This window comes from Myotis nattereri (genome assembly GCF_964212035.1).
Source record: "Myotis nattereri genome assembly, chromosome: 1".
Taxonomy (NCBI): Eukaryota; Metazoa; Chordata; class Mammalia; order Chiroptera; family Vespertilionidae; genus Myotis; species Myotis nattereri.
Genome location: NC_138075.1, coordinates 127167273 through 127455630, shown reverse-complemented (window position 1 = coordinate 127455630; position 288358 = coordinate 127167273). Strand labels below are relative to the sequence as shown.

At 43.5% G+C, this 288358-nt stretch overlaps 2 protein-coding genes and 1 pseudogene across 7 annotated transcripts in view; all 3 read right to left on the bottom strand.

Moving 5' to 3' along the window:
- The window catches only part of NMT2 (N-myristoyltransferase 2), an 82872-nt gene extending 9089 nt beyond the window's left edge, over positions 1-73783 (bottom strand). Inside the window, exons 1-10 of one of the 5 annotated variants that reach the window (XM_081096486.1) lie at positions 73554-73772; positions 36332-36467; positions 35901-35943; positions 32224-32368; positions 30626-30744; positions 30439-30530; positions 30206-30322; positions 28246-28416; positions 26560-26668; positions 12947-13117 (exon numbers count right to left, since the gene is read on the bottom strand). In XM_081096486.1, coding sequence (XP_080952612.1) covers positions 12947-13117; positions 26560-26668; positions 28246-28416; positions 30206-30322; positions 30439-30530; positions 30626-30744; positions 32224-32368; positions 35901-35943; positions 36332-36467; positions 73554-73581 — 1131 coding nt within the window. In that variant the 5' untranslated portion in view covers positions 73582-73772. Of the gene's footprint in view, positions 1-11562; positions 12822-12946; positions 13118-26559; positions 26669-28245; positions 28417-30205; positions 30323-30438; positions 30531-30625; positions 30745-32223; positions 32369-35900; positions 35944-36331; positions 36468-73553 lie in introns of those variants that run through there. The other 4 variants (XM_081096489.1, XM_081096485.1, XM_081096488.1 and 1 more) reach the window with 4 other exon arrangements.
- Positions 73784-89251: 15468 nt separating this feature from the next.
- LOC308528870 (mediator of RNA polymerase II transcription subunit 4-like) lies at positions 89252-102154 on the bottom strand (annotated as a pseudogene). The gene is made up of 3 exons: positions 101474-102154; positions 100981-101186; positions 89252-89258 (listed from the first exon to the last, which is right to left on the bottom strand). The product of its transcript is annotated as a mediator of RNA polymerase II transcription subunit 4-like (transcript).
- Positions 102155-125086: 22932 nt separating this feature from the next.
- On the bottom strand, positions 125087-256526 carry FAM171A1 (family with sequence similarity 171 member A1). The gene is made up of 8 exons (XM_081096472.1): positions 256259-256526; positions 176474-176701; positions 167109-167201; positions 161946-162104; positions 155238-155414; positions 131847-131963; positions 128623-128737; positions 125087-128033 (listed from the first exon to the last, which is right to left on the bottom strand). The coding sequence occupies exons 1-8, from the start codon at positions 256353-256355 to the stop codon at positions 126332-126334; spliced, it is 2688 nt and encodes an 895-aa protein (XP_080952598.1). The 5' UTR covers positions 256356-256526; the 3' UTR covers positions 125087-126331.
- Positions 256527-288358: the final 31832 nt, after the last annotated feature.

Here is a 288358-nt window from a genome sequence, read left to right as displayed (position 1 = left end):
ATAAATGTAATACATCACATAAACAAATTGAAAGAAAAAAGCACATAGTCATATCAATTGATGCAGAAAAAGCATTTGACAAAATCCAACACCTATTTCTGATAAAAACTCTCAGCAAGGTGGGAATAGAGGGATCATACCTCAACATAATAAAAGCCATATATGACAGGCCCACAGCCAACATTATACTCAATGGACAAAAACTAAAACCATTTCACGTAAGAAGAGGAACAAGACAGGGATGCCCCCTCTCACCACTCCTGTTCATCATAGTACTGGAAGTATTAGCCATTGCAATTAGACAAGAAGAAGAAATAAAAGGTATCCAAATTGGAAAAGAAGACATAAAATTGTCCTTATTTGCAGATGACATGATATTATACATAAAAAACCCTAAAGACGCCTATTAGACTTAATAAATGAATTTGGCAATGTAGCAGGATACAAAATTAACCCCAAGAAATCTGAGGCATTGCTATACACCAATAGTGAACTTACAGAAAGAGAGACTAAAAAAGCAATCCCATTTACCATCGCACCAAAAAAATTAATTTACCTAGGAATAAACTTAACTAAAGAGGTAAAAGACCTCTACTCAGAAAACTATAGGACGTTGAAAAAAGAGGAAGACATAAACAGATGGAAGAACATACCATGTTCTTGGATTGGTAGAATCAACATCATTAAAATGTCCATACTACCCAAAGCAATCTATAAATTCAACGCACTTCCCATTAAAATACCAACGGCATACTTTAGAGATCTAGAACGAACTCTCCAAAAATTCACCTGGAATAAAAAAAGACACCGAATAGCTGCAGCAATCCTGAAAAAGAACAAAGTAGGTGGGATCTCAATACCAGATATCAAGATGTATTACAAAGCCACTGTTCTCAAAACTGCCTGGTACTGGCACAAGAACAGACACATAGATCAATGGAATAAAATAGAGAGCCCAGAAATCGGCCCGAACCAATATGCTCAATTAATATTTGACAAAGGAGGCAAGAACATACAATTGAGTCAAGACAGTCTCTTCAATAAATGGTGTTGGGAAAATTGGACAGATACATGCAAAAAAAAATTGAAACTAGACCACCAACTTACACCATACACAAATATAAACTCAAAATGGATAAAGGACTTAAATGTAAGATGGGAAACTATAAAAATACTAGAGGAATCCAAAGGGAACAAAATCTCACACATATGCCAAAGCAATATCTTTACCAATACAGCTCCTAGGGCAATGGAAACTAAAGAGAAAATAAACAAATGGGACTACATCAAAATAAAAAGCTTCTGCACAGCAAAGGAAACCATCAACAAAACAACAAGAAAGCCCACTGCATGGGAGAACATATTTGCCAATGTTATCACCGATAAGGGCTTTATCTCCAACATTTATAGGGAACTCATACAACTTAACAAAAGGAAGATAAACAATCCAATCAAAAAATGGGCAAAGGACCTAAATAGACACTTTTCAAAAGAGGACATTCAGAAAGCCAAGAGACATATGAAAACATGCTCAAAGTCACTAATCATCTGAGAGATGCAAATCAAAACAACAGTGAGGTACCATCTCACACCTGTCAGAATGGCTATCATCAACAAATCAACAAATGACAAATGCTGGAGAGGATGTGGAGAAAAGGGAACACTTATGCACTGCTGGTGGGAATGCAGACTGGTGCAGCCACTATGGAAGACAGTATGGAGTTTCCTCAAAAAGTTAAAAATGGAACTCCCATTTGACCCAGTGATCCTACTTCTATGAATATATATCCCAAGAAATCAGAAACACCAATCAGAAAGGATATATGCACCCCTATGTTCATAGCAGCACAATTCACCATAGCTAAGATCTGGAAACAGCCTAAGTGCCCATGAGCAGATGAATGGATTAGAAAACTGGGGTACATGTACACAATGGAATACTATGCTGCTGTAAAAAAGAAGGAATCTTACCATTTGCGACAGCATGGATGGAACTGGAGAGCATTATGCTAAGTGAAATAAGCCAGTCAATGAAAGAAAAATACCACATGAATTCACTCATTTATGGGTAATTAAGACCATTATAAACTGATGAGCAAAAATAGATACAGAGGCAGAGCAACATCGAACAGACTGTCAAACTACAGTGGGAAGGCTGGGGAGGGTTGGGGGGTGGGACGGGGGCAGTAAGAGATCAACCAAAGGACTTGTATGCATGCATACGAGCATAACCAATGGACACAAGACACTGGGGGGGGGGGCATGGGAGGCTAGGGGAGGCTCAAGGGGAGCAAAAAAAAAGGAGACATATATAATACTCTTTGTAATACTTTAAGCAATAAAACAATAAAAAAAATTTAAAAAAGAGAGCTGTGGTAACCTATGCAGTTTGCATATAATTCAAACGAAATGTTTGAATTACACAGCTGAGGAGCCTAGTCCACATGTATGCTATTGCTAGCATTGCTTTCAGCAGAAAAGACAATTCTATAGGGATGGATGATCTGGTCTTTGAGTTTTTCTGATTTATTAAACCTTGTTTTAGACATTAAGAACTTAGAGACATTAAGCTAAAGTTTTTCTCTATTGTGTTGTATTAGCAGCTCAGTATTAGAGATGAATTAGAGATCTAAACTATCAGCTTTAATAAATATTTTCAACCAAAAAAGTAATATAACAGAAAAATTTTTAAAAACCTTAATAGATGGGCTTAACAGTAGAGTGGAGATGACAGAGGACAGAATCCCTGAACTTGAAGAATTTAGTAGAATAAACCGACTCTGAACAAAAAAAGAGAAAACAGACTAAAAAAAACATGAATTAAGTCTCAGGATCTGTGGGACAGTAATAAAAGATCCAAGAAACTCTTGATAGGAGTCATATCATTGAAGTCCCAGAAGGAAAGGAGAAAGTGTGGAGGCTGACAGAGTATTTGAAGAAATAATGTCTAAAAACTTCCCAAATTTGGTAAAATTCACACAACAGATTCAAGAAGCTGAGTGAGCCTTAACAGGATAAACTAAAAAAAAAAAACATGCAGCACAGTTGAAGTTCCAAAAACTGAAGACAAAGAAAAATCTTTAAAGTAGCCATAAAAAACAATGCATTATCTATATAAAACCAATTAGACAGAAGATTTTGCATCTGAAATCATATAGGCCAGAAGGAAGTTAACAACATTTTTTTTTTAAGTGCTGAAAGAAAAGAACCATCAACTATGAATTCTATATCTGGTGAAACTATCTTTCAGGAACAAAGGGGAAATGACATTCTCAGACAAATGAAAACTAGAAGAATTTGTTGCTAGTAGACATACCTTTAGGAGTAGCCAAAGGAAATTCTTCAAGTAGAAAGGAAATAGTAAGAAATCTTGGTGCATCAAGAAGGAAGAACAAACAACAGAAATCCTGGTATACAGTTAACCCTTGAACAACATGGGAGTTAGAGGCACCAACCCCCTGGACAGTTGAAAACCTGCAAGTAACTTTTAACTTCCCCGAAACTTAACTAATAGCCTACTGGACATCTTACTAATAACATAAGTAGTCAATTAACACATATTTTGTATGTTACATGTATTATATACTATATTCTTATGATAAAATCAGCTAGAAAAAATATTATTAAATTAAAATCATAAGGAAGAGAAAGTGCATTGATACTACTGTACATATTTACTGAAAAAAGTCTGTATATAAGTGGATCTACACAGTTCAAACTTGAGTTGTTCAAGGGTCAACTGTATACTATAAATTATGCTTCAACTTTTAAGTTTTATAAATTTACTTGATGATTGAAACAAAAGTTAAGACACCATCTGATACTCAAGACTTTGATAATTAAAAGTCAAGAATGTAAAGGGACCTAAATGGAAGTGAAGTCACTTAAAGTGGTAAAATGTTGATACCAATAGACTACGATCAGTCACACATGTATATTGTAATAGCCAGAGCAATCATCATGAAAACTATACAAATACACTCAATGTACTAAAAATAAATCAAGACAGAATCCTAAAAAATTCTTCAAGCAATGCACAGGAAGGCAAAGAAAAAGAAAGAGGAACAACATTAGAGTAAACAAACAGAAAACATAATAAAATGGCAGAGTTAAGCTCTAACATATCAATAATTGTCAAATGTAAATGGTCTAAATATACCAATTCAAAAAAAAGATTGGCAGTGTGGACAAACATGGCCCCAACTACATGCTATTTACAAGAAATTCATTGCAAATTCAATGACACAGACTGAAAGTAAAAGGACTATAAAAGTTATACCATACAAACATTAATTTTTAAAAGTAAGAGTGGCGTCCAGCTGGTGTGTCTCAGTGGTTGAGTGTTGGCTCATGAAACAGGAGGTCACGGTTCAATTCCCAGTCAGGGCACATGCCCTGGTTGCGGGCTCAATCCCCAGTATGGGGCATGCAGAAGGCAGCTGATTGTTTCTCTCTCATCAATGTTTCTATCTCTCTACTTTCCTCTCTCTAAAATCAATAAAAATGTATTTTAAAAAATTTAAAAGTGACTATATTAATATCAAATCAAGTGACTTGAGAGCAAAGAAAAGTACTAGAGACAAAGAGGAGTATTACATGATGATAGAAAGACTGATTCTCTAACTAAACACAAAGGTCCTTAATCAGTGGTTCTCAACCTTGGCTGCACATTAGAATCACCTGGGAATCTTTTTAAAATCCTGATTTCTGGGCCTCATCCTCTGGAAATTCTGTTTCTTTGTTACTAATGTTGTGGCCCCACCCCATAACAAAGAAACAGAATTTCTGGAGGATGAGGCCCAGAAATCAGGATTTTAAAAAGATTCCCAGGTGATTCTAATGTGCAGCCAAAGTTGAGAACCACAGTCCTAGATGTATAGGTACCAACAAGACCTTCCAAAACATCAAGAAGAACTGATAGAGCTGCAAGGAGAAATAGACAAACACAATTATAGTTGGGGACTTCACAGCCCCTCTCATCAACTAACAAAACTATTAGAAAGAAAATCAGCAAGAATACAAAAAATCTGAATACAATCAACAGGATTTAATTGGTATATATAGAACATGCCACCTAAAAGCAAGAGAATATACATTTCATTAACACATAGAACATTCACCAAGATAGACCACATGGGCCTAACACAAACCTCAAGAACCCTACCAAAGTTGAAATAATAAAGCGTGTTCTCCAATCATAATAGAATGAAACTAGAAATTAATTGGACTTCTCAAACACATAAAAATTGAACAACAGAATTTAAGTACATGGGTCAAAGAGAAAGTCTCAAAGAAAATTTTAAAAAAAAGAATGAAAATAGAACATACCAAAATATGTAGAATTAAGCTAAAGCAGTACAGAGAGGGACATTCATAGGAGTAAATATTTACATTGTAGCAGAGAAAGATCTCGATAATCTAAGTCCCTCCCTTGAGGTATGAGAAAAAGAAGAGCAAAATAACCTCAAAGCAAGCAAAGGAAAGAAATAATCATAAAATCAGAAATCAATGACATTGAAAATAAAATAACAATAGAGAAAAATCAATGAAACAAAAATCTCTTTCTCTGGAAAAATAAAATTGATGCAATGCTAGCAAGACTGACAAAAAGAGAAAGTATGAATCATCAATAAAAGGAATGAAATAAGGGTTATCACTATAAATCCGGCAGCCATTAAAAGAATAACAAGGGCCTGGCCAATGTGGCTGAGTGGCTGAGTGGCAACCCATGAACCAGGAGGTCACGGTTCGATTCCTGGTCAGGGCACATACCATAGTTTCAGGCTCTGTCCTCAGTTGGGGGCATGGAGGAGGCAGCTGATCAATGATTCTCTATCATCCTTAATGTTTTTATTTCTCTCTCCCTCTTCCTTCTTCCCTCTGAAATCAATAAAAAAAATGTACACTATTTTTTTAAAAGAATATATCCTTTTAAAAAAAGAATAACAAGGAAGTGGTTATGAACTTTACTCTTATAAATCTGACAATTTAGCCCTGACCAGTGTTCTCAGTTGGTTGGGCATCACCCAACTGTACCAAAATAGTTGCAGTCGCTGGTTCGATTCCCGGTCAGGACACATGCCTGGTTTGTGGGCTTGATCCCAGGTAGGGGGTGTGCAGGAGGCAGCAAATCAATGTTCTGCTCTCATATCCATGTTTCTCTCTCTCTCCTCTCCTCCCTCTCTAAAAAAAAATCAATACAAAATATAAATACATTTGACAATTTAGAATGGACCAATGCTTCAAAAACCACAATCCATTAAAACTCAATCAAGATGAAATAGATTATCTGAATAGTCCATTATTTTAGCAAAAATAGTTCTCTAAGGTCAGATGGTTTTAACTAAAGAATTTTAGCAAACGTTTAAAGAATTATCACCAATTCTATGCAATGTTTTCTGGAAAATAGAAGAAGTAACACTTCCCAACTCATTTTTATTAAGCCAGTATTATCCTGATGCCTAAACCAGACAACATGGTACTGAGGAACAAAACAAACAAAAATCACAAAACATTTCCCAAACCCTGCAGACCAAATATTTATCATGAACTCAAAAAACTCAACAAAATATCAGTAATCCAAATTTTAAAAGGTACAGAAAGAATTATATACACCATAAATAATTAGATATTTTTCTAGGAATGCAAGAGTGGTCAAACATTTAAAAATCAATTAATATAATACACCAAAATAATAGACTAAAGGAGAAAACTCATGTGATCATATCAATTGAAGCAGAAACACTGGACAAAATAATTCAACACCCATTCATGGTAACAACTCTCAGCAAGTTAGGAGTAGAGGGGACTTATCTCAAATTGATAAGGTGCATCTACAGAAATTCTACAACTAACACACCTCATAACGGAAAACTGAATGTTTTTCCCCTAGTATAAAGAATGAGACAAGGATGTCAACCTTCACCACTCTTACTGGAAAGAGTACTGGAAGATGTAGCTCCTGCAATAAGTCAAGAAAAATAAATAAAAGAGACACAGATAGGTTCTAGCCTGTTTGACTCAGTGGAATGGGCATCGGCCTGCAGACTGAAGGGTCATGGGTTCGATTCCAATCAAGGGCATATACCTTGGTTGCAGGCTCGATCCCCAGCCCAGGTTGGGGTGCATGCGGGAGGCAACCAATTGATGTGTCTCTCTCATATTGATGTTTCTCTATCTCTCCCTTCTCTTTCACTCTCTCTAAATATCAATGGAACAACATCCTTAGGTGAGGATTAACAAAAAACAAAGAGATATAGCTAGGAAGAGAAGAAAAAAAATTGTTCCTATTTGCAGATGACATGATGTGCTATGTAGAAATCCTAAGAAATCCACAAATAAACTGGAACTAATAAATGATTACAGCAAGATATCAGGATACAAGATCAACACACAAAAAAACAATTGTATTTGTATATATCCATGGTCGGCAAACTGCGGCTCGAGAGCCTCATGTGGCTCTTTGGCCCCTTGAGTGTGGCTCTTCCTAAGCCTTAGGAGTACCCTAATTAAGTTAATAACAATGGACCTACCTATATAGTTTAAGTTTAAAAAATTTGGCTCTCAAAATAAATTTCAATCGTTGTACTGTTGATATTTGGCTCTGTTGACTAATAGAGTTTGCCGACCACTGGTATATAGTAATAATGAACATGCAGAAACCAAATTTAAAAACACAGTACCATTTATGCCCAGCTGTGGTGGCTCAGTGGATAGAGCAACGTCCCATGGACCAAGAGGTCCTGGTTTCGATTCCCAGTCAGGGCACATGCTTGTGGGCTCAATCCCCTGTAAGGGCATGCAAGAGGCAGCCAATCAATGAGTCTCTCTCATCATTGATGTTTCTATCTCTCTTCCTCTCTGAAATCAATAAAAATATTTTAAAAAATAAAATAAAGTTAATAAAAATACAATACCATTTATAATCACTCCAAGGAAAATGAAGTATTTAGGTATACACTTAAGAAAACATGAGGCCCAAGATACATTATAATTAAAATGGGAAAGCTTAAAGACAAAGAGAGAGCCTTGAAAGCCATAAGAGAAAGATAGTTAGTTCCCTACAAGGGAGCTCCCATAAGACTGTCAGCTGATTTCTCAACAGAAACATTTCAGACACTAAGGGATTGGCATGAAATATTCAAAGTGATTAAACACAAGGACATACAATCAAGACTACTTTACCCAGCAAGGCTATTATTTAAGCTGAAGGAGAAATAAAGACCTTCTCAGACAAGAAAGAGCTAAAGGAATCTTTTGTTACTACCAAACCAGTATTACAAGAAATGTTAAAGGGCCTGCTTTAAAAAGAAGGGAAAAAAACACACCACAAAACAAAACAGAGGAACATAGTTAAAAGAATAAAATGGCAATAAATGTGTACCTATCAATAATCATTTTAAATGTAAATGATTTAGGTGCACTCTCCATCCCAGGAGCACACTTGTACTGTTCCCTACCCTGTCTTCTTCCTCCACAGGCATGCATCTCCTAAACTCTTAAGGAACCCAACAAGGTTCCTTAACCCTTGTGAACATTTATGCATCCAACATAAGAGCACCTAAGCAAATCTTGATGGACATAGAGAGATTACCAGTAATACAGTCATCATAGGGAGCAGTGGGCAGTAGGGGCTCGTTTCAGGCTACCCCCGTACCTGTCCACAAAGCCTGCTTTTCTCTGACTTCTTAATTAACCAAAGCAGTCTAGCCTAGGCTCATTCCCCCACCTACTCTCTCTCCTGTTGCTTCTTCTATGCTAGGCCTTCCCTAGTTTGACTGTGCCAGCTTTAATAAACATCCCCTAAAAATGAAATGAAATGAATGAATGCATGAATGAATGAATGAAAGAAAGAAAAATAGTTAAATGCTCCAATCAAAAGGCCACAGGGTAGCTGAATGGATAAGAAAACAAGACCCACATATATGCTGTTTACACGAGATCCACGTCAGAACAAAAGAAACATACAAACTAAAAGTAAAGGGATGGAAAAAGGTATTTCATGCAAATGAAAGGAAAAAGCTGGGGTACCAATAGTTATATCTGACCAAACAGATTTTAAAACAATGATTATAGTAAGAGCCAAAGAAGGACATTACATAATGATAAAGGGAGCAATCCAACAAGAGGATATAACCCTTGAGAACATTTCTGCACCCAACATAGGAGCACCTAAGCAAATCTTGATGGACATAAAGAGAGAGATTAATAGTAATACAGTCATCATAGGGGATTTTTTAACACCCCGTTGACATCAATGGATAGATCTCACAGACAGAAAATCAATAAGAAAATGGTGGCCTTAAATGACATACTAGATTAGGTGGATTTAATTAATATCTCCAGAGCATTTCACCCCAAAGCAGCAGGAAATACACATATTTCCCATGTCCATTTTCCAGTATAGACCACATGTTAGGACACAAAACAAATCTCAATAAATATAAGACTGAAATTATATCAAGCATCTTCTCTAACCATAATGGTATGAAACTAGAAATCAATCATAAGAAAAAAAATGAAGACCACACAAAAACATGAAGGCTAAACAATATGTTACTAAACAAGGAATGGGTTAACAATAAAATCAAGGAAGAAATTAAAATATACCCTGAAACAAATGAAAATGAGAACACAACAACCCCAAATCTATGGGACAGTGAAAGCAGTCCTCGGAGGGAAATTAATAGCATTACAGGCCTACCTCAAGAAACAAGAAAATTCTTAAATAAACAATCTAACTTTACACTGAAAGGAAATTGAAAAAGAACAACAAACAAAGCCCAAAGTGAGTACAAGGAAGGAAATAATAAAGATCAGAGAAGAAATAAATAAAATAGAGTCTAAAAAAATACAAAAGATCAGTGAAACCAAGAGTTGGTTCTTTGCAAAGATAAACAAATGACAAACCTTTCATCAGATTCATCAAGAAAAAAGAGAGAACCCAAATAAATAAAATTAGAAATGAAAGAGAAGTAACAACTGAATACAGAAATACAAAGGATTGTAAGAAACATTATAAACAACTATATGCCAACAATATGGACAAAGTGGATAAATTCCTAGAAATATATAATCTTAAACTGAATACGGAAGAATCAGAGAATCTGAACAGACATAATACAACTAGTGAAATTGAAGCAGTAATCAAAAAACTTCCAACAAACGAAAGTCCTGGACTGGATGGCCTCACAGGTAAGTTTTACCAAACATTCAAAGAAGAACTAAGTCCTATTCTTCTCAAACAAATCCAAAAAATTCAAGAGGAAGGAAGACTCCTAAGCTAACTTTATGAGGCCAGCATTAACTTAATTCCAAAACCAAATAGACACTACAAAGAAAGAACATAGATGCGTAAATCCTCAACAAAACATCAGCAAACCGTATCCAGCAGTACATTAAAAAGATCATACACCATGATCAAGTGGGATTTATTCCGGGGATGCAAAGTTGGTACAATATCCACAAATCAATTAACCTAATACACATCACATAAACAAAACGAATGATTAAAATGACATGATCATATCAATAGATGTATAAAAATCATTTGATCAAATCCAGCACCCATTTGTGATAAAAACTCAGCAAAGTGGGAATAGAGTCAACACACCTCAACATAATAAAGGCCATATATCACAAACCCACAGACAGCACCATGGTCAAAAATTAAAAGCGTTTCCCTTTCGATGAAGAACTAGACAGGGATATCTGCTTTTACTACTCTTAAAGTCCTAACCACAACAACCAGACAGGAAGAAGAAATACAAGGCATCCAAATAGAAAAAGAAGAAATAAAACTGTCATTATTTGCACATGACATGATACTGTACATAGAGAACCCTACAGATTCCACCAAAAAACTACTAGAACTGCCCTCATCATCATGAATCAGTGGTTAGAGCACTGGCCTGTGCACTGCAGGGTTGAGGGTTCAATTCCTGTTCAAGGGCATGTACCTGGGTTGCAGGTTAGATCCCCAGCGGGGGAACATACAGGAGGTAACCAATCGCTGTATCTCTCTCATATTGATGTTTCTCTCTCTTTCTTGCTCTCTCTCTCACTCCCTCCCTCCCTTCCACTCTAGCTTAAAAAAAAAAATTCAAGGGAAAAAATATCCTCAGGTGAAGATTAACAACAAAAAAACAAGATAGACCAATGGATTTTAATCTAATAGTATCAAAAGTTCATTAATATGATTTGAGATACATAATATCCACAATTACCTGAAAAGGTTATTAAAATACTCATTCTTTTTCATACCTCCAATACTCTGTGTGAAGGATTTTTTTATATACTTCAATCAAAATATTGAATCAATATATCACAATAGACTGAATGCAGAAGATGTGAGAACCCAGTTGTCTTCTATTAAGTCAGACATTTAAGAAGAGACTTGCAATAATATAATACAATACCATTCTTTTCACTAATTTTGTTACTTTGGAAAAGTTATTTGTCATACAAAGTATGTCATTTAGGTAAAATGTAATGGGTTTACTATTGTTATATGGTTATTAAATAATATATGTTTTTTCCAATTATTTCTTGTTTTTCTTTTTTAACTGAGATATAATTGATGTATAACATTACATTAATTTAATATGAACAATATGATTTATGTGCATATTATGAAATGATCACTACAATGTCTACTTAATATCCATCACCTCACATAGTTACAAGTTTTTTTTTCTTGTGATGAGAACTGTTAAGATCTACTCTCTTAGCAACTTCCAAATATACAATACAGTATCATTAACTATAGTTACTATGCTGCACATTACATCCCCAGGACTCACTTATTTTATAACTGGAAGTTTATACCTTTAACCACCTTCACCCATTCCCCTCTTCCCATCTCTGACAACCAACAATCTGTTATCTGTGCCTATGAGATTGTTTTGTTTTTAAAGATTCCCTATATAAGTGACATTATATGGCATTTGGCTTTGTCTGACTTACAAAGTAATATTTAAAATTTGTTTTACTTTTGAATACCGTATATATCTGTAGATATAATCCACAAAAATAAAAAGCTCAATAATTCTTAAAAGAGTAAAGGAGTCCTGAGATTTAAAAAACTTTGAGAACTGCTGCTCTGGAGAAACTTACGGAAGTGCATAAAGATTTGTACACAAAGATATCCACCCCAGCACTGTTTCAGAAAGAAAAGTTTAAAAACAAAGACTGCTCAACTGTTTTTCAGAAATGTCCTCTGAATTCACTCTGTCTGCTCCTACCATTACTGCCCTAAGTTGGCCGTAATTTTACATTCAAACAATGCCTGACAATGCTGAAAATACACTTTCGGCTCAGTTCTCACAACAAATAGTGGATGGACTGCTACAGCACCTCCTCGCTCCTTTCTCTCCTCCAGGTACTCACCAGTTTAAATCCCAACTTCTCACCTTCACCTTACTTCCACCAAAAGAGCTTTTAAGCGAAGTAGCATTTGTACAACCAATTCTAAGCTTTTGAAAACATGGTTTAAAAATCACTGTTAAATTCATCTAACCAATAATTAGAAAATCTAAACTGTTACTTTTCCTTCCTTCATTTGGATTAAGTGGCTTAATCTTAACCAAATGCAGTTCAGTTCCAATTTTGCAAAACCAAAGGAATATTAAACTTTGGAATGTATCTATCACAAAGGAGGTCATCCAAATTGGCTTTTTTTGCAAAATGAGAAAAGCAATTAATAACACAGGTAGCAACAGAAAAGTGTAGTGATTTCCCATTCATAAGTAGTAAAAGTGTGCTCTTATCTAGTAATGGAAACTGTATGAAGAAAACCTGGTTCCAGCAGGGTGAGCAGAAATCTGGTATAGAAGCGGCAAGTCATGGAGGAAGAGGAAAGATGGCACGGTGTGATCTTTCTGGAAAACGGACTGTGGCATATAGTGTCTTCCTACTTCTCTGACCCACCATGTCACCTTATCTTTACCTCCACTACAAACGTGTCAATAATGTGCTCCTGGGGGAGGAACCAGTGGGCTACTTCCTCTTCATCCATCACCGGGGCAAGGTGAAACTGCTTCAGGTAACTGTTGGTTAATTCTCGAACTGCTTTGACATCTCTTGGTTCCATTGGTCTCAAGCCTGAAGTCTTTGTCACCTTGTTGGAGTGAAAACAAAACCAATTGGGCAGTTTAAGTACAGAGAAGTAAAAGCACTTTGTGCTGGAGTGCGATCTGCAGACCAGCTGTAGAGCCTCACAGAGAAGCTTGTTAGAACTGCAGACTCTTGGCCTTGCCCCAGACTTAGCAGGTCAGAATCTGCAAGTTAGCAGGATTCCCTGGTAATCTGTATACACATTAAAGTTTGAGAAGCACTAAGTTAGAATATATGCTAGACTATGTGTTATATACCCTATCGCTGTGTGCCAGGTCTTTGGTCAATATTGCCCAGGACACAAACAAAATCAAAGGAAGACTCCAAATTGATGTGTATACCAATGCCAAGCATTTTAGCAGCCTACACGGTAGGGCAGAGCAAGCTCAGCATGAGTTCTGTAGTATTGGGCTTTAACACTGCCTTGTCTGACAGCCTGAAACACAGCTGAAAAGAGTTGAGAAGCTTATTTTATTCAATGGCCTGTGAAAAGGATGTAGCTATTTTATTCTCATGAGCAACAAAAAAGAAATAATACTGATCAGAATGGGAAGGAAAGTGTTTTAATAGTAAGATTTTTCTGAAGGCAAATGGCTGTCTGCCAAGGACTGTTTGGTCCTTTCATGCAATCTTTTGATTCAGAGTGATGAGAATATGCATTTGAGTCCTTTCTTCCAAAGTGTCACACTTTTTCCATTAGGTCACAGGAATAAACCTAAAGGTCAGGACATTTGGATTTGTTCAACTTCCCATCCTGACAAGAGCTCCAGACACCACTTAGCTCTCTAGGAACTGTCCAGACACCAGGAAACTTGAACCTGGAAGTGAAAAACCCACTCCATGTGCTAGTTTGTACAAACAAAACACTGAAAACTTAGAAATGCAATTTCATTTTTCCAGTTCACTTGATTTTTTTTTCTTGAAGAAATAGTGGATACATTTAAGCAATAACTTGTATTGCTACTCTACCTTTTCCATCTTAACTATTTCTAAATATATGAAAATTAAAAGCTGCCTCTACTGGTAAAATTAGATCGGTAGTATGGCAGAAGGCCAAGGTGGAAAATACGTTTTCATCTGCATGTGGCTCTTCTTGATGTTAGTTGTGCTGAGGTTTCTAAGGCTCTGTGACAAAGAATGCTGATTGATTATTGATTAGGGGGGGGAGGAGATGGCAGGCGCGTTCTTTGTATTTACAGGCCCGATAGCTCTTCGCTGAGTATTTACTATGTACAACTCAGTTGTGATTTACGTAATCCATAAATACATAGTAATGCAGCTAAAACAGTTCAATAGTCAAAACTAAAAGAATTTAAGTCCTTAACATTTAATACAGAACTTGTACTTCTAGCTTTCTGTGGATCTCAAAGCCAAAGGACAAGCAACCTCCAGGTCCTGGTCTCCATCCTAGGCTAACCCTTCAGGCAAGCAGGGCAATAACAGCTTCGATATGTGTTGAATGAATCCCTATGTTTTACAAAGTGAGGTGAAGGCTACAAACGTGGAAAAAAGTCACCACTGGCCATGTAAAAATGACACTTCTGTGGCCTGGCATTTATATGCAAACCAGGTGTGAAATTACATTTTTCTTTTGTTTTCCCCCTAAGCCAATTTTAGCATTGGTAGCATTTTTAGACAGCAATTCATGGAAAGAGGGAACCTATGTGTTTCCAAATACTGTTAAATGTAATAAATATATATTTCTAAATGCTAGTCGGAAGGGCAAAACCTTATAGAATGCATACTGCAGTCATTAATAAAAAAAATTATTTTCTGCTATGAGGATGACCTTGGAAATTTTAAATAGCCTTTCTCAATATTAGACATTTTCTTTTGCTATTGGTTCAGTAACAACAATACCAAGCACTTAGATTTATCAATGAAAGCAACAGGACACATGCCATGTTAATAGCAAACACTCAGAAGTGAAGAAAAGGCTTGCCAGATTCTCTCTAAAGTAAAACATTCTTCTGCAGGACAGTTGTCATGCATTCAATATTCACACTGCGAAATCACCAAAGTCCACATCCTGAAAGCAACTGTTAGCCTCCCCTTCATACTATGAAAGGTTATTGTGTACTTCCATAGAGCTTTACTTATGTGGTTATATCCACCCATATTTGTCATACTAGAAGTTAAGTTACAAATTTTAAAACAAAAGACTATATAAGGCTCTCATGCTGAGTGATGTGAGAGGAATGGCGGCGTGAGAGCACACCTTGTCCTCTCCCCATGAAATTTCAACAAGTTAACCAGCTATAACTCAACAAAGAAATCCCTGCTTAACACAGACACACACCTGAGAGACCTGCACTTGGAACATCAAAAGATGGGCATCCGGGAATAAATGGGGAGACGGGAAGGGAGGGAAGTGCACCCGGCCCGCAGATGCAGCCCTGCAGCTGGGAACTCTCGGCTCAGCTGGTAGATTCAAAGTACAAGGGTGAAAAATGATTCTCCAAGCAAGTAACATCCACAGAAAGCACATGTAGCCATACTTATATCTGACAAAATAGATTTAAAGATAATAAGAGACAAAGATGGACACTTTATAGTGATAAAGGAGACACTACATCAAGAAAACATAACACTTCTTAATATATATGCATCCAACCAGGGAGCACTGAAATATATAAAACAACTACTCACAGAAGTAAGGGGAGAAACAGATCAAAACACAATCATAGTTGGAGATCTCAATACTCCTTTACAGCTCTAGAAAGATCAAATAAAGAAATATTGGCCTTAAATGAAACACTAGACCAAATGAACATAATTGACATTTACAGAATCTTTCATCCCAAGTGCACATAGAGCATTCTTAAGAATAGACCATATATTAGGTCACAAAACTAGTATCAATAAATTCAAGAAGATTGAAATTATACCAAGCATATTCTCTGATGGCAATGACTTGAAATTAGAAATCAACTGCAGAATGGAAGTAAAGAAACCCACAAATACATGGAGCTTAAACAACATACTACCAAAAATGACTGGGTCAAATAAGAAATAAAAGATAAACGACAAATGCTGGAGAGGATGTGGAGAAAAAGGAACACTCGTGCACTGCTGGTGGGAATGCAGACTGGTGCAGCCACTATGGAAGACAGTATGGAGTTTCCTCAAAAAACTACAAATGGAACTCCCATTTGACCCTGTGATCCCACTTCTAGGAATATATCCCAAGAAACCAGAAACACCAATCAGAAAGGATATATGCACTCCTATGTTCATAACAGCACAATTCACCATAGCTAAGATCTGGAAACAGCCTAAGTGCCCATCAGTAGATGAATGGATTAGAAAACTGTGGTACATCTACACAACAGAATACTATGCTGCTGAAACCGGTTTGGCTCAGTGGATAGAGTGTCAGCCTGCGGACTGAAAGGTCCCAGGTTTGATTCCGGTCGAGGGCATGTACCTGGGTTGCGGCACATCCCCAGGGGGTGTGTAGGAGGCAGCTGATCGATGTTTCTCTCTCATTGATGTTTCTAGCTCTCTATCTCTCTCCCTTCCTCTCTGTAAAAAATCAATAAAATATATTTTTAAAAAAAAAAAAAAAAGAAGGAACTCTTACCATTTGCAACAGCATGGATGGATCTGGAGAGCATTATGCTAAGTGAAATAAGCCAGTCAATGAAGGAAAAATACCACATGCTCTCACTCATTTATGGATAATAAAGACCATTATAAACTTATGAACAAAAATAGATACAGAGGCAGAGCTGCCTCAAACAAACTGTCCAACTACAGCGGGAAGGCCAGGGAGGGTTGGGGGGCAGGAGGGGGAAGGTGAGAGATCAACCGAAGGACCTGTATGCATGCATATAAGCATAACCAATGGACATAAGACACTGGGGGGTAGGGGAGGCCAGGGGATTGTCAAGGGCGGGGGAAAAAAAGGAGACATATGTAATACTCTTTGTAATACTTTGCAATAATAAAAAAAAGAGTTCATAGCAAAAATAAATAAATAAATAAATAAAATGGGGAAAAAACAAAAACAAAACAAAACACAAAATAACAACAACATGCTACCAAAAATGACTGGGTCAAATAAGAAATAAAAGATGAGATCAAAAGATATATAGAGACAAATGAGAATGACAATACAACATGTCAAAACATCTGGGATGCAGGGAAAGCATAATAAGAGGGAAGTTTATATCATTACAGGCCTATTTCAAAAAACAAGAGAAATCCCAAGTAAACAACCTAATATTACACCTTATAGAACTAGAAAAGGAAGAACAAAAGCAACCCAAAGTCAGTAGAAGGAAGGATATAATTAAAATTAGAGCAGAATTGAATGAAATAGACAACAAAAAGACTATACAAAAAATAATACAACAAAGAGCTGGTTCTTTGAAAAGATTAATGAAATTGACAAACCTCTAGACTAAGGAAAAAAGGAAGAAGACCCATATAAACAAAATCAGAAATGAGAGAGAAAAAATTACCACAGACATCACAGATATACAAAGGATACTAGAATATTATGAAAGATTTACACCACCAAATTCAATAACCGAGAAGAAATGTGTAAGTTTCTAGAAGTATATACATAGACTGAATCATGGAGAATTGAAAAAATTAAATAGAACAGTCAGCAGTGAGGACATTAAAACAACCAGAAAAACAACAACAAAAACAAAAGTCCAGGACCAGATGGTTTCACCAGTAAATCCTACCAAACGTTCAAAGAAGACTTAAAACTTATCCTTCTCAAACTCTTCCAAAAAATTGAAGACTCTACCAAAAAACTATTAGAAACAATAAACAAATACAGTCAAGTTGCAGGATACAAAATCAATGTGCAAAAATCCATTGCCTTCCTGTATACTAACAACAAAACTTCAGAAAAAGAAATGGGAAAAAAAAATTCCATTTGCAATTCCAACCAAAAGAATAAAATACCTAGGAATAAACTTAACAAAGACCGTGAAAGACTTATATACTGAAAACTACAAAGCATTATTAAAAGAGATTGAAAAAGACACAATAAAATTGAAAAAATATCCTGTGTTCATGGATTGGAAGAATCCACATAGTTAAAATGGCCATATTACCCAAAGCAATATACAGATTTAATGCAATTCTTATCAAAATCCTAATGTCATTTTTTAATGAAATAGAATGAGAAACCACGAAAGACCTCAAATAGCCAAAGCAATTCTAAGAAAAAAAGAACCGGAGGTAAGATGCTACCGGACTTCAAATTATACTACAGAGCTACAATAATCAAAACAAGATGGTATTGGCAGAGAAACAGACACACATCTCCATGGAACAGAAGAGAGAGCCAGCCCAGCTATAAAACCACATGTATATGGACAGATAATTTTTGACGAAGGAACCAGAAATACACAATAGAGTAAAGACAGTCTCTTTAATAAATGGTGCTGGGAAAACTGGAAAGCCACATGCAAATTGATGAAACTGGATTACAGTTTGTCTTTATGTACAAAAATTAATTCAAGATGAATCAAAGACCTAAATATAAGACCTAAAACAATAAGTTACACAGAAAAAATATAGGTACCAAACGTACAGACCTTGGTCATAGAGAACATTTTATGAACTTGACCCCAAAGGCAAGGGAAGTAAACGTAAAAATAAATTAATGGGACTATATCAAACTAAAAAGCTTCTGCAAAACAAAAGAAACTGACAACACAAAGAGATAGCCAACCAGATGGGACATGATATTTACAAACAGTAGTTCTGACAAAGGTCTAATTTCCACAATATACAAAGAACTCATAAAACTCAACACCATACAAATAAACAAACAACCCAATCAAAAAGTGGGCAGAGGACTTGAAAATACACCTCTCCCAAGAAGACATACAACAGCCAATAGATACATGAAAAGATGTTCAACTTCACTGGCAATCAGGGATATGTAAATTAAAGCTACAATGAGATACCACCTCACACCGTTAGAGTGGCCATTACCAACAAGACAAGCAACAACAAGTGTTGGAGAGGTTGTGGAGAAAAGGGAAGCCTCATCACTGCTGGTGGGAATGTAGACTGGTTCAACCACTATGGGGAGATTCCTAAAAATATTAAGAATAGAGCTACCATACGAGCCAGCAATCCCTCTCCCATGTTTATACCCAAAAAACTCGAAATCATGTACTTGCAAAGATATATGCACCCCTATGTTCACTGCAGCATTATTCATGGTGGCCAAGACATGAAAACAACCAAAGTGTCCCGTGATAGAGGACCGGATAAAGAAGATGTGATACATATACACAATGGAGTACTACTCAGCCATAAGAAAGGATGAAATAGCGCCATGTGTAACAACATGGATGGACCTTGAGAACATTATGCTAAGTGAGATAAGTTGGTCAGGAAGAGCTAAGGACCATATGATTTCACTCATATGTGGGGTATAAAACTGAAACTTGTGAACACAAACAGCAGTGGGTGATTACCAGAGGGAAGGGGGTGGAGGGAACAGGGGGTCTTAATATATTGTGACAGGAGTAGGTTTGACTTTGGGTGGTGGATACATGGTGCAATATACAGATCTTATAGCATAGAAGCCCACATCTGAAACCTATATATTCATATCAACCACTTTCAGAACTGCTACCTCAAGTCTCTGAAGGTTAGAAAATTGGGTAGTAGGATGTAGATGAGAAACACAGTGAAACACTAAGCCTGGGAAAATAGGAGAAAGTATATAAATTTTGCAATTTATAAGCACTTCAAGTTTTCACAGAAACAGTAAAGCACAAGAGAACAGACTAGTCAGCTATCTACACTAATAAAAGAGAAACATGGTAATTGGTGTACGACCGCTACCCTTCCCATTGGCTAATCCCCCTGTCACTCACAGAGTAGGGCCGAGATATGCAAATTAACTGGCAGCCAAGATGGCGGCCGGCAGCCAGGCAGCTGATGCGAACAGGGAGGCTTGCTTGCTTCAGTGACGGAGAACTCCAACGTTCCCCGTCTGACTTGCCAGCCTCTCAGCTGCAACTCTCAGCAACTATGTTGCGAATAAAGAAGCTAAAAAACCCCAGAAACCTGCTTTACTCAGCGGAGCTTCAGCCAGCCGGACTGCAACATTGTATCAAATACAGATGGTAAACAAAGGCCAGAAACCTGTTTTCAGCAGCCGAGGCCTCAGAGCTAAAGCTGGCCCAGAATGAAAAAAAAGAAAAAAAAAAGAAAAAAAGGAGCGGTTAGGAGCTTCAATCACCCCCAGCCTGAAAACAGCCCTCGGCCCCTCACCCAGACTGGCCAGGCACCCCAGTGGGGACCCCCACCCTGAAGGGTGTGTGACCAGCTGTAAACAGCCATCATCCCCTCACCCAGGCTGGCCAGGCACCCCAGTGGGGACCCCCACCCTGATCCAGGACACCCTTAAGGGCAAACCAGCCGGCTCCCACCCATGCACCAGGCCTCTATCCTATATAGTAAAAGGGTAATATGCCTCCCAGCACCGGGATCAGCGTGACAGGGGGCAGCGCCCAAACCCCCTGATCGCCTTGCAGCTCTGTGTGTGACAGGGTGCATCACCCTAACCCCCTGATCGGCCCTGCTCTGTGTGTGACAGGGGGCGGGGCCCCAACCCCCCCCCCCCGCCCCAACCCCCGCGGGCCCTGCTCTGTGTGTGACAGGGTAGAGCCATAACCTCCCCATTGGCCCTGCCCTGAGTGTGAGAATGGCGGTGCCCCAACCACCTGATCGGCCCTGCTCTGTGGGTGTTAGAGGGCGGTGCCCCAACCCCCCCCCCCCGCCCCCCACGGGCCCTGCTCTCTGTGTGATGGGGTAGAGCCATAACCTCCCCATTGGCCCTGCCATGAGTGTGACAGGGGGCGGTGCCCCAACTCCCCTATCAGCCCTACTCTGTGAGTGACAGGGGGAGCTCCTCAACCCCCTGATGGGTCCTGCTCTGTGCATGACAGGGGGGAGCTCCCCAACCCCCCGATGGGCCCTGCTCTGTGCATGACAGGGTATGGAGCCCCAACCCCCTGATGGGCCCTGCTCTGTGCGTGACAGGGTGCAGTGCCCCAACCCCCTGATTGGCCCTAGTCTGTGTGTGACAGGGGCGAGCTCCCCAACCCCCTGATCGGCCCTGCTCTGTGCGTGACAGGGGGCAGCGCCCCAACCCCCTGATTGGCCCTGCTCTGTGCGTGACAGGGGGTGGCGCCACAACCTCCCCATTGACTCTGCCTTGAGTGTGACAGGGGGCGGTGCCCCAACCCCCCAATTGGCCCTGCTCTGAGCCCAACCAGGGGCTGCACCTAGGGATTGGGCCTGCCCTCTGCCACCCGGGAGCAGGCCTAAGCCAGCAGGTCGTTATCTCCCGAGGGGTCCCAGACTGCGAGAGGGCACAGGCCGGTCTGAGGGACCCCTCCTTCCCCTGAGTGCACAAATTTTTGTGCACCGGGCCTCTAGTCCTATATAATAAAAGGGTGATATGCAAATTGACCTTAACAACAGAATGACCAGGAACAATTGGTTGCTATAATGCGCACTGACCACCAGGAGGCAGATGCTCAACACAGGAGCTGCCTCTTGGTGGTCAGTGCTTTTCCACAGGGGGAGCACCGCTCAGCCAGAAGCCGGCTCATGGCTGGCCAACACAGCGGTGGTAGCAGGAGCCTCTCCCACTTCCGCAACAGCACTAAGGACATCCGACTGCCAGCTTAGGCCCGCCTAAGCCAGCAGGTGGACATCCCCTGAGGGGTCCCAGACTGCGAAAGGGTGCAGACCTCTAGTAAAATAACATAAGGTCCTAAGAAACTGGGGGAGAATATTTACTTTGCTGACCAACAATGGCTTATGGATCTCAGGGCCTAAACTTGCTTCTTTCTGACATCGTGAAGTTACATACTCTTCAAAAAAAAAAAAAAATCTAGAGAAGCATGAAATAAAATTTAAAATGTAAACCAGAAACACTCAAATTTTAGCTGTTGTCTTCAGGGAGAGATGGGAAGAACACAAAGCTTAGATAAAAATGGTAGCTGGCCTAATCTGAAAGAGGGAAGCGGTAATGTTTTCTGAGTGTGCAATAAAACACAAAAACTATTTTCCAGTTACTAAGGAAATCTTAAATTTCACCAGCAAATTCTTATCTCAATCAGACTTACTTTCCCACAGTCCAACTAATATGCATTACTCATTAGACTCTGTATATGAAATGTGTGTAACATCTGCTTATACGGGCATAAGGAAATAAAGCTCAGAGTCTATCAAAAAACAGAAGCAGTGTCGTATGTCAGACTATGAGACATGTCTGTTTTAGAGGCAAGATCCCAGAGTGGAGATGTAAGCAGTGATTATGGTTATTTGATTTAAAAAAGGAGCAGTAGGACACTAAATACTAAAGGAAATAAAAAATAAAAAATAAATCGTCTACTGCTACTAAATCTAGAACATCTTGTGTGTCTTCACATATCTTCAGAGTCGTGTCCTTGCAACACAGCAGAAAGCTGGGAGATTAATCTGAATCCTGTTCTTTATCTGTTTCTTAAAAGTCTAACAAAAAGAATCAAACTTTGTTTGGAAATGCTCACAAACCAGCATTTAAAGGGTAGAAAAATACATTAGTCTTGGAGAAACCTTAGTGTTTGAGTTTGCAATAGTTAATGGGATGGGCTCCTGCATAGTTCTGTCCTGACTTTAAACCTCTGGGCACATGAGTCTGGTGTTTCCATGTCCTCTTTTGCAAAACAGGGTAAGGGACCTGCCCACCTATGACTGTTCTAAATAAATCAATAAATCAATAAATAAATGAGACTACAGATGTGCAATGTCTAGCATGATGCTGGCCACAATGAATGTTAACTTGTATTCAGAAGTCTACGAAAAAGACATAAAGCAGCACCGTAAGTAGAAACAGTAATAATGAATCAAAAAATAAGACATCCACAGGGCAAAAGTTGCACTCAACAAAGTTGTTCTCTTTAGGCTTAATAATACAAACCTACTCTTAAATAACGTGATTGCTAGCAGTGGCAGCATCCACCTGGGCCTGTGAGGGGGGAGGTCTGGTGTACGCTGCACTGTCCAGCTTCTAACTCAAGAGACTGCTGTCGGCACCTTCCAATTTTCCAAATTCTGTACTTTCATCTCTTCTACCCCCTCTTTTTTCTCATTTATTTACTCTTTATCTTTCTTCCCTTCTCTATGACTGGAACATGCCAATGAGAGCTGTTTGGACCTTGACAATAGTCCTTTCCTGTTTTAACCTACACTCTAATGACTATACAGAGAGACATGTGGTAGGACTGAGCAATGATGCCCCCACAAGAGGTGTGTTAGAGTTGATTGCAGAAGTAAAGAGATCTAACAAGCAAAAAAATGGAAGTCTGGGGCCTGCATACCAAGACCACCACTTATTAATGACACGCCCTATCTAAGTGTTACATTTCACAAGCCTCGGCCTTTTCATCTGTAAAATGGGGATAAGAAGTATCAACTTCAAAAGGTTATTGTAAGAATCCTACCCTATATAATAAAACCCTAATCTGCAAATCGACCGAACGGCGGAACGCTATGATGTGCACTGACCTCCAGGGGGTAGACGCTCAATGCAGGAGCTGCCCCTGGTGGTCAGTTTGCTCCCACGGGGCTCTCATCGTCCAGCACCACGCAGCCAGAAGCCAGGCTCACAGCTGGCGAGAGCCTCTCCTGCCTCCACTGCAGGCAGGTGGTAAGGAGTGAGGGGTCCCGGACTGTGAGAGCCCCGGACTGTGAGAGGGATGTCTGACTGTGGGTCTAAGCTGGCAGGCAGACATCCCCCAAGGGGTCCCGGACTGCGAGAGGGTGCAGGCCGGGCTGAGGAAACACACACACACACACACACACACACACACACACGCGCGCGCGCACGCGTGCGCACACTGCACAAATTTCATGCACTGGGCCTCTAGTATACTGAATAACATATGTGAGAACCCTTTATAACTAGTTTATTGGGGAAATAAAAACCAATTCCTGACCAGTGACTTTTATCAACTGTTATCTGTGTTGATTAATTCTTGTTCAAAAACATAAAGGCTAATGGACAAAGTCAAGTCAAAAAGTCAAAATACTGTTAGCAGCTCAAATTCTAATCATCCTGAATAAGCCCATGATAGGTACTAAAACTCCTTATTCTTCATTCCATTTTGGGCAACCTACATGTAAGTGGGCACTTTCCTTAGATACAAACTAGAGTGCATTAGTCAACAAGCTGAAATCTGGGGAGACCAAAGTGGAAGAGCATTAGCCTCTCGTGAGAAAAGCAGGAGAGCTTCAAGTTTTAAATTCAACTGACAGGTAGCAAAGCAGTTAACAACTGGCAAGGGGGACGTTGAGAATGAACAGTGCCTACTGAGGGCGTGTTTTATCTCAGCTGGGTGTGGTGCCCTTTTTTCTCACTGCCATCTGTGCCCCTGTGACTGTGCCCCTGTGACTGTGCTGCTCAGTTGCTCTGGGTCTTGGCCATTACCATAAACTGTTTCTAGTTTCAAAAGAATCAGTAAATACTGATTGTCATGGCAACAGTGTGACCTCTCTGAACATCTTCCTATTTCTTCATTTCCTTTTTGCCCCATAGCTCAAGAGGCCTGCTCCTTCCTCCCCAGGTTGTGTGCACCCTCCTTCTTCATGTCACTGAGTTTTTTATTTCCATCTGCTCTGATCTACACTGCCCCTCCCTGCTAAGCCTCACAGAGAGGCAGTGAGCTCATTAGTCCGAGCCCCACTTCTGTAACAGCAGCTAAGACAGAGGGAAGAACATGCTTCTGATCCCGCTGCCAGGTCGTGAAGCCCAAGAATGATGACCCTGACACTTCCAACACCTGCTTTCCTTCAGCTCCACTTCTCTCTTTATTAAGTTCTGCCTAAGGTCAGACATTAGGTGATTCTTGTCTATTATCAGAAAAAAGGCATCAATTCTGCAGCCAGTGATTACCTGCATTTGGCAAACACATAACTGGCCAAAAGGCAAAAAGACCTGGAGTGTGCCGCACCAAGCATAGTCACAGTTCGAGAGGAACATGGCTATATTCTACATGACTCCCTCAACCAAGTTAAAATATCGACTAAACTGCTTTGTAAATACCCCCAAAACAGAATAACTCTGAAGAAATCCAACTTCAAACAAAAGATCCCATCTGTGGCAGAGATTCTAGATGCCTCCTGGTACTCACACCCTGGGGATCACTCCTCTGAAGTGCGGGTGGACCTGTGGCTGGTGTCTAGCCAATGGGACGTGGCGACAGAGACTGGTCGCCACTTTTGTGAACTGGGAGTAAGGTTCTAATGTCCATCTGCTAAGAGAGTCACTATGGACGCTCTCCTCACTGGTTCTGATGAACAAGCTGCCATGTTGTGAGCCCCCGTGGGGAGAACCCCATGTGGCAAAGGACTGATGGCGGCCAGGCTGGCCGGTCAGCAAGGACCTGAGCCCTCGCCCAGCTGCCCGCGAGGAACTCAAGCCTGACAACAGCCATGTGAGCTCGGACGTGGATCCATCCCTGCAGGTTTCCGGGTGAGACCTGGCTGACGCCTTGGTGGCAGCTTCATGAGAGACCCTGAAGCAGAGGCCTCAGCTAGCTGTGCCTTCATTCCTGGCCCACAGAACTGGGAGACAGTAAAGGTTTTGTTTTAAGCGGCTACATTTGCAGTCATTTGTTACACAGCGATAGATAGCTAATACACCATCCAACCCAAGATGGTAAACACTTAAATTTTTACAATAGAATATTACTCAGCAATACAAAAGAATGGAATGTTGCCATTTGCAACAACATGGGTGGACCCAGAAAGTATTATGATAAGTGGGATAGTCAGAGAAAGACAAATACCGAATGATTTCACTTATATGTGGAATCTAAAAAACCAAGCCAATAACAAATGAATAAATTAAACAAAACAACTTATAGAAATAAGCTGATGTTTGCCAAAGGGGAGAGTGTTGAGGGGATGGATGAAATTAAAACAAAAAGTTTAAATAATAAGAACAAATACATTTTCCCCTATTAAAATACAGACAATTTTTCATGTTGGGAATTTGCTAGTTTAAAAAGATGATAATTTATTTATAAGACATTATTTCCTCTCCCAGGTCTCTCCTTTTAACCTTATACCTTAGTTCCATTGCGTTAAGATTTCATCAGAAGCCTGAAACTTTTCTTCCCTTTTACTTAACAAACCATAAGTACTCAAAATTTCAAAACTTACGTCTTGAGTTTAATCCCATCCAGCCAAAAACTGAACAACTTAGATTTAAAATACAAATTGGTATTTCCAAGTGAACTTCCTTATTTTTCCTCACCCCTGAATTCTATGCAGACCTTTTAGCTACCTATTCATATCTTCAGACACATAAGCCAGTTTTTTAGACTCCTGCAAATAATTCTTTTCTACATTGAAAGTTTCAGTCATTACAGTCTTGAAAAACTGCAAATTGTTTTTACTTACATCGGGAAGTCTGTACAGCTTCATTGTTCTCTGTAAAGTCATGTTTCTACTCAAGTGAGAAAATTTCACTTCTACCAATTTTCTGGGGTTTAGTGACCGATGCCAGTATCTGGAATACAATAAAGTTTGAAAGTCAGACTGATTTCTGACTCTCCAAGTTTTTACTCTGTCTAGCTCAGCTGTGGTAGAACATTTAATGAATACTTATGTTATGCCTGGCACAATGCTGGATGCGGTCCCTCTTCCAATGCAATTATTTCTTTCTTTATTTTATCAGTCATTTTTTACCTCTAAAATGTGCCCTGCATCCCTAGTTATGTCCCTCTGTAGTTTGTGATCTTTCATCTCTTTCAGTATAGAGGTATCTTAAAATTGTAAAAGTCTTATTAATAATGACCAGTTTGCATGTATTTCATAACCATCCCCGATTCTATAGAAAGCAACCCAAAAGTTTAAAAACTTGAAAATATTCCCCCTAAATTAGTACAGCCTTCATATTTATCTAACAAACAACCAATAAGACAACTTTTTTTTTCTTTTTTTAAAAGTTGGTTTCAGAGAGAGAGGAAGAGAGAGAGGGAGAGAGAGAGAGAGAGAGAGAGAGAAACATTGATCAGTTGTCTCCCATACACACCCTGATGGGGGACCAAACCCGTAACCGGGGCATGTGCTCCAACTGGGAATCAAACTGGCAACCTTTAGTGCACAGGCCAACACCCAACTAATTGAGCCACACCAACCAGGGCAAGAAAACAACTTTTTGAGAAACGAGCTTAGATTTCTTAAGTGATCCCAGTTTAGGTACTGGGCTAAATGATTTGTATTAACATGTACCTATAAGTACCAAGCGCTACCCAATTGCACCACAAGAGTTCCAATATGCACCTGTAAAGTCTTATTTATCCTGTTTATTTATGAATAATTTCATAGGACATAGTAATTTTATGGTTTAATTTTTTAATACTATATTTACCTGAAGTTTCATTTTATTTGAATAAATGAAAATAGTGGAGGAAGAGAAACTGATTCTTCAGAAACAGGTTAGTCAAGTGACAACCTGACACTCAATTTTCTCCCTGGATTAACCTCTGGAAGCTTGGTAAGAGCAGACTGAGTCATAAAATCAGAGCTTATACCTTTTCTTATTTTTAGCAAACAAGAATGTCTAGGCTTTTTTACCAGACATCTGGAACAGCACTGCAAAGCACGTATAAGACTGAGTGTTAGAGGAGAAAAGGAAATGGTACCACCCTGGATATTTCCACATCACGATACCCAGGGTTTCTCTATGTGTTTTTCCTGTAATGTATACCATTAGGGCATAACTGGGTCAGCCACATGCAGAATCAGATAAGATGTTGCTCTGGATATAACGCAATCCCCAAGACCCCTGAGAGGTGCCTCGACCAGACCAGACCTTCCAGTCTTTCAAATGGAAGAGACACTGAAATACAGCTCCAGATCGTTGGCATACAAGTGGCTGTACGGTAACTGGAAAGAAGACTGGATTCAGTGGTTCTTGCTTCTAGTCTCCATCTCTGCTATCAACCAACTACATAATCACAGGTCAGCCAAAATCCCTCTGAGCTACACAACTCACAAGTGAGAATAACACTTCCAGCAACAGGGTAGGAAGGCTCAATGTTTAGGTGCAGGAAAGATGCAAGGTAAGGGTGTTGCTATTACCTGCACGTGGCCACTGGCTTCGGAAGAACCACGCCAGCAGTATAAACGGCCTGGAAAATCCCTTCCAGGTTCACTCTTCTAGTTATTTCTCGAATTAACACTGGGGCTACCCGTTTTGATCTCAATTTTTTATGAACACAAAGAAAGTTGATTTCCACCATCTTCTTCACACTAAGAAATAAAGAAAATCAGAGCAAACATAAGATGAACGTGTTTTTTAAAATAAGACAACACCCATAAAATTTTAAAGAATAAAAACGTTAAGACCTTATATCTAATATTAAAGAAATATATTCTTTCCTCTAGACCAGTGGTCGGCAAACTCATTAGTCAACAGAGCCAAATATCAACAGTACAATGATTGAAATTTCTTTTGAGAGCCAAATTTTTTAAACTTAAACTATATAGGTAGGTACACTGTTATTAACTTAATTAGGGTACTCCTAAGGTTTAGGAAGAGCCACACTCAAGGGGCCAAAGAGCCACATGTGGCTCGCGAGCCGCAGTTTGCCGACCATGGCTCTAGACCAGCCGTGGGCAAACTACGCCCCGCGGCCCATTTGAAATGAATAAAACTATTGAAAAAAAAGACCGTACCCTTTTATGTAATGATGTTTACTTTGAATTTATACTAGTTCACACAAACACTCCATCCATGCTTTTGTTCCGGCCCTCTGGTCCAGTTTAAGAACCCATTGTGGCCCTCGAGTCAAAAAGTTTGCCCACCCCTGCTCTAGACATTTCACAAATTCAGACCGATTCACTATTTCCCATACACCCCTACTTTATAACTCTAGACTGCAGAGATGCAAATCTCTAATTCTAAATACATTTTAGGACTTTGTTTGAAGTTTTTTAAAAGTTTTTGGTTTAGAAACTGGACCTGAGGTGCCTCAGAGTTTCTCTATGTGTTTTTCCTGTAATGTATACAATTATGGCATCACTGGTCACCCACATGCAGAATCTGATAAGATGTTGCTCTGGATATAATGCAATCCCCAGGACCCCTGAGAGGTGCCTCGACCAGACCAGACCTGGTACTATTCTGAGCTACACTAAACCTTCTAGAGCTCCAAAGCCCATTCCCGGGTATGCAGGTATGCAAGCATTTCATTCAGTACACAGCATTCCTTGGGAGAAAATGTTTTTTAGGAGCAAACAACCCATTGTATTGAAAGGTAAAACGATCTATTATGCACCAGATCTTTGACTTTCAAGAGCTGGGTCTTTGACTTTCTAGACTGAAGACCCAGAGCAAAAATACAACACATACTTATCCTATGAAAGAGAAAGACTTTTAAAAAACCTCTCCTAAAACTTTCTAAAGTAATTTCCGCAGAAATAAATCTAAAATACCTATTTATAGCTTTATTTATTCCGCTACATTCATATACACAAGCGCATGTATGTTCATATATGTACACAAACTTATCTCTGTGTGTGCATGTATGAGACTGAGAGGCAGAAGAAGAAAAAGAGAGTTGTCCTTTTTGTTGTTCACAAACCAATGTTTAAAATATTAATAGACTTTATTTTTTAGAGCAGTTTTAAGTTCAAAAGCGAGCAGAATGTGCAGAGTTCCCACATACCCTCCCCCCCTTAACCTCCCCTCTCTCAATAGCCTGGATTAAGTCACTTTTATTTTTATTTTTTTTTAAAATATATTTTATTGATTTTTTACAGAGAGGAAGGGAGAGAGATAGAGAGTTAGAAACATCGATGAGAGAGAAACATCGATCAGCTGCCTCCTGCACATCTCCCACTGGGGATGTGCCCGCAACCCAGGTACATGCCCTTGACCGGAATCGAACCTGGGACCTCTCAGTCTTCAGGCTGACGCTCTATCCACTGAGCCAAACCGGTTTCGGCAAGGATTAAGTCACTTTTAAAAGCCTCTTATAATTGCAATCCTTGAAAAAGCAACACATCAAAACTGACACGGGCAAGCTTTCATATGTACCTGTCGTAAATCCGAATATTTGCTGGGATGGCACTTATGAACCCTACCAGTTTTTTGTTCGAAGACACTCTGACTCCACAGTGCCACTGAAGAAGCCAGCCTGGGGGACGCAGAGCCCTGAAGTCAACATAGGCAAGGTAAACAGGGGCCAGTTAGTGTCCAAGAATACAGGGACAGACAGAGACGCACCAGCCCGCCGCCCCACCACAGCCCGTGAGGCCAGCAAGACTCACCACAGCAGGAACTCCGGCGAATAGTCAAACCGGAACATGTTGTCATCGTCCTCTACGTAATTCTCATTTAACAAGGTGTACAACTCCTTGAGCTGCAAGACCAAACAGGTGTGGGTTTATGGTGCTCAGAACCCACTCAGAAGCAATCCGCATGAACTCAAGTGTTGAATTTGAGCGTTTTACTCACCACTTCTGCATTACCCAAATCTAACGTGTCCCACATAAAGCCCTGTGGCAAGGAGTACGGTTCTTGGCGCACATTGTCTTTATCTGCTTCAATTGCACCATGAGATGTTATCACTTCATCTGAAGAGGAGAGAATAGAAGACAAAAAGAGAGAATATTCAGTTACAAAACATTCTGATGATCCAAAATGGTCCGTTACATAAAATAAAACCATGTTTAGGGCCCTTGGGGTTAATATAATCATTAACATACTATTATTTCAGCTACTTCTAGAGTGAAAAAGGGTGGCTAGGTAGTGGTGGAGAATAACAGCTATTTCACCACTAAAAGGAGAAATCGTTTGTCATACAATGACAAAGTGTACAATGAAATGATGGTGATTTCTGTCTCGACCCCGAGATTACAGATTAATTATACAGCAAGCACCATGGGAGACAACAGAGGTTTGATGACAGACTTTTATTCTGCACTTCAAGTAATTGGAGGAGGGGGGGATAGGGGACGGAGTGAGGGGAGAAGGCTGCAGTGACCTCTGACCACTTCCAGCAAAGTCTAAAATTAATTTCAGAACTGTTACTGTCTCTCCACCTGGATTGCTGGCAGCACAGTTCAAGTCATCGATGTCTTAGCAATTTCCACAAAGGTGTCCTTTTCCCATTTCTTCCCTGCAGTTTCCCAATGTGGCTGGGATAAAACCCAGACTCCGACCATGGTACTGCCTGCCTGGCCCCTGGGACCCCCACCCGGCCCAGCTCCCAGGCTTAGCCACACTGACTGCCCTCATGCTGGCCCCAGCTCAGAGCCCTCGCAAGGCCCTCCCATGCTCTTCACTCGGCTGGCCACTTAAATTTTTTCAGATATAAGTTTACACATAGCTTTCTCACAGCATCCTTCCCTGACTAAAGCTTTTTCCTACCTGGAGTATATCCTCCTCCCAACCCCTACCTGGCCACCACTTACCCTACTCTCATGCCCCTATTTCCCCAATATGTACCCCGGTGCCTGGCATTTAATAACAAACACACAACAAATATCTGCTAAATATAATTCAGCCATAAAAAAAGAAGGAAATCATGCCATTTGGACAACATGGATGGACCCTGAAGGTGTTATGCTAAGTGAAAAAAGTCAGACAGAGAAAGACAAATTACCATATGATCTCACTTATATGTGGAATCTAAAAAAATAGGAAAACCAAAACAAACTCATGGATACAGAAAACAGATTGGTGGTTGTCAGAGGCAGGAGACGGAGGGTGGAGAAGTGGGTAAAGGGAGTCAAAAGGTACAAACTTTCAGTTATAAGATAAATAAGTCCTTTAATGTATAGCATGGTGACTATAATTCATAATATATTACATATTTGAAAGTTTGCTAAGAGAATAAATCTTAAAAGTTCTCATTACAAAAACAATTCTGTAACTATGTGTGGTGATGGATATTAACTTTTAAGAAGAAAAGTATTACTTTTGTATAAATTTCTAACCTGTGGTATGAAACAAGTTATATAAGTGAAATAAAGTCTCTTTTGTGTTTTTTGATTGTTGTTAACCCAGCTTTGTTCTGCGGAGGGCGGGAGGAGAAAGGCAGAAAAGCTTACTTAGTTTGGGTACCGGCTGTGTGTCCCAAAACTGGTATCTGTGTTTGGCAGCCTCACCGATGTTCCTGGTGGGGCCCTGGCACGCGGACAACAGCTCCATTGCTCTCTGGATGTCCTGCAGCTTCTGCACTGGTATGGCAGGATTCTGCAACAGCAAAGACACACAGACACAGACTGTGAGGAAGCTTCCGCCACTCCAACACGGGCAGAGACACGTGCATCTGCCTTGGAGACTACAACACCGGAAAACGAGCAGTCTTCCTCTAAAGCTGGTCAGGGCCCTGGCCTCATGTATGCTAACACATTAAGATGTAAGCAATATTCTGTTAAAGATAACCACGGCTCTATAGTTTTACTGGGGCTCTGACAGTCTGGGAAATCTACAGTAAATAGAACTACCCTTCACTCTAGTTTCCCAACCATCTGCAAATGGCCTTGACCATTACTCATCTGAGCGGAGCAGCAAAAAGGGGTGACATGCAACACATGCATTACTGTCATTCGGCAGCCAGCCAGCCACTAGCCTTGCTTTTATTGTCGGGGTTAATGCTCTGCAGTAGCAATGTGGGCACAAAGGAAATAACTTCCAGGATGGAAACTATGCAGACAAGTTCATTAAGAAGAAGAATGAACGGAATCTGAATTTAGTACGAGCTGGGAAGAAAGTGAATCAGGAAAGGAAACCTCTAGGGATGCCTTCCTCCTGGACTACACCCCCCTCTCCTCACCCTGACACCCCGGAAACAAACCTTCCAACAAGGACCAGCAGTGTCCTCTGGGAATTCAAATCAGGGGCCACCCTAGCCTGTTCGAAACTAAACTCCTTTTTATAAGGTAAAAGCATATTTTCAGTCTATAAAGTTGACAATACCTTTAAATTCTAAAGTTCCTTCCTCAAAGCCAATATTTCTGTCATCTGAAGATTCCCCAGCTCTTTTCTTGTAAAGTCCCTCAACTAATGTCACACTGCCTGCAAAATGAAACTATTCTCGAAATTAGAGAATGAATAGTATGTAGGACTGAATATGGATATTGGGTTTGCCATATGCTTTTGATGCCATCCAAAGAATGCTAGCTCTTCACTGCAGTTCAGAAGGGGTTATAAGGAGTTTCAGAGCCCTGAGGCTGCCTGTATGCCAACACACCATGGACACCAAGGAAGGGGACCACTGGCCCTCAATGGTGTGTAAACAGTAGCTCTGAACTTCTGCTCAACTTTGACCCTCATGTGTGTGCTCTGGAGCAAATCTTCTAACCTGGACGCTTACTTGTTTGGCCAGGTACAAAACGGGGTTAATTTAATACAGACTGTCCTGTGTTGCTTTGCTCACTGGATTCCCTTAAGATTCTTGCCACCAACGTGATTCAAGGAAACAAAGTGCTGGACTCTAACCAGAGGTAGGTTATAGTCTTAACATCTTCCCTTATAAGTCTAACAGCATCAGCCAGGACTGCCACGAGTTTTGTAAGTTGTTTATCTTTTATTTTGACTAAAGTCTAAATCATAAGGGACATAACTCAATTACACATACTAATTTAACAAAATACTTTTGCTGTTCTAAAAAGGCTAGTGCATGTCTTAATTTCTCATTTGCATCTCTTTGGAACCTCCAACATAAAGTAACTAGTTTCTAGCAAAGTGAAAATCTATAGTCAAATGGACCCTCAGAAGCACAGCCTGTTAGGAGACCTATGCCCCAAACAGGAACTAAGAGCACAGCACATCAGCTAATAGTGCTTGAACATGTGCCCATTTATCTTTAAAAAGGCAGAGTAGAACCCACTCTTTCAGAACAGACCTCTAGTGTCTTCCCTGAACTTGTCATAGTAGTTCTTCCTCCCTAATGCGAGTTAAATCCCATAACACTAACGTAGCAAACTGCAACTATTTTATAAGAAATACGAGTCAGCATCTTTGTGCCAAAGGAGCCAATGATATCCATTAAGAGGCACTGAGAGTGCTCTCTACTCCGCCTAATTAGCCTCAATGGGTTGACCAGTAGTGTTTACATGAAATCGCCACTTATGAATTAATTCCATTGGGATTAATTTATATCCCAGTAGCATATGATTAATTTAAATGCTTTCTTAAAGTAGATTAAAGTAAGCACAATTTTCAAATCCATGGTGACAAAGCAGTAAGGAAAACTCAGCTAGCATAACTTCTTAAACCTAGCCATCCACCTTCAGTAGTAGCACCACCTGGGGAGGAATGAATTAGTGTTAGGAAAGGTGAGAATGTATACCAACCCACATTAGCTTCCCACTAAATATGCCTAAGAGAGTCAGGCAGGCCTCTTTTCCTCCTTATCTGCTCCTGTGATATAAGCACAACAACTATTCTCTTCACTTATTATTTTCCAAATATAATACTTGGAAAATCTACAAGAACCCAGACAAATATTTCATTCTGGTTCTTGAGTGTACACCAGCATATTCTCTAAGCAGGGTCCACAGCAATTTACAGTGTTATCTAGAGCTGGCATCAGCTTAAAAGAAATGAGCCTAACTTTGAAAAAATTCTATGGAGAACAGCCCACATTTAAACAATTTTAACTTATTCTTAATTTTAAAAAGAAAAGAATTTCTCTACCATATAATGCTAACAGTTCCTCCAGCCTTGGCTGGCTCTAGTTTCTTATAAGTGACCAGAAACAGGGGGAGAGCTCAAAATAACTAGGTTTCAGAGATGAGAAGCTGATGGTGATGATAGAAGCAATAAGGAAATGGTCACAACTGCATATATGTGACACCGTGTTTATCTGACGAAGCAACGTTTAGAAATGTGAAAAAAAATCTTGCAAGCTTATGGTGTACCTTACATGAATTACCTTGGAAATTATGTCCGGTGGATAGAAAATTTATTACCTGAGAACCAAGGTGAAAAGCTAGGGAAGAAGACTCCATTTTCTTCTTACCCCACAAAGGCAATCAGGGGAAAACTGGGGCAATTAATTTTCCTTCTCAGTGATTCCTGGTCCTTAAGTGTAAAACAGGCAACAACAACAACAAAACTACCTGCAAGATTCACTTCACACGATGCAATGCAAACAAACTTTGTACAAGAATAAAAATTTTAACCCCACAAAACTTGCATAATGGTTTATAACTGCCGGGTAGACAGAGTGCTTTATAATATAAAAACCATTTTGTAAAAATGACCTAATTATAACTTCAAAACAACCCTGTGAGTTGGGGAGAAGGCATCATCCCCACTTTGCAGATGAGGAAACGGCTTAAGGAGGGGCGGAACCCTGTGCAAAGGCCAAGCTCGAGTGCCATGGCCAGGACAGAGCCTGGGTTCCCCACGGCACCTCCTGCGCCCCTCCCATGACACACACTACACGCATCAAAACAGCTCTCTCTCATTATACTTCTAATTCGATCCCTGCGAATTTCTTGCATCAAGAAGGAAGGCTCTGTGCTCCGCAGGGCCCAGCACACAAGGCCTGTGTTCACAGCTAGGGTGATTGGGGTTGGTTCTCCAGAAAGGGTGCCTGCCAGCTGCACCACCAGCTGTACCAATCTGCCAGCACACTGCCCAGGCAGATAACTTCCAGTTTGGTTAAATGGGTGTTTCTTCAGGGAAAACATTAGGCGCTATTTCCCACCCGTAGCAATGGAATTAAGAATGGCCACTGAAGACTGTTCTGATTCAAAGTCAACATAAGACTTACCCGTGGCTGCTCCCGCTGAAATCTGCTGCCAGATGATGTTGTGCTATTCAGATAATTAGACAGACACCCAGAAAAATTAAAATGTGAATATCTTCTGAACTAATAGTTATCAAATATCAAGTGTAACTTAAAAAAAACACAGCCTAATAGCTCACACTGAGACTTTGTTCTATGATTATAACCTATATACTAATTTGCTGAGAAATATGCAGGCGGTATCCTAGTACACACAAAAGCACAAAATGTACCTCTCTGTTATCTGGGTGCAGACGTCAGATTTAAAAAGGCTTTAAGTACCCTCTGGTTCCTGTCACAGTACAGGCACAACAAAACCCTCACTACATCTCTGATCCAACAGGGGGCTAAGCTGCACAAACCTGCTCTCAAATGCATGAGGAACCACACAGATTAAAATAAAACAGGGCTCTCACTTTTGAAGGCTGTTGAATCTTAATCTCCTGGGAATCAGATGCAGAGTCTGACTTGGTGCCTCCGGAATTTGGTTTCTCCTTTTTTCTCTTCTGTTTCTTCTTCTTCTTTTTGGCGCCCAAGTCCCCTCTAGAACCTCTGTTAGGAAATTCACAGAGGGTAAAATAATAACAAATCATTATGTAAAATTAACCATTTAGAATAGTATATGTCATAATAGGGAAAAACTATGTTAGGATGTATGACATTGTGATTTATAAGAAATGCACACACACACTTTAACAGCAGATAACTCACTTAATTTTCACTCCTTTTCAGTGTTAAAAAGCACTAACTTTATAATCCTTTGAAGTGCATATACATATTTTAAGGCATCCTGTATATATATTTGATTATATATATTTGGTTTTCATTGATGGTTCCTGGCCTACAGCTCCTAAAATCCTTGGAATTTCCTGGGTGATGAGCACTTAAAGCAGTGGTTCTCAACCTTGGCTGTACATTAGCATCACCTGGGAATCTTTTTAAAATCCTGATTTCTGGGCCTCATCCTCTGGAAATTCTGTTTCTTTGTTACTAATGTTGTGGCCCCACCCCATAACAAAGAAACAGAATTTCTGGAGGATGAGGCCCAGAAATCAGGATTTTAAAAAGATTCCCAGGTGATTCTAATGTGCACCCAAGGTTGAGAACCACTGGCTTAAAGATGTCTCTTATGTTAATGAGGTGACTTCTGGAAAGCACCTAAGTAAGGGCTGGTTGCCAAGAGAGTCAACCATGTGATTAGACGGTTGGAACTTTCACTGCCAAACCCCAACCTCCGGGGATGAGAGAGGGGCAAGAGAATAGCCAATGATTTAATGGTCATGCCTATGCAATGAAACCTTCATAAAACCCTTAGGGACAGGGTTCAGAGAGCTTCCAGGGTGGTGGAGGTGCTGGGAGAATGGTGTGTCTGGAGCGAAAATGGAAGCTCCATACCTTTCCCCAGGCCTTACTCTATGCATCTCTACCATCTGGACGTTCCTGAGTTATATCTATAATAATAAAAGCGTAATATGCTAATTAGACCAGATGTCCTTCTGGACGTCCTTCTGGACGACCTTCCAGACGAAGACGGAGCTGCGAGGGAAGACCGAGTCCCGGGTGCCTGCTGGCGGCTGGAGGGAAGCCGGTGCCGACAGCTGGGGAAGGAAGGCCTACTCTTGCACGAGTTTCATGCATCAGGCCTCTAGTTCTTTTATAATAAACCAGTGATCTTTTAAGTAAAATATTTCAAAGTTGTGAGAGCTGCTCTGGAAAATTTATTAAACTCAAGGAGGGGTCTTGGGAACCTCTGATTTATAGCTGGTCAAAAGTCCATGTAAAAACCTGGACATGTTACTTGTTCCTGAAAGTGGGGGCATTGGGGGGGGGGGGTGGCACTCTTTCGGGACTAAGCCCTTAACCTGTGGGATCTGAGGCTGCCTCTGAGTAGAGAACGTCAGAATTGAGCTGAATTCTTGGATACACCGCTGGTGTCTGAGAATTGCTTGCTGTGTGGGAATCTCCCCACTACACACATGTTGGGATTGGGTCCAGGAACCCAAAATAGGATGTAAGCAGGAAATGAAATTTAATCAGACGAGTAACTCAGAAGTCTACACTCAGTCATCCTGCAGAACGCTTAGATGTCATTCCAGCAGGAAAACTGTAGACATAAACCATACTTTGTAACAGAAGTCAAACAGTTTTCACAGTTATTACTGCTCTACTAATCTACTTCTTAGTCAGCTTTTTAAATTGATCTTTAAAAAATATTTTTTATTGATTTTGAAAGAGAGCAAGGGAGAAGGAGAGAGAAAAACACTGATGTGAGAAACATCAATCCCGGCTGCCTCCTGCACGTCCCCCACTGGAAGTTGAACCTGTAACCCGGGCATGTGCCCCAACTGGGAATTGAACCGGCAACTGTTTGGTGCACAAGACAACACCCAACCAACTGAGCCACACTGGCCAGGGCACTGCAGCTTTTTTTTTTTTTAATATATTTTATTGATTTTTTATAGAGAGGAAAGGAGAGGGAAAGAGAGTTAGAAACATCGATGAGAGAGAAACATCGATCAGCTGCCTCCTACACACCTCCTACAGGGGATGTGCCCGCAACCAAGGTACATGTCCTTGACTGGAATCGAACCTGGGACCTTTCAGTCCGCAGGCCGACGCTCTATCCACTGAGCCAAACCGGTTAGGGCGGCACTGCAGCTTTTTAAAGGGAGAGATACATGTTGTCAAAATTCCATTATAAACATCTCTTGGGTACAACAAACCACTAATCTTGACATACAGAACCAAAGAAACTGCTTCTCGGCAGAGGGGGAAATTTTTCTTGATAAAAATTTTTACTAAAAGGATTAACAATAAAAAACAACAACTCTACATGAAAACATTCACTGGTAAAACACTTTTATTTGGAACCTTTGTCATCTATGGCTGCTTCTGAAGAACAAAAGAAACAAAAGGGATTTAAAATTTCTATTTATTTGGGCCTATCTTTACCTATTCTCAGACAGTAAATTAAAATTTAGTCAGAGGTTATTGTTGCACTTTTGCCTGATGTAGGAAAAAGTGATGGAAATAATTAGTTCCGTTCTGTTGTTCTCAATTAGCTCTATCGGTCCCCACCCATTTTCTTTCTTGAATTTTTACCTAATTTTAAAATACATATTCACCATAGAAACACAATTGTCATTAATATATTAACATCCTTCTTATAACATTGTTCCTAAAGACAACCAACAGTTTTTCTGATATGTATTCTTTCAAAATTGTCTTTCTTTTCTAAGCATGCCTTCGTTTTTACTTTAACTAAGTTTTAAACAAAAATTGAATCTTAAACATACCATTATGAAACTTCCTTTTTGTTCTCCTTTCACTTTACAATATGTCTGGACTTCTTTCCATGTCAGGATATACTGAGCTACATCATTTCTTTTTAGTTACTGGATAGCATTCCATTGTGTAAATATATCATATTTCATTCCTATATTAAAAATACTGCTGCCAAAAAATATTCTGATACTTACGTTTTTGTTCATCATGCTAGTATGTCCACAGGTGGAAATGCTAGGACAAGGGGCATGCACAGCTGCAGTTTTAGTAGATAATTAAGACTGCTTTAATAAACGCTATACCAATTTCCACTCCACCAACAGCAAATCGGACAGTTTCTGGTTCTGCATGTAAGGAGCTTAGAAGTCATTACTGCAGCCTAACAAACTGAAAAATCAACAATTCTTCTTAAATCCCTAAAAGAGGTGAGACACAGGACAAACTGCTGCCACCAAAACTGGAGAGACAGAGCGGTGCACACAGAGTCCCCTTTCCAGGAGCAGAGACTCAGCAGCTGAAACCACCACAGGAACATCACCCAGGTCGGAACACCTCCACTGGGACTGGCCATGTGCTGGAGGCCACACGTGGACAAGTCTGAGAGTTAGAACCTCCAGGGGACCCGTCGCAGGGGTCGCTCACATTTTTGTGAGTTTTACCTCCAGGAGCACAAGCAGGTTCCCACAATATGTATCGGAGAAAAGTCCCCTTCTGCTTCCACCAGGGGGGAGAGAAAATCTTGAAAAACCCAGAGCACTCTGCTCTCCTAACAAGGTCTGCCCTGAGGAGAGCCTAGCTGGCCACAGCCTACCTGCTGGGAGATGACCAGAGCCTAACAGACCTGGGGAGGGAAATACCCAGCTCTGACCCACATGAGCCATTCTGCGCCACCTAAGGGGCGTGGATAAAACAGAAGTCCAGAGGCACAGGCTCACTAAGACTGAGGCCTGATGCACTTCCCCTCCCCCACACCTCACCACCACCAAAAACCTCTTCATAGCAGTTCCTTTTATCCAGTATATCATGTCCAGTTAACAAGAAAAAATTACAAGGCATACTAAAAGACCAAAAACATAACTGGAAAAGACAGAGCAAGCATAAGAACTAGACGTAACAAGGATGTTGCAATGATCAGGCTAGGAATTTAAAACATCTATGATTAATATGCTAAGGGCTCAAATGGACAAAGTAAAAAGCATAAAAGAAGAGGTGGGCAAGGTTAACACAGAGATGGAAATTCCAAAAAGAACCAAAGAGAAATGATAGAGATCAAACACACTTAACTGAAACGAAGAATGCTTTTTTTTAATTAAATATATTTTATTGATTTTTTACAGAGAGGAAGGGGAGGGACAGAGAGTTAGAAACATCGATGAGAGAGAGCATCGATTAGCTGCCTCCTGCACACCCCCTAGTGCAGCGGTTCTCAACCTGTGGGTCGCGACCCCTTTGGCGGTCGAACGACCCTTTCACAGGGATTCGCCTAAGACCATCCTGCATATCAGATATTTACATTACGATTCATAACAGTAGCAACATTACAGTTATGAAGTAGCAACAAAAATAATTTTATGGTTGGGTCACAACATGAGGAACTGTATTTAAAGGGCCAGAAGATTGAGAACCACTGCCCTACTGGGTATATGCCCGCAACCAAGGTACATGCCCTTGACCGGAATCGAACCTGGGACCCTTGAGTCCACAGGCCGACGCTCTATCCACTGAGCAAAACTGGTTAGGGCAAGAATGCTTTTTTTTTTTTTTAAATATATTTTATTGATTTTTTTTACAGAGAGGAAGGGAGAGGGATAGAGTTAGAAACATCGATGAGAGAGAAACATCGATCAGCTGCCTCCTGCACACCCCCTACTGGGGATGTGCCCGCAACCAAGGTACATGCCCTTGACCGGAATCAAACCTGGGACCCTTGTGTCCACAGGCCGACGCTCTATCCACTGAGCCAAACCAGTCAGGCAAGAATGCTTTTAATGGGCTTGTTAGCAGACTGGGCACAGCCGAGGAAAGAATTTCTGAGTTAAAGGATATAGCAATGGAGACCTTCATAGAAACCTCCCAAACTGAAAAAATCCTGAAATAAGCCGGAGGGATAACAGAGAGGGTTAAAAAAACACCTTGTCTATAAAGGAACAAAGAACAGTAAATAAGAACGTCAATTTCCCTACTTCTTTGCCATCACTGAAATATTGCATCCTTTTTAACCCCTTCCCCCACAGTCTTATAGGTAGAAAGAAAACTCATTGTAGATTAATTTTCTATATTTAAACAGGAGTGAAGCTACATGATTATTGACCATTTATATTTTTTCACAAATTGCTCATTCATATGCTTTTTCTGTTAGCCATATTTTTAAAAATTGATTGTAGGTGCTCTTTATTGAAAGTATGGATAGAAATGATAATTTATTAGGTATTTTTACTTTGGGCACTCTAAGGTCATTTAATCCTTTAACAGCCCTATGAGGTATTACTTTTTGCCTATGTTACATTGCCTAGTTTGTTGTCTATTATGTAGATTACAAATACTTTAACCAGTTTGTTTTTTAGCTTTCAGTTTTAGTTATGGTATATTTTCCTGTACATGCAAATTTTTATGGAGTCTAATATTTAAATGTTTTCCCTTGTGGGTTCTTGGCTTTTAAATCTTGCTTACAAAGGTCTTCCCCATTACCGAAATTACACAGCCATCCTTCTATACTTTCCTTTCTATATAACTTTCAGGGAAAAAAAAACACATTTAGCTTCATAATTCATTTTGAATAAAGGCGTATAATGTGAAGTATAGTGTTCTCATTTTTTAAAATATGTTTTTATTGATTTTAGAGAGAAAGGGAGAGGGAGAAAGAGAAACATTGATGAAAGACAGAAACATTGATTGGCTGCCTCCTGCATGCCCCCTACTGGGGATTGAGCCTGCAATCCAGGCATGTAGCCTGACAAGGAATCAAACCAATGAACTCTTGGTGCATTGAACGATGCCCAACCAACGAAGCCAGCCCAATCAGAGTATCGTGTCCTTATTTAAAAAAAATACATTATAAATACAAGAAGCCCCATTATAACATAACTCATTATGAATGGGGTAACACTGTATTGCCCAAAAACTAACAAGCAGATATACTGAGAGGCAAACATGCCTACTTCTTGGATGCAATTTCATAGTGAGTTCTCTTTTTGCCAGAAAATGCTCCAGGTGCAAGCAGTTTCAAAACAAGTCCAAAAATTCTTTGATACTTCTCCCATTAAGAGGTGGGTTCTCCTTTCCTCCCATAAATATTGACAGACTTGTCACTTTGCTCTTAACACAGAAATGACATCATGTGACTTCTAAAGGTTAGGTCACAAAACACACAGTTTCTACCTGGCTCCTTTAGGATGGGGCAGCCAGGAGTGATATACGAAGTCTGACTGCCCTAACCACCAGGCTGATGATAGTGCAGTGAACTTCCAGGCAGCAGCTGGCACCAACTAGCAACCATGGGAGGGAGCACTCTTGGACGATCAGCTTGGTCAGTCTGTGGACGATTCCTCAAGGCAACATCTGACTGCACCTGTGCAAGATGCCCCAAGGGAGAAGTTGCCTTTCCAACTTCCTCACCCATAGAACCTACAAGCATGATAAAATAATCGTTCTTTTAAGTCACTAGATTGGTAATAAAAACCAGAACAAAAATTTGAAACCTGAAAATGGAGGGCTGCTCTAACAAAAACCTAAAACGCAAGGCGCATTGGCATCAAGACCAGGTGGAAAGACCCTGAGGAGACTGTTAGCAGAAGCCTGATGGCTTCAAGGAGGCTGTTGGTAAGGGCTCCAAGAAAATAAAGAAAATATTTCATGTAACGATTATTTCAATAATTACTTCATATTCAAATAAAAGACTGAGGAAAAGAGACCCTTGTTATGTAGCAGAGGAGCATTTATAAAACTGTTGCCAGCAATAATGTGGAAAGCAGAAAATGTTCCTCATGAACTTGATTGTCTAAAAAGATTTCTGGGCAGAGGGCTGAAAGTGCTGGCTTCTCCCAGATGTCTATAACAAAACGAGAGAGGAGAGATTAAAGGATGAGCTACTCGGTTTTTGATTGAAAGTTAGAGAATATACAAACCCAGTCATACTTTCTAGATTAAAAAATAAAACTGTTCCTCATCTCTAACATCTCCTGAAGCGAAAGAATTTGCATATTAAGAAATGGCCTCAGGATAGACAAACAAATCCAGGCTGGCCCTTTTAGACCCTTCCTTAGGACCTTGGAAAGGTATAAGGTGCTACCTTGCTGACCTGACCATTCCAGACAAAAGGCCTTGTATGTTTCTGAAGGATACGCCTTGTATATCCTCTCTAAACACTATGGCTTCTAAGAATCTTTGCTCCACAGTAGCCTCACCAGGAACCCAAGGAAGAAAGAAGCTTATCTGGAAGAGATCTGTGGCTAACTTTTGTCTAATAGAGTGAATTAAAAATTGAAAGGCAGGAAGCCCATGATATTTTTATTTTTTAAAATATATTTTTTTTTATTTAAGAGAGGAAGGAAAGGGAGAGAAAGATAGAAACATCAAAGACGAGAGAGAATCACTGATTGGCTGCCTCCTGCACACCCCCACAGGCATGTGCCCTGACCAGGAATGGACACTCAACCACTGAGCCACACCAGCTGGGCACCCGTGATATACATATTTTTTAATTACATCAGCTTGAAAGAGACAGAGCAGAACAAAATGAAAAAAGGCCTTTGGATCCTCAGCCTTTTGTAGGCAGGAAGCAGACAGAGAAGGTGACTCACTCAGATGCAAAGTCAGTTTTCTTTTGGAAGAATGTCTTAAAGGGCACAACAAAGAGCCCAAAGGGCAGAGGCCACAGCCAAAGAGAACAGCTCCCAAAGAATAGGGCTGAACTCAAGTTAAGGAACTGGCAACACATTACTAAATAGATTTCAGAACTGTTATGAACAAGACTGAGGTATGCTCTCTATTTTCCCCTTTTTGAATGAAAATATCTACATTGGCTCTTCTACTTCTGCCCACCATTTCACGAGGGATATGTGGAGAGCAGACAATGTATCTGCTCAGTTCATGGGTATTCAGATTGACTTGCGGGCGGGGGGGGGGGGGGGGGGCGGGTGGCGCAGGGAAGAAGGCTCATCCACACCTGGACTTGGTTTAGATCAGTGGTCGGCAAACTCATTAGTCAACAGAGCCAAATATCAACAGTACAACGATTGAAATTTCTTTTGAGAGCCAAATTTTTTAAACTTAAACTATATAGGTAGGTACATTGTTATTAACTTAATTAGGGTACTCCTAAGCTGGCCTTTGCTAAAAACTTCCTCAATCTGATTGAGGTACGTTCACTGAGGTCGACCCCTTCCAACTCTCCCATCCACACTCGTCTTGTATACTTGTTTCGTCTATCTCCTTTCCGAAAACCGACTTCTGCGCATGGGCCACGAAGTTTCAATCGCACTGTACGCGCGCCTGCACGTGGTATTTTGTGGAAGAGCCACACTCAAGGGGCCAAAGAGCCGCATGTGGCTCACGAGCTGCGGTTTGCGGACCACTGGTTTAGATGATGAGATCCTGGACTTCAAGCCTGAACCCAATAGATAAGCTAAAACACAATAGGATTTTGGCGAGGGAATTAGGGAGGGTAAATATATTTACATATGGGAGAATGTACATAATTTGGGCCAGAAGATAGACTGTGGTAGTTTTCAACATGTCCTCAAAATTTGTAAGACTCCTCCCAATGAAAGATGGAATCCAGTTCCCTGCGCCTTGAGTGTGGACAGGCTTATGACTCACAGTCAGTCATTTACAACAAATGTGTCGATATATGACTTTCCTGTCTAGGTGAGAAGAGCCCATGTAGCTGCAACCCACTTCTCATAAAATGTACTTTCCATCAGATAACCCTGAGATCCGCCATGCTGGTGAGACCACAGGCAGCCACACTAGAGTGAGAAACAAGCTGATCTCTGGCCAACAGCCAACACTGACAGCAAGTCACGTGAGCGAGCCACCTGGGATGTCCAGTCCAGTGCGGTCTTCAGTTGACTGCAGCCCAGCCAAAATCTAACTGCTACCACATGAGAAACCCCTTCCAACTGTGCCCTTTCCAAATTCCTAACCCACAGGATCTGTGTGATAAATCAGTTGTTGGTTTGCTATACAGCAATAGTTACTGGAACATAACGCTACAATGAACAAAATAAAGTCCTATTCTATGAAACATATTCTTAGGTGACAGACAATACACAAATGGGAGGCCTGGGGGAAATTAATGAGATAGGGCCTATAAGTGTATAGCCTAATGGCTGCCATGGAGTAATTCAATAAATAATAGGGACTGTTATTATTACGCATTTGAACATGTTGCTGCCCTTGCCAGGACACCATTCTCCCCCTCATTTCCTGGCAAATTGCTTGTCATTCAAGATGCTGGCCAAAAATCCCCTTTTCTGAGACAGGTCCCTCCTTCCCTAATCTGAATCAGGCACCCCTAACTCAATGACCCCCTGCCATCTGAGCATCCTCTCATCTAGCACTCTAAACTTGGTGTTCTTATCTGCTTTTCTCACTAGAATATAAGCTCCTTCAGAACAGAATGTCTCTCATTTCTCTAGAGAAAAAAAATACATATTGGTCTTTCCCTCAGTTCCTGGCACAGACTCCTAAAACCCTTGTAATTTTCTGGGTGAAAAGGAATGTCTTTTGTTTCACTGAGGTGACCTGGTGGCTTCCTGGATGGGAGCTGGTCACCAGAAAGACCAAGCACCATGGTTAGAAGCTTGTTATTTTCGGTCCTACCCTCCCATTCTCCATAGTGGGGAGAGGGACTGGAAATGGAGTTAATGATGGATCATGCCTATTCATGAAGCCTCCATAAAAATCCCAAAACTACAGGGTTCAGAGAACTTCCGGTTGATGAACATGTGGATGTCTTGGGATGGTGGCATGGCTGCAGAGAGCACAAAAGCTCCACACCTCTTCCCACATACCTTGCCCTACGCATCTCTTCCATCTAGGTGTCCATCTGTATCATTTATCATAGCCTTTTGTTTTATTTTAAAATATGTTTTTATTGATTTTAGAGAGGAAGGGAGAGGGAGAGAGAGAAACATTGATTGGCTGCCTCCTGCACTCGCCCTACTCTGGGGAACGAGACCACACCCAAGTATGTGCCCTTACTGAGAATCGAACCTCAACCTTTTGGCGCATGGGACAATACTCAGCCAAGTGAGCCACACCAGCCAGGGCTATCATACCCTTTTTTTCTTTTTTTAAATTCTTGATTGTTGAAGTATTACATATAACCCCTGTTCCCCCCACTGTCCTCTTCCAGCCTGTCCCCACACCCCAGGACTGGCCTTCACACACACCTCCCCTCCCATTGTCTGTGTCCATTGGTTATGCTTATATGCATACAAATCCTTTGGTTGATCTCTTATCACCATCTCCCCACCCACTGACCCTCCCCTGCCTTTCCTCTGAGGTTTGACTGTCTGTTCAATGATTCTGTGTCTCTGGATGTATTTTTGTTCATCAGTTACATTGTTCATTATATTCCACAAAAGAATGAGATCATGTGATACTTATATTTCTCTGACTGGCTTATTTCACTTAGCATAATGCTCTCCAGGTCCATCCATGCTGTTGCAAATAGTAAGAGTTGTTTCTTTTTTACAGCAGTGTAGTATTCCATTGTGTAGATGTGCAGCTGGTTTTTAATCCACTCATCATTTAATCCACTCATCATTTGGACGCTTAGGCCGTTTCCAAATCTTAGCTATTGTAAATTGTGCTGCTATGAACACAGGGATGCATATGTTCTTTCTGACTGGTGTTTCTGATTTTTTGGGATATATTCCTAGAAGTGGGATTACTGGGTCAAATGGGAGTTCCACTTTTAATTTTTTGAGGACACTCCATTCTGTTTTCCACAGTGGCTGCACCAGTCTGCATTCCCACCAACAGTACATGAGGGTTCCTTTTCTCCACATCCTTACCAGCACTTGTTGTTTGTTGATGAGAGCCATTCTGACAGGTGTGAGATGGTATCTAATTTTCGTTTTGATTTGCATCTCTCGGATGGTTAGTGACTTTGAGCACTTTTTCATATGTCTTTTGGCCTTCTGTATGTCCACTTTTGAAAAGTGTCTATTTAGGTCCTTTGCCAATTTTTGATTGGATTGGTTATCTTCCTTTTATTAAGTTATATGAGTTCCCTATAAATTTTAGAGATTAAACCCTTATCTGAAATAGCATTGGCAAATATATTATCCCATGCAGTAGGCTTTCTTGTTGTTTTGTTTATGGTTTCTTTTGCTGTGCAGAAGTTTTTCATTTTGATGTAACCCCATTTGTTTATTTTCTCCTTCGTTTCCATTGTCCTAGGACAGTGGTCGGCAAACTGCGGTTCGCGAGCCACATGCGGCTCTTTGGCCCCTTGAGTGTGGCTCTTCCACAAAATACCACGTGCAGGAGCGCATGTACAGTGCGATTGAAACTTCGTGGCCCATGCGCAGAAGTCAGTATTTTGTGGAAGAGCCACACTCAAGGGGCCAAAGAGCCGCAGGTGGCTTGCAAGCCGCAGTTTGCCGACCACTGGTCTAGAAGATTTATCCAGTGATGTCAATAGGGTATTAAAGTCCCCTACTATGATTGTATTGCTGTCAATCCCACCCTTGATAACTTCCAGAAGTTTTTTTTAATGTATTTGGATACTCCTGTATTGGGTGCATATATGTTTACCAGAGTTATATCCTCTTGTTGTATCAATCCCTTGAGTATTATGAAGTGGCCTTCCTTATCTCTTGTTGTGGCCTTCACTTTGAGATCTATTTTGTCAGCTATAAATATTGCTACCACAGCTTTTTTTAAATTTGTTTGCCTAAAAAATTTTTTCCCCATCATTACACTTTCAGTCTGTGTGAGTCCCTTGTTCTGAGGTGGGTCTCTTTTATGGGTCATGTTTTCTTATTCCTTCAGCCACCTTGGAGCATTTAATCCATTTACATTTAAGATTATTGATGATAGGTACTTATTTGTAGCCATTTTTATTCTTTATGCCTGTTTTCCTTGTTCCCTTTCTATTTCTTCTTTTTGCAACAGCCTCTTTAGCATTTCTTGCATTGCTGGCGTGGGGGTAATAAACTCCCTTAGCCTTTTTCTGTCTGCAAAGGTTCTGATTTCTCCTTCAATTTTGAATGATAGCTTTGCTGAATAGAGTAGTCTTGGGTTCAGTCCTAAAGTGTATTTCATTCCATTCCCTTATGGCCTGATGTGTTTCTGTTGAGAAATCATTTGATAATCTAATGGGAGAACACTTGTAGGTAACTTTCTGACTCTCTCTTGCAGCCCTTAAGATTCTCCCTTTACCATTAACGTTTACCACTGTAATTACGACGTGTCTTGGTGTGGGTCTTTTTGGGTTCATCTTGTTTGGTACTCTCTGTGCTTGGGTGACTTTTTTCTTTCCCAAGTCAGGGAAGTTGTCTGTCATTTTTTCTTCAAATAGGTTTTCTAATCTTTGCTTCTCTTCCTGTCCTTCTGACACCCCTATCATATGGATGTGTTTGTTTCATGTTGTCCCAAAGTTCCCTTAAACTCTCCTCCTGCTTTCTAATTTTTTCTCCAATTGCTGTTCAAATTGGGTGTTTTTCCTACCCTGTGTTCTAACTTGCTGATTTGGTCCCCTGCTTCTTCTAGTCTACTGTTGAAACCTTCCATTGTGTTCTTTATGGAAGCTATATCATTCTTCATTTCCTCTTGATTCTTACATATGTTGGTGAGCTTCTCATCCAGATGGTTTAGCATCTTTATGACCATTACTCTGACTTCTGTCTCTGACATATTGTTTGCCTCCATTTCAGTTAGTTCCTTTTCTGGTGATTCCTCCTTTTCTTTCCTTTGGGGGTTGTTTATTTGTCTCCCCACTTTTTCTGTCTCTTTCTGGCCCTGGGCACCCTGCTTGGGGTCCAAAAGGTTGAAGCCCCTAGTGGTCCAATGGTCCGGGACTCACTAGCCAGGAGGCTGGGTCTGCCTTGAGTTTCACACCTTTATTGTCTCTGCTATGAGTTGTACCCCCTTCTCCCACAGCTCTGGTCCTTCAGTTGTTCACTTCCAATACTCAGGGTTGGCGGGGGCATGTGCACAGTTCCTCTGGTGTGCGACTCCCTGTGAGGGTCCAGAGCCCTCTGGCTTGCAATTCACTGTGCGGCCCCAGCACCCAACAGAAGATGGTGCTCTAGGTCCCTCTGGCAGCACACTTGCAGCATGGTCCTATAACCTGTGGCTGGGTACACCAGGTCACACTGGCAGCTCTGTCCTGGGGCCAGGGATGAAGCGCACACTTGGCAGCCACTCTGTCTTGTGCCAGTGGTGGAGCACATGCCTGCCAACGGTCTGTTCCTGGGCCAGGAGTGGAACATGCACCTCTAATGAACTTGTAAACAATAAATAAACAGTTTTCCTAAATTCTGTGAATTTAAATTAATCAAACCTGAGGATCTGGTCAGTCAGAAGCACAAGTGAAAAACCTAGACTTGCAATTGTCATTTGAATTAGGGAGGAGGCAGTCATGCAAGACTGAGCCCTCCACCTCTGGGATCTAAAGCTGTCTCCAAGTAAAGAGTGTCAGAATTGAGTTGAACTGTGAGACACCAGCTGGTATAGGAAAACCCCCCTCACATCTGGTGTCAGAAGTGCTGTGGGTGTGACAACAGAGAAACACAGGGTTTTCCTACTCACATGCGTGGTAAACATCATTATTGCTCACCAGTATTTTTCCTGCAAGCAGTTGGAAGTATGTCACATATGCTTTGAACCCCTTGAAATGAGGCAAACTGGTGGGCAGTTTGTTTAACCAAAGGAAGAGGAGTAGAGGTAACAGGTGCTTCTTCTTGTGAAAGCGTGGAGAGCCATTAGACTTGTCTCTCTGCTGAATTTCCCTTCCAGCCAAGTTCTGCATAACCTTGTCAAGATAATGGCATCAGGAGGTGATGGTGCCTACTTTAGCCTATGCCTGTGAGTCCTGCCAAGGAGGCAGGGGCTCCAGCCTGCACGCATGCAGTGTAGGTGGGAGACAAACTTTTCCTAACTTATGCAATGGAATTGTAGTGTTGTTTTTACCACATCGTAAGTTGGAGTAGCCTAACCGATACAAAGTGCTAGCCTCATCACTCAATATCTGGGTCATAAAGGGGATTTTCTTTCTGTCAGTTATTAATTATTAAAAGCATAACCTTTTTAAATTTAAAATGGATAATTTTTTTCCTCTACAATGTCAAAATATGAAAGGTATGTTCAATAGTGAGAAAAAATATTTAAGAGACAATCATTTGAGCTACAGCTTCATATTTCCCTATTCCAAATCCTAGAATAGAAAGTAGCACTCATTTTTGGAGACAGATTGAGACCCCGCCAAATGGCACCCTGGTGGTCTAAAATTAGCAATGCATTCCCACCCCAAAATGGGAAGTTTATTTTCCTCTGTAGAATCAAATATGTATATTGTGGTATTTATATTTAAAATCATCTGGTAGCTAAGGACTCCCATAAATATCTGACTAGATTTCAGGTTTTCCTCCATCAATGTTTCCATGGCTGACCCTTTTTAAACTAGTGAATTTGCTGTATTGTGAATATGTGATTTATGTATGCATTGGGGGGGAGGGGTCAAATACAAAAGAAAACCATATTTGTATCCCTAAGGTTTCTAATGCTTCCATGCCTAACACAAGTAGATTTTTATAACAAAGGCTTGTTGAATAAATGAGTGAATAATTCTGGCTCTTGAGCTGGCTCCAGTTACATATTGTCAGGTGGTAAAATACCTTAGAAAGCTACAATTCTCCCCACCTGGATGGTAAAGTCTATCGCAGACATATTCATTGAGCATCTACTATATGCTCAGCATTGCACCAGGGGGATGGTAGTAATTGAAGTCACCCAGGACATGGCTGTAGCTTCACAACCCAGAGAATTATCCCTCTCCTGCCTCAGTCCTTTAGTTGCTGTTGGCTATGGCTTTTATAGACGCCACTAGCATCCCAGGATCTCACAGCTTTTCTGTCAAATACACCCAGTTTAAAATATCTCAAAATTTCCCAGAAGCTTTCACCCAGAGGGATACAGGCTGAGAACTTAGGACTGATATGGATGCCTATCCAACTGGATGGAAATATCTCCACCAATGAAAAATCCAGGAATGTTTGTCCTGCGTGTGAATCAATTTTTTTCTAAAACAGATAAATTAGACTCATGGAAACTGGTGAGGATATAGAGACATAAAAGATAAAAATATATTATTTCACCAAAAATTTCTTAAATGTGTTTATATCACTTATTCTATAACTTATAAGACACTTGTGCAAAGAAGTTTTCCTCTAGGGTACATTTTGGTAGTTAATTGGGAGTAAACACTAACTGTTTTGTTAAAATTGTACTACCTTATTTTGGTGTGATGGAGAAGCTAACCTTTTTGTTAACTCTAGTTTGTCAAGATTTTAGTTTTTCCTCTCAAATATAAATTAGTAGGGACCAACAGAAATTGCACTAAATTAGCCATCCCCTCCTCCAAACTCCCAGGCATATCTGATAGCATTTATACAGTGATGAGAAGCAGAGCTGCCCAATCCTTGAGTAAGAGCTACTTTCCATTCCCCAGAAGCCTGAAGAAGAATAGAACTGCAGAATGAGAGCTGATAGGTGCACCAACTCACACTCATCGGAGTAACTATACTCAAAACAGGTAATGACCTTTTTTGTTGGCGAGATGTAAAGAGATCATACCCTGCTGGTGGGAATATAAAATGGTGTAAGAGCTAAATAAACAAATAAAGTAAAATAAAATAAAATGGTGCAAGAGCTTTGGAAAAGCAGTCTGGCAGTTCCTCAACATGTTAAAAAAAACTAGTTACCATATGACCCAGCAATTCCACAACCAGGAATATATACCCAAGAGAAATGAACATATGTCCACACAGAAATCTGTACATGTATATTCACAGTAGCATTATTCTAAGAGCCAAAAAGTGGAAACAACCCAAATGTCCATCAACTGGTGAATAAATAAAGAAAATATGGTATATCCATACAATAGAATATTACTCAGCAATAAAAATAAAGTACTGTCCTAGCCGGTTTAATTCAGTGGTCAGAGTGTCGGCCTGCAGACTGAAGGGTCGAGGGTTCAATTTCAGTCAAGGGCAAGTACCTTGATGATCCCTGGGGCATGTGTGGGAGGCAACCAATCAATGTGTCTTTCTTTCTGTGTCTCCCCATCCCTTTCACCCTCTCTTAAAAAAAAGAAAAAAAAGAAAAAGAAAATCAATGCGAAAAATATCCGTGGGTACAGAATAAAACAAAAACAACAAAAAAAATGAAGTACTGCCCTAACCAGTTTGGCTCAATCAATAGAGCATCGGCCTGCGGACTGAAGGGTCCCAGGTTCGATTCTGGTCAAGGGCATGTACCTTGGTTGCGGGCACATCTCCAGTGGGGACTGTGCAGGAGGCAGCTGATCAATGTTTCTCTCTCATCGATGTTTCTAACTCTCTATCCCTCTCCCTTCCTCTCTGTAAAAAATCAATAAAATATATTTTTTAAAAAAATAAAATGAAGTACTGACACATGTGATAGCATGGATGAACTTTGAAAACATGCTAAATTAAAGAAGCCAGTCACAATGGATACACAGTATATTATTCCATTTATATAAAAATTCCAGAACAGATAAATCTAGAGATAGAAAATAGATTAATGGTTGTTCATGGCTGGGACAATGAGGGGGGTTGGAAGGTGTCAGCTAAGGGATGTGGGGTTTCTTTTGGAGATGATAAAAATGTCCTAAAGTTGATTGTGGTGTTGGTTGTACAACTCACTGAGTATATTAAACTAGAGGCCCGATGCATGAAATATGTGAATGTGCGGGGGGAGGCCCTCAGCCCAGCTTGTACCCTCTCCAATCTGGGACCCCTCGGACATCCCTCTCACAATCCAGGACTGCTGGCTCCCAACCACTAGCCTGCCTGCCTGCCTGCCTGATTGCCCCTAACCGCTTCTGCCTGCCAGCCCGATCACCCCCTAACCACTCCCCTGCGAGCCTGATCAACACTTAACTGCTTCCCTGCCGGCCCAATCGCCCCCAACTGCCCTCCCCTGCCAGCCTGGTCACCCCCAACTGCCCTCCCCTGCAGACCTGGTTGACCCCAGTTGCCCTCCCCTGCTGACCTAATCACCCACAACTGCCCTCCCCTGCTGGCCATCTTGTGGTGGCCATCTAGTGACTACATGGGGGTGGCCATCTTGTGCGAGGGTGTGATGGTCAATTTGCATATTACCTCTTTATTACATAGGATACTAATGGATTGTACATTTTAAATGGGTGAATTGTCGGGTATGTGAATTATATCTCAACAAAGCTGTTAAAAAATTGGGAAGTGCCGAAACTGGTTTGGCTCAGTGGATAGAGCGTCGGCCTGCGGACTGAAAGGTCCCAGGTTCGATTCCGGTCAAGGGCATGTATCTGGGTTGCGGGCACATCCCCAGTAGGAGATGTGCAGGAGGCAGCTGATCGATGTTTCTCTCTCATCGATGTTTCTAACTCTCTATCTCTCTCCCTTCCTCTCTGTGAAAAATCAATAAAATATATTTTTTAAAAAAAATTGGGCAGTGAAATTCCTGTCCCTGGGGGTGGTTATGATGTTGCTAAGGCTTCAGGAAAATACCTACTTGAGAAGATTCTTCTTGGAAATCCTGCAAAGAAAAACTGACTCAGAACCCCAGTATTTAAGGTTGATTACTGCATCACAGAAGTTTAGCCATGGATATTATGCAGCCCTTTTATAGATTTCTCTTGGATCTTTAAAAACAAAAGTTCCATTTCCCACTTCCCCAAGAATTCATATGAATGATCCACAATGAAAGCCTCTCAATTTTGCTGTCCCAGGAAGGACAACAGATACTTTGATCTATGTCTAGAGAGAATCTTTGGCATATTCAAATTCCAACTGTAAACCAATAAATTCCTTCTTAACCACGCAGATGTCAAATTTTTAATAAGCACATCCAGCAAATCCCTTGAAAGAAGTAGTCAAGGATCCTACAGAGATAGCTTACTGGAATGAACAAAGGAACACATTTTATAGTAAAGTGTAAACATGTTACATTGCTCCAGAAGAAATAAGACAGAGACTGCTAGCTGCCCTCCAAAATCCACCTCACCCTCTCTCCTTGAGCTCATAGCAAGATATTTCCCAGCTCCCTGCAGTGAGGTATGGCTATGCGAGTGAGTACTGGGCAGTAGGAAAGGAGTGGAAGTGGTATCTGCCTCTTCGCTGGCCCAGAGACCCTCTTGGGCGTGCTCCTCCACACTCCCCCTTTCCTGTGCTGACTGGTTGCAGGTGTAGGATGAGACACTAGGCTAGCCTCTGACAGAACAAAGGGAAGTCCCTTGGCCATCCATCTGAATACCTTGCCCTGTGAATAAGAAGAAAACCTCGACTGTGTAAACCTCCAATTACACGTTAGGGTCTACTTGGCCGATTAGTCTATAACTAATACATTAATTGTTTTTAATGTTCTTAATCCTTACCCAAGGGTATTTTTGCCATTGATTTTTAGAGAGAGTTGAAGGGAGGAATGAGTGGGGAAAGAGAAAGAGAGAAACATCGATGTAAGAGAGAGAGACACTGATTGACTGCCTCCTGCATGTGTACCAACTAGGACTGGGGATCAAACTTGAAACCAAAGTCCATGCCCTTGACTGGGAATCGAACCTGAGACCCTTTGGTCCTCGGGTCAATGCTCTAACCGCTGAGCAAAACAGGCCAGGGCACTAATACATTAATTTTAAGGATGACATCAAAGGAGCTCAATTTATGGCATGTGAATCTCAAATATAAGAAACAATTTTGGATTTCATAGGATTCCAGCAGGAAGATCAATGAGCTCCCCCCCCCCCCACACACACACACTAGAACCATTAGTAGTTTGATATTATAACTATTTTACAATTTTCCCCCTTGATTTCCAATTTCCTGCATAGAAAATGGTGGGATTATAGTTGATTTCAATCTTCATTGTATTTTAAAAGATGTTCTAAATTTTCTATAATAATCACACCCCTCTAATCGCAACTAAAATATTAAAAATACAACAGAGTCCAAGAAGAGATAAATAGACCAGCGAAACAGAACCGATTTCCTCTATGAAGAAAAATTTAATTATTTTGCTACTTCCCACAAATGACAAAAACAAATTCCAAACGAGTTATAAACCCAAACTTGGAAAACAAAACCTTAAAACTTTAGCTGGCTCCATTAATATTTATCCAGTGCCTAGAACAATGTCTGGCCTCTAGTAGATGCTGAAGTAAACATCTATTGAATGGGTAACTGAAAGAGTAAGGTAATAGGGGAAAGAATTCCTTAAACAAGGACCCAGAAGTACAAACCATAAGCTAAAAGAGGATAACCTGACTATATCAAAGTTAAACATTTTGTAGCAAAGTGATTATAAACCAAATTTTAAAATGACAAAATGAGGCAACATGTTAAAGTTTTAATAGTCAGAATATATAAAAAGCTCTTTGCCCTTCACATTTTACCTCCAGTACAGTAGAGAGAGGAACATGATATCCTGACCAAGATTGTAGGCATTAGCTAGAGTCTAACCACCTGGTTTTGAATCCTGGCTCCACTACTTCTGAGCTGTGTGACTTAGAGCATATTACTTAACCTTTCTGGGCCTCTGTTTACATATCTGTAAAAAGATGAAGTTTTCAATAAATAGTGTTATAAAAATTGTGAGGATAAAATGAATTAATACATTAGTATTAATAGTTGGCACACAGAAATCACTGAGATATTATTATGAATAATCTGCTTTACTTTCCTTCATATTGCTAGCAAAAAAATGTATTATTTATTCACTTGTCTTCTCTACCTAGAACAGCATTGTCCATTGTAATCTCAGCACCTAAAATAGGTTCTGACATATAAAAGGTCCTCACTAGATATTTACTGGATGAATGAGAAATCAATGTAAAAATCAATTAGAAGAAAACAAAAGACTGACAGAAGAATGTGCTGAGAATACGAATAAGCAATTCACAAAAGAGGAAGCCCTAACAGCCAATAAACTTACAAACAGATGCTCAACCTCACCAGCAGTAAGGAAAAGGAAACAATCTCAGATTCTGCCTTTTATCCACTGACTTGCCAAACATTTTGAAGTCTAATACTATTGGGAAAATGTGAGTAAAGGGAACATTCATATACTGCTGGTGAAATGTAAATTGATGTAACCACTTTGGAGAACAATCTGGCATTGCCACCATCACCATCATCACTGTCATCAGCCCAGCAGCTAACATTTAACATACTTACTATTGTCAGGCACTGTTCTAAGCACCTTACAGACAACAATCTTGTAAAATGTCACAACTTTGTGGGGTAAGTCTTTTATTATTATTATTGTTATAATTATTTCCATTTTATAGAGGAGGAAACTGAAATGTAGAGAGATTAAGTAACTTATAGAAGTCACATGGCTAATAATGGCACAGCCAGGATGTGAATCCAGCCAGCCTGGTTTCCAAATCCATGTAATTGCTACACTATACTCTTGTTTATGTATTTCAATTGGCTGAACATTGTTTTAGGTATTTATTGGCAATTTTTAGGTCTTATCTTGTAAACTGTTTAGGATTTTCGAAGACTTTTTATTAGCCTATTTTTTATTAGCTTGCAGCAGATCTTTAGCCTAGCCCTGGCCAGTGTAGTTCAGTTGGTTGGATGTCATCCCATGCACCAAAGGGTTGCTGATTAGATTCCCTGTCAGGGCACATGCCCAGATTGCGGGCACGATCCCCGGTGGGGGGCTCGGGAGGGTGTGCAGGAGGCAGCCAATCGATATTGTGCTCTCACACTGATGCTTCTCTCCCTTCCCTCTCTCTCTAAAAATAAACTATTGTTTAAAAAAGATTTAAAACAGCAGAGGTAACTCAAAGGTACACCACAGAAAAAAATTCACACACATACAGCTGTGGGGATTTGGCGAAGGCACAGTTAATTTCTCCCATGTACCGGCCATAAGCCTGTCCTCATGTTGGGTCATGGGCACCCATCTTACACAAGTTGATCATGTAGTCACCCAATTCAATAATGGATTCTACCTGCAGTTCAGGTTCTTAAAGAAATTATGAGTGAGTTTGTTTCTTCACTGGCTCATCTTTGCAATTCCAGTAATAACTTCTTCCACCTTCTTCTCCCCAACGTAATGCACAACCCAGAGTAAGAAGCAAAGCTGCCAGCTGCCAGCATCTGGCTTTAGTGCAGCCTGACCTAAAGTAAGATTTCAACTGTTTCGTAGGTTGGGTAGCTACATCCCTTTCTCAGCATGTCCCTTCTCCTTCTGGGATTGATATAGAAAACATCTGTCAGAGTATCTTCGAAGCCACATCATCTCTGGTCAAAGCAGAAAGTCCTAGAGAAGCCCTTGGAAGGCTCACAGCTCAAAGATGCCCTAAAATTGAGAGAACCAAGATGGCGGCATAGGTTAACACCGGAGTTTGCTGCTTTGAACAACTACTTCAAAAGTGAAACTAAAAGACGGAAGGGACATCACCCAGAACCACAGGAACGCTGGCTGAGTGGAAGTCCTACAACTAGGAGGAAAGAGAAACGCATATGGACACTCAGAGGAGGCGCAGTGCTGAAGTCAAATTCTGAGGTGTGGAGTGCGTGGAGCGGGCTGGCGGCGGAGGGCGCGGTTGGCGTTTTCAATCGGGAGGGAGTCGCAGACTCTGAGCTCCAGATACAGGCGAGTCTTTAGGGACACAGACTCAAACGGGAGAAGCGGGACTGTCTGGCTTCGGTCAGAGCGAGTGCAGCTTTCTCTCCGAGCTTTGCAGCCATTGCTGGGACTCAGAAAGGCAGAGCCCCTGGGGACAGGACTGAGAGCTGCCATAACTGCTTTCTCCGGCCCACCCTATTGATCCTGTGCGACCCGCCCCGCCCAAGCCCTGCACAGAGGCATTTGCCGGATAGCCTCAGGCAAAGGCTAGATTAGCACCTCCCTAGAGGACAGAAGTTCTCTCACTGCTGACACAGCTGATTCTCATAGCCACTTGGCCTGGAGGTCAAACCCTCCCTGGTATTAGCTACAACAATCAAGGTTTATAAGACTGCGAACAAAGACCACTAGGGGGTGCACCAAGGAAGCATAACAAAATGCGGAGACAAAGAAACAGGACAAAATTGTCAATGGAAGATCTAGAGTTCAGAACCACACTTTTAAGTTCTCTCAAGAACTGTTTAGAAGCCGCCGATAAACTTAATGAGATCTACAAGAAAACTAATGAGACCCTTGATCTTATATTGGGGAACCAACTAGAAATTAAGCATACACGGACTGAAATAACGAATATTATACAGACTCCCGACAGCAGACCAGAGGAGCGCAAGAATCAAGTCAATGATTTGAAATGCAAGGAAGCAAAAAACACCCAACCGGAAAAGCAAAATGAAAAAAGAATCCAAAAATGTGAGGATAGTGTAAGGAGCCTCTGGGACAGCTTCAAGCGTACCAACATCAGAATTATAGGGGTGCCAGAAGATGAGAAAGAGCAAGATATTGAAAACCTATTTGAAGAAATAATGACAGAAAACTTCCCCCACCTGGTGAAAGAAATGGACTTACAGGTCCAAGAAGCGCGGAGAACCCCAAACAAAAGGAATCCTAAGAGGACCACACCAAGGCACATCATAATTAAAATGCCAAGAGCAAAAGATAAAGAGAGAATCTTAAAAACAGCAAGAGAAAGAAACTCAGTTACCTACAAGGGAATACCCATACAACTGTCAGCTGATTTCTCAACAGAAACTATGCAGGCCAGAAGGGAGTGGCAAGAAATATTCAAAGTGATGAATACCAAGAACCTACAACCAAGATTACTTTATCCAGCAAAGCTATCATTCAGAATTGAAGGTCATATAAAGAGCTTCACAGATAAGGAAAAGCTAAAGGAGTTCATCACCACCAAACCAGGATTATATGAAATGCTGAAAGGTATCCTTTAAGAAGAGGAAGAGGAAGAAAAAGGTAAAGATACAAATTATGAACAACAAATATGCATCTAACAACAAGTGAATCTAAGAATCAAGTGAATAAATAATCCGATGAACAGAATGAACTGGTGATTATAATAGAATCAGGGACATAGAAAGGGAATGGACTGACTATTCTTGGGGGGGAAGGGGTGTGGGAGATGCGGGAAGAGACTGGACAAAAATCGTGCACCTATGGATGAGGACAGTGGGTGGGGAGTGAGGGCGGAGGGTGGGGCGGGATCTCGGAGGAGGGGAGTTATGGGGGGGAAAAAAGAGGAACAAATGTAATAATCTGAACAATAAAGATTTAATTAAAAAAAAAATAGATGCCCTAAAGTTTATGGCCAGTGAGGGGTGGAACCTGATAATGACCTTTATCACTATAAAGATCAACAAGGAGGCAGGCGCAGCTACTGAGGCTGAAGCCTTGGGCAGAGGTCATGCCAACAACTTCAATATTTACATGGATGTCAGGAGCAGAGCGTGGCTGCCTCAGGGCAGTGACTGAACCAGAAGCCCTTGATTCAATGCAGGCCTGGCTGGAGTAGAACCTGGATGACTCCATTGGCTGGCTTCTGAGCTACACTTTAACTAATCCCCTGAGCTGTTTGATCTTAGACAACCTGCAAAGACAGGTCTTCACTGAGCTGTTTCCAAGTTTTCAATTCTTTCCACTCTTACCATAATCTAAATACGGGGAATGTTATATCTCATTAGACTTCTCCTTCCATGATTATTACATTACCAACAAACACATCCGATGCACCCTAAAAGCCCAATTCTAATGAGTTAATATTAAATCATAATAAAATTTTATCAAGACTCATTGGCCAGAAACTAATCTAGTGTGAAGTTTAGTTTGTGAAGACCTATCTTTGCAGATTGTCCAAGATCAAAAGAAAGGAGGACATATTTTAAATGCCAGAGATTTGTTATGAATCTTTAAAATCAGCATATATAATTGAAAGACTAAATACGAATTGCTCAGCTATTTAACAAACAAATTTCTTAAAGGCTTACTTATTTGCCTCTTCAGTAAAACTGCTTCCTAAATATGAAATGATGAACAAAACAATTAGAAAAATCAATTAAAAAATAAAAGCTTGAAGGAATTGGCAGAGTATATCCTTCATGATAGTCCAAATTAGTAAAAAATTACCCTATTTCCTATAGCCTTTAATCACTCATGCTCACAAATGTTTTTCTAAATTCCTTGCATATCTGATTTTCATTTCATCGATTGGGAGGCAACCAATCGATGTGTCTCTTTCACCCCTCCCTCCCTCCCTCCTCCTCCCTCTTTTGTATATCCCAATGCTAATCATGGACCTAGTCAATTCTTTCATTAAAGGAATGTCTCATATTTAAATTAAAATCCTCGTAGTTACAGAATGTAGCAAAAAACAAAAAATGCTCCCCCGTCCCCCGAAAAAATCTTGTGAAGGATTAAGGGGCAAGCTATGAATGGTATGGAAGGAAAAATGCCATCTCAGGCAGTTAAATATTTGAGGAGGAACAGTGAGGTTGCGATAGCAATAAGATAATGGTCCGTTCCTAACTCAGAACAGACCCACAGCATATGCAGGCTAAGGGATTCCAGGGACAGATGGCTCAGAAGTAGAGAATAACAAAAATAGAGAAAACAGGGTAGTGCAATTGAGAAGGGCTGAGAGATAAGACTGTAACATGTGACCAAGAACAAAGGTCAGAAGATAGAAAACAGGATTTCAATGGGCAAAGTAAAGGGTCACAGGCAAAGGTGAGGCTGTGCAGAGGGCACTTCTCAATGGCAATCTCAAAGGCGAACCTGGAGTTCTCCAAAATAAAAGGATATGACCCACCAAATCCAGAAGGGAGTTAAAGGTCATCGCCTACTTTGGGATGGTAAAGAGAAAAGGACAGAAACATACCAGAACTCAGAGAAATGGGCTGATGATGCCTACAAGGGATAGCTTAAAGTTGGGACAAGCCAAGAGAGAAGGCAGGACTGGGATCTCTCTTGCCAACATTTATCTTTTCCCTCTTACCCCTGGGCTGTAACAGCAGAAAATTAATCCAAGAAGATCAATAGGGCATGATGGGCACCTGAGGCACAAGGTGTATGGTCTACCCATGGGCTTGTGTACTGACTGTTCAACCCAGTTTCTTCCCAGACTCTGTTATCCCTGAGGATAGGGATCGGGCCAGGACAAAGTATGTACTTATTAAATCATAAGACTTTGAGAGACAAACTCTTCAATTCACTAATGAAGACATGTATAAAGAGAGGTCGCCGAAACCGATTTGGCTCAGTGGATAGAGTGTCGGCCTGCGGACTGAAAGGTCCCAGGTTCGATTCTGGTCAAGGGCATGTGCCTGGGTTGCGGGCATATCCCCAGTAGGAGATGTGCAGGAGGCAGCTGATCGATGTTTCTCTCTCATCGATATTTCTAGCTCTCTATCTCTCTCCCTTCCTCTCTGTAAAAAATCAATAAAATATATTAAAAAGAAAAGAAAAAAAGAAAAGAGAGGTTAAGTGACTAATCTAAAATCAAAGTGAAGGTTAGTGGCAGACGTTCCTGCCTCCAGCCTTACTACTCACTTCAACATATCACACTGACTCCCTAAAACTTGTTAGTTGGAAAAGATTTTAAAATATTAAGAAATAGGCCCTGGCCAGTTGTGCTCAGTGGTTAGAGCGTCCAACCTCAGATGGAAGGTCCTGGGTTAAATTCCCAGTCAAGGACACATACTTTGGTTGCAGGTTCAATCCCCGGCCGCAATCAGGGTGCATGCGGGAGGCAACCAATGGGTGTCTCTCTCCCATGTCTTTCTCTCTCCCCCTCCCCTCTCTCTCTCTCTCTTCCTCTTTCCCTTCTCCTTCCACTCTCTAAAACTCAATGGAAAAAATCCTGGGGTGAGGATTAAAAATAAATAAAATATTAAGAAATATTCTGAAATTTAAAAAAATATTCTGGAGAAGTGATATACATTCAAGGATATTAATTTCAGCACTGTTTTATTAGCACAAAGGATTGGAAGCAACCTCATGATGTATTAACAGGGGCAGATTAAAAATAATGGTACAACTATTCAACAATATGACATGCAGCTTTAAAAAATGAGATCTGTCTATATGGTTCGATATATAGATAATGACTTCCAATATACACTGTTAAGTGAAAAACTGAAGAGCAGCAATGGAACATCGAATGCACGTGCAAGCACAACTGTGCATGCACAAATAACCCTGGGTATGTAGAGAACACCACCAGAAGACAAGCCAAAAACTGGCAAGAGTAGCTGCTTATGGGAGGGGAACTCAGTGGTGAGAGAATGAGACTTACTTTATACTGGATACCCTTTTGTGCCTTTTGAATTTTGTGCCATATGCTCATACTACCTATTCAAAAATAATTTAAAAATTAAGGTGTTGATAAAGCCAAAGCTAATATACAGATGTAATATTAGTTAGCACACAGGTCAGACTGTGAGTAGTTGAGTCCCAAAATAATAGCAACATCTGACACAGGAGCTCAATTTTAATTGTTTCATGGAAAAGTCTCAGCTTCCCTCATGGGGGATTCTGCAAAAAGAAGATGAGCCAGGCTCTGTCTACCTTGCTCTTGGCCACCCTGAGAATGCTGCTGGGCTCAGTGGGTCCACAGTGACTTCCCACTGCATGCACACTCTAGCCCAGTGGTTCTCAACCGTCCTAATGCCGCGACCCTTTAATACAGTTCCTCATGTTGTGGTGACCCCCAACCATAAAATTATTTTCGTTGCTACTTCATAACCGTAATGTTGCTACTGTTATGAACTGTAATGTAAATATTTGAAATGCAGGATGTATTTAGGCGACCCCTGTGAAAGGGTCGTTCGAACCCCAAAGAGGTTGTGACCCACAGGTTGAGAACCGCTGCTCTAGCCAATGGGAGAGAGGAGAAAGACACTCCATGTTCCAGGGAAAAACGGGGTTGTTTTGGAGAAGGGGCCCAACAATAGCTGCCTAAGCAAATGATGATACTCTCTATAGAGTCACAGATGGACTGGCGAGCAACTTCATATGATCAGAAGAGGGCTTTGAAATGCCTTGGGAAATTGTTCAAGGTGTACCGAATGACAAACAGGAACTTCTAAGACAATAGGAATGGTATATCTGCAATTTTGTAAATATGTGAAAAGGAAAATGTACATATGAATAGACCATGGCATTGTCTTTTTTCCTTGAGGATACAGTCTAACACTCTACATTAAAATTGATGTGATTCTGATAAAGATTAAAAAAAAAACTTCAGTTGTGAAAACAAAACAAAATTCATTCCCTGGTTCTTTCTTCATTTCCCATAAAATGTTAATAAATTCCCAGAGGGTAGTGAAACACAAGTATTACTCCTACCCCACCCCATCATGAAAAAAAAGAGAGAGAGCCCTAACCGGTTTGGCTCAGTGGATAGAGCATCGGCCTGCGGACTGAAAGGTCCCAGGTTTGATTCTGGTCAAGAGCATGTATCTTGGTTGCGGGCACATCCCCAGTGAGGGGTGGGTGTACAGGAGGCAGCTGATCGATGTTTCTCTCTCATCGATGTTTCTAACTCTCTGTCCCTCTCCCTTCCTCTCTGTAAAAAATCAATAAAATATTTTTTTTAAACAAGAGAGAGAAGAAACTATGGGAAATTATCATATTAAATGAATCACCACCTTTATCTCGGAAAGTACTACATGAATTTGAACACTGAGTGAACACAGCTGTGGGAATAAAGGAGCCCATATTTCCCTGATGTTTGTGTATGAAGCCAGTAACAGAGCCAAATGTGCTAACAAAACAGAAACTCTAAAATTAAATCCCGAGTCAGTAAGGGACCCCCAATGGGTGCCCTGCATTTTCTTCTGCAGCTAGGAGAGCATGATAGGCCACTAACTTATAGGGATTCAAAAGCACTCAACAGTACTGTAATAACTATGTATGGTACTAGCTGTGTACTTAAAATATTGGGGGGAATCACTTGGTAAATTATATAATTGTCTAACCACCATGGTGTACACCTGAAACTAATATAAAATAATACTGAATGTCAACTGTAATTGAAAAATAAAATTTAAAAAAGAAAAGCATTACCCTCCCACCTCGAGTGCTAAACAGGCTGGGCATGAGAGCTGGGTACCTGCTTGCTGCACAGGTTTCCTCTAGAAGCGCTGGCACCCAGAGATGCTCAATACCACATTCCCCGCCCATTTGCTTCTTACAGGAAACTGACGCTGTAGAGGCCTGCATGATTGCAGTGCTGGGGGAGGGGCACCAGGAAAACGATGCTGGTGTGTATGAGGCTACACCTGGGCAGCTACTGAACCTGATCCAAAGGGAGATGAGACACCCGGGAAAGAAAAAGAAAAGAGACCTCCCTGCAAACTGTATTGATGCTATAATTAAAAGCAGTCCTTTAGGAGACCCGAAGAGACACTTAAAACGGTTCTCTAATCAAACTGCAATATTTTTTAAAACAAGTATATACAAAGTAGGAAGCGCAAACCAGGAGTTCATAAAATTAGCTATTATTTTCATTTATTCATTTATTTTAAATTCATTGACATTAGGGTACCCATTACATTGATGAATTTTGCTTCAGAAGCACTTAAGTTGGCAATCTAGGACTTATGCGGAGATAACCTTGAAACAGTATCAAACAAATTACTCTATTTTACTTATTTATGGTCTATGAGACCATGTAGTTCATTACAACGGCAAGTTTTTATAGTCGGTGAAAGGCCCATGATCTAAGTTTTAATCTGAGATGTGGTCTGCATAAATTATTTAAACTTGAATAAGCCTCAGTCTCCCCATCCGTTATAATCCTATATAATAAAAAGCTAATATGCAAATTGTCCCCTCATCTGGGTGTGGCCTAAGTGGCCTTGTTGTACCGCATGATAATCCCCTCCCTCCACCTTCCCGCCCTCTACCACAGCTGACTGGACCATGCCTTGCTGTCCAGAAACCAATGAGATCCTTTCTGCAGAATGTGAACCAAGGAACAGTCTTCAAGCAATCAGTAGCTAACAGAAGAAGGCTAGAGAGATAGGTAGACCCTGAATTTGCGAACTGCTGGTCCCAATTCTAGTCTAATACAGCTCTACCATACTTTATTTTGAGGTAAACTGCTTATATTTAAAATAAAACATTCTTGCCCTGGTTGGTGTGACTCAGTGGTTCAAGAGTAGGCCCGAGCACCAAAGGGTCTAGGGTTCGATTCTTGGTCAAGGACATGTACCTGGGTCTCTCTCACATCAACGTTTCTCTCTTCTCCCCTTTCTTCCGCTCTCTCTCTGAAAATCAATGGAGAAAAAATCCTCGAGTGAGGATTAACCCCCCAAAATATAAAAAATAAATAAAATAAAACCTTCTTTAATTTGAGTCCATTTGTAGATGATGTTACACGCACACATTAAATAACAGTCACAAAAAACTCTCTTGCCCACTTACCAGCCATGTGACCCTAGACAAATCACTTATCTCTATGAGGCACAGATTTTTTTGCAGTAAGACAATGATCTGCCTTAGAAGATGACTGGGGAGATGGGGGCAGGGGGATGTGACTGGTGGAAAGGTACCACGTAAAGGATACATTCAGTAAAGGCGGGAGGACCTTGGGTTACAATGACCATGGAAGTTTTCATAAAAGAAAGGACAGTGGAGCTGGACCCTGAATTTGGAAAAGAGGTGGAGAAGAATTTCTCACAGCCAATCTCAACAACGCACAGAAGTAACAACGTCCTGTGCAGGGAATCACTTCAGGTTGGTTTGTTTGTTTTTGAGAAAAGGGCAGTGGAGCTAGACCTTGAATTTTGGACAATTAAGAGACTGCTCTCAGAGAGAGGACTTCCCAGAACACTGCAGGAAGAGATGGCCCACAGGGGGCAGTAACACATTCCCTTTGGTGGACGATGATGCCTGACATTGAATTTGAAGTTGTTTTCTGCCTATGCTATAATCAAACCTTCCCTCTCATTTACAAAACCATCAGTAAATGATATGCACAAGCAAGTGGCTTATATTAGTAATTCTTGGCGTGGGGTAGGAATGAAAGAGAGCTAACTGTATTTGGACAGGGTAATGTCTAAGGAGAAATACTAAAAGGGCCCAAAACATGGAGCTAGTGATGGGGGAGCTGGCAGTAGCATGGATGTGCCAGAGGACCAAGAAAACCTCAGTCCCCATGTATGACTCTAAGCCATTTTGTTTACTTATTAAGGAAAACAGTGATCGTAGAAGGTAAAAGGTTGTGGAAACCCTTGGGTTATAGAAAGAGAGAAAAATCCTAGATACTTTTAGACTAAGCACAAATCAAAACAAAGAAAAAGAATAAGGTTTCCTATATAAGAGAAGCAGATTGGCAGAGAAACAACATCTGTGACACTAAAGGCTAGAAGATAATAGAACAATGTTTATGGAGATGGAAGGAAAATTATTATTACAGAACTAGAGGCCCAGTGCATGAAAATTCGTGCACTCGGGGAGGTCCCTCAGCCCGGCCTGCACCCTCTCACAACCCAGGACCCCTCGGGTAGGGTCCCTAGGCCTGGCCTGAGATCAGGGCCCATCGGGGGCTTCCCCTCCCCCGCTGCAGGCAGCTGGCCCCACCCCTGCAGCTGCCACTGCTTGCCATCTGTGCTGTGCTGCACCCCCCCTCCCCTGCCACCGGTGGCCGCCCTCTGCAGGCAACAGGCTGGGGTGTGAGAGCTTGGCTGGCCTGGGCCTCCCTCTTTTTTTGCTGGGGGGCAGGGCCAGCCATAAGGGGGCCATCTGCCTACCTGATCACCCCTAACTGCTAGCCTGTCTACCTGATCACCCCTAACCACTTGATTGCCTACCTGATCACCCCTAACTGCTTGCTGGGGAACGAGGTCAGTCCTGCGAGGGGCCATCTGCCTACCTGATCACCCCTAACCACTCTGCCTTCCTGCCTGCCTGATTGCCCCTAACCGCTTGCTTGGGTGCAAAGCCAGCCCAGCAAGGGGCCGTCTGCCTATCTTATCTCCCCTAATGGCTAGCCTGCCTACCTGATCACCCCTAACCACTGGTCTGCCTACCTGATCATCCCTGCCTGCCTGCCTGATTGCCCCTAACTGCTTGCTTAGGGGGCAGGGCCAGCCCAGCGAGGGGCCGTCTGCCTACCTGATCTCCCCTAACCACTTACCTGCCTACCTGATCACCCCTAACTGCTGGTCTGTCTACCTGATCACCCCTAACCACACTGCCTGCCTGCCTGATTGCCCCTAACTGCTTGCTTAGGGGGCAGGGCCAGCCCAGCGAGGGGCCGTCTGCCTACCTGATCTCCCCTAACCACTTACCTGCCTACCTGATCACCCCTAACTACTGGTCTGCCTACCTGATCACCCCTAACCATACTGCCTGCCTGCCTGATTGCCCCTAACTGCTTGCTTGGGGGCTGGGCCAGCCCACAAGGGGCTGTGGTGGTCTGGTCTCTGGTCGTTTTGGTAGGGACGCCTCTGGCTTTTTATTATATAGGATTACACCATGTAATTCGTGAGAGCAAAAGAAAGGCATCTTCAAACATACAAGAATTCAGAAAATAAATCATCTGTACATTCTAACAAAAAAAAATGAGAAAAAGTCCTCAAAAAAAGAGGGTGTGGTTTACAAAGAATAGAGGTAAGCAATAAAAATAGTGAAGCTGCCCTGGCCTGTTTGGCTCAGTGGATAGTGCAACCCTCAGCTTGCGGACTGAAGGGTCCCAGATTCGATTCTGGTCAGGGCACGTACCTTGGTTGCAGGCTCCTCCCCAGCCCCAGCCCTGGTCGGGGCTCGTGCAGGAGGCAACCAATCGATGTGTTTCTCTCACATCAATGTTTCTCTCTGTCTTTCCCCTCTCTTCCATTCTCTCTAAAAAGCAATAGAAAAAACATCCTTGGGTGAGGATTAAAACAAAAAACAGTAAAGCTGTCAGGAAAAGTGTAAGATGTTTTGATACTATGGATGTGACTATAACTGTTATGAAAAAAGCTTTCACGAATATAAGAGCAAAAATAAAAGAAGCCACATGGAATTAAAATTCCAGATTATTTCAACAAAACCTAGGAAAAGTAAAGAAGGGAAAGTCAAAACATTCTACACATTTTTTTCTTATTCAGTTAAATATTTTGGAGAATGGTTAATTTTTTACATTCCTAGAGAAATACAGATAAGTCATGCCTGTTCAAAATTTAAAGATAACTCCCTGAAGAACAAAAGTAGGCTATAGAGCTTCTAAATCACCAAAGGAAAAAAAAGAATGAAAATCTGACATATTCTGCAAAAGACAAGAAAAGAATAAAGAAGTATTCTGAGTACCACAAAAGCTTACAAAATTCAAAGGTAGGATATGATGTGAGCTGTCCAATATGCGAGACACTGCCCACACTGGGTTAAATTAATTATAATTAAATGAAACTAAAAATTCAGTTTAGTGACCTGAAATTCGTGGCTAGTGACCTCTGCTTTGGATATTTCCATCAACATAGAAAGTTCTACCAGAGAACTTTAATAGTCAATGAAAAATACAAGGTAACAAATGAGTATATGTAAAATATGATCCTATTTATGTTAACTACACACTTTATATGTGTATTAAAATATGAGTTGATTAAACTGTAAATAGTGGTAATAAGATACCAGGGGCTTTCACTATACACTTTATTGTTTGAAATTTTTTTTATTGATTAAGATATTATGTATGTGTCCTTATCCCCATATTACCCCCCATCCCTCCCACTCATGCCCTCACCCACCCTGTTGTCTGTGTCCATTGGTTAGGCCTATATGCTAGCATATAAATCCTATTGTTTGAATTTTTAATGAGCATATTTTACTCTTATAATGAGTAAAGGCCATTAACATATTTCAGATGGAATAACAACATACCAATCAACCAACCTCTTTCTTGAACTTACTACAGAATTTGGCTCCAATCTCTGAGATAACCAGTGACTCCTTTATATATATATATTGCATATACTTGTGTTAATGAACAATTTCAAGACGGCACAGTACGTATTCTATACTTAGAAAGTTTCTATAGCTTAGCCAAGCTCTGGGAAGGATTTGTTCTGGGCTCAAAGGTGGTACACCATTTCACATGCAAGTCTGAGCAGCCATTTGATAACTTCAAACTATATCGTTCTTGACTTGGGGAGGTTCCTTGTACAAAGGCTGTTAACACACCTTTCCATTTAGATTTATACAACTGATAACAGATCAAGTTCAGAAAGGGCAGCTTTAAATTATCTCTTAAATTTTCCATCATAAAGAGAAAAACAGAAAAATTGATTGAGAGTTGCAGTTATTTTTTAAATCGTCACCCAAGGAGTGAGGATATTTTTGCCAGATTTTTAGAATGGAAGGGAGGTGGAAGGGGAGAGAGAGAGGAAGAAGACAGAGAGAAAGAGGAGAGATAGGTCGATCTGAGAGAGACACATCACAGTGAATGATTGGCTCTAGCAAGCGCCCACAGAGTGGGGGGAGAGGGCCTGCACCGGTTGGAACCTACCACCCTCTGGTGTGCAGGCTGACATTCTAACCACTGACCCCTGCGGGCCAGGGTGCCGTTATTTTTGCATTGTCCCATTGATTTCACAGTTGACAAAGGAGAAGGGTCCCACAACCAATCTCCACAGAGAAAGTCAGAAGTAACAAAATACTGCACAGAAAAGAAGTTATTTTTTCTTTTTCTAAATTAGGGGTGAAAGGAGAGATTATATTCTTTGTTAAAAGAATTCCAAAGTTTTAATGTTTGCCAAATACCACATCTTTAATTTTTCTAAGGGGAAAAAAAAACATTTGAAAGGTATGGGAATAGCCCTCAAATATTAAAAAATCTTTTATATATCCCGGGGAATAATTTAGTTATTTATCTTCCAACAAAGGCATATTCATATGTGCTTATTTTGTTTCCTACATAAATATTCTTGGCACGTGCTCCTGTTCTACCATCGTGAATATTGAGGGAGAAGCTCTGTGCATGGAAAGAAGATGAAAAACATCAATGTGTCTGGAAATGTACATTCTGAAAGTCAGTATTGGTAAAGCAAGAAGAGAGTTTTGGTTTTGTTGCCAACTTAAATGCTAACTTTTATTTGGGGCCAACTGTGTGACCCTGTCCCAACACTGGGCAATAAGTATGTTTAATGTGGGATGGTAGGCTGAATAAGAGATAATGACCATGGCCCAATGTATTTGACAAATGGAGAAAATGCGTATCAATGGTGCAAGGACAAGAAGATAGCTGAAGTTAATTTTTACCTACAGAAAGTCCTTGCTAAGGAAGTAACAGTATTTTAAACAAGATTACCTTAGAGCTTTTAATTTGCTTTAAAGTTTTCAAGTTCCCTCATGACCTTTACAAAGACCTACTTACTTCCCCTAGTTGTAAATTATTTGTTAAAGCAAGTTACTTAAAGAATCTTTCTAGGTACCCTTCTGTTAGTCTAGTTGTAATTGTTGCATATTATTTGAAAATAAAAAAAACTACACTTTTTCAGCTATAGAGAGTCTATTTAAAATGAACAATCCCTCCCCTTCCCCATGATTTTTAGAATTTTGTGGAATTTTTATAGTGATATGCCACTTTTGTACTTGGATGGGCCAAAAAATTAAACAAAGAACACATTTTCCATGAAAAGTAAGATATAAAAAAAGTGAGATGCAAGTATAATACACAAGCCATTGCTTTTAATTGAACATAAATAATATTTCATTCTTGAACTTCCACCATTACCCACAAAATGAAATAATCTTTTTAGTTCATAAAGAAAATCCTATGAAAATGAAAGGAAAAGCACATACAGTAATATGTATATTGGGAACAAAACCTAATGTGATAATTTCCTTTTTATCTGACACTCTAGTTTTAACTTAATATGTCTGAAACAACTAGTAAATACATTATATTCAATTGTGGGGGTAAATTAATCGTTTCAGGCCACAAGAGTACTAATTAATAAATCACCACTTTGTGTACTGACCTATACCTAGAGGTAAAAAAAAATCTCTTTATTTGTCATTCAATTTACATTGGTGGAGAATAAAGAAGCCAAGAATAGAAAAAGAGAGTCTCAAATTTTTACATTTACAAACGTGAGCTACTTTAAAAAAAAAATCTAAGTTTCTATTGAGCCATATCATCAATGCACAAGCCAAAAAAAAAACCACCAAAAAACCCCCACATAATTACTCCCCCAAATTTGGCAAATATTATCTACTTTAAATTTTAAAAAACAGCCCAACAAGCACAGCAACTTGGATTTTTATTAATCTCCTTATAATCTTAATAAACTATAAACCCATGAAATCAATCTCTACCACTAGGAGCTACGTTATCTGCTCCGGGTTAAAACATTTCAGTCCACTGGGCGTTCCGAAATTCTGAGTAAGCATGCTAACATATATTTAATGTGCTAATGTACAAAACTAAAAACTGAAGAGGGCATGGAGATGACTTCAGGTGCTAACTTGGGAACTTCAAGGAGCCTACAGCAAAGCTGCTAGGGACAGGCCCCAATCAACAGGCACAGAGATGAATAATTCTTTGTACTGTGGGTATTTTTGACTGTTGTAATAAGCAAAGAAGTACTAATCAAACTTTCAAAGAACAAGAACAATAAGCAGAATTACAGGGGAGAAGGAAAAGTCCTAGGCTTACTCCAGAAAGATAATGGACAGGTGCTGAAGTTTTGGGGTAATCTACCACATTGCATCTGGGTCCATTTCTGGCCATTTCAAAAACATGTCTACACTTAGACAGCTATCATAGGCAAATTTCTATCACTGTGTAAACAAAACTCGGTCTCAGATTTCTGTAGAATTTCCTTTCCTCTCTTATTTAAAAAAGCATTCTAGACTTGAATTATAGCATACTAGTAGGGTACTTGCAGCTGCCACTGAAGTATTCACTGCAAATATAATAAGAAAAGCAACTCGCAAATGGGATTTACAGCTAGTCAGCTTTTCTTTTTGATCTCTTTTAATATTTCATAACACATTAAAGCTCAGTGAAAGTTCCTATCTTAAATAAATCTTCAAGCAGATGTTAAATAGAATGCAAATGCTTTACACTTAAATCACCGATCATTTAAAGAATCCTCTGCATGAACTGAATAAATAAGCCATCTGTGACTAAGGGCTCCCTTATCATGGTTTTAAGCTGACCCACTTCTTCATCAGTCACCACAGTTTGCAAAATCTTACTTATCAGGGGCAGCATGAAGTGTTCCGTGCCTGCGCATAGTTTGAATCCAACGGGGAAAGGCTGGTCACTGCAAACACCACCTTTAAGGACGCCAGTCTTTATTTAAAATGACCCCCCGCCGCTGAAAAGAGAACTTCAATACCACCCTTAACCGGAAGCAATCTTTTCTCCGAAGGAGAGCAAATCCAGTCCGCGGGGGAGAAAAGGGACCCTGTGAAAAGGCAGGCGAAACCCGACCAGGTGTGAAAACGCACTGTGTGTTTGGCCTTGAGGATCGAAAGCTGTCGCTACAAGCTGGGTCTGGTGAGGGCTGCGGGACCTGACCCCAAGGCCGACATGCAATCAGGGGGTAGCCCTGCTCTGGAGAGCTAAGCAGACAGGGTCTGCGGACGCGCTCGGCGCGGCAACCCTGCGCGTCGCCAGGGGCGCCCAGGCCGGGACCCCAGGGGCGCCCCCTGCCCGGCGGGGCGCGAGGCGAGAGGTGCAGGGGAAACACAACTTTCTGCAGCCCCCGCCGGGGAGCGGGGGCAAATCTGCACCACTCGCTGGCCAGCAGCTCAGCTCCTCTTTCATTTCTGGCGGTGGCGGCAGCTGGAGGCGGGGTGGGAGGGTCTGGAGGACTTCGGGAGAGGATACGGAACCGAGAGAGAAGGACGACTCCCCCCACCAACCGGACCACCATAACGGGAAGGGGGCCGCGCCTCCCTCGGTCCCATCGAGACACACACGGGGCGGGCCGGCGGCGGGAATGCGCGAGGGCCGATGGGCCGCGTGGCAGGTGACAGCGGCGCCGCCGGTCGCCGGTCCCCCGCACCGGGCCCCGGCCTCCCCGCCCACCACGGGGCCTCGCTGCCACTGCGCCGCCGGCCGCGCGACCCGCCCTCACCACGGTCTCGGGCCGGGCGCACCCACGCGGGGACCCCCGCCCCCTCGGAGCGGCGGAGGGCGCCGCCCGCGCCCCAAGACCCGCGTCCGAGCGGAGCCCGAGGCTCCCGCGCGCCTACCCTCTGGCGTGCTCGGTCTCCTCCTCATTGTCCCCGTCTATGCCGCAAGTGTCCTGGTCGTCCAGCTCCAGGCTCTGCTGGCTGGCTGCAGACTCGCTGTCCTCCGCCATCGCGGCGGCGCGGGCTGCGGAGGCGGCGCCAGGGGCCGCGAGCGCGGGGGCCAGCGCGGCGGCCGCGGCGGCGCGAGCAGCTCCCTCTAGTGCCGCCCGCCGTCCGCTCAGAGCCCGAGCCGCGGCGCGCGCGCCCGCCCCGCCCCGCCCCGCCCGGCCCGCCCACCGCGCTCAGCTCCCTGCCGACACCCCGCGGGGTGCGGGGAGGGCGGGCGTGGGGAGACCCGCGGGCTGTGGGATGTGAACCGGAGGCGGGCCGCCAGGGGCGAGCCCTGGAACCCAAGCCAGTCCCGCGCCTCAGCCCCGCGTCTGTCTTTGAATGCCGCAGCCTGCAGATGTCAAATCCTGCGCGTCTTCATTTTTGGATCACAGGCCACGCGATGTTACATCGCTACATGTTGGCGAGCGCTTTGAACCACGGCAGAGATTTCTGACTCAGGAGCAGGCGTGCCAAGAGATTTCCAGAAGCCTTCCCCGCACCACCCACCATGTACACTTTTAAAAAATTCCATATATCTATACCTAATTTCCAATACAGTAGCAAATCAAAGTCAAAACAGGGCTTCCAGCCTTTCCACCTGTTCCAATCTGGCTCGAAACCCTTAAACTCTTGACAGAAAAACTCTGGAGCGGCGCCTGTTTTCGCTGGACGCAGACAGTTGGCTCAGACCACAACAACCCCGTTGGGGGGAAGTGGAGATGTTGTCCACGATGATAGGGAGTTACGTAGGGGATTGGGCAGTTTCATGCAGACCACTGGGGCTTCCCCAAGTGAAGGTCATGACCTAGACCTCCAAGCAAAAGTCGGTGGCTTTTTAGGTTAAAACAATCTCTTCCCGTAAACGGAGGAGGGAAAACAGGTGCTCCGTGGATTGCCACATAAGAGGCAAATGAAGTTCAGATTCCTATTTGTTGTTGCCATCTGTACACAGCAGCGCTTCCTTTGCTTTCCTGTGCTGAGTGGTGGTCAAGGTCTCGCCAGGCCACAGAATGTTTTCCAGAGGCAATGGAAAGATAATCATCAGAAACTACTCAATGAGGGAAATAGGACTTTTAAAAACCACCTGACATTTTTTTGCAGAAGGTATTAGGAACATTTTGTGACGCCCCCCTCCCCCCAAGGGAGGCTATGCCCTTAAAATGCAATGCAATAGAAGTAGCTAAAGACAAAAATTACAGAGCGATTTCAAAGTCCATCAGCCTTTTATGACTGACTGATGTTAAGCCAGCTGAGGTTCTGAACATAAGAAGTGCAAAATTGGGCCAAAACCTGAAGGAATACAATACCGCTTTTCACAATTGCAACTATTTCTGAGGTAGAAAGTTACATGTGGCCTCTGGCTTCAGACTCTAGGATAAAGGCAAATATAGATCACTGAATTTCCTGCAGCTTATTCCTGTAAACATGAAGAGTTGGGTTAACAGTAACCTGGTTGAGTAACCAATAGGATCCTGACCGAGTCTATTAGATCAGTCACTATAGCCTACCTGAAGGGGTCTCTAAAAGATACCTAAAATGCAACCCTGGCTGGTGTGGCTCAGTTGGTTGGGCATTGTCCTGTGCACCCAAAGGTTGCCCATTCGATTTCTGGTCAGGGAACATGCCTGGGTTTCAGGCTCAATTCGCAGTAGGAGAGTGCGGGAGGTAGTAGATTGGTGTTTTGCTTACATCAATACTTTTCTTTCTCTCTTCCTCTCCCTCTCTCTCTAAACATCAATAAAAATATTTTTAAAATAAAAGATTTCTAATACAAAGCAAAGGAAGCATAGCAGATATATATTTATTTGAATTTTAAAAATACTTTGACTAAGAATCTCTCAAAATCAATAAGAAATATAATCTCAGAGAAATAAAATGAGAGCATCAAAAACCAATTAAACACTAGAAAACAACAAGAGAGGACATCTGTTCCTTGGAATGGAAAAGAGTTGGCCCAGATGTCTGTTCAATACTGGATTAAGGAATTATATATATATATATATATATATATATATATATATATATATATCCCTAAGCAACTTAAAGACCGAATGACTGAATGACCAGTCAACTGGTCGCTATGATGCACACTGACCACCAGGGGACAGATGCTCAACACACAGGATCGGGCTCCCTCCTATCTGGATAGGGCCTGTGGGGATCAGGCCAAAACTGGCTATCTGACATCTCCCAAAGGGTCCTGGATTACGAGAAGGTGCAAGCCAGGCCGAGGGACCCCATTGGTGAACAAATCCATGTAGTGGGCCTCTAGTTTATATATATGAAAGCCAAGCAACCAGAATTACTAGAATAACTAGAACAACCCTTTGCTATGACGCCCACTGTGGCTGGCCAACCAGACTAATCAGGAGTGGGGCCGGCCAGCCAACTTCCTGCGGCCCCTCCACCTGGCCGGCCAACCTCCAGCATCCCATCCACCCCTGCCAGCCAGCCCTGATCAGCCCCAATTGGTGCAAGCTGGTCGGACCCAACCCATGCACAAATTCATTCACCAGGCCTCTAGTATAATATACTAGTAAATGTTTGTCATTATTAATAGTTTGAAGGAGGACAAAGTTTGCAGATGACCTGGAGATGACCCTAAATCTTACTGTCATGTATAAAATCTCACTATGCTTCTAAAGTATTTGCTTCTTTCCCTGGTTTACTTCCAAAGTTTGGGGGATTGGAAACAAGTGGCATCTTCCAGACTCTCAGATCCAAGATTTATTTAGGGAAAGAGAGTACGGTAGAGTAGCTATCAGTGAGCTAAAACAGGCCCTTGGGAATTTCTTATCTGCCTGGCTCATCTGCTGTTACAGATGACCACAGTTGTATAATTGATCTGGTTTTATTTAGACTACTAGAGGCCCGGTGCATGAAATTCATGCGGGGGGGGGGGGGGGGCGTTGTCCCTCAGCCCAGCCTGCACCCTCTCCAATCTGGGACCCCCTGAGGGATGTCTGACTGCCCGCTTAGATCCGAACCCACTGGGCCCACCAGTCAGTCGGACAGCCCTCTCACAATCCAGGACTACTGGCTCCCAACCGCTCTCCTGCCTGCCTGCCTGCCTGATTGCCCCTAACCGCTTCTGCCTGCCAGCCTGATCACGCCTAACCACTCCCCTGCCAGACTGATCGATGCCTAACTGCTTCCTTGCCGGCCCGATTGCCCCAACTGCCCTCCCCTGCTGGCCTGGTCACCCCCAACTACCCTCCCATGCAGGCCTGGGTACCCCACAACTGTCCTCCCTTGTAGGCCTGGTCCCTCCCAACTGCCCTCCCCTGCTGGCCTGATCACCCACAACTGCCCTCCCCTGCTGGCCATCTTGTGTCCACATGGGGGCGGCCATCTTTGACCACATGGGGGTGGCCAACTTGTGTTGGAGTGATGGTCAATTTTCATATTACCTCTTTATTATATCTACACTAATAAAAGAGAAACATGAAAATTAACCATCACTCTGCTACACCCACAACCCACGCCCACCAACGAATCAGGAGTGAATATGCAAATTAACCCAACTAAGATGGTGGTGGCCACAGAGCTGGAGCGAGCAGGATGCTTGGGTTGCCCCTGGCGATGGAGGAAGCCAAGCTTCCCGCCTGCCCTGGCCAGCCCTGGGCTCCGCTCAAGGCTACAAAGTTTCCATTATAGAAGATAAATAACTCCCAGATACCTGCTTCCAGCCCTCCCTGGCCTCCGCTCAAGGAGGCACTGAAAAAAAAAAAGAAAAAAAAGGAGTTTGGGTCGCCGGGGGGTGTGGCCAGCCTGAAAACGGCCATCAGTCCCTCACCCAGGCTGGCCAGGCACCCCAGCAGGACCTACCCACCCACAAGGGGCTGTGGGCAGCCTGAAAACCTCCCTCAGCCCCTCACCCAGGCTGGCCAGGCACCCCAGCAGGACCCCCCAACACACACACTGAAAGGGCTATGGCCCACCTGCAAACAGCCATCAGCCCCTCACCCAGGCTGGCCAGGCACCCCAGTGGGGACCCTCACCCTAAAGGGGGTGTGGCCAGCCTGAAAATGGCCCTCAGCCCCTCACCCAGGCTGGCCAGGCACCCCAGTGGGACCCCCACCCTGATCCAGGACACCCTTCAGGGCAAACCAGCTGGCCCCCACCCATGCACCAGGCCTCTATCCTATATAATAAAAGGGTCATATGCAAATTGACCCTAACAGCAGAACAACTGGAAATGACTGGTCACTATGACACACACTGACCACCAGGAGGCAGACGCTCAATGCAGGAGCTGCCCTCTGGTGGTCAGTGCGCTCCCACAGGGGGAGCTCTGCTCAGCCACTAGCCAGGCTGACGGCTGCCAGCACAGCGGTGGTGGTGGTGGGATCCTCTCCCGCCTCCTCAGCAGCACTAAGGATGTACGACTGCAGCTTAGGTCTGCTCCCTGCTGGCAAGTGGACATCCACAGAGGGCTCCCGGGCTGCCAGAGGGATGTCTGACTGCTAGCTTAGGCCCGACCCCCCAGGAAGCAGGCCTAAGCCAGCAGGTGGACATCCCCCAGACTGCAAGAGGGCACAGGCCAGACTGAGGGACCCCCCTTCCCCACCGAGTGCACAAATTTTTGTGCACCAGGCCTCTAGTAGGATTATATAATTTTTGCTTTCTAAAAAAGTGACAGTAAAATACACATAAAATTTACCATCTTAACCATTTCTAAGCCTGTAATTTAGTAGTGTTAAGTATATTCACATTGTCATGTAACCAATCTTTAGAGTTTTTTCATATTGAAAAACTGAAACTAGCCTGACCAGCATGGCTCAGTGGATAGAACTTCAGCCTGCAGACTGAAGGGTCCCAGGTTCAATTCCAGTCAAGGGCACATGCCTGGGTTGCAGGCTCAATCCACAATGTGGGGTGTGCAGGAGGTGGCCAATTGGTGATTCTCTCTCATCATTGATGTTTCTATCTCTCTCTTCCTTCCCCTTCCTCTCTGAAATAAATCCTATCTAATAATAGAGAAACATGGTAATTAACCGTAACTTTGCTACCCTTCCCATTAGCTAATCAGGGCGATACGCAAATTAACTGCCAACCAAGATGGCGGCCGGCAGCCAGGCAGCTTAAGCGAACAGGAGACTTGCTTGCTCCAGTGATGGAGGAAGCCAAGGTTCCCCGCCTGCCACTGCCGACCTCTGAGCTTGCACTCTAAGCAACTATGTTGCAATTATAGAAGCTAAACAATCCCCAGAAACCTGCTTTCAGCCGTCAGAGCTGGAGCGAGCAGGACCACAACAGTGTTACAATTATAGAACCCAAACAAACCCAGATAACTGCTTTCAGCAGCCGAGGTCTCAGAGCTGGAGCCGAGCCTCAGAGCTAAAGCCCGCTCTCAGCTCCAGTGACAGCCATAGAAGGTAAATAAATCCCAGAATTTAAAAAAGAGAAGAAAAAAGGAGAGGTTGGGAGCTTCAGTCACCCGCCAGCCTGAAAACGGCCCTCAGCCCCTCACCCAGACTGGCCAGGCACCCCAGTGGGGACCCCCACCCTGAAGGGTGTGTGACCAGCTGCAAACAGCCACCATCCCCTCATCCAGGCTGGACATGCACCCAAGTGGAACCCCCACCCTGATCTGGGACACACTTCAGGGCAAACCAGCTGGCCCCCACCCATGCACCAGGCCTCTATCCTATATAGTAAAAGGGTAATATGAAAACTGACCCTAACAGCAGAAGAACTGGGAATGACTGGTCACTATGACACACACTGACCACCAGGGGGCAGATGCTCAATGCAGGAGCTGCCCTCTGGTGGTCAGGTCGCTCTCACATGGGAGGAGCTCTGCTCAGCCACAAGCCAGGCTGATGGCTGCCAGTACAGTGGTGGTGGTGGGAGCCTCTCCTGCCTCCTCAGCAGCGCTAAGGATGCCCGACTACAGCTTAGGTCTGCTCCCTGCTGGCAAGTGGGCATCCCCCGAGGGCTTCTGGGCTGCCAGAGGGATGTCTGACTGCCATTTTAGGCCCAATCCCCCTGGGAGCAGGCCTAAGCCAGCAGGTGGTCATCCCCTGAGGGGTCCCAGACTGCGAGAGGGCACAGGCTGGGCTGAGGGAGCCCCCCCCCCGCCCCCCCCCCCCAGTGCACAAATTTTTGTGCACCAGGCCTCTAGTAAAAATATATTTAAAAATAAAAAGATTTAAAAAAAAAAAGAAAAACTGAAACTATACAGATACACAACTCCCATGTTCCCTTCCCCCCCAACCCCAGGAAACCACCATTCTACTTTCTGTCCCTATTAATTCTGACTACTCTAAGTACTTTATATAAATTTAATCATATAGTATTTCTCCATCTGTGACTGGCTTATTTCACCTAGCAGAGTATCCTCAAGGTTCATGTATGTTGTAGCATGTGTCAGAATTTTCTTCCTTTTCAAGGCTGAATAATACGACTCGATTGCATGTAAATACTGCATTTTGTTTATCCATTCATCCATCAATGGACACTTGGGTTGCTTCCACCTCTTGGCAATTATGAGTAATTCTGCCACGAACATAGGTATATGTACCTGTCCGTACATACCTGTCCGTAGCCTTGCTTTCAACTCTTTTGGGGATATACACAGAAGTGGCATTGCTGGTCATGTGGTAATTATATTTTTAATATTTTTAGGAACTGCCATAATGTTTTCCATAGCAGCTGCACCATTTGCATTCCCATCAACAGTGCTCAAGGTGGAGGTGAACCAAATTTTTAATAATGGGAAGTAAATGTGTCTGAAGAGGGACACCATCTCTCTCTTCCAAGGCTGTTTGCTATATAATTATCCTTGTAAAGATAATTCAGAACAAAGAACAGTCAGTGCCTTGCTTTCAAGACATGGAGAAATGTAAGTGACTCCTGGAGAATTGCCTCTGAACAGTATGCCTTGGCTCCTCAACCCCATCACAATCTTCTTGAAGCCAGCAACCATGTCGTACAATTTCCATAATTCACATCTGAGGGGAGTTGACAGTGGTCTCCAAAAGATATGTCTATGTTCTATCCCGCTGTAAATGTGCCCTTATTTGGAAAAAGAATCTCTGCAGATGCAATTAACCTCAGGATCTCAAGATGAGATCATCCTGGATTACTCAGGAGAACCCTAAATCCAATGACTGGTCCCTCTAAGCATGAAGCAGAGGGCAATTAGAGAGACAAAAGAGGAGGACAGCTACTCACTCCCAGTGGGAGGTCAAAGGCATTCAAGTCTCAGCCCCTACTAGCTATGTAGCCTTTGCAAGTCTCTTAACCCTATAGAGCAGGGGTCCTCAAACTTTTTAAACAGGGGGCCAGTTCACTGTCCCTCAGACCGTTGGAGGGCCGGACTATAGTTTTAAAAAAACAACTATGAACAAATTCCTATGCACACTGCATATATCTTATTTTGAAGTAGAAAAACAAAACGGGAACAAATACAATATTTGTATTTGCATGTGGCCTGCGGGCCGTAGTTTGAGGACCCCTGCTATAGAGTGTCAGTTATCTTAGCTATAAAATGGGACAATATTAGCTACCCTACCCATTCCATGTGGTTGCTATAAGGCTGCCCAGCTCATACAGGAAGTGGTGCAAAAGAAAGCACTTCAGAGATTGTCAAGCACAACACAGATGCATAGAGACAACACAGGCTAGGAATGATATATAGCATGGCAGCGCTTATCTTCCAGTCAAGACTGTCTGTCACAGACTATTGGGGTTTTTTTGTTTTGTTTTTAGCCCTGTTGAAGACTAAATGTTCAAGTGGTCTTGTTTAGTGGGACAGATGACATAACAGCATTGCTGGCATGAGTTTCCTGGAGGAGATGGGCTTTGAGATGAATTTGGAATAAAAGAAAGACTTCTTGGATCTTGGGTGAGAGAGCAGGTGTCTCCGATGGTATGTCAGAGGAGAAAGAAGGAAACCTAATGCCTCTTGCATAATTGTCAGGGAACAGATCCATGAGTGCAACCAGGAGGGGATGTAATGAGGATAATTTGATAAAGAGTCTCAAAGTCAAATGTGAATAAATTGGATCCACTGAAGAAGCATCCACTGATTATGTTGTCAAGAATGCAGGTGGGAGAAATGAATTTAACTACAGTGTTTGAACCTCTCATAAGAAACAGTCTGGACGCAAAACTGCCATTTAGTGTAATCTATTTCATATGAGAAATGGCTTCAGACTGTCCCAGAGACTTACTAGTAACAAACAGTGCAGGAAAAAAACAAGACACACACACACACACACACACACACACACACACACACACACAAATTTTAAAAAAACAACAAAAATCCCTTAACATTTAGCAATGAGCCAGTTTGGAGGAAGAAGGAATGGGAGATATTCAGAGGTTCTGTGCCTGAGGGAGAGTGACAATGGTTAATCAGATGATCTGGGGACATGTGTTGGAGGTGTAAATGTCGTTACTGAGCGTTCTTGTCAATACAATAAGGCATGATTGCATTTAAGCTAATTCCTAGCATGCCAGCCTTTCAGTTTGTTTGTTTTTTTGCCTTTCAGTTTTTTATGTTTACTTTTATTTTCCATGTCAACTGGATTTAAATATATATATATATATATACACACACATATACATATATATAATAAAATTCAAGAGGATGTGTTCAAGGTAAGCTATTAACTATTTTATTAACAAGTATGTATTTTCTCTGTAGGTGATGGGGAAGATGAAACAAATGTGTATGGCAGGTATCAGAGACTTCTAAATATATTATTTCATATTAATCTCTACAACAGTTCTGTGATGTAGGTATTATTCTTATTTTCCATTTTGGAATCTGAGCCTCAAAGAGGTTATGTAATTTATCCAAAATAGTGTCTTAGCAAATTCTCACAGCACTGCAGCACAATGTGGCAGTTGCCTGCTTTCTTGTTAGAGCAGACGCTTGTCTACGCAATGTGCCACCTGCATCAGAACCCACGGGCCCCTGTGGACATTGCAAATGCCAGCTACTCACTCTTGTCACCTTTCTCCCACTCCGAGATGGCACTTAGATTCAGTTTTTCTTCTTTCTTTCTTTCTTCATTGACTTGCGGCAACACTGTCCAGACACCTGGCAGAGGGGAAATATGTGAACAGCCTGGTCCTCAGGGTTCACAGAGCCTCTGAGCCGTAGAACTGCCACCTGTTGGCTTCTCTTGTGGGAGGAAGAGAATCTCCTAGTGTTTTGGTTCCTTGTGTTTGGATACTGTCTTACTTGCAGCTGAGAGCATTCCACCCACAGAGGCAGGGAGGCTTGCCTGGGAGCCTGAATTCTCACCACCGGCTCGGAGGCAGGAGTCACTGCCAGGGAGACCAAGGGCAGCCTGCCTACAGCTGCAGGGCCATCAAGCTGCCCTGCATGAAAGCATCTCCCAGAAGAAGCTTTGAAGACCAAATTAGGTTCTCTTTAGGGGGGATTTGAATTGGAGTTGTAAGGAGATGGTTGTTCACTCAGCAGAGGAGGGAGTAATAAAAACAAAATAAAAATTAAAAAACAGAGGCTAAGCGAAAAGCTGAGTCATGTCAAGGCAGAGCAGTGCACTCCAGTGAATACCACTCATAAGCCCCTGATGCTCAGGGGAGGACGGGTAACCGGAGGGGAGGGATCACAGTGGGCCAGTTCCCCTGTTCACTCCGTGTTCTGCGATATTAAGACCAGTACTCCCCCAGCTCAGGGACTCCTAGGCCTTCCTCTCCATCATCAGTACCTTGTTGTTTCCTTGCCAAATCTCTAAACAGACCAGCACATTCTTAACTAGCTTCAGACTTCCATGTCATTCATCACCCCAATCAGCCCCTCAACCTGTACACAGATGCTACCAGGGTCCTGGACCCAGAACAGAGGCCCAGTTCCTCAGCTGTCTCTGTGAGGCCGGTAGGAAGGCCTATTCTTTCTGGCCTCTTGCTTGCTTCTCTGTCACCAGGAGCTATAGGGGTGAAAGGGCGAGGGCTACACCCTCCATCTTTCCCCAGATCCTCCATTTTGGGGCAGCAGCCATTAGCCATGTGCTCAGCAAGGAGCTTCTTCCCAGAAGCCCAAGCCTCTGCTAGCCACACCTAGGATTTCATTAAACTAACCAATGACAATCAAGGGAAGTGCTCGACATAGACACAACCACATCCTGTGTAACAAGACCCCGACTTGCACCTGGCCAATCGGCAGGGCCCACAGTCCTCTCTCCTCCCCTTACTCCAACCCCCCTGTAAAACCCGTCTCCCCACAGAGCTCTCTCTTTCTGCCCCCTGCCACTGCATCAGCGAGTGTGGTGGACGGGGAGCTCGATCTAGCTTGAATAAAGACTCTGTGCGTTTGCATCAGACTCGGGGCTCCCTGGTGGATCTTTGGGGGATCTTGAAATCTGGGCATAACAGGGGAAGCCCACCAATCTGATGTAGGTTGAAATGCATCCTGCACACAAACAGCCTGCCTAACAACTCGTCTTCCCTTTCTACTAAACCCCGACCTCCTTATGTATTAGTCTGCTGGGGCTGCCATAACAGGAGAAGTGGCTTAAGCGACTGAAATTTATTTTTCCATGGTTGTGGAAGCTGGAAGTCCAAGATCAAAGTGCTGTCAGGGTTAGTTTCTGGTGAGAGCTCTTTTCCTGACTTGTAGATGGTCCCCTTCTTGCTTTGACCTCACATGTCCTTTCTTCGACCTCACATGTCCTTTCTTCGACCTCACATGGCCTTTCTTCCATGGGCAGGAGCATGGGTGAGTTCCGGTGTCTCCGCTGGATCAGGGTCCCTCCTTTATGATCTCATTTAACCTTAATTTCTTTCTTAGAGCCACCATCTCCAAACACAGTCATATTGGACATTAGGGCTTCAGTATATAAATTTATGGGAGACATGATTTAGTCTGTAGTGCCTTGAAAGTGGTAGCCATACCTGATTCATCTTTTAGTCCCCCATTAGAGCATAGTCCTGACATGCATCAGTGCCCAGTGAATGCTAGTTCAGGGAAGTCATGAATGAAATGACAGAGCTGGGACTTTAACTCAGGTCTTCCAACCAAATCAAATGTTGGAGTTAAAAAAGAATAAAACATGGTTTGCCCTCTGAGAGCTTAATCTTGTTATGGTGACAGACCAAATAATTGAGATAAATTATATTGTAAAGTATCATGCCATGATGGGCGGGGCCATTGGGAAGCACAAAAGGGAGTTCTGGAAGGGGTGGGACATGAACTGGCCCTAAGAGACTGGTTTGCTTTGGGACTTTGGGGAGGAAAAGGAAGGTCAATCCAGGCAGAAAACCTTGGGATTTGAGCTCTGTGATGGAGGTCGGAGATTTAGCATGTGGTCCAAGATGCAGTGAGGAGACCAGCTAGGCTGGACAGCAGTGCAACATGGGGTGAGAGTGCAAGAATAAACGGGGCAGCCCTGGTCGGGTATCTCAGTTGGTTAGAGTATCCTCCCAATATGCCAAGGTTACCAGTTGGATCCTCAGTCAGAGCACATCCAAGAATTAACCAATGAATGCATGAATAAGTAGAACAACATCTCTCTCTCTCTCTCTAAATTAATTAAATAAAATAATAATAATAATAATAATAATAATAATAATAATGGAGGCAGGACCAGACAGCAGGTCAAAGATCTAGAGTGTTTTTAGAAGATTCTGAATGTGAGGATGGCACCTTAAAGTCTAAAGTAACCTTTTCACTCAGACCAATAGTTCTGACATTTTAACCAACCATTTAAAAGTTGCTTGAAAATGTAATCCTTTTTTCAGTAAAAGAAATTATTTCATGGCTATCATATTATTTCATGGATAATCAACAGAGAATAGCTTAGGAAAGATTTTTTTAATCATATGGATTATTGATGTGGTAGTGCAGAAGGTGCTATGGTTTTTTGTTGTTATTGTTTTAATTTTAGAGAGGGAGGAAGGGTGAGAGAGAGAAACATCAATGTGAAAGAGACACATTGATCAGTTGCCTTCGTCTGTGCCCCGACCAGGGATCAAACCTGCAATTAGGTATGTACCCTGACCAGGAATCGAACCTGGGCCTTGCATTGCATGGGATGATATTCCAACCAACTGATCTACTCCTGCTAGGGCATTAGTGCTATGATTTTAAAGTTATAAGTGCATTCAATATTCATGATGAAATTTTAAGTAAAGTCTTTATACAACTAAGCGTAACTTTTCATACATATTTTTCAACCGGTATACTGAATTGTATAATACCCATAGTCATACCTTATGCTGTAACTTGATTTTTTATTCTTTTTTTAAGAAATATATTTTTATTGATTTCAGAGAAGAGAGAAAAGGTAGAGAGAGATATAAACATAAATGATAAGAGAGAATCATTGATTGACTGCCTCCTGCACATCCCACACTGAGGATCGAGCCTGCAACTCAGGCATGTGCCTTGACCTGGAATCAAACCATGACCTCCTGGGTCATAGGTTGACGCTGAACCACTGAGCCACACTGGCCAGGCACTTTTTTGTTCGTGTAAAATTATTTATTATTTGGAAAAAGTGAACTCACAAAAGTATATTTCAGAGAGCAAGCCCGATTCCAGAATTTTCATATATATATTTCAGGAGAAAATTCTAAGAACATTATGTTTTCCAAAAGAGAATAACATGAAAGACTGCATCTTTAGCTACACACAATTCCTTAGGAAAACTATTGAAAACCACACCTACTCTTGGGGAAACATTCAGATAGAGTGATAAAATAAACTGCTCGCTAAATGTGAAGAAATTCAAAGCTTGAAGGGCATTCCACTCCCACTCTCCACTGTCTACAGCAGTGGTTCTCAACCTTCCTAATGCCGTGACCCTTTAATACAGTTCCTCATGTGTGGTGACCTCAACCATAAAATTATTTTCGTTGCTACTTCATAACTGTAATTTTGCTACTGTTATAAATCGTAATGTAAATATCTGATATGCAGGATGTATTTCCATTGTTACAAATTGAACATAATTAAAGCATAGTGATTAATCACAAAAAGAATATGTAATTATATATGTGTTTTCCGATGGCCTTAGGCGACCCCTGTGAAAGGATCGTTCGACCCCCAAAGGGGTCGCGACCCACAGGTTGAGAACCACTGGTCTACAGTGTGTCATCATATGGTCCCCCAACACCCACCAAGGATCTGTCCATAGAGCCAATGATGTTTGAAAATTATTGTGAGATATTTTAAGTTTTTTGTACAAATATAAGTAAGTTAGAAGCTTTTAGGTAGTGTAGGTATTTAAGAGAGCTCCTTCCTGTGTAGGTATGTGTATGTCCGTGACTCTTAACGGCATAGAATTAAAAGAAGTTAGCTTTTTAATTCTGACATTGCTTTAAGAGAGGATATTTTTTGATGATGTCACACAACCTTCTATATTTAGTTGGTACATTGGTTCTATTTATTCTTTCAACATCTGAATGCATACCATTACCCCACCCTTGTGCATATTTGGGGCTTAGGAGAATAGCTATTGGGACTATAAGTATTAAGCTAAATGCCCCCTTAGTGTTAAGCTTAACAGTCAATTTTGGATCAAATGGTCTACACTCCATTATTTCACATAAAGCCCTTCCTTACTTTTACTTTTTCCTCATTCAAATCAGCATGTAGTTGCCCTACCAGTTTCTGTTCGTAGCCTTCTCCCTTCTTTCTCTCCCCTTTGGGTAATGTAAAAAGAAATGCTGACAGGTGTCATTCTACTTTTTGGAATTCTTCAGGAACCAGACCTACCTATCATATAGTATACTAGATAGGGAAGGTCATGTTGACTATGTGAAGCTCGGGCTTTTGTTTGGCTATCCTATGGGTCCTTCTACTGTAGCTCAGAGCCACTGATTGCTACAGCTTTAACAGAGAAAGAACAGCCTGGCATTGACAAGTCCTTCTGGTGCTTTCAACACAGATCAGCCTGAAGGAAGCGACAAAGAGAGCGTGTGTGGGTTTCGAAGAAGCTGAATTTCCAGTTCTCTTTCAAACTTCTGGTGAGCCATCCTCATTCTTGGGTAAGTATAAGTAAGGACACTGAGCAGCTTGGGGTAGACAAAAATGCTGGTTCCTGCCCTAGCTGGTTTGGCTCAGTGGATAGAGCGTCGGCCAGCGGACTAAAGGGTCCTGGGTTCCATTCTGGTCAGGGGCACATGCCTGAGTTGTGAGCTTGTTCCCCAGTAGGGGGCTTGCAGTAGGAGATAGCCAATCGATGATTCTCTTTTATCATTGATGTTTCTGTCTCTCTCCCTCTCATTTCCTCTCTGAATTCAATAAAGTTATATTTGTTTAAAATGCTGGCTCCACTTACCACCTGTCTCCCGCCTGAGCATTCACAGTTCCTAACCAGGCCCTGGCTCTGACTTGACACCTTGAATCTGGATTGTTCAGTCAGGGTCATTTAATCCTGGCTCTGAACTGCCTGCTTCTTAGCTTACTGTTGTCTGGCGTCTTACCGCTGGCTTTGATCCTGGATTTCAGAACCTGATACAGCTTCCTTCCTGCTGATCTTCTAGCCTAGATTTATTTCCCTGCTGTTCTAGATTCTCAACCTTGGTTTCTGACAGGATGACGCTGGGAATCATAACCAGGTCCTTGGTGAGTATGTGGGTCCTTGGCTCACTGTGCAATCGGCCATTGGACACAACCATGCAGAAGCATTTTGGCTCTTCGGCTCCAGTCGCCTCAGATCCTTCAGTCCAGTCACCCCACAAGTGGCTGCAGTTGGTCCCAGCTGTACAAGGTCTCAAATGAGGCCCTGCTGGGGATTTGAGGGGCCAACATTATTGGCAAAAGCCTGGTCAGACAGACGGTGTCATGGAGGCAGCAGAATGCCTGCCACAAACCTGGTGGCATCAGCTGCGAAGGCCACCTTTCTGCTTCCAGATTGTGGTCAGGAGCTGTAAACAATGGCTCCCCCTGCTTGGGGCGCCCCCTGGCCTTAGGCCTGCGCAAACAAAGAAGGGAGGGCTTAAGCCTGCATTGGCCTCTTCCTACTCCTGGCATTTGAATTTTTATCTTTGAATTCCATCAAGACAGCATGCCATCCCACCCCCTACGTTTCTAGAGTCCTGTAAGACTTTTATTTCAGCTCAGCTTTACAAAATACTGCCAGAGCCCCAGAGTGTCCCCATGCTCCGTGTCCACCCCACAGCACATGATAAGCAGGAAAAGGTCTAACCTGTCCCTCTCTCTAAGCCCTTCTGTTCCCCACTATGGCTGGGAATCTCAGGCCCCGGACTCGCCAGCCCCATCCCATCTTGCTGAAAGGGTGTTCATTCATGGAGTTGGAGAAGGTTTCAACATCACCTAGAAGGTGATTACTTCAGAACAGGCCTCTATGCTCCCACAGCTGCATTGAGGGAATTCTGTTCTCCACTCCTGGTGTTGACAGGAATGGTCTGCATTTGGGGTTCTCCTAGACAACCCCATTCCCTGGGGTGTCAGCCTGCCCCCAGGAAAGGTTCTGCCACTTCCTGGACAGAACCACTTCTGCCTTGATTTCCCCTTCTGACCCAGAGCAGTGCCTATTCACTGGTCTCATTTCTTTCAATTCTCATGGTCATTTTATTCAGAGATCTTTCAGACCTTTATTGCTTTGTGGGGTCTTTCCTCCCATAAACACCAGGCTCCTCCACAGGTCTCCCTAACTTTAACTTCTGCAAAAAAGGGACATTGTGAGTCAGTCAAATGTTGCTAAGCACCTTAAGCAGGTAGGGCCACTCCCCAGGAAGACAATTTTGCCAAGACAAAGACAAAAGGTCTTACTAGGCCTTCCTCCCACGCCAGTGGCTGCTACTTGCCTTACATTTATACAACTTGAATGATTCTTCCAAGAATTGAAAAGGTCTAACCAGCTCTACCTCTAGTCATTGTGAGGAAGTAGGAAATTTAAAAAGCAGCTTCTGCCTGTATAAAAATGCGGGTATAATACCTTTCTTTCTGCTAAAAGGAAAGGGTATCAGAGTCTTACCTCCAGCATCCATGAGCCATATATGCCTGTCTTACTTTCTATTCCTTTCTCTTTTACAAGGTAGAGAGGGTTCTCTATGTCTGCCTGTGAGTAGAGTAAATCCTTTGTGTGGTGGGTAATTAGAGTTGAGGAAAGAAGTTTTACTTTCATCAAATATTCTAAATTACCTGTTGTACTGATAGCTCCAATCACACTTTGCTTCTTTTTAAATAACTGTGACAGCGCGCACTATCACATAGCACACTCTGCACCCCTCTATTGTGGCACTTCGCAGAGTTGTAATGCATTAGAGGTGACTTCTGGGGACTTGTGTGAACAATCCACAGACATTCCACTTCAGTTCTCTCTCGTACACCAAGTGGCTGACTCAAATGCAGTGTTCTTTAGCGCCAAGCTCAAGGAAAATAAAAAGCCTATTACAAGGATGTGAACAAAAGGAAAAGTATTGCAAATGAAAAGAATTGTCCCAACTCTAATTTCATAACCCTGGCTCCACAGGCGAAGGTTCACAGAGGCTGGACATTTCTGCTCAGGCAAGACCTGGTGGGAGAAGAACGCAGTAATGGCAATGAATTTCTTATGCCAGAGTTGGCTGCCCTTGGCTTCCACTCCCTGATACTTTTTCTGTTCTTATGAAAGGTTGGGAAGGGCCAAGTTCACTCTCAAGATATCATCTGAATAAGCAATATGTCGCTGCAGCAACCCCTACATGGGCTCAGCCCTCTCATAGATCTCTTCTCCCAGCCTGGGATCTTCAGAGTATCCTACTGGTCCTTCTTCCCTAAGGCAATTACAGCGCATGGGAATAGCTTGTCCTTTACCATCCCATTTATTTTTACATAGAGGTACAATATCTACTAATACCAGACCTCAATTCATCTCTGTACATCTTGTGCTAACCACTGTGTTCCATGGAGTGTCTTGAAACCTTTCTAGATGAACCATGGACATCAGAGCGGCCACACCAACTTACATAGTGTGAGCAGCCCACACACAGGAACACTGCTTTACCTTTCATGGCTCTAACAGGGTGAGAGAGTCAAAAACAGAACTTGAGAAGGATCCCTTACACTTGATGCTGTGACTGCTTGCATGTGTGAGCTTTGCAAACAGAAACCTGTCACATTTGTCTCTGATTCCCAGAACTTTGTTTAGTACTTATCACATAATTGGAACTTGAGAAATAACTTATAAATATTGAATGACACTGCATGAACTAAAACAACATACACTGTTATTAAGAATTAATTCTCTAGTACTTCAACCTTTAAGGATATAGATATGTGCAAGAGGAATCATTAGAGAAACTGGAAAGGGCCTGGGCCGGTGTGGCTCAGTTGGTTGGACCAAAAGGTTGCTGGTTTGATTCCCCAGTTGGGGCACATGCCTAGTTTTCAGGCTCAATCCCCAGTGGGAGGCATGCAGGAGGCAACCAATCCATGTTCTGCTCTTGCGTTGATGTTTTTCTTTCTCTCCCCCTTTCCCTTCGTCTCTCTCTAAAAATCAATAAAAAATATTTAAAAAGCTGGAAAGATAAAGATGGATCAAATCTAACCCTTATCCAACAGAAAATCATTGCTTAGCAGAATTCATCCACCTTCTCCAATGAAGAAGAGAATAGGGACTAGTTAATGCAAATTCAAATTAAAAATAGCAACATAGATATACATATTTTTTCAGTGCTCACAGCTCCCCAAATATTTTGGGTATTGAATGCTTTGGACAGATTATGCCAGGGAATCCATATGTGGGGCAAATAGCATGGGAAAGATTTCGCCAGCTATCTCCAGTTCCTGATGTATTGTTTTTCAAGGTCCTCAAATAATTCTATCTTTAGAGTAGAATATCTGTTTTTAAAGGGCTCAAACTTGGGCTGGTTGCCCACTACTGTTGTTCACAGCTGTATATATGGAGAGTGAAACCAGACTCTGTCTAACCTTTCATTAAATCGGCAACTGAGGAAGTTGGACCAGGTGATGTCATCGTTCCATGATGACATGAAACCATCAGACTAGATATGACAGCAGCATGCGTGTGTGCGTGTATGCGTGCTTGTATGTGTGTGTCTTTCTTTGCATGTTTTTTCCCCCATTTCTCAGTCACAGCTTTGAGGGCAGTTGCTGAGGTTAATTTTTAAAATCCCTTAAGTGGCTCAATTTTAGTAACTCCTGCTCTCCCTAATCCTTACCTGGGAGCCAATGTGCAGATCTTGCTGCTACTCCAGAAGGCAGAGAGTAGATGCAGGCTTTCCACATCTTTCCTCCTTCTGGATGTGAGCCCCATTCTACGTGCAGCAAAATACCCTCCTCTACAGTCACCCTCCACTTCCCCTTTCTAGCCAGTTCTCTCCTTTTTTTAAAAAAAATTTTTAATTGATTTTTAGAGATAGAGGAGGGGAGAGGGAGAGGGAAAGAGAAACATCAATGTGAGAGGGAAACATAGATCGCTGCCTCCTGCATGCTCCCTCATGGGGATCTAGCCCACAACCTCAGCATGTGCCCTGACCAGAATTGAACAGGCAACCTCTCGGTGCACGGGATGACACCCAAACAAGTGAGCTACATCAGTCAGGGCCCCCGTTCTCTCCTTTTGATACTTTTTTAAAAAGCATAACAGTACAACCTCTAGTTAAGAACAAATCCTGTTGCTGCTGCCTAGGACAATAGTCTTCAAACATTTTTTAAAAAATGAAGTCATTTTAGAAAAAGCCATCCCACCCAGGCCTCTATATAAGTCAGTAAGGATTGTAAGATCCTGTCCTGGCTTCCTATCTCACAGAACCCCAGAACACTTTGGAATAATTTTAACACCAATTGCTTAGGATACTGAAGAAATGGAAATGATGGAAAAATTCAGCATCAGGGAAGAAACTCTTCTTGCTCCCTTAGCTCTTACAAATGTATGGCAAAGGAAATAAGACTAATTTAGGCCTACTTTTTAGAGAGTTTTCTTTGAGTTCTTTCATTTACCCATTTATATTTATGGAAGCATCATGACCTGGGTCAACCAAATAAAGAAAAAGAAAAAAGAAGAAGGAGTAGAAGCCAAAAACTGTGAGTCATATAGAACTAGATCCAATTTAAAAGAATGAACAGGAAATGTCCAACATCACAGCATGAGGTTCAAGTTAAAGAAACAAACTCTACTGGAGCATAACAAGAATAGAGTCAATGTCATGGGCTCGTAATCAAAGCCAGAGAGAATGTCTAGCACAGTCTTTCAATCTGGAACTTTCTTTCAGCTAGGTTACTTTATCTATTCCTAGATCTAAGTTAATGGTCATGCTTCAATCTCGGCTTCTGCCACAGGGGAATTCAAAATATGACTTGGGATGGGAAGGCCAGGTGCTCCATCCCTTGCTCCCACCATTCATGCAACCAGACCCACTATCTCTGCGTTTAGCAGGAGAATCATGCCTCCCTCAAACCCTGCCTATCTCTCCCACAAGATTTTCCTCTGCTGATCTGAAGTAAAAATTTGGTTTTCCAACCATATCAGATACCAGATTTTGATATTCTCAGATATATATATATATATATATATATATATATATATATATATATAATTTTAACAGTATAAACAAGTTGGTTTATTTTTTAAAATTACAATAATTACAAATAGTACAAATTGAGACATTTTTCCTGTTCCTGTGACAGAAGCTGACAACCCTCACTTTCAGTAGGGTTTTTGATATTTTGATATGATGCACATTCAGTGATATGTTATCTTTAAAAAACAACAACACATTTTCTAAATAATTCCAGGAGGCCTATTAGTGATATATACATGGGTCTTTTACCTCAAATCTTATTTCCAGAACTACTATGTACAAGTCCAACACAACTGGACTAGAACAGGGTAAGAAGGCACTGAATCGAATAATATATTTTCCCAACAGTAATTTTTCTTTTTAAAATCCTCACTCAAGGATATTTTTCCATTGATTTTTAGAGAGAGTGGAAGGGAAGGGAAGAGGCAGAGAGACATCTATGTGAGAGAGACACATCATTGATTGCCTCCCTCACACGCCCTGACTGGGCCTGGGGATTGAGCCTGCAACCAAAGTACATGCCCTTGACCAGAATCAAGCCTGGGACCCTTCAGTCCATGGGCCAATGCTCTAACCATTGAGCAACCAGCTAGGGCCCAACAGTAAATTCTGATTATTCTCTAAATATTCAACAAATGGTTTAGAACTAAAATCATGATTTTTGGCTTTACAAAGTAAATCTGCTGTGATTTTTAAGGGGCTGTACAATTCCACTATGGTCAATATTACATATTTTTACAGGTTTGCTATTGTTTAAGAAACAGAATACTACAGTATTCAATTCTGTATGCTTTTTAAATCAGAGTCACGGGCGATATAGGCAGACGCGTCCCAGGTCGTGTCCCGGAGCAAATGGAGTGAGCAGCTGAAACTAATAACACCCACCCTGAATTGGCAAAATTGCTCAGCTGGTGAGACGGTTTGCAGCAGGGAAGGGCAGAACTCCCCTGGAAAGGTAAAAAAAACAACAACAAAAAACCAGGGATTTGGGCAGGAAAATTTGCCAGACCTCTGAGCCCAGAGGGTCGGAGGGAGACCGTGTGGCAGACAGCCGCGTCTCTTGGGACAGCCACAGCCCCTGACTGGGAAAAGGAGATCCTCGGGATTCCTGGCCCCGCCCGGGGGTTTGAGAGCTGGGTTCTGTGATCACGGAGAACTGAGCCTAAAGGGGGCAGCCTGAATAGCTGACCAGACCATGCAGTGCCGGTAAGAGAAGAGCTTACAGGAACCAAGCCTTCCCCATCTCCGCGGCCGGCGTTTGTTTGTTTGTTCTCACTGAATCCTGTTCATGGGATATTTCGGATATAGACACTCACCTGTGCTGAAGAGAGGGAGAGGGTGTGGAGGAGTGGAATCTGGGGAGAGACTGAGGAGAGAAGGGGGGCCTGGAGAGGTGGCAGCGAATTGAGTGCTGAGACACCCCTGAGCCCAGGACTGGGGCAGCCATTCTCTCCGGAGAGTGAGACTCCTCCCCCCAGCTCCCAGGCAAGGAGCACAGCCACACCCAGATTCCACCCTGAACGAGATCAAGGATTAAAATAATCTGATCAGTCCCTGGGAGTTAACAGGGTCTGGCCTATAGAGGGATTTTCAATCCCAGCAACAACACAGAGTGGGTAACTATTAAGGAACCAGCTCTGGATAGCTGACCTCTCCAAATCACTTTTAAGTTCTATAGAGATGCCATATAGCCTCAGAGGCCAACCCCAGAACACTGCCATCCAGAGGCTGAGCCACAAACTGACTCTTTGCTAAACACAAAATAAGGCAGTCTGGGAAACAAATACGGCCTGCTTTAAAATAAGGACTGTGGTTTACAACACAGAGGAACAGTGTATCGCAGGGAAACTCAACACTCTCCTGAATACCTGGCAGGACTAAAGGCGAGCCAGACTGAAGAATAGAAGAACCGAAGGACCTTCACTACTGCAATTTTTTTTTTTCTTTTTTCACCTTTTAACTAAGAAACCAATTTTTTTTCATTTTTTTCTTCTTTTTTTTACTTTCTTTCTTCTTCTTTTTCCATCACCTGATTTTACCCTTTTAATTACTACCTTCTTATTTTTAACCAGTATTATTACTGCTACCATTTTACCATTTTTTAAAGTGCCATTTTATTTTCTCTTTATTTTATTTTGGGATTAGTGTTCTCCATTCTATTTTCATTGTTATATTATTGGTTGTTTCTAGTTTGCATCCATCTCCAGGGAGCTGTTGCTGGAATTTGTTGGGATTAGTGGCAGTTCTATAGGAGTATTCTCCTCATATATAAAAAGTCTCTTCCCCTCTTCCACTTCATTCTCTCTTTTCGCTCTTTTTTTTCTTTTCTTTTCTCGCTTTTATTTTCCCCCCTCCTTTTTCCCAATTTCATTTTTGCACTCCTTTTTTTGGCCCCAACTTTTCTTTTCTTTTTTCTCTTTTATCTTCCTCTTCCTTATCCCCTAATTCTCTTAATTCGGGCGGTCACCTTTATTTGGGGTTATTAATATTGTGAATATATTCGTGTTTAGTGCCTGGTACGTGGTGCCTTGTTGTGTTGTATTTTGTGCCTTTAAATCAACGCAGCAGATCCAAGCAACAGCAGCCCCCTGAGCACCACACCCTCTGTCTGAGGAACAGCAGCTGTACGTGAAACCTCCCCCCACCAGCCAGAAGAACCACCACAGCTGTGAACAGCATCCACCAGAGGAGCTGCTGCCAACTGAAGAGCAGCTGCTACCGCAACCACCCGAAGAGCAACCACAGACCAAGGAGTAACTGCCACCCAGGGAGCAGCCACTGAACGACTCAACGTGTAGATATGTCAGTGAGATCAAACATGGGTAGACAAAGAAACCCCCAAAGGAAAGAGAAGGAGGACTCTCCAGAAAAGCAGCTAAGTAATACAGAGGCATGCAACATGACAGAAAAAGAATTCAGAATAAGGGTCCTAGAGTGCATAAACCAGATGGAGGAAAAAATCGACAACCTCTGCAAGAAGCAAGAAGAAACAGATGAAAAAATCAATAACATATGGAAGAAGCTAGAAGAAACAGATGAAAAAATCAACAACTTAAGTAAGACCCAAGAAGAAATGAAGAGTGATATAGCTGCAATGAAAAACACCATTGAAAGTATCAACAGTAGACTAGGAGAAGCGGAGGACCGAATTAGTGAATTAGAAGACAAGGAAGCAAAACACACATAATATGTACTACAATTGGAGAAAAAAAATTAAAAGACAGGAGGAGAGCCTAAGGGAGCTTTGGGACAACATGAAACGAAACAACATACGAATAATAGGGGTACCAGAACAACAGAAAGATGAACAAGGATGAGAAAACCTATTCGAAGAAATAATATCAGAAAACTTCCCTGAGGTGGGGAAGAAAAGAGTCACACAAGCCCAGAGAGTCCCAAACAAGGTGAACCTGAAAAGACCCACCCCAAGACACATCATAATTACCATGGCAAATGTTCAGGACAAAGAGAGAGTCTTACAGGCTGCAAGAGAGAGATGGAAAGTTACATACAAGGGATCTCCCATTAGATTATCAAATGATTTCTCAACAGAAAAAACATTAGGCCAGAAAAGAATGGATGGAAATTTACAAAGTGATGCAAAGCAAAGGACTGAATCCAAGAATACTCTATCCAGCAAGGCTATCATTCAAACTTGAAGAGGAAATAAGAAGCTTCACAGACAAAAAAAGGCTAAGGGAGTTTATCACCACCAAGCCAGCAATGCAAGGAATGCTAAAGGGACTGGTATAAAAAGAAGAAATAAAAAGCTCAGAAAGAAAACAGCCACACAAAAACAGAAATGGCTACAAACAAGTACCTTTCAATAATAACTTTAAATGTAAACGGACTAAATGCTCCAAACAAAAGACATCGAGTGGCTGAATGGATAAAAAAACATGACCCATACATCTGCTGTCTACAAGAAACCCACCTCATTAGAAGGGACTCACACAGACTGAAAGTGAAAGGATGGAAAAATATCTTTCAGGCAAATGGAAAGGAAAAGAAAGCTGGGATAGCAATACTTATATCGGACAAAATAGACCTCAAAGTGAAGGCCATAACAAGAGATAAGGAAGGCCACTTCATAATACTAAAGGGATCAATACAACAAGAAGATATAACCCTGGTAAACATATATGCACCCAATGCAGGAGCACCCAAATTCATAAAAAAACTCCTGGAAGATATCAAAGGAGAGATCGACAACAATACAATCATAGTAGGGGACTTTAATACACCACTGACAGCACTGGATAAGCCCTCTAGACAAACAATCAGCAAAGATACAGCAATCCTAAATGACTCACTAGATCAGATGGACTTAATAGACATCTTCAGAACACTTCACCCCAAAGCCCGGGAATACACATTCTACTCAAATGCTCATAAGACATATTCAAAAATAGACTATATATTGGGTCACAAGCAAAGTATCCCCAAATTCAAGAAGAGTGAAATCATAAAAAGCATCTTCGCAGACCATGATGGCATAATATTAGAAATAAACTACAATAAAAACAACCCAAAATACTCAAACACCTGGAAGCTGAATAGCATGCTATTAAATATTGATTGGGTTACCAATGAGATCAAAGAAGAAATTAAAAACATCCTGGAAACTAATGACAATGAAAACACAACAATCCAAAACCTATGGGACACAATGAAAGCAGTCCTGAGAGGGAAGTTTATAGCTCGACAGGCCTATCTCAAAAAATAAGAAAAAATGGTAGTAAATCATCTAACTCTACAACTCAAAGAATTAGAAAGAGAGCAACAGGAAAACCCCAGAGTGAGCAGAAGGAAGGAGATAATAAAGATTAGAGCAGAAATAAATGACATAGAGACCAAAAAAACAATACAGAAAATCAATGAAACCAAGAGCTGGTTGATAAACAAGATTGACAAACCTCTAGCCAGACTCACCAAGAAGCAAAGAGAGAGGACCCAAATAAACAAAATCAGAAATGATAGAGGCGAAATAACAACAGACCTCACAGAAATACAAATGATTGTTAAAAAATACTATGGACAGCTCTACTCCAACAAACTAGACAACCTGGAGGAAATGGACATATTCCTAGAAAAATACAACATTCCAAAACTCAATCAGGAAGAATCTAAAAATCTCAACAGGCCAATAACTATGGAAGAAATTGAAGCAGTCATCAAAAAGCTTCCAGCAAACAAAAGCCCAGGACCAGACGGCTTCACAGGGGAGTTTTACCAAATATTCAAGGAAGAACTAAAACCTATCCTCCTCAGACTACTACAAAAAATTCAAGAGGAAGGAACACTTCCAAGCTCATTCTATGAAGCCAGCATCACCCTAATACCAAAACCAGGTAAAGACAACACAATGAAAGAGAATTACAGGCCAATATCCCTCATGAACATAGATGCCAAAATCCTCAACAAAATCTTAGCAAATCGGATCCAGCAGTACAGCAGAAAGATCATACACCATGACCAAGTAGGATTTATCCCAGGGATGCAAGGATGGTACAATATCCGCAAATCAATAAACGTGATACATCACATAAACAAATTGAAAGAAAAAAACCACATGGTCATATCAATTGATGCAGAAAAAGCATTTGACAAAATTCAACACCCATTTTTGATAAAAGCTCTCAGCAAGGTGGGAGTAGAAGGATCATACCTCAACATAATAAAAGCCATATATGACAGGCCCACAGCCAGCATCATATTCAATGGACAAAAACTAACACCATTTCCCCTAAGAACAGGAACAAGACAGGGATGCCCCCTCTCACCACTCCTGTTCAACATAGTACTGGAAGTGTTAGCCATTGCAATTCGGCAAGAAGAAGAAATAAAAGGCATCCAAATTGGAAAAGAGGAAGTAAAACTGTCCTTATTTGCAGACGACATGATAATATACATACAAAACCCTAGAGACTCCATCAAAAAGCTACTAGACTTAATACATGAATTTGGCAAAGTAGCAGGATACAAAATTAACCCCAAGAAATCTGAGGCATTTCTATACACCAATAGTGAACTTTCAGAAAGAGAGATTATAAAAACAACCCCATTTACCATCGCACCAAAAAAATTAAGCTACCTAGGAATAAACTTAACTAAAGAGGTAAAAGACCTCTACTCAGAAAACTACAGGACGTTGAAAAAAGATATAGAGGAAGACATAAACAGATGGAAGGACATACCGTGTTCATGGATTGGTAGAATCAACATCATTAAAATGTCCATACTACCCAAAGCAATCCATAAATTCAACACACTTCCCATTAAAATACCAATGGCATACTTCAGAGATCTAGAACGAACTCTCTAAAAATTCATCTGGAATAAAAAAAAAGACCCCGAATAGCTGCAGCAATCCTGAAAAAGAACAAAGTAGGTGGGATCTCAGTACCAGATATCAAGATGTATTACAAAGCCACTGTTCTGAAAACTGCCTGGAACTGGCACAGGAATAGGCATATAGATCAATGGAATAGAATAGAGAGCCCAGAAATCGGCCCGAACCAATATGCTCAATTAATATTTGACAAAGGAGGCAAGAACATACAATGGAGCCAAGATAGTCTCTTCAATAAATGGTGTTGGGAAAATTGGACGGATATATGCAAGAAAATGAAACTAGGCCACCAACTTACACCATACACAAAAATAAACTCAAAATGGATAAAGGACTTAAATATATGACGGGAAACCATACAAATTCTAGAAGAATCCAAAGGCAACAAAATCTCAGACATATGCCGAAGCAATTTCTTCACTGATACAGCTCCTAGGGCACTTGAAACTAAAGAGAAAATGAACAAATGGGACTACATCAAAATAAAAAGCTTCTGCACAGCAAAAGAAACCATCAAAAAACAACGAGAAAACCCACTGTGTGGGAAAATATATTTACGAATGTCATATCTGATAAGGGCCTAATTTCCAAAATTTATAGGGAACTCATACAACTTAACAAAAGGAAGATAAACAATCCAATCAAAAAATAGGCAAAGGACCTAAATAGACACCTTTCAAAAGAGGACATTCAGAAAGCCAAGAGACATATGAAAACATGCTCAAAGTCACTAATCATCCGAGAGATGCAAATGAAAACAACAATGAGGTACCATCTCACACCTGTCAGACTGGCTATCATCAACAAATCAACAAACGACAAGTGCTGGAGAGGATGTGGAGAAAAAGGAACACTTATGCACTGCTGGTGGGAATGCAGACTGGTGCAGCCACTATGGAAGACAGTATGGAGTTTCCTCAAAAAACTGAAAATGGAACTCCCATTTGACCCTGTGATCCCACTTCTAGGAATATATCCCAAGAAACCAGAAACACCAATCAGAAAGGATATATGCACCCCTATGTTCATAGCAGCACAATTCACCATAGCTAAGATCTGGAAACAGCCTAAGTGCCCATCAGTAGATGAATGGATTAGAAAACTGTGGTACATCTACACGATGGAATACTATGCTGCTCTAAAAAGGAAGGAACTCTTACCATTTGCAACAGCATGGATGGAACTGGAGAGCATTATGCTAAGTGAAATAAGCCAGTCAATGAAGGAAAAATACCACATGATCTCACTCATTCATGGATAATAGAGACCATTATAAACTTTTGAACAATAATAGATACAGAGGCAGAGCTGCCTCAAACAGATTGTCAAACTGCAGCGGGAAGGCCGGGGAGGGTTGGGGGGCAGGAGGTAGGGGGGTAAGAGATCAACCAAAGGACTTGTATGCATGCATATAAGCATAACCAATGGACATAAGACACTGGGGGGTAGGGGAGGCTAGGGGACTGTCTAGGGCGGGGGGGGGGGGAATGAACACATATGTAATACCCTTTGTAATATTTTAAGCTATAAAATAAAAAATAAATAAAAAAAATAAATAAATCAGAGTCACAACTACTGCTTGAGTAGTTTGTTGACATAAACTCTACATCATCTTCATTTTCTTCATTATGCCCTGGAAGTTCCAACAAAAAGTCGTTACTGTGATTTGGTGGTAACATATTCATTGCCATATCATTTGATTGCCAGGGATGCTGTGGAGCAAGCGTTAGGCCAAAGGGAAGCCCAGGAGCAGATGCATGCAACCGCAAGGCAGATGGCGACACAGGTACGGTTCCTTCCTGGTACAGCCTGCCCAGGCGGAAACTCCCACAGTTCATGCTCCCCTGTCCTCACTGGATAGCTGTATAAAAAAAATGTCTCCACTCCCTTTTGGCGAGACTTCACTGACCCGTGAACCTTGCCCGGGAGTGCAGATTAAAGTTCCTTCTTTCTGACTTTCCTGGCTCTCTGACCTTGTCTCCTGCCCCGCGAACCTTACAGCAAGGACATCTGGCAATCTGCCTGCTGCAAGTGCATCTCCAGGTAAATGACCATTCACACCATTAGTGGAAGGATTGTTCATTTGACCCAATAATCCACTTCTCATCTCTAAATCATTGGGTATGGTCTCCGTGGGTCCCCTGGAACCCAGGTCAGTGGGGCACACACAGCATTACTTGCACTAATCCTATGTGCATACTTAATTATTTCTTCAGAGGAGATAGCACCTTTTCTTGCCTTATCTATTGATTTCAGTTTTTCTTTTGCTTGGTAAACCGCTATCGCCAGTATTTGTTCGGCTTCCTGTAGCTGTTTTTGTAATTGCTGAATATCACTGTCTCTCTTCTCAACTTCTTTTTGTAAAACTTGCATTTCATGGTGGATTTTTCCCTGAGTAAGTGCCAATTTCATTAGTTCCTGAAACTCCCGATCTCTGTGAATTAATAACTCCAGCACCTGGAGGCTCTGTGAATTAATAACTCCAGCACCTGGTTTTCTTCTCCAGCTTGTAACAACTTTTGGTTTCTTGAAATTGCCAGCATTTCTATGAGCTTCCTGGACAAGACCTCCAGATCTTCCTGCGCAGACAGCAGCCGCTTCGTGTGCTGTTGCCGCAGGCCGCTCCTGAGCCGCCTCCCTGCCGCTCCTTCTCCTTTTCGCCCAAGGAGGACGCCGCCATGTTGCTTTCCAGCCGCAGAGGCTCTCAGATATATATTTTTTGATGTTCAGTAACCTCTGACAATTTTATTGGCCTCCTGCCCCACCGCGGGGTGCCCCACATCTGCTGCCTTTAACGCCTCAGAACTTTGGTGTCATTGACCTCAGACACCATTTTGCTGTCACCATCCTGCGGGTGGTGGTCTTTGGATGGATTGTATGGTGTGGTTCTTGTCCAGGGCGGCACCAAGATTGAAATCCTCCCCTTGTTCTAACAGGTGGAGGTAGGAGGCGATCTCAGCCTCCAGCTTGACCTTGATGTTCAGCAGGGCCTCCTACTCCTGGGCCTGGAGCTGCCCCTCTGCCCGGGCCTGGTCGGCTCTGACTCCAGCTGTAGCAGGCTCTCATTGAGCTGTTCCATCTGCTCATCACATAGCACATCTCCACCTCCTTCAGGCTGTTCTACAAATTGGCCTTCAGATTTCTCATCGAGTCCAGGTCAATCTCCAAGGACTGGACACTATGTCTCAGCCCTGTGAGTATCATCTCAGCAGCTTCTATTTCAGCAGTCTGTGTGGTGATCCCTGTGGTGCTCTCCTTGATCTACTGGGACCAGTACTTGTCTAGATCCGCCTAGTTCTTCAGAGCCAGTTCCTTATACTGGGCCTGGATATCCACCAGGATCTTGCTGAGGTCCTGAGATTTAGGGGCATCCCACTCCATGGTGAAATGGTAGGAGTTCTTTCTTTTTACAGCTGTGTAGTATTCCATTGTGTAGATGTACTACAGCTTTGTTATCCACTCATCTGCTAATGGACACTTAGCCTGTTTCCAGATCTTAGCTATTGTAAATTGTGCTGCTATTACATAGGTTGCATACATTCTTTCTGGTTGGTGTTTCTGATTTCTTAGGATATATTCATAGAAATGGGATCACTGGTCAAATGGGAGTTCCATTTTTACTTTTTAGGAAACTCCATACTGTTCTCCATAATGGCTGCATGAGTCTGCATTCCCTCTAGCAGTGTACTAAGATTCCCTTTTCTCTACCTCCTTGCCACACCTGTCATTTGTTGACTTGCTGATGATAGCCATTCTGATAGGTGAGGTGATACCTCATTGTCGTTTGAATTTGTATCTCTCGATTTTTAGTGACTTTAAGCATTTTTTCATATGTCTTTTGGTCTTTTGTTCACTTTGGAGGAGTGTTTATTTAGGCCCTTTGTCCATTTTTTAATAGGATTGTTTGTCTTCCTTTTTTTAAGTTGTATGAGTTCCTTATATATTTTGGAAATTAACCCTCTATCAGATGTATCATTAGTAAATATGTTCTCGCATGCAGTGGGCTCTCTTTTCATTTTGTTGATGGTTTATTTTGCTATACAGAGATTTTTCTTTTGATGTAGTCCCATTTTTATTTATTTTCTCCTTAGTTTCCTTTGCCCTAGGAGATGTATCTGCAAATATATGGCTACAAGAGATATCTGAGATTTTGCTGCCTATGGTTTCTTCTAAGATTTTATGGTTTTACAACTTACATTTGAGTCTTTTATCTATATTGAGTTTATTATTGTGTCTGGTGTAAGTTAGTGATCTAGTTTTTCTTTTGTTGTTGTTTTTGGTTTTTTTTGCATGTACCTGTCCAATTTTCCCACCATTTATTGAAGAGGCTGTCTTGACTCCCTTATATGCTCTTGCCTCCTTTGTCAAATATTAATTGAACATAATGGCTTGGGTAGATTTCTGGGTTCTATGTTCTGTCCCATTGATCTATATGCCTACTCTTGTGCCAGTACCAGGCAGTTTTGAGTACAGTGGCTTTGTACTATAACTTCATGTCTGGTATTGTGATTCCTTCAACTTTGTTCTTTCTCAAGATTGCTACAGTAATTTGGGGTCTTTTGGTTCCATATAAATTTTTGGAGTGTTTGTTCTACGTCTGTGAAATATGCCATTGGTATTTTAATTGAGATTGCAATGAATCTATAGATTGCTTTGGGTAGTATGGACATTTTAATGATGTTGATTCTACCAATCCATGAACATGGTATATTCTTCCACTTGTTTATATCTTCCTCTATCTCTTTTTTCAACGTCCTGTAGTTTTTTGAGTACAGGTCTTTGGTTAAGTTTATTCCTAAGTATCTGAATTTTTTGTTGTAATAGTAAATAGGACTGGTGTTTTGTTTTGTTTTGTTTTTTCATTTCTCTTTCTGATACTTCATTATTGGTGGGTAAAAATGTCATAGATTTCTGAATGTTAGTTTTGTAACCTGCTATGTTGCTGAATTCATTTATTAAATCTAGTTTTATGATGGGGTATTTAGGGTTTTCTAGGTACAATAGCATGGCATCTGTGAATAATGACAGTTTTCCTTCCTCCTTTCCAATTTGGATTCCTTTTTTTTCTTCTTCTTCTTGTCTGATTGCTATGGCTAGGACTTCTAGTACTATGTTGAACAAGAGTGGTGAAAGCAAACATCCCTGTCTTATTCTTGTTCTTAGGGGAAATGGTTTTAGTTTTTGCCCATTGAGTATGACGTTGGCTATAGTTTTGTGATATATGGCCTTTATTATATTGAGGTATGATCCCTCTATTCCCATTATCTTTTACTATGGCCTTCACTTTGAAGTCTATTTTGTTAAATATGAGTATTGCTACTCCAGCTTTTTAAAAAAATTATTTCCATTTGCCTTTACAAATTTTTTCTATCCCTTCACTTTCATTCTGTGTGAGTCTTTTGTTCTGGGGTGGTTCTCTTGTAGACAGCGTATATATGGGTCATGTTTTCTTACCATTCAGCTACCCTTGTCTTTTGATTGGCACATTTAAGCCATTTACATTTATGTTATTATTGATAGGTACTTATTTATTGCCATTCTTATTCTTTATGTCTGTGTTCTTCTCTTTCTCTCTATTTCTTCTTCTTACAACAGTCCCTTTATCTTTTCTTGCAGTGCTGGTTTGGTAGTGATAAACTCTTTTATCCTTTTTTTTTTTTTTTGTATGTGAAGCTCTTTATTTCACCTTCAATTATGAATGATAGCCTTGCTAGATATAGTCTTGGGTTCAGTCCTGTGGTTTTCATTACTTTGTATACTATATGCCATTCCCTTCTGGCCTGAAGTGTTTCTATTGAGAAGTCAACTGACAGTTTAATGGGAGCTTCCTTGTAGGTAACTTTCTGTCTCTCTCTTGCAGCCTTTAAGATTCTTTGTCTTTAATGTTTGCTGTTTTAATTATTATGTGCCTAGGTGTGGGTCTTTTGGGGTTCATCTTGATTGGGACTCTCTGTGTTTCCTTAACTTGAATTACTTTTGATCAAAAGAGTGTTAAATTTCATTCTGATTAGACCAACTTAGACCACATGTGCATTCCTCAACTAATCACTGGGCAAGGAAGGTGAACTTATGTTTATTATCTTTGGCCAAATCAGGGCCCACATCTCCAGTCAATCCTACCCGAGCTTCACAGCTGCTATGTGATGGGGCTGGGAAGAATGGAAGCAGGAAGTCCACCAATCATGTACATCTACCCCTTGGAGAATCTGTGGACTAATCACCTGCAGGGGATAGTGCTGTGTTCTACATATGTGGCTGCCAGTAGCCCACTCCCTTGACCTTTCGATATGGTGATATGGGAGAGCAATTTCCAAGAGGGTAGCCAGGCAGGCAACCCCAGAGGTGTCCAGGACACCAAGAGAAACACACATTCCCCTGCTTCATCTAAAGGACATCTTAAAATACCATGACTGTCAACACAATGTTCTGGGGGGGGGGGGGAATAATTTTTAAATAGTACAAAAAACTAAATCTTGGTACTTGAAAATCATAATTTGGAGAATATCTCAGTCTGTTGCCTGCCTCTTGATCATTTCTTTGATTGCCCATCAAGTCTTAAGATTTCTTAGATGGGTATGGATCTCAGCTTACAAAGTTATAGAAGGGACATCCATGTCTTTATTTTCAAAGGCACTTAGATGTGACTCTGAGATCCAGGCCCTTGGATTAATCTGTGCCTGACCTCCCCAACATCTCTGGGCTCTGCCCCATAAGGCTGCAGCATTATTTAGCAAGAGGCATCCCTCCTCTGTCCCTTCCACACACAAGCAGTTGGCATTTTATGTTAAGTAATCCCATGGCATCCTTTTCTCTCACAGTCAGATTTGCCTTTCAAAGATGCTCATTCTGTAAGATGCACAACTGTAAGCTCTTGGACAGCTCTGAAAAAGAAGCACTCCCATGATCTTCCAGGGGCTAGGGCTTCTTCCATCCTAAGTGAAACCCATACTGCTCTTTCCCTTTAGTATTTCCATGGGAATTAACCTGAATTCAGTCACCCTCCAGCATGGGACAGTTTCATATGTAGACATCAAAGTCATACATCCTGTCTATTGCACTGTTAATATCTCAAGTATGTACATTTGTGTCCTCAGCAAACATGTAAATTATTAGGAGAACGGAGGATGAGAGCTCTGCCTTCCAGAGGTCACAGCAGTTTTATGGGTAAAGTGGTTGGAGCACCTTCCCCACAATCAAATGCTGTGGCTATAGGATTTGGGGGGCCTTGGACTACTCAGCCTGAAGTAGGAATGTGAATTTCCTATTCATAGTCATTTGAACAACTTAAACACTCCCTTGGGGCTGATTATGCTTGGACCAGGGGAGTCAGATGGAGTCATCACGCTGTTACCATCTCAGTCATCAGCGCAGGAGCATCTGAAGAGATGACAGAGTGCACTGGCAGGATTTTCATCTGCAGATCCACACATTGAAGCAATCATGAGTGACTTTATCAAAGGAAACTGATAATCATGCTCTGAGTAATCTCATTGAGAATGTGGTGACCTAATCCACCAAGGGTTTCTGGAATCCTGAATTCCTAAGGAAGGTCAATGTTACAGGCCTCAGTGGACAGGGAAAAAAAATATTAAGTCATACTGAGGCATTTTTCAATTATCCCAGTTATTCTCAAATGAAAAAAATATATAGTTACTATGGTGCTCCTGAAAAACCAAGAGATCCCAACTCTTCACAGATGCATTGCCCAACAGTTATTGACTCCAAGAAAAAATTTAGAACTCTTTTTGTTGAAAGGATTCCTATCATTTACTTAATTAACACATCCATCAACTTACCTTTTTAGTTTTTTTTAGTGAGAACAGGTAAGTTCCACTGTCTTAGGAAATTTCAAATACATAATACACTATTATCAATGATAGTTACCATGCTATACATTAAATCCTCAGACCTTATTCATCATATAGCTAAAAAGTTTATACTTTTTACTAACCTCTCTCTATTACCCAGCCACTGGCAACTACTTTTGTTTCTATGAGTTTGTGGTTTTGTTTTGTTTTTCTTATAGATTCCACATATAAGTGTTGCCATGAAGTATTTGTCTTTGTCTGGCTTACTTCACATAATTACTTAGCATAATACCTTCAAGGTCCATTTGTGTTATCATAAATATAAGGATTTATGTTTTTATTCATTTAAAATAAATAAGGTACAGTTGAAAAATTCTAAATGTTATGTGGTAGTCAGTTCAGCTCTACATCTTCCAAGCTCTATCTAGAGTCTTAGTCATGAAGGAAAAATATCCAAAGTGTAATCAGACAACCAAGAGGTTCAGGCTGCCTGTCACTACTTGAGCCAATTAAGCAGAGACAGGGTTGAATCATTTATGAGTGTTTATCCAATAATGCTGGCAGTATGGGAGAGCAGCAGGTCATTCACAAAAATCAGCTCTGTACCCCACCATAAGCCACCTGCTTATATAGGGTAGGACAAAGATTCCATGGGGAAGTAGGGATTATAGGCATGGGAAGTAGGCAATGCAGGCTGGGGTGGGACTCCATTGTTTGGGCAACAAGACTGTTAATTCTCCCATGATAATAGGCAGTTCTTAAATGAGAATGGACCCCATTCCAAGGTTGACTCCCAGGTGGGGGGTTGGGGGGCATACAGCTCCCAGCCAGGTTAGAATGTCCTTTCTTTAACCAGAACAAGGCAATCATGGTTAACAGAGCATGATAATATTTCCATAACCATAACTAGTCCCCAATATTCTATTTTTGTTCCTAACAAAAGAAATGCAACTTGGGAATTGAAGCTAAGACATGGCAAATAGATTGAAAGCCAACCTCATCCTAGCCTTGGTTCCTGTCTTCTCCTCTTCTCTGTTCTCCTGGAACGTCCCAGGCTCTCCTTATCACCTTAGCCCTTATCTATTTTGCTTTTCTCTATTCTTAAAATGACAGCTGTGATTGACATTGACATAGAAGTTTGGGTCAAGTATATTGGTCATATGCTTATTTTCTATCCTTGGGGCTTATTATATGGTGCATGTTAAGGCAACATGCAATCATAAAATCAGTTACAAATGGATTTAGCCCTAGACAAGCTTATGGATGTATCTGCCAAGGTGCATAGAAGGTTTTTAAAAAATATATATTTTTTTATTGATTTCAGAGAGGAAGGGAGAGGGAGAGAGAGATAGAAGAATCAATGATGAGAGAGAATCACTGATTGGCTGCCTCTTGCACGCCCCCAACTGGGGATCAAGCCCACAACCCAGGCATGTGCCCTTGATCAGAATCAAACCCAGGATCTTTAGTCAGCAGGTTGACACTCTATCCACTGAGCCAAACCAGCTAGGGTGCATAGAAGGTTTAATGTAGGGCTTAAAAGAAACAAAGAAGCTGAGTTAAAAAAAATAAAGGTGGGGGGAGGGAAGAGAAAAAAATTGTTATTAATAGACAACTCTATATAATAAAATCCTAATATGCAAATCGACCAAACAGCAGAATGACTGGCAGAATGACCAGTCGCTATGATGTGCACTGACTACCAGGGGGCAGATGCTCAATGCAGGGGGCAACTCCTGTGTTGAGCATCTGCGTGCCACCCACCGCCCCCTCAGAGGGAGGTGACCAGCGGCAGCGATCGGGGAGCGGGGCGAGCCAGCAGGTGGAGCCAGGCTGCCAGCCAAGGGGGGTGCCAGTGGGCCCCCCTTCCCCTGCCATCGCCCTGCTCACCAGTAGCCCCACAGATTGGCCCTGATCACTGGCCAGGCCTAGAGACCCTACCCTATATATTGCGAACAGTCTCTTAGATTTAAAAATTAAAATCTGGCTAGGCTACTCTAACACTGAAAAAACAGGATGATGCAGTAATGACATGCATGGACTCTGGCTTGCACATTTTGTGGTCAGCCCTGGTTCTGACACTTAAACTGTGTGACAAAACCAATTACTTGACTTCTCTCTGCTTCAGTTTTCCACTCATAAGATGGGGAAAATGGTACTACTGTCTCAGAAGGGTCATGTTATGTACTACTTTTTATAATCAGGGCAAAAAAATGTAGCTGCCCATACAACAGCAAGATGCCTTTCACCCGTATGAAAAGTATGGCCACTGGTGATTGTGAGAGGGTTGTCTGACTGCTGGTTTAGGTCCAACATCCCCCAAGGCGCCCTGGATTATGAGAGAACGCAGTCCGGGCTGAGGGACCTCCACTCCAAGCCCTGCCCCCCCGCCCCCCCGCCCCGCCCCTGGCACGAACTTCATGCACTGAGCCTCTACTTAAATCGATAAAAACATGGGATTTAAAATACAAGAAAATTAATTTAAAAACTCACTTTCTGTTAATCAGATAATTTCTGTGTCTTAGCTTTGATGGAAATTTTTGTTCTCTCTCCTTCCCTCCTTAATATCAAGAGCAGAGCCTATGTTTTTGTGAAGCAAGTGTGGACGAAGGGGCTACATGCTGAGCTGACAAGCTCAGGGGAGGCCTGCATGGCAGTCTTGCAAACTCGGATACCTAAAGTAACCCCAAAGGATGGTCTGAAATTAAACTTTAACTAAAAGCAGTTATGGCGGGCAGTTACGTCCTAGGCCGGTATCTTCACTGACAAGGTCAACCTTTACCTTAACTGAGTCTATCTGTCTTTTTGCATCTATGGTAACATACCCTTGAAATGTCTGGGTAACTTGTGACTTTCCTTTATCTGGAGCCCTTGGGGCACAACCAAATGTGCTGGGCCCCAGGACAGATACCACAAATTCCTTCATCATCATGTTAATTGTTCCTGCACCCAGTATGTGTCCATCATTTTACTTTTTATCCAATCCCAGGGGTTTCCCTGCTTTGCTTATCCCTCCTCCTTAATCTATCACCAATGAATTTCATGTAATCCACCTACGTCCCTCCTTTGATTGCAATGTATAAATGCAGATGTAATTCTCTGGAGCATTATCTCAATTTGTTGAGGTTCTGCTTCCCGGCATGTCAACAGTTTGGCTCAAATAAACTCACAAAAATTCTTTACAAATTTCAATGGTTTTTTTACGTTAACACAAGTAAGAGAATGATTTTGATTACCACTCACAAAATTCATGATTCTTACATACCTTTTCTGTATCCATCCTGGGAATATACTATAATTCCAAGGCAGAGGAAGTCAAGAATGCTCTTTAGTTCTCATTTATAGAATGGAGAGCATCTACAATCCAGTAAAATGAGAACTGTTGTTCTGTGGTGGTGACTGATTGCTATCATGGTGACTTATGAGTGTAATCATTGGGTAGCATGAGTGATTTGGAATTTTATGATGAAAATTTCCATATACTTCCATAGAAGTCAAGTTTAAAACTTCTAGAAGTATATATTCCAGTTTATTTACCTTAAGCACAAGCATGCCTTCAAATGTCTACTATGTGATGCATTTGCATAATTTAATGCAAACAGACATCCCATTTTCACTGACTAGGAAGAGCTGAGCTGCCAGGTATGGAGGCACTCAATTAAGAGCACAAGCCAAACTGAAAGTAAGTCAAGTCTTTAATCATTTACATTTAATAGTATAAGCAAGAGGCTGGACAGGGAAAGTACCAGCTTCCTGTGTTCCATTTTCTCCATGGAATGGCATGAGAAGAAAGTTGAGCTGTCAGCACTGACATGGGAATTGTTAAGCCCAGATTTCAGGATCCCCAATAGACCATCAGGGAGCCAGCTGAGTCCGATGCAAAAGCAGATAGAGTCTTTATTCGAGCTAGCTCAGCTCCCTGACCACACTCGCCGACGCAGCGGCAAGCGGCAGAGAGAGAGAGCTAGCTCTGTGGGCAGAGGGGTTTTATAGGGGGGTTGGAGTAAGGGGAGGAGAGAGGACTGTGGGCCCTGCCGATTGGCCGGGCGCAAGTCGGAGTCTTGTTACACAGGATGTGGTTGTGTCTATGGCGCACACTTCCCTTGATTGTCATTGGTTAGTTTAAAGAAATCCTAGGTGTGGCTAGCAGAGGCCTGGGCTTCCGGGAAGAAGCTCCTTGCTGAGCACATGGCTAAGGCTGCTGCCCCAAACTGGAGGATCTGGAGTAAGATGGAGGGCATAGCCCTCGCCCTTTCAGGGATGATCTTACTACAGAGGGTCCTGCCATTTCATGGGCCCAGGGGCACAGGGCAGGGCAGGGCACCAAGTCTGGCATGGGGAGAGCAGCTGCCCCATGAGGTGAGGCCTGACGGGGAAAGCTTTGTAAATTGCCTATAGTTGGACCTGACAAATCACAGAGTGTTTTTTAACTAGTGAAATTAAATTTTTGGACAGGAACACGTGGTATTCCCCTGGGCAGACTGGTTCCCTGGTCCATTTGGACAGAAGGTGGAATAGCAAAGGTGGAAATTTATTGAAGAACAAGTACATAGACTCACATGTGGGGAAAGGGAAACATTCTCACAGCACAGATTCCCACGTGGAGAGGGGGAAAGAGTCCCACTGAGTTCGTTTTTTTCTCTATGGCTTATAAAGGCTGCAGATCTTGGTGCCTTGATATTCCCTCTGATTGGTCACTATTTCCTTGGACTGGTTACTGTAGTAACTTCTGAGCTCAAAGGTCTAATCCAGGGGTGGGCAAACTTTTTGACTTGAGGGCCACAATGGGTTCTTAAACTGGACCGGAGGGCCGGAACAAAAGCATGGATGGAGTGTTTGTGTGAACTAATATAAATTCAAAGTAAACATCATTACATAAAAGGGTACGGTCTTTTTTTTTTTCTTTTTTTTTTTTAGTTTTATTCATTTCAAACGGGCTGGATCCAGCCAGCAGGCTGTAGTTTGCCCACGGCTGGTCTAATCTCACATGGGACATGTGAGGTTTTTCTCCCCTCCTTCCTTATTGTTTTCCTATTCCCTTTGGGGTTTCTGCATCTCCTTCTGGATGAAGGGCTTCCTTCCCTTTATTTTGTAAATATAGACCCTTTGCTGCTGTTTCCAGCTCCCTCATTCTATGGAAATGTACCTGTTGCAGCTTTTAAGCTCCTCTATTCTATGGAAATATACCTTCTGCTGCTCTGCAGCCCTGTGTTTCTTCCATGGTCCCCTTAATTTCTAAAATTTCATAAATCTGTCTTTTTCACCCCTAAAAATTTCTGTTTCACTAGGAGGAGGACTTCTCAGTTTGTTGGGCTACTTCTGGCCTGTAGGATGTTTTATTTCTGGGTTCTATTAAATACTAGTGACAGAGAAGCTTGAACTAGCTGAAAACAAAGGGAAATTTATTAGAAGGGTTTTGGGACATTCTAAATAATGGAAGGAAGGGGATTTTTAATGAAATGATGGGAATGACAGTGATACAGTTGAGTTTTGGAATCAACCGGAACTTGAGTCTTGAACCTCTCCAGGATTTTCCTCTCAGCTCTTCTCTCTGTGTTAATTTTTTCTTATTGTGGCCTAATGGCCTTAGGCAAATGGAAACTAAAGTGAAAAGTTGCTGGGGTGGTTCAAATAATGAAAGGAATATGACTAATAATAGCAACATCCGAGTTTCATATATTGTACAGTTAGCCCTATCTTTCCCAGTTCTAGTTAAAGAATAAAAACAACTCTGGCCCTTATCTGGATCAATCACTGTGGATGATCACTCTGCTCTCATAGCAGAGACCTGGCCAAAGGACCCCACCCTGGCTATTGGGTATCATCTCTAGAGAAGAAGGAATTATTAACCAGAAAGAGCTATGTGTCTTTAAACACATGAGAAGAAATATCATTTTGGTACTGTACCTAAAATTGTAAAGGAAGAAGGATTATTGAGAACATTATGAAAATAGCTTCTCATCTGCCAAAATACTTATTTTATAAATATAGGAAACACCAAAAATCACTACATGGTTCACTAACTTTGTTTTTATAACTTCTTAGTAAATTCATTTACCAGCCAGTGTTTTGTTTTGTTTTTTAGCTCTTACACTATCTCTTTCTCTCTTCCCCTTTACACACACACACACACACACACACACACACACACACACACCCCCACTCTGCAAGTCTCAGCTTACAAAATGAAAGGCAGGCCCTAGCTGGTTTGGTTCAGTGGATAAAGCGTCAGTCTGTGGATCAGGGGTTCTGGGTTCGATTCTAGTCAAGGGTGTGTACTTGGTTGTAGGTTCCTCCCTGGCCTGGGCCCTGGTTGGAAATCATGCAGGAGGCAACTAATTGATGTGTTTCTCTCACATTGATGTTTCTGTCTTTCCCTCTTTCTTCCACTCTCCCAAAAAATCAATGGAATAATATCCTCGGGTGAGGATTAAAAAAAAAAGGGCGAGGTTTCTGTTCTTAGAAGTGTGGACAAAAAGGAGACACATGCAAACCTAATAAGTCTGTGTGGCAGCCTTGCAAACTCAGAGACCTAAAGTAACCACAAAGGATGGTCTGAAATTAAAACTTTAACTAAAAGCAGCTTATTATATGTAGTCATGTCTTAGGTGGGTATCTTCCCTGACAACAATCAACTTTGAGCTTAACTGAGCCTATTATCTTTTTGCATCTATGATAACATACCTGTGGAATGTCAGGGTAACTTGTAATGTCCCCTTTTCCGGACCCCTCAGGGCACAACAAATGCACCAGGGAGGAGACCACAAATTTCCTCATTGTTATTGTTAGTGTGTTAATTGTTGACTGTTAACTATCCTGTACCCACCTATGTAAAAGAAAGAACCAAGATGGCATGTAGGTAAACATCAGTACTCGCCACCTCCCATAACTACATCAAAATTACAACTAAAATACAGAACAACCATCATTCAGAACCACCTGAAATCTGGCTGAATGGAAGTCCTTCCATTAGAGAAGTAAAGAAGAAAGCACATCGAGACTGGTAGGAAGGGCAGAGGTGAAGAACAGGCTGGTCTGACACCCACGTGTGGGGTGTTTTTCCAATCGGGAGGGATATTGTTGTGGAATTGGAGCAGAAGAAGAGACAGTTGAACACTCGGAGGTTCAGGGAAGGAAGCTTTTATTCAAAGCAGAGCTGCTGGTTCAAGGGACTCAAAGATCCAGATCCTGAACAACTTAAGACAATGAGATTTTCTCCTTATGTATTTCTGACTTTCTTTGTTTCCTAACTACCAAGCTTCTATTCTGTGGTGGACTTTCATAGCCCTCCCCTCCCCTGCCCCCTGAGAACAGTTAGAATGGTTAGATTGTATCTAATGTCTATCCTGGATGGTGCTACTTATCCCTCTAGTTAAGCTGTTATATCTTTGGTTTATGGCCCTTGTAAATTGGGAGTATTTAGATAAATAGGTCTTGCAAGACCAGATAATTAAGGAAGGGGCAGTGACTTCATTATGGGCGAACAGAAATGTGCATTAGGGATGCTGATTAACTAGGGACAGAGTCAGGCTGCTGGTCTCCTACATTCTTTCACAAATGGAGTTAATTATCGGCTAGCAAGAGTGTGTGTTAGAAGACAGGTTACTGGCACAGATTCAGATTGCTACCCTCCCAAAAAATGTCTTATGTTCCCCATTAATATCTCCGATGCTTCACATGAGGAGCAAGGGGTCCCAGCCACTGTAACTTCATGCTGTAAAAACCAGCATGGATAGACAGTGGCTGAATGACACGGAGGCTGCTGGAGTCCCAAGTAGTTCCTCTTAAAAAGGCCAGCACACAAACTTATACAGTCTTGCTCCCTCTGAGCTCCAGCAAAAGGAGGCAGCTCTTAGGGAACCAGAGACATACAAGGAGGAACTGGATTGTCTAGCATCAGGGCAGGAACTCAGGTGTGGCTTTCTCCCAGATGAAGGTGCTCTCAGGGATCATTGTTCCTATGCTGGGACCTCCTCCAGTTGCAGAGCTGACTGGCAACCATATCTGAGTTTCTCTCACATTGTTCACTCAGTCCTTGTGATTCCCTGAGATCATGCCCCATCGACCTTGCAGCCCCACCCAAGCTGTTTGCAGCAGTTTTTCCATATGAATGGTCTGCCCTGGCTCAGATTTTGCTAAAATCTCTTAAGCAAGCAGCAGCTGGTCCAGGGAGTCCCAAACCTATCAATAAGAGGTCCAAAACCTGGCACTAGCACCAGCCTGCCTTGCTTCACAGCTTGACCTCACCTGGGAACCTCCAAGCCCAATTCTAAAAAGCAGCCATCTGCAGATCTCTCTGTAGCTCCTGCCAGGTAGCCCCAGGCAGTGACTGACTTTATACCTCCCAGGAGGTAGACAGCTTCAGATCATACCATATTAAAACTCTACACATCCACAAATGACACACCCAAGGGGCAGACTCTGTGAGTACCAAAGCCCCACAGAAGCAAGTCTTGCTCCATTTGGGTGTTTCCTGCACAGAAAGTCTTCCACTGTAGTCACAGCTGGTCCTTATAGACAATTGGCGTCAACTTTCTCAGTTACATCAATAGCAATCAAGGCTCAATTACAACAAGACTGGGCACACAGCCCACACAGGGGTGCATTTAGAGTGCCCAGTTCAGGTGACAAAGAGGCTAAACCACTGGGTCCTACAGGACACCTACTACACAAGGCCATTCTACCAGTTCCAGGAGATATAGCAGCTCTACCTAGGATACAGAACAAACACAGGGAAGCATCCAAAATGCAGAGACAAAGAAACATGTCAATGAAAGAATGGAAGAAATCTCCAGAAAGAGAAATCAATGAAATGGAAGCAAGCAAACTGCTGGATACAGAGTTCAAAACAATGGTTATAAGGTTGCCCACGGATCTTAATGAGAGCTTCAAGTGACTCAAAGAGAGCTTCAAGGGACTTAGTGAGACTTTCAAGGATCTTAGTGAGAATGTCAAAGATATGGAAAAAGACCAGTCAGAAATTAAGCATACATTAAATGAATTAAAGAATAATTTACAGGGATTCAGCAGTAGAGTAGAGGATTCCGAGAATCAAATCAACAATTTGGAATATGAGAAAGCAAAAACAAACAAATAAACAAAAAACCCAAAACACAACACCTAATCAGAAGAGCATAAAAAGCAAAAACATGAAGATAGAAATAGTGTAAGGACCCTCTGAGACAACTTAAGCATGTCAACATTTGCATTATGGGGGTGCCAGAAAGAGAAGAGAGAGAAAGATATTAAAAACCTATTTGAAGAAATAGTGACAGAAAACTTCTTCTACCTGGCGAAAGAAATAGATTTACAAGTCCAGGAAGCCCAGAGAGTACCAAAGAAGAGGAACCCAAAGAGGCCCACACCAAGGCACATAATAATTAAAATGTGAAGGATTAGACAAAGAGAGAATCTTAAAAGCACCATGAGAAAAGCAGTTAGTACTACAAAAGAGCACCCATATGACTGTCAACTGTCACCTAATTTCTCAACAGAAACTTTGCAGGCCAGAAAGGAGTGGCAAGAAATATTCAAAGTGATGAATAGCAACCAAGATTACTTTACCCAGCAAAGCTGTCATTTAGAATTGAAGGTCAGATAAAGAGCTTCCCAGACAAGCAAAAGTTAAAGTAGTTCATCACCACCAAACATGAAATGTTGAAGGGTATTAGAGGAGGAGGAGGAGGAGAAGAAGAAGGAGTTAAAAATATGAATAATAAAGTGGCAACCAATACATATCTATCAACAATTGAATCTAAAAATCAAAATAAATGAACAAGAAATCTAAGGAACAAAATAAACTGGTGAATAAAATAGAATCAGAGGCATGAAAGCATAGAACAGACTGATAAATCTTAGAGGGAAGGGGGTGGGGGGCAGGAAGAGATTAAGCAAAGATCTTACCTATGGACACAGACAGTAGGGTGGTGAAAGGGCAGGGTGGAAACAGGGTGGAGGGGAGCAATGCCGGGGAGAGGGGGGACATCTGTAATACTCTCAACAAGAAAGATTTTTTTAAAATTAAAGAAGCATATGTCTATCATTTAACTTTTTATCCAATCCCAGAGGTGCCCCCTGCCCCCACTTTGCTTTCTCCTGCCTCCCTAATCAATCACCAATGGATTTTGTGTAATCCACTTATGTCTCCACTTTTGACTGCAATGTATAAAACAAGGTGAAAAACTACCATTCTCCAGAGCATTATCTCAATCTGCTGAGATTCTGCTTCCTAGCAATTGACAGTTTGGCTCAAATAAACTCACAAAAATTCTTTACAAGTTTGAATGTTTCTTACGTTAACAGAAGCAATTAAATTTCCTCTTTCCTTCTTGATTTTCACCGTCCCTGCACTACAACTTTAGTTGAACAGCTCATATCATTAATTCAGTAAAGAAGTCTCTGGAAATAAACATGCCTTTTCCAAACATAAGATTATCCTGAAGGCCCAAATTTTATACTATTTGCCCAATGACAATGTTAAGTTTAAAGAAGAAGCGACAGTAGTTCTAGTTCATATTAAAGGGCAGCTGATGCTCACATTACTTAAAACTTGGTTGCAGTTTACACTGCCATTCTTGACTATTGATATTCTGTCTCATTCCAGTAATGACTTGAGAGGAGCAAGCTTTGGTTTTACAGAATAATAATCTTTTAAAAAACAATCTTTCTTATGAGCCTAAGTGTTATGTGGCTATGAATCATTTCTGCTGTGTTGTTCCCTTTCTGAAGATGCTGCTCTCCAGCTTTCTTTTACCCTCCAATCCAGAAAAAGGCAAACCTCCTCCCTGAGAAATACTTTTCCTCTTCCCTCACACAAGAAAATGAAAACCTGTCTTTCTGGCCTCTTTCAATGTAAAATGTAATTGATCTCCAATGCAATTTGAGCTATTCTCCATTTCCAAGTAGTTCTTTTATATTCGTCATCATTTATGCCCCTTTTGTGTGTCTCCTGATATCAAATGTGAAAATTTCCACTACTCGACATTTGAGCTCACATTAACCTAGTTTCCTGCCTTCTCTGGCCCTTAAGGTCTAACATCATAGGACTTAAAAATATCCTACCTTGGGGAGTAGGTATCGAGTTACCTATCTAAGGGCTTACAGGATCACTAAGGACCTCAGTTACTATCACATTTTCTTGAAGGAATTTATAATTTTGTTATACTATTTATCAAATCGTTAGCATTCTGGGGAACACAGTTTTAGCTGTCCATATGAAAATACCACTATTTCATATGGATTTCAGAGTGGCAGAGAGCATAGGAAAGTTACTCTGCCTCTAGTTTCCTTGTCTGTGAAATGACAGAATTGACTGATCTCGCAGGTTATGGTGAGGATTAAATGAGCTGATCCATGGGAAATGCGCAGAAACTGGCTAGAAACCCATCAGAAGTGCTCACTGCTAGTTGTTATTATCCTGACTGGAAATCTCTGTGAGGCAGGGTGCAGTGGGGATAATACCAAACTTCTGGGCTTTTTGTTTAAATCCGGGTCTTTAGCACTGTTTGGGCAAATACACTTAATTTCAGTGTTTTTGGATGCAAAAGTAGAATAACAGCACCTGCTTTAGTATATGACAGAGAAGTTGTGAGACTCAAAATAACATAACACATATGAAAAGTCTGTAAACAAAGCCCTTTGTGGGGTTATTACTACACTCTGTCTTTTGCAGTTCTGTTCTCTTACCCAGTTCTGACACTGTATATGAGCTGTGGGTTTTCCAATACTAAATTGCAATTCTCCAACACCAGCTGGGCCCTATGGTTTAACTCAATTCCAACACTACCTACCTGGAAATAGTATCAGATCTCACAGGTTAAGGGCTCGGTTCCATAAGACTGCCCCCACTTCAGATGCCAACTGCAAGTCCAGGTTGTTACCTGTGCTTCTGACCAACTGGCTATATATCCGAGGCTTTATACCACCTCCTTGGGTTCCATTAATTTGCTAAATGGCTCTCGGAGCTCAGAGGAACACTTTGCTTACTAGATCACTGGTTTATTATAAAAGGATATTAACTCAAAAACAGCCAGATGGAGGAGAGGGGTAGGGCATGGCATAGGGAAAAGGGTGAGGGACCTCCGTACTTGCCCCAGAACACCACTCTCCGCAAATCTCCATGTGTTCATAAACCCAGTTCTCCGAACCCCATCCTTTTGGGTTTTTATGGAGCCTTCATTCATAAATATGATTAAATCATTGGCCAATGGCCACCGATTCAACCTCCATCACCTCTGCTGTCTCATCAGGTCAGAAGAGTGGAATTGGAAGTTCCAACCCTCCAATCTCATGGTTGGCTCCCCTGGCAACCAACCCCATCCTCAGTTGCTTTCCAGAAGTCACCTCATTGACATAAACTCTGGTGTGGCTTAAAGGGCTTTGTTGTGAATATCAGGAGACCTTAATCACGCTCCCTCATTGATGAGGAAAATAAGACATTTTTTTTGGGGGGGGGGGGCGGCACCCCCACAGACCCATCAGAATACAAATCTTTGCAAGTGGAACCTGTCACTGGGAATTTTTTAGGAAACATTAGGCTAGACAATGCTAATGTGCATCTGGGGCTGAGCCCCGAGGTTCTAAAGGTACAAACCTGTCATGGTGATCTTCATCCAAGAACAACTCAATAAGCAATGAAGAGGCCACTGCTGTGTTTTACAAACATATTTATCTCTGTGGTTAGTATCAAGTAGATTATGATTACTGGGCTCCTGCCCTAACGTTACAGATTTTGTAAGCAGTGTCCTTATACAGGTTTCTAGACCAGTATAGAAGGCTGCACCTTCCCCGAGCCCCCTGCTTAATGCTCTTCTCTTGGCAAACACCCTGCCTGCACAAAGGAAGAGAAACTGGTAGAAGGCAATAAGCATGGGAAACAGAGATCCTGGTGTTTTGTCTACCATTTTCCAAAAGAGCTGCTGAGAAGCAGCTGGTATAACAAAAGATGATCATTGTTACACTGTGGCAATAGGATTAGGGAACTACAAGACACAAAGAATGATTAAGAGGCCCTCGCTGGTTTGGCTCAGTGGATAGAGCGTCGGCCTGCACATTGAAGGGTTCCGGGTTCGATTCCGGTCAAGGGCACATGCCCGGTTGCGGGGAGGTCATCTCAACACCTTGGACTTCATTACCCTCCTGTGTGAGATCATCAGGCTCTTTCATGTTCCGGGTTCTCAGGCTCTCGGATTAATGGTTGTGCTGGGATGATTAGCCACTTCCCAGGCACCAGAACACCAGCATGGCAGCACGGGCCACAGTCACTGTGAGGAATAACACAAAGCTTACCAGGGACTTTGGTGTGTATTTATATCCACAGTTTGAAAATACAGTTTGTGTGTATGTGTGTGCGTTTGGTGGGTGGGGGGAAGGCTTGCAATTTCTACTTCCCCTAAAGAGCCCACTGGAGGTCTCCTGTCCACACCTGCCATGTCCTTCTCCATCGCCTGCCTTCTCTTACTCCATGAACATGACCACATCGTGCCTCTCCAACAGGCTCCACGATGTTGAAGGCTGTCACAAAGGTCCCAACACATAACTGCAACTTGCTTTAGTTATGGTGTCAAAATAGCAAACAAGAAGTCATGGAATACAAAATAGCTGAAAAATCCCCACGCATTTCTCTCACTTCACTCATTTTTACCTTCCTGTCCTCCATTTACAGAGGTCTGCAAAGAGAAAAGTCTAAAAAAGATGAACACAGAAAGCACATTGAGTTTACCATACTTGTGGCCTGGTTATTTTTAGCTTTCATGGTCTATTTCCTTTTTGGTTTTGGTCTCATTTTCTTGAATGCTTTGCTTCACTGTTTTGGCATTGACTTCGTCACTTTATAGTAAGTAAAATCCCCCAAACAAGGTCTTTATCATCTAAACGATGTTGCCTACCTCCTACCGTAGTTTATGGCACACTCTGCCACAAGTTCTTCCCAATCCTGCAGCCAGACCAGAACCACAACAAGGGAGGTGGTTCTTTTCTCCGTGAATGGTGCCCACCTTGCACCCTGAGGTACACTAATGCCTAGTGAGTAATCTCTCCTAGACTTTTCTGTTTTAATTAGGCGTTTCCATGTAAGCTTCAGAAAATAAGAGACCAGGCTTTGGAGTCAGGCAGACCTTTGCTCAGATGCTGCTACCTTGTTGCTAGTGGTGTACCGGAGCAGGCTTAGGAGAGATGGCTGGAATGTCAGGAATTGTGCAAGCCAGTTGTTAAAAAAAGAGGTTATTAAAAATTTAATTTTACAAGCCTACGACCAAATAATTATATTAAAAACAAAGGCAATTATTGCTTAAAACTCACCAGTTCCTAATTATTTACTGTACCTAGTTCTTCTTATTTATGTTGGTTATGTTCTATAAATTGCTATGAATACTGAATTGGAATACAATGCTAAAATCACTGTTCCTAGGGGAAATATAGAGCTAGGAGTTGGCAAGCCTCTGTTCATATTTTCATCAACTGATCAATATATAAACTTATTTCGTGTGTTGATGCTGTAATGCTGAACTCATGGCCAACGGCACTATAACTCGTGCTGAATGAAGCTTATCTAACACATGTATTTTCTCTATAGGTGCATCACAGCCCTCTTGACCTTAGGAGTACTTTGAGTAGTGAAATCACCAATAAAAATACAGAAAATGCGGCAATAAACAGACTTCAAAAAAGGGACATTTGTTCACAGTGAGAGCTGCAACAAGAAGGCAGAACACTGCTGGTTAACCTCAGCTGGGGAAATGGGCATGGGGCAGCTCACATTTTTCATTGCTCCGCACATATCCATGAATGACTGTGAAAAAATGGTAATGATTGATCTTGGGGTTTCAAATACATTTTAGCAAGTAGACAGATTCATAAACAATGGGATCTGCAAACAATGAGGATCAACTATATATCTGACCTTGCTCTTGAGGTTATTTACCTTGATTGCACCTGGTGGAAATGTAACTGTGTGCTACGGGACTTCTCTTCCCAACTTTTGAGTGTAGTGATGTCACTCTAGTTGCTTGAATCTGCCACATGGGAGTATTTACACCATGGAAACTGGCAAAGCCACAAATCAATGCTTGATTTGTTGACTGTCTAGACTTAAGAAAGCGATGGAGAAAATGTTAATAATGCAGATTAAACTTAAAACTGCATTATGTCTAGCCCAGCCAACATGGCTCAGCGATTAAGTGTCGACCTATGAACCAGGAGATGATGGTTTGATTCCTGGTCAGGGCATGTGCCCGGGTTGTGGGCTTGATACCCAGTAGGGGGCATGCAGGAGGCAGCCAATCAATGATTCTCTGTCATCAGTGATGTTTCTCTCTCTCTCCCTCTCTGAAATCAATAAAAATATATTTAAAAAACAAACAAAAATGGCATCACGTCTAGACTCATACCATTGCGATTAGCACAGCAAGTTGAGGAAATAGTCTTCCAGTATTAAAAAACCAAATATTCTTCCAGTATTCAGCAGCCATTACCTGACTCAGCAAAGAAGACATGCTATGAGGAATGAACTTGTGACGTTCTGACATGTGTCTTTGTTCTTTCAATTTCATTTTAATCATTCATGTAAAAAAATCCATTAATGTTCATGTCAGAGCTATATCTTTCTGTCAATTGCCACAACAGATGTGACAAGAATCAATGAAAGTATTCTGTGAGAGTACCTGTCAAATGGAATTTACAATTATGTATTTTGCTAGGATTTGTCCTACACGTCCTTTAATCAGAAACATGTATAACTTAAATGCATTTGTTTCCAGAGAGCTGGTTGTTTACACAGCTCCTAGACAAGTGGCCTCAATTACTTAACCCCCAAGCCTCAATTTAGTTAGGTGTAAAACAGAGAAATAAAAATATCTTCCTAATAAAGTTTTGAGAATTTAATGCATTATTGTTAGAATAGAATCCATTAATGTTCTCAACATATCGTTTCCAAGTCAGAGACTCAACAGATGTCAGTCCCAACTCATTACCTGGAGCACAGAAGCAGGTCCAAGTCACCCCTGGGCACACCCATCCTTGTCTTCCCAGTGCTGGCCCTGGACCCGTTTATTCAGATTGAAGTCTCCTTAATTAATAGGCTGGTGAACACTCACCACTAGGTGGCATAAGCATGATGCCTTTGATGGGTTTGGTCCTTCAGGCAATAGAATTGATTGGCAACACTGACATTTTACCCTAACAGGCTAGAGAGAAGATAAATGTTTACAGTCCGCAGTCACGATGCTCTGTGCAGACAATGAGTCTGGTGACCAGTCCTCACACCCTGAGCAAAAATGTTAACCTGTAAGTGAAGATGAGTTAAGCTCCATCTTTGGCAAACAGTGTCTTCTCACCACTGCTGGCTGCTCCACTTTCTCTACTCACAGCCGACCCGGGTATGTCCAGCCTAATGCGAAGTCAGACCCTCCCGTTCCTCCGCCCCCCCCCCGCCCCCCCCCCCCCCCCGTATCCCCAGTCTTCCTGCCAGACCTCCCATAATATTCTTCTGAAAACTGATGCTTTAAGGTGACTGCCCTGGCAGCAACCTCAGGAAGAGCTCCAAAGGGCTGGGACCTCCCAGCATTCCCCCAGTCACCTAGGTCTGACTCTGGGTATTTTTGCTTTAATGTGTTTTTTAAATTGATTTTTTAGTGTGTGTGTGTCTGTGTGTGTGTTTGGTTAATCCTCACCTGAGAATATTTTTCCATTGATTTTAAAGAGAGTGGAAGGGAAGGGGGAGAGACAGAGAGAGAAGCATCAATGTGACAGACACGGATCAAGCCCGCAACTGAGGTACGTGCTCCTGACCGGAATCGAAACCTGGATCCTTTGGCCCATGGGCGGATGCTCTATCCACTGAGCTAAATCAGCCAGGGCGACAGGGGTATTTTTACTTTTAGAGAGAGAGAGAGGGAAGGAGAGGGAGAGAGAAACATGGATATGAGAGTGACATCAAGCAGTTGCCTCCAGCAAGCACCCCCAACCAGGGATCGAACCCAAAACCTGGGTAATACTCTGGGAATCAAACTAGCAACCCTTTGGTGTACGATGCATGGGACAACGCGCAATCAACTGGACCACACTGGCCAGGGCACCCTAGGAATTCTTGGGAGAGGCCACTTACCTTTTCTCTGGAGGATAGTTGACAAAGGGCTTCTCCCTGGAGTCTCGGTGGAGTCTGCAGGGACTCACCTGCCACCTATCGGTGAGAATGTTCACTCCCAAAGTTCTGCTCACTTGTTACACCACAGACTTCCACTTAGCTGCCTTCACTGTGGGGAATCTCTCAACAGGCTCCCCTCTTAAAAGCAAAATACTAAACTTTACTCTTTAGAATTAAAATAATGAAAATCAGCCTGATTAGTTTTCTGCCTGCCTGAAATTCACCAATAAAGATTTTGTAAGGAAGCTGTTCCTATAAACACAGCTTATTTTACTTCCGCCAATCTCTTCTATGTTCCAGTGTTTCCCTTAATGATTCCGAGGAACAGTCTTACACATCTGGGATGGCTCTGGTCATTTTAATAAGGTCTTTTGGAAGCTGTTACAAAGGGAAGTGAATCAATGTTGAGCATAAAACCGCAGTTTCTTGGAAAGTGCAGCTCTCTCTCCCTATATGAAACACCACACAATGCTACTTTGTATTCTTGGATGAAACTAAACGCCAAGGTGGATTTTAAGGACTTTACAGTCTAAATTCATGGTGGTCTTTAAATATAAGTCCAACCAACTGGCATTTAGACTGCCAAGAAATGAACAGCAATTTCTTCATAACAACTCGGAGACAAATCATGGCTCAGAATGAATGAAAATGACTATAAGAGAGGTTTTTTTTTTTTTTTCCCCTTCAAAGTTTATTTTGAATTTTCATTTTTGGATAACCAAGCAGCTCTTTAAGGAGAATGCACAGAAGAGTCATTCTGGCACTTTTGGATAGAACGTAAGATTTTTTTTTTTTTAATAGTCACATTCAGATCACTTGCTCAGTCCATACTGACGCTGGGAGAGCAAGATCAGACCAAAGAATTCCAGCGCTAATACGTAACCATATATACAAACAGCCAATAAAACAATAACGGTGGCCAGTGGCCAAAGGGATGGAGTGGCGGGTGGGGGTGGGGGGGGTCTTTAGGGTGTCCTCTAGTTTATCTTAGCTAAACAGAATCCACATCACACAGGAGAACTGGAGAGTACACTGCGCGGAAATCGGAATTCTGTGCACAAACGGGCACTTGGCAGCATGCAGTTCAAAGAAAAGGGGCATCGTTTAATAACTTTATAAAATCCAGGCAGTTCCATTACAGGAGTTAAGAAAAACAAAGAGGATAAGTGAGGGACTGTCTGTTGTTACTGTAAAAAAGGCACTTGGAGTTAATGGGACCAGAATTGAAGGATTCTCAGCTGATAAAAAATTTCAGTACGGTTTCATTAAAAGGCTTGGCTGTTAAGGGATGACAGGAGTTCCTGAATGGAGACATGGAAATAAACCACCAAGAACCAGAACAGATCAAAATGAAGAAATAAAATCTTGACAACCAAACTGGGCTTATAAAAAAAAGCAAACCCGAAACAAAACCTACACAAAGCAAAAACCTAGGCAAAGAGCATGAAGCAGCAATGCATAGCTTTCCTCCGAGGTCATGAATTCCTCGAGGCACTAAGTGCCAAGCTAATTTCTCAATCATAACTTCACAGGAGCATTATCGTGATAAAACTGACTCAGGCGATGCAAAAAAGAGCTTCATCTGTTCTCGGAATCTGAGGGAGAACTGAGGTTATCGTCAGAACCAGCAACATCACTGTGGTTTCTCAGCGTCCTCGGGGGACACGGCAAGCATGTGGAAGGACACTCAGACGCGACGTTCGGCCACCTCCCTGGCGGTGAGGCATCCCTCGCCGCCCTCCTTTCTTCTGAGCCATCACTGTAATTCCTTTCGAACATTTACACAACCGGAAATGGCAACGTCCACAGGCCATGGTTGCCGTCGTTCAGCTTCCTCCACAAACGTGTAAGCGCTTCCATCAGTAAGAATTTTTGGCAATTCTGTTAGGTTGGGTGACCCTGCAGTCGCTCATTTAATGTTAAACGCCATCAGGGGTCTCTCTTCCCGCTTCTGCCAAGGGCTCTTCTTGTCCTCGCCTTGGTCATCCTCGTCGTCTTCTTCGTCGTCCTCGTGAGCAGACCCTCTCTGATCGGGGCTGGCCAGGGGCTCGGGGGGGACGTCCGCAGTCCGCTTGGTCGTCTCCTCCTGCAGGCTGGGCAGCTGGCCGCCGCTTCTCCGGCTGGAGCCATCCAGCAAGCACCGCAGGGCACTGTCGTCGGGGGTGCAGACGGTGGTGCCACACTCGCTGCCGCTTTGGTCCATGTCATCCAGGTACACGAGCTGCGTGTAGGCGGTGCTGTCCGCCGCCCTCGGCTCCTTCTGAGGGTGCTCCTGGACAGGTGGGTGGTTCTGCGGCAGAGACAAAGGGTCCCCTCTTCCCTTCCGGGCAGATTTTGGCTCATTCATATCCACGCCCGAGTCCAGACTGGCATCGTTACTTCCGTTCCTCCCTGCTCTTTGGAGATCGATGTAAGAGTGTCTAACGTGTGCATTGGACCGGCCGTCCAGGGAGACGAACCAGGCCCGGGGGTGCGGGAGCGGCTTCCCGCCGCCAAGTTCCATCAGGGCCTTTTCGGTCAGGAGCTGCACTTCGCTGCTCATCTGGGCCAAGGCCGCGTCGTTCAGGGACGCTGGGATGGACAGAGACTCCGACATGGCCGCGTTCTGCGGGCTCCACTCCCGGCTGCCTGCGTCCTGCAAGTGCTGCTGGGAGATGGCCTGGCACGACAAGGGCTGGGCCTGGATCTGAGAGGAGGGGTGCGGGAAGATCCCCGCATGGGGGCTGGAGAGCTCGGCCTGCAGTCTTTCGATCTCAAGCTGCTGGTCCGCTGGAACGACCAGCGGCTGGCCCACATAGGAGTGGTCCCCGGGCAGTTTCATATAGTGAGCGGGGATGACCAAGGCAGGCAGCACTTTCCTGTAAACGCTGTCATTGACCTGGTCCACGGAGCTGCAGCAGATCAACTGGCCGGGCCGCGAGAAAGACGTGGGTCTTTCCAGGTGGTCTACGGATCGTGACATCATACATTCAGTCGGTCTGCGGTCAAGCAGCTGCTCTTTTTCGGGAGAGGAAGGCGCGGGGTACATGTGTTCCTGAATGGTGAGCTTACTTCCCGTGGAAATATGGTTGATGGAGGCCTGACTGTCTCGGTCTTGCTTCTCAAATAAAGGCTGTGACAGCATGGCATTGTAACTCCTCCTGTAGTCATTGCGGCCAGGGGACTCGTAGCCTTCTCTCTCCACAGACTTCCTGGACTTTAAGGGGAAAATCTCCACGGACTTATGGTAGTCCTTTCCCAACGTCCCGCTCGGTGTTAGGTTATCAAAGGAGATTTGGCTTTTATCCTCTTCCTTATGAGACAGGAGTTCCTCCCGAGAGCTGAATTCTTGGGAGGTGCTGTAGGACAGCTTCAGCATGGGGGTGTGCAGGTCCACGTCTCCGCTGGAAGACATCATTTCTAAACGGACCCCACTCATCAGCTCCTTGGTGCCCGGGGCATCCGGGCGGCTGTGGCTGGTGACAGAGAGTGGGCCTGGGAATTCCGACTCCCGACGGGCGAACAGCAGGTTGATGTGAGACATGGAGGTGGACTGATCTCTTTTGGAATTCTCCAGGGCCGCAGGGAGCTGCAGTTTCCTATGGTGCTGACGAGGTTTCAAGCACTTCCGCCTGTGATCAAGAGACAACAATCCGAACCCAAAGATTAAAGATTCTTGTCATGGCTGCGTTTCAAGTAAAATTCTAACTCGCAATTTCCACAGAAAGAAACAAGCCAGAAGCCTGCTCACCCCACACACACCCTCGGCCTTATTTTGAGCAGCATAATCCACGCATTTCACCTGCAGGCTTTCATTAGTACATCTGAGTCATTCATTCAAAAGCTGTTACCCCAAGAATCGACAGTCAGCATTCTCGCAAACAGAACAGACGAGGCATTGCAATAAAAATAGTTCTGCTTTGTCCTTGAGAATATCACCCCTTAATCAGCGTTTAGGTATATTCTAAGCCAATCATAGGACAACTGTCAAACTGTTTTCTATAACTGCCCTTTTAAGCAATGTTATATATTATACGAAGTGTGCCTCTTATGTCCTTCATTCGTTTGCAAGTCAGATGACAAATATTCAATGTGTAGGTATTTTTCCTACCTATAAAAAAAGAGACCTCGATTCAGAAGAAGAAAAAAGACCTCCATATCAATGCTTGCACAAGCCATTCCAAATGAAAAAAAGATATTGCCAAAATGGTAAAACATTACCTGCAATAATATAAAAGGAGACACAGCAAAACCAAAAGTATGAAAGCCATTCCTCCTAAAATGGCCAAAAGAAACACCGTGTGATACGTGGTAATGTCCTGTGTGACAACGGGACCTAGAAGGTCAGAAAAGGACACTTTAGATTTGTGGAAACCTTTAAATACACAGAGGAATAAAGAACACAAATGTCATGTGTTTTTTGATTTTGTTAATCCTCACCCGAGGATATTTTTCCAATGATTTTTAGAGAGAGTAGAAGGAAGGGGGAGAAACAGAAAGAGAGAAACATCTATGTGAGAGAGACACATTGATTGGTTGCCTTCTGCACACACCCCAAATGGGGTCGGGGGTCGAGTCTACACCCAGGTACATGCCCTTGACTGGAATCGAACCTGGGACCCTTCAATCTGAGGGCTGATGCTCTATCCACTGAGCCAAACCGGCTAGAGCAAAGGTCATGTTTTTGTTACTCTTACTGGCAGGGCAGATGCAAACATCCTTCAGCTGGTACCATGATGTCATCAATGAGGAGGGATGACCAGCCAGCCCCATTGCTGAAGCAGCTGTGGCCAGCGGCTCTGAATATGCAAATACTACATGCAGTGCGTCAGGGTCCCTCCTTAGCTGAGAGCCATATGCGTTTAGCATTCTAAACACATGATTTTTTTTTTTTAAACATATGATTTTTAATAAAAGCAAATGGATGCATGATAATACAATGAGCGGGACTCTTACGCTCAGAGAGATGTCCTGAATATCAGGAGAATTTATACCGCAGGAGAAAAAAAATCACAACATTTTATTCTCACTTTCACTGGGCAGTCATTGTGACTGTGTGAGAGCCCTTTGCCTAAATAAATTAGTTGAGATGCATGAAGGAAATGTACTATGACTTAAAAAACATTCATATAGGGGGTGGGGAGGGCAATGGGGGGATAAGGAAACATATGTAATACTTTAATCAATAAAAAAAGAAAAAACTCCCATCCATATAGGGTGTCAAGTGTTTCTAAAATGCCTTCTATTCTTTAAAAATTAAATGTTCCTCTACAATAACTTTTCAAAATGATTTAACCTGACATGGCCACAGTCCTCTCCAGAACTCATAGACCAGGTCATCAGAGGTAAACAGACTTTCGTTTCCATTGTAAAGAATCTCAGGAAGTACTTTAACTTAGACTCTTCATGCTCAGCATCTATTAGAATGTATCTTAACGTCACTGACAACAGGTGGTCAGCAACAACAAAAACCTCCCCAAATTACGATCTTTATCCAGGTATCCTGGCAGTGCACCTAAGGTGGGAAGGAAGAAATGTGGTTTTATATTGTTTCACCCATTTACTTATTGACTTTTTATATTCTAAGAGGTAGATTTATTAAAAAACCTTTTGAAGAAGACAAATCTCTTAAGAGCTTGATAAGCCCAAGGAGTTCTAGTAGCTTTTGAAAATAGTGACATTACTTACATTCAAAAGACAACATTATTCACTTCAATGGGGGTGGAGTTAATATTTACAAAACTTAGAAAAATATCTGACAACCATATCCTGCCTTAATCATTCAGAGAAACAATTTTGTTTTACACAAAGCCTCCTCGGGGACCGCGGGCACAGGCAGTGCCTTGGCAGGCGTCACCAAAATGTTGGGTGTACATAAAAGTCATTTCCAAGTAACCGAAGTTCAATTCCTTTAAGTACTTAAAATGTTATTATTTTAACTTCTGCCAATGTAAACTTTTATAAAATTCACAAGCATACTTCATTTCCTTCTTAACCAGTGAACTAAAGAGGAAAACCCTAATTATTTTCTTGTTGGTTTTGGGCTCAGGAAGACACAGCATCGCAATAATTTGTTTTAATAACAGCGATGGCTGTGAGGTTACCAACACATGTTTCTACATTAAATGCCATCAGGGACTGTGCTATGTATGCTCTTTATAGCTGTTTTTCCTCTTCCTTTACTGCTGGGAAGCTTCAGAGGACCTACACCCAGCAGTTCTTCCTCCCCTCTTTACAGAAGTATCTATTAACCTGTTCATGATGGGAAAACTGATAGCCAAGGTTGTTTGAAACAGGTCTAAAATGAAAGTCAACTTTAACGCCTGGGATTTGTGGCCTCTGCACTGGTACATAAGGAATTTCTTTCCTTACTCTTCATCATCTAGATATTTCAGATTTGGAGGCTGGTTCACGCTTATATTGCTACAAGAGCAGTATCATAAAGGGAAACACATACTCTGCAAACACAGATGTGAAGCGTGCACATATTCTGAGGATGGAAATAAAAAGCAAACGGTGACAGACTTTTTAATACCCATCTTGGGATGGCCCCAATAAATTAGTTACTTTGGGAGTCTCAGTATCCCTTCCAGTGATAATTACACTGCCGAAACGCTGTGGACTCCCATTTTGGAACTGCCTTCATGGCTAATTTGCAAGAGACACTCTGCAATCATAGCGCCTTCTGACCTAGGCGGTCACCTACTGTACTCACCAGATGGGGATGCGCACGGCTTTCAGCTGTACCTCTGAGCACCAAGATCTGCCGCTAGGAAGCGTCTCACTAATGGAGGCAGTCCACGCAACACATTCAAAAGGCGCTTTGTGCATCATTGGAAATAATTCTCCTAAGGTGACTATTTTGAAAAACAAGTCTGGAATACTCACTGGGATAAATTGGGGCACATAGGTTAAAAAAATAAACTTTTAGTCACACTTTAAAAAAATGTAAGTTCACTCACATTTCCTAAATGGAAATGAATATTCTTCTGGGTACAAAGCCACTGGGTGGCTTTGAAAACCTTTTGGAAATACCATATTGAGCTTTCTTCCCCAAGATGTCACTCGTGATAACTTTCTGTGAGTCCCTCTGTTGAATGCCTTTCCCTACATGTTCTCGCACACCGGCCACAGCTGTTTCAGGAATTAGGGAGGAGGTCTGAGCTGCCGCTGCGGGCTTTAGATTAAGAATTTCCTATGGCAGCTGTCTAAGAGAAACAGAGACACGAGACAAGATGATTTTCCATGCATGATTCTTATCGTAGATGGGAGCGTTCCAACCAGAACTCCCCATCCCATGAAGTACCTTCATTTCATCATTTGATTTTTCAGACTCTCAACCATTTTCAAGATGTGATGTCCCTGTTGAAGTTATTTTCAAAGTGTACTCAACCTGACCCCTCAGGGCATCATTCCCCATGCCTGCGGTGCTGCCTTCGAGTTACCTGGGTTGGGGGGAGACATGGCTGCCACCCAGTACCCCAGCTGAGGGGCAATGTACGTCCACGTCAGCTGGCTGCCTTCCTGGTGCACGAGGCCGAGGCCACTCTTCAGCCACGTTCCTGTGGGTGCAGAAAACAACTTCAGCTCTAGGCACGCTAGACTCCTATTCAAGGCTCCGGCATACGGTACAAGTCACCTTACATGTCACGTTTATAACCATCAGGGAGCCAAAAGAGCAGCTAGGGGCTGCACACAGCGTTCCTGGAGATGCTTTTCAACTCGCTTCACTTTAGTGTTTCTTTGCCTTCCTTATTAAATTCCCTCCAGCCACTTCACCAAACAGCCCTGCTTCCAAACACAGGTGATTTTAGCAGAAGCCGTTGGAGTTTAGAAGGAGAATGAAAGCAGCGCGACGGGGTTGGCAGGAGTGGGAAGCGGGGGAAATCCAGCGCGGCTACACTCTATCCTCAAACAAGTGAGTGAATTTCCCACCTGGAGTCACTGGCTGGCTCCATCAGAATTATCCTGGGAAGTTTTTTGTTTTGCTTTTTTATAGATTCCCTGGTCCCATCTTTGCAAATACTGCCCCAGAAAGCCCGACGTGGGTATTTCTAAAAAGTTCCAGTTGGCCCTGATGCCGGGAAACACGGGGTAAGTCCAGGTCTGTGTTCTGTCTTTCAGCTGTTACTCTGGCCGGTATTTAACATTAACGAGCTCCTACTATGTACTGGCTGGTCATAGCAGATGTGCTCTATATACAGTCATCCCTCAGTATACGCAGGGGATTGGTCCTAGGACCCCCACAGGTACCAAAATCCGAGGATGCACACGTCTCTTATGTAAAATGTCATAGAACAATGCATATGGTTGGCCCTCCGCATCTGCAGACTCCCAACCGTGAAATAAAAATACGTATACTGTTTTCGATCTGTGGCTGGTTGAATCCACTGACACAAAACCCATGGAGACGAAGAGCTGACAGTACATTATCTATAATTCTCACAACAACCCTACAAAGTTGGACTTATTTTCCTTTTTGAATGAGGACCCTGAAGACAGGTGAGCTACGTAAGGCTTCGAGGACTCCCAGGGTGGGAAGCAGAGCCGGGGCACCTAGGTCGATCTGTCCATCCAAGGCCAGTGCTCTTTCTCCCGCTCTCCCGTGCTGCCATCTCCCGTAAACCTTCCCAGAATTTGATGACTTTTTCAGTTTGTAGGGTTTCTAGCAGCAGACTCACTGCCCAAGGTCATCTGGCTGTCACCTGTCTCACCTGTAGAGAGCCTTACTTTGAGGACCATGATGGAAGCTGGCAGCAGGGGCTAGGGAGTGTGCTGGCCAGGCCCCCACGGGCACGTGAACACTCACCCCACCCATTAGCAAAGACGACATCACTTACGCAGGGCTTCTGCTTTGCTTCAGTGCCCAGTGCTCCTGCCCAGCTCAGCTCACTCCTGCCATCAGCCACCACCTCAAATGGCCACGTGCATAGCCCTGTCCACTCCAGAACTACACGCACCAACTGTGCACCAAATATTCTACCCTCCGGGCTCCAAATCCTTGCCTTGTCTGTGTACATATATCGCTGAGGTGGCAATCGGGGATGTTTTCTTCCCCTTGAAGAAAGAAACAATAGTTGGGGCTGCTTCTAGGGCTTATCAGTTGCCATAGCAACATTCAAATGCAGCAGGCAGAAAGGTGCCTTGGTAATGCCTCCCAGCTAGCACACCTCCTCTGCTGACTGCATATGAACAAAGAAGGCTGGAGAGGCCAGGAGTCAAGCATCAGCAAGCGCCTACAGCCTGCACCATCTGACCCGCCCATGCAACAGGCTGAATCATGGCTCCAAACAGTTTCAATTCAAGTTATAGAAAATACAAGCTGGGAGGTTTCTAAAATGAGTATGAGGACGAGGATGCCTAATTCCAATGCTTTCGCTAAACAACATCAACCAAGAGATGATTACGCCACACACAGCATCACTTACTTCTCAGGGCTACAACGGAAACAGAGAGAACATTTGACACAGGAAGCAAAAGGGTTTCTATGTTTGGTACAAACGTTTCCCTGAAGGTAGGTAAGAGATTGCTTGCAACTGCTTCCAGTTTTCTCCCTGCCCTCCAGGGCCCCATACTGTTTAGCTCATGACACATACCACACCCCTCTCCCACACGCTCTCCCACAATAGCAAGCCTGCCAGATCTCCGCATCAGCCAGGAAGTGGCTGCACATTCTTTGGTTTACAGTTTTCCTCAGATTAGAGTCTTGAGTCACTGCTTTTCGAATGGAGCGGATGCTGGGATAGGCTAAAGGGCCCAGAGGGAAAGAGCTGGAAGATCAGAGTCCTAACTCCTGTTTGCTCAAGGGCAAACCACCTAACTGGAACGCTACATTCCCTCTGCCTTCTAAACACAATGCAGAAAGTGGAAACACTTAAAAACACCTCCCAGTTACACTGGGGGCAAGCCAAGCGGGTGGATGCCCACACTCTACCCAGCTAACAGGTCCCCACATGCAGCCTGGAGGGCCTCTGTCCAGTGGTGGTGGTGGTGATGCTGGTGGGAGCCAGAAAGGCCAGTGACTGAGGACACACAGCTGCTTTGGGAGCGCAGGGAGGGAAGAATGCCACCTGGTGTGGACAGGGAAGGCTTCTAGTTGAAGTTTGCTGAAGGTGCAGGACTGTCAGTTGGGGGATGAGGAAGGTGTGGAGCAGAGAGAAAGAGGGTGTTGCATGCAATAGGGATTGCAAGATGGAGGCGAAGGGTGGGTGGGAGGGAGGAGGCTGTCGGGCAGGGGCTGGAAAGGAGGTTAGTGCCTGCCTGCCAGTGGCTGGGCGGGGTTTCCAATGACATCAGCAACAGGAGGCCACTGGGACCTGTAAGTGGAGGCCCAGCTGGTCACAGCTTTTCTCCCCTCCCCTAAATCCCCTTAGTTCTTCCAGGTCCCTCCTCATCATGCCAAGTCTGTGACTTGGCAAACAACTGTTGCTTCAACCTCAGTCTCTCTCCCAAAAATCTGCCTGTCTTTCAAGACGCAAGTCATGCCATGAGTTTTCCCGAGTTCCTCCAGCACTCAAGACCTCCCGCAGATGGGCACTCCCAGGGCACGTGTCCCAGCACCACTGATTTTCCAGAAACATGTCACCTGCTGTCCACTCTGCAGGAGTGGGCGCGCCTTCTCCTCAGCACACAGACATGCCCCTGGTGTAGGAGCTTAACAGTGAGTGAAAGCCAGCCCTGCAAGCTCAAAGCAACACCAGGCGACCTTCTGAGAAAAGCTGGGGGTGCCCAGCAGGAAAGATTTCCTGATGAAACTGAGGTTCAGATGGAGACTCCGCCCTTTCCAACGAAAGGGAACAGAGTCAGCTGAGAAGAAGGCATTGCTCTGGACCCACGTTTTCTGTAAAATGTACCCATATCCAGGAAATAGAGGGTAACGCTGTCTTGGGATTCAGCGATCATGCTTTACTGGCAAAAGTCATTTCCAAGCGTTCTGTTTGTAGGAAGAGATAAGCTACAGGGAAATGAGTGAATGAATTTCGTGCCCGAAACACGCTTTTGCTGACGCTGCAGGAAGAGGGCGCTTTCCCCGCATCAGAGGAGCTCCCTGTACTCAGGCTGGGGACTCCTGCCGGAACCTTCCCTGCTGCTGCGGACAGCAGGGCACAGGCCTCTGCACAGCCTGTTTGGTTCGATGACGTTATGTGACTGCTGGACCTTTGGCCAGGGTGCTAAGTGGGGACCCTCTCATCCCCGTGGGGGCCCCAGGCACAGTTCAGAGCAGGAGAGGGACCAAGGAAAGCTCCAGCAGCGGGGCCTTTGCTGTTCTGTTTGCCCGCCCCGTCGGCTGGATGGGGCAGCCACGGATGCTCCTTGGTCAGGACAACTGCCCAAGGGCTGTCCTGAGCGAGTGTCTCCTCTGCGGTCCAGACACAGCAGCCCAGCAGCTGCTTCCTCCGTTCACTTCGCTCCTGTGCTTCTCCTTCCCCCTGTCCGAGCTAGGCCCTCACAGCTCCTTCCCACCACTGCCTTCTGGGGGCTCGCTACTGGCTCACTCAGGGTCCCCTTCCTGGGCACAAGCTGAGTGTCCAGGCGGGTCACCTGGTGAAGACGTGCAGGCGGGACCCTGTGCCTCCTCATGCTCTGACCCACAGGCCCGGCCTGGCTACCACCTGCTTCAAGCACAGCTGCTTCTGCAGAGCGGGGTGGCCGACTGTTAAGTGGGTTGGGAGCAGGCTGGTGGCCACAACAAGTGCCTCTCTGCTCTGGGCAAGGCTGTTGGCATGTCTGTTACTGGGACTGCATGTGTGAAGGTTATATAGCAATCTCTTGGCATCATCAAGGAATGAAACTCTGCAATACTGAAAGTTCTAGAATGGTGGCTTTCAAATAGTTTAAAAAGCATCTGAACTTTCTAATGCTGCTGCATTTTAGTGTGTCCTTAAGCAGAATTCCCGCCCCCCCACCCCAAAAACATATTTTTTTGATTTCAGAGAGGAAGAGGGAGAGAGATGGAAACATCAATGATGAGAATCATTGATTGGCTGCCTCCTGTAAGCCCCCTATTGGGGATCGAGCCTGAAACCCAGGCATGTGCCCTTGACCGGCATGGAACTGGGGACCCTTCAGTCTGCAGACCGACGCTCTATCCACTGAGCCAAACTGGCTAGGGCTCCAGAAATTTATATAAAACAGACCAAAGATAAGCTTCTCTGCATGAAGGTGAAGACATCTCCTGAGCATGGTTTGAGAGTTATTCTTCTGTACAGTTTGGGTCTTATTTGCCAAAATTTGAAAAAGCAGTTTTATATAATTCTAGAAAGCATCATTCACTCCTCCTGCCTTATAGGATAGAATACAATTTTGATTTTTCATGATAACTCAGGGTCATGATTATGATGAAATACAATGCTAGGCCCTAAAATATTGCTGTCCTCAGGTCCCTACTGAGGAACATAGACTTGTTTGCTCCTACACCTAATACCCCCGTCCATTCTCATGTTTGTTTCCCTTCTCTCCTTCCCTCCCTCCCTCCCTCCCTCCCTCCCTCCCTCCCTCCCTCTCTCCCTCCCTTCTTCCCTCCCCACTCTGTGCTGTCATGAGTGTGTCTATTATCAGCTCTGCTCCCTCACCACCCACACCCGGAGTCCCACACAGCGCAGTGAGCTACTGGGAACTAGCAGTAAACCACCTCATTAAACCACCTCTAGAAGAATGTCCGCAGGCAGTGTGTGGGGAGGACTGGGGAACAAAACCAGATATGGAAAAGCGGTATTCTGAATCCAAGTTTGGTGTTTTTCCTCAACACCACACCCGCTGATCAGTGCTGTACAAATTATCATTCTCTAGAGTGAAACCTAACACAATGGAAAGATTTAGAGATATTTTCAAGAATAAATACTTGGGTGAAAAACTGTCCGCATCTTTTGAAATTGAGTTAGGTATGTATTTGGCAAAGATCATTGTGTGTAAAACACCATGAGTTCTTAACTTGGAAGCTACATTGAACTACAATGATTACTGCACACAGTAATTGACAGGCAGAAAAAATACAGCTTATGCTGGTCTATAAGACCTGAGGGGCCACCTCCAGCGGTGCTGCTATCTTGCTTGGTTCCCAAGCAGTAATGAAATCAGCTTTTATTTGCAAAACATAAAGAAAAGTGAATTCAAAATGGCCATCAAAAGGGAAAAGAACTCTAAAATATGAAAAAGGGTCCAAAATGCAATGTCTAATTTGAATACCACCGATAGGGCTTAGATCTCCTGGCTTCCCTTGCCTGGAAGCCCTGCTAGCATAAAGCCAGGCTACCTCATCTCACCGCTTGGTAACAAGCAGAGATACCTGATATTAGGTGCACGACTAACTTTGAAAAGGAAACTGTAAGTGCAGATCCACACTTTACCAGGTCACAAATGGAAGTCGGCACCTTGCACAATAGCCAATGCACAGGGACCAAGTTACTACTTACATTGAGACTTGTTACCATGTCAGACCTCAGAACACTTGGAAGGTAAAAAAAATAGCCCAGCGCAAAACTAGCCACATGGCTGATGTCCCCAACATAAGGTAATCCTGCATGTGAATTCCAGCTTTGCCATCTTCTGGCTGTGTGAACGGAGGAGTTGCCCAGGATGGCACAGCAGAGGAACTGAAGGTCCTGGGTGATGCCATGAGGGAAGGGAGCAGTCCTGGCACCTTTGGCTTCACATCTCTTTTGCCAGGCAGAAAATGAACATGCTCATGGTCTAAGTGTTGCAGCTGGGTGTTCTACTTCCTGCAGCTAACATACTCCAACTGATATGCTTTTCTTGAAAGAGGCTGCAGTGAGTTCTACTAGATCTGTAAGCTGGGACACATGGAGAAATTCCACACCCACTCAGAAAACCCATCTCAAAGAAGTTACATGGATCAAAAGGTGAATATTCACACTGTGAAATATAGCCATTTTTTACTCTTTCAAGTAAATATCACTGCGAACTATTTGGCAACATTTATGGAGAGAGGTGAGACATACATGCGTGACACAGCATGAACTCGGACAGTAGAACCTATGGCTGTCTTGCTTCTCAGCTGCTGACGATAGCCAGTAACCCTTGGGCTGTGGTGACTACTGCTGAGTAATCAGCATGACATGGGCATTAGCTGGTTTGAGGAACACTCTTAAGAGGTATGCACCTCTCAGATCCATATTATTGTTGTTGTTGTTATTATTATTATTATTACTAGAGGCCCAGTGCACGAATTCGTGCACAGGTGGGAGCCGATCGGGTGGGGCCAGCCAGGGGAAGGGGCCTTGGGCAGTTGGCTGGGCAGCCCGCCCCTGATCGGGGTGCGGGGGCCGATCAAGGGTGGGGCCAGCCAGGGTGAGGGGCCTCGGGCGGTTGAACTTCTGACTGAACTCCTAGTTGAGGGGTAATTTGCATATTAGCCTTTTATTATATAGGATTATTATTATTGCTAATTTTAGTCATAGGGTTGCTCCAGATCCCAGAATATGCAGAATTCCTCTAGAAACCAGATGCCTTACTTTTCTGGCTTTCATCTGTATTATCTTAAGCTATAACCTCTATCATATTTTTCTACCAGATGTACATATAGAATATCAAGGTCTAAGTCTATTTTATGTTGCCTTAACAAAACTGGGACAAGATTGCTCACTAAAATCAGAATATAAGAATCCATCCTCTTCATCAGCGTAGCAGAAACGGTGTCACTTTCTACTTTTATGATATTGTGGAGTAACCTTCTTTTTTCCCAAATTAAAGTATGTTTTTAAGTGGCTATATTTCCTTCTTTAGAATTATTTTCCCATGAAATTTGTGAGGAAGAAACATTCCCTGTTAATTACATAGGAAAGCATTTACCTGGTGGTCAATTATCTAATCTTTCCTGTTGAAAGCAATCAAACTGAAGAGTAAAAGTTATATACGGATAGCTGGATTCTTATAGCTTCAGGCAAGTACGTTTTGGGACTGGTTTAAACAAGAAAACATTAAGGGCAACTTGCTATAACCAACATCCTTCTGTTCAAAGCATAAAAATCACAGATATGTTGAATTCTTAGACATTAAAACAAGACAGGAATCTGTATTCAGCTACAACATGTTCCCTACTATTTTTAGGATAATTTTGGAAAACAGATTCTTACAAAATAAATGTAACCTAAGTAACTGATTCTTCCCTTTGCCTGCCCCTTAAGCGTTAGCTGAGTTATCAGAAGACTTACTGAAACAAGTTTTAGGAGAGAGCAGTAATGGGAAACCATAAAGATTCTGGCAGAGTTATAGAAAGCTTGTGCCTTAAATAGGTAGCCAGAAGTAGTAGAATACATAATAGCATTAATAAAATTTAATGAGAGAATTTTGAATTTACAGTAGGTATATATAAATATTCAAGAAGGTAGTTCATCAGACTATAGGCTACTAGGCCCATATGGAGAGAAATATTGTTCATTACCCAGTAAATCCAATATTCATCTTGTAATTAAACCTCAGAAAGGATCAGATGGGTTAGCAGAATAGCATTCTAGGAGGCACAGCCATTGATTACCAGCATTTAAAAACTTGCTCAAAATGAGGGAGAGTGTGCCCTAGCCAGTTGCTCGGTGGTTAGAGCGTTGGCCCCCGGTCCAAGGGTTGAAGGTTCAATTCCATGTCAAGGGCAGGTATCTTAGCTGCAGGCTTGATCCCCGCCCCCATCAGGTGTGTGCAGAGGCAGCCAATTCATGTGTCTTTCTCACATCGATGATTCTCTCTGCCCCCCCCCCACCTTCTACTCTCTCTAAAAAAACCAACTGAAAAAATATCTTCAGGTGAGGATTAAAAAAGGAAACAGAAATAGCACAAAAGAGAAATTTACAGGCATCTGAACAAATGTGATAAGATGCTCTAAACCAGTGCTTTGGTTACAACGGCAATCTGGTTAAAATGCGTATTGTCACTTTGGCCGGTGTGGCTCAGATAGCTGGAGTGTTGTCCAGTACACCAAATGGTTTGGGGTTTGATTGCGGGTTCAGGGCACATACCTAGGTTGCCATTCAATCCCTGGTCAGGGTGCATATGGGAGGCAACCAATTGATGTTTCTCTCTCCTTCCCTCCATCCTCCCCCCACCCCGCCACTTTCTCTCTAAAAAAACAAAAACAACCAACCAACAACAGTAAAAAAACAACACCAAAACTAAAAAGAGAAAGCGTTCAGGGGGTCTGGAGTAGAGCAGGAGGTCCTGCAGTTCTAAGAGACTCCCCATCAGCAGACCACACTTTGAGCAGCAAAGCTTTCATTTATTTGCACTTTTGTGGGTGTGGTGATTCTTCCAGAAAACCCTAAGGCTAGTGTATCACCTGGGCAACCAGTGCTTGAAGCAACTTCAGAAATATTTCTAATATTTTAAGAAATAATCTAGTCACTTGTCAGACAACAGGCCAGGAGTTGGCAAACCAGATATAGCAGGTCCTCGAATAATGTCATTTTGCTATAACATTGATGATGAGATAGATGCATTGGGAAATTAACTCTTGTTCGTGTCAACAAGCTGATGGTACAATTGGTTGCTTAAAGTTGCAGTTTCCAAGAACCTACCGAGGACAAGGACGATGTTATGTGAGGACTTACTGCACCTACAGATGCTGTTGTGCCCTAAGGGGCAGGGTTGTTTAGTGAACTGGCTGTGTGGTGTGTGGCCAGACTGGTTCTAACCTTAACACCTTTGTGTTGACAGGGTTTTTTTTTGGTTTTCTTTTTGCCCAGAACATTTCTGTGTTAGGCTCCTACTTTAGGACCTCAGCTCCAACGTCACCTCTCCCAAGGGTCTGCCCACCCAGGCGTTCCCCCTGACATCACTCTGCTTCACTGCCTCACAGCACTCACGCATCTAAAGTAAACTGTTCCCCTGTCTCCATTTAGAACAAAAGCTTCATAATTACAGGGACCTTTCCTGACTCTTTTTGTCATTGCTTTATCCCAAGAGCCTAGAACAGAGACATGTCTGACACAGGATATTCAGTAAATATTTGCTGAATTGCTCGATTTTATTAAAAAAGAGAAGTCAAGAATAGAAGTCCATGGCAAATCTTTCAACTTTTAAATGTTGGCAGGAAATTAAAATACAACAAACAAAAATGCCTCCAAATCAACCATGTGGGCCAAATGGAACACATCTGGGAATGGGCTGTTGTTTAGTGCTCCCAGATTTAGTCCATTATTCTAGTAAGTCACCTTAAGTCTTGGCACAGAGGTAAGAATGCACAAAAGCCTGACCTACTAGAGAAGGAAGGGGAGTTGAATTCTGAAGGAAAAACCTGGTTTGAGCCTCCCCTTCTCCTCTCCCTACATTTCAATCTGTGTGTGCAAACAAACACCTCACTGGGCTGAGCTTCAGCTTCTTTCTCATTCATAAAGACTGTGTCCCCTGCTTCCCGGGCTGTGTTGCAAACAGTGATGAAGACTGTTGTTTGATGGTAACACCTGTTTTGCTAATGGATAAGCTCAGCTGCGAATGAGACAATAAAAAAAAAATGCTTTCCCCCCTCCCCTCAAATGATCCCATCCACAACCCCTTCAATTCAGACACACTTCAAACTGCACAACTGAAATGGCTGGGTCAACACATTCTACATATCCATGTGATATATTACAGAGCAAGCAAGGATGCTTGTGTGGAGATCTAGCATGAAGTCTCTATGCAGGCTGGGTGTGTAATGTGTGTGCTCTGTGCATACGTGTGCATGTGTGTGATCCATGGGGAGGGGTGATTCAAGGGAGGAGGCAAAAAGCAGCAAGATATGAAGAACTTAAACATGCCTGGCAATGTGCTGAGTGTAGTCTTACACGTCCTTGAAAGGTAGGTATTCTATGTCTTGTGTCTGAGGCTAGAAACATGAGGGGCAGAGAAGTCACTGATTTGCCCAAGGACAGGCCCTCCCCTAATATTGGCAGAACTCAAGGCAAGAGTACACACAAAGGTCCACACACGATATATAAATATTTAAGTTATAAAGCAAGGGATCACATTGCTAAGTAAATGTGTCGCCTCCTCCCACCATAAACTTATAGTAACCTAAAGGCCAGGGTCCAGTGTAGAATTCTGAGATTCCTTGAGTGCATGTGAAAGGGGAGTTAACTTGTGACCTACCCCTTCTCACGCGTCCAAACTAACTTCCCAGCCAGCAGCCACCCCTTCCCAATGTCTCTGGCCTGGGGAGTACACACAGCATGTGTATATGAGCAGACAAGCCCGCCCCTGGAAGATGGACCTGGGAGAGCCTGTAAGCTGGGAATTCTGGTGTCCTGGGTACCAGGAGGGTACTCTAGAAAGGGAAGCTCAGCTTCCAGGCAGCCACATCCCTTCGGCTCAGTGGACATTTTATCCTACGGGGAAAGGGTGCAGCTAGATGAGGACCAGCATGAGGCCCTCTAAAGTGGGGGACTTAGATGGGCGTCTCCTTGTTCTGTCCAGATAGCAGAGTTGCTAAGAGGTAAAATTTTATTCCAAAATACTTCTCTAAAAGGTTTTACCAGTGATGTATATTTTTGCAAGATTAAATCTTAAGTGTTGATGAAACTTGACCTAAAGGAGGTACCTGGCCAGGACTATCTTTCATTCCAATGATTTCTAGACCTGATTAACATACAAGACTAGTTTTAAAAGAAAAAAAATATTGCCATACAATGTGTTGACCTTGTTTAAAAAACCATAATGTGCCAGGGCTGGCGCGGGTCAGTGGTTGAGCACTGACCTATGAACCAGGAGGTCACAGTTCAATCTCCAGTCAGTGGCATGCAAGAGGCAGCCCATCAATGATTCTCATCATTGATGCTTCTATCACTCTCTCCCTCTCTTCCTTCCTCTCTGAAATCAATAAAAAAATATTTTAAAAAATCATAATGTGTTAAATATGTCCTAATATAAAAGAGCTTATAGCTCATACAAAAGTATAAAACCAAAACAAATTTGTAAAAAAATAGAAACAGGCTGCAAAGTTGCCAAATAAAATTCCAATTAGAAACATCCATATACTGTAGTACCTGATGACATGTTACTGAAGGGAACTTGTCGCCTGCAACATAAACATGGACATGGATGGCCAGGTGAGGTTTCTTTTGAGCTTGGTGTACCCATGATTCCATTTTCCTACCACTGTTCTATAGGTGAACTTACCATGACATTTTCCTCTTTTAACATTGATTTTGTTTTTTGTTAATACGGTGGGGCTCTCTGTCCTTCATATATGACTTATCACTGTTAAGTTCTCATTAGTCCTATTCCATCAAATCATCTATTCATAAGTGCAAATAAGGCAACACAAATATCTGATGGTTTCAAATTCTGTATTGAGAGGGTGGGGGGAACGGGAAAGGAGCAAAGTGGTCAAAAGAAACAAACTTCCAGTGATAAGGTAAGTAAGTACTAGGATTGATGTACAGCACGATGGCTCTAGTTAACACTGCTGCACGGTGTATGAACATTGTTAAGACAGAAGGTCCCTAGCCAAAGAACACATATGCATAGCCCACAGACACAGACAACAGTGTGTTGATGTCCAGAGGGAAGGGGGGGGGGCAATGGGGTATCTGTAATAGTGTCAACAATAAAAATAAAGAAGGAAAGAAAGAGAAGGTCCTAAGTGTTTTTCTCACAAGAAAAAATTTTCTTCTTCTTTTGTATCTATATGAGATGATGGTTATTAACTAAAGCCACTGTGTGAATCATTTCACAATACATGTAAGTCCAATCATTATGCTGTACACCTCGAACTTACACAGTGCTATATGTCAAGTAGGGTTTCAAAATCAAAAGGGCCCTGAACCACAACTATAATATAGCAAATGTGAAGGTTTATTCTCTAAAAATTCTCATGTGGTGGTGGTGGGGTGCGGCTATAAACACAAAACGCTTGACAATTCTTAGGAATGGACTGACATTACAAGATTATTTTTTGAGTTGCTAAGCAACATCGGAAAACAAATGTCCATGTTCTGAGATCACTCGGCATTCATCCTCCCCACGGGCAGCACGTGTGTTCCCCGCCTCCCTCCACTCCTCTTGGACAACAGGGGCGGAACCTCGCAACTGTGATGCTAATGGTCCGTTGTTGTGGCAAAAAGATACAATCTGTGTCTCAAACATAAATCACGATTTGTGGCCACCTGACAGGCAAGACCTCAGGCAAGCTGATGTCTTCACTGGACTGCCATCATTTACACCCAGATTAAGTCCTATGCTCTCTGTGTTCTTTCCCGTTGTATCACTTCAGTCAGTTTTCTTTGCATGTCAATTACCTTCCCCCTCCTACATATCAGGAGACTGACTCACTTTTATGAGCAATTGTCACATCTGGGGAAAAGGAGAGACTTTTCATGCGAGTGATTTCTTTGTTTCTAAGACAGAGCCTTCACTGCAAGAAGACCTACTTCAGACCATCCTTCTTAAGGCTGCATTGACATTACACTTAGGCAAGTCCGCTTCCTTCTTTGTTAAAACCCTTACCTGTCAAGTCTCTTCTTTTTGAAAAAATTAAAGATGATGCATCTGGTTCTAAAATTAATATCAAACATGTAAATACATGCTTAATATTACAGAAATGAACTCCTTTTGTTCTAACTTTTGCCCACCCAATATAACATAGTTCATCCTTGTAACTCAATCACAGCACCTCAGTATTGCAGGATGTCTGTCCCCTTCCATCTGGACACGTGGCTCATGATATATAGAGAAAAAGATAAGCCAGCAATAATTTTCTTAAAGTTAAAAACATAATTTAGTGCTTTAAGAACTTGAGCCCCTTCCTCCCTCCAAAAAACAATGAAGTGGAACAAAATCTTAGCTCTATAGTTGAACTCAAGCTCCACCTCCAAGGGCAGGCGGGCCAATACTTACCTAAAAGGACTAGTTCAATGAGCCCAGCATCAGCAGTAATATCCACCATCTGAAGCAGAGACAAATCCACGACAGGCCAATTATGAGTGGGTATCCCTAGCGCCTGATACATATGCGCCATATGTGATAAGACGCTGGTTCAGTAACCACCATTTCTATAGCAACCCACACACACTCTGCAGGCTGTGTTTCAGGAAGGCAGTTAAAACTGGATTCTACAATGCAACTTCACTTAGAACACGCTTTGATTTCTGTCATCTCATTAGGATTAGAGTATTCAAATATGTTAGCATTAAATGGCAGAAACTTGTCACATAAATAATCATAATTCTTGATTTCTCTGCCACTCAATGTCTGCTGGTCACTTTAAATGCGAACCACTGACCTGATTTGCTTGTACATAAGGGACCATTCCCCAGGGCAACAAGTCAGATCACAGTCTGACAACTCGGGCAGCCATCTGCTGTCCCAGTTGCAGGCGTGAGAGTAAATGCTTAGGAAAGCAAGCTGAAATATCAGCTCTTACTGCCTAGAAAGCCTCAGCGAAGATGCGTTCACCATGACCAACAGAACTTCATCTGGGCCAATCTGGTCCCCTGCACAGTATTGATTAGAAGGTGTGTAGGTCCCGGCCCCTCAGACACATCTTGACAACATGGACACAGGCACTGGCATTGTACCACTTTCCAAAGGCGAGAGTACCAGTAGAAGATGATAAATTAAAGACACCAGCTAATTCCTCAAAGGAAAAGACGTAGACTCTTGCACTATAAATCAAGGGACATTTTAACACGATGGTTTCAGTACTGCATGTAAATGCAGCAAAAATTTCAATTCTAGTTTAAGCAAGTTGCACTTAAAAAATCATTTTTCCTAGCGGCACACATAACAATTAGCTAACTCATATTGTTGTAATATATTAGATAGAACCCAGCTTTATATTGTAAAGAGTGTTAATCTATTAGGTCTCCCTCCAATAAACATGGGGGTTGAAATATGGAGATGCTAAATTTTATAATGGGAAATTCTCTGCTTGTTGCAAAAGAAAAACTTACAAGACAACTGTAGCCATTAAAAAAAAAGACAACCACATCAACGGTAATGTCAAATACTGACTCTATTCTAAAGGGCGTCTGGAAGGGAGCACCCCTAGGTTTCTCTCCTAAGAGTAAATGTTCAGTCCTGGCTGGTGTTTCTCAGTGGTTAGAGCGTCGCCTCGAGCACCAAATAAAGGGTCTCAGGTTCGATTCCCAGTCAAGGGCATGTGCCTGGGTTCCAGGTTTGATCCCTGGCCTGGGTCAGGGCTCGTGGGGGAGGCAGCCAATCAATGTGTGTTTTTCACATTGATGTTCTCTCTCTCTCTCTCTCTCTCTCTCTCTCTCTCTCTCTCTCTCCCCCTCCCTTCCACTCTTTCTAAAAAGCAATGGAAAAAATATCAAGTGAGGATTAAAAAAAAAGGAGTAAATGTTCATTTATCTAGCAATCATGAATTGAAGTATTTGAGTTAGTGTTTAAATGTGAATTTATTTTTCAAAAGGAAGTCCCAGGGAACTAGAAAATAATTTCACCTTTCTTTATAGAGTTTGAAATCTTGCCCTATAAAGAAGGTGTTATCACCCTGAGTATCATTAATCACTCTCAGCAAAATGCTGGAGGGTTACCTGGATAACAAAGTAGGAACGATGACTGAATCAGGGACCCAGTTTAGCCCTAGAGAGTGTAGAGTATATCTGCATTCTTATACTAGAATGGTAAGAGCTTCTTTGTTGAATGCATTTTAGATCAGGGATCACAAAATTTTCTGTAATAGGCCAGAGAGTAAATATTTTCAATTTGTGGGAATATACAGTCTGTCACAACTGCTCAACTCCGTGGATGTAGTGAGAAAGCACTCATATAGCCCAAACGCAAACGAATGGGCATGGTTGTGTTCCAATATCTTATTCTGCTCAGGCTGCTATAAAAAAGTACCATCGACTGGCTTATAAACAACAGAAATTCATTTCTCACACTTCTGGAAGCCCAAGGTCAAGGTGCCATCAGATTTCGTGTCTGGCGAGGACCTACTTCTTGGTTCATGGATGACAGATAGAAACCTTCTCCCTGCATCCTCATGGTGAAAGGGGCCAGAAATCTCTCTGGGGACCCTTTTATGAGGGCACTAATCCCATTCATGGGAGCAGTAACCTTACGACTTCATCACCCCACGAAGGTTTCACATTGGGAGTAAGGTTTCAACATATGAATTTGGTGGTGGTGGTGGTGGTGGTGGGGGGGGGGGGGATACAAAATTCAGTCCATAACACCCAATAAAACTTTATTTAGGTAAGCTTACATTTGAATTTTATATAATTCCCATGTGTCATGAGATACTATTTTCCTTTGGATTCTTTCTTATACCATTTAAAAATGTAAAAACCACTCTTAGCTCGTGGGCCAAGTTTGCTGATACTTATCTAGGTGAAAAAATTTTAATGGATTCACAGATTGCTATATCTGGCTGGTAAGCACTTTGGAATTGTAATGACTTACATTTACCTCGAAAGTAAATAATTTAAAGTGTTAAATTGGTTTGAAGTGATTAGCATACTTGAATCAATCATAAGTAGCAGTTAATCATTAAATAGTGTTATATGCAGAAGATGTAGTCCTATTTTTTTTTTCCTGATCTGATAATATCGCCTTGGAACTTTTTATTTAATTGAAATAATTTAATTTATACTTAAATAATATTATTGATGAAATGTAATAATAGTAAAAAAAGCCTTATGAAGTATGTAGGCTTCTATTGAATTTAGTAAGTTAATCAACATATGGTTTCTTTGAAATGTCCTTCCAATCTTACAGTTTTCAGAAAACACATTTTAATGCATTTGATTATTTTTGAATGACTGTCCAAACGTTGGCTTTTTCTTTGCATACAATCTGTTATAGCCAGAAATTTGGCAGTTAAAATTTTTGAAGTAGATGCTAAGTCAAAAAGACCACTTAAATGGAAACAGATCAACTACTCAATGAAGATTCCCAATGAAAAAAGGCTCAGTGCCATGAGGATTACTTCCAGAGAGGAAATACTAAATTGGGTCACTTCAGAGGCTTCACTGATTTTTACTTTGTGTTAGTTTTCTATTGTTGCTGTAATAATTAAGACAAATTAAGTCTCTTATAGGTCCAGAGGTCAGAAGTCCAGCTCCTTCCAGAGGCTGTGAAAGGAGAACCTGGTTCCTTGCCTTTTTCAGTGTCTCGTGGCTGCCTATACCCTGAAATTGTGGCCACTTTTCCATTTTCAAAGTGCACCACTCCAGTTTCTGCATCACTGCCATTTCACTGTCACATCACAATGTCATCTCCCCTGATTCTGACCCCCGCCCCCCACATCCATCCGAAGGACCACTGTGATCACAGCGGGCCCAATTGCATAATCCAGGAGAATGTCCTCATCCTAAGCCTGCTCACTTAATCACACCTGTACAGTCCCTTTTCCATGTAATGTTCACAGGGTCCCAAGCACGATGACGCAGAGATATCTGAGAGGCCATTATTCAGCCTGCCACACATATAACATTTTTTAAAAATAAATTTTCATTATTTGTGAGCTGTATACAAAATTAATGTGAGCAAGGATGGTGCTTCTATAGACCTGTGCCATACTGTTATGACATGTATGTGTATAAATCCCTAGAGAAAACTTCATTGTATAGTTGACCCTGAAACAATGCAGGGGTAAGGGACCCTGATCCCCTGTGCAGTCAAAAATGCTTGTATAACTTTTAAAAATATGCTTTATTGATTTTTTTAAAGAGAGAGGAAGGGGTAGGAGAAAGAGAAAGAAACATCGATGTGAGAGAGATATCCATAGGCTGCCTCCCATATGCATCTCGACTGGGAACTGAAACTGCAACGTGGTCATGCATGTGCTCTGACCGGGAATCAAACCAGCAGCCTTTCGGTGCATGGGATGCTCAACCAACTGAGCCACACCAACCAGGGTACTTGTATAACTTCTGTCTCTCCTGCAACTTAGTTGTCCTTTGGATCTGCAGGGGGATTGGTTCCAGGACACCCCCATGGTTACAAAAGTTCTCAGACACTCAAGCCCCTTATATAAAACTAGTGGCCCGGTGCATGCACGAAATTTGTGCATGGGGGTGGGAGGGTGGGGGGGTTCCCTCAGCCCAGCCTGAACACTCTCCAATCGGACATCCCTCTCGCAATCTGGGACTGCTGGCTCCTAACCACTCACCTGCTTGCCTGCTTGATTGCCTCTAACTGCTTCTCTGCCTGCCTGCCTGATCGCCCCTAACTGATTCTGCCTGCCTGCCTGATCGTCCCTAACTGCCTTCCCTGCCAGCCTGATCTCACCCCTAACTGTTCTCCCTTGCCAGTGTAATCACCTCTAACTGCCCTCCCCTGTCGGCCTGATCTCGCCCCCAAACTGCCCTCCCCTGCTGGCCTGATCTTGCCCTGAACTGCCCTCCCCTGCCGGCCTGATCTCGCCCCCAATTGCTCTCCCCTGCCTTCCTGGTCGCCCCGAACTGCCTTCCCCAGCAAGCCTGGTCCCCCCCCCCGCCAACTGCCCTCCCCTGCTGGCCTTATCTTGCCCCCAACTGCCCACCCCTGCCGGCCTGATCGCCCGTAACTGCCTCTGCCTGCCTGCCTGATTGCCCCTAACTGCCTTCCCCTGCCAGCCTGATCTTGCCTTCAATTGCCCTCCCCTGCCAGCCTGATCTCGCCCCCAACTGCCTACCCCTGCCGGCCTGATCACCATTAACTGCCTCTGTGTTGGCCCCACCACCATGGCTTTGTCCAGAAGGAAGTCAGATGCCTGGAAGATGTCCGGTCTACCGATCTAATTAGCATATTACCTTTTATTAGTATAGATGGTACAGAACAATGCCTATAGGAGCCCTCTGCATTTGTAGATTCCCTCCCACAGACTGAAAATACTGTTAGTGACCTGTGGTTGGTTGAATCCATGGTGGGCTAATGGTATATTTACTGGAAAAAAATCAGGGTATAAGTGGACCCATATAGTTCAAACCCATGTTGTTGAAAGGCCAACGGTATCAGGCACATAACCTTTTATACTCCTAGTCCTACTCATCCATATTCAAACATAGCCCTTCAAAAAAGGACTACGGTGGCAGGAAGAAATAGAACAACAGCTCTCTAAATAAGAGCTCAAAGAATCATCCTTTTGTTAAACATATACACGCATAAACAAATAAAGGTAAATTTTATAATATAGTTATTTAAGTATACACACACACACACACACACACACACTACATAAATGTTACATTGTCATATCTTAAACTATCCTGACTTTAAAAACATCTAAATGATCCTCATCTGATTCAATCATTCAGCATTTTAGTTGGGTACCTAGTATGTGCCAGGAATAGTTTTTGACTATAAGGGTTCAAAGATAAGACTCAGTGAGGACACAGATATATATATATATTTTTTAATGTTTTATTGATTTTTTTACAGAGAGGAAGGAAGAGGGATAGAGAGTTAGAAACATCGATGAGCGAGAAACATCGATCGGCTGCCTCCTGCACGCCCCCTACTGGGGATGTGCCCACAGCCAAGGTACATGCCCTTGACCGGAATCGAACCTGGGACCCTTGAGTCCGCAGGCCGACGCTCTATCCACTGAGCCAAACCAGCCAGGGCGAGAACAGAGATATTACCTAAGCCACTGCAAGGCCATGCCCTTATATGCTTCTAGTATCACCACAGTATGTACAATGTGCCTAAATCACTATTTAAGGGATGGAGAAAGGGATTTGAGAGGAGAGATCCTGCTCATACAAAGTGACAAACTATGAGGGAGACCTTAGCATCCCCGGGAAGGGTTAGCGTCTGCTGTGGCAGCAACAGGGGGTGTGTAGAAGACTGTCTGGAGATGAGGTGGAGGCACAGGCAGGGCCGGCTCTGAAGAGCTAGGTGCCATGTGAGGGAGTGCGGACTGCCTCACCATGAGTTGTTCTAAGACATTCTCATGTGGGAAAGTGGTCTGTGGTTTTGAAAGACAGCTAAAGTAGCAACGCAGAAGACCTACAGAGTTAAGGAGGGGCAGAAGGCAGTCAGATAGCTGCTGGAATTGGCCAGAAAAGGGGGGAGCATCTGAACTGGGACGAGGCACCACAGAGAAGGAGTGAGAGGAGAGGGTAACTGGGAGAAACACTGATCCTACCTCAACGTGACTCTGTGAGGGACCAGCCATGGCTGCGGGTGGGGAAGTGAAGCAAAAGAACACGTGGGATGGCCCCAGGTTTCTGTTATGCTTAACCAAGAGGAAGCACAGAGATGAACAGAATGAGAGGCTGGAGTGCGGGGAGGTGACGAGTCTCGGTTTTAGACGTGTAGAATTCGCATTTCCTCTAGGACATCCAGAAAGAGATGTCTAATAGACAGTGAGACACACAGAACAGAGAATCAGACATGGGTGCACGGGTAGCTGTGGGAGTGTGAGGAGCGGTCCAATGCCCCAGCAACTGCAGAGGAAATAAGTTAGGAGCTGGGTGCAGGGCAAAGCCCAGGGATTGGCAGGTGAGGAGGATCCAGGGGGGTTTGATACAGAAAGCCAAGGGAGGAGGGCCCTCTGCGGGGATGGAAAACCACCCAATGCTGCAGAGACATCTGAGAGGAGGAGGAGGAGGTCACCTGATTTCCCAACCCCGCAGCTGCTGGTGAGCTCAGTGACATTTGTTTCAGGAGAACGGGACAGTGGAAGCAGGACTGAAGTGTGTAGAGACATGGAGGCAGCACATGGGGAGCAATTCTCAAGAAACCTGGGCCCAGGGTAATCCGGGAAAGCGGTGTGGATGGCACAGTATAGGAAAGGCTCTAGAGAACGGGGAGACCTTTGTTTACTTAATAAATGCTTACGGCATACATGTTCTGTACCAGGCACTATACTAAGCTTCTTACAAATATTAACTCATTTACTCCTTGGCGTCGTTGATTTTATGTGTCAACTTGGCTAGGCCAGTTCCCAGATATCAGTTCAAATATGTCTGCATGTTGCTGTGAAGGTATTTAAAATGAGAATAACTTTTAAATCAGTAGACTCGGGGCCCAGCCAGAGTGGCTCAGTTGGTTGAGCATCATCCATGCACCAAAGGGTTGCTGGTTCAATTCCCAGTCAGGGTACATACCTGGGTTGCAGGTTTGATCCTAGTGGGGGAGCAAATGAAAGGCAGCTGATAGATGTCTTCTCGCCCCTCCCCCCACCTTCCCTCGGTCTAAGCATGTCCTTGGGTGAAGATGAAAAAAACACACCAAAAAACCCTTGGATTATTTTCTAATAAACTTTAAAAAAACCCTTAAAACATAATAAATAAATCAGTAGACTGGGTAAAGAATATAATGTAGGTGGGCCTCATCTAATCAGTTGAAGGCCTTTAAAAAAAATGACTGACCTTCCACAGGGAGGAGGAACTTTTGCCAGCAGACTACCTTTGGGCTCAAACTGCAACACCAGTTGTTCTCTGAATCCCCAGCCTGCTGGCCCACCCTGCAGATTCTGGACTTGGCAGCTTCTACAACTGCATTAGCCAATTCCTTAAAATCTCTCTCTCTCTCTTTCTCTCTCTCTCTCTACACACACACACACACACACACACACACACACACACACACACTACTGTTTCTGTGGGGAATTCTGACTAACGAATGCATCCTTTGTAACAACATTAGGTACTATTATAATCCCCATTATAGTTGAGGAAACTATGGCAGAGACAGGTTAAGTAACTTGGCCAGGGCAGCACAGCAAGCGGGTAGCAGAGCTGGATTCCAATACAGTGTGCCCCCAGAGAACCTGCTCTTAATCACATGCTGTGCTGCTGTCCAGAGCACTGACCCAGGGGTGCTGGGGCCCACTGGGAAGGCCAGTAGAGAGAGACAGAACATACAAGCAATGAGAATCTACAAATGCAGTCTGGTACAAATGAGAAAACAGGCACAAGGGATCGGCCCAAAGTGGGACACAAAGTGGTTCAAGTAGCAGAACCCAGGTTTTCAGGATACAACATGCAGCTTTCCCCTTTCTCCTTTTACTCCATTCGTCTATCCACGTCCTGTCCTCCCGCCTGGATTCCCCTGCTCTTCAGAGACTCTCTCAGTCGCACTCCCCTCACGTTGCTTTCTGCTGTAGGCCCAGGAATCTTTATGTTCTGACCGTGACCACATGCCTCAAATAACCACTAAGCTGTAGACAACACACGCCAGCCAATGACAAAGTGCCCTTCTTACTGAGTGCAGCCCAATAACCCATCTAACAACGTTAAGTTCCATATATCTGGTAAAATGGTGCATCTCACACGAATAATTATAGAGTCTGTTAGTAATTATTTGGAAAATAAAACAAAACAAAACCTCTCCCCACAAAACCCAGGAAGCTCAATGGGCATTTGGTTCCAAATACACATTTCTATGAATTAACTACTCAAGGAATTAGGTGTCTTTGAAAATACATCCGATATAAAAAGTCTCCCAATAATCTGAATTGGGTTATTTGAAAACTAGTCTTTTCAAGCTTGACTTTTTGGGGGCTGGGAACCACAGGGTATAGGAACCAATGTGCCATCAGAACCTCAAGCACAAGCACCTACTCCCACCTCATTATTTTGAAGTCATTTATAAAACTTCCTGAAGAAAAATTTGAAAATATGTATTAAAGCTTTAGAATTTGTACATTTTAACCCAGCAGTTCTGCTTCTTCTAAAACTTTATCTTAAGGAAATAACCATGACCATGCATAAAGATTTCGCTATAAAGATACATGTATCATAGCATTGGTGAGAATAGTAATGTATTTCCTGATTATATGGGATTGAGCAACCAAATTATGACCTTCCCATGTGATGGAAAACTATGCATTCACTAATATTAACCCTGCAGCATAATAACTAATGCTATGGAAAGATGTTTCTGACATACAAATACTTTTTAAAAGCACATGACACAAAACCTCATTTCTGTTAAATATATATTGCATGGAAGGCAGCCTCTTGAGAGGTCCCCAATAATGCCTACCACTCAGTATTCACATGCCTGTGCAGCCCACCCCGCACTGCACCAGTGTTGGGCTCTGTGACCAAAAGCACAGAGAAAGAAGTGATGGCATGCCACTTTGACATTTGATTATAAAAGACTGTGACTTCCATTTTGCCCACGTGTGCTTTTTTTATTTTTGTTTATTGTTTTTTTCTCTTGGATCACTTGGTCTGGTAGAAGCAAGATGCTGTGCTGCGAGAAGCCCTAAGGAGTCGCCCCTGGGAAAGGACGGAAGCCGCTGCCCAGTAGCCTGTGAGTGAGATTGGAAGGTGCTGGCTGGCTGGCCCAACTGAGCCTTGCGATGAGCAGAGCCCGGCTGACAGCCTGTTTGCAACCTTGCTGGCCCTGAGCCAGAACCACCAGGTAGGTTGTACCTGTGTTCCTGAACCTCCAAAACAGTGAGGCGACAGCTGTTTACTGTAGTCTACAGCTGCTGGTTTGGGGGCAATTTGTTACATGGCAATAGTTAACTAATACCTATATGCATAGTGAAATGACTGGAAGAATAGAATCCAAAATACTAGTAGTGGTTCTCTCTAGGTGGTGGAATAATAATTTTTATTTTCTCTTCTTGTACAATGTTGGCAATGTTTTTCCTTTTTCAGAAAACAGGAAAAGAAAACCACATATAACCAAGAAAGATCATATGACCTTCTAAAGAATCAAAGTATAAAGATTAAGAGAGACAATTTTAGCTCTAAGAACTTTAAAAGATTCTTAAAGATTCTTTTCACGTAGATTAGCTTAAAGGTGCAAAAAAGGAAAGAAAAAGAAAAAAAAATACTCCAAAGAACACGCCTGAACATCTCGGTGGAGTAGGTGCTACCCACCAGAAACCACGCAACACTGCACGGCCAGGAGACGTGCACAAGCCTCCTAAAAGGAAAACCAAAGAGCAATGATGAAGTCATCTGTTAGCAGATCATCAGCACAGGTGTCTTGCTTACCCAGCTTCTGGTCAAACCGCCATGCTGCGACGTAGGCATTGTGCCTCAGACTGCTCTGTGTGGCCAGGGGCACGGTGACATAGATGGGACCATCCACCAGCACCGGCGTTCCATCACTGCTGAGCAAGTGCACGCTGACAGCTGTGACTGGGCTCAGGTCGTACCTGGTGCCGTTTCCTGGAAGCAAGAGGCATTCTCCATCACATGCACACAAAGATTCGTGGGGCTGTGGAAACCGTTTCCAAAAAAAATAGTCATCGCTACCAATTGCCAAGTACCATGCCTCCTATCTGCCAGGGACTGCACTAAGCACTTTGCACACATAATCCTCACCTTGACTTTCTAAGGTAGGAAAAATCCCCATTTTACACAGAGAGAAGCTGAGACTCAGCGAGGGCCCTACTGGGAGCTGGCCTAAGGGCATAGAACAGTGGGTGGTAGGCTGGGATCGAAGCTTGGGTTGCCCAATCTAATTACTGCACTTTACTTTTAAAAATGACCTCCAAAGGGAAGGACTTTTTGTCGGTAATGGGACAGGGAGGTGCTTGTGGAAATCCCCGAAACCGACTCAGTCACAAAGGGAGCTCTGTGCACACGTTAATTACTTGGCAGATCACCAAAAGGAAACCAGTATTTTCAATTAGAGACTACTTTAAAAAAAAAAAGGTAAATTTCTTCAAGGAGTTCTTCAAAATATTAATTTACTTCCACTAAAAGTACACTATTGAAAACTTGGGCTTGAAATATTTATGAGTTATTTTAGTTGCCATTGTTATTTTGATCTGTTTAAAAGGAATTTAAAATACCAATTATTCTGCATTAGAGGCCTTTTATCCAAGCCAATGCTTTAATGACTATCTACTTTACAGATAAATTAGGCAATGCTTGTAGAGTGGCATTATATTTATACACTTAAGCAATCCATTTTAGAAAACCTTTTCTCAAGTGAAATATGATATCACACAAAATGTATTCTGTCGTAACTTTAAATCCTTTTATTAAACACAATGACAAAAACACAATGGTAAAACAATTTTAAGCTACATCAGAACACAAACTATAGGATTTCTTATTAAGTTATTTATATATTTACATACCCATCAATTATCTGAGCGAACTCAAACTTCCAATTAGGACTAAATTTAAATATTTAAAGCTTACTAAACTTCACAAGCTCAGGGGAGGCCTGCATGGCAGGCTTTAGAAACTCAGAGACCCAGCTTTTGTTTTTTTGCAGCCCACATAAACTGAAACCTTGTTTATTTGGCCCATGTTAGCCTTTGAGTTTGACATGCTTGACTTAATTAAAAGTGAGTCATGGTAGGTAGTCATTCCTAGATAAAAGTCTACCTTTACCGTAACTGAGCCTGTCCATTGTGTGTGTGTTTTTGTTTTTTTTTTGCATTTAAGATAACATACCTTTGGAATGTCTGAGTAATCTTCCTTTTTCCAGACCTCTCAGGGCAAAATCTCCCACCAGAGAGCAATGAAACTCCTCATGGTTATCTTGTTCCCCTGCACACCATCTCTATGTACTATTAATGTAAACTGTTAACTATTCTATATGCATATAAAATATAAAATAAAATATAAAATGCAGATATATACCAATATAAAAGTATTTGTCTCTTCATTTTACTCTTTATCCTATCTCAGACACTTCCCCGCTTTGCATTCTCTCACCTCCCTAATCTGCCACCAATGAATTTTATGTAACCTCCCCTATGCCTCCTCCTTTGATTGTAATGTATAAAAAGACAAAGCTGCCACTCTCTGGAGCACTTTCTCAATCTGTTGAGATTTTGTTTCCTGGCAAATGTCATCTGTTTGACTCAAGTAAACTCATAAAAATTTGGATGTTTCTTAGTGAATTTTAGAGTTTCAACAAACCACAGCTAAACCCTTTATGGAGCAATTTCTATACAGCTACTGACAGTGGTACCCTTTATAATGTACTAGAGGCCCGGTGCACAAAATTCGTGCACAGGGGTTGGGAGGCTCAGCCCAGCCTGCACCGTCTCCAATCCGATCCTGGGGATCGGGCCTAAACCGGCAGTTGGACATCCCTCTCACAAACCTGGACCGCTGGGTCCTAATGACTCACCTGCCTGGTCGCCCCTAACTGCATCCCCGCCCGGCCGGCCTGATCACCCCTCACTGCCCTTCCACCGCTGGCCTGGTCACCCCTTTCTGCCGCCCCTGCCAGCTTGGTCGCCCCCAACACCTCCCGTCTGCTGGCCTGGTAGCACCTAACTGTCCCCCTCCTACCGGCCTAGTCACCCCAACTGCCCCCCCCCCTGCCAGCCTAATCACCCCCAACTACCCCCCCGGCATGGTTGCCCCTCACAACCACCCCCCCGCCCCCACTTGGTTGCCCCATGCAGCCTGCTTGTTCAGTCGTTTGGATGTCCCTCACTAACCCCCCTGCTGACCTGGTCGTAGGCAGCCATCTTGTGAGGGCGTGAGGATTAATTTGCATATCACCTCTTTACCATATAGGATACTTGTATCTGTTTTTAAATGTAGGGAAAGTATGGAAATGGGAACTTGATCGAAGGTCCATGTTGGAGTCATAGATTCAGGTTCTGAAATCTTTTAGTCTGGCCATTTCATTTTAGGATAAGAAAACCAAAACCCAGAATTTTCCAGATTTCATCAAAATAGCTTGTGGACAGCGGCCTAAATATGAGCATTGCCCAAAGGGAACACAGAAGCAAAGCCAGTTCTACAATGTGCACCTCTCCACTAGGTTCTGTTAGATTCTCTGATGAGATAAAACTTAAAGAGGAATTAAGTAACTTACTATCCGCTGTATTAAACAACTCAGAGATAATGTTTTCAGTTAAGTAGTGCTGCCTCCTTCACTAAACCTGGGGCCGGAAGTCTGAAGAGGGAAGCGGTAGGTAGAGTCAGACAGCACTCCAGACAGCATCATCCTTCCTTTCCTCCCACTCCACTCAGCCTTGGTTCCCAGACATGGCAACGTGCCCTTTGGATTTTCCCTTCCCACTCTCTTGCACATTCCAGGCACAGGAAGCAGGGTTCAGGTAGCAACTGCTTATATGGCCTCGGGCAGGTGACTTCACTCCTCGGGTTTGTTTTACTTATCTGCAAAACTAAGGAGGCTGGGCCCAGCTGGTGTGGCTCACTGAGCATCGACCCAGGAACCAAGAGGTCACCAGTCCGATTCTGGTCAGGGCACATCCTTGGGTTGTGGGCTAAGAGGTCACTGATTCAATTCCAGGTCAGGGCACTTGCCCGGGTTGTGGGTTTGATCCCCTGTGGGGGTGTGCAGAAGGCAGGTGATCAATGATGTTCCTCTCTCACTGATGTTTCTATCTCTCTATCCCTCTCCCTTCCTCTCCCTCTAAGAAATCAATAAAAACATCTGAAAAAGAAAAAACAACTAGAAGGTTGGGCTAGATCAGTGGTCGGCAAACTTCGGCTTGCGAGTCACATGCGGCTCTTTGGCCCCTTGAGTGTGGCTCTTCCACAAAATACCACGTGCGGGCGCGCACATACAGCGTGATTGAAACTTCATGGCCCATGTGCAGAAGTTGGTATTTTGTGGAAGAGCCACACTCAAGGGGCCAAAGAGCCACATGTGGCTCGCAAGCCGCAGTTTGCCTACCACTGGGCTAGATGATTTCCTGCGAGTCTATGGAAAGAAATGGGTTCAGCTATAAACATTCAGAAGTAAGTACAGCACTACAGAAAAGGGCACATTAATTTAATGCAATACACATAAAGTTCATGTGATTCGATGTTCTTTTAAAAGTCCTGCTTGCCCTTGCAGTATGCTCAATGGTTAGAGTGTTCAATTCCTAGACAAGGGTATATACCCGGGTTGCTGGTTCAATCCCCAGCACCTGGTTGGGGTGTGTTGGGAAGCAACCAATTGGTGTGTCTCTCTCACATTGATGTTTCTCTCTCTCATCTCTCTCTCTCTCTCTCTCTCTCTCTCTCTCTCTCTCTCTCTCTCTCTCCTCCCCTTCTCTTCCATTCTCTCTAAAACAAAACAAAACAAAAAAATCAATGGGGAAAAATATCCTCAGGTGAGGATTAACAACAACAAGTCCTCTGTTTGAAGACAGTGCAGGCAATTCCATCTGCTTGCTGAGGCCTCCTTTCTCAGGGCCCCACTAAATGCCTTTCAAAGGGTCCTCCCTCGGTCCTCCCTCTGCCCTCCCACTTTCTTTATTCTGGAAAGATTCATACTTTGAAAGGCTAAATTGTTCCTCCTCCAGTCCTTGTTATGAGACTGTAACTCTATATGAAATGCTGAGTTCTGTGTATGAGAGGTTCTTTCCTTTCTGTTCTGTTTTGATGTTACCTGGCTCCTGTCATGTCCCAATAGAGAGGTGTCAGGCTGAGCAGCAGGGCCAGGGGCCGCAGCAGTGCCCACTCTCAGAACCTGATTCCTCCCTTGGAACAGGGGGGGCTTTGCTCAGATAGCACCTAAGCTGCTGTTTGGCTTTGCCTCCATTACCAGCTTTTCTGACTGCAGAACAATTTCACCCATTAGTCGTTCTACTGACTCCCCTCTGTCTTCTGGGAGTTACTAGCACAAGCAATTTCTAGAAAGCCCCTTGGGGATGTGACCGAATGGTGCTGTGCCGGCATGGTCTGTGGTTCTATGTGGTGTCAGGACACTAAGGGAGCAGATGGGAGGGGATGAGCAGTTGAGGACATGGCCCAAGTCTCCACGTGGCTGCGTTTCTCTATTTACAATTCCAGAAGCTTCTTCTAAACTGGACACAACTTCCCTGGGGGTGCTCCAAGGAAACCAGCCTTCAGAGCACTTTCTCATCACATCTGTGGCGTCCGCTCACCTTCACTGAACTCTAGTTAGGACCTGTCACCTCACACCAGTACACGTGGTCCAGCCTCTCACGCTAAGCTGAATCTCTTAGACCAGTGGTCGGCAAACTGCGGCTCACGAGCCACATGCGGCTCTTGGGCGCCTTGAATGTGGCTCTTCCACAAAATATCAACTTCTGCGCATGGGCCACAAAGTTTTAATCGCACTGTACATACGCGCCCGCACGTGGTATTTTGTGGAAGAGCCACACTCAAGGGGCCAAAGAGCCACATGTGGCTCGCGAGCCGCAGTTTGCCGACCACTGTCTTAGACGTGGTTTATGAAACAGGAGGCAAACAACGCTGGGGCAGAGGAGACACTGTGCGCACCCCCTGGAGATGGGTGCCCAGCTGATGAGCTGTTGGGGCGCCTCATGGAGTCCAGGCTCCCACACCCTCACAGGTGCCAGTGAACACACTCAAAGAATTTTCCCTGAGTCAACTTAGTTATTTCAGTGGAAAAGAAGCTGAATGCAACCTTTCAAAGACCTCTCTTTCCTCTAAAACAACAGTGATCTTTAAAGAAAACAAACTACTGAAATAGCCTGTCTTTGTGTTCTTCCCCCTTCATCTCGGATTTCATAATTTATTCAAGAGGGGTCATTTCTCCAAGTTGGGGTTTATGATTGCACACCATTTCGTCAGGGAGACTGGGTGGAGATTTCATGGTGGTCTCAGATTGCACTTTATCATGTTCTCCACGAAACACGAGTTTTCTCCTAGGGCTGTGCATTTAAAGAGAAAGTTAATGCTTATCCCAGTAATGTTTACGTTAGAGGGCTACCATGCCTTTCTGGTTACTGACTATTAATTGCATTATCATCACATAAAAATTAAAAGAAGAAGAAAGATTCCCGAAAACAAGTGCTGCAGAGGGAAGAAAAGCAAATGACCAATCACCAGGTCACCTTGATCTGTAACCAGTAATTTACTAATATTCTACAAAATGGATTAGACGTTGCAGGTTTAGAAGCTCTTTCAGAACAATCAGTTATGAAATCATTCTGAGGTGATACTCAATGAAAGTGTTCCTGGGAAATGCAGTAACTTACTAACCAAGCAGGATTCAACCCAGAACAGCCTCCATTTCTTTTAGTTTATGTTGTGACTAAAGTGTCCAGGAAAAGAAGAGGGGAGACAAGAAAACGATTCAGGACTTCAGAACCCCCACCCCCACCCCAGTCACCAGAAGGAGGAGGGACCACGGCAGCACCAAGCACCTGATGAATTATGCTGCTGGCCGTGAGCAGGGGTGGAAGGTACACGTCTCCAGTCTTTACTGATAAGGATTTATTACAAATTTTCTGGCTAATGGCTTTTACTTTGTCTCATCTATTGGGCGTGGAGGGCACTGGTTTGCTCATCTTGGATCAGCCCCGGTACCACCTTCCCCCCGAGCTGTGACACGGGGTTGGGCAGATGGGGCTGTGCATCTCTGCAAGGCCAGCGAGGCAGACAGGTTGCCCCACCAAACACACAGTCTGAGGGCAAGTGGGGCAAGGCCGAGGACAGAGGGGCAGAAAACCTCTAGCTCTGATTTTATACTTAAAAACAATTTTTCAGTTTAAAAAACTCCTCTGAATTAAATATATTCATTCCACCAAAGGAGAGCTCAGAGAAGGTGCTGAAGGCAGCTGGGACCAGGAGAAAGGCTCAAGGAGACAGTCCCTGATACGCTGTGCAGTGGTGCAGACGAAATTCCTCAGGGAACAGCTTGAACACACTTGGGCTTGGAGAAAGCGGCCTCCCTCTGCCACTTCTGTTCTCCCACTCAGTACCAACACTTCAACCCACACACACAGATTCAAACACGGAAGCCAGGATGCACAAAGAAGAGACTCAAATTACCTGTTCTGTTTCCATCTAATCCTCGCAAGTATGGAAAACTGTCGGCCTCGGAGGGGGAACCGGCGGCCGTCAGGAAAGCGGTCAGGTCACTGTAGCTGGTGTTCTCCGGCAGCCGCAGGGCTCTCCTCTGGAAATGAACGCGAGGCTGCGGCCGGGCACCTGCAGGAATTCACCTCTGAGTTACATCCCGAGGGAGCAATTTCTGCTTTTAGACCATGCAAAACGAGGAAGAGCTTCTGTAAGGTTCCAGCAGGCTTCCCCTGCCCTTAGCTCTCCCCACAGCTCCTCCACCCCATTCACTTCACGCAGGACACTGAGATGTGACAACACGCTATTATGGGGAGAGAAATAATAGCCCATTGTCGCATTTGTTTTGACACAGGATGTTATTTAGGTTTTTCAACAACAAGCTTTCCAAGTGCTATCTGTGAGCGGTCTTTTCACTGCGCAGCATTTGTCTATGGATCAGGGTAACATCTGGGGAAACAAAGTCCGTGTAAGTGAAACAAGTAGATGACAATCTCTTTACACAAACAAGGCAAGCGATACCCTTTGATTTGGCGGCAAACACATCCCTCTCTGTCTGGTAAAATCTGGTTGCATGCCACAGGCCCAACCAAAGCAGAGGCAGGGATTGAATGTGCAGCCTGCCTGGACAAGACTGCAAACAAGAGCCCAAGAGTAAGGAGCCCATTTCCTCCTGGGAAGCTGCCACCTGGCACCCAGACTAGCTGGTGGGGTGCATCCTATTTGTGACTGATTATGTTGCAGATTTTATGATGAGGCTCTTGGAATAATGCGATGCTCCCCTTACCAAAGCCAACTCTTCTGTGCAGAAGGAGGGTAGAGGTGACAGGCCCTTCAGACAGTTGCCTTGTGACATCACCCACTGTTTGACTTTGCTCTAGATGTTTTGACTGTAAACCTGAACCTGTTTTTACCTAATCCTGAGGCGGTAGTCGCAAGACGTAAAGGTGTTAAGTCATTTTGTACAAACCCAGCAAAAACGTCAAGACAAAAGTAAAAGAATTGGGAGTTGTAGCATTTACCAATGAAAGCACACATTTCTCATTTCTCTTAATTAAAATAAAGTGTCTTCCTTCAAGACAATATTCTGTCCTGACATCCTGGTCATCATATATCCTACCCCAGCTTGAGGTGGACCATGTGGTCGGCTGGGGGCGCCCTCTCCCCACCATGGTGGTCTGGCCCAGTAGCCCTGCCCAGAGTTGATGGTCTAATGCAGTGATGGCGAACCTATGACACACGAGCTCATTTTTTTGGTTGATTTTTCTTTGTTAAATGGCATTTAAATATATAAAATAAATATCAAAAATATAAATCTTTGCTTTACTATGGTTGCAAATATCAAAAAATTTCTATATGTGACACGGCACCAGAGTTAAGTTAGGGTTTTTCAAAATGCTGACACGCTGAGCTCAAAAGGTTCGCCATCACTGGTCTAATGCTTACTACAGGGTTCCTTTTACCTCCAGATCACAAACTTTTAAGGGGATACACCTATCTAGACGTGTTCTAGAATTAGGGAGCTTTAGAGCTCGAAGGACCAACTAGCCTACGTCTCTCTTCCTACAGGTGAGGCCACGGAAGCCAATGGATTAATTGCCCACATAGACGTGTGGGATAGACGAAGGTGGTCACAATGCTCCCCAAACTCCTAAAAATCACTGATTAGATTTCTCAGATGGCTGGTTCTCCGCTCCATAAAACAGACCAGCCTCAGGGCCCAAGAGGGCCAGGTGCCCACGGTCATGAGAGCCCCATCTAAGTCCGGTCACACTGAAACTGAGCGGCACATGCACCAGTCCTGTTCCAGACCATCGGTGCCCTTTCTCATCCCCAAAACAAGCCATCGGTCACGTAGGAGCATCCATGTGCCTTGAATTGTTTATTTGTATATCTTTCCACTTTAATCTCTTCTTAGTCTGGTCTTCTTTTCCTCTGATTTCACAGAATAGTGCTGTCTTCCTGCTGTCATCTCCTCAGTCTGCATAGTTCCAATGCCACACGAACCTGCTTCCCAGGCTGAGAGCTGCTAGCTTCTCCTGCTCCCCTCCCTCCACTCCCTACATGATCTGCTTGCCTCCTCAGACCTCCTCCCTGCTGCCCTCAGAGATGAAAAGTCAAAGTCAACCCTTTCTTTTTCACCTCTTCACCCCCAACCATATAACAGTCATTACTTCCCATACTTTTTTCAATGATAGTGAACTTTTTGAGATTTAATTTCCCTTTCTCTATTGTTCTTCAGTCTAAAAATGGTGCTGAAGCCTAGGTTTCACGAGTAGGTAGACAAATCACTCACTCAGACAGAGTGATGTGTCTAAAGTGTGACAGGCTGGTCACCCCAGAACAGGGCGGGATATGTGTGCCCTTCCAGGTCTAGGACTAGCCCCTGTGAGATGGGTGGGATGAGACCTTCGTGAGGTCCCCTGGCTGTAAGGAACAGAAACCCACTTACACTAGACCAGGGGTGGGCAACCCCTGGCACACGTGCCAAATTGGCACACCAGAAACTTTTGCTGGCACGCGAAACCCTCTCTTATAATCTTCCATTTACAATTTTTTTCTTAATATCGACTTTTTTATTTTTCAGATAAATTCAGCGTAGGTGCATCTTAGATAAAGAAATAATTTTACATAACAAGTTATCTTAAAGACCATAGACATGGATTGACGAGAGAGGGGAAGAGCAATTTCTATGCCTCTGTCTTAACTCTCTCTGCCTTCCTAGATCTGACCAGTGTTTTGGTTTCATTCACATACACTTGTGAATCTTTGTTCTCAGTGATGAATTTTGTTAAGTCTCATAATAGGAGTAGCCTGACGGATGAAAGTAGTAGCTCATGCATATCTCTGAAGGTCACAAAATATAAACCTGATGTAAAATCTCTGTCATCAGTGATGCAGCAGCAAAAGTCCCACTGATAATATCAAACGGAGTCATAAAGTTTTCTGTCGGACGATCAGTGTACATGTATACATTAAAAAATAAATGTATTTTTCATCATCATATACTATGTTTTTGTCGCTTGAATGAATTTTATTATTTCTTCAAGGTTCTTCACATACGTACACCTTAAAAGATATCAAGTAGGCATAACATGTTCTCAAAAAATTAGGGTTGGCACGCAGAAGAATTTTGCGTCAGAGATTTTGCTGGTTTTGGCACGCACTCACAAAAACGTTGCCCACCCCTGGTCTAGGACCTGGAACCACAACCAAGGCTGCTCCCAGCTCTTAGGGGCCCCTGGGATCTTGTCCCAATTCTGTGCCTGCCTGCCTGCCTCTCTCGTACCTTCTCTTATTCTCTAACATGTTATGCATGTTAGTGGGAAATATATTTCTCCCCCCCTATCCCTGTTGCCTCTTTCCCTCTGCTGCCTGCCTTCCTTTTTGTTCAGGAGAAGTTGGTCCTTGGCCCAACATTTGGGTCTATCTGCTGTGGCTGGGGTGGGGGCCATAGAGGGGCCATGCTGGGGCTGGTGTACTACAAGGGAAAGTGGCCCAGCTGATTTGACACACGCTGTGGCCAGCAAGACCTGGAAACTTGTCTGCTGAGGGACCAAACATGCACCCCACGGAGGGCAGGCAAGACCTGTGCCTGGTGAATGACCAAGGAAACATCTGTGGAGTGTAAGGCTCCAGGCTACCTTAAGCCATGGTGTAAGTGGGTGTGTGTGGGGTGGAGGGAGTGTTATGTCCTTAAGCCTATCTTCATGTATTAGAGCTGCTAAATTCCCCACTGTTCAAAAAGGGAGATAATTGGGTGGGGATAGGAGATGGGGAGTGGACAGTCTGTCTGTCTTCTCTGGATGCCTCTCTCCCACCTTCCTCACAGCAACTGTTTTAAATGTAGGGCTCCAACCATCATTCCCAAAATCCTCAGACTCTCCTCTATGGAAAACACTGGGGCCATCACATCCTCTCTCTGCACTTTAAAACCTTTCTTCCGTCTTCTCTCTCTCCCTGCTCTCTTCCAAGGTCAACTCAAGTATCCTACCTTTTGTTGTTTTATTGCACGATGTGAATCCACCAACTATTTTTGCCTTCATCAACAATGTACTCTATAGGCTTTTCCTCCCCAACCAACATATATACCCATTTCTCCCTCATCCAGAAAAATAACAATAAAACATGACTTTAACTGTTATTCCCATAAGCAAATGCCTTCTCTCCTTCCACCCAAGCCCCAGTGATGTGGCTTCTACCCCCAGCACTCGCTGCCCTTGGTAATGTCAACTGATGACTACATAATGTGCAAACCCTGGGACCGCTTCTCAGCCTTCGTCCCCCCTGACTTCTTCACAATGGTCGACACTGTTCCCCGCCCCCGCCTTCTTGGCATTCATGGTCCTGAACTCTGGCCTCTCCAGAGTCAGCCCACTTTTCCTTCTGCAAATACTTTCTTCCTCCTCCTACCGCTGATGAAACAGTTCCTGCCACAGTCGCCAACCCCAACTCCAACCAACTTTCTGTACAAGTCTTTGCAAGAGAAGTTCCAGGGATGAGGTCATACTTGCACACATCGCTGCCCGTGGCATGGACTAAACTAGAGAGGGAAGAGCCACACTCCAGTGTTCACAAACTGTTTTCCTTTCTTTGTTGGGGGGTGGGGAGGGTTGTTTTTATTGTCGTAAAAATCTAGAACATTGAATTTACCATCCTAACCATTTTTAAGTGTACAGTTCAGTAGTGTTAAGCATATTTATATTTTTCTGCAACAGATCTCTACAACCTTTTCATCTTGCAAAACTGAAATTCTGTACGTTTGAATGCTCACGATCCTTTTAAGAGTTACCCTACCTACTGGTCAGGGAGGCCCAGGCAGGGTCCTGGCTCTGACCTCACAAGGTGAATACTCTGTCCCGTGGGGATGAGAGGGGCGTGGTCTGGACAGAGTGGTGGAGCCCCTTCTTATCTCTCAACATCTAGCAGCTGAGCCTACAGGAAACAAGATCACAGCCAATGGATAGTTTAACCAAAATTCAAATGTGTTGTGCACTGACAGGGACAGTGGATGGTGTGTCTCAGCTTTGGATAAATTCACTGCCATTACCACCTGACAATAAGCCGTCCCTCATAAGATTTTGAGAAGTCAGCCCCAAAGTTACTGTCAGTTCTCTTTTTAAATATTCAACATACCTTGGAATCCTGAGACTATTTGGACAACATCTTCATAAACCATTAGAGTAGCGGATCGTTCTGGAAGCAGGCCGAGGCTCAGCGAAGAAAACACTGCAGAAACAAAAATGGATGTAAGGGAATTCATTTACATCAAAATGCCCACTCTAATTTTTGTATTCTCTGATTTCAAATCAATCAACAATATTGATTTTTCACACTATGACATAAAGATTTATTTTGTCTCTGCCCCTGGTTCCTGACATAGAGCTCCTAAATCCCCTGAATGCTGGGGCCAGTGGGAGCACCTTTTGTTCTAATGAGGTGACTTGAGGCGGGCTCCTGGATTGGTTGCCAGATAGATCAAGCCATGGTTAGAAACTTAGAATTTTCAGCCCCTTTCTTGACAATATCCTTTATGATAAACTGGAAAAGGTAAATTAAATGTTTCACTGAGTTCTGTGAGCCATTATAGCAAATTACTGGACCCGAGGGGGTGGTAACTGAAACCCCTGGTTTTAGCCAGTCAGTCAGAAGTGCAGGAGACAACCTAGGACTTCGGTCTGAAGTGGGGATGGTCTCATGGGGCTGAGCCCTTAACCTGTGAGGTGAGTGCTACCTCCAGGTAGTTAATGTCAGGCTGAATGGAATTGCAGGACATCCCATCAGTGTCCAGAGAGTTGAAGAATTGATTGGTTTGAGAAAAAACACCATTCATTTGATGTCAGAAGTGTGAGAGAAAGGAAACACTTTTCCCTTTAAGTATGATTAGCAAGACTTCCGCCATGTCACAGGAGTACTACCATCACTTGTACAACAACAGTTTACCCTACAATAGTCAACTACTTCTTGTTCATTAAAATGTTTTAGTAAAACATCTTTAAGCATAACCAGTGGACATAAGACACTGGGGGATAGGGGAGGCTAGGGGACTGTCTAGGGTGGGGGGATAAAATGGACACATATGTAATACCCTTTGTAATACTTTAAGCAATAAAAAAAAAATCTGAACTTCATGTAGAAATATATAAAAAGTTATAATGTACACACTATACAAATATAAAATATATAACATCAGATATTAACATTAGGAAAGCCCTCAAAAATATATGCTAAGGTTAATGTGTGCCTGATGGTAAAAGGGTATTTTACCCTATTCTGGGAACTAATAAGACGACAGAACTTATGTTAGTTTAAAATTAAGTGCCTACTGGCACTTCCAATAAAAGATTCACAAAGCCTACAAGTTTTTGAGTAAAACATGAATTTAAGAGAATACAAATAAATCTATCTATCTATATATATAAAAGTCTAAGCGACTGTTATGACTGAACAACCAGAACGACTGGAATGACTGGTCACCAGTCGCTATGACACACATTGACCACCAGAGGGCAGACACTCAACGCAAGAGCTGCTCCCTGGTGGTCAGTGCACTCCCACGGCCTACCTCCCGTGGCTGACCAACCACCCATGGCCCCTCCTCCCAGCCGACTGGCCCCCATTGGCTCCTGGTGCTAAACCATTCATAGACGACCTGCTTCTGGGACAGGGTTTCGTATGTAGCAGAGAAGCTCCTGCGCTGCGACCTACTGAAAGTCAGCCTTTGACACAAGGGTTTGTCTCGCTCCTGTCCTCTCCCTTCCCTGGGGGGCACCCGCCTGCTGCGATGGCAGCACAGTGAGGGAAGGAGGAGGATGGGAGGTGGGGAACCACATGATGGTGGGGCGGCATCAGCATCTGTTCTTTCTGTGCCCAACTCGGCAACCGTTGCCTCCTCTCCCAACCCTGCTGGGACCTTCGGGCCTTCGGCTGGGATGGGGAACCAGGGGTGTGTGGTGGCAGACTCAGCCCCCTTCCCAGAGAGGCTGAGGGCTGGCTCCCTCCTTGGAGCCAGTAGACAACCTCTCGTGGTCTCCTGCCCACTCCTGCCCCCGGTGCACAAATTCCCACTCCTGCCCCCCGTGCACAAATTCGTGCACCAGGCCTCTGTTATCCTATATATAAAAAAGCTAATATGCAAACTGTCCCCTCGGGAGTTCGACCTACCAGGAGTTTGACAGCTCGCTATGACGTGTGCTGACCACCAGCGGGTGGTGCAGAATGAAGGAAGGTCCCGGCCAGGAGCCAGCAGCTGGGGGAAGGAAGGCCCCAATTGGCCCTAATCTCCAGCCAGGCCTAGGGACCCTACCCGTGCACAAATTTCGTGCACCGGGCCTCTAGTATAATAATTATCATCACTAACATTACTAAACCCTTCCTAACACATCAGACATTAGGAACCAGAAATATTATGTGCTGAGAATATTGACTACTTAGCATAACTGGCTCTTAGTAGGGCCAGAGGGAACCAGTCAGCTGGCTTGGATGTGATCCCGTACAGAGTCCATTTATTTAGCTGCCACTGTGTACCAGGCCTAATGCAATCTGTGTGGAGCAGGTCAACGCTGGAGGCAGTGTGTGCCTTGAAGGGCTCCACAAGAGAAGGGAGCCAGGACACAAAATAGCTCCATGACATGCGGAATGTGGCCAGTGCCATGAGGAAGCTAAGACACCAAGGTGCAATGAAGAACCACCTAGCTATTCCTTAAAATATTAAATACAGAGTTACCAGCAATTCCATTTGTAGGTATATACCTTATCTATATATATAAAAGGCTAATATGCAAAATGTCCCCTCGGGAGTTTTACTGGGAGATCAGGAGTTCGATCGCTTGCTATGATGTGCGCTGACCAACAGGGGGTGGCATGGAACAAAGGAAGGCCTCAGCTGGTAGCTGGCAGCAGGGGAAGGGAGGCCCCAGCCCAGCAGCCAGAAGGAAGGGCCTGGCCGGCAGCCAGAAGGCCCTGATTGGCCCTGATTGCTAGCCAGGCCTAGAGACCCTACCTGTGCATGAATTTTGTGCACTGGGCCTCTAGAGTGTGTGTACACACACACACACACACACACACTCAAGAGAATGGAGAATATATGTTCCCACAAAAACCTGTATGTAAATGCCCATAGCAGCATTAGTCATAATAGCCAGAAAAGTGGAAACAACCCAATATCCATCAACCAATGAAAAGGAAAACAAAATGTGGTCTATATACACAATAGAATATTATTCACCCATAAAAAGAAATAAAGTAAGTACTGATTCAGGCTACAGCATGAATGGACCTTGAAAACATGCTAAGTGAATGAAGCCAGACACAAAAGGCAACGTATTACAGGATTCCAGTTATCTGCAATGTCCATAGTGACAGAGAGATTAGTGGTTGCCGGGGGCTGGAGGGAGTAAGAAGTAGCAAGCCGATGCTAATGGGGATGGGTATTTTTGAGGATGAAGAAAATATTCTGGGATTAGATAGTGGTGATGGTTTTATCATCTTGTGAATTGCACACTTCAAAATGGTGAGTTTTATGTTATATTAATGATACTCCAAATACAAAATAAAAAAAATTAAAAATAAAAGAATCCTGGCTAAAAGAAGGCGAAGAGATTAGCCAAAGAACATATACTAGTATGCATAGCTCTCAGACACAGACAACAGTGTGGTGGAGGCAGGGGGCAGAGGCCGGGTGGAGGTGGGCAAAGGGGGAAATGGGTATATCTGCAATAGTGTCAACAATAAAAAAGAAGAAAAAAAAGAAACCATCTCTGGGGTTCAAAATTGGGAGAAAACTCCACACCAGGTTTGGGGAGGGTGGATCAGGTGACGCCTGTGAGCCAGGGCTAATGGGAGGAACCCTAACGGATAAATCTTACGTCACTTCAAAGATAAACTTCACCTTCTTTAACTATGACCCTTCGCCTGGTGGGACAGGGTACCTAATGGCCAGAGAGAAAGGGCCAGACTGTTTTGCCTGTAAGACACCACTCAGCTCACAGCTGGAGCAGGGGCTGCACCCCTGCCTCTCTAAGTGCAGCTGCCTGGACACTGTCAGCTCCATCAGAGAGCCTGAGAGCTCTGTGCCAACCTGAGGGGGACGCTGAGCTCTGAAACCACCTGCAATCAGTCTCTCCGATGTGTGTGACCAGCACAGCATGTTTTAAAAATGCTTCCAACCTAAATATGTGGTACTTCCTACAAGAGGCATCTGCTCTAGCAAACTGTTTCTCAAACCTTATTTCACATAGGAGAAAAAAATGAGTTCCCAAGTTTGCTGTGTGGTGGCAGAGGCACCAGCAGGGGCTTCCTGGAGCAGGAGGGAAGGGACAAGGCACCTGGAAGGATGGAGTGCCCCAGTGCGAGGGAGGTGGCAGGGAGGCACTCAGATCTGCTGGTAGACAGCATTTTACCCACCACGGAAGAGATGCTGACTCATGTCTGGAGGTTCTTGTCACACTAAGTAGATGTGTGTTTTTTGATAAGCAGAGAGAAAGGAACATCTACCTGTACCTGGGAAAGGCAGGAGGACTTCCTGCAGCATCAAATAGCCACACTGTGCATTAAAGGACAGAGACAAGCTTGCCCAGAGAACAATGTTAGACAAACACAGAGAGGGTAAAAATGTCAGATTCCTGAAGAGAATAACAAATTGCTCAAGGTGACTAGACCATGACATATGCATGGGAGAAGTGGTTATGGGAGGAGGGTCTGTGTTGTGTTTGGTTTGAACTGTATCTAGAAGACACCAAAGGACTTTAGGTAGATGTATAACACTACACACACACACACACACACCCACACACACACACCCACACACACACCCACACACAATGCTCAGTAAAACAGAGGGTGGTGTGAAGAGGCAGACTGAACTAGTCAGAGGCCGCGGTAATAACCCTGGACCACTGCAAAAGGTCCACTGGGCAATCACTACGGAGATGAAAACAGTTAAGATGTGGAATGATAGTCCTTAGTTGATGACTTACATTTTTTATGGCTACATTTGTTTGCCAACTGGATTCCCCCTCCCCAGTCTACACCCACTTCCTTGAAAGAGAAGAAAGAAAAACATCTCCCAGGAACTAGTCAAGGATGAAGAAAGAAATCCATTCCAAACTCTTGTAAATATGTGTATTCAAACTAAACCACGTGTGCACATGTAGTAAAGAAAGCATTTTTTTTTTGTTTGTTTCAAATTTTCAACATACGAGGAGGGCACAAGTAGGTTTACAGTTGTAAGTATACAGAATAGAATTTATTCTTGTATTATTATTTATTCATTAATTATTGCACTATTTATTTGTATATTTTTCTTATTATTATTGTTAGTACTTAGTATCCTTACTTATGATTTATCTTTTAAATGATAGCTGGTAATTTAACCAATTTTTGCCCACCCTTGTATTTTAGAAGAGGCTCCCAACTTTTCTCTGTTCCTTGCCCAATTATCTGGAATACCAAAAGTGTTAGTGTTGGCCTTCAAAATTATGCATGACAATAACAGTTTGCTCTGCTTCTCACAATAGACCAGTCTAAATTTTATCCATGTTCTCTGTTAGAGTCTAGTTTAGAGACTCTCTCCTATGTTGACAAGGCAACCAGAGAAAAATAAGCAAAGACTTGGTGAAAATCATTTAGTCTTACTAATTTAGGTTAGAAATGAGAAACATGGGCTCAGAAAGCCTGACGGGCTCACGTGTGTGGGGGCCAGATGGGGAGGGGAGCAAGTGAGAACCTGGGTATCTTCATGCCTAGTCCAAAATTCTTTCAATTAAATTACAGTGTTTGCCTTATTTGACTCATTTAAAACAATGGACATTAGAGGAATGGCTGCTTTTTCTCAAATGATCATGCTAATAAAGTCAAAATGAACATATGTAATTACAATTGATCCTCATTATTTGTGTATCCCATATTTGTGAATGTGCTAACGCACTTAAATTTGCAATTCCCAAGTCAATACATGTGCATGTACAGACAGGTGAAAGATTTGGGTCTCCTGATGTGCATGTTCCCAGCCCAGGTCAAACACGGCAACAATGCCTTATTGCTTTAGCTCTCATGCTGAAAGTGTTCGTTCTTGTGATCTATTCAGGGCCAATTTTTTTGCAATCTTGTGCTGCTTTTTTTTTTTTGCGATTTCACTGTTTAAAATAGCCCCACCGGTGTAGTGTTGAAGTGCTATCTAGGGTCCCCTAAGGGCAGGAAGACCGTGATGAGCCTTATGAAGAAAATACACGCTAGACAAGCTTTGTTCAGGTATGAGTTCCAGTGCTGTTGGCTGTGAATTCACTGTTAGTGAACCGATAATATATGTTAAATGCAGTGTCTTTAAACAGAAACATACATGAAACAAGGTGACAGAGCAATCAGTTGATGAAAATGCTGTGATCAGAGGCCTGCAGGAGCCTAACCCTGCATTTCCCCTAGGAACAGCGCTCTCAGTGACCTGGCAGACCTGACCAATGTGAGTAACGAGAATCCACCGTGCTTTGTGCTGCTGCTCTTCCAGCGAAGGTGAAGTGCGGTGTCTGGACACTGTTTAAACTTCTCTGAGCAGTTTCTACGGCGCGGAGTGGGGGCGGTCAAACATGTCTTTAGATATAAACAAACAAAGCTCACGCTTCCTACTTGGTTGGCCTTTCCAGGGTTTTGTCCAGGCCCATTCCTCTCCACTCTTCAGGTGAGCTCCTGCTGTTGATTCTTACCGCAAGACTGATAAAGACCCCAAACTATACCTCTTTCTCCAAATCCCTTGAGCTCCAAACTCATTTTAAACTATAGGCCGAACACATTTAGCATTCCAGAGGCAGCTAAAATCCAACCTGCCCTAAGTTCAACATCAACTATGACCCCAACACTCATCCTTTCCTTCCTTCTCCCCTCCCTACCCACCTCCATCTGTCTTGCCCGAGTCCCAAGCTTGGGGAGAGGGATGCACACAGAAAGGAGGAGGGGGGGCTTCTTTTCACCTACTCCATCAATTCACTTAACTTTGGGGAACCACAGTGTGGCAAGTCTCCCAACCCCATTACCCATCTATCTGCTCTCTCCCTGGTCAGAAACCCGAGATACAACTTACACTTATTCTAATTCATCCTTCTGCTTACCTCTCTCCCATCCATTCCTCAAGGCTTTCTGGATTTTGACTGCTAAATGTTTCTCAGATGTTCCCCCCTTTTTTCTAAAATTTCCCTAAATGATATCCTCAGCTGTATCTATCTCACTTTCTATAGCTCACAAAACAGTGGTCTCACACTTTAGTTAAAACTTTTATCCATAAATAGAGGAGAGGTTGTTTGTTAAAATGTAAATTCCTGAATAACCTCCCCAATTGAATGGCTGAATCCTGGCATCTGTGTTTTCACAAGCATCTCCTGGTGCTAATTATCTACTCGTCTTTAAGACTCAGCTCCCCTCTTGATCACACCGGGAGGTTTGATTAGCTCACCTACCCTGGTTATCAGTCCTCCCCAGCACCCCTACATACATACCTGGTACACACACAAATCTATCCACATTTATCTCCTTAGGTGGAAATGCCACCTGTGGCTGACTTCACAACTAAATTATAAACTTCGTAGGAGCAGGTTCTGTGTCTCTATCTGTCTTCTCAGTACCCAGGGCAGTGCCTGGCCCATAGCAGATACTTAATAAATGTAAAATGAACTACAGAGAACTTTGTGAGCAAGGGCAGACACCAGAATTTTAAAGACCAGAAACAGCCACACTTAGCTGTAGCCTGTCCCCAGAGGCAGCAGGGGCCTTCATGGGGTGTGCCCAGGGTTCTGTGGCACAGAGATGAGCTCTAACACAGGTGTTTTGCCAGGCACTGTGTTGGGTGCTACATATCCATGGAGCACCTATGGTGTTCTAGGCATTGCAATCTAGTTTACATATGTTCACTACTTTTTAATCAGCACAACTCTATGAGGTGGTATTAGCTCCGTTTTTATAGAGATTGACATCAAAGCTAGAGGGGCTCAAGCACAGACTGGGAGCAAGAACCCAGGTCAGTTGGTGTCCAAAACCCAGGCTCCCCCACTACCCTGGCAGTATCTCTGCCAGCCGTCAGCCCATCCCTGTCGCTGACCTGATGGTGTGAACGTATGATGTGGTCCACACACTAGATGGAGCCTTAGGGGAAGGGACAGAAGAGGCCTAACTGCTGCTCCCCACCTACCCCATCCCAAGCTGAACCTGTGTCAGGTACCATTCTTGCCCCTTGTGGTGGACTGACTGCTTTGAGGTGGCGAATGGTAAAGTGATATTGTGCTTTAAAGTAAGAAATATGTATTTGGTCTTGGTCTCCATTCTGAGTACAGAGCTTTTAAAAACCCTGGGATTTCCTAAGTGATGAGAGCTATAAAGATGTCTTTTGTTATTCATAATAAGTCCCTTTCAACCATGCTGAAGTTTATGTTAATATACTGATTTTTGGAAAGCCCCTTAGATAACCTAAGGATGCAAGCTGGTTGCCAGGGGAATCAAACACATATGAGAAGGTTGGAACTTTCAGCCCTACCCCCTGACCTCCAGGGAAGGGAGGGGGCTGGAGGTTGAATCAGTCATTCATTGCCAAAGATTTAATCCACCATGTCTATGTGCTAAAACCTCCATAAAAACCCCAAAGGAGAGGGTTGGGGGGCCTCCAAGTTGGTGAACACATGGAGGTGTTGGGAGGGTTGCACCTGAAGAGCATGAAAGTTCTGTGCTCCTTCCACATCTCTTCCAGCTCACTGTGTCTTTGATAGCCTTTATAATAAACCAGTAATTGAGTAAGTGGACTGTTTCTCTGAGTTTTGTGAGCTACTCTAGTAAACCAGAGGTTATGGGAACCTCTGAGCTACAGCCAGTCAGGTCAGGTACAGCTACAGAAGCACAGGTGATGACCTGGACTTTCAACTGGCATCTGAACTGGCGGGGGCAGTCTCATGGAACGAAAGCCTTAACCTGTGGGTAGGTAGTGTCAGAATTGAGTTCAATTGTAGGACACCCAGCTGGTCTCTGAGAATCTGAGAATTGCTCGATGTGTGGAAGAAATCCACATGTTTGGGGATCAGATGTGCCTGAGGTGAAGTAGAGTACTGAGGAGAGGAAACACACAGCCTTAGCAGATAGGAAGGGGAAGAGAAAGACAGTCTCGCCAGGACTCCCCTCATCTTTGGCCAGCTTTGCTCTGAGGCCCAGGAAGCAGAGCAATGATGCTTCATGAAAGCACTGCCCCACGCATCCGGCTGGTGAGACTCAATGAGGCTCAGAATGGGGACCTGCAGAAGTGAGCGGACACTCTAAAGCTCTGACTCCGTGGTGAGTATAAAAAGATGGGGCTTCAACCGCCTTTATACCAGATCCCCGCTTTCTTCACATAAGGAGGCCACAAGGTAAAGCAGAGACTAAGCCAATATTTTCCCTTTTGCCTGACCTCCACTTTCAAAATTGTTTCTGTGTGTGACTCTATCACTGGCCTGACTGCAAACTGTTTCAGAGACAGGTTGAGAGCACCTTACCGGGTAATCGGATTGGCTTCCATGGGGCAGAGTTCGGCACATAGGCGTGCTTCGTGGCGGTGACGATCAACTGACTGCCCAGCTTATACTGGAACTTGATGAAGGCCACGCCATCTGGCCCCGAGGTGCCAGAGGCGATGGAGACCTGGTTGGTGAAAATCTCGATGAGCGCCTCCGGGACAGGCTGGTGGGTGCTGGCGTCACTGATGTGGACCTTCAGTGTGACCTCTGGAAGAGAAAAAGGAACGCAGAACAAGAGCTGTTTATTAGGCCACTTCCACAGCAATTCTGCTGTCAGTGTGATGGGAGGTGGAAAGTGCTATGATAAGAAAATCAACATCTTCCTCCAAAATACAAATAATTTTAACCACGAAAAATTTCCTTCTTAGAGATCCCTTTTTATTTTACATGATTTCCTATTTTGTTCAAAACCAATGACCCTCACCAACTGCTTTCTCTTCGCTCCTTCCTACTCACGCCAACAAATAATTGAGATAAAAATTCGATTCCTTATAGACATTGTGCAGCAAACACATTACTCTTTTATCCTCCCAGAATTGCCTGCAAACACAGCCTGAACAGGCTCAAGCTGCTACTGAAGGATATGAGCAACCCAGGATCACTGTGCTGGTAATCATGAAGACTAGACCCAAACATAGTCTAAAATATCATTAAAAGGGAGATCCACGAGTGGGAGGAGAGAAGGTTAGAAGAAAAAAAAAAGAAGTACATGTTTGAAAAGATAAATGAAGTTAAATCAATAATACAAGAAAAAAATATAAACGTGGGAAATGGACAGATCCAAATTAATGTTAACATATTAAAACAGAATGGAATATTTTCATTGTTTCATGCAAGAGATGTTTACTGAGCTGCTACTCTATGCCTAGAATTGTGAGTAATTGTGCAAACTACAGTGGTGAAGAAAAGTGAGTACACAGGCAAGCGCTATGCTTGGGGGACATTTGGTGCAGGCATGAAGGGGCCACTGATGGAACAGCATATGCAAAGGCTCAGAGGCAAGAAAAAGCATTGCTTCCTGAGAAACAGAAAGAGGGTCTGAAAGCTGGATGAAGAGTTCGAGGGGTCTATGATCCAATGAGAGATAAGATTAGAGAGGGGCCAGATCACTCAAGACTTTAGAAGTGATTTAAAAAGATCACTCTTTATCTCAAGGGCAATGGGAAGTCAGAAAGGTTTTAAACACGGAAGTGGAAATCAAACTTACGTTACAGAAACATCTGGCTCTGGGTGAAGGATAGACTAGGGAAGAGACAAGACTGAGGACTGAGCTTCAGTTAACAGGCCTCTGTAATAACCCAGGAAGAGATGATGGTGGACCAGACCCCAGCATCACAATGTTCTTCAAATAAAGGACTACATTCTGGAACAACCAGAAGTGATCCTGCTCCAGTCAACTTCTTTTTCTTAGGTGCTTGTATCCAGAGCTCTTCCACAACCGGGGCAACCACATCGAGAGGGATTTATTTTGCTTTGAGGACCTCTACCTTGGTAACTTGCCAACTATCTTATGATACTGAAGCAACCTTATCATACTGCAAATTTCAGGTAGTCAATCATTTTCTCACCCATTTTTTTTTTCCACATACTGACTTAATATATTTCTGGACTAGATGACCATAAAAACAGTCAAAGAACTCTAGACCTAGGGACTATAGGTCTGTACCAAATAAATATCTCAAAACCTTTGTATAGGAAAAAACATTAAGTGCTACCAGAAACTGAACTTGGCTACTTCATACTATAGAAGAAGAAAACTAATGCTAAGAGAGTGATAAAACCAACATCATGAAAATCAAGGATATGACACTACAAAACCCATTTAGTTAATTCCCTCCAATCATATCGCTGTCACCTTAATGTAGATTTTCAAGATGTATCCTACACATGATTTCTTCTTTAACTCAGTCTTCCTTGTCCCTGGGTGGCATGTCAAGATATAACATATATTAACTCAGCTTTCATTAATATTCACATAGCCAAAGTCCTCTACAACAGGGCGGGTGGGAGGGTGGCTTATTGTAGGGCTGCACTGATGATTTATGTATTTTATGGTAATGCAACATTTGCTAACAATTGGGGTTACAAGATTCCTGCCCTCTCTTCACTGTTTGCTGGGATGGCAAAAGCAGCTGAGATGTGGAAAAAGCTAAAGGACTCTGAATAAACACAGAAAGAAAAGTTTTACTGAAATAAATGTCCTCTAGTCTACCACTTGAATTTTTTCTAATACAGGAAGCCTAGTTTATGTTCTGCAGCTGTATACTTTGAAATGTGGTAGGCAGACAAACACGAGCAAAGCAAGGACGATAGGCTAGGTACAGAAGGCCACCAAGGCGGAAAGCCCAGGTGCCTACAAACAGACAAAACTGGGAAAACAAGGACCTCGCCCCCAGGGTAACCTTTCCTTCTCTAGAATATTGCTGGGCATGTGGCTAAGACCCCCTGACCTTTCATATTGGTAGTCATGCGGTTCGGACCCTCCCTGACCTTTCCTTCCCTGGCATGTCGCTAGTCATGTGGTAGACCCCCTTAGAGGAGGAACAAGGGGTTGAAGAGTGGCCTGATGTGACGCCCATGCACGACTATTCCCTTGAGCATTAACCCTTAGATAACATTTGGCTTCAGTTGTGTTTCAGCTCCAAGCCCAGAAAAACAACAAAACCAGTCAAGTGACACCATGGCTGACAGCAGGACTAGCTGCATTGATTAATGACACCCCCCCCCCCCCCCCGTCCCCAAACACACACATACACACTCGGGCATCAACCAATCAGTGGAAACTATGACCATGAAAGGACACACCTGGAAAGCTAATTAATAGTCTATTGAGATCCTCCCCTGGGACCTCCCCTAAAATCTCTACCACTAAAAACCCTTAGGATGGAAGATCCATCATGCTCTCTCCCTCCCAGCACACTCCTGCCTTTTCCCTTTCTCTGGCCCCCCACCCCACCCCCAGGGTGCTACCTTTACCTTCCTCTCTTTCTCCTAAGCTCCAAGAGCCCTTCTTTTGCCTCTGTAACTTGTTTCCTGAACCCAATTCTTCTACAGCTCACTTCTACCTCTGTGACTTTTAAAATAAACTTTTGCTTATAGTTTGGGCTTGGCTCTGAATTCTTTCTTGGTCAGAACTCAAGAACTGAGGTTGCTGAACCAAGATCAAGACTGATCCCATTGGTCTAACACCTAGGGTTGTTTTCACTGCCACCAACAGAAAGAGATTATTTAGCTACTTCTTTTGTTGTGACATGACTTGGAAAAAAATGTCAATATAACTAGGAATTATTACAGACACTGAGATGTCTTTTTGTTGTTTTGCCATTTGCTTTATTCATATGGTAGCATATCATGAACAGTCCTTCAGATCAACTGTGCTAGATCTAGTTCATTTTTCAAAAATAGATTTTATTTTTCAGACTTTTAGGTTCACAGCAATAGTGAGCAGAAGTTTTAGAAATTTCCCATTGGCATATCATTTTTTCTAGAGTAGCACTTAGAATTAGATTATCTGTTCAACAACAAATAAAATTATTCATACCACGGGAGTAACCTTATGGCTAGGCGGGTGAGTCACTATTTATTAACATTACTCTCATTTTGCAAATAAAAGGGAAAGCCTATAAAAGGCCCCAGGCCTAAATATGCATTAAGATGTCCTATGTTCCTCTGCTGGAGAGTGAGCTGGGGCACCTGATTACTAAATTGAAGCTGGAACATCCTTCTTTTACTCCTTATACTGCACATCTATCATCAAGGTCTGCTGATTTTAATTCCAAAATATATGTCTCAGACAGAGCAGGCCTCTCTTTCCCGTCCATGCTAACAATGCCTTATTTCAGGCCCTTGCCATCAGTCATCCAGACTGCCACTCAGCCTCTTTACAAAAACTGCCACTGTCCTTAGACTTGACCCTTAAAATCCCACTGAAGCCAGAGGGAGCTATAGGAAATACAGATTTGACCACTTCCTGTCCTGCTTCAAATCACTGGTGCCCAACAAGATGTGACCGAGGGCCAGATGTGGCTAGCTGCCTATTTTTGTAAGGTCCGGGAGGTAAAAATGGTTTTTATATTTAAACTAGAGGCCTGGTGCATGAAATTTGTGCACAGGTAGGGTCCCTAAGCCTGGCCTGCAATCAGGGCTGATCAGGTTCCCTGCCTCTTGGCCTCCCTGCATCCTCCTTCCCCTTGCTCCCTCAGTGCCCTGCTGCCGCTGCTGGTCGCCCGCCATGTTCCGAACCACCCCCTCGTGGTCAGCACACGTCATAGCGAGTGACTGAACTCCTGGTCTCCCAGTGAACTCCCGAGGGGACAATTTGCATATTAGCCTTTTATGTACATGTAGATGACTTTTTAAAAAAATCTATTTTTTTTTTTATTGATTTCAGAGAGGAAGGGAGAAGGAGAGAGAGAGAGAAACATCAATGATGAGAGATAATGCCTCCTGCACACCCCCCACTGGGGATCAAGCCTGCAACCCAGGCATGTGCCCTTGGCCAGAATCGAACCTTGGAGCCTTCAATCCTCAGGCTGACACTCTATCCACTGAGCCAAGCCGGCCAGGGCGTAGATAACTATTTAAAAAAGCAAAAGAAGAATAGTTCATGAGAATTATCTGGAATTCAAATTTTAGTGTCTATAAATAAAGTTTTATTGAAACACACGCACACCTAGTTATTTACACACTGCCTAAGCCTGTTTTTGCATTGCAATGGTGGTAGTCAGAAGTTTTGACGGAGACCACATAGCTCCAAAGCCTGAACTATTTATTTTTGGCCCTTAAAAAAAAAAATCTGCCAACTCCTGCCCTACGGGATACTTTTATGGGGGAAAGAGGGATACATTTCAAGGTAGCCCAGGCCATCCACAATCAGGCCCCACCTGATCCCTCATACTACCCACAGGCCCCCAGACACTGTCCCACACTTTCCCCTTCCCTCCCTTCCACTTCTCATCTCTGTAGGAAATGCCTTTCTACAACTTTACCTTCATGTTGCTGATTCCTATTCATCCTTTAAAAGTCCTAGTTAAGTTTTATTTGAGAAACTGCTCCGGACTCACCAAACCCTCCCCAAACTGGGTGAGAGCACCCCCCCCCCCCCCACCCAGTCTACACTGACACTGTCCTTCCCCTGTTTGCATTTCTGTCAGCATTCTTTGTAGGCTGACTATGTGGGCTGACAGTGTGATCAGACCCTGACCCTGAGGGGCTTTCAGCTTTAGATATTAAATGGATACCGAGTGCAATTTAAAAATGGGAGAAGTGCCTCACAGGAACATTGGGCACCACAGGAGAGCATAATGGAGGGGTGGTCAGGGAAGGCCTTGTGAGGAGGTGTCACTGAAGCTCAGGCCTGAAGGATACACAGGACCTAGCCTGACAAAGAGGCAAGGCAGAGATGCAAATGCTGAGGTAAGAATGGCCTGGTGGTGCTCCTGCCTGAAGATGGGTGGTCCACACCACACACTGGCCACTGCTGCAGAGTATCTGGTGTGCTCTGTGGGCCCCTCAGGAATAGAGGTTCTCATTTTTTAAAATTAATTTTTATGGCCGTAAGGCCTAGCCTGGTACCTAGAGCCAGCAGGTATCAATAAAAGTGTGTCAACTTAATGAATGCCAGAGTGAAAATAACCGTCTCCCAATACTGCACTGTCCAATATGGAAAACACTGGCCACATAAGTTTAAGTTTACATTAATTAAAATAAATGACATCAGAAGTGGAGCTCCTCAGCCACAGGAGCACTTTTCCAGTGCTCAGCAGCCGCGTGTGGCGGTGGCTCCACATTGGACAGCACAGACAGATTTCTCTCACCGCAGGAAGTCCTATTGGACACTCAGATCATGTATTACAAAGTCTCAGCTCAGAATCTGAGAAAGGAAAACCAGAGTGTCAGAACAGTTCAAAGAGCTCCCAAGGATCTGAGCATGACGCTGAGCCCTCAAGGATTTGACCTTCACTTGAAGTCCTTGCAGTGACTAAACAGGCTCTATGCGATCTCTACCCCCAACCAAATAGCTCTGGCCTCATTTCTTATTCCTCCCTTTTACAGGAATTGAAATGACTGTTTCCTTGTTTGGCACAGGCCACCTATCCATGCAGCTCGCTCCCTCACTTCTTCCAATTGCCGCTTTAATGTCACCCCCTGAGTGAGGCTTACCTACACTGACCACTAACTAATTTTACTATGGAAATTTTAGAACCTAGCTAAAAGTAGAGTGAACAGTATAAGGAAACCCTCTGGACTGATAAACAAATTTCACATACCAATTTTCTACCCTTTTTGCTTAAGCTATTCTCCCTACTCGATTTTCCTCGCTCCGACCCTCCTACTTCCTCCCTTTTATTTTCCTGGAACATTTTGAAGCAAATCCTAGATATTATATTCAGCCACATTATTTCTCCATAAATATTTCAGTTGATAACAGATAAAGACTTTAAAAAAAACATACTCAAAATGACATTATCATACCCAATACATACAACAACCTCTTTATATCATCTCATACTCAACAAGCATTCGACTTTCTCTGATTATCTAAAGACAAATTTTTACAATTCTGACCATCCCATCTAAAATGTCGATCCAGCCCCACCCTGCACTGCCGATATTATCCTGCTCTACTTTTTCTTTTCTGCATGACACATCAATTCTGGCATGACTGTAAGTTATGTCTTTATTAACTGTCTGACTACCAGAATGTAAGCTTTGAGAGAGCTCTTTTGTCTCTTTTTTCTTCTTTATTTATGAATCCCAAGGACACAGAACAGTATCTGGCACACAGTAGGCACTCAATGTATGTGTTGAATGATTCACTAAAACTAACAGGCATTTCTGGATATCATCTGGTATGTGACCTAAATATCCCTGGGGGTTTTGTTACTGGTGGTGTTCCATTTGCTTCTTATACATTATTGTCTTAAATTGATACTATCAAAATTTATTTGAAAAGCAATAATCTATTCAGATAACTAATTAGTTAGAATTAATAAGAAAATCTTTACTGATCAGCTACTGTATGCTTAGTCTGACAGGAAGTACTGTGGGAGATTAAAAAAAGAAGAAAAAATATGGCTCCTGTTTTAAGGAGTTTACAGTGGTTGGTTTTGTTTGTTTGTTTGTTTTTTAGAAGGGGGGTCGGTAGGGATAAGTTAAGCCCAACCCATGTGCCAGAGAACAAAAAGGATGAAACTGGGTAAGACAGAGCTTAAAAAACATAGCTAAGAAGAGACTAACAAGGCCTGGAGTTTATTAACAAAAACACATACAAAGAAAGAAAGTAAAAATACCTGAAAGTATCCTAGAGGTAGAGGTTAGGGGTGATATTAAAAGATGTAAACAGGGTACCCATGAGCCATTCTGCCAAAGTGGAATGGCCACTGGCTATACAGGTTCATACCGTGTGGCTATGGGCCCTAATTATGGCTTCCTGAGTTCACTGGGTGAAGCTGTGGCTGGAAGGATAGGTAGCATGGGAAGACGAGTCTTGGTGGACAATCCAGCATCTTCTGATCGCCTTCTTCTATTTGAGTATGTTCCCACATAAAACATTTGGCCTAAGGCAGAAGCTAGAAACTTATCTTCCCAGCCTCTGTGGTAGCTAGGAAGCAGGAATGGACGTTGGTTCTGCTAATCTGATGCCTTCATGCTGGATTCTGATTTGAAAGACAGCAACATAAAGAAGCAATTGCTGCCCTAGTCGGTTTGGCTCAGTGGATAGAGCGTTGGCCTAAGGACTAAAGGGTCCCAGGTTCGATTCAGGCCAAGGGCACATGCCCAGGTTGCGGGCTCGATCCCCAGTAGGGGGCATGCAGGAGGCAGCTGATCAATGATTCTCATCATTGATGTTTCTATCTGTCTCTCCCTCTCTCTTCCTGTCTGAATTAAAAAAAAAAAAAGAAGCAGCAATTGCTTTTTCTGACCAAAGGGGTCACGGAGGAGGCATCTGGTTGGGAACAGCAGTGCAAGCTGCCCTGTCTCAGTGCAGGAGGGTGGTAGAGTATCCCTGGCTCAGCCTCGCCATATGGCCTAGGCTTCACACTTTCTGTGAGCCTCATCCTCCCAGAGTTCTATGAGCTATCTACAAGCTTTAATACACATACTGAGGGGTAGTAGTGCTGCACTCCTCAGGTTCTGTGCTGTCCTGGCAAGGCACTATATGGCTAAGGACCATTTCCTTGAAATAGCACCCACCTGATTCTCCTCCCACCCCCTGGCTTTCCTTTTCAGTATCTGTGATGGTTAACTTCATGTGTCAACATCACTGGGCCATGAGGTGTCCAGATATTTGTCCAAACATTACTTTGGGCTTTTTGTGTGGGTGTTTTTGGATGAGATTAACATTTAAAAAGGAAGACTGAGTAAAAGAGATTGGCCCTAATGGGGGTGGGTGTCATCCAATCAGTTGAAGGCACGAGAAGACTAAAAAGGCTGACCTTTCTCTGAGTAAGAGAATTCCTCCTGCATGGCAGCCTTTGAACCGGGATATTGGCTGCTTCTTGCTTTCAGAATCGAACTGAAGTTTCAGCTCTTCCTGGGACTCAAGCCTGCTAGTGTTTGTACTGGAACTATACCACCAGCTCTCCCAAGATCCAGACTGCTGGCTCACCCTGCATATCTTGGGACTTGTCGGCTTCTGTAATCACAGGAGGCAATTCCCTATGATAAATCTTCTCCTATATATACATATATGCATCCTATTGGTTCTGTTTTTCTGGAGAACAATCACGAACAGTATCCACCGTGGGTTCCAATTCTGCCTTCTCATAGTGGACGGACCCACGTGCGTGCTCAGGTCTCTTCTCGTTACACACTCTTACTCAGCACATTATTTCATGATGAGGAATTCAGTCACTGCCAGTGGGAGAATCAAGAAGGAAGAAATAAGCTCTCAGGAATTCTTCCCGAACCATGATTTAGAGCGCCTTTGCACTTGGCAAACACAAGGCATTTGGCTCTGTGGGCACAAACTAGTCCATTCTAAGTACAAAGAACATCTGCTTTGTGGGTAGAGAACTAAACATTATCTTTTAGCCCAGCATTATCTTTTAGTCATTTCCTTTCTATCTGCCACAGATTTAGAACTAAAAGCAACAAGGCCATTTCTAATTGTTGGCTTGACAGAAGGTACCTTTAAGTAGCAAGTTGAGAGCAAACATAATGACAGAACCATGAGCAAGGAATGACGGCACGTACTCCACAGGCGCCGGGAGGAACCCCCATCGGTACTGAACAGAACTGCCTGCAAACGCGATAGGCCATGTGGAAGGCAGGCCCTGTCTTTCCTTCTTCCCCTTCCTCTTCAAATAACTTGTACCTTCAGTTATTTTTCTACAACTAGCAGAATTCACTTATTTTATAACTTCTTATCCAGGCTCCAAAACCAACATGCTCAATATCTCTGTTGTAACCATGGGCTAACTGGTACTACTGCAGCTCAGAGTCCCCGTGCTCTTCTTGGGCACAGGATTTCTCCCTGTGCTTTGAATAGCCAGTGCTTCTCAGTTTTCTACAAACTCTGGCTTCATCTTGGAAGGCCACGTGAAGTTGGTGGACTCCCGTGTGTGTGTGTGTGTGTGTGTGTGTGTGTGTGTGTGTGTGTGTGTGTGAGAGAGAGAGAGAGAGAGAGAGAGAGAGAGAGAGAGAGAGAAAGAGAAAGTGTTGGGTTCTCTCTGACCGTGTTTCATCCCCTTTTTATCCCTCCAAGTTGGTCTGTGTTCTGGGATTTTAGTTTTTCTTTCCTCTTGGTTTTTAGAGCAGTTGGTTTCCACAGCAACCCACCTAGCTTGGAACCCAGTGTTGCTGGGTGGCCATAGGGGCCCTGCAGAAAGAAAGGCCTGTCCCACCAGATCAACAGAAGTTTTTCTCCCAAGTTGCTGGAAACCCCAATGGCTGCCTGTGATTAGCTATATTTAACCCAAATACAGTGGAGTCACATGGCTTTTCGTCTCTTAAGTAAAACAATAAAAAATTACTTGTTCATTTAAAACGTTTTCCAAATGGGAAGTTGTTTTTGAAATGTTACCAGACCTTTGTGGTAAGAGATTTTGCCTCTTTACTTAATGCTTATATTTAACAATATCAGTATATTCACTGAATTTCCATGACTTAATAGAGCAATTACAGGCATGTCCTAGGATGCCCAGTGTGTTTAGTGGCAGCTCTCTATTTGTTTTAGAAATATGAAAGGGTTGCTTTATTTTGTATTGTGATGAGGTTAGAATGCACTTTGTTACACCAGAGTATTCTTGTCATTTATTTTCTCCAGGAATACATAGTGCATATGTACCTTACATTGTTCAATTTTATCTTCTTTCAAAATTTGTAAATCATGTCTTTAAAGAAAATTACATATTTTCTTAAAAAGACGTAAATATTACAAGGCGGGGCAGAAGTAGGTTTACAGCTGTTCATATGGAAAGTGACAGAATAATACAAGAAAAAATTGTTTTGTGTACTCACAACTGTAAACCTACTTTTGCTCCACCCTGTATATATGATATATATACAGCACAGGGAATATAGTCAGTAATATTGTAACAATTATGTATGGTGACAAGTAGGTACTGGAAATATCAGGGGGATCACATTGTAAAGTATATGATTGTCTAACCATTCTGCTGTGCACCAGAAACTAATAGAAAATAACTAGTGGCCCAGTGCACAAAGTTCATGTACATTAAAAGGGAATTAATTAGAGGAAATATTTTAATATTGTTATTTGCCCTTTCTCTATAAGTGTCAGAGATTAAAGAAAATTAGTAAAATGTATATGAAAATCTCCCTCCTGTCAGAGTCTGGGGTGCGCCACAGGATCCAGAGTCAAGTCCCCGCCCACCCAGGTGCACCAGAAGTCGCATGAGACCCAGACCCGGCTGGCCCCACCCCTGTCAAGCCCTGCAGGGTGGGGGGGGTGGTGCAGCCTCAGGTCCCCCATCAAGCCCCGCTGGGGGGGGTGCAGCCTCAAGTCCCCAGTCAAGTCCGCCGGGTGGGGGGGGCGTGGCCTCAGATCCCCCCCACCTGGCCTCAGGTCACCCGGCTCCAGCGCCAGGGCATGATGACCATTTGCATATTAGCTCTTTATTATATAGGATAACTAGAGGCCCAGTGCACAAAAATTTGTGCACTCGGGGGGAGAGGGGTCCCTCAGCCCGGCCTGTGCCCTCTCGCAGTCTGGGACCCCTAGGGAGATAACGATCTGCTGGCTTAGGCCTGCTCCCGGGTGGCAGACGGCAGGCCCAATCCCTAGGTGCAGCCCCTAGTCGGGCTCAGAGCAGGGCTGATTGGGGAGTTGGGGCACCGCCCCTGTCATGCACAGAGCAGGGCAGATTGGGAGGTTGCGATGCCACCTTCAGTCACGCTCAGGGTAGGGCTGATTGGGGGGTTGGGGCACCGCCCCCTGTCACACTCAAGTCAGGGTCGATGGGCAGGTTGCGGCGCCACCCCCTGTCATGCACAGAGTAGGGCCAATCAGGGGGTTGGGGAGCTCCTCCCGTCACTCACAGAGCAGGGCCCATCAGGGGGTTGGGGAGCTCCCCCCGTCACTCACAGAGTAGGGCCGATAGGGGAGTTGGGGCACCACCCCGTCACGCACAGAGCAGGGCCCATCAGGGAGTTGGGGCAACGCCACTGTCACACTCAGTGCAGGGCCGATGGGGAGGTTATGGCTCTACCCCGTCACACACAGAGCAGGGCCCATGTTGGGGGGGGGTTGGGGCGCCACACCCTGTCACACACAGAGCAGGGCCGATCAGGGGGTTGGGGCGCCGCACCCTGTCACACACAGAGCAGGGCCGATCAGGGGGTTGGGGCACCGCACCCTGTCACACACAGAGCAGGGCCGATCAGGGGGTTGGGTCGCCGCACCTTGTCACACACAGAGCCGCAGGGCAATCAGGGGTTTGGGGAGCTCCCCCCTATCAGGCACAGAGCAGGGCTGATCAGGGGGTTGGGGCGCCTTCCCCTGTCATGAACAGAGCAGGGCGGATAGGGAGGTTGTGGCCCTGCCCCCTGTCACACACAGAGCCGCAGGGCGATCAGGGGGTTTGGGCGCTGCCCCCTGTCACGCTGATCCCAGTGTCAGGAGGCCTCGTGGCTCCGCTGATCCCGGTGCTGGGAGGCATATTACCCTTTTACTATATAGGACAGAGGCCTGGTGCACGGGTGGGGGCTGGCTGGTTTGCCCTAAAGGGTGTCCTGGATCAGGGTGGGGGTCCCCACTGGGGTGCCTGGCCAGTCTGGGTGAGGGGCTGAGGGCTGTTTTCAGGCTGGCGGGTGACTGAAGCTCCCAACCGCTCCTTTTTTCTTTTCTTTTTTATTCTGGGCCAGCTTTAGCTCTCAGGCTTGGCTCCAGCTCTTAGGCCTCCGCTGCTGAAAGCAGGTTTCTGGCCTTTGTTTACCTTCTGTATTTGAAACAATGTTGCGATCCTGCTGGCTGAAGCCTGGGACTAAAATAGGTTTCTGGGGTTTTGTTTAGCTTCTATATTTGTTACAATGTTGCTTAGAGTGCAGCTGAGAGGCCGGCAACGGCAAGCAAGCCTCCCTGTTCGCGTGAGCTGCCTGGCTGCCGGCCGCCATCTTGGTTGGCAGTTAATTTGCATATCACACTGATTAGCCAATGGGAAGGGTAGCGGTCGTACGCTAATTACCATGTTTCTCTTTTATTAAATAGGATGGCTATTAAAAAACCTGCTACAATGTGCGCCTTCCAGGACTTACTTGCACCCAGGTTTAGCTGCACTAAAGCATCTGGCAATCTTGTGTGAGTTTAATTCTAAAAGTAATAATCAGTTTGGTCTTCTGCAAAGATTAAGACTTCAGTTCTGTCACCAAGAAGAGCAGGGACAATGTAGACATACTTCTGAGGGACAAATGTGCTGGCACTAGTCCTTCCTAGTTCCACTGATGGTCCCCTCAGCTGCCATTCTCTGCTTAGACTCCTATGCTCTTGATTGTAACCATCTGCCCTGGAGTCTCTCCGTTAATCTGAGTCACAAGAGCTGACACAGAATTCCCACCATGCGAGGTTTTCCTTGTCACTGTGGCCCTAATTTTCAGCGGAGGATTAGGATCTCAGTACTCCCATTTGAAGTCCTCCACACTTGAAAGCATGTCGGAGACGAGTTTGCTGTCACAGCCCCTGGGAAGTTAGAATCCCATTTTGTGTCTTTTGCGTTTTTACCGTCACTGGCACCTGACTCACCCTCTGAATCTCCTGAAAAGACGGCTGCATGGTCCACTTGAGAGTTACAACTGCAGTTTAGAACATGGGCGCTGTTCACATGGGCGCTCCTGCTGGCTGGCCCACCCTCTGCAGGGCCCGGGCTTTGAGCTTATTCCCAGTGTTGTCTCCCCGAGCTCTGCACACAACACATTCTCTCAACCCCACACATAAACCTTTGTCTTGGCAGTGGTGCCAGGATATCTCCGAGCCATCAATCAGTGAATTCCTACCCTCTCCCATAAGAAACCTGTATGAGGAGTAAACTGCTAGTCATCCCCATAACAATACTTTCTAACCAACATCACTGAGTTGCCAAGAATGCTGCAATACACAGTAAACATCCACAGAAGTACAGCAATTACAGAAGCTATGACATATACAGATAGAATACATGATGCATACATCTATAGCATGTATTACACTGACGTTCCATTTTTTTAAGTGACAGGATGCCTTCTTCCTCTCACTTTAAACACTCTATCATGAAAACAGAAAATGTGATTCTTGAATAACAAACTGCTTTGACTTTCTGGCTAAGGATCTTGTTAAGTTTATTCATTCACCAATTAATTAAATGGCAGAAATTGTTCTCTGCCCAGCTGGTACGGCTCGGTGGTTGAGTGTTGACCTATGAACCAGGTGGTCATGGTTTGATTCCTGGTCAGGGCACATGCCCTGTGTGGGGAAGCGGCGGGGTTGTGCAGGAGGCAGCCGATCAGTGATTCTCTCTCATCATTGATGGTTCTATCTCTCTCTCTCCCTCTCCGTTCCTCTCTGAAATCAATTAAAAAAAAATTTTTTAAAGAAGTTCTCCGTTATTGAACTCAATTTAAGAAGAAGCTTTCTGGAGCTGGTTCCATATGAAGGTTATGCTATCAAAGCAACTATAAAGTGGATACATTCTTGCAACTAACCAAGAAATATTTAGGTAAATGTCCCAGGGTAATCTGAAAACTACTGCTGGATTTACGTGATTCAACTGTACAATTTACATATACTAGTATAACCAAGTGTCATCAAGCAAAATTAATGACAGAATGTTCTTATTATCTTATTATCTCACCTAAAATAGCAAGCTAAATGGACCCTCCAATCCTCTTAATGTGGTGGTAGCAGGAATCGTTCAGGTGTAGCTTTAAAGTGCAAGTGAAAATATAGTTACTTATCTTGGGGGAAGTGTCTTTTAATTCAAACCAGCCCTGGCTGGTGTTGCTCAGTGCTTGGAGTGTCAACCCTGGCACTGAAGGGTCACAGGTTTGATTCCTGGTCAAGGGCACGTACCTGGGTTGCAATTTTATCCCCAATCAGTAGGGGCATGTGCAGGAGACAACCAATCGATGTGTCTGTCTGTCTCTCTGTCTTCCTCTCCCTTTCTCCCTCCCTTCCATATCTCTAAAAATCAATGGAAAAAATATACTCAGATGGATTAACAACAACAAAGGCAAACCAATCTATATATATAAAAACCTAAGTGACTGTAGGACCATTCAACCAGTAGCTATGATGCGCACTCACCACCAGGGGGGAGATGCTCCAACCAGTAGGTTAGCTTGCTGCTGGGGTCCAGCCAATCGGGACTGAGTGACATGGGCTGGACTCACCCTGGAGTCCTCCCACAGTCCCTCCCCAGCCCCGATTGTGAACCGGTGGGGTCCCTTGGCCTGGCCCGCAACCTCTTGCAATCCTGGACCCCCCAGGGGATGTATGCAGGCCAGGCAGAGGGACCCCACTGGTGCACGGATTTGTGCACTGAGCCTCTAGTTTAACATAAAAGAATGCTGCAACTGTTCAAAAGAAGTAAAAATTGAAGTGTGTATTGGACACCAAAATGATGCCAAATATAGCTAAAAAAAAAAAAAAGAAGCTGTGATTACAACTTCCAAGAACTTTTCCCTAAAAATCAATTCATATGTATAAGCCTAATAATATCCTCATTTGAGTCAGATAAGTATGAAATAACTATAATATTAAAATGCAAATATGGTAAATGCATTTATAAGCTTCATATAACATCTTTTACAACAGAATGATGATGACACAACACTGTGGTGACAAGAGGACACAAGTATTGTACAGAGATCGCTGTAAGAAAACATTGTAGATCCTTTGCCCATTTTTTTATTGGATCGATTATCTTCCTTTTGTTAAGTTGTATGAGTTCTCTATAAATTTTGGAGATTAAACCCTTATCAGAAATATCATTGGCAAATGTGTTCTCCCATGCAGTGGGCTTTCTTGTTGTTTTGTTGATGGTTTCTTTTGCTGTGCAGAAGCTTTTTATTTTGATGTAGTCCCATTTGTTTATTTTCCCCTTAGTCTCCTTGCCTTAGGAACTGTGTCTGTAAAGATATTGCTACAACATATGTCTGCTATTTTGCTGCCTATGTAGTCTTGTAGAATTTTTATGGTTTCCCATCTTACATTTAAGTCCTTTAGCCATTTTGAGTTTGTTTTTGTGTATGGTGTAAGTTGGTGATCTAGTTTCCTTTTTTTGCATGTATCTGACCAAATTTCCCAGCACCATTTATTGAAGAGACTGTCTCAACTCCATCGTATGCTCTTGCCTCCTTTGTCAAATATTAATTGAGCATAATGGCTTGGATCAATTTCTGGGTTCTCTGTTCTGTTCCATTGGTTTATATGTCTGTTCTTGTGCCAGTATCATGCAGTTTTGAGAACCGAGGCTTGGTAATACAGACACTTTTCGAAAGAAGACATACAGAAGGCCCAGAGACATATGAAAACATGCTCAAAGTCACTAATCATCCGAGAGAGGCAAATCAAAACAACGAGATACCAGTTCACACCTGTCAGAATGGCTATCATCAACAAATCAATAAACGACAAGTGCTGGAGAGGATGTAGAAAAAAAGGAACTCTCCTGCACTGCTCATAGGAATGCAGACTGGTGCAGCCACTGTGGAAGACAGTATGGCGTTTCCTCAACAAGTTAAAAATGGAACTCCCATTTGATCCAGTAATCTCACTTCTAGGACTATATCCGAAGAAACCAGAAAGACCAATCAGAAAGGATATATGCACCCCTATGTTCATAGCAGCACAATTTACAATAGCTAAGATTTGGAAACAGCCTAAGTGCCCATCAGCAGATGAGTGGATTAAAAAACTGTGGTATATCTACACAATGGAATAAAAAGAAGGAACTTTTACCATTTGCAACAGCATGGATGGAACTGGAGAGTATTATGCTAAGCGAAATAAGCCAGTTGGAGAAAGATAAATATCACATGATCTCACGCATATGTGGGATATAATGATCAATATAATTTGATGGACAAGAATAGATCCAGCCGTAGCCGGTTTGGCTCAGTGGATAGAGCGTCGGCCTGCGGACTGAAGGGTCCCGGGTTTGATTCCGGTCAAGGGCATGTACCTTGGTTGCGGGCACATCCCTAGTAGGAGGTGTGCAGGAGGCAGCTGGTTGATGTTTCTCTCTCGTCGATGTTTCTAGCTCTCTCTCTCTCCCTCCCTTACTCTCTATAAAAAATCAATAAAATATATATTTTTAAAAAGAATAGATCCAGAGACAAATGGTGGGGAGGAGTCGGTTAGAGAGCAACCAAAGGACTTGTATGCATGCATATTAGCATAACCAGTGGATACAGGCACTGGGGCGATGGGGGCTTGCCCAGAGTGGGAATGGCTGGGGTCAACTGGGGAAAAAGAAGACATATGTAAAATTTTAGACAATAATAAAACACACACACACACACACACACACACACACGAAAGAAAATCAAAGAAAACATTGTAAAAGGCTTCTGTTCCATTGCTGGTGTGAAATTTTCACAAAGGCACAAAGACCACTTAGGAGAATTTGGAAGAATCTTGGAACTCTGAAGTTAATGAGTAATAGTAAGTACATCTATAAAATTAACACACACACACACACCTCACCAAGCTTTAAAGATCTATTGGAAGATGCTAGTTAAATCGTTACCAAGGGAACCTGATGGAGGGAAAAATCCTAGTGTGTGTTTCCAGATCTCCTTATTAGTATATCTATAAATATGCATTTGTAATAGTTTTTTGTCGAGGACTAGGTAAAGAGCAAAATTACATGGCATTTATTTTGAATAAAGAAACCTTCAGCCCTGGCGAGGTGACTCAGTTAGTTGGTGTGTCATCCCACACACTAAAAGGTTGTATTTCTATTCCTGGTTAGGGTACATAACCAGGTTTGATCCCCATTCAAGGTGTGTAAGGGAAGCAGCCAATTAATGTTTCTCTCACATCAGAGTTTATGTTTCTTGCCCTCACTCCTCCTCTCTCTAAAAAATATATCCTCAGATAAGGATTGAAAAAAAGAAAAACTTTCAGATCAAGTGCGACTTAAATATGAAAGGCTGCTTCAACATTTAAAAATCAATTAATGTAATCCATCACATCAACGGACTAAAAAAATCACATGATCATATCAACAGATGCAAAAAAAGGAAAGCATTTGACAAAACCCAGCACCTATTTAGGATAAAAGCTCTCATTAACTAGGAATAGAGGGGAACCTCAACTTGATAAAGACTATTCACAAAAAAACCCTACAGCTAACATCATACAAAGCTTTGCCACTGATCTCAGAAAAAAGGAACTAATCAGATGTTTTTGTTTTGTTTTTTAGCAAGTCATTTCTCTCTCTAGATCAGTTATGGCAAACCTATGACACGCGTGTCAGAGGTGACACGCGAACTCATTTTTTGGTTGACTTTTCTTTGTTAAATGGCATTTAAATATATAAAATAAATATCAAAAATATACATCTCAGTTTTACTATGGTTGCAAATATCAAAAAATTTCTATATGCGACACGGCACCAGAGTTAAGTTAGTGTTTTTCAAAATGCTGACACACCGAGCTCAAAAGGTTCGCCATCACTGCCCTAGGAAGAGACCAGATAAAAAGTGCTAAGTGGGAGCTGGTAGTGAGGAAGCTGACTCACTAATGACTTTTAGAATTAAAGGAAGGGGCAAGGAGGCCAGCTGCAGTGGCTTGTAGCTGTGAATGGCTCAAGTGTGTGAGGCTCTCTGCACTTGAAGTTTTATGAAAGAAGATAAAGGTCCTTGGAGCAGCTGAAGTTTAGTCAATATGATTAAATTATACAGATGTGCTTATCTTTACAAAGAGAGATATTTAACAAGCTACAGTGAACCTATTATTAACATCTTATTTTTGCTTCAGAAGCTTAAGTATCTGAGGGCACTTTAGGGTCTTCGATATGATGCCCATGACGACTGGGAGGAGTATGTACAGCAAGCATGTCAAACTCAAAGGTTAACATGGGCCAAATAAACAAGGTTTAAGTTTATGTGGGCCACCAAAAAACAAAAGCTTCAATTTTCAGAGAAACAGGTTTATTTTAATAGAGACATGCTGAATACAAAGGGCTGAAATAAATGAGTAATCGTTAACATAAAATAATAGACCATTTTAATAAAAAATAATTTTTCTTGAACATTAACTCACCAGACACTGAATAACTGCACAAATTAATAAGCATAATGCAAATAAACCTATTTCCTGTTGTGCACACCAAACAAGTCAGTCCACAACTAATGACATGGCAATTGGCTGCTAAAATATTCGCTGCTAGTGTTAGTGGAGAGAAATGGTGCGCCTGCGTGTAACAGAAATGAATGCAACACGATTATAGTAATCAGTCATTAGTGAATGTTGTAATTCGTTATTAATAATCCTATATAACAAAAGCATAGTATGCAAATTGTCCCCTCGACCAGGAGTTGTCTGGGAGTTTGGCCAGGGGGCGGGGCAGGCCGGAGGAAGAGAGGGAGTATCAGCCAGCAGCCTGCAGCAGCTAGGGATCCTACCAGTGCACGAAGTGCCCTGGGCCTCTAGTTATGTATAACAGGGTATTGTAAAAATTAAGTTATGCAACTTTTATTACAACGTTTCTTAAATGCCGTTATATTGGCTGGGCCGCAAAAATGTTCCTTGTGGGCCACGGGCCACGAGTTTGACATGCTTGCTGTACAGAATGTTTCATGAACAAAGAGTCTGGGGTTGGCTCCCAGGCTCCCCATGTTTTGTTGTGTGGTTTTAGTCAAGTCCATCACTCTCCTTAAGCCTCCATTTTCTTGTCCATAAAATAGGAATTTCAACTGCTTTGAAAACACAGTAGCATTTGTTGCTAGTGGCAATGATGTTTGTAAGGGATCTGCTAGCCAAAGGTCCTTCCTGATCTTGCCTCCTGGTTCTTATGCCTCTAAATTTCCCCATGAAACAAAATCTCAAGACCACCAGCACCTCTCAATGGGAAAGTTTTTCAATGGAAGAGAAATAAAAAAGGAAAGATATATGTTCAGAGCATAGGGCTCTGACAACCTGTATTTGAATCTCATCTCTCCACTTCCTGCTTAATGCTCTTAACTAGAGCTTCTCATCCATAAAAATGGGGGTGATGTCCCCCAAACATCTCAGAGAGCTATAATGGGGTAATAAGTGTAAGGTGCCCAGCATATAGCACAGCACACAGTGAGGGCTTAATAACTGTTAGCCATTTTATAATTAGCTTATTGTTCCCCAATATTTGACTCAAGTGAGGATCACCCAGGGTCTTTGAAAGTTTACGAAAGACCTCCTGAAAAGAGTGGACCACACTTGGCTACAGTTCAGGGAAGATTCTTCTTTCACTCACATCCATCACTGACAATCCCCGAGAGCACAGGGAGCTGGAAGAACAGCAGAAGCCATTGTTGGAAGAGATTTCTCCACAGGTCTCTGGTAGTTCTGCACTGACTACTTTGGTGTGGACTCTCTTCAAGGATGTCTGTTTAATGAACATCCACGTGCTAGTATGACAGATAGTGCCTCCCTCTGAAGCAAAAGAGAGTCTGATCACAATTCCCGTGTGTGTGTGTGTGTGTGTGTGTGTGTGTGTGTGTGTGTGTGTAGGGAGGAGTCTCACACCATCAAGAAACTGTTGGACACCAGCTGGATGTCTTAAAATTCAACTCAATTCTGACATTATTGACCTGGAGATAGTGCCAGATCCCAGAGTATAAGGAAGGGCTCAGTCCTACAAGACTGCCCCCCACTTCAAATGCCAATCTCAAATCCTGTGCTTCCACCAAGCGACTACAGATCAGAGGTTCCCATAACCCCCTCCTGGGGTTTGATTACTTTGCTAAAGCAGCCTACAGAACTCAGGAAACATTTCACCTAGTAGATCACGGTTTATTATAAAAGGATGTAACTCAGAACAGAACATCCAGATGAAAGAGATGCGTAGGCCAGGCACAGGGAAGGGGCATGGAGCTTCCATACTTTCTCCAGGCATGCCATTCTCCCCAAATTTTCATGTGTTTAACCAACCTGGAAGCTCCCAAACCCCCTTCTTTTGGGGTTTTATGGAGGCTTCATCACATAGGCACAATTGATAAATCATTAATCTTTGGGGACTGATTCAACCTTCTGATTAAGTGGTGACTTCTTTGCTGATGGGGCCCATCCTGAGGTTATTTCATTAACATAACAAAAGCCACCTTTATCACTCTCAGCACTCTGAAATTCCAAATATTTCTTCTTATAAATCACAATATCATAGGCAGGCATGCCTACTGCCTATTATAAAAGACTTGGGTTCCCAACACTCAGAGTTTCTCTTCTGTTACATAATCCACTGCAAGTGCAGGTTTCATCTGGTCCTCTTGTTTAAAAAAATATTTTTATTAATTTCAGAGAGGAAGGGAGGTGGAAGAGAGAGATGGAAACATCAATGATGAGAGAGAATCACTGACTCGCTGCCTCTGCATGGCCCCCACTGGGGATGGAGCCCATAACGCAGGCATACTATGCCCCTGACTGGAATCAAACCCGGGACCCTTCAGTCCATAGGCTGACACTCTATCCACTGAGCCAAACTGGCTAGGACCATCTGGTCCTCTTTCAGTTGCCCTATGGGAAATGGGGCTCAGGGAAGAAGATAAAAATGCTGATACTCTGGCTACAGCTACTGCAGCAACAAGCAGTCCTTAATCTCTGACCTGCAAGTATTGTGTCTTCTACCAGTATCTATACAACTGTGGCAGGCTGGCTTATTAACTTACAAGTAGGGCAGAATCTCATGCCCTTCACTGTGCCTGACAGCCTCTAAAGGCCCAAGGAAATGATGGCACCGAGGCAGGAAAAAAGTGGGCTAGGATCCTTGGAGAAGGGCCAGGAGAGTCAGAGAATTAAAAAATAAAGACAAGACAGTCCCAAGTTTTGGGTAATGCCTTTCGGCTGATGAACAATTTTGTTTTAAATCAGATTTTGGATTTTCAAATTCTTAAATAACCCTCTATCAGGAATGACCAAGGTTTTTGTTGTGGTGGTTTTAATAAGAGAAGGCTTACTTAGGTAGCTACAAAGGTAATAGAAGTTAGCCAGCTGAGCTGCGTAGGCTCAGAAAACAAGTTACAGAAGCAAAAGAAGGACCCTTAAAGCTTAGGAGAGGGAAAGGCAAAGGTAATGAGCCTGAGGGAAGAAGAGGGGGCGAGAAAGGCACTGGCATGCTCCTGACAGGGAGAGCTTATCCTGGCAAATTCTAACCACTTCTACCCTTTCTATCACACCTACTCCCACCGTGAGCCACTCTGCTCCATCAGTTTAACACAGTCATTCCGGGAGGTTCCACATGTGCAGCCTTCCCCACAGGACAACAGAACTGAGGGTTTTCCACTCCAAGCATTCGTGGGCATTTTGTTTGTTTTTAAAGCACTGATCATTTTAGTTTCCTTTTAAATCTTAAGAGTTGAAAAACTACATTTAGGTCATCACAAGCAATACCTGATGGGTAGAATTAAAATTATATGCTAATTGGGTTATTAGTGCTATTCATTTAACAATTGAAAATATATATTAGTTTAGTGAAATGCCATTTCTTCTTTTTAAATCTGTTTGAATAAATTCTGTATTAGTTAGACTGTAAACTATGCTCACTCCTACATGTTACAAAACCTTACAATGTTCTGATTAACACCAACATTTATGAATCCAATTTATAGGGGTTTTCTAAGAAAATTAAAACTTTTCACAACACAATTTCAGCTTCCTGCTTCATCTAAATCTCACTACTTTAAACAACAAAGTACTGCTCCCTGGGATTTTTTTTGCATACTGAACACCAGCATACAATATTTTCCACACTGTTTCAATTTATTGATTAATTCTTATTTTGTGCCAAATGGATTCACATTTTGCCTTCCAATCTGTGTAGATCATGTACTTGCAGCAATGTCAATTAAGGGATTTTATTTTCTGCTTTTGCTATGAAAAGTGAGTTTCACATTCCTCTTTACTGCCAACTCAACAAATAATTCTACAACATGAAATAGAGATTTTTTTCCTAACTTGCAGTATAAAAGGTCTGCCATGTTTTATCTTATACTTGAAAGTCAATGCTACTTTTAGCTCTCCTTCACAAGGGCATTATTACCTGTCACCTGTTAATTGGGTCACGGACACTGAAAAACCATTTGGCTTAGCCAGTGGTGGCGAACCTCTGACACGCGAACTCATTTTTTTGGTTGATTTTTCTTCATTAAATGGCATTTAAATACATAAAATAAATATCAAAAATATAAGTCTTTGTTTTACTATGGTTGCAAATATCAAAAAATTTCTATATGTGACACAGCACCAGAGTTAAGTTAGGGTTTTTCAAAATGCTGACATGCCGAGCTCAAAAGGTTCGCCATCACTGGCTTAGACCAAGAACTCAAAAGCTATTAGAGTGGCAGGGCCAATGATTGCATCCCAAGGAGAGCCCACTGGCTGAAGGAGTTAGGAATAGAAGTGTAGGCAGAAAAGCCCACAGATGAAGGAGATGAAAGTTCCAGGGTGGCCCACTGCTGACTGGCCTTCCCTGCTCATCAGCCAGGGAGAGAGCATTGGTCTACTCACATGCACTCGCGGGTACTTCCTGGGGCTGAAAGTGCACCCTCACGCTGGGAATATGAACCTAAAGATCCTGGGAGTGGGGAGAAAGTAGTGGGACGGGAAGTATCAGAGGCTTCATCCTCACAAAGAAGAAACTGTGGGCTCTTGGCTGTGCTATAATCTTTAATCTCTCACTTGACAGACTGAGTAACTTGAGGTTCTCATTCAAGCTTCCTTAGCTAACCTGTAACTAAGATGGGGCTGTAAGGGTGAGTAGGTATATTAATCCTGTCTTTTAATTTATGTTCCAATTCTTGGAGTTTTGCTGACTCTGTAGGAACTGCCCTTCCCAAGATCAGCTAATTCCTAGAGATAGCAAACTAAGGACTTGGAGGGCTCACCTGTGAGCATGTCTTTATATGCAAAGTAACCCATCCAGAGCCCACACCCCAAACACCTGCTCTTTGAAGCTCAGGGCCACTATCCCCCTGCCCCAATCACCTCAGGGCCAGATACCAGACAAGTAGAGATCGCCCCTATGCCCCAGAGTCCACTGAAATTATCCAGTCACCAATCCTAACCCTACCTAGTCTGCTTGCCCATTCCTTCCCAAGAAAACCACAGTGAAGGCTCTTGCCCCCATTTCCCCTCACCCCCTCTGCCTCCTGACTGACCTGGTGCTCCCCCAGGTGGTCCCCATGGCATGCCTTGCTTGTCCTCTTGAAAGCTGTGAGTGTAACAAACTGTCTCCTCAATGACAGTTGTCTACTGACCTGTGGGCCTCGCCACACCTGCACAATAATAAAATGTTTTAAAACAGACGACTCAAGGCTTTCCTGCTAAAGGATAAGCCAGGAACAGAGTATTGGTACAGAACTAGAGCTACATCTGCTCTGAGGAAGAACTTTCTAAAAATCTGTGCTGCATGAATAAACAGTACGTTCTACATCACAGAAAATACTTCAGCAGTGGGAGTAGAAAATGACTTGTCAGAGAAGAACAATAGGAACTCAGATCAGACTTGATGAACCTGTACAGAGCAGTGAGACCTAATGCATCAGGGCGGTGAATGAGAAATTGCAGACTTTCAACAGCAGAGGATCACTGAAGATTTTTTAGCAGGGGAGGGAAGCGACGTATCTTATAACAATATGCAGAATGGACTGCAACAGAGGGAGACTGTGGGCGGAAGGAATAATGAGGAGGTCCCTGAAGTTCAGTCCCAAGATTGCAGCGAGGGGCTTGCTGGTTCATATGTGCGTGTGTATGATGGTGGGGACAGAAATAGGAAAAGGGTTAACTTGAACTTTAACAGACCGCCTCTCAACACAGGTGAGGAGAGAGGCCCAAGCAGAGGCTCTTAGTGGAACACATTTCATAGTATCATGGGGGAAGGGTCTGAGAGCATGGACATAAAACTGCAAGGACCCACCCAAGCAGTGCACATCCCATGCATATACATGATAATGCAGCATGGGTGTCACTTTAGTGTGCAACTTGACTGGCCATTTCTTACTGGGGCCAGCCCCTAACTTCACATGCAGAAGTACATGTATCCAAATTATTTGATTCAAAAAAAGATTTTAAGTTACAGGTTTATGCTCAGGTGTTTCACTAAGGCTATAACAGATAGAGTATTTTTGGTTCTCCTTTGAAAGAGTCATATTAAAATATTATTGTGCAGAGGAAAAATGTTTAAATTATCATCAATATCAGTAAATTTAGAGAGTAATTCATTTACCTTTTTTAGGATGAGATATTCTTGTAAAGGTGACTGTTAAGACCATCTGATTTGGGGTGAAGACTCTCAAGGATGACGCCAAAATAGAAATGAGAGCAGTGGGAGAAAATTGCCTAAACAGCAATGCGCCCTTCGAGAGCCAGCAATTACTTCCAGGTTCCCATTCTCCCACTCGGTTAGGTCACATCTAACTTCTCGTCGGAACTAAATTCAGCAAAACATCCATCATGGCTACCTTCCTGCCAAGTCAAGACTTTCCATCAGGCCAGTGGAATTCTGAAGTGAACCTGGAGATCCCTTCCAGGGCTTTGAGTTGTGACATTTGGTGGGTGCAGACACACACTGAAATCCAGTGTAGTGTTGAGATGGGGGTAACCTTACTTCAGGCTTCCATGTGCTGTCCCTTCAAGAGTGGAAGGATGACACCACCCACACACTCCCAACAGGGCAAATACTTTGACTTGTTTTTCAGGAACTTGTGCCTCAGCATAAATTACAACTTCCCACTTGCTTGACTGGAGCTGCTGGATGCCATATACATAGGCCATATGGGGGATGAACCCATGACCTCAGTGGAACACAAACGGGGTTCTGAAACGCGTGAGTTAATGGGACACACATAGAATTAAATAGTTATGACTTCATTCTAAACCAGGAAAGGACTTAAAACCCCAAAACAGTAACATCTACATCACAAAAATGTGAATATATTCTTCCAATATTGCAATGCTTCCTTTCCAATCAACCAGCCAGTGGATATTTAGTGCTTATTTAGGAGCATGGAGGCAACTGCGGAGGGAGGGGGAGATAAAACGTTTCCTTTTAATGATTAGAAAGGAGTAAGCATTTTTGTCATTTTCATGCTGACCATATTCAAGCATTAATCTTTCAAAATCCTTGGCTATTGCGCACACAATCCAAACGCAATACATTATGCCCCATGCCCAAGAATACAATCAGAGTATGTCAGATTTGCTTAGGAAGGGGTGTATACTGTACTTAGTCAGAAAGCAAAGCTGTTACCTCATTGTGAAATTAACAGATGCTAGGGGAATAAAAAGAAAGTCTTGTAAATAGACAAACATCTGTTAACATTTAATTTTTAACAGCAAAAAACTAGTTTTTAAAGATATGAAAAAGCTCAGATGTGTTTTCTCAACAAAGTCTATTTTGATCAATATTTCCATAAGTAACTGCTCTAGTTTTTCAACTTCAACAAAGCAAATATAATCTTAACATGAGCAGCTATTCCTTATTGCAAACCTGGCTATGCTTTAAACTTGGAACATTCTGTTTTCTGTTAATTTGTTATTATTATGTAATTCATAAATTAATGGATAGAGATAACTAAAACATAAACATAATACAAATTAGAGGCAAGCAGAAACCAAGTTTATCTTATTTTCTGATGCACATATTTACTGAAATAACCACTATTCAAGTAAGCTGAACATGTGGTCACAATTCACAATTTAAAAGCAAATCACAGCTTGGTCAGTGTGGCTCAGTGGTTGAGCATCAACCCGTACACCAAGAGGTCACTGGTTTGATTCCCAGTCAGGGCATATGCCTGGGTTGTGCGCTGGATCCCTCGTTGGGCATGTGCAGGAGGCAGCTGACCTCTCTCTCTCTCTCTCTCCCTCTCTCTCTCTCAAATCAATAAAAACATATTTAAAAGAAAAACAAACAAAACAAGCAAACCATAGTACTCACAGTCTTGGCTGATAATAACTGCCTAAGTTTTAAATGAGATACTCAAGAGCAGGTGAATTTAAATCCGAAAAGAAAACAAAATATTTGGAGGTGAAGAACCTAACTTCTACATGCTTATTTTAGGACTTAAGAAGTCAGCATCTTCTATGACTTCTTTTCTGCAATGTGAAAAACAGTTTATCAATTGAAAACAGAAAATGTGAAAAAAAAGAGATAGAGGAAGACATAAAGAGATGGAAGAACATACCATGTTTTTGGATTGGTAGAATCAACATCATTAAAATGTCCATACTGCCCAAAGCAATCTATAAATTCAACGCACTTCCCATTAAAATACCAATGGCATATTTCACAGACCTAGAACGTACTCTCCAAAAATTCATCTGGAATAAAAAACGACCCCGAATAGCTGCAGCGATCCTGAGAAAGAACAAAGTAGGTGGGATCTCAATACCAGATATCAAGCTGTATTACAAAGCCACTGTTCTCAAAACTGCCTGGTACTGGCACAAGAACAGGCATATAGATCAATGGAATAGAATAGAGAGCCCAGAAATCAGCCCCAACCAATATGCTCAATTAATATTTGACAAAGGAGGCAAGAACATACAATGGAGTCAAGATAGTCTCTTCAATAAATGGTGTTGGGAAAACTGGACAGATACATGCAAGAAAATGAAACTAGACCACGAACTTACACCATATACAAAAATAAACTCAAAATGGATAAAAGACTTAAATATACGACGGGAAACAATACAAATACTAGAAGAATCCAAAGGCAACAAAATCTCAGACATATGCCGAAGCAATTTCTTCACTGATACAGCTCCTAGGGCCCTTGAAACTAAAGAGAAAATGAACAAATGGGACTACATCAAAATAAAAAGCTTCTGCACAGCAAAAGAAACCATCAACAAAACAACAAGAAAACCCACTACGTGGGAAAACATATTTGCCAATGTCACATCTGATAAGGGCCTAATCTCCAAAATTTATAGGGAACTCATACAACTTAACAAAAGGAAGATAAACAATCCAATCAAAAAATGGGCAAAGGATCTAAATAGACACCTTTCAAAAGAGGACATTCAGAAAGCCAAGAGACATATGAAAACATGCTCAAAGTCACTAATCATCTGAGAGATGCAAATCAAAACAACAATGAGGTACCATCTCACACCTGTCAGACTGGCTATCATCAACAAATCAACAAACAACAAGTGCAGGAGAGGATGTGGAGAAAAAGGAACACTCGTGCACTGCTGGTGGGAATGCAGACTGATGCAGGCACTATGGAAGACAGTATGGAGTTTCCTCAAAAAACTAAAAATGGAACTCCCATTTGACCCTGTGATCCCACTTCTAGGAATATATCCCAAGAAACCAGAAACACCAGTCAGAAAGGATATATGCACCCTTATGTTCATAGCAGCACAATTCACCATAGCTAAGATCTGGAAACAGCCTAAGTGCCCATCTGTAGATGAATGGATTAGAAAACTGTGGTACATCTACATGATGGAATACTATGCTGCTGTAAAAAAGAAGGAACTCTTACCATTTGCAACAGCATGGATGGAACTGGAGAGCATTATGCTAAGTGAAATAAGCCAGTCAATGAAGGAAAAATACCACATGATCTCACTCATTTCTGGATAATAAAGACCATTATAAACTTATGAACAAAAATAGATACAGAGGCAGAGCTGCCTCGAACAGACTGTCAAACTAGAGCAGGAAGGCCGGGGAGGGTGGGAGGGCAGGAGGGGGGTGGGTAAGAGATCAACCAAGGACTTGTATGCATGCATATAAGCATAACCAACGGACATAAGACACTGGGGGGTAGGGGAGGCCAGGGGATTGTCAAGGGCGGGGGGAAAAAAAGGAGACATATGTAATACTCTTTGTAATACTTTAAGCAAAAAAAAAAAAAAAAAAAAGAAAGAAAACACAGAAAATGCTGAGAATATTTTAATGTAGAAAATTTTCAGTGATCATTAAATTATTTTTGCTTAATGAGTCAGTCTTCAATTAGGATGAAAAAAGAACATAGATAGTAATGTTGAATTACTAAACTCTTATCTCTAACTTTGGTAGGTCTCTGGGGTTAGTTCTTAAGCAACAGACATAATTTGTCTCAGACCCACTAGACTGACAGTAAAAGAGACCTGAGCTTAACTAGCCAATTGCATTTGATAGTCCAAGTTTCCTTCTGACCTTGCATGATCCAACGTGAAAAAGAATGACCAGTTTCCAATTTCTGTTGCAATGCTTGCAATGGGGGGTGGGGGTGGATTGACTGAAAGAATGTGGTAAGAGGAAATTGGTGGGAAAGAGTAACATAAAATTAATAATTAAAAAACAAACAAACACGTCTTATAAATATACTAGATAATAGCTTCCAAATAACTATCCCATAGGTTCTATTATTTGATCTCAGTAGAATCCAATGACATAGAGCAGGTAATACCCTGGGTTTGTAGTAAAGGGCAGTGTGACCTAAAAAGCTTAAAGAGACCCTAAAAATGGCAGAGTTGAGATACAAATTGGCCTGGTCCTGTGCCCAAAGGTGTAGTGCCCTGGGGCCCGCCTGGGTTAGCTCTAAAGGGAAGCAGCAGCTGCCCCTCTCAGCTACAACCCTGCTCTGAAAGCTCTCCCCAACAGGCCTGTCTTTACAACAAAATGTTCTTCCTGTGTAAAGGTCTGCTGGATCTAAGCAACAGTCCTCAGAGGTCTTCTCTCTCCCTCTCCACCTCTGTGTGGCAGGATGGACCTTAACGCCCCGTGTGAGATAAAGGAGAGAGAGTCCCGGAGGAGGGCAGAGCCAGGCAGCACTGCACACTGGGAGCCGGAGGGATGAGGAAGGCTGCCCTGGCATACTTCCCTTCTGAGCCTCACCTGTTTTCACGCAGAGATAGCCAGCCCCAAGGCTCTTCCCGTATCCTCAAATAACACATGTTTACAATTACTGCCTTCTTTTCAAAGCAGGGCCATTTCTTTTATACTCGGAGTGTAAGCATTTCTGTTAGAAAAGACTGAACAGGCTTTTGCATTTTTATAAGCACAACAGGGGACTTGAACATGCTTTTTGCCAACACAGGTATAATCTCAATGTATCACTTCACATTTTTTCATTTGCATTTAACATTTCAATGAAAAAAGTTTAACCCATATTCCCTTTTAATTATTTTTGACCCACTTGCTGCAAAAGTAGGTAATGATGTTGAATCCAGTCCGAATGAAGTAAGCTTGGCCTTCTCTGTGCATGTGATTTTGTTTCCTCCTTTAAACAGATCTGGTCTCCCTCCTGCCATTAAAAATGAGTATTAATACGGCTTCATCTCCATTCATTCTGGGACTCTCCTTAAATGAGCTCTAACACGCTGCTCTGGGGGCTTAGGCTGGATTCTAGGCTTTGATTTCTTCCTTCTCCAGGAGGATGGGGAGGTGGTCGCTCTCCTGACCCCAGGAAGGAGGTGCCATGTCTCCTCCTGGAGGAACGGACGCCCAGGGCAGAGAGGAGTCAGTTTACAAGGCAGACTCAGCTGTCCTCTGTCCTAGGCTTTCCAGTGCATGGGACAGGGGAGTCGCCTCCAACCGCTTCTCACTTGTGGTAACTATCGTTTGGTAACAGCGCAATCTGAGAAAACCGGTGCCTAGACAGTGCTGGGTACCGATGCCCCTGGAACACCTAAAGGCATCCCACAGCTCACACAGCATGCTCACACATACCTCTTACTTTTACTGTGAGGTATGTGATATGCACCCCACTGTGACAGACAGGAAATACACTGGGGAAAGGTTAGGTGACCTGCCCAAGGTGCACAGCCAGTGCAGGCAGAGCTGGGATCTGAGCTGCATCTGCAAAGTCTGAGGCACTTTGTTCCACTACGGCTCCTGCCATTCAAGTCCAGGCTCTGCCTTTCAAATCTGACCAGATCCGAGGGTCACAAGAGGAGACAGAAAGCCCCTGCTTAGAGGTTTACCTGAAGAATGGCAGAGAGGGTGCTCCAAGCTGCAAACAGAGAAGCAAGGTTGCATCGGCGGTGATGCTCTTGCTGACAGGTCACCTTCAGCCCAAGGCCCTCATGGACACCCTGCTGCTGAAGGAAACACGGAGCCTCTGGTTGGAGCCAGTGGGGAGAGGGTCAGGGACGAGCGTCCCGGGCCTCCACCTTTCCGGAGACCCTCACCGCACCTGGAGAGCCGTACCCGTCAGGCCGCGGGTCACAGAAGTGCCTTCTGCAAACTAAACTGTGACTTACAAAAAACTCCAAAAAACTGGCAGGAGAATGTCAATCAACTACCATTCTGAGTTCAGCCCTGCTATCATTCTGCCTGCTAGGAACCCAGCTCCGGAGGGCCGAGTCGGACAGCACGTGGTAAGAACTCTTCTTCCTCCATGGAAACACTTGGAATTCCTACTCTGAACAGCAGTGGAACCTCCTCTGTGTTGCAGGACGCAATAGCTGGGGGACAGCAATCCCAGCGGCCTCAGGAGGGAGAGTCCCAGCACCCAGGCTGAAATGCCCCTAATGTCCGCCACTAGCTTCCCTGGCCCTGGCCGCAGCCCAGCCCGTGACCAGACAGTGCTGGGTATTAGAAACCCCTCCTTTCCCTTCTGTAATCTCTCCCCACTGTCCTACATGGGGCCTCCAGAGTCAAAGATGAACACTTAGCCTCCCTCCTAAAGACCCCTCCTGGCAAGAACATGGAGATGCCAACAGCTAAACTACAGACTGCCAACTTCATCAGCCGTCACGGAACTGACCATTCTGAAAACGCAGGAGACCTGGGCACCTGTCAATTTTAACTTCTCTGTTTGTACTTATTTCCAAGGCTTTTATAATAAAGGATATCCAAACTAAAAGGAAAATTAAGAGTCATAAATAAACATTCCAAGAGTAAGGAAAAATATAGCCTTCCCGGGTAAATAACTCCATTCACAATTCACACGGCATCCTTAATTTGGAGAAAATAAAGTACAGTGGGCTTATGGAGGCCACTTCAGGATTTGCAGGGTGTGTGACTCCTTTCCTGCTGGAACAGAGCAGAACTTTGCTGAGTCCACACTCTGAGCAAGTAGGAACTGCTCCTCTCCTATTTCCTCGGGGCCCAGAGCCCACCATGAGGTCGCACGGGGATCTGGTCTCTCCTCCCATCATCTTTCCTGAAGTCTTCTCTGTCTCATGCAGATATTTCCTGTTGACAATGTGCTTCCCTGATCAGACAGAGAAGCCCATTTTCACTGCCAAAACCTGACGATGGAAGGGTGGCATGCCAAGAGTAATCATACAGTACATGGTAGGACAAATGGCTACCCTATGATTGGAAAGTATTTCAAAACAGAAGGCCACATATAATGCTAAACAACATAGGCCTGAATGCACACAGCAGGCGTGGGAATGTGCAGATTTTAACTTTTGTAGTTTTGCCTATTTGCAAGTCTTTTTGAGGCTGGCACTGTGGAGAAAACCGTAATTTGTCTGGGATATGAGTCATGTTCGTGTATAAGGAAGATGGTTCCTGGGCCCATCTGGCCGATGATGTGGCACCACAGGCCAAACGTGGCAGGGAGTTCTGTGTGAGTATCAAGTGGTTTCTGGCAACAGAACTCAAGGGCCCAGCAGCCCTCTTCATTCCTGGGGCTGACCAAGGCATTTCATCCCAAGGCCACGGAGCAGAGCATGGCCCCCAGTGGCCTACCTTCCTAGCGTGTCTGGGAAAACGATCAGGAGCACCTGGTGCGATGCTCCTCTCTCCTCCCCAATGAGCGCAGGTAAGACGGGCCAGAGCGACCCTGAGAGCCGGTGCCCCCCAGCGCCCATGCCAGCAGCAGCAGCAGCAGGGAGCAGGCACACCTGCTCCCTCAGGGTCCATCTCTCTCTTCTTCCTCCAAAGTCTGTGTGTGCTGTGGATGAACTTGCCTTTCCTCATATCACAATGGAAAATTCTCAGACTTGATTGGAATTAGGAAAATAAGCCACCTTCAGGTCTTTTGTTTTAAATCAGCGGTTCTCAACCTGTGGGTCGCGACCCCTTTTGGCACTCAAACGACCCTTTCACAGGGGTCGCCTAAGACCATGCTGCATAGCAGATATTTACATTATGATTCATAACAGTAGCAACATTACAGTTACGAAGTAGCAACGAAAATAATTTTATGGTTGGGTCACAACATGAGGAACTGTATTTAAAGGGCCAGAAGGTTGAGAACCACTGTAATGAACTTTATTGAGATATAATTCAGATGCAAAAAAAAAAAAAAAAAGTCCTTTACTTCAGAGGGGCCTGTGACAGGGCCCTGGAAAGATCTCCTTTTAATACCACTTTATCCCATTATCCTAATAGGCCTAGTACACATGCAAATATGGATTTATTCACAAAAGCCTGAGGAAACACTCCTCTCAAGTGAGGATTTATTCTAACTAATCAGGATCACTGAGACCTTGATCACACTGGCAACCATCTCTAATTCCCCGGAGGCTAACCTGGTGTCCCCCACCTCAGGCCTAAGCACAGTCCTGCACAAGCACTGATGTCCTTTTTATTGGGGACAAGGAGGAAGTAATATTTAAAAATTTAACATGTGGTATATTTCCTTTCAGGTTTTTTTTTGTCGGTTTTATTTTTAGCCATTTTTCTCAACATAGCAGGATGCTTGTAGTACGTGTACATTTTTGCATTTTAAATGTACATCAGCGTATAAATATTTCCCTTGTCACTAAAACTTGTGCTAAAGATTACATAACATTTTGCTTTATGCATGTCATAGAATGAGTCCCTGTTTTAGACTTGTAGGTTGTTTGTATTATTTAGACTATAAACAATGCTGGTACCCTGTGCATAATTTACCTGTTTTGAATGACAGGCATTTCTGGGTTTATTGAGCAGCTGTATTTTCTGTTTAGACCATCTGGGTTGCCCCTGGAAAGCACAGGCATCACCCCAGAGGGTGGCTCTCTTCCTCAGCAGGCCACTAACTCTCCATGTGTTGGAAGGATAAGCGTTGGTGCCCTTCCAAACTGCAAAGTTGGTATTTGTTCAGTGAAGGGCTTCTTCTGGCCCTGCTCTGAGTGACCAGGCATCTGGCTCCTGTAACTCTAAGAAGACACTGCAGCCTTTACCACTGGCTGTCTTGATGCTGACTTAGTTGTTGGGGAGCACACGAGACTTGGTTGGGAAGTTTGTAAGGAGGACATTCCGAGAAAAGGGAAGTGTGTGGAAGGCCGCCTGCTCTGTTTATTGGAATTCCAACTTAGGCAAGTGTTGAAGGCAGTGCCCCTAATTATTCCTTGACCTTTCCAAACAACTCTGTGCATGTGCAGACTCCTGGGTGTTTACTGGAATCCTTATGCTTAATCCTTGGATGCCCTTGCCTCGAGGACAATGTAAACACACGTGTCCTCCCAAGATTACTCACCCTACTGATTATATCTCAAGATAAAAACTGCAATAAAAGGCTAACAAGGCAGGCAATCAAGGCTGCCTGGTTGCTACAGCCAGGCCGTCCCTTAGCCCTCTCGTTCACAGCAAACGCTGAGTCAGAGTAATCCATTCATCCGTTGTTCAGGGACTGCTGGTCAGCCCCAGCAAGGTGGTGCCCCGTGTGAGGAGTCCCGGCACTTAGTGACTGAGGCAGGATGGACACTTCCATCTAAAAGGATCCCTTTAACTTCCCAAGACCCAACTACTTTCTTTCCAACCCTCAGTAAGAGGGAGGTTCTGAGTAGAATAACAGAAAAAACTCCATCTGTGAGGTACCATTTTTCACTTGAAATTTTCATTTGGGGGTAGGGGGGCAAAAGTCAGTAAGTTTGATGATATCCTATGTTGGCCTAATTATGGCAAAATGGGTACTCAATGTCACAAATATATATATGCTTTGACCAGATTGGATTTTTAGGAAATTTATCCCACAGACAGACTCACACATTCACAGACACCATGTAAGAGAAAGAGTGCTCTGCCCACCAGGGGTCCTGAAGCACTCCCGGTGCCGGAGGAGGAAACAGTCCACAGACACTCGAGATACTCAGGGTCTAGTGAGAGAGTTGTCTAAACAGACGTCTTCTAGGGGAAGCTGAAGAAAACTTACAAGGTCTCGACAGTTGTGTAGGGAAGAAATCCAGGTCTCCACGACTCCAGGAAGCAGGAGAGAGGAAAGTTATGCAGACACAATTAGGAGTGTGTAGAAAGAAAGACACCTGTGAATTGCAGAGGCTTGAGGACAGGCAGGGCTGGGAAGGCCAGAACAGAAGCTGCATGGGTAGCCCAGCGATGGAGAACAAAGCAAAACAGTCGTCTAGAGAGGTGGGGCTGTGGTCACCTGCAGAGGAGCTTAAGGCCACAGGTCAGGTCTGGATTTATCCTGTGGGCATGTGGTCACGAAAGTGAAGTGTAAAATCCGCTTACATACATTTCTGTCTAAAAAAGAAGTCCGGCTGTACTAATATTTTATAGTTACACATGACATAATTTATAAGTAAATATACACACATTAAGGGCACATACTCCATTTTACTGCAAGAGGCATGCAGTCAAACAAGTGCAGAGACAAGTGATCTTGGTGATGGGGAGACTGGAACTTTCTTAACAGGAAAGTGACATGATTAAATTTGCTGTTAGCAAGGCCACCAGGGGCTCAAGACTCCAGAGCAATGAGTCTGGAAAAAGAAAGATCAGGGGCTGCTCCTGCTGGTGGCCCTTCTGGGATGGGAGCAGCTGCCCAGATCACTTGCAATCAGAGAAGGGTCAGGAAGCTGGCTGCATATCTGTGGGTAGCAGGTCTAAACAGAAAGCAGTTAACTCCAGCATTTCTCACAGAGAAATCCATCCACCTGTCTATTACCCAACACACTCCCCCTTTGGAAAAAGGTGAAAGGATTTCTCTGCAAGAGGCAGGAGTTAACTCCCTTATCAGGTTCTAAACTGCTTCCTATCAGGGGTTTCAGAATATCAACTTGACCAGTTATTTTTAGAAGTTTTGCGGTGTCTGCAGTCTTATATTTTCTCTGTTAGAGTGTGCTTAATTTTATTTCTCTCATATGCTTCCTAAGTGTGCGTAATATTTTAATTCCCTTCTCATCCCTTTAAGACTCTTTAAGGTCTAAAGGGCGTCCACTGTGGGAACACAGCACCCTAACTCACTCACTGGGGTTGTAGAAACGCCTACTATTTGGGGATCACACTTATACTCTCTCTTGCAAAAAGCAAAAGATGAGGCAGTCCCCCAAACTATCCCTGGGAAAGAAGTGACATCCTGATTTTGACTGTTACAGGGGAAAATTCAGAGGCCTCTTGGTGGTTCCAAGAAAGATAAAAGGCTGCAGAGGGGCCAAAAGGGAGAGAAGAATAAGAAGAACCACGAAGTTACCCATGGACGTCCACTCCCACCCCTACCTCTGTATAAAGGAATAACCAGGAGGGCTGGGAGGAGGGCGTCAAGTCTGGCAGGATGGCAAAGTCACTCCTGGGAACCTAGCACTCACGTTCACTGCTAGATGCAAGCCTGACACCGGGACATGCATTGAGCTGAGTGATCGGATCTCTGCCTCTCTTTCCTGTCACTTGTTCATTCTAGCAGAAAGCCCATATTCGCCAGAAATGAAAAAGGATACATCTGCCCCCAGTGAAAACATAAGACACGTCTGGGGATTTGAACACATATGAGGAGGACTTTCTCAAAAGTGAGAATGAGGAAACCAGCAAAAGCAAAAACAATCCCTTAATCCAAGGAAGGCACAGAATATACACAACATTTTTAAACTACATTCTTCAGCATCTGTAGTACTTCTGATTATAGAACTAAGAACAACAGGTAGGATTCTTTACCTTTTTCTATTATATAGACCATTTTAGATCATGCAGCATTAATGCCCATAAAAGACCATCTCTTAGTTCTACCTAAATAGTTACAGTAATATTGTGCAGTGGACATACTGAAAATTTATCAATGACAGATAGATAATTCAGCCAACTTTTAATGTGTCTAAATCAAATGGCTTCTAGATAACATATTTGAAAAGAGAGTCTAATGTGAAGTGATGTGGGCAGATTTTGTGTAGATCTTTGCATTCAAAGCTGGCGTCAGGCCACTCGTATTGGTTTATTTACCTCTGATCGTGTTGTAGCCTGCTGACTCAAGAAGGTCACCATATAAAAGAATGTCCAGCTATGTTCAAGTTTGCTACTTGGGAAAAGTAGTCCAGATGATCAATATTCTTTCAAATATCCAACATACAATACTAAGTGCTTTAAATAAGAGAGAAAGTGGCTTATATGATTTCCCTGTGGCACACTGTCTGCTCAAGAAAATGGGGGTGACCTGAAACTCCAGCAGAACCCACACGCCATCATTTAGCGACAACTCACACAGGTCTGTGTCCAGGGGTCTTAAGAAACAAGCTCTTCTTCTCAGGGGGTTGTCTGTCCTCTCACTCACATTCCTAAAAGGACACTTCTCAGTTTTAATTCTTATAAACACTTACTAACGAGAAAGCCACAGCTTTAGCTTCGAGGCTCAGAAGCCACAAATAGGGTGGTTTTAATTTTTTTTTTTCACTAAAACTATGACTTCGTTTCACAAATAGTGTATTTACAATTTTGTATAACTTTCACTAACATAAAAACTTTTTTTTGAAAACATTAAACCGCACACAAAAAAAGCCAAATACAACATTTTGAATTTCTGAGTCTAAAATGTTGGTATATTCAAATACTAGCATTCCCCATCAGAAACCTAAACTCATTAATGAAAACAGAGAGAAAAAAATTGAGTCTTAAAAATCAAGATGGTTTATGCCTCAAGTCAAAAAGGAAGACCAGGTTGACTATCTCAATCAGCTTATAAAACCACGGTGCACAGACCCAGTCCTCCAGAAGATGAACGTTTAGACTAGAACCAACCAGATAGTTCCAGCTCTGTAGTTACACAAAAAACACAGATAGCCCTGAGTTTTATCATGCGTTATTTGTGGTGTCATTGAGAAACAAAGAGTAGATACTGTTGCTGACTCTCAGCCAAGACAACTATATATGTGCCAAGGTGCAACATATCCTATGTTGGCCTAATTCTGGCAAAATGGGTCTAATTCTGGCAAAATGGTTATAATTCCTTTCACATGAACACAAACTCTCTTTCTGCTCCAGTGGCAACCTCAGGCCTGATACAAGCATGGTTATTAGATCTTTTAAAACCTTTGCAGAGGTTAGAAGGCTGCAGAAAAAATACCACTGGGGGTTAAAAACAGCTTTCTGAAATTGTTCTAAATGGACAAATAACGCTTTGCTTTCTCTGACAGCTGTTCAATAACTGAATACAGCTGAAGAGAGAGTCAGCTGCCAAGAGATTTCTCTTTGGTTCGCGACCAGGTTTTCTTTTCCAGATCGCTTCCAACATTCAAACTAGTGTTATTGATCTTAAGTGCATTAAAAAAGACAATTCTTATTTTAACTCTTTTCCATCATGCTTCACCCATGTTAGATAACATAAACTGTGTGTTTAAAGGCAATAGCCTGAAGGTGAAGGCTATTCCACTTAAACTTTAGCTGGATACAGGGGGAGGTATGACTGATTACCTTTCAGTTAGCTCTATTAGGATACTATACTCATTCAAATGCACCGATCCCTTCTTGACACATAGTCACTATTACCAAAAGTGCTTAACAGTAACTGTTAATGTTTCAAATGAAAAGCTCCAGGATGGTACAGCTCTTCCAGAAGTAGCAAGTAAGCTGTCCACCAAGTGGTCTCCCAGAGTGGGGCCAATTCTGGTCAATTCACCTCAGTGTCTGGGGCTGGCCCTGATGGAAATCTTGTGCCCAGAGAGGTTGCCTTTAACAGGTTGATAGAGACTGACTTGTAAAAACAAAACATCAAAGTCTTAATTTGCATTGAAAAATACACCTCTCCTTAAGGTGGCAATCTTCTCATCAGATAACCAGTATGTTCTCTCTCTGAAAAGTACACCAACCCAAGAAGCCAACTTATAACCAGAAATTTACTTGGTGGGACATATAGAATTAAATAAAGGAGAGCTAACTATAGGATTGAGATGCACAATGGCATTAGGCTAACTTAGCCCAATGCATACACCTCCACAATCAGAACAGTCTTGTGAAAGAGACCATGATATGATCTACCCTCTGTTGTGATTTTACTGAAAGTAAGTGGGAAGTAATACAGCTGGAAGCAAAGAACATGGTAGTAGATTCCAGGGTGATACAGAATCTAGTCTAGTTTCAACAATTTAAAAAATCCTTAAACTCAGTGCAAAGAGTTTAAAAGTAATAATCACGCACATGTCAGAAAAAGCTTCCACTTAGAGTACTACTAAAAATATAATGGTGAAAAGTCCACAGAGAGCATAAACCATTTAAGACACACACAGTGTGGTGGTTAACCAATTTTGCAAGAGTGCTATCAAGCTAGAATTCTTGAAATTCATAAATAAATGGCAAAGTGAATGACAGCAAGATAAATCTGATTTCTAATCTTCACCCCAAGACGTGTCAGATTTGAGATGGAAACTGACATACATAATGTCTGCTTCAGATTACCAGGGAATTTAACACCTAGGCATCTACTTGTCACATGCCTAACTGAGACCCAGCTTCCTTTGCTTCTTCCGTGCAAAGTTATTTTAGCAGAGGAGTCCACCCCAAGCAGGGCATGAATGGTAGACCCCCGTGCCATGCAAATTCTTCTCCAGCTCTCAAATGGCATATTCTTTAAAAGGTCCATCCTCTTTCTTCTTTGGGGGAAACATTCTCTACATGTTGTAATCAAATATATTTTACTAGAGGCCCGGTGCATGAAATTCATGCACTGAGGGTGAGGATGTGGGGAGAGGGGTCCCTCAGCTCGGCCTGTGCCCTCTCACAGTCTGGAACCTCTAGGTCAGTGGTCGACAAACTCATTAGTCAACAGAGCCAAATATCAACAGTACAACGACTGAAATTTCTTTTGAGAGACAAATTTTTTTAAACTTAAACTATATAGGTAGGTACATTGTTATTAACTTAATTAGGGTACTCCTAAGGCTTAGGAAGAGCCACACTCAAGGGGCCAAAGAGCTGCATGTGGCTCGCAAGCCGCAGTTTGCCGACCGTGGCTCTAGGGCAGGGGTGGGCAAACTTTTTGACTCGAGGGCCACAATGGGTTCTTAAACTGGACAGGAGGGCTGGAACAAAAGCATGGATGGAGTGTTTGTGTGAACTAATATAAATTCAAAGTAAACATCATTACATAAAAGGGTACGGTCTTTTATTTATTTAGTTTTATTCATTTCAAACGGGCCGGATCCGGCCCCCAGGCCGTAGTTTGCCCACGGCTGCTCTAGGGGGACGTCCGATTGCCAGCAGTCAGACATCCCTCTCGCAGTACAGGACCCCTTGCTCCTTACCGCCCACCTGCAGCGGGGGCAGGAGAGGCTCCTGCCACCACCCCTGTGCTCACCAACCATGAGCCCAGCTTCTGGCTGAGCAGTGCTCCCGTTGTGGGAGCACACTGACCACCAAGGGGAAGCTCCTGCATTGAGCATCTGCCCCCTGGTGGTCAGTACACATCATAGTGACTGGTCGTTCAGCTGTTTGGTTGATTTGCACATTAGTGTTTTATTATGTAGGATTCTTGCAGCACAATATATTGTCACTATTACATATTCTCCTGGCAACCAGCAATCTCTGCACTGCACTAAAGCATTTCTGTGGCATTAACCCAGCCAACCTCTGGCTCATGCACGACCTGCTACCATGCACACCCAGCTGAGAGTTACTGTTTGTTTTCAGTGGTGGTTTTACTCATATTACACACATCTGCCCAAGGAATGGTTGAGAGGTTTCTTATCGACAATCTTAAAATCTACTTAACCACCAGAGTCTATTAAAGACTTAGAGGCTAGGGTGAGGAAAAAAAGAGTCCACACACACACACACACACACACACACACACACACAAGAACAAAAAGAACCCAAACCAGCCCATTAATATCCTTGTTGTCATGATAGGAACCACAATTTAGTCATGGATGTAATACTAAATTGCAGGCAGGCCAACACGAACCAAGTAAAGACCTTTACATTTCTAATTACTTCTGAGTAAAAACATCTGTACCGAAGCCTCCATCCAGCACTTGCCCCACATCCAAGGACGTGGAACAAAATGGAAAAGCCATGGAAGTGACAAGACTTGAGAAAAGTTAGAGGCACATCACATAAACATCTGTCGAATGATCCATGACTACTAGTAATAAACTGGTTAAAATCAAATAATAAGTAGCTCTCTCCACTCCTTTCCTCCTCTCCTGATGGCTGGCAGAGTCCCACCTTTCTTGCAAAATGTGCGTACCCAGAAATAATTCTACATTTCCCAGTTTCTCTGTAAGTGGAGAGGAAACTTTTAAAGACACTTGAAAAGCAATCGGGTGCAGAATCCGTCTAGCTTTTAATGACTGTCCCCTTCAATCCTGTTCACAGGTGTTACACCCAAACCTTTGTTCAGTGGGAAGCCTTCACTGAATCTTTCCAAAACTTCAACTCAGCCTCACAAAAAGATAACTTTCTTTTCACATGTTATGTGGTTTATGCAATATTTAATTAAAATCAACCAATTACAAACAAGTTCAACTGGTGAAAACAGAATTCTCTACACTAGCCCCGAGCTCCGAGGCCAACACTGCACAATGGGCTGGGGCCTGGGGGCTGGGGGCTGCAGGCTATGGCCAGCCAGCCACGGGCACCAACCCCAGGTCCCATGTGGGGACTCACTGGATCTGGCGAGCTTGGAGTGCTTGTAACATCCAAATCTACCATTGGGGAAATGAAGGATTACTTCGTTTTTATAAAATTAAAAATGCCCATTTTTAAAAGAGATCTCACCAGCTCATCCTGCTCAGGACCCCGCAGCAGGTAACCGGCTTTCTGCACGGAGTCTAAACTGCTTCCTTGGGCTGGCAGACCCCGAAGTCTCCGACCCAGCCAGCTCACTCCCACTCCTCTCAGGGAACTCCCCTCCCTCCTCCTCCATTTCAGGTTTCCCCCTTTTCTCTCTGTCCCCCTTCCCAGGCCCTTCTGCCCCAACACTGTGTACCCCAAACACTTAGAGTCTATGGCATGGTTTTTCACATTGTGCTGGAATTCAAGTTTCCAAAAGCTTACTGCGTTTGGTGGGAGCCATCGAGTGAAACTAGTCCATAAGACTGGCTCCATCCCAGAATGTGTGTCCGTTTCTTCTGTCTCCAAATGACACGCTCACTTTCGCCCGTGGCAGGGCTTGGCTTCTGTGCCAATCGGCCGGACGGTGACTGAGGGGGCGGATGCTGAGTGTGCAACTGCAGGTAAATGCGCTTCACTCTGACCCAGGGAAGATGAGTCACAGAGCCTATTGCTCTATCTTCTCATACTCACTTTTTCACAATTCCACTTCAGACTCCTACTTCTAACTACACTACAGAGGAAACATATCTAGGCCAAATCACATCATCAATACTCTAAGGATGCCCAGGATTAAGAAATCTATGATGAACTGTTCAGTTAAAAAAATCATTTTCCACTGCAGCTAATTACCATCTAATTTATCTGTTGGGCAAGTTTAGATTCCTCTATTTTATGTTCTAGTTAGTAAGTGGAACAAATCGACTGGACTGACCTATCTTCTCCCTGCCTCCATCACCCGCCATTTCATTCACAGTTGGTTTGTTAAAGCAGGCTCAATACATAATTAAAAATAAGTCCCAAATGACTGCCTCTGGTGGGAGTGAGTGCTTCCTATTATTACTGGTTTTTGGTCAGGAGGACACAGCCACATGTGGTGGTTTTTCACCACTATAATGTGGCAACAAATATGTATGAAATGATTAACCATCTCTCTCTCTCTCTCTCTCTCTCTCTCTCTCTCTCTCTCTCTCTCTCTCTCCCTCCCTCTTTCCCTCCCTCCCTCCCTCTCTCCCTCCCTCCCTTCCTCCTAAAGTACCAATCTAAGGTCAATGTAAGTTTTAAGTTTCAGAAGAAGCAGTCAGTTCCTTAAAAAAATTAACTGTGATAAAATCACTAGGAAGTAGCATAGCATAAAGCTCCAGAACCAGACAACCAGGGCTCTGCCCTTGCCAGCTGAACAACCGGGGCAAGCTACCTGTCCTTCCCAGGTCACCGACCGCACAGGTGTTAGGGGAGCAACAAGTCAGTGCACACAGTGCTCAGACGGTGCCTGGCATGTGCTACGTGCCCACGGGGTCCTAGCCACTGCTTTTATTTCTATGAGGAGAGCAACCATGACCTAAGTGGCCCTTCCCTCTCTCTCGGTAAGGAAACTTGACTCAGAACAGCCTAGATAGGGATAACTCTGTGTGCACTGCTTAAAGCACCAGTACTTTTGCACTCTTTAAAAAAAATATTTTGAAAAAATAAATACTAGCCTAGCCTGTGTAGCTCACTGATTGAGCATCGACCATGCACCAAGAGGTTACTGGTTCGATTCCCGGTCAGGGCACATGCTGGGGTTTCAGGCTTGATCCTTGGTGAGGAACTTGCAGGCAGCAGCCAATCGATGTTCTCTCTCATTGATGTTTCTATCTCTCTCTCCCTCTCCTTAAAAAGAAAATTAATAAAAACATGTTTAAAAATAAAAACTAAATATTAAATTATTGGTTTTCCATCCGGAACTGAGCTATTCTGAACAAAAGTAGGCCGGTAACTTGGAGTTTAATCCTGCGAGCACAGAAACACTGATGGACCTAAAACGGTTGGAGCGGCTGCTCAAGGGACTGTACCTTCTCATGGGAGAGAAGTGGCGGGAGCCTGGCTTCCTTGTGCTGCGCACCCGCCCGGAGGAGTCTGGCTGCTTCACCTGGTTTAGTCCATTCCTCTCCTGTCATTAGCTTCCCTAATTTCCTCCCAACTTTTGTCTGTAACCCCTGTCTAGCCCCCAGATTTGGCAACCTGGTTTTCAAAGAGCTCAGGCCCTGTCAAGCCCCTCCTCCCCAAGTTCTAATATCAAGCAACTGCAGGTGTCCCCAGGGCAACATCACCCTGGCTGTCAGGGTAGAGGTGAGAAACCACAGGTCCATCACTCAGTAAATAGTCAAAACAACCTTGGAAGAAGGTCAATTACACAAAGAACCTGTGGCTCAGAGGTTGAATAATCCGCCCCTGGTCATGCCACCAACAAGGAGCCTTGGCAAAACCAAGTGAGTCGCCTGGACCCGAAGACTCCACTGTGGTTCCAGGTGGAAGGAAGCCTCAAGTGCAGTGATGGGGTAGGAGGCCGGAATCTCAATGCAAACGAGCAGGGCAATGCACAGGTTGTATTTTTTTTTTTTAAAAGTATTCATTTATGAGTTTAAAATATGTATACTTACTCAAATTACTAAGACTTTATAATAGGAGTCCTGACCAACCAGCCATAATGTGTGGATGGGGACTGCAGTTGACTGAGAGTCCCCGATTTCCAGTGGGGGTTCTACTTGGCCCTAGGAGTGGCCTCCATGATATAAGTCAATTAGCACAGCCCATTCCCCTGGGCCCCTGTGACTTCTGTCCCGAGCACATGACCTGAGCAGATCCAGGAAGAACAAATGGCAGAGCTTTTTCTGGGGATGCTGGGAACAGGGGTGCATGTGGCCCTATGACCTACTGGGAGCTATTTTAGGACCACAGGGGAGATCCTTAGAATCAAGTTGACACCATGGAAAGCAAAGCAGACAGAGGGAAGAAGCCAGGACCCCTGGTGGCACTGCTAAGCCATATCGAGAGTGTGCCTTCTGGTTTTTTATTTTCATAAACCAATACTCCCTTTATTGTTTAAACTAGCCTTGGGTCATGTTGCTTTTTACTTGCAGCCCAGAGTTCCGTTGTGGGATGCATTTAAGACAAACGATTTCTCCACTGCACAGGATGGCATTGCAACTTGCTAAACATGGTCTATAATTCACGTGGTACACGCTTTTCACCTGAAATGGTTGGTATAAACAGTAAGTTTCATTCTATTCCAGACTGAGTTATATTACTATATTATCAAAATCACAATTCCCCAATATTTCTAAAAGTACACAAAGCCATTTCTTTGGAAGCCATAAGGCAAATAAATGTGAAAGAGAAAAAGCAAAAAGCTCCTATGGGAAGGGAGTGGACAGATACTCTGATTCCACAGATTAGCACAGAAACTTCTTTCAGTCACTATTAATAAGATCACCCTAATAATAAAACCAGAGCAGTGCACCAGTCAAAAGCTTTTCAGTTCATTCCCCTGGCACATGGGTAAATGTCACCCGCAGGCATTTCACTGGCCTTCTCCACTGCGGCCTGTGGCGTTGTGTAAAGCCCTGCAACTTGTTTCACATGCTGGCCTCCCAGGGACATAAAGATGACACTCTGGGAGGCACTGTGGAGCCCCTGTCAAAGATGAAGACACTGGGCCTACAAACGCTGGCTACTGTCCTCAACATCCAGGCCTTCTAACTCAACAGCGTGGCAGTATCTCCTGCCTATGACAGCGAGTAGACAGATACCAAAAAATCTGTGTTAAAAATTAGCCCTAGAAACACATTCCTTGGTCATATTCCCAGTTCCAGGGCACAAGGCTTGTTGGTGCCTGGAATACCACACACTCAAAAGCAAAATAAATGCTGATTACAGCACTGATTTTTATATTCTTAAAGATACAATTAAAATTCAAGAGCTAAACACTAGCACTAGCATTTTGAGGCATTTGTTATTTAAGCTCAACTTCTTAGAGATGGTATAACCAAACTCTGATCGGTGTTTTCCTTTCTAGGACATGAGAGAAAATACGTGGTTTTCTTGGAATTTCCTAGTTTCAGTCATGCCAAATGGTCCCCTCTCATTCTTTTGAAGCCAGAGAGCTTTGTGCTCTCAGCGCTGGCTGGGCTCCAGCAGGGACAGGGCTGTGTCCCTCCAGACGAGCCGGTTCTGTGTGAGGCTGCTCGCACAAAGCTCTCTTTTGTATGACATCTAAGTGGTTTTCCAATCTTATCGCATGAAGCGATGACACAAATATAAAGTCTTCATATGCTAGACAGAACTTACCAGCCTGAAGGAACTAAGGTCACTAACTAACTCTTACACGTAGCCTTTCTAGCACAAACCAGGGCCCAGGGACTCACTGCCCCGCTGGCAGTGGCCGGAGCACTCCCACTGCTGTTCAGTTATCCCTGTGACCTGACTCTGTCCTCTCCTCGGTCCCCTTCACGAAGGTTTCTTCCAAGCTCATCGCAGGAAGGGGTCGTCTGGAGCCATGAATTTCAGCTAATCTATCTGGGTCCGCGTTGGAAAGAACAGTTTGGAACCACTTCACAATCTTATGGCATTTATGGTTAAAAAAACAAGTGGACAGAACCTATTAAGGGATGTTCCAAGCAAACTGATGTAACCTTCCCTGACACCCTCAGCACAGAGCTGACCGCAGGCTTGCACACTATACATTTTCCATTTTACCATCACAACCACCTCGTCAGACAAGCTGGGCAAGTAGCATTAAACCTCTCCGACAGTCCCAGCGCACTCTTTACAGCCCCTGAACCCGGTAGGCTCCGGGAGAACTCTGTCTGCTCCAGGCAGCACCTTCCTTCCAGGCCTCCCCACCCCTGTGGTCCGGGATCTGCGGGCTGCTCATGCTTTTAAAACTCTCTCCCCTGCTCTTCATACAGCTTCTCAGCCTAACATGTCACTGTTCCCCGTGCCCTGGGAAACCTGTCAGCCCTCCAGGTTTCATCACTAGCTTCTTACCAGAACCACTCGCCCAGGTTTTCAAAGCTGCTGCCTAGATTCTGGAGCCCCTCATCTCTGGGAAGCCCTCCTCCCAGACCTACAGCTCCTGATTTCCCAGGGTTCCCAACCCTAAAAACGGGCACACGGAAGAACTCACCCCGATGTCACAGCTGCATCATTCTGGCCTCAGCAAGACTAAGGTTTCAGTTTAACTGCAGTAAGGCCTTTCCATAGTCCCTCCCCCTTTTTAATGAGAAATACAGCTCTAGGAAAGTGGGAAATATCCTCTAACTTTGGATTTTAGAACTTGGTTCTGTGCTCAAAAAGGAGACGCGGTCATCTGCTGGCATGCCGCTTACTGCCTGGTAAACGCCTCCTCAGCCCGGTTCTGGGTAGGAAGCAGGCGGTCTGGAGCTAGCAGGCGGTCTGGAGCTAGCAGCCGGTAAACCTTAAGTAAGTGATTTTTAAAAATTCCGATGAATGAACATTTGGTGGTTAACTAGTAAAATTATTAACCTTACTTTTGTTTATCATCTACTGGAATAGTTAACAAATTAACCAAGTGCAATAGTGCATTAAAGGAACATTCGAGATATATTTAAAGAGGCCAAACAAAAGTAAAATCTCAAGTCCTCCAAATGGTGTTTCCTAAACTGTGTTCATAGGACATGGATAGCTATTGGGGCTGAAGGGAAGGGGTGCACCGACACATCGGGGGGACCTGGGTAAACAAAGGTGATTTTTCTGGAAGGTGGCACCTACCTTGAGCTGGGAAACCCAGGTCTTAGCACAGGTCCAAAGCTGTTTCTACCATATCATCTGTGATTCCGAAACACTGTTGAATGAGCTACCTGCCTTCCGAAAAGGCCTGAATACACGTTCTACCGCAGAACTGTTCCTAGAAGGCTGCAGGATTCAGAACCACTGCCCAGCAAACAGCTTCCCAGAGTGCCTTGCAAGGTGCAGTGGGATTCTGTAAACTCTGATTCAGGACGTGCAAAAACATAAAATGTCACCTCTTACACTGTGATAAGAAATCAACAAACATGCTACCTCATTAATAGTGCTCTTGTTTATATTGTAAGGAGAAAATGATATAAAGTTGAACTAATAATAAACCTAATTGGTAGTCTCTGGGGGAGAAGGTGAGAAGGCCTGAAATGGGTGTGGTGAGAAGATACAAACTCGAAGCTACAAAATATGTAAGTTATGGGGATGTAACACACAGGGTGGTAACTGTAGCTAATAATACTATATTGTATACAGGGTGGGCAAAAGTAGGCTTACAGTTATTTGTATAAGAAATAATACAATAATTAATAAATAATAATACAAGAAAAAACTCTGTTTCCTATAAACACAACTATGAACCTACTTTTGCCCCACACTGTATTTGAAAGTTGCCAAGAGAGTAGATCGCAGAGTTCTCATGCCCTGACCAGTGTGGCTGTTGGTAGGGCATCATCCCACTCCACTAAAGGTTGCCAATTCGATTCCTGGTCCGGCACATGCCCAGATTTCAGGTCTGATCCCCTGTAAGGGGTGTGCCAATCGATGTTTCCTCTCTCTCTCTCTCCCTCCCTCCCTCCCTCTCTCCCTCCCGCTCTTTAAAATCAATTTTTAAAAAAACAAAAAACCTAATACAATGTTATATGTCAACTGTAGCTCAACTTGAAAAATACATTAAAAATAACTTACACTGCCTGGCCTGCAAGGCTCAGTGGTTGAGCATCAACCTATGAACCAGGAGGTCTTGGTTCGATTCCCGTAAGGGCACATGCCCAGGTTGGGGGCTCAATCCACAGTGGGGCATGCAGGAGGCAGCCAATCAGTGATTCTCTCTCATCATTAATATTTTTATGTCTCTCTCCCTCTCCCTTCCTCTCTGAAGTCAATAAAAATCTATTTAAAAATAAACATACTGAAAATGTTACTTTAAAAATCTATTCAATTAATGGAAAGGTTTTGTTGCTAAAACATAGATTTAAAAAAATCATGATCCTAAAGTACCTCATCAGGATTTTCATACAGAAGGAAAACAAAACATGGGGCAAAAGAGATTATTAAATTTTAAACAGCAATTAAATATTTACAAGACGTGTCCTTCTATTGAGCAACAACATTGAGATTGGGAAAATTAAAATGCTACATTTCTTCGATTCATAGCCTGAAAGTGACAAGGGTTGTCAGTCTTTTTTCATTTGTGCTGGAGACTCCAGAACATGTGTGAACCTCTCAACAAAAGCAAACGGTGTGTACAACTATACTTTGTTTCCACCAAAATGGGGTCAGTGTGTATATATGCATGGATATATATAGTTAATCCTGCTTTTAAACTAAGATAGTTTAAAAAGTATAGGGGGAAGTAGGAATAAATTCCTAAGACTGATAATAAGAGTCAGGTCCATTTTTATCTTCCACCGAGACTCGAGTTTCTGACGTGTTTAAGCTTTCATTCTTTACCTGGACTGGTGAGGGAGAGAAATTGTTTAAATCTTTGCAGTTGCCCTTAGGTCTATACTCAGCAATCGGGAACTTAAACAGTGCCTGGTGTCAGAGGTCCTTATGGGCGCCACCAGTGAAGTCTTTGGTTTATATCCAAGTCAACAGCACAGCACTGTGAGGGAGGAGGGGTGATAACGAAGACGATGTTCTTCAGAGCACGGTCCTCTCAAAAACAGAGCTGGGAGAGGGAAACCCACAGGGATAAGCCAGAATGTGAGGGGACCATCTGGAGCCCCACTGCACCCCCAGAGTGACTGGTGTCATTGGTGTTTTGTGTATGTCCCCTCTGAGGCAAGTCTGGGCAGTAAAAGATCCACACCTCACCTCCAAAAGAGAAAGAAAAGGACCACTCAGGGCAGTTTAGCAGTTTGTCCTCCACGTCCAAGAGGGAGAAAAATCCGACCTGATACTCAAAGGTGAGTGGTTGCCAGCACAGGGGGCTGTGGAGTGTCCAAATGTGCGAAGCCACATGCAGAGGCACTCTCTGTGCCCTGCAAAACCCTGTGCCGCATGCAGCATTTTGGTGTTAAGATGTGGTTTTTCTACTCCATTTCAGTATTTCTGAAACAGGGGTATGTTTTAGCATCAGTGTGGGCAGAGTCTGACCAGAATCAAGGAGATGGTGTCCCTAGAGTTAAGGAACTCCTTTCCCTGCCCTCCCATTATTTTCAGCTCTAGAGAAATATGGTTTTAGGCAATGAATGTGAATTAAATGTAAGGTGTTAGAACCTTCACAGGACCAGCTATCTCCCCTACTCAATGATACTATGTATACAATGGGTAGGGGGGTTAGCCACAAAGTTTTATACTTTGGAAGTACAGTTTTTATAAGAAACTAGAGGCCCGGTGCATGAAAATTCATGCACTGGAGGGGGGGGGGGTGTCCCTCAGCCCGGTCTGCTCTCCCAGTCCAGGAGCCCTCAGCGTTGGAAGGTGACCTGGTGACCCTCTGCTGCTGCCACTGCTGGCAGCATAAGCCTCAGCCGGCCCTCCCTGGTTACCTGAGCCTTGGGTGGCCCTGGGAGGCTGGGCAGCGGCCATCCAAGGCTTGCCTGCACCTTGGGCCGGCCCTGGGCAGCTGTGGGGACTGGGGGACTCTGGAGGCAGGTGTGCAGGGCAGGCCCGGTCTTGCTGTGTGCCTGCCACCCTGGCGGGGCTGAGGGGACTGGGTGCCACCATCTTGTGGCTGTGGGCGTCGAAATCTTTGAGGGTGGGGCAGTCAATTAGCACATTCCCTCCTTATTGGCTGTGGACACCACCATCTTTTGAGGGTATGACAGTCAATTAGCATATTCCCTCCTTATTGGCTGTGGGTACCACCATCTTTGCAATGGTGTGAGGGTCAATTAGCATATTCCCTCTTTATTAGATAGGAGGATAGGTTCTCCAATTCAAGGATTTGGGGATCACTGTCTAGGGCTGAATTGCCTAAACATGGTGGAAACTGACAGAATCACGTCCACTTGCTCAGTCCTATGATGTATTTGATGGTTGTGGCCGTGATCTTGGAACAAACCACACTGTGTCCTCCAGGGTCCTGCTCAGTCTGATTACTCTGAAGGTCCACGCCCAGTACGTACCCACAGGCAAGGTGGGCAGTTAATGCTGGAAATAAAACCTCTCTCTGATTTTTCTTTTAGGTATAATTCTTAACCCCCTCAGCCGACTGCCCTGAGAGCTGCAATCTTGGGGTTCCCAAGTCAGCACTGTGCAATCTGAGGTGCCCCAGAGGCGTGTCCAGGCTGCTCTGTGCGGGTCTGGGTCTGAGGGCCAGGACCACAGCTGGATTTCAAAGTGTTAAGCTTGGAGACAACCTGCCAGCACTGGGCTCGGCTAGAATTCTTGCAGCTTTTGTTTCTTCTGGGTCATTACATGGGTGTGTGGGATGGATGGAATTGCCTCTCCCAATTTATATGTTGAAGCCCTAAACCCAATGTGACTGTATTTGGAGGTGGGGCTTTGAAGAGGTGATTAAGATTAAATGGGGTCTTAAGGGTGAGGTCCTAATCCAATAGGACTGGTGGCTTTATAAGAAAATGGAGAGAGACATAGATCTCTTTCTAGGTCTCCACCATGTGAGGACACAGAGAGAAGGCTGTTCACAAGCAGACTCAGCCAGCCCCTTGATCTTGGACTTTCAGCCTCCAGAGCTGTGGGAGGTAAATTTCTGTTTTCTAAGCCACTCTGTGCACAGGATTTTGTTTGCGCAGCCGGAGCAGACTAGTTCAGTGTGCTGGCAGAATGTTAATTATCAGGATAGCTGAAGCCACAGCCTGGGACAGGAGAGGGTACAGTTTCCAGAATACAGTTCCTGGAAGCTACCACAGCGAGACTAATGATCAGGTCTGCTCCAAGTACACCTACCTCTGAGAAGATTCAAAGGCCCATCTTGGAGGAATGGCACTCGTTAGCGGTTAAGTACAAAGGGCGTGGGGGCTGGAGCGACAGGAGTCCCAGACCTGCCAGTTAGTCAGGCAGCCCTGGGAAAGTTGCTTGCCGACTGTAAGTCTTCCCTTTCTCCCAGGTAAAACTGTGATAACACAGCAGCTTCGGTCTGGGCTGCAAGTATAGAAAACTTGGCTAGCAGTGGCTTAAACGAAGAGGGGTTCATATTTCTCAAAGAATAAGAAGTCAGGAGGCAGCCGTTGCTGGCCAGGCTCAGGTGCAAGGTGGTGGTGTCAAAAGATGGGGTTCTTTCCAGGGGCTCATTTGACCACCCTCAGCATGTTGGTTTTGTCATTCCTGGTCAAAAGTCTCCTAGCTGGAGCATGTGTCATCACAGCAGTGCCCAAGCAGAAAGGACGGAGAAGGCAGTCCAGCTCCTCCTGCCACTTGTCAGGGAGGGAATGCTCCCCGAAGCTCCTGGCAGCTGGGATGAGCTCTCACACTCCCAAACTGGGCCCTGTGCCCAGGCGGCTCTAGCCCTGAGGCTCAGCCCACCTACCCTGACCCAGAAACAAAACCAGGGCTCCAGGAGCAAACAGAGGGAAAGTATAGACTTTTATTAGTGTTTAAAGTGAAAAGTTACATGTAATATGCTTAACACAGTAAATGTTGATTATTAATAAACTTAATTTTCATCTCTTACCATGACCCAAAGTTATCTGATAAAGCTACACTTCCTTTGGTGAGGTTACTTGATGTCGTCTCTATACAAAAAAATTCAGGTCTATGTTTCAAGGAGTCAGCGTAGAAATAATTGGGTGAACTACTTAGGAAGAAATGTGAGCAAATGAGGCCCTGGCCAGGTAGCTCAGCAGGTTAGAGCGTCATCCTGATACACCAAGGTTGCGGGTTCAATCTCCGGCAGGGCACACACACAAGAAACAACCAATGAATGCATAAAATAAGTGGAACAACTAATCAACGTTTCTCTCTCTCTCCCTTCCAATAAATAAATAAGTAAATAAATAAATAAATAAAGTGAGCAAATGGCATTTATCTCTAGCTTCATACCAAAACCACACCCTTTTCTGTATTCCTAAACCACAGATAGTTAACATCACTGCATCTCTTTTCGGTGGCTTCAAATGAACAGTGTGCGCAGAGTGTATCTTTCCTATAAATATATCAAAGGCTCTGGAAAATGGGAGGGGGGAACCCAGCACTTTCATTAGCAGTAGGGGAAAAAACACCCTTTTTCAAGGTTTTTATGGTTTACTTATGGTTTTAAATAAACTTCTTCTTAAAAAACAAAACATTCTTCTCAGCAGGCATTCCACATAAACAGTTCAATTAAACATCCTCGTTGAAACACTCACTTTGGAGTTAACCCCAAGGTCTATTCAGTTGAGTATGATCTACTCATGAACATTGCAGAGCTATAGGAGCCAAGTGCTCACCTGGATCTCACATATTCAAACACTAAACTCAGGACAGGAGAAATGTTAATAGTTCTGTATTCTTAACACAGGTATCTCTCCAAACACTAGATAATTTCACCTTGTTTTAATTCAGACCTACAACAGTGGAGGAGAAAAGACACTATTTTGTATGTTCCTTCACAATAGGTATAAAAATAAATACTTATGATGTGTATATCAGACTAAGAAAATGAATGCCAATTAACAGAGGAAACAGCAATTAGCAAAGTCATTAATTGTGATACTGCTTTTGCTTCTGTTGTCATGACTAAATAATGTTTTGATATATTTTGCCTTTAGTATACTTGTTAATGCCTATAAATAAATTCATAACACAAACCCAATACTTCATATAAATTTTATCTGAAATCAAAATAAAGGAGACCAATGACATTTGTGAGGAATATATTCTGACAGTATTAAGAGCATCAGATTCAAACATGGCATATACTTTCTTCTATAAAACTTTTATTTTTAGTTAATGCGTATCACCTCCTAAAATACTTCCATTCCCAGCACTAACAGTTACCTTCTTTCTTGGGATTATTTTATTTTTTAATAAACACTTAATTTTAGAAGAGTTTTATATTTTCAGAAAAACTGAAGATAGTATCAAGAGTTCCCCCATACCTCTCACCCAGTTTCCCCTATTATTAGTATCTTACGGTAGAATGATACATTTGTCTGAATTAATGAACCAATATTAATACATTACTATTAACTAAAGCCCATACTTTACTCAGACTTCCTTAGTTGTTTCCCAATGTCCGTGTCCTGTCCCAGGATCCCCTCCAGGGCACCACACCACATTTCACTGTCTTGTCTTGCTGGTCTCCTCCTGGCTGTCGCAGTTTCTCAGACTTCCTTCTTCCTGGTAACCTTGACATTCTTGAGGAGTACCGGTCCGGTATTTTGTAGAATGTCCCACGATTTGGCTACTTCCGGGATTTTTATCATGGTTAGACTAGGTCATGAGCTTGGGGAGGAAGACCAGAGGTAAAGTGCCATTCTATCACATCATAACAAGGGCACATACTTTCAACATGGCTTATTTTACTGTTGATGTTGACTTTGGGCACCTGCCTGCTTATCTGGTTTCTTTCCCTGTAAAGTTACTTTCCCCCCTTCCCACACTGTGCTCTTTGAAAGGAAGTTCTCTGTGCATGGCACACACATAAGGGGCTGGGGACTCCCTCCCCCATCCTGGAGGGCAGAGTATCGACATCAGGTATTTGGAATTCTTCTGCGTAGATTTGCTTATTTCTCTCCAGTCATTTGATCACTCACTCATTCACATCAGTATGGGCCCCTGGATACTTAGCGTGAACTTGTAGGAAGAGGCAGGAAGGTTTCTGTTGTTGCCTGTGCGTGTGCAAAGGCGATGGAGGCCAGAGGCCGCTGATGTGGACACAGGCCTCGCTCGAAACTCTGAAGGTTTCCCTCACACTCCAGACTCATGCTCACAACACTAAATTTCCTGCTGCAATAACAAGGTAAAGTCCTACGTGTTGCACAACGCTGGGCTCAGTCTGAGCAACTGAACTGCAAATACTGAGCCCACCGCCTGTGTGAGTGCCCATCCTTGCCTTTGTCCTCAACCCCCATCTGAGCAACCAGCAAACCACATGTGACACATGTAAGCACCCTGGGCTGGTATCCTATAGGACAGTGATGGCGAACCTCTGACACGCGTGTCAGAGGTGACACGTGAACTCATTTTTTTTGGTTGATTTTTCTTTGTTAAATGGCATTTAAATATATAAAATAAATATCAAAAATATAAATATTTGTTTTACTATGGTTGCAAATATCAAAAAATTTCTATATGTGACGGCACCAGAGTTAAGTTAGGGTTTTTCAAAATGCTGACACGCCGAGCTCAAAGGTTCGCCGTCACTGCTCTAGGAGAATGGCTAGGCCTGGCAGCCCACTCTATAGCCTCTCACATAGACTGAGGGCATGGTGGTGCATGCAATAAGCGGGTTTTCAGTCTGGACAGTGAATTTACGATAAACATTTCCACAAGTCTTGATAGTGAATATATCTGAGTAGTGAGAACTGAGCAGCAAGGGGCACCTGCCTATTAAACATGGAGGTGACATAATGGAGGTCTGTACCAAGTGCTAAGTGAGCCCCTGAGGCTGTCATTCAGAGGTGGTGGTGGCTGAGACAGGGCTAGAATAACAAGGAAAGACTGAGATGGAGGAGAGGGGTGGAGTCTAATCATAGCCACACCAGTATTTTCAGTGTAAATAAAGCCTCTCAAAATTAAAGTCCAATACTCTTACATCTGCAGTTCTGGCTTATGCCAGTAGGTTGCAAACTCTTCAGGTGGCAGAACACCTAGAAGTAATAGTGAAGTTGCACTGATGACTAGGTGTCAAGCTTAAAATAAGTTTACTACCTGGGTTAAGACAGAATTCATCTTATAAAAATTTCTAATAGAGAACAGCAGCATGGATGGACTAGAATATATAATGAAGGAAGAAAAATTAAATTATATTTTCTAGTACAAATTGGGGGAAATCCCCAATATTCCATGTTTTATATCAAAACATTCCTGCTTAGCTCACAAAACGTCCTATTTGAGAACTGCCAGCTTACACTACTAATCTGTAACAAGTCCTATGTTCAGGTGACAGAAGGATATACTTTAGAGGCCATTCTCTAAATCACCATAAAATCCAAATTAGCAAAAAGTCAAGAGGCTTCACAAGATATATTTGAAAAACTTTATTCAAGTGTTTCCTTACTTTTTTTCCAATTACTGGCAATAACCACTGTTCTGTGTTTAGCTCGACTATGCATTAATGAAGATTTATAAGATACAGGAATTACTTAGAAGTTAAATGTGGAAAACTCTACTCATAGTTTAAAAAAAACCCAAACAGCCCTGGCTGGGTAGTTCAGTTGGTTAGAGTATTATCCCAATATGGCAAGGTTGTGGGTTCAGTTCCTAGTCAGGGCACATACAAGAATCAACCAATGAATGCATAAATAAGTGGAACAACAAATAGATGCATCTCTCTCTCTCTCTCTCTCTCTCTCTCTCTCTCTCTCTCTCTCTCTCGCCTCTCTCTCTCTCTCTCTCTCTCTCTCTCTCTCTCTCTCTCTCCATCCTCCCCTCCCCCAATGCCCTCTCAATACAAAAATAAAAAAAATCAATCTGCCTTCAAAGCAATAGGGAGAAAGTATCAAAGAGGGGAAGGTGATTCCATTGCATCCTAGCAAAAAGACAAACTGTGCCCAAGTCATCAGCCACTATGCAGAGCTGGAGATAACCCAAGAGAGACCAGGCATTTCACAGGGCTAAAGGGACCCTTCTGCAAAGACGAAGAGGTCAAATACCACTGCCCCAAACAGAGGGGGTCCATAAAAATAAAATAATAGTAATCAAGAAGGTTGGCCTCTACCCCAGTCCAGACTTCGGAGTATGCCACTGTTAAAATGCTGCTCAGACTAACCCTTGACCCCGGTATCCAGTCCCAGGGGTTAGTTACTGGATTCACAGGCCCACGCCCAGAGAACCATTTCCCTAGCTCCAGACACTGCCCAGGGGTCTGCATGTGTAGGCAGCATCCCAGAGCAAGAGGAAGGAGATCCTGATGCCATTTGAGACACCCTCACTTGGGGCTACACGCCATAGGAGAGCTACATGCCAAAAGAGCCCACTCCACTCTGGGGGGGTCACCCCTCAAGACTTCTAGCAGCAGGACAAATTAGCTAACCGGATGAGATGGCACCGATTAGAAGAGGTCTAATCACAGCCTGATGCTACCATTTGCTATACAACTATTAGCAAGTGTCAGTGTGATAGGCTTCTATCAATCAGTTCTTGCATTTAATTATGCTCCATTTCATACATCATTTTAACTCCCCAGGTTAACACCACTAAAGTCACACCAACAAACCGCACAGCATGACGAATTAATAACAGATGGAAAATAAGTATGAATACCACTCCCACAAAATTTCACCCCAGTTTGAGGCCTTCCAGTATACCAAGACTGACCCTCACCAGTCCCACTCATCGATGATTTTGAAAATGCAGTCGGCACACACATGGGTTTCCGATCATGGGGGCCACTCCTGGAAGAGCTTGGAAGCCCCTCCTGTGAGTCATGGCCCAGAATTAAACCTGCATGTGATTACTCCATAAGCAAAGACTCTGTCACTCACCATTCCTCCTCCGCACTGGCACTCAGAATACTTCAAGACAAAACATGATGCTGAAACTCAACCGGCTCAACTCCAGCTGCAACCAGGACCAGAGGGAGAGCTCTGGGAAAGTCAGGCATGTTCAAGCCCACAGGGCCCTGAATCGGAATCTCTGGGGTGTGTCCTAAGCATTGGCAGGGCTTTAAGGTGCTCCCAGCTGATTATAATGTCCACCCAGGGCTGAGCCCCACTGGGAATGCTTTTGTTTTTCCCAAGACTGGGAGGCGGACAGAGTCCCACAACCTACGTTACAAATGGAATACTTAAAAAATGATTGCTGAACTAAACTGAATGTATTTCCAAATCAGACAACTTCCTCTTCCATAACAGGCAAGGAACCTCAGAGATGGAAGATGGGCTGCCGTCTGTGATCTCGTTTTCCCAAGCACGCAGCACTGGTACACCAGGTGTCACACCTCCGGGCTGAAGGAGGCGCAATGAAGGGGTGAGTGTGGCCTCACTATCCCTCCAGTTTACAGCTGAGAAACCTTCTAAAAGCGGGGCTGATATGACAGTTGGCAAAGGCAGCAGCTTTGGGGGTGTTCCTCTGGCACATTGCCATGAGCAAAAATGAGAGCTAAAAATGGTTCCTCCCAACAACTGCCTTCTGCCGAAATAAGGTTGCCAGACTTAGCAAATAAAAATGCAGGACGCCAGTGACGTCTGAATTTCGGAGGAACAATAAACAATTTTTAAGTGTAAATATGTTCTGTGCAATACTGGGCATACTTACAGTAGACGTGTACTTATGGATTATCTGGAATGTCACTGCACTGAGTGTCCTGTATTTCATCTGGCAACTCTACAAGTACTAGCCCTCAAATAAGTGGTCTAGCTTTGTAGCTTTGTGTTGTTTTGCTTCTGGAGAAAGGGATGGTGGCATTACGAGATAAGGACATTTGAAAACCTTGTGTTTGTTCCCAACAACATGCTTTGGTATTCATAGACTTAGGCACCACCTAGAATAAGATACAAGCAGAATGTCCCTTTCTCCCAGTGACTTTTCAAAGAACCGAGTTCTTCAGCTCTGAACAGAGGACATGGCAGAGGGGAACTTCCTTGTTAACCACAGCTGAGCAAATTCATCAAACAAAGGAAGCATTCAACTCACACTTTACATCACAACCCCCAAAACTTCAAGAAACTCTATGTAGAAACCAAAAACAGGGATGAAATTGTATCCAGTTCTTCTTGTAATTACGAAGTTCTATTTCCTGTTTTTGCTCCTGGGAGAGAGGGAGGAAAGACACAGAGTGGAAAAGGGGAAGAAAGGAGGAAGAAAAGGGGCACAACTGGATGTGCTCTCAGCAAACGCTGGCTGAAGACCAGCAGAGTGAGAGGCAGCTCTGGTCTCAAGGAGAGACAGCTGGATTATGGGCGGGTACACACAACCTCTCAACACAGGGAGGAAGTTTGGACAACGTTTTCTGCTGTACCCCAGCAGCCAGAGCAGTCCCTGGAACACGGAGCACTCCATCAGTATTTTCTGAATAAACAACAAAGGGATGCACTCAGACCTGGGGAGGCAGTGGGGGACCAGAGATGGCTCCTCAAAGGCGCTGGTGCCTAATACTTTAGATCACGGGTGGGGAACGTCTGGCCCACGGGCTGTATAAGGCCCGAGAAATCATTTTGCCTGGCCCTGCCACGGCATTAGGGATGAGTTAATTAAATGTTTGACCAAATATAACAGGCTAATTTTTAAGCTGATAATTTTGTATGGCCTGTGAATGATGTTCTAGATATCAAAGGGAAGAGAAAGCAGAGCATTAAGGGGTGAACTGGGGGGTGAGTGAATGGAGAGATGAGTGTGGACAGCTGCTTTTCTGGTAATGAATGGAAGAAATGAATAGCTTGAGGGGGCAAGGGGGCCAAGGGGGGGCCATTTCACAGGTTAAGACCCATAGGACGAAGAGATGGAGCCACAGCAGGGAGACACTGACTGCACATCTCAGACTAAAAGTTGCCCTAGGAGTAGGGGATGTCTTTTCTCAACTTCCTCTCCCTCGTATTCCCTCCACGAGCCCCATATTGCCTACAGCACAAACAAGCCATGGCCCAGCTGGGTCCCAGGACCACTCCTGAGCACTCAGGCTGTTACCTGGGTGAGCGGCACTGCTTCTGAATTCAAGGAGATGAACATTTCAAGAGTTAAGGGACTGGGGGACTCAACGCCACTTCATTCATTTAAAAACACAAAACAAAAACAGAAACTGCCGTGAACTAGAAAGACACGCGCTCATACAGATCACTATTCTGCTGGTTCCTCGAAGGTCTTGTGGACTCGGCAGGCAGCCAGGAATCTCCAGGGAGATAAATTACGAGTCACTCAGGAATTCTGCTGTCCTGGCGGTGCCTGGCCCACCTTCCCAGGGACACGGGAGAAAAGGCAGCTCTGGGCAGAGCTGCTATTATCTGGGTGTGGTGCAAAGCTGTGGTTTGGTGTTTGGTTTTTTTTCATGTCTTAAGGATTGTGTATCTTCACTTTAAAAATATTTTTCTATTTGTTAACATTCCTTTAAAAATTTTTTAAATTACACTCATTGGGGCAACATTGCTTAATACCAGTGTATACACTTCAGGCATTCAGTCCTATCACACACCATCTGTATGTTGCAGTATGTGCTCACCCCCAAAGCCGAGTCTCCTTCCGCCACCATATATCTGCCCCCTTGCTCCCTTCTTGCTCCTCCCCCTCCCCCTTTGGTAATCACTATTCTGTTGTCTGGGTCTGTGAGTTTGAAAAACCATGTCTTTTGAATAGAGCAATTCATTCCTCCTTAAAAAAATATGGGACTCTACATCTCTGAGTAACATAGTCAATTATTATTTCTTTAAACCAGGGGTGGGGAACCTTTTTACTGCCAAGGGCCATTGGACATTTAGAACATCACTCAAGGGCCATACAAAATTATCAATTTAAAAATTAGCCTGCTATATTTGGTCAAACATTTAATTAACTCACCCCTAATGCCTTGGTGGGGCCAGACCAAATGATTTCTCAGGCCTTATACGGCTCGTGGGCCAGACATCCCCCACCCCTGGTTTAAACAAGCCCCATAAAGCAAGCGATAAATGACTTATTAAAGATACCATTTGCATAATACTAAACACCACACTAACATAAAACTGAAAAAAAAAACATGCAAGCTTTAAAGTTTATAATAGTCATACTCCATTTAAAAAGAAACAGTATGAGAAAGTAGTTCAATATCAAGTGCAAACTGGAGTCAGGGCAGTATTGGTATTCCTGTTGCTCCCTGAAATAGTTTTTTTGGGTCAGAAATACACAGTGTGATTGGAGATGGCCTACGGGCAGATTAAAGATAATGGAACCAAAAGTCCACAATGAGGATCACTGAGAGCTATGAACAGTTTATGTACACAATACATATTCTCATTATATAAATGTGCAACCAAGTGAACACTTACCTAGAAAAAGACAAGCAATATCCCTTACACACAACACATAAATGTACTAATCCAGCCACTTCTTTTGAAGCTAGGCTTTGACTAAGGGAAGAATAAATTCTTGAGGTAGCTTGCTTAAGTTAAAAATATAAGGAGAAAGTAGCAGCTCTTTACCTGTTGGCAGGAGTGGTGGCAGCATAGCATAAGGTGTATGCAAGTAGCTTGATCTGATGGACAGCTCCCTGGGCCAATCTCCCCTGTCTCTGATGTGTGTGGAGATAGAAAGACTTGAAACAGTATGGCCCACCGACCACTAGCATGGCAAGAGCTGCAGCATCTTAGAGGCCACACCAGAACCACTGCACCAGAATCTGAAAGTGGGTTGTATCCATGTTGAAGTTTGGGAAGCAGTGGTTAGGAGAGCAAGATCAGCTGGCCTTCTCTGTAGGGTGGCCCCACAACCAGAGGTAATAGGAAGGCCAGGCAAGTTACCAAGTACTGCTTTCATTATATTACATTTCATTGTTAACATTGTTTTGTTTTACCTACCTTTTCTCTAGAGTAACAGAGCTTTATCCATAAGTCTTAATTTTATCCATAAGTCTTTATCCATAAGTCTTAGTTTTATTATATATTTTTTATTTTTGTGTGACCACTGTGAATTGACTAGGTAGCAAACCAGTGTTTCACAGTGAGCTAGGAAGTCCTTGAAAGCATTACCTAAAAAATGACGTGTAGTCAGAACCACACAGAAGGGGCTATGGCTGGTGCCACAGAGCGCACAGAACAAGGCTGTATGCACAGCTGCACGCTGGACAGGTGTTCCATGACAGGCTTACATCCACGTGTTACACGAGTTTCCAGCTGGAACAGCAGTCCCACTAACTGAGTAGATAACTGCATCCACTACACTGCCAACTTCTGAAGAGTGGGGATCATGGATCTGTTTTATACTGTCTGACCAACAGTAGGAAGGAGTCAAAAAACACAGACGAACAGGTGAAAAAGTAGCATGGAAACCCAGGTTCATGCTACAATACTCTGCCTCTTCCCTTTCAATTCCTGCGAAGGCAGGAACCTCCAACCCATTCCTGATTGCCAAGAAGTTACTCCCCAATTGTGAGGTCTCTGTTATGGCTCCCGTGAAGACCGCTGGAGGGGCTTCTTTCCCTTCACTACGCGAATTAGCATCCACTTCCTCATCTTGAAGACACTTGGAGGACTCGGACAGATAAAAACAGCACATTCAACAGATATATATATATATACTAGAGGCCCAGTGCACAAAAATTTGTGCACTCGGGGCGGGGGGGGGAGGGGTCCCCTCAGCTCGGCCTGTGCCCTCTCGCAGTCTGGGACCCCTCGGGAGATAATGACCTCCTGGCTTAGGCCTGCTCCCGGGTGGCAGAGGGCAGGCCCAATCCCTAGGTGCAGCCCCTGGTCGGGCTCAGAGCAGGGCCGATTGGGGAGTTGGGGCGCCGCCCCCTGTCATGCACAGAGCAGGGCAGAGTGGGAGGTTGCGATGCCACTCTCAGTCATGCTCAGGAAAGGGCTGATTGGGGGGTTGGGGCACCGCCCCCTGTCACACTCAAGGCAGGGTTGATGGGGAGGTTGCGGCGCCACCCCGTCACGCACAGAGCAGGGCCAATCAAGGGGTTGGGGCGCTGCACCCTGTCACTCACAGAGCAGGGCCCATGGGGGGGGGGGTTGGGGCTCCATACCCTGTCACGCACAGAGCAGGGTTGATCAGGGGGTTGGCGAGCTCCCCCCTGTCATGCACAGAGCAGGGCTGATCAGGGGGTTGAGGAGCTCCCCCCTGTCACTCACAGAGTAGGACTGATAGGGGAGTTGGGGCACCACCCCCTGTCACACACAGAGCAGGGCGGATCAGGGGGTTTGGGCCCCGTACCCTGTCACACTCAGGGCAGGGCCGGTGGGGAGGTTATGGCTCTACCACATCACACACAGAGCAGGGCCCGTGGGGGGCGGTTGGGGCATCGCCCTCTATCACCCACAGAGCCGGGCCGATCAGGGGGTTGGGGCGCCGCCACTCTCACACTCAGGGCTCTACCCCGTCTCACACTCAGGGGAGGTTATGGCTCTACACCGTCACACACAGAGCAGGGCCCGTGGGGGGCGGGGGGGGGGGGTTGGGGCACCGCACCCTGTCACACACAGAGCCGCAGGGTGATCAGGGGGTTGGGGAGCTCCCCCCTATCAGGCACAGAGCAGGGCTGATTAGGGGGTTGGGGCACTTTCCCCTGTCACGAACAGAGCAGGGCGAATAGGGAGGTTGTGGCCCCGCCCCCTGTCACACAAAGACCTGCAGGGCGATCAGGGGGTTTGGGCGCTGCCCCCTGTCACACTGATCCCGGTGCCGGGAGACCTCGTGGCTCCGCTGATCCTGGTGCTGGGAGGCATATTACCCTTTTACTATATAGGATAGAGTCCTGGGGCCTTGGTGGGGGCCAGCTGGTTTGCCCTGAAGGGTGTCCTGGATCAGCGTGGGGGTCCCCACTGGGGTGCCTGGCCAGTCTGGATGAGGGGATGATGGCTGTTTGCAGCTGGTCACACACCCTTCAGGGTGGGGGTCCCGCTTGTGTGCCTGGCCAGTCTGGGTGAGGGGCTGAGGGCTGTTTTCAGGCTGGCGGGTGACTGAAGCTCCCAACCGCTCCTTTTTTCCTTTTTCCTTTTTATATTCTGGGCCAGCTTTAGCTCTGAGGCTTGGCTCCAGCTCTTAGGCTTCGGCTGCTGAAAGCAGGTATCTGGTTTGTTTGGGTTCTATAATCGAAACACTGTTTCAACTCCAGCTCTGAGATCCCAGCTGGCTGAAAGCAGGTTTCTGGGGTTTTGTTTAGCTTCTATATTTGTAACAATGTTTCAAACTGCAAGCTCAGAGGCCGGCAGCGGCAGGCGGGGAACGTTGGAGTCCTCCGTTACTGAAGCAAGCAAGCCTCATGTTCGTTTCAAGCTGCCTGGCTGCCGGCCGCCATCTTGGCTAGCAGTTAATTTGCATATCGCCCTGATTAGCCAATGGGAAGGGTAGCAGATGTATGGCTAATTACCATGTTTCTCTTTTATTAGATAGGATATATCCCAAGACTGGGTATAAGTGGTTATTTTCAACGTTTCTTTCTTCTGCTGCTATATGGACTTTACAGAGGTTGAACTTTTTGTGCCCTTTTGGTAGCTGTGATGCTACCCCATTAGCCCAACTGAAAAAAAGCAGGAACAAGAACGAGGAAAGAAAGTAAAGATCAGTCACAAAGACGACTAATTGTGTTCTAAATAAATGACATGAAATTAGCAGAGGAGGCTGGGGTGGAGGAAGGTTATGCTGGAAAAGCCCGACCCTTTGATGTTGGAACAGCAGGTTGAAGATTAATCAACCAAGCAGAATAAATGGGAAGGGAGGATTTACAGTAATTTGGGAGAGGAAGATAGGTCAGGCATGGCAACTGGTTCACAGACTTAGAATAACACCCACTACACATTACGTCCCCATGGTCTGAGACATGAATTTATTAGCAAGCTCAGCAACTCTACTGATAATTTTGCTGCCCGCCCCTGCCCCCCCCCCCCCCCCGCTCCAAAGAGCTCTTGTTCCTCCCAACAGCTGTAATTCCTAAGGATGGTGGTGCAGCTCAGAGAGCGCTTTCTTTCCCATTTCCACACGATTCTCAGCCTGCACACCCAAGCTTGAGAGCCACCCCCTGTGAAACCTCTTTCACTGCCGAGTTAGTCATTCCCTCCTCTGCACCCCGACACGTTAGGTTTGATAGCGATTTCTGTTTATCTGTGCTTCCTCCACAGGAGATTGGGTTCCTGAAAAGCAGGGGCTTGGTCTTAATTATCTTTGGGTCCCATAACTTGGAACCAGAAGAAGTGACTGATAAACATGTGAGCCATGCCTGGTGGGTAGCGTGACTGCTGTGCAGGAACTGGGTGGCTCCGATAGGAGTGCCTGTGCAGAAATCACGACTGAGATGGTGAGTCTGACTGCCCAGAGCCACTGGGAGAGACATGCTAAAAGGAGAGGAGAAGGATGGAGGATGTGTATGGAGTTACCACCTCCACGGTATACCAGCACATGACTTCAAGCCACTTTTTCTTTCATGTATAAAGAGGAATTTCTTCTGAATACCTTTCAAGATTATAAAGAGCAAAACAAATAGTGAATCTGAAAGCACTAGACTATTTATAATGGATCATACAAATTTAAGATAATAGTATAAATATTTCAGGGGTGAAAGGTAAGGAAAGCAGACACTCTGTTGGATGGATGAGTAGGTGGGTGGGTGGGTGGGAGGGTGGGTGGGTGGATGGATGGAGCAGCCATGAAGCAGCTAACAGGAAGATAAGGTTCGGAAGTGTCTAACTTCACATCTTGCCAGTCCATGCTCTCCTGTACACATCTGCGGAAGGATTTTATATTTAGAAATGCAAAGATATGAGATATGTAATCTAACAAGTGCACATAAACTACACCCCTGGTCCAAAAGGTAGTAACTCCTTTCTCAAGTTTACTTAGCTTTCTGTAGTACTTTAACATGTATTTGTTTTAGAGGCGTAAGTTCAATATTTAATTGACATTGCATAGACTTCCATCAAGACACTGAAAGAAACATCATTATAGGCAATGACTTTATTTTTAAGTTTGAAGAGGAAAATGAAGTTCAAATGGAAAAAATACACAAACTGTTTCAAACAGTATCAGGGAAGATACACTATAGGAGCCTTTTATCAATGCTAATTCCAACCAAAAAACTAAGTTACAAGAATCCATTAGAAAGAAAATACAAAGTGTGTATTAAAAGCCAGTTTAATAGTTTGCTCTGCCAAGAGGTGAGTGAGCTAAAGGAACACTTTCTGAGTTTAATTTCATTAAACTTTAAGTCTTTAAGTTTATAGTAAAGGAAAAAGTGGATCCATGCAACTGTGCACGGAGCATGTGCCCTGTGTGCCTGGTGAAGTGGTGTAGGAAGGAGAAACTTAATTTCGCTGCAGCCACAGTGGTAACATTTGGACAATCTGTGGAGTGAGGGGGTCTGCATGCAGAGCCTAGAGAGCGAAGCCCCTTTCTGAAAGGCTCCCTGTGCTCCAGCAGATGGCTGTAAACTTGACCAGACTGCAGACCTGTGTCCTCCACCCTCACGGGTTGAGTGCATTAACTTTTCTATCCCTTTCCCATATTCTTTTTCACACGTCTATACATGTGCAGCAGATGGTGGGTAACAAAGAGAGAGCCATCAGCTGAGCAAAAAGCGGAACCCCATGTTCCGGAGGAGGCATCTGAAAATCAATCACCTCCAACCTCTGCTTAGATGAGAACATTTTAAATAATGAAATGACATTAAACACAAGTAATATCTTTTATGTCATCCTTTAGCAGCAGAATCTACCCTCTGTATTACAATACTTGGAATAACAGACTTGCATTTATCTAATGCTATTCTGTTTTCCTAGCTTGAAATTAACAATAGGTTTTCTTTTTTAAAAAAAAATTTTTTATTGATTTCAAAGAGGAAGGGAGAGGGAGAGAGAGATAGCGAGACATCAGTGATGAGAGAGAATCATTGATCGGCTGCCTCCTGCACACTCCACACTGGGGATCAAGCACACAATCTGGGCATGTGCCCTGACTGGGAATCAAACTGTGACCTCCTGGTTCATAGGTCGATGCTCAATCACTGAGCCATGCGGTTGGGCTAGGATGACTTTCTATCACATTCAACACCAAATAAATGTAGAGCTCTGAGAATCCGCCTTCAGGAATCAGGCTGAACAAATGTTTCTCATGAGTATCGAACAATAAAATATTCTAAGTTTGAAAAAAAATCCTCTCCTTTTATAAAATCTGTTTTAATATAAGTACTAGAAGGGCTACATATGCCACTAATTCTGTCTGTAAATTCTGTCTGTATAGAAGTCTAGGAAGGCCAATAAAGGGCTTGGGAAGAGGACCTCCACAAAAGCCCTGCCCAGTTTGTGACTCAGTTGGTTGGGCGTCATCCCATCCATGGAGAGGTGACTGGTTCAATTCCCAGTTAGAGCACATGGTGGGGTGGGTGGGTGGGTGGGGGGTTTGCGGGCTCAATCTCCGGAAGGGGGTGTGCAGGAGGCAGCAGACCATGGATGCTTCTCGCTCCCTTTTTCTCTCTCTAAAATCAATAAGTAATATATATATATATATATATATATATATATATATATATATGAAATACCTCAACTAAAAGGGCAACGACATGAAAAGGGCAACAGTATATACCAGGGGTGGGCAAACTTTTTGACTCGAGGGCCACAATGGGTTCTTAAACTGGACCGGAGGGCCGGAACAAAAGCATGGATGGAGTGTTTGTGTGAACTAATATAAATTCAAAGTAAACATTATTACATAAAAGGGTACGGTCTTTTTTTTCAATAGTTTTATTCATTTCAAACGGGCCCGATCCGGCCCGCGGGCCGTAGTTTGCCCACGGCTGGCATATACCATAGGGAAACTGAAAAGGCCACAGGAGAGAAGAAACAGAACTGAAAAGAGAGGACCTGACTGGAACACCCACTTGTTCCCCCATCCCAGATGTGGTTCGGTTCCATGAATGAACACAGGGACAGGCACATTTATTTGAAATACCAAATGTTTGTTTTTAACATAGTCACATGGTAATTCAGAAGCAGTGAGTTAGCAACACCCAGCCTTGCCCTCCTAAAGCCACTTCTGGGGCAGCACACGCGCGTGTCTTCTGAGCAGGACAGCAGAGGGGCACTGAGGCGGACAGAGCCACCCTGATGGCAGGGACATACCTCGCCCGCCAGGCTCCTGTGATCAGGACACAGCAGCAAGGGCACAACCCTCCCCACACTCCAAAATGGTGCTAGGAGCTCAGCCTGAGACGTAGAGGGCAGTGACCTTCAGAGACAATGGGCCTGGCAACGGTCTCCCTACAAGTCTTAGAAAGAGGCCTGGGAAGCGCTGCTAATAGACTCGTTCTTTCTCCGCCGGCACCTCAGATAGAGAAATGCGGCAGGCGCACGCTCCAGCTGCAACAGCACCACTGACAAATCCAAACGCGCTGGTGTCATCAGCTTTTGTTCTACATCAGGTACTGCCTGCTGCTCTAATAACACACCTATGGATTAAACTTGCCAACAGCCGGTAGGTCAACGGCACAGGCAGAGGACTTTAGGAAACAATCATATATATCTTGTCTAGATTTCTAAATGGTATACCCAGTCTTTAGGGGAGTTTTGTAAATCTCAAAGAACTCAATGCAGATTTGAATTTTCTAACTTCCGTAACTGATATCTTTAGAATGTTGTCTTGACTTTTTTTAAAAGGTTATTAGAATACTTTGAGGAATTAACTCAATACTAAATGACTCAAAAGGGTTAATGAAGTGTCCCAAGTAACTTGTAGAAGCTGCTTAGTCATTAACCAGTAAACTGCCACGATATGTTGAATTAATTAAAAAAGGTCTGCTGCTTGCATCTTACTATAGACCAGCAGTTCTCACCTTTGGGTGGCGACCCCTGACCCTTTCACAGGGGTCGCCTAAGACCATCCTGCATATCAGATATTTACATTACGATTCATAACAGTAGCAACATTATAGTTATGAAGTAGCAACGAAAATAATTTTATGGTTGGGTCACAACATGAGGAACTGTATTTAAAGGGCCAGAAGGTTGAGAACCACTGCTATAGACGCTTATGGCATACAAATGGTTAAGAGAACTTTTGAGTGTATGACTTGCACCTTCCAACTGGCATATACATTTTGGTTTCTTTAAGGAGAATAGGCGTGGAAATAGTCCTAATATAACCTCTAATGGTGCATCAGCAATATGCAAATATTAACTCTAGAAGCATTAATTTTATTTTCTCTTTCCCATTCCTTCTCCACCTAGACCAGTGATGGCGAACCTTTTGAGCTCGGCGTGTCAGCATTTTGAAAAACCCTAACTTAACTCTGGTGCCGTGTCACATATAGAAATTTTTTGATATTTGCAACCATAGTAAAACAAAGATATATATTTTTGATATTTATTTTATACATTTAAATGCCATTTAACAAAGAAAAATCAACCAAAAAAATGAGTTCGCATGTCACCTCTGACACGCGTGTCATAGGTTCGCCATCACTGACCTAGACACATACACATGGCATGCACAGGGACAAACCCGCCATGGCTTATCTGGTAGGTATGTGATAAAGTGGTTCTATCTGGTCAGTTTGGATATTCACTGAGAAGAAAATTTGGCTGTGATTGATTTTTAAATATATTTTTATTGACTTCAGAGAGGAAGGGAGAGATAGCGAGACATCAATGATGAGAGAGAAACATTGATTGGCTGCCTCCTGCACACCCCCTACTGGGGATCAAGCCCCCAACCAGGGTATGTGCCCTGACTGGGAATCGAACTGTGATCTCCTTGTTCATAGGTCAATGCTCAACCACTGAGCATCACTGGATGGGCTATGTGACTTATTTTAATAAAACATCAAAAAATTTAAAAATTCTACATTAAAACACTGTTTAAAAAATAAACATAATGGTAAAATCTTAATTTTAATTTCTAAAAGTACTCCAATACTCTTCAAACACTAGAGCCATTTATAACTGGAAAATAAATGTATGTGCTATACTATTTGTCTGTCTGCCTACCTATCTGCCCACCAAAATGGCTAAAGTTAAAAAAAAAATTAATACCACCAAATGTTAGTGAGAATGTGGAGCAATAGAAATTCTCACACATTTCGTGTGTGTGCGTGTGTGTGTGCATGTGTGTGTGAAAGAAAGATACAACCAATTCATGAAACTAAACATTCACCTATAACCCCAAAATTCCTCTCCTTCGCATTTTCCCAAGAGCAATGACAACATATGTCCACAGAACTGCATAAAAATGTTCATAGCACTACATTTACAACAGAGAAACTTTTGTCTATCAATAGGAAAATGGATAAGCAAACTGTAGAACAGTCATACAGAAGAATCCTATTCATCAATAAGAAACAATCTCCTGATAAAAGCAACAAACTGATGGATCTCAAAAGACATAGTGACTAAGAGAAGCCAGAGTACATAATGTATTTATATGAAGTTTTAGAATAGGCATAAAGGTAATCTATGGTGGAAAAAACCAGAACAGAGTTTTCCCCTAAGGCAGTGGTCGGCAAACTCATTAGTCAACAGAGCCAAATATCAACAGTACTTCTTCAAAATAGACTCACCCAGGCCGAAAACCGACTTCTGCGCATGGGCCACGAAGCTTCAATCGCACTGTACGCGCGCCCGCATGTGGTATTTTGTGGAAGAGCCACACTAATGAAGGACATGCTTGCTGCAGTATCTCAAGGAAAGACCACTGACAGCTGAAACATACTTTAAAATGCATCAACAAATAAGATGGATTAATGACTAGACAAAAGAATGAACAAATTATAGATAAGAAATGAAGCAGGTAAAATGTAGGTTGTATGTAAGTGGTGAGGATGGGTACTCACCGTAAAATTTTCATTTTTTTTAATATGGCCATTTTCACAAAATAAGTTAAAAGTAATGTTATCGTCCTACAACAGCATCATTTAAACATTTATTTTCTAGATCACTGCATAAGCAAAGAGAAACTAAGCAGCTTTTTTTCTTTTTGAGTGAAAAAGATTAAAGTTTTACATGGAAGTTCAAATACCAAATCAATACACGTACACTTACTTCACAGTCAATAAAGCCCTCACTCGATGCCAAAGGAGAACAAGGGCATCTCGTCAGGCATTACAAATCCAAACACACCCGAAGGACTGTTTACAAATAACCACGTCTTTCCCTAGCCCGCCTCTCCAAGCGATGGGTTCTAACGAGTCTCTCTTGTTATAGAAGCAAATGCTAACAGACTGGAACACAACCCAGATTTCCCCACTCCCAGCTGGGGGTAACCCTAAACTCCACCCTGTTGCGCCGGCCCTCCCTCAAGAGCTCATCAGAGTTATTTGTGTGAATTTCTTATCGCTTCTACACAACTGAATCCCCCACAGCACCCAGCACAGAACTCGGCTCTCTGGAGCTGTGCAGTAAATCACTGTTCAGGTTGTTTTCCATGGTTTATGGTAAAGGCAAACAGGGACCGCACACGGGGTAAATTTGTCTATCTGCATTAAAAAAAAATGATGTAACTTCTCTGGGCCTCAAATTCCTCTGCTATAATGTGAGAATGATATTTACACCCACAGGATTGATGTGACTATTATATAAGGTAACCCACTCAGGTCCTTCGCGTTGTGCCTCACATGCAGTAAGACCCTATACATGTTTGCTAATCATTATTATTTCTTCGTATCTAGGTGAATGAAGCTGAGAGTGCCTGTTACTATTAATTACACTGATTTAACATTAAGGGTAGCTTAGATACCTAAATATTTACCATTCAAAGAATTTAGTATATTAGTTACCAAAATAAACCTTTCTTCCAGGTTTTCAGGGTCAAAATACAAAAACTCAGGACCACTTTAAATACAGTATTTGGTAGCAAATAAGCTGCTTCAGGTTTTCCTTGCATATGGGTCCACAGAATTTAGAACTTAGTCCATGGAGTTGACCATCTAAAGTCTCAGGGCAAGAAGGGACACCGAAGTCACTCATCCAAACCCTTCTCCAGACTCATTGAAAGGACCCTCTGCAGTCCTGTTCGCTATTCTCAACCTCCCCTATGGCGGGAGATCTGCTTTGCCCATCCCTCAACCCACTGGAGCTCCACTGACCCACCCTCCACATTATGGCAGAGTGAGTCCCCTAAAGACTCCCACATCCTCACTTCTGGAACCTGCCAATGTGTTACATTAAATGGCAAAAGGGACTGTAGAGGTTAACTAAGGTCATAGAGTGTAAGAGGGAGATTTTCCTGGATTGTTCAGAAGGTTCAAACTAATCACCTGCGCCCTTAAATGCAAAGAACTTTCTTTAGTTGTGGTCAGAGAGACAGGGTGGAAGAGATGTCCGAGAGACATGCTCTGTGAGTACTGGACCTGATGTTGCTGTCTTGGCAAAGGAAGGGACAACGCGGGGAAGAATACAAGTGGCCCTAAGGAGCAAGAAAGGCTCCCACAGCCAGCAACGACACAGGGACCTCGGCCCTCTATCCGCAAGGAAATGAATTCTGACCATTTGAATGAGTTTGGAAGCAAATTCTTCCCAGAGCCTGCAAAAAGGAGCATGGCCCTGCTGATGCTTTGATTTTGGCCTAGTGAGACCCTAAGCAGAGTGACCTGAGCTGTGCTGTGCTCAAACTTCCCACCCATGGAAACTGTGGGGTAGTAATGAGTGCTGTTTCCAGCTGTTATATTTCGATACTCTGTGAGGGCAGCAACAGAGAACTAATGCAATAATCCTTAAAATATCTGAGGTTCCCTAAATGGTCTCCCTACATCTTGTTCTAAATCACACATTCTCTAGGATGGCCCATCTTTCCTAAATAAGACTTTGAGGCCACCTTTTTGATCTGCCTTGCTTTTAACAACATGCCCGAAGCCCTCCAACCAATCAATTTAGTTCAGCTCTTCTGGGGCTGAGCCTGTGATGGCTAACAAGGAGGAGCTTCTGTTGGAGGGCTGTGTGACCACAGGGGCCTGCAGGTCCAGCCCAGTACTCACCAATGTCATGGAAGGACAATCATATGACATGCATCATGACAAAGCCAAGAGGCCTGATTTCAAGCTCTCCTTTGAATGTGCTGTGGAGGTTCAATCAATCTTAAATCTGGCATCTAGGACCAAATACAATCCTTCAGGTATGGTCCCACCAGCACATGACACAACAGAATTATGTCCTAATCTGGTTTCTAGAAACTAGGCATTCACCAAGGTATCCCAAGACCACTCTGGCAGGGTTGGTAACCAAGTCATATTTTTCTACTCACTTTATACTTAGTCACCTACAAGATTCAAGTCTTTTTTTTTTAATTAGATTTCTTCCTATCTTGAAATTTTGTTAACTTTAATTCATTCTTGGAGTTTACCATCTAAACTGCCCGCAGAGTTCTTTTTTAACCTAAATTTTGCAACAGATTGAATGCTTGTGTTCCCCAAAATCTGTATGTTGAAACCTAATCCTTAATGTTATTGTATTTGAAAGTGGTGCCTTGAGGGTGATTATGTGAGGGTGGAGACCATATGAATGGAATTAGTGACCACATGTGAAGACACAAAGCTCCCTTGCTCCTTCTACTATGTGAGAACATATCAAAAAGATGGCTGTCTATTAACCACCCTGATCAGACACCAAATCTGCCAGTGCCTTGATCTTGGACTTCCCAGCCTTCACAACTGTGAGAAATAAATTTTTGTTGATTATAAGCCACCCAGTCAACGGCATTCTGTTACAGCAGCCTGAATGGACTAAAACACCCCCTTTTCACCTTTGCTTCATTAGAAAGTATAATCAGCCCTAGCTGGTTTGGCTCAGTGGATAGAGCATCGGCCTGTGGACTGAAGGGTCCCAGGTTCGATTCTGGTCAAGGGCATGTACCTTGGTTGCGGGCACTCCCCAGTAGGGTGTGCAGGAGGCAGCTGATCAATGTTTCTCTCTCATTTATGTTTTTAACTCTCTATCCCTCTCCTTTCCTCTCTGTAAAAAATCAATAAAAATATATTTTTTAAAAAAGAAAGTATAATCAATTTCCCAGAAATGTACTCATCCAAATCCTTAATAAAATATTATTAATAAACTATAAATTATTAGCCTGATAATAATCACACAATGAAATTAAGAAGAAATGAAATGTTAACAAAGTATTAAGATCCAAGTTACATGTGCTTTAATTATTTCTGCTAAAAGAAATTTCCATTAGAAAGTGCTTTTATTGTGCTGACCTTCTCTCAAGAGGAGAGATATAAGCTGTAACTGGTACAAAGGAAACAAACCACAACCACACCTTAATCTCAATAGCATGGAGAGGAAGAGGGTGAACTTCAACCATTGAAACTCTGCTACCAATTATGTTTTGAAATCAGAAGTCTTACTAATCTGACTCACCTTACTGAGGATAGTTTTAATGTCTTTAGTTCAGCTCTGTCAAAACCGCATTAAAAATCACATTAAAAATATCCCCCTCTATGTGAATTCACTACTTTTTCTACTCAAATTCTGAGTTCAAGAAAGTAAATTCAAGAAAATGAAATGTTCATCTGACTTGGAAATAGTTGTCTTTCCTCATAAACTCATGCTTCTCTATCCCTGTGGGGTACAGGGTAAAACAAAACACACCAATCTTTTATAAACTCAATACTAACCTCAAGCTTTCTTCTCCTCAGCCAGCTTTTCCTATGCCATTTGCCAGGAAAATATTTGAATATGTGTTTATATGTTTTACTTGTGAAATATTTGATGAACATATTAAATCTATATTTGGTCATATTTTTTTTTTTAATTCTCACCTGAAGATATGTTTAGAGAGAGGAAGAGAGGAAGAGAAATCGATGTGAGAGAAACATCGATCGGTTGCCTCCCATATATGCCCTGACCTGGGATGGAACCCACAACCTAGGTATGTGCCCTGACTGGGAATTGAACCTGAAACCTTTTTGGTGTATGGGATGATGCTCCAAACAACTGAGCCACCTGGCCAGGGCTTTATTTGATCATCTTATCTCCCTATGCAATTTAAGTAATATGAGCTTTATACAATTGTTTCTGTAATTATTTTATTCAGAGCATCATATGACATTGGAAACCACTATAGAACCAATATTTTCCAATCTATGTAGTCACTGCTTAAATATCTGATCATTAAAAGGAGTTTTCTTACAATTTTCAGGAACACTCTAGGAAATAAAACTTCCTGTGTCTGACTATGGATAAATTCTTTTTTTTTAAATTTTTTAATTGATTTCAGAGAGGAAGGGAGAGGGAGAGATAGAAACATCAATGATGAGAATCATGATCGGCTGTCTCCTACTCGCCCCCTACTGGGGATTGAGCCTGCAACCCGGGCATGTGCCCTTGACCAGAATCGAACCTGGGACCGACCCTTCAGTCCGTAGGCCAACACTCTATCCATTGGGCCAAACCGGCTAGGGCTGGATAAATTCTTGGAATATGCAAAAATAAACATTACAGACAATTAATAGCTGTATTTTTAGTCATTATTTAGTATTAGTTGGTTTGATCTTACTCAGGAAACTTGCCTAATTACATTAAAAGTATCTTAATGCCCTTACTTTATGAATTTATTTTTCCATTTCTTTTCCAATTGGATTGTAAAATATCACAGGGTAGAAACTTCTAAATAATCAAGCTTCCACAAAAATATACTGCCCCCCCTCCACACCACCCTTTTTTGTCTAATAAGTAGCATACTGTATTCATACAGCAGGTACTCAATACTGTACTTAGGATTTCAAGAGCAGAAAGGAGAATACAGCTGTAGGTGAAGGGAAGCGAGGATGCACCAGCCATCCAGGGGGCAAGGAGGGATACATTCCAGCTGGAGAAGACCATTCAAACTGGTGAAGAACAGATCAAGTTGGAAAAGGCAGGAAGACTGTAAAGGCCAGACTTAGTCATTAGACATACTTTGGGCAACATGAAAATACCAATGTTTCTGTAGGAAAGAGACATGACTAAAGTGGTGTTTGAAGAGGGACATCATGGAAGAGATGTTGGACTGAAAGCACAGACTAAAACAGGGACCCTCTAGGATGAAGGTATGCAAAGTAGTGAAAATGAAGAGAACTGAATGAATGAATGTTTATGAGATATGTTGGGAAGATGAGTATGATACATTAACGAGTGGTAAGCTCTTCAGCCTTAAAATAACTGAGTGGTTCTTCCCTTTCTCCATTATTTACTTACCTCTTTGGCCAAAGCCCTAAAATCAAGAAGATTCAAACTTCTCTCCATTCTTGAGTTCATTTCCTTGGGAAGAGACTCGAGCCAGGACACTTCATTATCCTTCTCCTTCTCCCAGCCCATAAGGTTTGAATCCCACACTAAGTTGCCAGTGACCCCTGCAGCTGCTACTCTGGGACCTGCCCACATGTCATATGTCTTCCTTCTCAGGACTACACTGAACGGAATTCCCCTGCTCCCAGTGAGATGGAAAATACACAAGAGAAGTGCAGTAGTTTCACACTTCCTGTATTCCCTACCAGGCGTAGTGTCAAGGATAACAGGTGTTTACGCTGCCTCTGCCCTCTGCCTGCAACTGTGTGTCCTCAATTGTTCATGTGGTCCAGGCCCAGAGTTGGCTGGACTCATCTGCCTAAGAGAGGCAGAGAAATATCAGCAGGGCTGTGCTGAGACTCTGAAACAACATGGGGGAGGCCATTCCAAGTTGGAGGGGGGACCCTACTGTTTCACTGTATGAAGGCATTGGGGGCCTATGGTGGCATTAAATCTCAACTTTCTTTTACAACATTTATTACCAGTAGATATCTGTCAATAAAAATTTGAGCAAAGCTTAAAAGCAAGCAAGAGTTCTACTAGAGTGGCTTGTGGCTACACGTTCTTTCATCAGGCGTGAACAATCCCAACTCTGGGAGGAATACGGAGGACTCACGCACCTTGTTACAAATAAAAGTCACATCTCACTGATCTAACCGGGGGAAAAATTAGTCAATTTGGTGGCTGTAATAAGGGTCCTGGAGGCAATCCTCAAAGATCCCCCACATCGCGCCAATTTGGCAGAATTTTGTTAAACAGATGCAAAAACTTCATGCATTTCTCCGTTACATTTAGTGGCTTGGACCCAAGAAGGAGTCTACACTCCACCATTACCCTGACTGTACAGGTGCAGCTCTTTCGTAATTCATGAGGATTAGGGTTTGTATTAGTTTCCTACAACCAATTACCACAATTCAGTGGCTTAAAACTACATGGATTTACTATTTTACAGTTCTAGAGGTCAGAAGCCCAGAATTACTATAATTGGGCTAAAGGGAAGACGTCGGCAAGGCAGCATCCTTCTGGAGGCTCCAGGGGAGAATCCGTTTCCTTGCCTTCTCAGGCTGTTAGAGGCCGCCTGCAGTCCTTGGCTCCCGGCCCCTCCTCCACCTTCACAGCCATCAGTGCAGTGCCCTCAGTCTCTCTCAGAGGCCACCTCTCTCTTGTGAGGATCGCTGTGATTATATTGGGTCCAACTGATAACCCAGACTATCCAAGATCCTTAAGTTAACCAAGTCGGTGACGTTCCTTTGCCATGTCAAGTAATATATTCATAGGCTCCCCCTGATATCTTACGTCGCTTCATGGTCTTCCAACTGATCACCGTGCTCCAATAACTCAAATTTGAGTTTAGCAAAGAACAGACCTCTCAGAGAGGAGAGACAGCCAACCACTCACTTCAAATGTTATGACAGAGTGCAGCTTCTCTGAGATGAACAAAAAGTTAGCATATCATTGTAAAATTAGATAATGAGCTGTAACGTCAAGATCATACAGTAGAAGGCGGAGCCTGAAGTCCTTCACCCAACTCTGACCTCTCTCATGCCTAAAAGTGCTGGGCTTCAAACATACATCCCTAAAGAGCACATCTGCACAGTTCACTGCTCTTCAAGGACAGTCCCCTCTATCAAGCCAGCCTCAATGCAGTTTGTAAGAGATGGAGAAAGACAAAATTAGGCAATACTTCAGAATAATAGTTTCTGTAACATTAAAAAAAGATACTATAAACACTTTGGAGCAAATGAGATGAAACAATAAAAATATGCAATCATGTTCTAGAACTAGTTCAAATTTGTGATCAGCAAAGCCTCACTGTGACAACTGTTGCTTTTGAAATCCCTTTGCTGATTCGAAGCAGCTACAGTAAGAAGAGAGAATCTGAAGCCAAACCTTAAATCTTATCTTGAATACATAAATAGCAAAATTGTGCCAAGAAGTTTTGCAAGATGATAGTTCCCTCATAACATAGTAAAGATTAGTTTAATAAAGAAGGTGTCATTTAGTTCCAAGAATCTAATTAAAATACTGTAGTATATGATCTGTGTGTTCCAGGTCTCTAAGATTTTCCCAAGTAATTTCTAAGTCCTGTTGGTATACACTATCTGTGTGCACACAACGCATATTAAAGTCTCAACAATGATTCAAATAAGTGTCAACAGTGAAAGTAAGTAAAACTACAAATTAGGTTTCAGAGAAGGTAAACATTGAAGTTTTCTTCTAAAAATGCGTGTTAATGATGACTGCATGTTGCACTACAACAGCGATTTTCACTACAATAGCGATTCTGTGCCACAGAACTTTGTAATTAGTCTATGTGTGCCTTGAGTTGATAAAGGTTGAAAATTGCTGCACTAGTTTATGGACTAGCTGTCTTCAAACCTTCATCAATGCAGCACTGACCATGTGCAAAACAATCCACAAACTGTTGTGGGAAATGCAAAGTGAAATCAGATGCGGCAATTGTCTTCATTGTGTATGTGATCCAGAAGAGTAGAGAAAACTATGTAAATGTGTCAAGACGGCTTGAAGAACTCGGTGGGGTGAGAGTGACCTTAGAATGTCCAAGGAGATATTGTCCATTCCCATAAAATGATACTAGCTCGAAATCCAGATGCCAGGTTACAGTAAGACCCAACTTATGGCTCCTGAGCTCAACTCTTTAAATAGCCATCCTTATCCAACCAAGGAAGTAATCTAGGTGGAAAAATATTCAACTTGATCACCCCATAGACTAAGATCCTCTTAGCCGTGGCATAAATATCCTCACAGGTTGATCATTTCTCTTCCACTTCACAGAACATTCCATTTCTGAGAGCTGAGTTACCTGATCTGAGTTTTAGCAATAAGATCTCTGTTAAATGTGGTCTCCAACCTACACTTAGTAGGTTTTATCATGACTTCTCCCCCTCCCCCGAGTTGAGGCCAATCAAGCCTTCCCCTATTTTACAAGTGCATGAACTTAATATTACACGTCAAGTGCAAAACAAAAAATTCAACTCCTTCTTTGGAATTAATGGCCTCCTTGAAATGCAAGTATCATTCATTAAAATAGCTGATTCAAAGAGAGGTAGGGTATTCAGAGGCTACAACTGAACACCAATGATCTAATGTCCTAAACATTCATTTCCTACATGAAGAGGAATGAGTCTTTTTGTACTGTATCAATGTCCCCCTTCCATAATATACACTACAAATTTATACATAATTCATCATTGTCACATTATACCGTAGCTATAGCAAAAGCAATGCATGAAAGAGATGCTGGCAAATGGTACAGCAAGGGATGGACATGAAAGCCTTTAATTCAACATGTAGGTAACAAACTAAACCCAGCAGCCTGTGGTGGAACCTTCCTCCCCGTCACAACATCAGGCTGAGTGGCCATCCAGGTTCTTTGCTCCGGTATTTGTTACATGGGAAGAGAGTTAGCATGAGGATGGGTAAGGCAGAGCCTGAGCAAGAGGACCCTGGATGGAGCGATCTGGGTCCATCCTGTCGGCAGGACTGACTTCACAGTTCACACACCTTTCTGCAAGGAGAGGACATGGCAAGGAGCTGGGGCGCGGGGGGAGGGGGTTGGGGTGGGGGGTCGGGCTGCAGGAGGCCTGTGCGAGACCTGGAGACCTGAGAGGCCCGGGGGAGGCCGGCAGCGGCGTCCTGCAGATGCTCCTCTGCGGCGGCCACAAATGCGTGCGTGCAAAGGAGGCTTCGCGCCCCCTCCTCCCCCCCCGCAAATAAATTCGTATTTTAAAGACAAAAGACAGGCTCGTGGCCTTTCTCAGAGGCGACCACATTACTTCCAGGGCCGGAAAGCAAATTTGCAGAGGCCAAAGATTAGACAAAAGGCAGGAGCTGGCGACATACAGACCTGGAAAGGACTGTTGTTGATTTAAAGTGCTCAGGGCCTCCCAGTTCCAATTCTTCCTCCCCTTCCGGGAGCGATTCCTGGGCCGAGGAGGACACCCCTCAAGGCCTGGAGGAGACGTCGGACAGGGAGGAGGAGGAGACCCCCAAAACTTTCCCGAACTGCGGCAGGCCGGTGGCTGGCAGCAGCCGCGGACCCTGGAGTCCCCAATTGCAGGGGGCATCCCCGGGGCAGCGGCCACCCCCTCGCCACCACAACAAAAGGGCCGAGCGCAGCTGCCTTCGCGCCCGGGTTTCCAGCACCCGAGCCCCAAGCGGCGAGTGGGCGGCGCGACCCGGGGGCTGCCCCTGTCGCCGGGGCGAAGGAGGAGACGGAGCCGCGTGTCCGTGTCACGGCATAAAGAAAAGGACCTCCGGGTGCACGCGAACGCGCCACCCGAAGCAGCAGAGCTGGTGCCACCCGCACCCCCACCTGTCCCCGGCCCCCCGGGAGCACAGGCTCCAGGCCCCAGGCGCCCCCGGGCGGCGCCGCCCCCTCCGGAGCGCAGCGCGGGGCTGCGGGCCCGGCTCCCCCGCCCGCGGCACAATGCGGCGCGGAGCCTCCCGCCGCCGCTGCGGCAGGCCGTGGCCACACAAAAGCCCGCCGCCGGCCGCCGCGCACCCACCTTGGGCTCCGGCGCCCGGATCCCGCAGCGTCTTGGTCACCGCCTTCCAGACGTGGCAGCCCAGCAGGCAGAGCAGGAGCGCCGCCGACCTGCCCATCTCCGCGCCGGGGGCCCCGGCCGGCTCGGCCCCGCCGACCACCGGGACGGAGCGGCGCGTCAGGGGCGGCGGGCGGCCGCGCCTGCCTCCATGTCGCCTGTCTGCGCGCGCCGGGCCCGCCGTCCAATTGGCCGCGCCCCCGCTCGGCGCGGCGCCCGGCTCCGCAGCCCCCGGCCGCTCCCTCCTCCGCGCACCCCGGTGGGTTCCCCGCAGCGCCGGCGCCGCGGCCCCGCCCACCCGCTAACCCCTCCGCGCCCCGCCCCGCCCGCGGGCGGCGGCCAATCCCCGGGCCCTGGTGCCACCTGGCGGCTGCCGCGCCGCGGGGAAGATCGAGCGCCCAGAGCCTGGCTCCCTTGGCACCTCCGTGCTCCCGGGATCCGAGCTGCTGCCGGTGCCCACACAGCCCGCATCCCCCCGTTCTCCGCCGCTTTGGAAAAACACACACCCGCTCTCAAGTCTGAGGCCTTCACACCTCGTTAACGGAGGGTCTCGGGCTGTGACCTGCCTCGGTGTCCTCGGGTTAACGCCATCCTGCGGCCATTCTTGTCCCAGTCCACCTCTGTTAGGTTTGACATCCAACCTGAAGGTCAACGGGAAGGGGATCCTAACCCGTATAAACTGCCCTTAGGCCCTCAGTGCCTGAGTGTTGACAGATGAACATCTTTAGGCTGAATTGTGCTTAGATATTTCTGGAAGGTTACAGTGGTCAGGAAATTTGCCTTGATTAAGGCTCTACTTTATCTTCACTATAATATGATCTAAGAGGTAGGTATTGTTATCCCCATTTATAGATGAGAAAATAGAGTCTAAGGAGGGTTAAGGAATTTGTCATTAGCATACAGCTTGTCAGCGGCAGAGCTAAGGTGCAAATAAAACAGGCTGCTCCCAAGGAGGAAGCTCTTCACAAACACCCAGGCTTCCCTTCAGCAGAGGCACACTCACCCCCCACACCAACTTCCCATTCTCTCAACTTGCTCCCATCTGTGCATTCCTCCACACAACCTTCATGACGCCCTGGACTCTCTCGACCCCACCTCCAACCAGCACTGCATTGACCCCAGGACCTCTGCAAGGGAGCAAGGCTCTAAGGAAATCCGCCCAGATCCCCACTCTGCCCAGTGCTGCGGCCAGAGGAGGGTTAGTACTGTAATTTTATTAACCAGGCATTAAGACGTGGCAGGCACTGTACCAAAAAGAGAATGAAGGGTGGCACTTGCCCAGTTGACTTATAATAGACAGAGTTGTGAGACACAATAAAAAACAGGAGGTGGAGAAGGCCATGTGGGTTTCATTGTCAACACAACCAATGCTACAATTAGTGCAAATTGCACACCTGCACATGGTAGCAAGTAGCCAGGAAGGCGGAAAGAAAACCCACAATTAGGAACTACCTTATTCCTCCTCCTTCTGACTTCCAGTGTCAGAACCAGGGGCGGGAAGTGAACGGGATGATAGTCCAGCTCAGCCCTCAATTGCAGTTTGGGTGCCAGCCCACAGAGCATAGAGTCCTGGCGAGCTAGATGGCTGGGTGGAGGATGGCTTCATGGAGAAGAGCGGTCCCAAAGTTTTCAAGTCACTTTCTTGGCCTAGGGAGCTGCTTTTAAGTGCATACTGGAGTTGAAACTTCATGCTTAAAATATTTTTTAAAGTAGTCATTTTATTTTTTAAAATATGTTTTATTGATTTTTTAAAGAGAGGAAGGGAGAGGGATAGAGAGTTAGAAACATCCATGAGAGAGAAACATGGGTCAGCTGCCTCCTGCACACCCCCTACTGGGGATGTGCCTGCAACAAAGGTACATGCCCTTGACCAGAATCAAACCTGAGACCCTGCAGTCCGCAGGCCAAACTGAGGCCTATCTCTATCCACTGAGCCAAACCGGTTAGGGCCATGCTTCAAGTATTTTGAGGATGTACCTTTTGTCAAGAGACAGGAGCAGCCTGAGGAGGCTGGGGGGTGTCAAGAACCAGGTTGATTTTGAGGAGATCACCTGGGGACTGCCACAAAATCCTGAGAACAGAAACGTAAGACCTCACGGGGGAACGAAGGACCCTGTTATAGTTGGGGTTCTTAAAATATACCGCTCTCACTGGACTGGAAATGTGTCCAACTTACTTGGGTGGTGGTATTATTTCTATCCTACAGATAAACAAACTGAGGCTTCATGAAAAAATAATTTGCCCAAATATCTAGGTCTGATGCAGTCAATGCAATTTTCTATACCGTGTTACCCTAAGGATAAATTTCATGCAAATTACCTCCAGCTGTGTCCAAATGGTTTTAAACCTGTTGTAATCCCTGTAAAGTCTGATCTAGTTAATAGTATCTATTGAATGGGATTGTGCCCATGTCAGCTTCTTGGCTTTAATAATATATGTTATCATTGGGGGGAGTTGGGTACAGGGAATAAGGGACCTCTCCTACTATATTTAGTAACTTCTCGTGAGTTCATAATTATTTCAAAATTTAAAAAAACACACCATAAAACTCTGCTCTGTACCACTTTTTATAAGCTTCACTGTTTACTCAAAACACTGGTGTTTGTGATCCTAGTCTGAAGTTCCAGTACTTATGGTAGTGCAAGTAGCCTTAGTAAACATTAAATGATTAGTCTGATCAATTTTGGGTCACAATCACTGACTATAGATACTCAGGTATAATGGTTGCTATTGTTGTGTGTCACAAAATTTTTGTGGATGACATAGCAGTATAGGGGAAGTTTATGTACCTTTATAGCAACATCCAGGCTTGTATAAATAGTTTCAAAACCCCCTCCTCATTTTGCAGATGCCTATTTAGACACTGAAACAAATTGAATACTTTGCACAGTGGATTCTCAACCTGCAAGCCAGTCTCAATGCCAAGAGGAGAGGTGGGTCCCCCATGTGCAATTGTTTCTGAGTTATTTGGATGGGAGGCTAAGAAAGCACAACTTCTGCTAAATCACACAAACAAGCGTACTTTCACATCATCTGTCCAGAGTTCCATAATAATTAAGTAATCACACTTCTTCTTTACAGGAATAAAAGAATATGGCTTACCTTTTCTCGAGTTCAGATAAACAGACTCCCACTTAGTAACTGTGGGGGAATCACTGCCCGAGTGGGAGTGTCTGCAGAACAATGCAAGTTAGAAGTGCTCTTTCCTTCTAGAATTTTCCTGTTGCTCTTATGAAAATCTCACAGTTTGACTAGAGATGAATTATGACTGTATTTGAAATTGCTTAGAAGTTGCCTGTCTGTGCAGCATTTGATTTTAATTTGCAAGTTCCCTGCCAAAAGCAGTGGTGCCATATATAGAACTTTTCCTGTCTGAATTTTCCAGACCTTGATTTCACAGGCTCTGTGTCAAGGTTTCTCGGCCCCAGATTATTTATCCTATTGAAATCTTTCCTGAGGTTGGTGCCCATGTGGTGGAATTTTAATTGTCTGAATTTATCTCAAGAGGCATTTTCCTTCCTGTGCCCCTCTTTCCTCCTGTCACCCCACCACCACCACCGCCCCCCCTCTGTTAAAAGCTGCCTGTGAACAACAACTTTTTATGGGGTTTGTGCAGATCAGGAAATGTGTCACTGACATTCCCGCTTCTTTTCGCTGCTGCTTTTACTAAAGTTAGATAAAATGTAGCCATAGATAGAAATTATAAGGTCTCAGCATTTTTTCAGAACCCGTTTGCCATCCATTTGAAAAAGAAAAAGGTAAAGAAATTATTAAAAAGGAATTGCTGTGTTTCTTTTAACCCTGATACTCCAGCACTTTCTCCTCCACTTGTGACTCAGCACCTGTAGGTCAATCTCTGTGACTTTCCTACAGGATCCTTCTTCCAAAGACATCTTTCTTTTTCTTCTTCTCCTTTTTCCCCTTCAACCTCCTTTCGCTCATTCAGGTTCTTAGTCCCGAGCAGTATCTTAATTAAGAAAATAGTTCAGTGAATGAATGTCTGATGTCAGCTTCATGTGAGACATTGCAAGTGCACATTAGCCACAAGAGTGGCTCTCTGGTAGTGTCATTTCAGATCCCCTGTGTGGTTGTGCTCCTTTGCATGCCCCAGGGGGACTGTAGGCATCCAGGACACATCTCAAATCCGGCTGTTGGCAAGAATACTCAGAAGCTAGTGGCTCACCAAGAATCCAGTTGCTCAGAGATGTATTTTATGCCTGTTCCATTAGAGCAAGGGGAAGTTTCTAGCACAACTCTTTGCTGGCCATTGAATTATTGTCATGGACAAGGAAAGCTCAAGGAGAATGGGAAAGCAACCTCCACATTATAACGGGAAGAAATGTTTATTTGTGACTGCTGAATCTGCCTTCAGAGGCTTCCAAGGGAACATCAATCCAGTTAGGCAGAAAACAGAAAGTTTGGTTTGCTTGCTGTTGTGTTTTGTTGTTGTTTTTTCTTCAGAGAAAACTTAAAAAGTTGGGGGAAAACGGGAAAACAACAACAAAACAAAACACAGAGTAAGTGGAGCATTAATTGAACTCTTGTTTTGTGGCTGTTTTGCACCTGAAAAGGGAGGACAGCTTCCTGGTGCTGGAGGCCCTAACTCTTTTAATGGCGCTTTCTTATTCTTTTCTTTTCCTTTCCAGTCATTTCCTCTTTGTTTACTCCTGTCTATCTGCTGCCAAGACATTTCTTTTAATCCTGCTTAATTATTAAACAAGGGTCTCTCTCAACAGTCCCCCTCATTACAAGCTCCATAAACTTGGAAATGGGGGTGAGGAGGTGATTTGTCTGGGCAAATAGTACAATGGGCTTAGATGCATCCACTCTGAATGCACACGGCCTTAGGAGACCACTTTCTGTGTAAAATGCAAGGTTTGACTGGATTGTGTTGCCCTATAGGTGTCTGAAATTCTTCTTTGAAGAGTCTTAGCCTAGACTGCACTGGCTGTTGAGGTTCTCTCCTCACTGTCTAAAGAGATGACAAGTTTTGTGGACAAAAGGAAATCCACTGGTGTATAAAGTATAAATGAAAATTTTAGCAATATTTTATAGTTATATTCTTCTGAAATCTTCAAAAAATAAATTTAAAAACGACAGCTCCTCTCCCCGCTCCAAAAACAACAACAAACAAATAAAAATCAGTTCAAACTCTTAACTTTCCTGGTGGGAAAGTCCTGGGTAAAAACCAATGATTTTCCTCAAAAAGGGAAGAGGAGAGGCCAGGGAAATCATTCCTTTATAATCCTTGAAAGATCTGCTTTTATGTCTAAATATGAGTCCTTGGTTTTACAAATGTATTTTGTGTCTCAAATGTAGATTTGTAAGTCAGGAGCATTACTCACTTAATGTTATACATTCTGGTTAACTCTTCTGCCCAGTAACGTGTCTGAATGCAGGGCAAATAGTTCCAATCTTAGTATGCCTAAACCCTATTTATACTTTTGCTAAAGGAATATTTAGTCCTAAGAGTAATGGCAAAGGAAGAGAGGTTCTTTATGTAGAGAGGTCTGTTTCTTGGTGTGATGGTTAATTTTATATGACAACTTGACTGGGCCAAGGGATGCCCAGAAAGCTGGTAATATATTATTTCTGGTGTTAACGTAAAAAAACCATTGAAACCTGTAAAGAATTTTTGTGAGTTTATTTGAGCCAAACTGTCGACATATGCCGGGAAGCAAAACCTCAACGAATTGAGATAGTGCTCCGGAGAATGGCAGGGTTACATCCGTATTTATACATGAAATTCATTGGTGACAGATTTAAGGTGGGATTAAGCGAAGCGGGGAAACCTCTGTGATAGGATAAAAAGTAAAATGATGGACATGTACTTAGGTGGGTGCAGGAACAATTAACATGATAAATGAAAGAATCTGCTGCATCTGTCCTGGGCCCAGCACACCTGGCCCTGCCCCAGGGGCTCCAGATACAGGGAAATCACAAGTTACCCAGACATCCCAGGGACATGTTACCATAGATGCAAAAAGACAGATAGGCTCAGTTAAGGTAAAGGTTGACCTTATCAGTGAAGATATCGGCTTAGGACGTAACTGCCCACCATAACTGCTCTTAGTTAAGGTTTAATTTCAGACCATCCTTTGTGGTTACTTTAGGTCTCCGAGTCTGCAAAACTGCCATGCAGGCCTCTCCTGAGCTTGTCAGGTCAGCATGTGGCCCCTTTCTTTCACACTGGGTATGTTTGTGAGTGTGTTTCTGGAGGCAGAGATTAGCATTTGTATTTGTGAAGTGAGTAAAGCAGATGACCCTCAACAATGTGGGTGGGCATCATCAAATTTTGGGGGGCCCAAATAGAACAAAAATGGTAGAGAAAAGGCAAATTTGCTCTTGGCTTGAGCTGGGACATCCATCTTCTCCTGCCCTCAGCAATCAGTGCTTCTGGTTTTTGGGCCTTGGGTTGCTGGTCTCAAGCCTTGGGGTTTGGACTGACCTACATCACCAGCTACTCCAGCTTCCAGGCAGCAGGTCTTCTCTTGCATAACTGTGTGACAATCCCTTATGATAAATCAATCTCTCTCTCTCTCTCTCTCTCTCTCTCTCTCTCTCTCTCTCTCATACACTCAGAAACTACAGGTCTTCTAATGATTTGGAAATAAATTAAAAACTTTAATAATCATTCCCTTTATCTGAACACTAGGGGCCCGGTGCCCAAAGATTCATGCACGGGGGCAGGAGGTGGGGGGTGTCCCTCAGCCCGACCTGCACCCTCTCCAATCTGGGAGCCCTGAGAGGAGCCCTCTCCAATCTCGGAGTTTCTGTCTGTCTTTGCAATCATATGAACGAATTGTCTGAGACCCCCAACCCAGTTTGGTTTGTTGCTCACAGAATAATAGAGGCATTTTTTTCTTTGCTTCATTGGTGGAGACTTCCTGGAAGTTTTAGGATATCTTCCCTTTAATTTTTCCTAGACGCTCTGATTTTACCTATGTCTCTCGCCTTTGCTTTCCCTCCATCCCCAGCCTCAGCAGTAACTTGCTCCAGGCTCACTTTGCTCTAGGGCAGTGATGGCGAACCTTTTCAGCTTGGCGTGTCGGCATTTTGAAAAACCCTAACTTAACTTTGGTGCCGTGTCACATATAGAAATTTTTTAATCTTTGTAACCATAGTAAAACAAAGATGTATAGTTTTGATATTTATTTTATATATTTAAATGCCATTTAACAAAGAAAAATCAACCAAAAAAATGAGTTTGCGTGTTACCTCTGACACATGTGTCATAGGTTCACCATCACTGCTCTAGTGTCTAGGAGATCCGTCTGCCACCAGAACTATGATTCCCAGCATTCCTGGTGCTCCCTGCACTCTGGGCTTCTGCTTCTGGTCCTGGGGATGCCATCAGAACTACTATTCCCAGAATTCCTGGTACTCTCTGCGCTGGGAGCAACCGAGGGAGCCACGTTCCCCCAAGCTGCTGGTTCTCCTGCTTCTGCTCTCCGCCTGGCGCCTGTGTATGAAAATTAACCCACCATCTTTGTCGGGTTAATTTGCATATCCACCCCAATTGGCTGGTGAGCATAGCGAAGGGACAGTCAATTTACATGTTTCTCTTTTATTATATAGGATAGGTTAGAGGCTCCATCAGTAAGTGCTCAGTTGATGGAAAGAGAAATCTGTCTAGGTTTCTAGCCAGATGTTCTACAAGGAATGAGGGGCTCATGATATCTGTGGCCAGGCTAGAGGAGGGCCTCCAGGCTGGGCCTCCAGGACAAGCTTCCAGAGCAACACTATGCTTGAGAGCTGCTTCCTCCATCCCAGTCAGGAAATGGGGGATGGAAGCTGCACTGCAGAGTCTGCATTCAGGAACCTGCACTACTGCTGGGTCCAGGGATCAGGCAGCAGAGCTTCTCCCTGCCCTTCTGCCTTCTCCTTCTTAGACACAAGGCAGCTGCCCCTGTGGAAAAGACCAGAACTTCCAGGCCAGTAACAGGGAGACAGCCCTGTCTCACTTTTGCTTCCAAAATCTCTACCAAGAGCATCTAATTAGCAGAACCTAATTCACCCAGAAGCCTGGCTGCAGGAAAGTCTGGAAATGTCATTTTTTAAAAATCCAACTTCAGGCTCTAACGGGTTTGGCTCAGTGGATAGAGCATCAGCCTGCAGACTGAAAGGTCCCAGGTTTGATTCTAGACAAGGGCATGTACCTCGGTTTTGGGCACATCCCCAGTAGGATGTGTGCAGGAGGCAGCTGATCAATGTTTCTCTCTCATCGATATTTCTAACTATCTATCCCTCTCCCTTCCTTCTGTAAAAAATCAATAAAAATATTTAAAAATCCAACTTTAGGAGTTTACGATAGTGTACCAGAAGGAGGAGGCACAGATGCCCACTGCCAGTTTACCACATCACTGTAGAGCCTTAGAGCCTAGCGACTGGATGATGGAGCATGGCTATCGCCCCAGTTCTAGGTTCAAGGATAACTGACAACATTCAGTGGCCCCTTCACAATGGTTCCAGTACCTTTTCTGCATTTTAAAATATGAAATGCATTAGTAGAAATGGAATGCTAGAACTCAAAGGAATTTGAAATAACTGGTCCATCCTCCCTGTTTCACAATTAAGAAAGCAGAAAATTATAGCAGAATAAGGGGCCAACCTAAAGTCACCCAATTCGGCACACACTGACAGCTGATTCCCAGGAATCCTGGTGGGAAAAGCATCCTGTAGTTACATGAAAGGTAACAGTCCTAAACTTCTCCAAAGCATCACACTGAATAATAAAAACTCACAGCCTAGAGACTTTCCCTTCACTCACCCCCAAATCAGTACTTCACTAAAAACATGATTCAATTCCAGAACTTTTTAAAAGGTTGAAACTCTTGAGAGAGAGGTGGCTTTTCCAAAGGAATTAATGAGAGGAGAGGATAAAAGCCACCAACCTCTGGCAGCCATCTTGCCCCCATGAAGCAAGAAGCTAAGGATGGAGTCAAAACAGAGCAAAGCAGAACTAAAGATAGAGAGAGTGAGATGAGCCCCTGAATCTAGTCAGTAACTGAAGCCAGCTCTCCCTGGGACTTACACCTGTTAAGCTAATAAACTCTTCTTCCCCTTTAGCTATCTTGAATTGGGCTTTCTGAACTTACAACCAAAAGGATCTGCCTCAAACAGCTGAACTGAGACAGTAGATGGCATGTTCTGGATGCTGCCTGCAGGATGAGGTGGCATCTGCCTAACTTCCCAATACCTGTGATTGTGGCTGTTTTCACAATGAAGGAAAACTTTCTGGAAGACTAGCATCTTTTGGAAAGGCACTTTCAGGATATTTCCCATGTGTCTGAGCATCTGAGAGACACAGAGGAGCAAATCAGAAACTCTGGACATGCTGGTCAGTCAATCATATCTTTAAATCTTCAGACCAGGTGAAGAAAGTCCCTGACCCAGTGATCCCACTTGTAGGAATATATCCCAAGAAGCTGGAAACATCAATCAGAAAGGACATATGCATCCCTATGTTCATAGCAGCACAATTTACAAATAGCTAAGATTTGGAACCAGCCTAAGTGCCCATCAGCAGATGAGTGGATTAGAAAACTGTGGTAGATCTACACAATGGAATACTACGCTGCTGTAAAAAAGAAGGCGCTCCTACCATTTGCAACAGCATGGATGGAACTGGAGAGCATTATGCTAAGCAAAATAAGTCAGTTGGAGAAAGATAAATATCACATGATCTCACTCATTTGTGGAATATAATGAACAACATAAACTGATGAACAAAAACAGATCCAGAGAAGAAACCAAGATGGCAGCATAGGTAAACACCGGAAATTGCTGCCTTGCACAACCACTTCACAAATACAACTAAAAGACAAAACAGACATCATCCAGAACAACAGGAAGGCTGGCTGAGTGGAAATTATACAACTAGAAGGAAAGAGAAAAGCACACTGAGACTCAGAGGAGGTGTGGAAGTAAAGTGCAGAGGTATGGAGGCGCATGTGGAAAGGGCTGGCAACTGAGGACACGGTTGTCTTTTTCAATCAGGAGGGAGTCTCAAGCTCCCGACTGCTCTGAACTCCAGTTCCGGGCGAGTCTCTGGGCACCGAGACTCATATGGGGAGAAACTGGACTGTCTCGCATCGGTGGGAACTCGAGGGCAGCTTTCTCTCAGAGGTGCTTACAGCAATTACCGGGACACTGAGACGCAGGCCTCTTAGGGTAGGACTGAAGATCAGCCATAGTTGCTTGCTCTGCCCTGTTGATTCTCTGAGACCCCCACCCCACCCAAGCTGTGCGCAGAGATTTTTGCATATGAAAGGCCTGGCCCTTTGTAATCTGAAAATTACCTAACAAACTGCAGCTGAGTCAGAGAGACCCAGAACTTCCAAAATAAGGCCCAAGGCCCCACATCAGCTTACATTGCTTCACAGCTGGGCCTCATCTGGGCACCACCAAACCCCAAACAAAGAAGAAGAATATGCAGATCTCTCCATAGCTCCTGCTGGGTAGCCTCAGACAGAGGCTAAATTAGCACCTCCTTAGAGATCCAAGCGCCAGTGTGCCCAGTGGTCAGAGTGGGACCATCCAGATTACAACTCCTCAGATCCATAAGGAACACACTCAGGGGGCAGACTCTGGGCAACAAAGCCCCACTGAAGCAAGTCTTGCCCCAGAAGGGTGTCTCCAGCACAGAAGTTCTCCCACTGTAGACCCAGCTGATTCTCACAGCCAATTGGCCTGGAGGTCAATTCCTCCCAGTGATACCTACAACAATCAAGGCTTAACTACAACAAGACTTTGCACAAAGCCCACAAAGGGGTGCACCAAGAGTGTCTACCTCAGGTAATAGGGGAGGCTGAGCCACTGGGTACTATAGGACACCTAGCACACAAAGCCACTCTATCAACACAGGGAAGCATAAAAAATGCGGAGACAAAGAAACAGGTCACAAATGACAGAAATGGAGGACAGCAAACTACTGGATATAATGTTCAAAACCACACTTAATAAGGTTTTTCAAGAATTTTCTAGAAACTGCTGATAAATTTAGTGAGACCCTCAAGAAATCTAGTGAGACCTTCGAGGATATGAAAAAGGGCCAACTAGAAATTAAGCATACACTGACTGAAATAAAGAATGTTATACAGAGTTCCAATAGCAGACTAGAGGATCGCAAGAATCAAGTCAAAGATTTGAAATACGAAGAAGCAAAAAACACCCAACCAGAAAAACAAAAAGGAAAAAGAATCCAAAAATATCAAGATAGTGTAAGGAGCCTCTTGGACAACTTAAAGCGTATCAACATCCGAATTATAGGGGTGCCAGAGGAAGAGAGAGAGCAAGACATTGAAAACCTATTTAAAGAAAAAGTGACAGAAAACTTCCCCTACCTGGTGAAAGAAATAGACTTACAAGTCCAGGAAGCGCAGAGAACCCCAAACAAAAGGATCCAAAGAGGACCACACCAAGACACATCATAATTAAAATGCCAAGAGCAAAAGACAAAGAGAGAATCTTAAAAGCAGCAAGAGAAAGACAGTCAGTTACCTACAAGGGAGTACTCATACGACTGTCAGCTGATTTCTCAACAGAAACTTCGCAGGCTAGAAGGGAGTGGCAAGAAATATTCAAAGTGATGAATAGCAAGAACCTACAACCAAGATTACTTTTCCCAGCAAAGCTATCATTCAGAATTGAAGGTCAGATAAAGAGCTTCACAGATAAGGAAAAGCTAAAGGAGTTCATCACCACCAGACCAGTATTATATGAAATGCTGAAAGGTATCCTTTAAGAAGAGGAAATAAAAGTGAAAGATATAAATTATAAACAACAAATACACATCTATCAACAAGTGAATCTAAAAATCAAGTGAATTAATAATCTGATGAACAGAATAAACTGGTGATTATAATAGAATCAGGGGCATAGAAAGGGAGTGGACTGACTATTCTCAGGGGGGAAAGGGGTGTGGGGGGTGCAGGAAGAAACTGGACAAAAATCATGCACCTATGGATGAGGACAGTGTGGAGGGGGTAAGGGCAGAGGGTGGGGTGGGAACTGGGTGGAGGGGAGCTATTGGGGGGGGGAGAGGAACAACTGTAATAATCTGAACAATACAGATTTAATTTAAAAACACACACACAGATCCAGAGACAGAGAAGCATTGATCAGATACTCAAACCTCAGAGGGAAGGTAGAGAGGGTGGGGATAGGGGTAGAGATCAACCAAAGACTTGTATGCATGCATATAAGAATAACCAATGGACACAGACACCAGGGGGGTGATAGCATGAGCTGGAGGGTGGTAGGGCAATGGGGGGGGATAAGGACACATATGTCCCTATGTGTCCTTATCAATAAAGAAAGAAAAAAAAAAGAAAAAAAAGTCCCTAAAATCCTATTAATTCTTGTGCATTGGACCCTAACTTTTTATTATGTTTACTACCCCATCGTTTTCTCTTTTTGTTAGTCATAGACGCTGATGGAGATAGCTCTGCCTTTTCACTTCCATCATGGAAGCTTAAATGTCTTTGGTGAGCAAATAATCACAATCCCACCACCTTTGAGGGTAACTGAAAGGCTGAGGCAGTCATTTTCTGGGGTGAATCACAAAGGCCAGATCTAGTTTGGTGAATAGTTTAGAATTTAACCACTGCTGAAGACTAAATTTTTGAATATGAATTTTATCTTGGCCAACAAAAATATAAATCACCATAGAGGAGTTAATTAAACATAATAAACAGTCCAGGCGGAACAGGAAACTGCTATTTTTCCTGTCTCCAAAGCTTCTATTACAGGGGAAGGAAGAGCTAATCAGCAAAGAGTCAGGAACATGAAAAGAATGAAGATTCATACAAGGACTCAGTGTTTGGCACTAAAGAAAAGCAAAGTCACAATTTAATCCCTGGTGGGTCTCAGCTCTCACTTGTGGGGCAGGACAGGTGCCACAATCTGCATTGCGAGTTCAGTATGACTTGCAGGAGGGCCGAGACACACAATGAATACGCTATACAAGATATATGAATTTTGAAGGCATGGGGGGGGGGGGGCCCAGGTGGAAACCTCTTTCATGAAGAGGCACCAGTGTCTGGGTCCGCCTGCTTTTTTATTCACTGTGAATACACATTTGCCCTTTAGCAATTCATACAGGCAGATCAAAGGTAGAGTTTGGTATACAATGTAAAGATTATCAGGTCAGGAAATTGCCTCAAGCCATTGTGATCACAGCAGGAGCAAACTTGTGCTGATTTCAGCCCTGCTGAATATCAAGGTCCATTGGCCTTCCAATGTCTTTTATGCTAATACTGTTATGCTTTGGCCTCTGGCAGGCAGGAGATGAAAAACTGTTGGGATCAGTTACCTACAGAATTCATCACATAACATGACATTATGGTTACAGGTGGGATTTGCAGGTAGGTGTGCCAAAACACTTTTTGGTGACAAGATAGTACATGTCAGAGGACTTTTAAGACTGGAAAAAAAAATACGGAGAAAGGTATTGTGTGGAGAAAGTAGGGGATGAGGCAAGGGAGAGAAGGAGAAGATGGAGGGACAGTAAAATGAGAAGGCTCCCTCCCCTGAGCCACAGAGTTGGAGACAACTCCTTTAAGAAACCAAGAAACAAAATGCACTGCTCTCCACGATGTCAACAGCACTGAGACTTGTACTAACTTAAAAAAATTCAGTGTCAAAGTGGACGGAAGATTTCCACAGGGTTTCCCAAAGAGCTCAGACCCTTCTCCCCACCACTGAATCTCCCACACATACTGATGGGTGAGCCGAGCGTGAAGCAAGGATAGGCACCTCTCTCCACCACTCTCTAGAATCCCACACGTCACGTGCCATTTCCAATGTGGCCATTGGTTGTTAGAACAAGATTGCCCTTTGCTAGATGCGAGGAGGCTGGGATTAGGAAGCAGGTCCTTTTCTGCTTCCCCGGAGCCCAGGCCCTGGGCCTCTCCCACACAACCTGAAGATAGCTGCTCACATCTGCTTGGTGCCTCCCCCAATGAGCACGCCATCTGTGCTGCGAAAGACACGGGAGGTCTCCTGGCTGAGGAGCTGCTGTAGCCAGAGACCCACAGAAGACTCTGGGGTCCAGTTATGAGGAGTAAACCCCAGAAAAAAATCTTCATCCTGAGCTGGGTCATGTTAAAAGAAGGATTAAGTGAGGAGGGCTAAAAACAAAATTTTTCTTGTAAACTTAACTTGGCCCTAAAATATCCATCTGTGCTGATGTCCTGAGAGCTGCAAAGGGGGTGGTTGTAAAGATAATGGGGCTGGAGGAAAACTGGAAGAAGAACAAGGACAAACTGTGATTTTCCCACTTTAATAATGTATTGCTGTGCCAGTAACGCAGAAAGATGCAAGTACACTGGAGAGGGCCTGGTGGCACTGGGGCCATTTGGGAGGAAGCAGAGCATTAGTTTTCTATAGCTGACCGAAAAAAAGTTACATTTACTGATATGCATAGGAATGAAGATGAAAATGCATACTGAGTTATGAAAAGAGAGTGAAAACAATAAGAAGAAACAAAAATATCTAAGCAACTTTTTGAGATTGCAGTAATTCAAATAACCAAGTAAATAGACTTGAGACAAGAAATTTAGGTTTAAACCTCCCCCCCACCCCCCCACCAACCAAACCAAAGCATCACTGGTTAGTACATTGGGAATTATTTTTCAAGGAAGTCATTACAACACTCAGGATTTTCTTCTGCTTCAAGAACTTTGCCCAGAGAAAAAGGAATCCTCTTGCACTGCTGGTGGGAATGCAGACTGGTGCAGCCACTATGGAGAACAGTATGGAGTTTCCTCAAAAAACTAAAAATGGGACTGCCATTTGACCCAGTGATCCCACTTGTAGGAATATATCCCAAGAAGCTGGAAACATCAATCAGAAAGGACATATGCATCCCTATGTTCATAGCAGCACAATTTACAAATAGCTAAGATTTGGAACCAGCCTAAGTGCCCATCAGCAGATGAGTGGATTAGAAAACTGTGGTAGATCTACACAATGGAATACTACGCTGCTGTAAAAAAGAAGGCGCTCCTACCATTTGCAACAGCATGGATGGAACTGGAGAGCATTATGCTAAGCAAAATAAGTCAGTTGGAGAAAGATAAATATCACATGATCTCACTCATTTGTGGAATACAATGAACAACATAAACTGATGAACAAAAACAGATCCAGAGACAGAGACGCATTGATCAGATGCTCAAACCTCAGAGGGAAGGTAGGGGAGCGTGGGGATAAGGGGGTGAGATCAACCAAAAGACTTGTATGCATGCATATAAGCCTAACCAATGGACACAGACACCAGGGTGGTGAGGGCATGAGAATGGGGGGTGGGGAGGCAAAGGGGGATAAAGACACGTATGTAATACCTTAATCAATAAAGAAAAAAAAAAGAACTTCACCCTGACTATTTGCATGACTTTTGCCAAGTTACTTTCTCTTTCAGACTCACTTTCCTCAGTTCTGTAAAACCAGATGAAAATCACAAGTACCTTACAGGGTTGTGGAGGTGATGAATGTGACTACATATGAAAACAAAGCACTTTACAACCTGAAAGCTCTAAACAAATGATGATAATGACAGTCCTTAATATTTTGAATTTTACCTTGTCCTCATAGAGTCACATCCATGGGGGTTATGTTTTTTAGAGTAAAGTTAAGGAGTAGGTGCTCAACTTAGATGACCCTAAACATTGGCCACTGATAGAATTAGAAACACCAGCACCCTGGAATTGGCATCAGGAAATTCTAAATCTAAAAATCACCATGGGCCGTCTTTAGGTGGCTGTCACACACCATTAGGTGCCAACCTACATTATTTGTAGTATAAAAGCTGAAAATAAGCTTTTGAAAGAGAGTGTGGTCAAGCCAAAGTGAATGTCATCAAACGCTGAGTGGCTGTGATAAGTGTAGGAAAAGGGAAGGCACCACCATCCCTCTGGGTGCTCAGGCCAAAACTCATGAGTTATAGGGAGGGGAAGTGGGAGTTATTGTTCAATAGGTACAGATTATCAGTTTTTAAAGATGAATCAAGTTCTGTGGATGGATGGTGGTGATGGTAGCACAAGGTAAATGTGCTTAATGCTCATGATCTGTACACTTAGAAATGGCTAAGATGGTAAATTTTATGTAATTTGTATTTTGGCACCATTTTAAAAAATTATGAAAAAAAAAAAAACAACCCATCAGCCACCTTTGATTCCTATATGTATTCATTAATAAGATGAGATAACCTGAGGAGAGATTTTGAGAGGATGGGAGAAGAGATTCTGAAGTCAATGAATGCTGATATAACTATTTTGACTCCTTGTCTGGTGGCCTGGAAGCAGAGGTGTTTCTGAATTCCAAGTTTTTTCTTGCCCTGGTGATGCCTTCATCACAGCTTCCTTCACAATCTTCACTATACCACCCTCAGGCATTCAAACCCTCTGGCCCAGGGTGAATAGCCTCACTTTTCATTCCTCAGGTTGGCTCTGGGTTAGAGGAGTAGGAAATAGAGGGGGGAAGACATGTAGAAATCTATGTATATAAAACCCTAATATGCAAATAGGCTGAATGGTGGAACAACTGAACAACCAAACAACTGAACAACCAGTCACTATGATGTGCACTGACCACCAGGAGGCGTACGTGGAACATGGCAGGCATCAGCAGCAGGTGGCAGAGTGAAGAACATGGCGGGCATCGGCCACAGCGGGATGATGGAGCAGGTGAGCAGGGATGCCAGACCAAGGCGGGGCTCTGGTCGCTGTCATTGGGGCGAGCCTCTGGTGGTTACTGAAAGTTCTTTGCTCCCATGCACCATGGTCCCGTCCAGCACTTGCACCCACTGCCAGCGCCGGCCCCGCTTGCATCCGCTGCTGGCACTGGAGCTGCCACTCGCACCTGCTGCCAGCGCCCAGTGCCGGTCCCGATTGCTCGGTGCCGTCAGCAGGTGAGAGTGGTGGCTGCCAGCCCCGATCTCCCCTAAGGGCTTCTTCACCTCCCCCTGCTCCTTAGGGGGGATCAGGGCAGCAGCCACCACTTATACCCACTGCTGGCACCTGCCCCAATCGCTCCGCACCATCAGTGGGTGCAAGCAGGGCTGGTGCCATTAACATGTGGGAGCTGATGGCGGGAGCAGGGCTGTCAGCAGAGAGGGGATTGGGAGCTGTGGCGGGAGGGACTGGGTGGGAAGGCAGAGGATGGGCTGAGACCCGCCCCTGTGCCCACCGCAGCCTCCCAACCCACAGTTCCTTTCAAGATGCACAAATTCGTGCACTGAGCCCCTAGTCTAAAATAAAAAACAAACAATCCAGCACTTTTTTCCATAACAGAATGATGTGACTTGCAGTGATTTTCCCTGCATTTCTGGTCAAGAGGAAGACTTACCAGGCTTTCACAGACTCTGGAGGCTCATATTTTGGATGTCCTACCCCAATGGTTTCACTGTTGAACGAAAGCAAAAGCAAACAAGTGAATACTCTGGAAGCAGGATTGAAGGCTTTGGCCAGAGATAATGTCCCAAATCCTGTGTCAATAGGTGATGTATAACACATGATTTATATCCTGGCAGGTCCAAAGCTAAAAATTAAAACAAATAAACCAGAGAAATAGCAGACTAGGAAGCCAGTTTGAAAACTGCCCATACTTTATTTTCTGACATGTCTTTATGGAGAGTAGCTACAGGCTTCCACAGGCTTCCACCTCGACACCTGTTGCAAACACTGGAAACTGCAGGAGCCTCAGGCATCGGCAGTGGAAGAAACCTTTGCCTTCCCAAATGATCCACGAGGAAGCAGAACACGAAGCAGGTGGTGCTTCAGAGGGATCTGAAGGCCGATCCTGTAAGAGACATGACAAGTGAGGCCCGAAATGCTGTGACTTGTGAATGGTTCATTCCCTTCAAAGGGACGGTAAACTGGAACAGCATTTCAAGGATGTTAAAAAGTTGTGTGTGTCTGTTTCTTAATTTACTTTTGAGCCACTAAGTCAGCGGTTCTCAACCTGTGGCTCTCGACCCCTTTGGGGGTCGAATGACCCTTTAACAGGGGTTGCCTAAGACCATCCTGCATAGCAGATATTTACATTACGATTCATAACAGTAGCAACATTACAGTTATGAAGTAGTAACGAAAATAATTTTATGGTTGGGTCACAACATGAGGAACTGTATTTAAAGGGCCAGAAGGTTGAAAACCACTGCACTAAGTCCTCTCAGGAATTTTTCTTGTGAAAATAATCAGTCAAGTCCAGGATAGTATTTTACAGAATTGCTTATAATAGCAAAGAAGAAAAATTGGCAATAATTTAAATATTATGTTGGTTAAATAAATGATGATATTTAATACCATGGAATATTATGAAGACATCAATATGATGGTGGAAATCTATTTATTGATGTAAAGAGATACATATAGCTTGGTAACATGTATCAATGCTCCAAAGAAAGTACACAGACTTTAACTTTTTCTCTCTCAGAAATTTATCTTCAAAAATAATAAAAGCACAGGATATTCAGCACAGCAGTGTTGACTGTACAAAGCTTACTGTTACAAACATTGCTGTAACATGAAGTCCTATCAACTGAGACTGATTAAATATATCCTATCTAATAAAGAGGGAATATGCTGATTGACTGTCACACCTTCACAAATGGCGGCGCCCACAGCCAATAAGGAGGGAATATACTAATTGACTGCCATGCCTTCAAAGATGGTGGTGCCCAGTCCCCTCAGCCCCACTGGGGCAGCAGGTGCGCAGTATGGCCAGGCCCGCCCCCAGGCAGGTCGAGCTGCTCTGCGTGCCTGCCTCCAGAGTCCCCTCAGCCCCCCAGCCACCCAGGGCTGGCCGAGGCTTACGCTGCCAGCAGTGGCAGCAGCAGAGGTGTGATGGGGCATCTCCTTTCCCTGATCTGTGGGTCACCTCCCACTCCTGAGGGCTCCCGGACTGTGAGAGGGGGCAGGCCGGGCTGAGGGATACCCCCCTCCAGTGCATGTATTTTCATGCACCAGGCCTCTAGTTATGATATAATTATATAATGGAATATCATGCAGGCATTAAAATTATGCTGTAATTTATCTTTGTTGCACAGAAAGCTAACTGTAATATTAAGTGGAAATATTTATAAAATAGTAAATATTGTATAATTCCATCTTGGTAAAAGAAAAATAGCTATAGAAAAATTGTGTTTGTGTGCATGTGTACGTATATACACACCCTAAATGTGTATTAGTGATCTCTGGATGGTGGAATGTTTAGCAATCTTTTACTTGTTTATTTATTTATTTTGAGAGCATGTTTATTAAAACTGGTGGCAGTGAAACAAGGAACGGCTTAGGATAGAAGAAGCAACAGGAGAGCCCAGGCTGGGCTGCTTTGGTTCTCTAAACATGTTATAGGAAAGAAATGCACCAAGGCCGGGCTGCTTTAGCTCACTGGGCAGTCAGAAAAAGGGGGCCTGGGAGACTGGCTCTGGGGGTTAGCCAGGGACCACCTGGGGACCCTTAGGGTTCAGTGGTTCTCAACCTTCTGGCCCTTTAAATACAGTTCCTCATGTTGTAACCCAACCATAAAATTATTTTCGTTGCTACTTCATAACTGTAATGTTGCTACTGTTATGAATCATACTGTAAATATCTGATATGCAGGATGGTCTTAGGCGAACCCTGTGAAAGGGCGGTTCAACCGCCAAAGGGGTCGTGACCCACAGGTTGAGAACCGCTGGTTTAGGAGATGCATGCCTGCGAGGGAAGGAAGGCATATGCTCCTGGGAGGGAAAGCGCCAACCTTTCCTTTTTTATGTTTGTTTTTCTAATGGAAATTATTATTTTTATAGTAAGAAAATGCAACAGTGCCACTTCCATGATTTTTAAGAAGCATACAAAGATAATACTTAAGAAGTCATTCTAAAGCACTTCTCAATCTTTTTTTCATTAGCATTCTATAAGGAGCCTTTTGAGACATATTTTCCTAAAGACTTCCCCCCCCATGACATTTTCATACCACAGATATATTGCATATTTCCTTGTGTACTTTATGTACATCTGCTTTATTCATAAAAGGAGTGTGATTCTTGGATCCTCAAGAACCACCCTGCCCCCTACCTTGAAGGCAATATTGCCCCTGTTAAGAGTTACATTCTCTCAAAGGAGAATAAGAGTTTGTGTACAGAAACTTGGTAACCCTGAGATCCTAAACTTACCTAGGATTTCTACTTCATTTGCATGTATTTCAGTTTTTGCGTATATACGCCAGGCACCACCTCCACATATTCTGTCCAAATTCTCTTCAACAACCACATTTCCTGAGAGGCTGGAGGTACAATGTGAGTCTGGTGGACTCACTCTGCCGGACCTTGCTCCCTGCCCTTAACAGATGTTAAGCCGAGTAACACGCTGTATATCCAGTTCCTGCATTTCCTGCTGCATCTGAGCTACCCTTCCCCTGTTATCCAAGCCTGTGACCAGGCTCCAGGAGGAAGAGTATTCCACGCTGATTCTAGAAGTAGGGGCCAGTTGGCCACCAGTTCATCTCCACTGTTAGAAACAAAGGCCTATTTAATTTTTGCCTTTTTTGTAATCATCAGAAAAGTTGGGTTAAATTTCATTTTTTTAAATGTACAAATACATTGTAAAATCTGACATTTATTCTCCTTTCCACATGCCCCAGGGAGAAATGATCACATCCAGAACTTTGAGAAATTCCCTGTGCATCTGAGGGAGGAGGGGAAAACGAGGGAAGGAGGAAGGGACTGGACTATCATAAAGCGGTTTCTCTGGGCCCTGCCAGAGAAAGCCACAGGAATTTGCCAGAAGACAATCTTTCTGAGGGACTAGTTCACAGCTCTCTTTCTTCATGTTCCACCCGCTGTGAAAACGTTCTGATCATATGCCCTCTGATGCTTTCAACTGCGAGTTACTGCTACGAATGGGGTTGAAGGAACAATTAATGACACTCCGTTCTCCTGTGAGCATGGACATTAAGAATATACACAGGAGGGTGGGGATCGACGCATGAGTGGCATTGCTGTGTGTGTGCCGGTGGCCAAGCGGGCTTCTGGCTGCTCCTTCCCTGTGATGAATAAATGCATGGGGTCCCAGGCAGAGCGTGAGCTGCCCCCACAGGGCCGGCTACCCAGTGTGCCTTTTAATTGGAAGAGGAAGGATTGAAAGGTGAGAAACACAGCTCACAGAGGACAACCTCTGGAGAAACAAAGAGATGTGGCCTTTATGAGAGTATCCACTTTTACTGAGTTCACCAGTCATGAAGAAAGGATGGAACAATCCCTCAGTCTCCCACCACCTAGCCAGACACAGCAAAGAGCCAGTGGGAAGTGGAGGGCAAGCAGCAGTTCCCTGAGAACATGGGGGTCTTGGTCGAATTTCATATTTTATGGAGGAGCCTTGGGAAGAGAAGAAAATGATTCCTCCTGTGGAATACGAGTTTCCATATAAATGTTATTCATTCATTCATTCATTCAACATTTATTGAACTTTTATTATGTGCCAAGCGTTATGCTAAGTGCAAGGGACACGAACAAGATGAAACATAGCACTTCTGTTCACCCAGTCATTAACTCCCAATTTTCTGCAACCCCAAATGCTAACCCTACAAAAAAATTTTTAAAGGTTGGAGGAAATGGTTCACTGTCTGAGAGCATTCACATTACTGTGCTAAAAAGGAGAGAGAGAGAGAGAGAGAGAGAGAGAGAGAGAGAGAGAGAGAGAGAAAAGAAGAAGAAGAAGAAGAAGAAGAAGAAGAAGAAGAAGAAGAAGAAGAAGAAGAAAAAGAAGAAGAAGAAGGAGAAAAAGAAGACGAAGAGGAGGAGGAGGAGGAGGAGGAGGAGGAGGAGGAAGAGAAGGAGGAGAAGGAGGAGGAGAATTAGAAGGAGAATTAGAAGGAGAAGGAGAAGGAGAAGGAGAAAGAAAGAAAGTCCACAAAATGACTGATTTCACAAGTATGGTCCCCAGGATATGTTCAGTTCCAGAAAAAAATTCACAGAAAAGCAAAGCAAAGGATACCTACTAACAGAAGGGAAAAGCTGAGGTTGATGGTATAGTGGTGGTGGGAGAAAAGAAATAAAAACTACTAAAAACTTACTAGTAGGAAAAACACCTCTTGCTGGAGGTGACTTTTATTGTTTTCAAATTTTATTAATCCCTTTTTTAACACTGTAAAATAATTTATATATATGTCCATATATACATATCACAATGTATGTGTATTATGCATAGTGATTATCTTAACCAAGAAATGGTTAATTTATATTTTCTAAAAGAGTATATAATGCTTTAAGAAGTTTTCTGGAAAACGATTTAAAACATAGAAACAACTTTCAGTTTCATTGAATATATGCTCATCTGAAGAACTTATTTATTGACTGGGCTAAAAAATTAAATGTTAGTGTACATTTTCCACCATGGGTTAGTCTTCTAAAGTTCCCATTGTCCTAGAGGAGTAAGGAAGGTTAAATTAAAAATAAACCATGGCCCAGCTGGTGTTGCTCAGTGGTCGAGTGTCGACCTATGAACCAGGAGGTCAATGGTTCGATTCCCCAGTCAGGGCATATGCCTGGGTTGCAGGCTTGATCCCCAGTTTGGAGAGTGCAGGAGACAGCCAATCAATGATTCTATCTCATCATTGATGTTTCTCTCTCTCCCCCCCTCTCCCTTCCTCTCTGAAATCAATAAAAATAGGTTAAAAAAACACAAAAATATTAGAGCCCTTGCCGGTGTTCGCAATGGTTAGAGCATTTGCCTGTCCACTGAAGAGGTTTGGGTTTGATTTCTGATCAAGGGCATGTACCTGGGTTGCCAGTTTGATCCCTGGCCCTGGTAGGAGCTTGTGGGGAGGCAACCAATTGATGTGTCTCTTTCACATTGTTTTTTTTTCTCTCTCTCCTCCCCTCATCCCTCACTCCCTTCCACTCTCAAAAAAGCAATGGAAAAAATATCCTCGGATGAGGATTAGTAACAACAAAAATAACAGAGTTCTGGGAATATATCCTAAGAATCCTGAAATACACTCCTATGTCGATAGCAGCGTAATTTATAATAGTTAAGATTTAGAAATAGTCCAAGTGCCCATCAGTAGACACAAGAGTCCATCATGAGTGGATAAAAGAAGCTGTGGTACATTTACACAATGGCATACTATGTGGCTCTAAAAAAAAGAAGGATCTGTTACACTTTTCGACAGCATGGAGGGAGCTGGAGAGTATTATGCTAAGAGAAGTAATCCACACAGAGAAAGACAAGTATCACATGATCTCGCTCATATGCAGAATCTAATGAACAAAATTAATTGACAAACAAAATAAATCCAGAGGCACGGAAGCATGGACTAGACTGACAGATCTCAAAGGGAAGGAGGGAGGGGGATAAGAGATTAACCAAAGAATGTATATGCATATATGCATAACTCATGGACACAGAAGATAGTGTGCTGAAGGCCTAGGGTGGAGCAGGAGCCGGTGGAGGAGGCAAAAGAGAGAAAATGGGGGACATCTATAATATGCTCAACAATAAAAATAAATTAAAAAAATAAACCATAAAGTATTAAAAGAAAAAATAGTTGCATTTTTATAATCTTGGGAGGGTAGGAGGTGGAGGGAAGGGGCTTTCTGCAGATGTGGCAAAACTCTAAAGTCATAAGACAAAAGTTTAATCAATTTAATTACATAAATATTAATATTTCTGCATGGCTAAAATTCCAGCTAAAGCTGGTTTCTATATCCTTATCAGTCCTGAGTTCTAAACATTTTAACTATGGAAAAATAGTTAGAAAAGAATAGAAGGAAATATAAAAATAAGATTACATGGCCTCTCTGGGTGAGTGTGGGCAATTTTTTGTTTACATTTACACTCAGTAAAACTACTGAAATGATAATGAAGGGGAAATAAGACATGTGGGGGTGGGGCTGCCAGGCCCTGAAAAGATCCGGAAGCCTAATATAAAAGGAAGACTTCCTCCATATTGACTCACTCAGGATTTGGAGAACTCATCCCTGAGTCACTGTACTAGTACATCTGAAAATAAAGGGGTTTTCCTGAATCTCCGAGTACTCATAGGAACAGAAAATAGAATGGTGGTTACTAGGGGCTGGCAGGTGAGGGATTGAGAAGATGTTAGTCAAGATGTACAAGTTTGTGCCCTGGCTGGTGTGCTCAGTGATCAGAGTGTCAGCCCTCGCACAGAAACGCCACAGGTGAGATCCCTGGCCCTGGTCAGGGTGTGTGTGGGAGCCAACCAATCCACGTGTCTCTCTCACATCAATGTTTTTTTTTCTCTCTTTCTCCCTACCCCCTCCTATTCTCTTTAAAAATCAATTTAAAAAAATACCCTTGGACAAGGATTACAAAGAAAAAGTACAAACTTGCAACCAGTAGATAAATAAGTCCTGGAGAGCTAAAGCACAGCCTAGTGAATGGAACTATTTCAAACTAAAAAGCTTCTGTGCAGCAAAAGAAACTGACAAGTCAAAGAAGCAGCCAACCAGATGGAGATGATATTTGTAAACATTAGCTCTGACAAAGGTTTAATCTCCAAAATACATAAAGAGCTCATAAAACTCAACACCAAACAAACAATCCAATCAAAAAGTGAACAGAGGACCTGAAAATACACCTCTCCAATAGATATATGAAAAGATATTCAACCTCACTGGCAATTAGGAAAATACAAATTAAAACTACAATGAGATACCACCTTACAACTGTTAGAATGGACATTATCAATAAGACAAACAATAACAAGTGTTGGAGAGGTTGTGGGAAAAAGGGAACCCTCATTCACTGCTGGTGGGAATGTAGACTACTACAACCACTTTGGAAAGCAGTCTGGCGATTTCTCAAAAAGTTAAAATAGATCTGCCATATGACCCAGCAATTCCTCTCCTAGATATATACCCAAAAAACTCAAATCATATATTCACAAAGATATACTAGTATCACCCCTATGTTCATTGCAGCATTATTCACAGTGACCAAGACATGGAAACAACCAAAGTGTCCTGTGATAGCAGACTGGATAAAGAAGATGCTAAGAGAAAAGATGCTGGGGAGAAACCAAGATGGTGGCATAGGTAAACACCGGAGAATGCTGCCTCGCACAACCACTTCAAAAAGACAGCTAAAAGACAAAACGGACATCATCCAGAACCACAGGAAGGCTGGCTGAGTGGAAATTCTACAACTAGAAGGAAAGAGAAAAGCATACTGAGACTCAGAGGAGGTGCAGTGCGGAAGTAAAATACAAAGGTGCGGAGGTGCATGCGGAGAGGGCTGGAGGCTGAGGACACGGTTGTCTTTTTCAATCCGGAGGGAGTCTCAAGCTCCCGACTGCTCTGAGCTCCAGTTCCAGGTGAGTCTCTGGGGACCCAGACTCATATGGGAGAAATGGGACTGTCTGGCATCAGTTGGAATTCGAGGGCAGCTTTCTCTTGGAGGTGCTTACAGCAATTGCCAGGACACTGAGAAGTGGGGCCTCTGAGGGCAGGACTGAGAGCAGCCATAACTGCTCGCTCCAACCTATTGATCCCCTGGGACCCCGCCCCACCCAAGCCATGCACGGAGGCTTTTGTATATGGAAGGCCCAGCCCTTTGCAATCTGAAAATTACTTAACAAACTGCAGCTGGCCCGAGGCCCCATGGCAACTTGCATTGCTTCACAGCTGGCATCTGCTGGGTAGCCTTAGGCAGAGGCTAGATTAGCACCTCCTTAGAGATCCAGGAGCCAGTGTGCCCAGTGGTCAGAGTGGAACCATCCAGAATGCAGCTCCTCAGATCCATAAAGGACACATTCAGGGGGCAAACTCAGTGAGCACCAAAGCCCCACTGGAGCAAATCTTGTCCCAGAGGGATGTGTCTAGCACAGAAGTTCTCCCACTGCAGAAACAGCTGATTCTCATAGCCAATTGGCCTGATGTCAATCCCTTCCAGTGTTACTGACAACAATCAAGGCTTAACTACAACAAGACTGTGCAGAAAGCCCACAAGGGGGTGCACCAAGAGTGTCTACCTCAGGTAATTGGGAGGCTGAGCCACTGGGCCCTATAGGACATCTAGCACACAAAGCCACTCTATCGACACAGCGAAGCATAAAAAATTCTAACACAAAGAAACAGGTCACAAATGACAGAAATGGAGGAAAGCAAACTACTGGATATAGAGTTCAAAACCACACTTTTAAGGTTTTTCAAGAATTTTCTAGAAACTGCCCATAAACTTAATGAGGCCATCAAGAAATCTAGTGAGACCCTCAAGGTTGTGATAAAGAACGAACTAGAAATTAAGCATACACTGACCGAAATAAAGAATATTATACAGACTCCCAACAGCAGACTAGAGGATCGCAAGAATCAAGTCAAAGATTTGAAATACAAAGAAGCAAAAAACACCCAACCGGAAAAGCAAAATGAAAAAAGAATCCAAAAATATCAAGATAGTGTAAGGAGCCTCTTGAACAACTTTAAGCGCATCAACATCCGAATTATAGGGGTGCCAGAAGAAGAGAGAGAGCAAGATATTGAAAACCTATTTGAAGAAATAATGACAGAAAACTTCCCCTACTTGGTGAAAGAAATAGACTTACAAGTCCAGGAAGCGCAGAGAACCCCAAACAAAAGGAATCCAAAGAGGACCACACCAAGACACATCATAATTAAAATGCCAAGAGCAAAAGACAAAGAGAGAATCTTAAAAGCAGCAAGAGAAAGACAGTCAGTTATCTACGAGGGAGTACCCATACGACTGTCAGCTGATTTCTCAACAGAAACTTTGCAGTCCAGAAGGGAGTGGCAAGAAATATTCAAAGTGATGAATAGCAAGAACCTACAACCAAGATTACTTTTCCCAGCAAAGCTATCATTCAGAATTGAAGGTCAGATAAAGAGCTTCACAGATAAGGAAAAGCTAAAGGGGTTCATCACCACTAAACCAGTATTATATGAAATGCTGAAAGGTATCCTTTAAGAAGAGGAAGAAGAAGAAAAAGTTAAAGATACAAATTCTGAACAACAAATACATCTATCAACAAGTGAATCTAAAAATCAAGTGAATAAATAATCTGATGAACAGAATAAACTGGGGATAATAGAATCAGGGGTATAGAAAGGGAGTGGACTGACTATTCTTGGCGGGGGAAGGGGTGTGGGGGATGTGGGAAGAGACTGGACAAAAATCGTGCACCTATGAATGAGGACAGTGGTGGTGGTGGGGGGGGTTGAGGGCGGAGGGTGGGAGGGGAACCGGGTGGAGGGGAGCTATGGGGGGAAAAAAGAGGAACAACTGTAATAATCTGAACAATAAAGATTTAATTTAAAAAAAAGAAGATGCTAAGAACTTTAAAAAGGATTTCTTATTATCTTTCCTAAGTTGGTGGAAATTCAGGAGTCAGTGTTAAAAATGAACTATTGGGATTAGGGTGGCAGTTAGAGCAAGATTATCATTACTTTTTGTCCCTTTTGTCACTACTTATCTTTTTGATTTGCTTTGCACTTAGAATTTAAAAGCATTCTCTACTCTGGTTTATAGTTTCTCCTACTAATATTAAAACCCATGAAGCTTGGACCCTATATTGATGCCCATATTTTATTGATTATTGATATTATGCTATTGGTCCTTTGCATTTTTGTTGATCCAGAATATCTGTTTCAGATTTTAAATTTGCATTAGACAGAGCTAAAACGTGCATGCTTAGTTTATTTTGTCTACTTATTGTTATCCCATCCCCTGTACTAGGTTTTATTTTTCATGTTCATGAGCCACTATTTCTTTAAATTAATTTTCTGCAGTATAGAGTAATTATGTCTAACAAAAAGGAATTTAAAGCAACATTCATTCCACTCATTTAAAAGCAGGATTGAACTTTTGCTACGCTAGCATCAGAGTAGGAAGACAAATGATACAGGTTCTTTTCCCTCAAGAGTTGGTGCTTGGTAGAGGAAAAGAGGAAAAGAATATGCAAAAACAAAGCTTCCCAACTTGATGAAATAAAAACTATAGGAAGATCACCATTATTAATTTCCATCCTTTTATAAATGAAATCTTAGCTTTGGTATACACCATTTGATTTAATTAAGTACATTTTCTTCTTTTTAAAAATATTTTTTTATTGATTTCAGAGAGGAAGGAAGAGGGAGAGAGAGAGAGAAACATCAATGATGAGAGAGAATTATTAATCAGCTGCCTCCTGCACCCCTACCCCCCCCCCCTCCCCGCACTGGGGATCGAAGCCTAAACCCGGGCATGTGCCCTAACCAGAATTGAACCCGGGTCACTTCATTCCACAGGCCAACACTCTATCCACTGAGCCAAATCAGCCAGGGCAAATTAAATAAGTACATTTTAAAGACCTACGAGGGGGAGTCCTTAGGGTGAACTAGACAATGTTCCAGTCCTCAAGGAGTTGAAAGCGCTGATAATGTGGATTTAGATTTCCCTGTACACCCAGCCCTTCCCAATTGCAAACTGACAGGGTTCTTGAGAAAACCAAATTTAAGGAATTGAGGATGGCACACACAGGATCATTAATTTCTCCAGGGTTATGTAGTCTTTTCCAGGTGCATAAACTTCCTCTTTCTAGTATCCCAAGTTATTCCTGTGATGGCTTAAATCTCTCTCTCTCTCTCTCTCTCTCTCTCTCTCTCTCTCTCTCTCTCCTCCACTCTCTCAGGAAATAGATGGAAAAAATATCCTTGGGTGAGGATTAACAAAAAAAAAAGGAAGGAAAAAAAAAAACACAAACCAAAAAACACATGATTGTTGTCTTGGCAGTTAGTTCATGTTATCATCCCCTAAACCTGGCTTTTCTTGAAATTTCCACTTTCCCAACAGTACTGATATAAATTGTCCCCAACAACGGGACATAAAGAAGGGACATAAACGAGGGATTTGCCCTCCTCCCAATAATTCTTTTTGAAGTTGTGACTAGAATCTGAAGTGTATGTGGTGGGGGGGGGGGGGGGCGCGGGGGGGAGCAGTCTTGTAGGACTGAGTCCTTACCTATGAGATCTGACATTATCTTCAGATAGCTACTGTCAGAATTGAGTCAAATTGCAGGACCCCCAATTGGTGTCCAAGAATTATTGGGTGGAGGGCAAATCCCTCGTTTATGTCCCTTCTTTATGTCCCGTTGTTGGGGACAATTTATATCAGTACTGTTGGGAAAGTGGAAATTTCAAGAAAAGCCAGGTTTAGGGGATGATAACATGAACTAACTGCCAAGACAACAATCATGTGTTTTTTGGGTTTTTTTTTTTTCCTTCCTTTTTTTTTTGTTAATCCTCACCCAAGGATATTTTTTCCATCTATTTCCTGAGAGAGTGGAGGAGAGAGAGAGACAGAGAGAGAGAGAGAGAGAGAGAGAGAGAGAGAGAGAGAGAGATGTGAGAGAGACACATTGATTGCTTACCTCTTGCAGGTGCCCCAACTGGGTCAGGGACTGAACTCACAACTCAGGTACGTGCCTTTGACTGGGAATCAAACCTGAAGCCCTTTGGCACGAAGGCTGATGCTCTAACCACTGAGAAACCCCAGCCAGGGCAGAACAAGAACTTTTAAAACAGTTAAATGATAACAACAGTATAGCAATGTCATTGATGCCTCAGAAGGCTGATTGTTAAGCCTTTTCCAGTACACCCCTCTCTGGCACCCTAAATCCCACTTTATGCTCCACGATTATGAAGTAAAATACATCTTAAGACTGTGTTTTTGTAAATAATAATATAGTACAGTAATTCGGAAACAGCAAAACCAAACCTCATCATTTGAAATACTTCTATAGCACTGTTGTTACATGTTCTACTTTACTACTTTCATTAGTATTAAAGGATAAAATAAATATGTCAACTGTAAAGCTTTCCTGAGGCATTGTACTTTTATATATTTACTAGAGGCCCGATGCACAAAATTCGTGCAAGAGTAGGCCTTCCTTCCCCTGCTGCCAGCACCAGCTTCCCTCTGGCAATTGGGACCCGGTCTTCCCTCGAAGTCCTGGCTTCATCTGGAAGGTCATCCAGAAGGACGTCCAGTCTAATTAGCATATTACACTTTTATTATTATAGATCCTTCACTTCAACCTATTTTTTCTATACCTTGGGACAGTTCCCAAGTTTCTGTGTAAAGTTATCAAGGGCTCAGTAGATGGCGCTGCTACATTGTCTTTTGATCAGTTTTTGGAGCTGTTGCTTTCTAGGACACTCATCAGAAACTTGCCATCTTAGAACAGGGGTTGAGAGGAAAACCAAGATCTCTTAACCTGGTTCTAATTAGGCAGCAACTAAGATTCTAAGTCTCCTTTTTATTTTCCAAATCCTATAAAAATTTTGTGTCTTGAATAAACAGATATTGTCTAAACATCCATTCCTTAGGCATTTATCTTTAATACCTCTCATCTGAGATGCTGCATGTATTCTGTTAATATTTCCTCTTCCGGTCTTCAAATCTAGATAAGTAGATGAATCCCTGCACAAATCGTTTATTATTTTATTTCAGCACATAAAACAACAAAGTCCAGAGAAGTCATGTTACTCTGAAAATTGAGTTTTGCCTCCCAGAAAACAGCCTTTCAAATTTTAAAATATCGCTAACACTAACAAATAGGATAAACTCTATCTCATGAGTGAGTGAATGTGTGACAAGCTGGCTGGCTGCAGCATCTTTTCTGCCACCCCCAGGCCTGTCACTGGAGCTGGCTAATAGCCATTTTGTCCAATTTTTACTTTGTCTTATTAAAACTAGGAGCTCAGTGCACGAATTTTTGCACCTTGAAAGGGACTGTAGGCCATGAGGCTGCGGTGGGCACAGAGGTGGGTCTCAGCCCATCCTCTGCACCCCTAGCCGCCCCCTCCTGCCATGGACCCCAGTGCCCTGTCTGCCGGCTGCCTCGCTCCTGCTGCCACTGCTCCCATGTGCTGATGGCATGGAGCAATTGGGACTGGCGCCGGGCAATGGCAGCAGGTGGGAGTGGTGGCTCTGGCACTGGCAGTGGGTGGGAGCAACGTTAGTGCCAGCAGTGGGTGTGAGCGGTGGCTCTGGTGCTGGCAGGGGGTACGAGTGGGGCCGTCGCAGGCAGAGGGTTTGAGAAGGGCTGCTGGCCCTGATCGCCCCTCAGGAGCAGAGGGAGGTAGAGAAGCCCTGAGGGCCGATCGGGGCAGTAGTTGCCACTCACAGCTGGCGGCACCGAGTGATAAGGGCCAGCTATGCCAAGTGCTGGGCGGGACAGTGTCACGTGGGAGCAAAGAATTTTGAGTAACCATCAGAGGCTCGCCCCAATGACAGCAACCAGTGCTCTGCCTTGGTCTGGCGCCCCCGCTCACCTGCTCCACCAAACCTCTGTGGCCAATGGCCACCATGTTCCACATTCTGCCACCTGCTGGCAACACCGCCATGTTCCGCACACGCCCCCTGGTAGTCAGCGCACGTCATAGCGACCGGCTGTTCAGTCGTTCAGTTGTTCCACCGTTTGGTCTATGTGCATATTAGGCTTTTATATATATACTAGAGGCCCGGTGCAAAAGCATTTGTGCTCTCGGGGGGAGATGGGGGTCCCTCAGCCCAGCCTGTGCCCTATCACAGTCTGGGACCCCTCGGGAGATAACGACCTGCAGGCTTAGGCCTGCTCTCTGGTGGCAGAGGACAGGATCAATCCCTACGTGCAGCCCCTGGTCGGGCTCAGAGCAGGGCCGATTGGGGAGTTGGGGTGCCGCCCCCTGTCATGCACAGAGCAGGGAAGATAGGGAGGGTGTGCCCAGTATTCTGATCAAAATCATGTGCTGCAGAAAGGTGCATCCTGGGTCCTGGTGTGCCGCCTTGCCTGAGGCCTGGCTTTCCGATCACGATCACAACCACAATCACGAATACGATCACGATATAGGCCGCAGGAAAGGCAGCATCTGGGACTCGGAATCTGGCCTTGCCTGCGGCCCGACTTTCAAATCATGATCAAGGGCCGCAGGCAAGGCGGATCCTGGGACCCGAGATGCCTCCTTGCCTGTGGTCTGGCTTTCTGATCTCAATCAGGGGCCTCAGGCAAGGCACCTACAGGGTCTCAGAATGCGGCTTTGCCTGAAGCCCAGCTTCAAATCATGATCATGGGCCAAAGGCA

Bases quoted from the DNA above. Each gene is read 5' to 3' on its own strand.
- FAM171A1 (XM_081096472.1), bottom strand. From the start codon at position 256,355: ATGGGCAGGTCGGCGGCGCTCCTGCTCTGCCTGCTGGGCTGCCACGTC. The intron at 167,202-176,473 runs GTAAGGTGCTCT...TTGTTTCTGCAG, and splicing joins GAAGCCAATCCGATTACCCG to TGTTTTCTTCGCTGAGCCTC. The intron at 128,738-131,846 runs GTAACTCGAAGG...CTGACCTTCTAG, and splicing joins CATGTCTCCCCCCAACCCAG to GTCCCGTTGTCACACAGGAC.